A 231,398-nucleotide genomic window follows, 5' to 3' on the forward strand; every position below is an offset into this window, starting at 1 on the left:
TCCTCTGGTAGTTTGGTAAAATACTGAATAAGTAAATTAATTTAGGTAGTATTGTCTTTTTTTTATTATTATATTAGCTCAACCATAAGCAATTAGTATTTCTCTAATTATTTAAGTCTGTATTTCTGCTTAGTGCTTTATAATTGGACTCATAAAGTGCCTGAATATATGTTGGTATATGCCCTCTCAAACATTTTATACCTTCTACAATTATCATTAATGAACTTAATTTTTTTAACTCATCCTGTTAGATATTGTTGGTAAAATACAGGAATGTTGATGATTTCTGTGGGTTTATTTTATATTTTACAACTTTACTGAAGTTATTGTTTTGATTAATTTTTGGTAGATTCTTTAGAGTTTTCTAAGTAAATAATCATATCATCTGCAAAAAACAATAATTGTGTTTCCTCTTTGCCTATGCTTTTTCTCTCAATTTTTTTCTTCTATTATGGCTATAGCCAGCATTTTTAGGACTACATTAAATATCAGTAGTGATAATAGACATCCTTGCTTTACCTGTGACTTTAATGGAAAGAGATCTAACTTTTTTCCATTACATACAGAGTTTGCTTTTGCTACTATATATATATATCATTTGCTACTTTAAATGGAAGTCCATTTACTTCTATTTTGCTAGCATTTTTTAAAAAACAAGAATGGGTGTTTTATCAAAAGCTTTTTCAGCATCTGTTGACATAATGTTTTTTTAAATTATTTATATGATTAACAAGATTTTTAAAAATATATTTATAGTCTTCCTTATGTTGATCCTGCTTGGCATTTCTGGCATAAATCTAATCTAGTCATAGTATATCATCTTTCAAATATGTTGTTATAGCCTACTTACTAATATTCTATTAAAACATTTTTTGTCAACATTAATTAGGGTCACTGGTATGCAGTTTTCTTTTTCTATTTTGTTTCTTCTTAGTTTAGATATCAAGACCATATTTGTAACTGAAAAGAGGTTGGAAAGGTACTTGTAAATCCAACTTTTCCTGGAGTTCTCTCCCTCTCTCCACCTTCAGGAGTTTATTTATTACTTGTTCTTTTTTTTTTCTGATATTGGGTTATTTCAATAGTTGATTTCTTCTTTTGTTAGTCTGGGTATGTTATATTTATATATCCATTTGCAATTTAAATTGTTAAATTTGTAATTTAAATTGTTTGTTAGAATATAATTGGGCAAAATATTTTCCAATAATTTTATATATTTCTTTTTCAATTGTTGTGAATTGTCTTTTTCATTGTTGATATGAATAATTTGGTTTTCGTCTCTCTCTTTTTAAAAATCAGATTCGCTAAATGTTTATCTAATTTATTTGGGTTTTTTTCTTCCAAAAAAGCTCCTGTATTTGTTTATTAATTTAATGTGTTTTTCATTCAATTTTGTAAATTTCATCTTTAATTTGCAGAATGTCTAGTTTGTTGCATAGAGGTATTTTTTTTGTTTTGTTATTGTTTAAAGTTTTTTTAGTTACATGCCCAAATCATTGGTTTAATTTTTGTCTCTTTTGTTGAGGAAAGTATTTGGAGATAGACATTTTCCCCTATGAACTGCTTTAGCTGCATCCTATAAATTTTGTTATGTGGTTTTATTCTTGTCATTTTCTTTGAAAAAATTCTCTATTGTTTCTATAATTATTTCTTTGAGCCCCCAGTTGTTTAGAATTATATCATTTAGTTTTCAATTACTTTTTCATTTCTTTCCTCTTTATTGAATATAATTACATTGCATTACAATCAGTAATTATGTTTAGTATTTCTGCTTTTCTACATTTTTATGGAGTCTTTATGCCCCAATATATTGCTGATTTTTGTAGAAATGCCACAGACAGCTGAGATGTATACAAATTCCTTTCAATTCCCATTTAGTAATCACCAACTTCTATAATTCCTAATTTTTCTATAGTCCCATTCAGGTCTTTAATTTCCTTCTTGTTTTTCTTTTGGTTAGACTTGTCTAGATTTGAAAGAGGTACATTAAAGTGCTCCACTATTATAGTTTTACCTTGTCTCCCTGTAATACAATTATTTTTTCTTTTAAGCATTATGTACATGTATGTATGTACATTGCTGATATGCATTAATTTACTGATACATTTAAGTATATTCAATTTCCCTGCTTTTCTCTTTTTGTCATGTGTATATTTACTATAACTTTATTTGAAATCATGATTCCAAACCTTGCTTTTCTTTTTATTCAGCTAAAGCAAAGTAGATTTTGCTCTAACCTCTTATTTTAACTCTCTATGAATCTTTGTGTTTCAAGTGTATTTCATGTAAAGACCGTATTTTTAGATTCTGATTTCTTTTTTTTTTTAATTTATTAAATGTTTATTAAATACTCAGTACCAGGTACTGTTGTAGGTACCACAGATACAAATTTTAAAAAAGACTCATTAATTTATTTATTTTTAGTTTTTAACATTCACTTCCACAAGATTTTGACTTCCAAATTTTCTCCCCATCTCATCCCTTCCCCCACCCCAAGACAGTGTTCATTTTGAAGAACCTTGCCCCTAATCTGCCCTTCCTTCTATCTCCCCCCCTTCTCTTATCCCCTTCCTCTTCTATTTTCCTGTAGGGCAGGATAGATTTCTATACTCCATTACCTGTATATCTTATTTCCCAGTTGCATGTGAAAACAATTTTTAAAACTTGTTTGTAAAACTTTGGGTTCCAAATTTTCTCCCCTCCTCTCTCCCCACCCACCCTCATTAAGAAGGAAAGCAACTTAATACAGGTTATACTTGTGTAGTCATACAAAACACTTCCATAGTAGTCATGTTGTGGAAAACTATATTTCCCTTCATCCTATCCCAGCCCCCATTTATTCTGTTCTCTCTTTTGACCCTGTCCCTCCTCAGAAATGTTTGCTTCTGATTACCACCTCCCCCAATCTGCCCTACCCTATATCATCCTCACACTCTCTTATTCCTTTCCCCTCTATTTTCCTGTAGGGTAAGATAGATTTCCATATCCAATTGAGTGTGTATGTTATTCCTTCCTTAAGCCAAATCTGATGAGAATAAGATTCACTCATTCCCTCCTACCTTCCCCCATTTCCTCTCCACTGTTCTTGTCTGTTTTATGTGAGATAATTTACCCCATTATACCTCTCCCTTTCTCCTTCTCCCAGTATAATTCTTTCTCGGCCCCTTAATTTTATTCTCCAGACATCACCTATTCATCTTCAACTCACCCTGTGCCCTCTATCAATCTATCTAAATATATAATTTTCCCCCTCCAACTACCCTAATACTGACAAAGATCAGTATGAGTTACAAATATCATCTTTCCATGTAGGAATGTGAACAGTTCAACTTTAATAAGTCCCTTATGATTTCTCTTTCCTGTCTACCTCTTCATGCTTCTCTTGAGTATTGTATTTGAAAGTCGAATTTTCTATGCAGCTCCAGTCTTTTCATCAAGAATACTTGAAAGTCCTCTATTTCACTGAATGACCATTTTCTCCCTTGAAGGATTATATTCAGTTTTGCTGGGTAGGTGATACTTGGTTGTAGTCCTATCTCCTTTGCCCTCTGGAATATTATATTCCATGCCCTGCAATCCTTTAATGTAGAAGCTGCTAAATCTTGTGTTATCCTGATTGTGTTTCCACAGTACTTGAATTGTTTCTTTCTGGACACTTGCAATATTTTCTCCTCGACCTGGGAACTCTGGAATTTGGCTACAATATTCTTAGGAGTTCTCCTTTGGGGATCTTTTTCAGGAGGTGATAGGTGGATTCTTTCAATTTCTATTTTGCCCTCTGGTTCTAGAATATCAGGGCAGTTTTCCTTGATAATTTCTTGAAAGATGATGCCTAGGCTCTTTATTTTTTTTATCATGGCTTTCAGATAGTCCAACACTTTTTTTTTTTTGGTAAGGCAATTGGGGTTAAGACTTGCCTAGAGTCACACAGCTAGTGTCAAGTATCTGAGTGTGGCTTTGAACTCAGGTCCTCCTGACTCCAGGGCTGGTGCTCTATTCACTGTGCCACCTAGCTGCCCCCAATAATTTTTAAATCATCTCTCCTGGATCTATTTTCCAGGTTAATTGTTTTCCCAATGAGATATTTCACATTGTCTTCTATTTTTTCGTTCTTTTGCTTTTGTTTTACCATGTCTTGATTTCTCATAAAGTCACTAGTTTCCAATTACTCCATTCTAATTTTTAAGGAGGTATTTTCTTCAGTGAGCTTTTGGACTTCTATTTGGCCAATTCTGCTTTTTAAGGCATTCTTCTCCTCATTGGCTTTTTGGACCTGTTTTGCCATTTGGGGTTGGCTATTTTTTAAGGTGTTATTTTCTTCAGTATTTTTTTGGGTCTCTTTTAGTAAGCTATTGACTTGTTTTTCATGATTTTCTTGCATCAGTCTCATTTTTCTTCCCAGTTGTTCCTCTGCTTCTCTTACTTGCTTCTCAAAATCTTTTTTGAGCTCTTCCATGGCCTGAGACTGTTTCATATTTTTCTTGTAGGCTTTGGGTGTAGGAGTTTTGACTTTATTGTCTTCTTCTGGTTGTATGTTTTGATCTTTTTTGTCACCAAAGAAAGATGCTATGGTCTGACTTTTTTTTTGCACAATTTGCTCCTGATCTCAGCCAGTTACTTGAGTTTTAAGCTCTTTGTTAAGGTAGAGGTCTGCTTCTGGTGTGGAGAATGTACTGTCCCAAGCTTCAGGGGTTTTGTGCAGCTGTTTTCAGAGATATTTCTAGGGACCTGTAAATTTTCAGTTCTTCCAAGGTAGTATGATCAAGGGCGAGGTGTTTATTCCTTCCTGTCCTGTGCTCTGGTCTATGAGTGACCACAAGTGCTCTTTTCTGTCTTGGGACTCTGAAGAGGATTCGCTCTCTATCACCATTACAAGCTCCACCATGCCAGCATTCATCCTCACCCCAGAACCACCACCCAGAACTGAGACCCAGATCCAAGCACGAGCAAAACAAAATAATCCTGCCTCAGCACCAGCAAAGAGATTCCTGTAATCCCCTGCTGATCAGCCACTCGATTCTTGCTCAGTCTGTGGACTGGTAGCAGCCAAAGCCCCAGGGCCATGCTGGGACTGGGGCTGGAACCTAGCTTCTCTCTCACCATGGTCACAGACTTTTCCTACTGACCTAAGTTGTCTTTGGCTTTTGTGGGTTGAGAAGTCTGGAAACCAGCACAGCTGCCCATGATTCAGTCCTCTGAGGGCTGTTCCAGGTTCACTGAGGCTTGGTCTTTGCCTACACACCCATGCTAAACTGCATTTCTCTCCCAGCCTAGTATGATAAAACTTTCTAATCAACCATCCAGGTTGTCTTGAGCTGGAAATTTGTTTCATTCTGTCTTTTTGTGGGTTCTGATGCTCTAGAATTTGTTTTTTACAGGTATTTGGAAAGGTTGGGGGAGAGCTCAAGCAAGTCACTGCTTTTACTCTGCCATCTTGGCTCCGTTCCCCCCCACCCCCAAAGTCTAGATTCTGATTTCTAATCCATTTTTACTATACTCTTCTATTTTATGGGAGAGCTTATCCCATTCATGTTCACAGTTAGATTTGTTAATTATATATTTCCCTCTATCCTGCCTCCCGCACTATTTTCTCCATTTACACACACACACACACACACACACACACACACACACACACACCCATTACACATAAGAGGATGATAAAAGAGTTTGCCTAAAACATGATCTTTAAATAAAATGACTTATTTCTACTCTGTTGTAGCTTTTCTTTTTCCCTTACTCTGCCTCTGATACTAGATTTTAACACTTTCTTCTTTTCCTTTTGCCCTTCTCTTCATGTACCTCTTTTTAATATTTGAGTTTATTTATTACTATGACTATTCCTTTACTTATCCTGTCCTCATTCCTCTTCATCTTACATTCCTTTATTATATGATAGTGGTTTCTATCTCCTTCCTTGTCCTTTCTTTCCCCATATAATTGTCTTTCTTTTTTTTCCTCCTCCCCAAACCACTAAAACAAAAGTACCCTTTGTTATCTTTACCTTCTCCAGGACTATTAAAGTTATTAGTGTTCTGAGAAGAAATTCATTTTTTATCCCACCATTAGCATGTAAATAATTCATTCCCAAATAGTCTCTTCCAATTAAACCATATATGTAACTTTCTACTTTTCCCTTGGCTCCTGCATTTCTATTTCAAAATGTTTACTCCATTCTGGCCTTTTTTTTTCCAGGAATGCTTGGAAATCCTCTATTTTATTCAAAATCTACTTTTCTTTTTCTTCTATAGGATTATACATAGTCTTGTCAGATAGGTTATTCTTAGTTATGAACTTTTATCTTTTATTGTTTGGAACATAATTCTAAACTCTCATTTTCTTTAAAGTGGCAGCTAAAACTTTTTATGTAACAATAGTTAGCATGTATATGACCCTTTAAGGTTTGCAAAGTGCATTACAAATATTATTTCATTTGATACAACAACTGGGAGATAGGTGACATTATAACCTCCATTTTACAATTGAGGAAACTGAGGCAAATAAAGGTTAAGTGACTTGTTCAAGGTCATACAGCTGGTGTCTAAGGCCAGATTTTAACGTAGGTCTTCATGACTATAGGCCCATCATTCTATCCATTGTGCCCTCTAGCTACCTCATGTAATCCTTACTATGACTCCTTGGCATTTTAACTCTTTCTTTTTGACTGTTTGTAGTATTTTTTCTTTGACTCAAAAGCTCTGGACTATGGCTAGGACATTCCTAGGGGTTTTTATTTTGTGGTTTCTTCTAAGGGGTGATGGGCAGATTCTTTCTGTTTTCACTTTGCCCTTTGGTTCTAAAACTTCTGAGTAATTTTCATTTATAATTTCTTAAAATAAAACATAAGGGCTTTTTTTTGGTCATAATTGTCAAATAGCCCAATAATTCTTAGATTATCTCTTTCTGCCTAGTTTTCCAAGTCAGTTGTTTTTCATATTATGTTTCTCACATTTTCTTTTCTATTCAATTTTGTGATTTTGTTTAAGTATTTCTTGGCGTTCTTTGAATCATTTTCTATTTGGCTCATTCTACTTTCAGATCATTCAGTTCTTGGTTGAGATTTTCAAATATCTGTCCTAAGGCATCAATTTTCCTTTGCCAATTCTTCCTTTCTCAGTATTCCATTTTGCATCTCTTGTTTCCTTTCTTCCAGGTACACTTACAGTCCTTGTGGTCAGGACTTGTTGTAAAGGTACTTTCTTTCTCAGGGCTTCTCCCAGGACATCTCTCAGTCCAAGATATTTCCTCATAGTACTTGGTATTTTCCTTGTTTGCTCATCCCAGAAATTTCAGTGTCTAAGTTGGGGCAGAGGGGTGTCTGTGCTTGAGGCAGATTCTCCTCTTGCACTTCTGAATGGAATGGGGAAGCACTGAGTATTATCACCCCTCCTTTAGGAGACTCTGGGGCTACTCTAGACTGCGCTTTGCTTGAGACTTCTCTCTTGCAACTGGCTTCCTGGGTCATCTAATGCCATGGGGCTTCAGAGTTGCTACCAGGTTTCAGGTTTCACATGTGCTGGTCTTTGTGTAGTTTTGTGTAGGCCTGTGTAGGTCTTTACGTTGCCAGTGGTATTAGGATCATGCTGGACCTTGCCTGCCCTACAGCCACTTTGCAACCAGTTTTTTTTTAACCTACCTCAGCTTGTCTACATCAGGGTTCCTGCAGGATTCTGGGCATCCTTCTTTGAACCCCTTGGTTGGGTTGAGGAGTCTAAAGATGATTTTCCTTATTTTGCCATTTTAAGACAAATTAATTTATGGCAGATCTGAGCTTTTCTAGGCCCTAAACATACTGCAGTCCTCTCCATAGTAAGTATTTCTTATAGCATGCTACAGTTTTGTTTAGTCATTCCACAATCAATGAATACACAGTCAGCACAGTACATGATTCTCTCCAGTTCTGTTTAGCAGCATGTAGCAGCAAAAGAGGCAGATGATGAGAGAAATCCAATGTTAGCATTTAATTGACGTTAGAACAAGGAAACAAGGGATTAAAGAGTAAAGGACATTATAGAGTTAAACTGGTTAATCAAAGGGTCAATATTGGGAAGGCAGGAGAGTGTAGCCAGAGGGAAGATGAAAGCTTGGGAAAATACTGAAGGATAAAGATACTTAAGGTCACAATAAGGATGAAGAACACAGCTATGGCTCATAAGCAAAGGAAAAGATAGAATGACAAAAGATTCTGATCAGATAAAGGAAATTTAGAGTTTTTGAACAGAGAATTGGATCACTTTTGGGTAATGGCAATACAAAGGCAAATATCAACATGTGTGTTGAAGTGCCCAAGTGTGAAGGCTAGAGTTGAGAAGAGAGGGAAGGAAGGAAGGAGGGAGAAGGAAAGGGAAGGAAGGAAGAGAAAAAGGAGGGGAGGTAGGGAGGTAGAAAAAAACATTTATTTTTTTAAATTTATTTTTAAAAAAAGAAAAAGGCATTTATTAAGCACTTGCCACATTCAAAGGATTGTACTAAGTTCTAGGGATACAATTAGAAAAGCAAGATTGTCCCTACTCTCAAATAGTTTATATTCTAATAGAGTGTGATACATATAACAGATTTTCAGTGATAAGGTTATCTGCATCCCTACATCCTGGTCTGAGGGAAGGTGGTTGTTGAGATGGAAGATATCTCTATTCACAAGGACTACTATTGGTCCATATTCCCCTAAGCTGGAGGTTCCTAGTCTTTTAATGTCATAGAACCCTTTGATAGTCTTGTGAAACTGATGGACCCCTTCTCAGAATAATGTTTTAAAAATGCATAAGATAAAATACAGAGGATTACAAAGGAAATTAAAGGTTAATGAAAACAAAGATGTAACTTTTTCCAATTCAAATTCATGTAACCCCTGAAATCTATCCATGGATCCCAGGTTAAAAACCTTAAGCTTTGAAGCTGCTAAGGTAGAATGCTGGAACTTAATGTCAAGAAGACCCGAGTTTGGATCCAGCCTCAGATACTAACTAGCTATGTGACCCTGTACAAGTCACTTAGCCTCCCTAACACTCAGTTTCCTCATTTGAAAAATGAGGGAGCTGAACTTGATGGCCTCTAAGCTCCCTTCTAGTTCTAAATCTGAGTTTCCTATAAACCCAGGAATTCTGCCTCCAGTTGCTTGCTTTCACTTAGACCACATTCCCCAGAAGATAACCTTGTATGTCCTCTGGTCTGTAGGAGAACCTGTTTGTTTTGGATTTTCCCCTTTTTTTCCAGGCACAGGAAGGCGCTTCGGTGACCTTAGCCCCTGGAAACTCTGCCTCGTGGTTTGGCATGCTGGGTACTTACCCATTCTCCTTTGAGATTATCCAACCTCAGCTCTAGGCTGTTGAAAGTCAGACTTCTGTGAATACTTGTCCTTGTTATTTGGAGATGTCATGGGTTTATGGTGATATTTCCTCTGTTGGACTTCCTCAAAACACTGCCAGACCATTTTGCAACTTGTAAAAGTAACTAGGCTTGCTCTGCACTCAGTTCAGGGCCTGGACTCCTGCCCAGATGGGTTGCTCTTCAGGTTTAGCATCATCAATGGCAGCAACAACAGACTACCCAGTATGTGTTCCGTGTGCTAGGCACCCCAGGGGATACAAACAAATGGAAGGCATGGTCCCCAACTTCAAGGACCTCCCAGTCTCACTGGGGAGACAACTGCACAAAAGCCAAGATAACCAACAATACAAAGCAGAATATTGGCCACTAAATGCATGGGGTAGATAATGAGTTCTGTAGGCATTCAGAGGAAGGAGAGAGATGACTTGCTGAGGGAAGAGTTAGTTTGGGAAGTCTTCATGGAAGACATGGGATTTCAGCTCCTGGAAGCAGGAGTAGGACTCAGGTAAATGGTGATGGAGGGAGAGGGTGTTTTGGTGTTATTTGAATCTGTGTTCTGCTCTTGGATCATGTGTTCTTCATTACCTACTGATAATTACCTAATTACCTACTCCTTACTCTGAAGGCCCTTCACAATTTGGCTTTCCAGCCTTATCCTACACTACTCACTTGCCTTCCATCCAAATTACATGACTCCTCATCCCCAGTCCCTTCTGGTATGTCTTACTATCTTCATATACTCAAAATGCACTTCTTTCCCTACATCTTCTACTTCTTTCAAGAACCAACTGAGAAGCCATATCCTTCATGAGGTCTTCTTCCTTGAACTCTTCTCCCTAAGGCAATCTCTTCTCAAATGTCCTATATACCACTTTGCCTGAACCTCTCTTTAGCACTTATCTTTTGTCTTCTGCAATAGTGGTTTGTGTACATGCCTTATGCTTCCTATTAGATTGTAAGCTCTTTGAGGGCTGGGTATGTATATTATTTAAATAAAGCACAGTCCCTAGCACATAGTAGATATTTAATACATTCTTGTTGGCATAGTGCATCCTCAATCATCCCCTCCCTCTCAACTCTTCAAATTCTCCCTATCAACTGATTCCATCTCTGTTGCTTTCAAACATGCCCAAGTCTCCATTCTAAAACAACAACAGCACAAGATGAAAAACCTTCACCAGGCTTTACCATACCCTCAAATTATATTCTATATCTCCCTTCCCAGCCAAACTCCTGGAAAAGGTTCTATATATACTTGCTGCCTCCAACTTCCTTAAACTCACTTAACTCTGCCATTTGGCTTTGACCTGAAACTTTGGCTTTAAAACCGAAACTACTCTTTCCAAAGTTACCAGTGATTTCTTAATTGACAAATCTGATACACTTTTTTTCATGCCCAATCTTTCTCAACATGTGTGCTGCATTTGACTCTATTGACTCCTCTATCTTACTGGATAGTTTCTCTTCTCAAGGATTTTGTGACTTTACTCCTTCCTGGTTACCCTTTACCTTATTGTTCTTTTTCATTCTCTTTTGCTTGCCCATCACCCACATCACATATCCCCACCACCCCTGACAACTGTGGGGATAGATAGATAGATAGATAGATAGATAGATAGATAGATAGATAGATAGATAGATAGATAGATATAGATATAGATATAGATATATAGATATATATAGATATATAGATATAGATATATATAGATATATAGATATATAGATATATAGATATATACAAGGTTCTGTCCTGGTCACTCCACTTTTCTCCCTGCCCTTTTCTGTAACCTTGTTAGTGCCCATGGGTTTAGCTATCATCTCTCTTTGTTCATGACTCCCAGATCTATATGTCCAGCCCTCATCTTCCCTCCAAACTTCAAACTCGTATCACCAATTGCTTACTGGACATTTCACACTGGATGCCCATTAAACATCTTAAAGTCAGCTTGTCTAAAAATGAGATAATTATCTTTCCCCCTAAAACTTCCACCTTTTTAAACTTCACTATTTCTTTTGTTGGCATCCCCATCCTTCCAGAGTATCAGGTTCATAATCTCAGCATCATCTAGGATGTCTTACTCTCTCTCATCCCACATATTCAAATAGCCTCCAAATCTTATTGTTTATACATTCACAACATTTTTCACACTTAATCCTTTCTCTCACTCACAGAGCTACCAGCTGAGTTAAAGCATCATACCTTGTCTACATTATTGAGTAGTCTCCTGATTGGTTTGGTTTGTTTTTTGTTTGTTTGTTTGTTTTAAGTCTCTTCCCATTCCAATTCACCTTTTGTAAACCTGGCCCAAAATGTTTTTCTTAAAGGATAGGTCTGTCCATGTCATCCTATTATTCAATAAACTCTAGGGGCTCCAAATTCCCTCTAGAATCAAATATAAACATTTCTATTTGGTATTTAAAGTCCTTTACAACCTTGCTCCGTTTACCTTTCTAGCCTTATTATACATTAATCTTCTTTGTGTACTCTATGGTCCAGCCAAACTGATTTTGCTATTTCTCAAACAAAAACCCAATTAAATATCCAAATTTAATATCCATTGAAAGGGATCTCATCAGAGAAGCCAGAACAAACTCAGGTGAACAAGCCACAATCCTGTCAGGCCTATTTCCTTCTCGGGGAATCCCTGGTCTAGATGCTGCTGAGGCCTGTTGGCTATTGACTGAGCTCATGCTGGTTTTCTGCTGAGATAACTTCTGCTCATGTCTTCCTGAACTAGGTGAAGGAGCTTACTAATGTTTCTTTTTTGAAATTTTTTCATTATTCAATATGGTGCATTTTTGAGATCATTTCATCATTTTCTATGACTTTTTATGCTGCCAACTTTCCTTGTCTTTCACCATGTTCTTTTTCTTTATTAAGAAGCAGCAGAAGCAAAGAAAGGGAAAGAAGCATGAAAGGATATCATGAAGGTATATTCACAATTAATAATAACTGTGAACATGAATGGGATGACCTCACCCATAAAATGGAAGAAGATAGCAGAATGAATTAGAAAACAGAGACCCACAATATGTTATTTACAAGAAACACTTGTAACTTAAAACACAAAGAGTTAGACAAACCTAAAAAGATAAATTGGAGAAAAATTGATTATTCCTTATGTAAACTGGAAAAAAGTAGAAATAACAGTAATCATCTGCATCTCTTACTTAACTTTATTCCAGAAACTCCTGCAATCCTTGTAGCCAGGGTGTTTGGGGTTGCTATCCCCTTTTGGGTTTACTCCCTAAGATATCTCTCAAACCAAGGTTTTTCTTCATAGTATTGACTTTTCCTTGATTGTTCATGGGTGAGAAAGGGGAAAGTGTGCTTCAGTCAAGCTGTGCAATGGAATGGTGTAAGCAGAGCCTGCCAAGTCTTGAGTATGTTGGGTCAGACTAGGCCCTTCCTTCAATAGACTACGTGGCTGCTTTGGTACCGTATTCTACCTGGGAGCTCCCTCTTCTCACAGGGCTTTCCCTGTTGTAGGCTCTTTTTAGCATCCTTTCTGCTGCAACTGGGTTCAGGGGTTACTCCCATGCTCTGCTTTCACCACAGGCTTCAGGGACTATCTGAGTTGGATTTTGACTATGGCCTCCCTCCTGCAGCTTGATTAGGTTCCTGGTGCCTTACCAGATCCTGTCTGGAATTCCTTAAGCCTGTTCTCTATGCTATAATAGGGCTGTGGTGGCTTCAGGCTCTGTTTTCAAGAGTGCCAAGCTGGACCTGCCAAGACCACCATGAGGCTTTTCTTATGCTCAGCCAGCCAGCCAGAGGTTTGGGAAAGATTCCATCTGAGCTCCAGTGCTGCCTTGATTAGGCAGGGAATACAGCACTGGAACAGCCTAGAATTCTGCAAAATCCTTCTCTTATAGTAGTAAAATGTATCTTTAAGCCCTGGTGGAGTGGGGATAGAGGTGGGGGGAAATCTGGGATCTTCTGCATTCTTGCACATCACTATCTTTCCACAATTCCTCATATATATTTTTTTCATTACAAATGCCACATTAGTATTTAAATTCTTAAAAGAAAAGTTAAACAAATTATAGGGGAAAATAGATAACAAAACTATATTTGGTAGTTACCTCAGTGCAGGAATGTGCTGGTAAATACTTAACAACTGGCTCTCTGTGGGGGGTGGGATTTGTGTACAGAACACACTTTTAAGTTTGATCTGCATTATTAACACTTTATTTATTACTTCCTGAAGTCTAGAAATCAATAAAACAATAAATAAGCCCCAATGTAGCATTTGTTGATTTCAGAGGTGTAAATACTCACATTGAAAATTTAACAATTGATTCTCAAGAGGTGATTTGAGATAATTACAATATGCTTTTGCCTCAATGGACCCTTGTCAGACCTTGACAAATACAACAAAAAGATAAATAAGAAAAAATAATTAAGAGCCCAAATAGAATTTTAGAAGAGTTTGATATGACATCTCCAATTACTGATTGGAAATAGAAATGATTATACATATTTCTCAGAAAATAATGAGTTCTGTTTTCGACATACTGAGATTAAGATGTCTACTAGATATCCAGTTTAAGGTATCTGAAAGGCAGTTGGAGATGTGAGATTGGAGGTCAGTAATTGAGGCAGGAAAGGTAGGTTTGAGAATCATCTGCATAGAGATGGTAATTAAATCTATGAGAGCAGATGAGATCACCAAATGAAGTCATGTAGAGGGAAAAGAGAAAAATCTTTTGGCAAAATATAATGCCTATTTATCATTTTAAAAATATTGAAAGGCATGGAAATAAATGTACCTTTCTTTAATATGGTAAATTGTTTTTCTCTAAATTCAGAAGCCAGTATTATAAGTAATGGAGAAATACTAGAGACCTTTCCATAAGAGTAGGACTAATGCAAAGGTGTCTATTATCAGCACTAGTATATGATATAGTCCTAAAGATGCTAATAATGACAAGAAAAAGAATGTGAGCATATGCAGAGAAATATAAGCATATGCAGAGAAAGCAAAATTATTATTTTCTGCAGATGATATGATAGTTTGCTAAAGAATCCTAGAAATTCAGCTAAAATTAATTTAAAGAATGTATGACATCAACAAAGTTGCCGGATACAAAATAAATCAACAAAAACATCAGTCTTTTTGTCTATTGCCAATGGGGAGAGAGAGAGAGAGAGAGAGAGAGAGAGAGAGAGAGAGAGAGAGAGAGAGAGAGAGAGATTCCACTTAAAAATTGTTAGGAAGTTTTTTGTGATGTCAGAATTAAATTGACTCTTTCCAACTTCTACCTATAGGTTCCTGTACTACTCTGTGGATTCAAACAGCACAATCCTAGTCCCTCCTATACTTGAAAGCTCTGCAGATTTTTAAAGACAGCCATTATCTTACCTGAGTCTTCTCTTCTCCTGGCTAAGAATAAATATGCTCAGTTCTTTCAGCTAATCCCCATACGACATGCACTCAGGGTCCTTCAGCATATTGGTTGCTCTCCTCTGGACACTCTTCCATTCATCAATATCCTTTTTAAATTGTGGTGTTCAGAATGGAACACAATACTCCAGATGAGTTCTGATGAGGGCATACTACCACCTCCCTATTCCTGGAATCTATGCCATGCTTAATACAGCTCAATGTCACATTAGCTTTTGGGCTGCCACATCACATTACTGACCCATATTGAGTTCTCAGCCTACCAAAATCAGATCTTTTTCAGAACAATTGCTATCTATCCATACCTCTCCCATCTTATACTTGTGAAGTTAATTTTTTATACCCAAGTGCCCAACTTTCATTTCTTTCTACTGAATTTCATCTTATTAGATACAGCCCAATTTTCTGAGTTGTCAAGATACATTTGCTTCCTGACTTGGTGTTAGCTATCCCTTCCAACTTTGTGTCATCTACAAATTGGATGACTATACCATCTATACCTTTATCTAAGTCACTGAAAAATTATTGAACACCACCGGGCTATGCATAGATCTTTGGGCTACTCCTCTGGAATCCTCCTGCCATGCTGACATTGAACTATTGATAATTATTTGTTGAGTCCAGCCATTCAACCAGTCCTGAATTCATTAGAATATATTATTGTCTAATCCAGGGGTGGTAAATCTTCAGCCTCAAGGCCACACATGGCCTTCTAGGTCCTTGAGTGTGGCCTTTTGACTGAGTCCAAATTTTACAGAATAAATCCTTTTATTAAGGAGATTTGTTATGTGAAGTTTGGATTTAGTTAAAAGGCCATACCCAAGGACCTAGAAGGCCACATTTAGCCCCAGGTTCCCCACACTTGGCTTTAACCCACATGATAATCCATTGTCTAATCCATTATCTCTATAAGAAGATAAGAAACTTTATCAAAAGTTTTGCTAGAATCTAGGTAAATTAATCCATACTATTCCCCTCAACTATTAGATTAGTAATTCTGTCAAAAAAAAAAAAAAGGAAAAGGAAATAAGATTGGTGTGCCATGGCATGCTAACTTTTTGTAAGTATTGCTTCCCTTTCTAGATTTTGGGGAACTATGCTCCCAAAGTCATTAAACTGTGCATACTGTTTGATACCACTACTAGGCCTCTCCCCCAAAAAAGATCAAAGAAAGAGGAAGAGGACTCATAGTTACAAAATATTTATAGCAGCTTTTTTTTTTTGGTGGGGCAAAAAACTAAAATCTAAGGGACGATCCATTAATTGGGGAAATGGATGGACAATTTATGGTATGTGGATTTAATAGAATATTATTGTATCATAAGGAATGATGGAAGGGATGCATTCTAAAAAACCTAGGAAGATTTCTATGGACTGATGCAAAGTGAAGTAACATACTTAACAGAGAACAATTTTTATAACAACAACATTGTAAAGACAAACAACTTGGAATGACTTAAGAATTCTGATCAATGCAATGATTAATCATGATTCAGGAGGATTAGTGTTGATCTATATTACCCACCTCTTCACAGAAAGGTAAGGAATTCAAATGCAAAATAAGACATACATTTTTAGACTTGAACAATGTCAGAATTTTTCTTTTTGTTGACTGCAAATTTTTTGCAAGGTTTTCTTTTTCTTTTAAATTGAGAGAAGGGTGGGAAACAAATGCTTATTTATTGAAAAATAAAATAATTTTAAAAAAAAAACCACTTAATTCCACTTTGACCATTCCCTTCAAGGATTCTCCTTTCCAGCTGCATAAAGATAAATTCAAGATATACTTTCTTTTCCTGATCACATGAGGGAGGGAGGAAGGATTCATCTCTGGACTGATCAGAAGAGAAGGAGTTTAGGGGTGGGTCAAACAGGTTTGGCTTTTGATAAGAATGATGTAAAAAAAAAAGATTTCAGATCAAGACATTGAATCTTTATGTGTTTTTCCCTTAATAGAAGCTAAGTTCCTTCGGGGTAAGAACAGTTTTTATTTTTCACTTTTTATCCCCAGTATCTAGCACCATACTAGGTACACAGTGGCATTTAATAAGTACTTATTAATGGATTAACTATGAAAAAAGGCATATGAGTTGATCAGGAAGGACTAGCACCTCTGATGTGAAGACTTGCCAAGACCTTTTCAGGCTGCTCATCCACCTTCAGTGTCCACCTGTTTGCTACTCAGTTCTCACCTGTAGCTCTAAGAAGCTGTAGCATATGCAGTGTCCACACCCCAGTAAAACCATCTCGGCAGACAGATTAAATCAGGTTGAGGGTAACCAATGGGCCTCAAACCTGTTAGTGAGTTGAGGGGTGTCTAGCCCAAGCATGTGAAGACTTCCCCAATGAAACAGGTGGATGTGAACATTTTATTTCAACGGCCATCAAGGCAGCAGAAGTAGGTGCTATGGAGTGCTTAAAACTTGATCAGGCATGGAAGATGCCAAGGACAGTTGTCTTGACTTTTGCCTTGCCACTGGGCTCTGATGACTCTGTGAGGTTGAAGACTTGATGCAACTCTGACTCACTTAAATCCAATTTACTCATGAGTCAAAAATCATCCTACCCTTACTATTGCCTGAATCAAAGATGATGCTATACTCTATGAGCAAAGCAGAATTTCAGTATCTCAAAAGAAACATAAGATGTGCAAATTTATGTTCATACAGACTATTTATCCTTGACCTGTGGTTGAGCCTTGTGAGCTCATATTGGTATAATCAACAATAGCCGAATATGTTGCATATCGACCCCAACATCATGATGTCATTTGGTCCTCTTTGAGCACCAAGGACAAAACAACTATGAAAAAACACCAATTTCATACAGAAAAATACTGCCTTGAAGACTCTTTTCCTACGGAGTAGCTCCTATATACATGTTAATTTAGCACTGTGGATACTATCTCAAATTTCTACTCACACTGGCAAGTTGGATTCCCAGACAATGAATATTATCAGGGTTCCAAGGGTAGGCCTGAGAGGTGGAAGTGTCCCTTTTCTGGTACTATATCTCATGAGTCCCTACTGGTACACTTCTTCCATTGATTATCAGTTGACATCAATTAGCCAGACTTAATTTGACTTTAGAAATGTGTATGTACTAAGGTGATAGAGCAGAAACAGTTGGCACCAAATACTCCCCTAAAAGTCTGTGACACACCCTTCTACCAGGACATCCAGCATATAGGAGAGAGTGGGCTCAAGCTGCTTAGAGAGCACATGTTGGAAAAGGGTAACTCACAGCTCTTAGTTGCTGGAAGATCTCTTCTCTCCTTTGTTGAGTACTCACGAAGTTTCCCTCAGGCATGTTGTAGCTTTCTGTTGTACTCCTCATAGGGTCTCAAAATTTCATCTCCTCAGGGTGTGTATTTTGGCCCCAATCCCATGGCAGGCACTGCCTCTAATCATTGCTATCTGAGGAACACTGTTAGAATGCTGATGAGAAGTCTAACCTTAGAAGGTCACAGTATCATCCTCTAGTCCAAAGTGGGCGGGGGGGGGGGGGGGGGGGGGAGACAGACTGAGGCTAGACTCCTCCCTCTTTTCACCACCACAACCAAGTGATTCCCTTTCAGAGACTTGGCTGAGACAGCTCTCTCCTGTCTGCTGTGCCAGGTGCTCAAATGCTTGGGTTCCAAACTAATTTGCTATTTTATGGAAGACCCACATAGTGTGACTAAGTCTCCTCAGCCAATATCAACTTGCCTCCTGTGGAGATTCACTTCATTTCATCCATTCTTGCACCTAATCTAATGAGCTTGAGTGGTTAATTGATTGATTCCATAGGAGTCCTCTCATTTGGTTAAGGTAGTTACAATAAATGGAGGAGGGTAATTGATTCATTCAATCCCCCCAACATACATATAACAAAATCATAAAAGATTATCTGAAAGGTTATTCAACAGAGATAACACTATTTGAAAATTTTCAGATTTTTTATTACCAAGTGATAATTTTTTATTCCTTACACAAGACATTCCATCTCCAGACTCTGGGCATTTTCACTGGCTATTTCCCATACCTGGAATTCTCTCTGTCCTTATCTTTACCTTCTGCTTTCCCTAGCTTTCTTCAAGCTAAAATACTATCATTCACAATATCTCCTTCAGCTAAAATCTACAGGAAGTCTTTTCCAATCCCTCTTAATGTGATTCCTTCCCTCTATTGATTATCTACAATTTATCCTGTACATAGTTTGTAAATAATTATTTTCACGTTGTCTGACCTATTAGATTGTCAGGGGCGGGGACTGTCTTTTGTCTTTCTTTAAATCCCAGTGCTTAGAACAGTGTCTGGTACATAGTAGGTGCTTAATAAATGCTTATTTACCGAGGCATAAGACAGGAGTTATATTATCACTAAAGGTGTTTGCTACCATCATATGTAGTTGACACGTTCATACCCATACCAATGAACAAACAAAGAGGTCAATGAAGAGGTCATCTTACCATATTGAGGAATAAATAAAATTATTTAAAATATTTTGGTGCATCAAGAGGGGCACTGGGTTTGGAGTCAGAATATCTGGGCTCTGCCACTTGTGTAACTTTAGGCATGCTACTTGGCCACTCTTAGCTTCAATGTCCTCAGCTGTAAAACACGGCATTTGTACTAAATGACATCTTAAATTACTTCTAGCTCTAATGTTCAATGAGTCTGCAGCATTTATCACATCGCATTCTGTCTTGTATTAGGGTTCTGCCTGTATTGCCTCCTCACATCCTCTACCAGATGAGATTTGAAGCTCCTTGAGGGCTACCGTCTTGTTCATCTTTTTATTCCTTCCCCCTAGAACCTAGCATACTGTTTTGCAGATAATAGAAGACACCTGATAAATATTTGTTAAACTATTACCCTCATAAGATGTAGGATCATTGGATTTTTGAGTTGGAAGATACCTTAGAAAGCATCCAGTCCGACCCCCTCATTTTATAAATGAAAAAACTAAGGCCTGGAGAGATTAAGTTATTTTCCATGACTAAGTAGGTGAAATGGATAGAGTGCCAGACCTGGAGTCAGAAGACTCATCTTCCCGAGTTCAAATCTGGCCCCAGACACTTCCTAGTTTTGTGACCTGGGCAAATCACTTAACCCTGCTTGCCTCAGTTTCCTCATCTGTAAAATGAGGTGGAGAAGGAAACCCAAATCACTGCAGTATCTTTGCCAAGAAAACCTAAATGGGGTCACAAAGAGTTGGATTTGATTGAAATGACTGAATACGAAGAAGAAGTAAGCAGTATGTGACAAACTAGAATTCTGCCATAGGTCTTCTTAACTCTAGCTCTAAGGGTCTTCCACAACACCAGGCTGCTTCCCTGGAGTGGGACAAATTGTTTACAGACTGTGTCCACAGCGTTCCTTCTTTGGGCAGCTCAGGTATTTCCTTCCAGATAGCTCTGAGAAGCATCTGAGCCTAGCAGCACCCCCATTTCCAATCAGCATGGTTATATGACTTCTAGCAATAGCCAGCAGCCTAGGTGAGGAGAAGGGAGATGGTAGGAGTAATCCAATGATTGAATTAAGAAAGAGATGAATGGCAATAGGACAGTGGGGCAAGGGATTCACTACCCCTCCCCTATTCTGTCCCCCTCAACAGCTCCCCCTCCCAACCTCCTTGCCTCACCCTACTCAGTTTCCTATATCCCTCCCAATACAGAGGGGCTGGGTAGAGGCTTAAGGATCCATTTAGGGGAACTAGGAATAGCTTCCTTGGGGAAAGGAATTTGGGGACTCAGAGAGAGAAACAAGGGAGCGCTCTATATGTGACCTCTGGAAACTACTGTTGTTTCTCCTCTGTCCTCTGCCTTATTCGGTTCCCTTTCCCCTCCCACTTCAGCTGCTGCTGCAAACCCTAACACACAGATATGCCCACAAAGGTGATACAGACACTCCAGCCTCAGCCTCCCAAGTTAGAAGAAATTTTATTGATGGATACCTTTGCTTTTGACTCGTTTCTTCTCCCTGAACCCTTTGCCCCAACATTCCTTAATATCACAAAGAAAACCAATTAAGCTAACCAAGTGTGCAACATTCCACACCATGGTCCTAGACTTAGAAGGGAATCCTAGAGATCATTTTAACAGGTGAGTAAACTGAAGTCCAGAGAAGGTAAGGGGCTTGCCCCAGGTGGCAGAGTGAGTGGCTGAATTAGGATTTGAACTCAGTGCTCTTTCTACAGCACCATCTTTTTGCTGCCTGTTTCCCAAGGAGAGGGAACGTTATAAATCCTTTTTAACCAAATTTGGTAACTTCATTTCATTGGAATCATGATCTTTTTTACTGTGGTGTTCATTTACATGATCATAGTAGTTGTGTGTCTTGTTCTGCTGGTTTTGATTTCTTTACTCTGGGCCTCCTACTTTTGGTGTCACTCAGTTGTCATCACCTGAAGGAAGGGGTGTGCTGGAGCCAGTTCCAAAATAAGCGTAGATTGTTAAATTTTCAGTGTGAGCTTTTGTATCTCAGAAATCTAGCTAGCTACAGAGCAGGGTTTGATTTGTTGGGTTTTTTATTGTCTAGGTTTTAAAAAGTGATGGAGAAATGCTAATAACACAGATGAAACTGTATGTAACTGTGTTTTGCCTTTTCAAAGATCTGGATGTTAAACATTACCAGCATATTCCTGACCCAAAGGTCTTTGTTGGAGCCTACAGTCTCAGGTACATAACAAAACTTCCCCTTCTAGTTCTCTCTCTTTCTCCCTCCATCTGTTTCTGTCTCTGTGTTTCTATGTCTCTATATTTCTGTCTCTGTCTCTGTCAGTCTTTGTCTCTCTGTACGTTGTCTGTTTCTGTTTCTGCCTGTCTCTGTCTTTCTCTCCCTCTTTGTCTATTCTTTCTCTTTCCCTCTCTCTCTGTGTCTCTTTCTCCTTCTCTCATATCTCTATGAATTTCTGTCTCTGTCTTTGTCTCTTTGTCGCTGTCTCTCTCCCTCCTGAAAGGCATTAGTAGAATAAAACCCTCGGGTCAACATCTTGAATGGTTTATGTTACTTTACTATAGTCATATATAACAAAGATGCTATAGCAAGATGAACTAAAGTCTGTTTTGTAGAGATTTTTTAAAAGCATTCATAGATTTTTTTTAAATTCCAGAAAAAAAGCAAAAATGGATCTTGTGACCACTGAGGCAATATTGCATTTTCAAATACTGGAAATGGTTTTTGCAAGTGTTCCAGTCAACCTCTGCTGTCATTGCTCTTCTGGCTCCAAACGAAAGGCTGGTTTTGTCTCCCAGTTGGCTTGCACTTATTCCCAGATTTTATTTCAATCTTCAGAAATAAATTCTAGCCCCATGTGGCCTGGATATTTCCCTTCAGCTCACAAAAAGGAAGTTGTAAGAGATGAGGAGGAAAAAAAAATAGAGGTTTGCTTCCTTTGTTTGTGGTGTTTATTTCATAACATGCCTATTGTTAGTGGGTGAGCCAGGGACAGGGCCTCAAGGCAGGCAGTAACATTCAGGATGGGGCCCTTCATGGTGGGGGGTGATGAGGAGGGAAAGAAGTGAGGAGGGAAGATCTAGACTGTGGAGGCTTCTCCCAAGAGCACCCCAAAACAGACTTTATGGGATTTCATTCAGGAATTGACAAAACAGAGTTTTAAAAAATAGGCCTTGTGGATTTTCTTCTTCAATTGTAGGAGAGATGAGAACTTTTTCATTGTAGGGAAAGAAAAAAATGAGAAAAGAAGTATGAACTTCCAAGTGTGTTATAGTAGAAAAAAATCTGATCCCAGAATCAGGATACCTGGGTTCTAAGCCCAGTTCTGCCAGATGGCTATGTGATCTCAGCCAAATCATGTTACCTCTACAGATCTACCTCATTTTTCTCATCTGTAAAATGAGAGAATTAGATTAGTCAAGGTATAAGGTCCCTTCTAGATGTAGCTTCTATGAATTCAGGTACTTATTAGGAATCAATTACACACTCAGCTCTGTGCTAAATACTTAGGACTGCTGAAGATGGAGAAGTCATGGTCCTTGCCTTCCAGGTCAACTGTCAATCAGGGAAAGAGGAAAAGAAACAAGCTTTTCTTAAGTATTTACTATGTGCCAGACACTGCTCTAAAAGCATTACAAATATTATCTCATTTGATCCTCACAATAACCCTGGAGGGTAGGTGCTATCATTATCCCCATTTTACAGTTGAAAGAATTGAGGCAAGCAGAGGTTAAGTGATTTGCTGGGTCATGGAGCTACTAAGTATCTGAAGATGGATTTGAACTCTTTCTGACTCCAGTCCCAGTGTTCTATCCACTATGTCAACCAGTTGCTCCCTTAATAAATCAACATGTTGGGGCAGCTAGGTGGCTCAGTGGATAGAGCACCAAGCCCACGACTCAGGAAGACCTGAGTTCAAATGTGACCTCAGACACTTACTAGCTGTGTGACCCTGGGTAAGTCACTTAACCTCAATTGCCTTTAAAAAAAATAAGTCAACATATATTAAGTACCTACTACTCTAAGGCAAATAACTAAGCATTAGGGATATAATGACTAAAAACAAAATAATTCCTGACCTCAAAGAATTTACATTCTACTAGGGGACACAACATCTAAATACAAAGTAACACCAAGTTACTTCAGCAGAGGGAGAGAACTAACAATTGGATGAGTTAGGAAAGGCTTTTTTTGGTTAGTGTACCAGAATTAAGTCAGGAGGAACTCAGTTCAAATTCTATCTCAGATACAGTTAGTTTTGTGACCCTGCACAAGTCACTGGGCCTCTCTGTACACAGCTGGTTAGCAGGAGACGGTGTCATGGATGGCTTACTAAAAGTAGAGCAGTACAAACAAAACCAATGCAGCCAAAATTAGGAGAGAAACAGAAAGCTGGGAAAGAATTTTTACAATCAGTGTCTCTGACAAAGGTTTCATTTCTAAAATATATAGAGAATCAAGACAAATTTATAAGAATACAAGTCATTCCCAAATTGATAAATGGTTAAATATAAACAGTCTTCAGATGAAGAAATTAAATCTATCTATAGTCATATGAAAAAATGCTCTAAATCACTATTGATTTGAGACATGCAAATCAAAATGACTCTGAGGTACCACATCACACCTATCAGATTGGCTAACATGACAAAACAGGAAAATTATAAATGTTGGAGAAGATATGGAAAAATTGGAACACTAGTGCATTGTTGGTGGAGTTGTGAATTGATCTAACCATTTTGGACTGCAATTTGGAACTATGCCCAAAGGGCTATAAAAATATGCATACCCTTTGACCCAGCAATACCACTTCTAGGGCTGTATCCCAAAGAGATCATACAAATGGGAAAAGGACCCACATATACAAAAATATTTATAGCAGCTCTTTCTGTGGTGGCAAAGAATTGGAAATTGAGGGGATGCCCATCAATTGGGGAATGGCTGAACAAGTTGTGGTATGTGAATGTGATGGAATACTATTGTGCTGTAAGATATGATGGGCATTTTCAGAAAAACCTGGAAAGACTTTTATGGACTGATGCTGAGTAAAGTGAGCAGAACCAGGAGAACATTGTACACAGTAACAGCCACATTGTGTGATGACTAACTTTGATAGACTTAGCTCTTTTCAGCAATGCAAGGATCGAAGATATCTCCGAAAGACTCATGATAGAAAATGCTATCCACATCCAAAGAAAGAACTATGGAGTCTGAATGCAGATCAAATCATACTATTTCATCTTTTTTTTCTTCTGTTTTTGTTTCTTCCTTCTTGTGGTTCCTTCTATTGGTTCTAATTCTTCTTCACAACATGACTAAGGTGAAAATATGTTTAATAGGAATGTATATGTAGAGCCTGTATCAGATTGCACCCTGTCTTGGGAGAGAGGAGGGGACAGAGGGGGAGAAAATTTAAAACTCAAAAGCTTATAGAAGTGAATGTTGAAAACTAAAAATAAACCAATTAATTTTAAAAAAAAGAGCAGTTTGGGTGGAAAGTGAAGCATAATAAAAAGAATAATGGGAAACGCAAGTTTGGAAAGGCCAGAGATAGGTTGTTCAGTGCTTTATTTAAATGCCACACAGAGTAGCTTGATTTTTTTTTTCTAAAGGTAATGGGGAGCCACTGAAGTTTCTTGAGGAGGAGAGTTACATGGTCATACCAGTGCCAGATGTATAGAAGACGAGTTGGAGAGATTGAGGAAATTGGGGAGATTGGGTGAGAGACTAGAAGTAGGGAAACCAATCAGGAGGTTATTGAAATAGTACAAGTGAAAGGTGATGGGGGCCATGGGTATGGGCTGTTGTGGGAAGGGCAATATTTGTTTGATGTGAACTATGCTAGTTTTCCTTACAGGGTAAGAAGGCTTGCCTCCAGGACCATACACAAAATCTTCTAGTTGGCATTCAAAGCTCTTCATAACCTAGCCCTCTTCTACCTTTCCAGTCTTCTTACATCACCTTCCCCCACAGGTACCCTTCCATCTAGTGACCATGGCCTTCAGGCTGTGTCAGGAACAAGACACTCCATCTCTTAGATCCAGGCATTTTCTCTGGCTGTTACCCATTCCTGGAAATGCTCTCCCTTTTCTGCTTCTTTACTGACCTCCCTGGCTTGCTTTAAGTCCCCACTAAAATTCCACCTTCTACAAAGCAGTCTTCCCAAATGCATACCTCAATTCCAGTGCTTTCCTCTCTTATTTCCTATTTATCCTGTCTTTAACTTTGTATGTATTTGCTTTCATGTTGTCTCCCCCTTTAGATAGTAAGCTCCTTGACGGCAGAGACTGTCTTTTGCCCTTTTTTGTATCCCCTGCACTTAGCACAGTGCCTAACAGATAATGTTCATTGAATTGAATTGAATGAAGACTGGTTGGGTTTCTTTGATGTCTGAGGCATAAAAGGCCCAGCCTATGTGGAGGTAGGTGTTGGAGGTTTTAGCAGACTTTCCACTGCCTTACCAGAATGCATTTTTGATCACTTGGCTCGGGTGGCTGTAATGAATGTGGGATTATAGGGGAGTAGCTTTTATCTGTATCTTTTAAAATCTTATCTTAAAGTTTTTTTAATTGCATTTTATGGTCCATGAGTATCTGATTATCAATTTGGATCACTGGACTGGTCCAAGTTAGACTTGGCCCAGAATAGAAGGGGATCAATGTGATGGATATGGCAAATGTAGAGTCAAGAATCTGAAAATGATTGCATATGGAGGATTAGGTAGAGGAAAGAGTTAACAATGACTTCTAGGTTGTCAACTTGGGTCAGCCTAGGTTCCCCTCCTACCTCCCCAGGCTACACCCCTCTGGGCTTCATCATGCTCCAGAAACCTCTTCATCCTGGAAGGTCACTTTAGGCCCTGGAATGCACACTCCAGAAGTACCCTCAACCACTCAGATTGGATGGCTTTTCTCGGAACCCCCATTTAAGAAGGGTGCCCAAGCTAGCTATCTCTTCATTTCTTACCAGGCTATATTCATCCAGGCTGTATTCCTTCTCTAGGTACCTCCTCCACCCTTGTCAATCTTCCTATTATGTGTTGTCTTCCCAATTAGAATGTAAGCTCCTTGAGGTCAGAGACTGTCTTTGTTTTTGCTTATATTTGTCTTCCCAGGATTTAGCACAGTGTCTGGAGTGTCCTAAGGACTTAATAAATGCTTGTTAACTAATTAACTCCCGGTTAATAGAAGGCTGGTAGTAGCCTCACTCAGAAATATGGAAGTTAAGTTAGGAAGAAGACTGGGTTTAAGGGTAAGATAAAATCTGCTTTACACTCAATGAGTTTGAGATGTCTACAGGATGTTCTATGTAGAGATGTCCTATAGGCAGCAGCCATAAAGCTCAGGAAAGAGATAAGGGCAAGATTGCTAGTTCTAAGGGCCATCACTACAGAGATGATCATTGAACTCCTAAGAGCTGATGTGATCACTGAGAAAATGTGTCGATAGGGAAAAGAAGAGGACCAAGGATAGGGCCTTTGAGTGGACATCCATGGTTAGGTTATGAGTCATGGACAATGATTTGGTAAAAGAGACTGAGAATGAGTGGTCTGTCAGGTAAAAGGAGAGTCAGTATTGAGCACTGTCAAAAAGCAAAGAGTGAAGATGGTATTCAGGAGATAGGCAGTCATCAATATCAAAAGCATCAGAATTCAAGAAATATAAGGCTCTTTATTAGTTCATAAGGATTGTTACATAGTTGTTCAAAAGACGGGTGTGAGGAGGGGGATGGATGGTTGGTTAGTAGTTGTCCTGCATTCTCTAACAGGACCAAAATGACATCACTATGTTGGGGTTAAGGTAAAGTGTGTCCAGTTGTGGCTGATCATATCAAAATAGCTCAGAGGTCTTGACTATAGGTCAGGGCACAAATAGGCCATGTGAACATTTAGAGTGGGGATGTCTCTAAATTTGCCCCATCTCATGCTTCCTTTGAGCTACTGCAATTTTGCTTTGCTTATAGAGCACAGTGCTTTCTTTGATGTGACATGCCATAATGGGCAGTACTGTGCCAGTATCTCTCATGTCTCCTAGTAGATTCCCAAATTCTTCAGAGAGACCTTGAGAACATCCTTGTATCCACAGATGAATGAATGAATGAAAGAAATAGCATTTATTAAGCTCTTAAGATATGTCATTTTCCCAGCCAGCTGTATTCCTCTGGACTTCCTCATGCCCTCTTGCTCCTCCCTTTGCAGCTTCTTTTTATATATTGTCTTCTCTCATTAAATTGTGAGTTCCTTGAGGACCAGGACTGTCTTTTGTCTTTCTTTGTATCCCCAGAACTTAGCATTATCCCTGGCCCCCTGTAGGTGCTTAATAAATGTCTATTGGCTGACTGCCAGGACTTGTTAAGTTCTAGCGATACAAGTGAAAAAAAAAGTGATACAGTCTCACCCTCAAGGAACTTCCATTCTAATAAAGAGGAGAATATAGAGAATGGTGTTCAGAGACACGTTTTGGTCTGGGAATTCATAGGGACTGTGGGGTTCTAGGCTAGATTCTGGCTTATGGTGAGGGTCAGGCTTAGGAGGTAGTTATAGATAGTCTAACATTTAACAAAAAGGAAGTTTACTTAACAATAGCATGGAAAGAATAATCAGTATTGATTCACTTGGGGCACAGCTCTCTTTTTGCCCCATTTGCCTAGTCAGTATTGTGGGTCAAGCTTAGGAGCATCCAACTTGTTTGCTACACTTTTATACCTAGGCAAAATGGAGAGGTGGGAGAAGCTGGTACAAATTTTCCATACTTAGAGGTCCGGAAGGGGATCTGGTGTTACATATGTTTTTTGTATTTCTCAGAAATACCATTATTTGTTAATTGTTTTCTATGTCCATTGTAAAATCAGTGAATTTCAGAGAAAATTATATACAAAATTCTCCAGTTATGGCCAATTTAAACTCCAAGCAACCAAAGAGCTACTAATTACATATTAAGAACAGAATATTAAAAACATATTACTTCCCAGAATTATTGTGAGGAGTAAATGAGAGAAGTTATGTAAAGAACTTTGTACACTGCAATATGGTGACCATATTACAGGAATTAACTCTAAACTATGCTATTTGGGGGTTGGTTGAAGGAACCTGGGATGTTCTGCTTGGAGAAGGAAAAACTTTGGGCAATCATGGGGTTATAGTGTTGAAGCTGGCCCTTTGAGATAGTCAATCCAACCCTCTCATTTTGTAGGTGAGGAACTGAAGTGCAGAGAGGTTAAATTACCTGCCCAAGTGATTCAGAAATATGTCTGGAATTCAAATCTAGGTCCTCTGACTCCAAACCTAATATAATTTTCATTGTACCAAGCGGCCTGATAGCTGTCTTCCAAGATTTGAAAAGCTATCTTGTTGAAAAGGGACTAGATTTGTTCTGCTTGGCCCTGGAGGACAGAACTAGGAGCAATGAGTAAAAGTTATTTATAATTTTTTTTAAAAAGCAAATTTGTCTAAAGGCAAATGGGATGCTTCAGAAGGACATGGATGCCCCTGCTACTGAGACGCTGAGTGAGGGAGATCCCTTCTCTCTTTGAGATTCTATGATGCTATAAATGTTGGTTATTATTATTAGCTTTGGTTTTCTCCCCCTGTGTTCCCCCCTACCACATCATCCTACTATCTTCTGGTAATGAAGATTCCCATATAAAGTCCCTATAGAGATTTTCTGGCTACTTTTCAAACTGGCTGTCTTTGCCAGAGCCAACACCCCAGCCATCTGGTCTGGAAAGAGAATAATAACTCACATTCACATTTATTTAGAACTCTAATATTTACAAAGCACTTTCTTTATAACAAACTTGTGATGAGGCAAATAGCATAAGCATCATTCTACTGATAAGGAGACTCAAACCCAGAGAGGTACCATCTCAAATAGGTAATGAATACCCAAATCTGAATTAGAACCTGAATCTTCTCACTCTTAAATCCAGTGTTTTCCCATAATACCATACTGCTTTCAACATCTGTACAGTAAGAGGGAGTGGAGAATGTCTGCAGATGTGACTGCCCCATTCCTGTTAGAGTCACTTCCCGACCTTTGCCCAGGGGTAGCACTTGGAGGAGGGGAAGGAGCCAGGACCAACATCTGGAATCCCATGTGTCTGCTGCTCTCCAGCAGTATTCCTTCTATCCAGGCATTTCCTGCCTCTTCATGGACATTCTAGAAGGGCTTTCAGTAAGTGGCTGGGGTGACAGGGAAGGAGTTAAATGTGCCTGGGCCTGGCCAGTGTGAACTCAAACAAAGGGGACTTTGTAGAGCAGGCTGGATTTTTGACATGGCTTGTTGATTCAACAGAACATGACAACTTGCCATCCTCTCTGTGTGAGTCGGGGCCAGGAGCCCAGTGCTGATGTGTCTGTCAGCCACATCATTAAGACCTCTGGTGACTGGGCAATTCCCAACCCCCTCTAAGATATACTGTTGGATGAAAGACTTTCTCTCTTCCTTGTTGGTAATATAACAATGGGGGTATTTATAAGGCCTCTCCTGGCTTAGAGAAGTCAATGCAATTAAGGCACAATGCATCTTAATTGCACAGACACCCAGCACAATGGGGAACAAATAGCAGCAGTTCTCAATACAAACAAGGGCCACAGATAGAAAAAGCTCGGTAGTGGGGTGGGGCGGGGTGTGGTGGGGTAGATGAGGGAACCAGACTGGGAGCTCTTAGAGCATCCCTGAAAAGAGCAAGATTTCCATTTGTGAGCCACTGAAAAGGGCACAGTCCCAGGAGCCTTGATAAACTATCTCCTCCGGTTGTTGTGAGGATAAATGAAACAATATTTGTAGAGTGCTATATAAATGCTATTATTATATATGAATATATGGAAGTATGTGCATACATACAAACACACGGATAAATTTCTATAAACATTCATGTGAGCACACGTGTGCATGGTATACACATATACGTGTGTATGTGTATGGATGTACACACACACACACACACACACACAAACACACACACACACATTAAACAGATGACCTCTCAGTCCTCATAACAACCATGTGAGCCTAAAGGTACTACAAGTATTATCACCATCTGTGAGGACACTGAGTTTCAGAGAAATTAAGTTATTTGCCCATGGTCACTTGGCTGGTAAATGTTAAGGGTAAGATTCAAACCCAGGTCTCTCCTGTCTCCGAGTCTTGTACTTTTTTTTTTCACTACAAAACAGTTCATCTCCCTCTCTCATCCCAGTTTTCCAATCTATAAAATGAGGCTGCTAGACCAGATGATTTTTAAGGTTTCTTCTAGGTCTGACAATCAGATTAATTAAAATGCATAGCTTTGTATTAGAAAGTAATAGAAGTAATAATAGCTAACATTTACACAGTGCTTACTATGTGCCTGGCACTGAGTAAAGTGCTTTACAGTTATTATCTCAGTTTATCTCACAACAACCCTGTGAGTTCTATTATAATCCCCATTTTACAGTTGAGCAAACTGAGGCAGACAGAAGTTAAGTGACTTGCCCATGGTCACACAGCTAGTTAGTATCTGAGGATGGATTTGAACGTAGGTTTTCCTCACTCTAGCTCTATCCTGGTGCTCTATCCCCTAGCTCTGTCCACCTAGCTGCTTCAAGATGTCAAATCTCTTTTGTTCTCAAAAGGAATAAAGATTGTTTATCATCATTTCACAGAAGAGGAGGGAAATTAGGTAGGACCAAGAGAGGCCAAGTGACTGTTCTATTGGCTCTCAAAAGACAAAACTAGGCCAGATAGGTAGAAGTTAGAGGGAGAAGAATTTAGAATCCATGTAGAGATAAACTATTAATCTATTAATTAGAGCTATCCAAAAGTGGTAGGGTTGCCTTGGCAAACTGTGGATTTCTGGTAGAAACTGGGTGAGCCCTTGTTAGGGCCTTGTACAGATGGGCCCACAAGGCTTTAGAGGTCCTTTCAAAATGTGAGACTCTATGATTCTATAATGGGTAAGGACACATGGGATAAAGCCTGGATGTGTAGTTTTATTGGTATATGGAATTCCCAGATCGAGAATCCTCATCTATCAATGCAGATCAACAACTTCTCTGTAATTTATAATTTTAAAGTTGCTTAGAGCTCTAAGAGACTAACTAGGTGGCTTGCCCAGTACATGTCTGAGGCTGGACTTGAACCCAGGTCTTCTTGGTTTTGAGGCCTAGCTCTCCACCATGATCTATTGCCTCTGGTTAAAAGAAGGAATGGATGACCTCCTCAAACCAACATTAACAGGTTCCCAGGACCCTAGGCAGATTTTCTAGTGTCCCCAGGCCTGGCTGGTCCTTTACTTTGTCAGAGACTACATGGCAGTTCCCCTAATTGCCAGACACTATTTGGAAGAGTCTCTTATATCCTACCTAGTGATTGGAGTCAAGGGGATATGAGCTTCCCCTAAGCTAGGATGAATCTCTTTCACTGATTTTCAGATTTGCTCTGTACCCACTCACTCCCTTCACATTCAAATACCTTTTAGAAAATCAATTCCCTGCTAAGAAAATTAAGCCATGTAGTTTTCCCTGGAATTTACTGCAAGGATAGGTGACTTCTTCCATATGGAGGCAATCCCTTTTGTGATTGGGCTGATGGTCTTGAAGAAGTTTCTAAGTCTAAAAAATTCATCACCCTGACACCACTGGGTGATAAGCCCCTCTGAATTCACTTTGACTGGTTCTCAGACAAAAGACAGATAATCTATCAGATATGGAGTACAGACTCCAGACCTTTCCAGATTGCAAAGAGCCCACTAGAACTGGTAGTCCTCTGGTACAACCATTGACAGCTGCCTGTCACCTCCATGCCATAATCAGGCATCTTGAGGAAAGTATCTCTGAGGGGCAAAACCCTAAAAATCAGTGTTTAAATTGCACTATTAAACTACAAATCTTTCATGCCCTTAGGCAAAAGTGTGAAATAGTCAGTCTTCACAGCCTACAGTCTCCTCTTTCAGAGATATTTCCTGCATTCTACTGTTCTTTTTTCTTTTCTCTGAAGCTTAGACCCCTTCTCTCCTATTTTCCAGAAAGAATTTGATATCAGTCATATGTATCTTTGTGTGCATTTAACTCAATTCTCTCAGGATTTTTGCATTTTGAGTCCTTTCTCTCATCACGGAAAGAAAGGCTTTGTTCCCTGGTAAAGAAATTTTAAGTTTCATCCAACAAGTGGGGGTGGAGGAGGTTTTTCAGGGTGGAGGAGGAGACTTCCTGGTGCCCTGGAAATATAATTATAGAATCCTAGAATGTTAGAGTAAGATGGGGCCTTAGAGATCAACTAATCCAACCTCCTCTTTTTATAGAAAAAGGAAACTGAGGCCCTGAGAAGGGAAATGGGTTCCCCAAGGGCACAAAGTTAGTGAGTGACAAAGTTATGCCAACAACCTAACTTGTCTGATGGGGCTATGTGCCCTATAAAAGTGATCAAAACACCAGTTAAAAGAGACCATACCATCCTGCTTTCTGTTCACTGCAGAAATCTTCTCTGTAGCCTGCCCAAAACAGGTCATCTAACCTCGGCTTGAATTTTTAAAGTGAATGGGAGCTCACTATCTCAAGAGGCAGCTCTATCCATTGTTGAACAGCTCTGGATATTAAAAAGTTTATCTTCATTTTGAGCCAAGATCTGCCTGTCTATAAATCAAAAAGTGCAGACGGTAGTTTACTTTAGGAAGATTAGTAGGAGATAGTGGCATTGAGTGAAAAGATTAATAGCCCTAAAGTCAGGAGACTTGGATTTGCAAATGCCTTGGCATTTGCTATCTGAGTGACTAAGAGGAAGTAACTTTACCCCTCAAAGTTTCAGTCTCCTAATCTGTACAATGAGAATTGTAATATTTTCACTACTTATCTCACGTTAGGAGGAAAAGTGGTTTGTAGACCTTAAATCACCAGACAAATGTGTGTTCAAATTGTGCCTCGGACACTTGCTAGCTGTGTGACTCTGAGCAAGTCATTTTATTTCTGTCTTCCTTAGTTTCCTCACGTGTAAAATAGACAGCACCCATCATGACATCATTTGTGAGGATCAAATGAAATAATTGTAAAGTGCTTACTTAGTACGGTGTCTGGCATATAGTAGATACTATATATAAGTGATGATGATGATGATGATGATGATGATGATGATGATGATGACTAGTTTTGTGTCCCTGGACAAGTCACTTGACCTCTGTCAACCTCAGGTTCCTCATCAGTAAAATGGCAATAAGAGCACCTACTTCTTAAGAGTTCTTGGAAGAATCAAATGAGATAATGTATGAAAAGCAGTTTGCAAACCTTAAACGTCTATATAAATGACTGCTATTGTATCACGTCGTTGGTTGCTCAATTCTGTGCAGAAAAGACAAGTAGCAACTTTGTTTCTAATGGTCGCAGCTACACTTTACATTTATGTAGGTTCTTTCTAAATCCACACTTATTTCTCTAGGTCTCATCGCCCCGGCTTCTGAACCATCATAATCAGCAGTTCACGCTATTCGGCGCATCAAGCATTTAAAAATTGTTGACCGGTGTGTCGCGAGGAAAGGTGTCAGGTGTCAGGGGCCAGGACTGCGATGACATATTAAAGCAAATGAGGGCCACCGGGCGGATGTTGATTTTCAGGAATAAATGCCCAAAACACGATCCTTGCCGGTCGGGTTGCCTCTCTTGTGTGTTAAAGGTACGCAGCCCAGCGAGCGCGCCGCAAACTGCGGGAGCTGCCGCTTTAAGAGAGGGGCGGGGCCGCTGACACGGGGCAGGCAAGGCCGGCCCACCCGAGCTCCTTTTCCCTTTTTGATCCATTCAAAAATTACTCATTGCAAATTCCCGGACTGCGAGGAGCGGAGGACGGCCGCGCTCCTGGCAGCGGGCGTCTACGGGGCTCAGAGGCGCTCGGGGACCGGCGCCTGCAGTCGCGTCTTATCGGGCGCGGAGCCGCCGCTTCTCCGAGGGCCGCCTCCACCAGGAAGCTGTCGGAGTCAGCTAGTCTCAGAGCAGTCCGGCTGCACCGCCGCCGCCGGCCCGGCCCTCGCCATCGAGCCGCCTCCTTCCCTCCTCCCGCCCGCCCGCGCCGCAGCTCCGGCGGCGTCTCCTCCCGGGCCATGGCTGCATGCTGAGCCCGCTGTGGCTCCCGGCTCGGCTCAGCTCGGCTCGGCGGCGGCGGCACCCCTAGCCCGCCCGGCATGGCTGCGCGAGAGGAGCTGTACAGCAAAGTCATCCCCCGGAGGAACCGGCAGCAGCACCGTCCCGGCACCATCAAGCATGGGTCGGCCCTCGAGGTCCTCCTCTCCATGGGATTCCCCAAAGCTCGAGCGTGAGTTAAAGGCACTCGCGTCCCTCTTGCCCTGCATCCTTCCTTCTCTCCCGGCATCCTCCCCTGCCCTCTCCTCGGCTTTTCTTCTCGGCCGCCGCCTCCCCTCGCCTCCTCCTTCTCCGACGCCGGCCCTAGTCCTGATCCATGACCTGCTGCGCTGCTGGCGAGACTGGGCGGGGAAGGATGCTGCTAAAGATGGGATGGGGGAGGACTATTTGAATGCCCTTTACTGGGGACTCCCCGGGCAAGGGGTGGGCGCGTGGACGCGCCCGTGTGGGCGCGCGCGCGTTTGTGTGTCCGTGCTCTTTAGTTCTCTCGGAGTCGAGGATTCCCCCCCCCTTCCCCGCATCCCGACTGGCGGCAGTAAGCAGGTTGTCCCTAGGTCATCCCTGAGGTCGCTGTGGCAGAGCCGGTGTCATGCCTGGAGGTGCTAACAGGGTCGGGGAATGAAATCCTTCTGGATTCCTCGCCCCATCCTGGGGCTGCTAGAGAGAGACGAGGGGACTGCGGAGCATAGAGACGCTGCCGTCACCCCCCCCACTGCAGTGGTTTCCCAGCTCCGGATGTTGGTTTCCCTTTGGAGTAGGAGGAGCGGGAGTGTGGGTGTTGCTGCATATTCATTGATAGAGTAGCTAGGATAAGATAATTTTCCACCTGGAGACCTGACGGATGTTATTTCCCTCTTCCTCCAGAGGTGGTGGGTGAAATCGGAGGGGGGCTTTCTAGGTAGAAAGCTTACCTTCTCTGTCATTATCTTTTTTATCCACTCACCCACCCCCGTGGTGGGAGAAGGGACAGCTTGGTGGTCCTTGATGCCTATTGGCAGGAAGGCCTGGCTGACCAGCAGGAGGATCAGGAGGGAGCTGCCTGAGAAAGCCCATGTCAAGTTTGTGGACACAGGAGGTAGAGGTGGCCTGCAAGGGAAAAAAGTCAGAAACACCATCCCTGTTTTATTGGGACTGCTGTCATTTTATTCTATCCATTTTCTAGCCTGACTGCCCAGCACCTTAGTTCTGTAATGATATCAGCAGAGAAGAGAGATTTGGGAAAACTTTATCTGGGAAAGCCAGGCTGATAATAAGCGCACTTCCCTTCCTTTTCAGAGGCACTCCTATGAGATAGTTATGTCTCCCTTCCCCCACCTCTTGACTAATCTTGCTTATACTTTGGGAAGTTTGGTTGTTAGTTGGTAATCCAGGGAGTTTGGAAGGAGTTGGGGAGTGGCCTTCAGAGGACAGGCTGGCTTCACCTTTTCCCGTTTCCCTCTAGTTTAACTTGAGCAACTTTCAAACTCAGTTTGGGGTTTGAAGTACTCTGGGTTATAGGAAAAAATAGTGGGCAGAGCCCCCAATCCAATTTATTGCTGGGTCTTACTTTCCTTTCTGAATGAAGCCATGAGAGATGGATCTGTTTGTGCAGTGGTTATGATTATCTATTGGTATTGGATGAAACAGGGACTTGGGGAAAATTGAGGAATACAGTCTTGTCACACAGCCTTATAAACCTAGGCACAATTCTGGTATCTTGGCTTCCAAAAATGCAGGCAGTAGCCAGGGCTGAGGACAGGGGTGACATTATGTTTTAGCAGAAATGTAAATGGAGAGAAATGTTACTGGACCTAACACCTAATTTGGAGTCTTATCACCTTACTGTTATGGTCAGCTTTGTTCACCTCCTTCCACCCCAGACATGGGGAAAATAGAGTTGGGGGGCGGGATAATTAATCAAGCTTTTCAAGGGGGGGTGACGGGGTGACGGAGGACGGACAGACGGACTCCCATGAGTCTCTATCTAACTTGATGACCGCAGGGGTGAAGTGCTGGTGAGGAGAGATCAATGACTGCTTTTGTACCTAGGAAAAGAGGACAACTCAAGCATTAAATTCATTCTTCACCCTTAAGACAGCATTTAGGAGAAGCAGGCTGAAGAAGGAGAGGAGGAGGGAGGACTATAATTAAAAAGTTCAAGGCAGGGAATGGGGCTTGGAATCTCTAGGAGAGGGAGACATAAAATATAAAGCAGCCTCAAGGAATGAGTGAAATATCCCCAGAAAGGATAAATCTAACACATGATGAGTAACCATGATAAAATGGGCATTTGGAATTCATAGGGGCATTATAGTAGTGTATGAGCTCAAAGAGCTCACAATCTTGACTATAATAGGTTCCTAATATTTTATTTTGTACATTAGCTTCTTCTCAGCCAAAAAGACTTCCTCACTCCAGTACCTTTTCATTTAAAAAAAAAGTTAAGCAAAACCACCTAATAGAACAATTAAGTAGTGATGGCAACTTACCACACATGTTAATTTCCATTTTTGTAGTTTACAAAAGGAAGGTTGTGTGCTTGAACTTTGATCATTTGGATAGGTTTCTTAAGTTCTGAGAGCCTTTCCCTCCTTTTCTTCCCTTTTTGAGGTTGTAAATGTGATCCATTGTACCAGGTCCTGCCTGTAGGGCTCTGGGTGTTTCAGATGCCAGGGAAGCAAAGAGAGAACAGCAAAAGGGTGGTGGCTGGAACAGAGAAGAAGGCCTGAATCGCATTCTTAAGCTTTGCTTTTTCAAAATCCTCTTAAAACTTTATTTATTTATTTATTTATCCATTCATTCATTCATTTATTTATTTATTTGTTAAGCTTTGCTTTTGCAGAAGTCACTCTGCATTTCACCTGAGCTTGAGTTAACTGTGACTCAGAGGGAAGATTAATTAGTTAAGTACTTGTTAAGTGCTTGGCCAAAGTAATAGAGAGGGATTTGGCTGCTAGAGAGCAGGGTAGCCTTAGGCCATATTTTATTTACAGCTGACTCCTCCGCTGGACCATATGAGGGGGAGCTTCTAGATGGGTGTCTGAAGAGTGGTTGGGGGTTAGGAGAAAGATTGAGGAACATAGTTTGACAACTTCTATGAAGCTAGCTGGACAAGTTGTCATAATGCCACATCAGTAGGTAGTTTCTAGAGGCTACAGCTGCATCCCCCTTCCTACTATCATGTGTATCTTCTGCTTTCTCTCTCCCTCCTCCCAAGAGGGAAGGGAGCTTTAACAGGGGAGCTTTGTGAGAAAAGAATAAAACACAGCCTTTAATTAGGAATATTTGTAGCTCCTAGGAAAGTGAGCAGAAAAGGAAATCTGATAATTTGCTAATCTTAGGTCCAGTCATAGACTATAGTTGGTGGAGACTGGCCTGATTTGAATAATAGGAATCTTGATTTTAGACCCTGCAGAACTGAACCCCCACTCCCACCCCACCTGGAAAGGAGTGGTCATGAGGAGGCTGCCAGGCCCTTCTCTCTCCTAGGGGACCTGTTTTCTATGGCCAAGTGCCCTGGACAAGCACTGGCTCATCCTTGGGTGTCTCTTGGGTGTCTTAGGATTTCTGACAGTGCCCTTACTTCTAGGCTGTTGTGAGATACAGAGATAATCAGGAGGCTCAGAAAATGACTTATTTTTGTTTGTTTGTTTGTTTATTAATGATTGAGTATGGTCTAATGAGGAAAACCTGAGGTTGGGAATCAAGAAACCTAGCTTCTACCAGAAACTGACTCTGTGACCTTGCTCAAGGCTCATAGGATCATAGGATTTAGAGCTAAGAAGGACCCTTAGATAGCATCTCATCTAGTCCAGGCTTCTCATACATTGGAGGAAATTGAGAAGGGAAGTGACTTACCCAGGGTCACATGGGTAGTAAGCAGCAGAACTAGGGTTTGAAGCCATATCTTCCGACTCCAAAGCCAACTCCTCTTTCTTTTCTACCAGGCTGTAACTTCTCAGAACCTCTGACCTATAGAATGGGGATGCCAGAGGCCTTGTCTGTTTCATGAGGTTATGAGCATCAAGTGAGATCATGTATGTGAAAGCATTTTGCAAACTATGCCAGCAATTATTAATTTTATTAATAACAACAATTATTATTATATGGAAATATGCTAGATCAGAAGACAGGACGTGAAACAAGAGGGCTGTGTAAATCTCCTAATTTTAGAGAACACTCCTTATTTCCCCATTCTAGTTGGGATAGGGGAGCTCAGTGCAGTCAGCACTAGACTGTGATGAAAGGAGAGAACATTTGAACAAGTCTTGTGTTGCTTTCCTGTGGCCAATAGGCTGCATTTGATATGCCTCCTTGTATAGTGATGTTATTGTTTGTCCTTTGTTCTGAAAGTGGACTATGACATCAGGGAGGTGATGCCATGACATGCAAATCACTTGTATTTAGTGAGGGAGCGCTGTGCAAAGTCACCAGCCTCACTTTCTCCTCCACCATCTGGTTCCAGTGGCAAGATATAGATCAGGATGACTGGAGATGGCACTAGATGAGTGGGAGACCTTGGTCTTTTTTAAGTTAAGGTTTTTAAAAGGCTGACTGAGGCAATGCCCAGTCAGTAATTAAGGCTAGGTAAGAAATGACTTGCATAATGATAAAAACCAACTGGATCCTAGAAGCAGGAGTTGAGAAAAGGATTTCTTAGAGGCAGCTAGATGGTGCGGATAGAACACCGACCCTGGATTCAGGAAGACTTGAATTCAGATTTGGCCTCAGACACTTGACATGTACTACCTGTGTGACCATGGGCAAGTTACTTTACCCCATTGCCTCAGGGAAAAAAAAAAGACAAAAGGGTTTCTTGCAATTCTCAGGAATGATCATATCCAGTAGTATAGGACACATGGTGTTATTATTAATGTCATTAATAATAAGCACTAAAGTTATTTCCGTAATTTGAGCCTATATTGCATGTATTCACAAAATTTTAAACCAGAAATCTCCACCACTGCCATTTGTGACATTGACCTTACATATAACTCAGAGGCACAAAATTTGTGTCCTTGACATTTTGGACCCAGTGACATGCAGGTTTACATCATCTAATATGACTATTTACCCAAACAGCCTGTAGGACATCCTGTTGGCTCCTCTTGGATTCTCTGAAAGCACCTCATTTTCAGTTGTTGTAATGCAGCCAACTTAGGGGTGGAGCTTTCTAATAGAACATCCTAAGACTTTATAAGAGTGCTTTGAGGAACTAAATGATCTCCAAGGATCCTTCTAGTTCTGATAGTCTTTGAGTTTATGAGCTGGCTAGAGTGCTTGGCCTGGAGTCAGGAAGACCTGAGTTCAAATGTGACCTCAGATACTTACTAGCTGTGTATAATCAATTAACCTTGTTTGCTTGAGTTTCCACATCTATAAAATGAGCTGGAGAAGTAAATGGCAAACCTCTCCAATATCTTTGCCAAGAAAACCCCAAGTGGGGTCATAAAGAGTCGAAAACTACTGAAAACAACCAAAACATCAACAACAACCATACTAAATAATAGCAACCTATGGTATCTTGGTGAGAGCCTTGGAGGGATGGATGAGGTGAACTTCAGCCGATCAGAAGAGTACCACCACAGAGTGGGAGAGAGGAGACCTGGTCTAAGGAAGGCAGAGCATAGCAGGTTATCAGAAAGTTAGCCAGAGTATAAAGAGATAGGATTGGTTGGACTAGATGACCTTGAAGGTCCATAAGTACCAAGTCGTGGAAACCTGGTGACTCACAATTTCTTCATCTGTAAAATGGAGATGTTATTAATGGCCATAGTGAGTATTTAATTTACAGAGTGGTTTTGAGGATCAACACAGATTATGTAAAATACTTTACAAACTTTAAAACATTATGCCTGTGATCATCAGGTTCTTTGGCAGCCTCGGCCCCTAGTCTTAATAGTGTGAGCATCATTGGATTAGCAGGGTTTTTCCAGGTACTCTTCCCCCCTGCTTCTAGATGGACCTTTTTATTAGTTCTTACCACTTTGGTGATTCCTTCTGTGGAGTTCGTGAAGAAGAGGCCTCAATGCTTTTCCTTCAACACTTCTTCATATACTTCTTTTCAGAGAAGGGTGGAGATAGATGTATTAATGACAGGCGTCCTACAGTCTAGGTTTCTCTTAAAGTCTGGCAGTTTAGTTTTTCAGGGCTTAAGATGAGATTCCTGGGTCTTTTTTTTTTCTCCTTAGATGGCACTGTGGAATGTAGGATAGACTTGCAACCCTTTCAAAAACCCAAGCCTGTGGGTAAGCAACAGCAGAGCTAAGCCAATGCACTCATTCTTTTGCTGATGGTAATAAATAGCCTTGGTTGGGAATTTGAAGCAGTACCATATGGTTGTCTCGTTCTGATTAGACTCCAATAGAGTTAGACCTGTACACTGGAGGGAGAAAATATGTCCTGAAGAATAGATCTTGTTGGCCCTGTTATGGGCACAGCCTCAAATAGGACAGAGAGAGACCTGAGAAAAATCTTATGCTGAATCTAGGCCCCCTAGATCCCTTTAAAAGACTCAGTTCTTTGTCTTCTTGGGTGGGAGGGAAATTAGCAATTGGACCTTTGCATTATGGGGATCCTGTACATTTTGTCCTTTTTTGCTGATGGGAAGATAGAGCCTGGGTCTCCTGGAAACTGCCTTAGATTTAGAGTATGTGTTCAGCCTGCTTGGTAGAATTGTCCCACTCCACTGGGCTTTCCATACTATTATTGGCTTGACTCATGCTTTTATCTTGAGATATGAAGGGGTAACACTGATAGCAGCAGCTAACATTTATATATCACTTTAAGGTTTATAAAACACTTTATATATATTACCTTATTTGATTCTCACAACAACTCTGTGAGGTAGATGCTCTTATTATCTTGATTTTGCAGATGAGGAAACTGAGGCTGACAGATTCAGAGGTTTGCCCAGGTTCATATAGTTAGTAAGTATCTGAGGTGGGATTTGAACTTGAGTCTTTTTGCAAGTACAACGCTAACCATTACGCCACCTTAGAATGAAACCTAACAAATAATCAGTTATGCTTCTTCTGCCTGCCCAGCATGGTAGAAGGTGCAATACAGACTTCCAGGAAGGGGAATGCTTAAGGCTGCCTCTCCAATGCAGTGGAATCCCAGGTGACCCTGTCTGCCTTGTAGGGTCAGGTTAGCAACCCTGGGCATGAGTTAAACGAATCTCTTCATCCAAACTGATTATTCCAGGCCTTGCTATTGCCCCATAGATCTCCATGATGGGGAAAAGATGTTAAGAACATGCTAGACTCTCTTTGTTGACTCCCCCAAACCTCTATCCATGACACATCTGTGGGGAGCTGGACTGGTCATACTACAACAGCGTTCTTTATGAATTTTAGTTGCTTATAAATGGTTTTAAGTTGATTTTCTTCCGACCTTTATTGGCAACCCCATTCTTTCCCCTTTAGAGAAACCTCTTGACTGTTGATTTTCTGGAAAGTAAATAAAGGAAAGATATGAGGTAATTATAGAGTAAGGAGTCATTTAGCCATTATGCATGGGTGTAATTTTCAAATTGGCTACAGCATGCCAGTTTCCTCCATAATGCAAATAGTGTGGGTTAAATGAGAGCAGGGGGGTTGGAGTCCTGAGCTCTGAGACCTGGGGAAAATTAATTGTTCCTGGGCAGGAGAGACTCCCTCCTTTGTGTGTGGGATCTGCTGCCCTGTGGTTATTTGAAATGTTTTCTCTTCCTCCGCTTACACATTTCCAAATGTATCCTGCTGCCAAAATGCAAACATTTTTCTTTTTCAAAGCTAGGAAAGGGCATCATTGCCTGTGGGTTGGGCAGATGATCCAAGGGGGCTCTGGAGTAAGCCAAAAGGAAATCCAGCATTGAAGACTGGTCCCATTTCTCAGATTCCATTTGGGGTTTGTTGGACAAATATATAGTCTTTAAACAGGTAGATCTGCTTGTTTAGAGTCATTCACCAGTGACTCTGTGTGTGTGTGTGTGTGTGTGTGTGTGTGTGTGTGTGTGTGTTTCCATTAAAAAAATATTTACTGTCTGCATCCGTTCTCTCAGTGTTTATCCTTTTATCTTGAATAGGAAGTTCTTATTAGGGGGTGGGGTGGGGGAAAGATCTCTTATGGCTGTTTTTGTTGGTGTTTTTAAAAATTTGTTTAACCACATCGGGGAACTGGATGACTGTCTCTTTTGAGTACAAAATATCTGTTATCTAATAGTACCCTAAATGTAGAGCTGGAAGACTTCTATGCCATTTAGTCTGACCTCTTTATTTTTACAGAAGAGGAAACCAAGGCGTATAGAAATTAAGTGAGTTGGTCAAGGTCACCAGAAAATAAACCTCAGTAAAGGGATTTGAACCCAGGCCTTCTGACTCTAGTATCAGTGTTTTTTTGTCCATTTGTTAGTGATTGCATTTGTGGACTTCCCAGCCCTTGGGGCCCTCTATTTCGGCTAGGTTACTTTGCCCATCTTCCCCTGGGCCTCCGGGAATCAAGTTCAGCAAACCATCTCTTATCACGTGTAGGTGGAGACTGTGCCAGGCACTGAAGAACAGGAAGATACCTAAGATAAAACCCCTGTCCTGGTGGAGCTTATGGTCTACCTGCCTTTTACAGGAGGCTTTCTCTGACTGTTCAGAACCATCGTGTGCTTTTTTGGGTCTTTATCTTCTCCATTTAGAGCCTTGAAAATACTTAGTATAGATCAAACTTTCAATAAATACTGGTTAAATTGAAAGGGGTGGGGATAGGTTTCATCATTAGATTGTAAGCTCCTTGAGGTCAGGAACTGTCTTGTCTCTTTGTATCCCCAGGGCTTAGCACTGTGTCTGGCACATATTAGGTGCTTAATAAATGTTTATTGAATTGAATTGACAAGGGGCTTAGTAGAGGAGCCAAGACCACACAGCAAATCGTTGCCCTGGCTGACTTTGAATCTAGGTTTCTAGATTTCCCCCTCCTCATTCCCAGCCCAAACCAGGATCGTATTGGGAAATGTTTAGCAACAGGCACTCTGAAAAAAAAAAGTACCTAAATGCTAGTTTAATTTGCATTATTAATATTTTCTCCATCATTTTAAGTCTAGAAATGAAGAAACAATAAATTTTGAGATGTAAATGTGCACACTGAAAATTTAACAAATGAGCTTGCTCCAGCACACCCCTGCCCCCCACCCAATCTAGTTTTCTAACCACTAGACAGCTTTACTATGCAAAAAAGAAAAAAAAATTAAACACCAACAACTTTGCCAGTTCTTGCGAAGTATGTAGGCTAGTTTTTTGTTTTTTGTTTTTTTTTGCTTTCAACAGTAGAATTACCCTGGGTAATAATAACTGTGCATTTGAGATTACAAAGGATTTTTCTCTTTCTTTTCCTGCTTTCTAAAATGGATACAATTACCCTGTTCTGGACAAAGGGCAGGGTTATCCCCAGATGACCCAGGAAAGGTCACAGAAGAGTGAAGCTCTTAGAAGAGACCTTGTAACTTGGATCCCTCATAGAAATGGTATACATTACCCAGCCTAAGCTCCTCTTTCCCCTGCTTTTTCCCCCACTCCCAAGGGGCCTGTCCTTGCCTCCATGAAGTCCTCTGTGTGGCAAACAAATGCTGCTGTTGTATTTCCTTACTGTGGAGAGGGGAAAGAGCAGTGGAACAGGAGTCAAGAGATCTGGATTCTCTCATCCTGGCTCTGCTACTAACCAGCTGTTTCCTTAGGCAGATCACCTAACCTTTCTGGACCCCAGTTTCCTTATTTGTAAAACAAGAGGGTCAGATCCGAGGAGCTTCTTACCTTGGGAGCCCAGGTTTGTGGCTAGATTTTACAGGGTTTATGATGTAGGATAAGAAGAAAATTATTTCTTTGTTTTCACTAACCTCTAATTGCAAATTAGCATTTCCTTTAATTATGAACATAGGTAATGAAACATTATTCTGAGAAGTCCACAGGCTTCACCAGACTTGCCACCATGACACAAAGGGGTTCTTAGAAGATCTAGTAGGTCCAGGGGTATGCTGGTAAAAGTTTAACAACCAGCTTTTTTGGGGAGGGGAGTACACACAGCGTACTTTTAAGTTTAATATGCAATATTAACTTTTTTCCATCGCTTTCTTAAGTCTAAACAGTCAACAAAACAATAAATTAAGCTCTGATTTGTCCAATTTACCTATTACCAAAGTATAACCACTCAGTGAAAATTTAGCAATTGGTTCAAGTTGGCTCCAGCCCACCCTGGCTTAGACCCCTTCCAGTATTGTAGGAGGAGGCAATTCAGTTTATTTTATCATAAATTTTTTGAGCTTGAACCCTATACCTCAGGATTTGGTTAGGATCTGTTTTGTGTAAGGATAGCTAAAGGGATGGTGTGGCTTCTGCTGGGAATGTGGATCATTGTAGAGTCAAGGGGCCCCTTCTCTCAGCTTGCTTTTGCTACTGACTTGCTAGGTCACCTTGCACAAGTAGCTTACCCTCTTTGGTCGTCATTCTTCCTACCTGCGTGGAGGATGACGATTTCATTGGTTAAGTTCCCCAAAGAGTCATAGCGAGCTTGTAGTAGAGGCACGTTATCAGGTAGTGACTGTTTCTCTGCTCAAGGCGGTGAAGGAATGCTCCTTCCAGTAGCATCTTCCCTTGGAACCTTGCATAGGTTCCTTAAAGCACTTAACATAATGCCTGGCACACAGTTGTTCAGTCCTGTCTGACTTTTCATGACCCCATTTGGGGTTTTCTTGGCAAATATACTCGAATGGTTTGCTATTTCCTTCTCTAGCTCATATAACTAGAAAGTACCTGAGGCCAGATTAGAACTTGGGAAGATGAGTCTTTCTGACTCCAGGCCTGGCACTCTATGCACTATACCACCTAGCTGGCACATAGTAGGTGTTTAATAAATGCTTGTTCTCTTCCTTCCCCTTGTAGCCTTCAGGCCATACAGAGAAGCCCTAGAACAGCTTAGAAAGTAATATTGCTTCCAACTTACAATGTGGAAAACTGGGCTCGAATTTCTTTCAATCTGATTCCTAAAAGCATTTATGATCACAGCTCATGTTTCCACAGAGCTTTATGAAGGTTGATGAAGCATTGTACATGTGTGTGTATATGTTGCCCAACAACCTCATGGATGAGGCAATACAAGTATATCCCCATTTTACAGTTAAAGAAACTAAGTGACAGAGAAGTCAAATGTCGTAGCTGGGATTTAGAGTTCTCCTTTGCCCTGAATTCAGCATCCTTTCTACTATTCTTTGCTCATGATTTGGGGGCCCTGCATGAAGTGTGGGGATGGGGAGTGTGGCCTGGCCACAGGCTATGTTTCCTGAGTGAGACTTCTGTCCTGAAGGGGAGGTTTTTACATTTGAAAAGGAACTAGAAAATCCAGTAGCCAGATTTCAAAGGAGATCCAGAAACAGCAGGTCAATACAGAGGAAAAGGAGAGAGCATTAACTTCATATAGTAGCAGAACCTTTATTTCCATAAACCCAGGGGGCAAATGAGGGGAGAAGGGTGGTCTCTGTCATCTCTACTCCCCAAGGGCCTTAGGATCTGCTTGACTCTTAGCACTGCTGTTCCTTTCTTCTGTCTGGGTCACTCTGCTAAGCCAGAGCAGAACCCCTGGGGGCTGTTGGGCTAGGAGAAAGGGCAAAAGAGCTGTGTGGGGGAGGAGAAGTGGGGCCTGGGGCAGAAGGAACAAGACAGCCACCAGGCTGTAATCTTGAGAATAAAAGATAGAGCTGGGTGCTACTCATCCCCTTATCCCCTCCTTGCAGACTAGAGGCAGCGTGGTCTAATAAAAAGCAGAGAGGGCAGGGAGCTGGGTGTGGCTTGTGGCCTTGGCTCTGGCACTGAAGGTAGTTGTGAGACATTGTCAGGTCATTGCACTGCCTTCAGTGCCTATGTCTCCATCTGTAAAATGGGGGTGTAAAACATCACTACTATAAGGCTAAAATGAGAACACACTTAATAGATGGATATAAGGTTTTGTAAGGTGTTTTGGTCTCCCTGACAGGAGAACAAAGATGAAAGGAGGGTTCTCTTTTTCATCTGGGCCTTTGTCCCCTCACCCCCTTTAGAGCAATGACATTGAACTCTCTTTCTTTAATACTCAATAATCATGATAATTGCAACTAATATTTATGTAGTGCTTTAAATCTGTTGAAGAACTTCACGTGTATTATCACTAGTCACTACAGGTATTTATTATCATTTCTGTTTCACATCTGAAGAAACCTTGGCACTAAGATTAAGTGATTTGTACATAGTTATATGTCATTAGGCCAGAGAGGTAAGATTTGAACCCAGGTTGTCTTGACTTCAAATCCAGCCTTCTCCATCACATACAGCAACACCTCTTACCTCCCACCCCATGGCTCCTTAAAGCTATAGCTTTAAGTATGAGCCTTCGTCATTTGTTATTAATAATATTACTGACAGCAGTACATTTTCACTAGCTGGCCCCCGTTCTAGGAATGCCCTCCATCCTCATCTCTGCCTTCCTAGCTTCAAGTCCCAGATAAAATCCTACCTTCTATAGGAAGCCTTTCCTAATCCTCCTTAATTCTAGTAGCTTCCCTCTAGGGGTTATTTCCCATTTATCCTGCACATTGTTTGTACGTAGCTGTTTACATATTGTCTCCTCTATTAGACTGTGAGCTCCTTGAGATCAGGGACTCTCTTTGGCCTTTCCTTGTATCCTTAGTTGTTAGCACAGTGCCTAGTATATAGTAGGTGCTTGATAAATGCTTAATGACTGACAGTACAGTGTAGTGAAATGAGTACTGTATTTATAGTCAGAGGACCTCAGTTGGATTTCAGCATCTCATCCCTGTGTGACCTTATACAAGTCATTTAACTTCTGTGCTTCACTATCCTCCTTTGTAAAATGAGGGAGTTGGATTCTGTGACCTTTGAAGGCCTTTCAGCTCCAAACCCAGTATCCTATTATAATAATACTTTGTTCCCCAAAAGAAGTCGAGATCAGCAGTTGCCTGAGTAAGGCCTATTCTCTCCCTCTTAGTAAACTTTCAGCACCTACTGTAATTTGAACTAACCCACTACCCCTGTCTGTAAGCTTGAGATTTTAAGAGAAATTAGGTAGCTCTTCGGCAGCAGAAGTTGGGAGACCCTTCTAGGAGCTATAAGAGCTTCAGGCCTGTCAGGTGGCTGGGAGCCAAAGCTTGAGTAACTTCTCTTACATCGCCGTGGGGGGTGACTTTCTCTGGTTGTTGGGATCAGCAGCACAAGCTTTCTGTAGACTCATGTCCATCTGGGCTGGCCTGTGGCCAGGGGAGAGGCTAGGGGTTGGGGGAGGGCAGAATAGGCTAAGGCTGCTTGGAGGAAGTGGCTTTTAGAGCTTGAGAAGGAGACTACAAACAGAAAAAATACATTTGAAAAATGAGTTTCTCTGTCTGAACCTCAGTTTTCCTATTTATAAAATGGGATAATACCTATACTGCTGACCTCCCGGGAGTATTATAAAGTAAGCCATAAAATATTATAGAAATAATATCACTGTATTTTCCTAGAATGATGTTTTTCTTGTTTATTCCTTCTTTTCCCTGTCATGTTAAGTCATCAGGACAGTCCCTTGCCTGTTGTGGATAAAATAAAGGAAATGTTACATAGCCATACAAAGTAGGGGTTCTTTTTTTGTTTTGTGGACCTCTCTGGCAGTCTGGTGAAGCCTATAGACCACTGATCAGAATTATGTTTTTAAATGCATAAAATAAAATGCATAGGATTTCAGAGGAAAGCAATTATATATTTTATCCCAGTTCGCCCCTGAAATCTATCCATGGATCCCAGGTTAAGAAGCCTTGCTCTAAAGGGTTGTTACTTGAAGGGCAGCAGATATTGGAAATGGGGTGAGGGTGGGGGAGAGAGAGAGGAAAAAAAGTGGGGGGAAGGATTGGAGGTGACCTATGGCTTTTTCTTACCCATAATCTTTATTCTCTGTCATTTAGATCCCTCTCGGTCAGGTTTCAGTGCTTCTGGGCCTTTCCATTTATGATCCCTTGGGATTACAGAATTAGAGTTTCCAAGCTTTCCATCTTGGATCTTTGAAGACATTGAGTCCAACCCCGCATTTTAACATTTGAGGAAACTGAGTTCTAGAGAAGTTAAGTGATTTTGCCCAGAGTTCACACACATATAATATGGTAAAGCCAGTATCTGAATCTAGAAAGCTTTGTTGCTTTCTTTACCCAGAAAGGTTAGTTGTTCCTGACCAGCTCCATTGTACAAGAAGAGCTCTATAAATTGATAGCTTCTGTGATGTATGGCTATTTGATTTCTGAATATAATTATGCTAATTGTAACTTGAATATGTAGCACTTTAATGGTGAGCAAGGTACTACTTATATATGTAGGTCATTGGGGCCTCAAAAAAGCCTGTGAGGCAGATAGGCAAAATAGTAGTAGTATTGCCCCCATTTTTCACATGAGGAGATAGAGGCTCAGAGAGATCGAGTGACTTGACCTGTGATTCCAGAACTTGCCCAGGGTCACATAGCTATTGTCACCAAAGTGAACACTTCCTTTGGAATGTTTTATATTTGTACACTACCTCTTTTGAGGAACCACAGAGTGGGGATGTGAATGAGTCACTATGTGTTCGGGTGGGTTTAGTGAAATGCATTGGTTTTCATGAATTGCAAAATTTATGGCCAAAGACCCACATTTGTTAGCACATGATTTGCATTTCTTCTCCTTTTGTGGCATTTTTCTCACAGGATAGAGACTGTTGTGTGTTCTCACTATTTAAAGAGTAAACCTCAGTACCTGTTAGTTATATGAGCCCTGCAGGAAAGGTTGTCTCACTTCTGAGCCTCAGTTTCCTCATTTATAAAATGAGGATGATAATTCTCATCTTACCTATTTCAAAGGGCTATGTAAAGAAAGCCCTTTGTAAACCTTAAAGCGCTATGTAGATGTGAATAATAGTTTTTGCTTAAGAAGATATTATTAGTAATATCTTCTTAAGGTACATAGAAGACGTGTGTGAAGCTTTGGTGGCAGAGCTGTATCAAAGGGGTAGCCGAGGACTTTTCTGCTTTTACACACTGGACCCCAGGAAGGATCCTAAGGCTGTGCATTTTGTTAAGTCCAGTTATCTTCTGTCCAAATCCATGCCAAGACAAAATGGAGAAGGGAGGGGAGAGATTAGAGAGTTCCTTCTGAGGAAAACACTATGTGTAGTGACTACCAAGATGTAAATGGAAACAACAGCAATTGAAAATTAATGCTGTGTAATGAGATGACCAAGAGTAGCCCTAAAGAAGAGATGAAAATTCACCTCCCTCCCTTCTTTTCAGAAGCTGAGGATTATGGATGTGGAACATTCCTATCTGTTGGATTTGATTGATGTGTTAGTTTTCATAACTCTGTTGTCCTGCCTTTTTTTATCCTTTGTTATAAAGGATGACTTTGTTATAAAGGGAAGAGATCTTTAGGAAGTGGAGATAATATAAAAAGAGAAGCCATCAATAAAAATTGTTTTAAGTCCCATTGGGGTGCCAGGGTTTGGTTACTCCCTTTCCCTGTTAATTCGTATTAGACCTCTCCAGAATGAAGAGCCTAGACTTAGTACTGTTTTTGAGAAGATACCAACGAGTGCCTCATTAAATATAGCTATGTTCCTGCCAGGAAGAAAAATATGACTATGGCCATATTAAAAATTGGAATACTTGGAAAGCTTTTGATATTACCCCCACTTTGTCTGTATCTTGTATACATCTTATTTGTATATAGTTGTGTGCATGTTGTCTCCTCCATTGCAGAGCTTAGCACAGTTCCTGGCACAAAGTAGGCACTAAATGCTTGTTGACTGACTGACCAGTGGTAGCCAGCACCATGCATTAACTAGTGGTTTCTGGCAGTTCTTCCTCGGTATGTTGGTTTCTGTTCTCCGCTGCACTCATGTGTTTTTATGTACGATAGTTATCAGTGTTTGTGTCTTATTTCCCCAGTTAGACTTTAAGGTCCGTGAAGAAAGGAAACTTCTTTTACCTCTACTTTGTATTTCACCCAGCCCTAGAACAGTGTTTCATAGAAAGGAGGTGCTGTGTTTTTGAAATAGGAAAAATTTGTTCCCTTTCTCTCAAATACTTATGTATATACTTAGCTGTTTATATGTGGTATTCCTGTAGCAGAATGTAACCCTGAGTACAGGGACTGGTTTTTGTTGTGTCCTTTTATCCAGGGTGTCCAGGGTAATGCTTTGCAAATAGCAGGTGCTTGATAAATGCTTGGATTGGACCCTAGAGCTAGAAGGGATGTCAAGACTACCTGGTCCAGCCCTCTCCCTTTCCTTATGGAAGTATGGAAGAATTATTTCTGTTTGACAGAAAAGGTAACTGAGGCCTAGAAGGTTAAGTGTCTTGTTCAAGGTCAAACATTAGGGGCAAAACTGGGAAATAGAAGTTTCCTACAAAGGGATAAAAAATCTTCTCCATAGCCCAACTTGACCCTCTTCCTGGTACCATTATTTGTTCAAAACTTATTATTTGCTTATTTTTAACATTCTTTAAAAATTTTTTTGAGTTCCAATTTCTCTCCTTCCTGCCCCTCCCCCACAAACTGAACAAGCAAGCAATATAATATAAATTAGACATGTGAATGTGTTTCCATATTAGCCATATCATACAAAAAGCAAGAAAAACAAAGAGAGAAAATTAAACTTCAGTTTGCATTCAGCTCTTTCTTTCTGGTGTTAGATAACATTTTTTCATCATGAATCCCTTAGGAATTACTCCACCCTCTTCCTAAAGAGGATAGATAACTTTGGTTTGGTAGTTTTTTAATCTTCTGAGTATTTGAGTATCTTTTCTTGGTGCCCGGGCTGTATTATAAGAGGGTATTCTCTGATAGCTGACTGCCCTTGAGGGAGTGGCCTTGATGCTTTTCTGCCTGACCTTCAGAGAGTGCATGAAGGCCTTGGATCTAAGGCTGAGGGAGTATCTTTGTCCCCAGGAGGACAGCAGGCATCTTATCTGGTGACTTCAAATGGAGGGATGGATAGCAGTTTAGACCAGATGTGTATGTTCTGTGGGGCAGTAGAATCTCATTTTTTCTACCTGTTTTCCCCCACCCCAAACATAAACAGGTAAAGATTCAGTGCTGTGTCCTTGCAGACATATTAAAGGTTGGGCTCTGAAGCTGTAAGTTGCAGAACTGGGCTGTGGATGCAGGTTGATAGGAAGCACCTGAGCTTGTGGCAAGATTGTTTTGGCATTCCTCCCTCACCCAGGCACTTAACCTTCTGTCCATCCCTGGGGCTGGTCCTCCACTTGCAGGGGTTTGGCTAATTTAACCCACCTTCAGACTTTCCACTGGGCCCAAAGGGGAGGGGGAAAAAGTCTTCTTATTTCAGCTGTCTTAGCCTGTTGGCTTTATCTCAACTGTGGTCATACTGTAGTATCTATACTTTTTGTTTTTCTTTTTTAATTGCCATCTTTTGTTTTTATATCATCTTTATTCAAATGAAGGCATGAAAAAATGAATGAATGAATGGAAAAAAACATTATAAATTGCTATGTGCCAAATCCCTGTGCTAAATCCTAGGGATACAAATAGAAAAGGCTAGACAATCTGTGCTTTCACGGAGCTCACATTCCGATGAGGAGAGAGAACACATACAAGAAAGTTCAGCTGCAGGGCAGATGGAAAAGCCCACAAGTCCTAAGGGTAGAGAGAATGGAGGGCAGATGGCAAGGCTTAGGGTCCTTGGGGTGCCTCACTGGGTCAGATAAAGGGATCTGCAAGGCATAGGAAGTAGGGCAGATTGTAAGGCCTGGAGGACTTTAGAAGGCAGTGTCAGGGTGGATGGTAAAGTCTGGTGATCCCCCATCTCACTGGAAGAAATAAAGTTGGTGACTCCCATCTCATCTAAGCCATTTGAGTAGTCAAGCAGCCTGAATGGGTCCTATGAGGCCTAGTCTGGGAAAGGGAGTAAAAGGGGGAGGTAGAGAGGAAAGTCGTCCCTGGTATTGACATGTGTTCCCACCACCCTCCCACTTCCCAGAGGAATGGAAAGAAACAAAGTTCAATTATAGCTGTATACTTTCATTATGGCCTCATACCTACACTTGAGGCCCCCATAGTTATTCTTGTCAGAATCCACTCCTGATGTGGGTGTGGGTACAATAGCTCTATGTTTTCCATGAGACAGGGAGTCAAGGTTTTTTTTTTGTGCTTTTTTTTTTCTGGAAGGTGGCAATTTGAGATAGTAGAAAGAGCCCTGAACTTAGAACCTCAAGATCATAGGGCCATAGATTTAGAGCTGGAAGGGACCTCAGAGGTCACTGAATCTAACCACATCTTATGGATGAGGAAACTGAGACACAGAGTGTTTAAGTGGCTTTCTCAGGGTCAGACAGCTAGTGTCTAAACATGAGATTTGAACCCAGGCTTTCCTCATTCCAAGTGGGAACAAGGGAAAGGAATATGTGTGTGTGTGTGTGTGTGTGTGTGTGTGTGTGTGTGTAAGAAATATAATATATAATATTATATATGTGTATATATGCCTACATAGATATATATACACAATACATATGTCTATACACACATATATACACATTTATATGTGTGTATACATGTGTACATATATATATATGTATACACACATATATACATATATATATACATACATACACACACATATATATACATATATATATACACACACACACACACACACACACACACACACACACACACACACACACACACACAGGCTAAGGAAACATTGCTGTCCTATTGAGGCTTCCAGGATAAAACGAGGACTAGTTGCTGTGGAGAAATGAGAGAACAGCCATCCATTCTAGAGCAAGACAGCTTGGGCTGTGAACTTAAAAGATCTATGAATGGGGCAATCCCAAAGGACTTGGAACAAAACAGTCAGGGTTCATTTTGGGCCCTAGACAGACAGGCTGTGGAGAGAGACATCATGTGTGAGAAGGAAGGGAAAAGACGGATCTTCAGTTGCCCAGACTTGAGCCTGCTTCCCTGACCAACTCTTCTCTGGTCCTGAGGGGTCAAAGTTAAGGGGTCATACTCCAGTGCCTGTAGGATCAAGTACATATGGCACATAATAAGCACTGTATAAATGGTAGCTATTATTATTATTATTGTTGTTACTATTATTCTCTTCTTCTTCTTATTATTATTATGTAGGGACAACTGAGAGAAGTTAACTACAGAGAAAACTGACTCCTCCTCAGAACAGAGAGTGGAACAACTTTCCCAAAGCAGGCTGGAAAAATCCCTGTGATTCCAGGCTCCTAGATACATTCTAGACAGGTTTCCCTCCACAGGCTCTTAATTTTTTTTGCATGTCATCATCTTCTTGGCAGTCTGGTAAAGCCTAAGGACCTTGCCTCTGAATAATGTTTAAAAATGTATAAAATGAGGGGCAGCTAGGTGGCGCAGTGGATAGAGCACTGGCCCTGGATTCAGGAGGACCTGAGTTCAAATCCGTCCTCAGACACATAATACTTACTAGCTGTGTCACCCTGGGCAAGTCACTTAACCCCATTGCCTAACCAAAAACTAAAAAAAAAAAAATGTACCCTGACAAGTGGTCATATTACCTCCAGGAATGAAAAACTCCCTCACAAGGTAAACCATTCCAATTTTAGATAGCTCTAATTACTAGGGAAGGCTTTTCCTTTAGAGCAGACTGAAAACTTTGCTGCAGGCCTTTGAGTTCTTCAGCTTAGGGATCTTCTAGCATGGAGATTCGCTCCACTATTGTACATGGACAGCTCACATGCAACTCGTAAGTCTTATAGTCTTCCTGGGGCACTAGAGAATAAGTAATTTGCCCACAGTAACACTGCTAGTATATGTCAGAGGCAAGATTGGAAGCCAACCAAATAGCTAATATGCTTGTCAAATATTAACCAACCAAATATCCAATATGCCTCTCAAATATTGGACATAAATGTGCCTCCTTGTGATTTTCGCAGTTGTTTCTAGTTCTGTTCCTTGGAGTCTTCAGATGTTAAGTCTGATCCTTTTCCTACTGGGTGCCCAACACTGTACTTTTTAAAATGCTTGTTTGAACTAATGAGAGCTCTTCAAATATTGGAATAGGTATAGTAGTCCACCACCACTTCCCAACTTTTCTCTTCTCTAGTTCCTTCAGCTATTTCTCGTGTTATATAGTTTACATTCTTCACCAACCATCTGAGTTTGCCCTCCTTTAGATATATACCGGATTGTTAAAATCCCACTTAAAATATAGAAGTAACTGAATATATTATTCCTGATGTGATGTAAATTATACAGAATATTTCTCAGTGTGGATGCTCCCTCCATGGATGAAGAAGGCAACCCCCTCTATGCTGTAGCAAACAGTATTCATGAGTTTCTTTCAGTACAATAAATTCTCATTTGGTACCCAACTCTTTAGTCATGATTCAGGATGATCCTCAGAAAGCAAACATGAAATCCATCCCCTGGGGTGGTGCAGCAAAGTCTTTCTAGCTTGGTGGAACTTACTAGACTTGTGTTTAGTGGTGTAACTTGGATAACTCGGGACAGTGGTGTCAAACTCAAATGGAAACAGATAGAAAACAGTATATTGACTTAGAAAACCCCAAATTAACTATCTGCGTTATATTGTATTTTTCTTTGTTTTGCTAAACATTTCCTAATTACATTTTAATCTGGTGCCACACTACTGGGGAAGGAGGCCAGCACCCAGGGTGGGAATTTGACAATTTTTAAAAAAGATTTTTTATTTCATTAACTATTTCCCAATTACATTACATTTTTAACATTCTGTTTTTAAAATTTTGAGTTCCAAATTCTTTCCCTCTCTCTTGTCCCTCCCTCACCCCTTGAGAAAGCAGTATGCTATTGATGCAAAACATATTTCTATATTAGCCATGTTGCAAAAGGGAGTTTGACACTTCTGGCTTGGGGTTAGAGTAGGAGTTTAGTGGATATTCTCAATATTATAATTCTGTTTCTGCTCATGTTAGCTTTTTTGTTTTGAGGAAAGGGGGAGAATCTGTGTCTATGATTTAATTGATATAGGAAAGGCCCAGGAAGGAAGCCCTCATTACAAATGTGGGTTGGCAATTGCTCTTTATAGTCTGGGTTTTACATAAACAAAATCAATGCAGCTAAAATTAGAAGAGAAGCAGATAAATGGGAAGTTTTGTAGCAAGTTTCTCTGACAAAGGCTGAGTGAGAAACAGCAAAGAACATCTAACAAAAATTAAAAAATCAGCAAAATCAATCAATATATTGAAAAAATTTGAAAATCCATTCAATATTCCACACCTTTGGACCTCCTACCTCTGCAAAGGAGTTAGGAAAAGTATCTTCTCATACTTGTTCTTTGTAATTTTGCAGCATTCCATTTTCAATTATTTGATAGTAGTGGTTCTTTCAACTTACATTGTTTTAGTAATTGTGTATATTCTTCTGCTTGCTTCACTTTGTATCAGTTCATGTAAATCCATGCTTCTCTGTAATTTTCTTATTTCTTCCAGTATTCTGATACATGCATGGACCACAAATTATTTAACCATTATGCAATGGATGGATTAAACCCTGCTTTAACTTAATAAAGGTAGAGTCTATCGGGGAAAGTAATGAAGAATAAATATAAGATGCTAAGGAAGGGAATTTATTTAGGGCCTTAGGCCAGTGCTTTGGGTTTGCACTAGGTTGAATTAAAACATTTCTATAGAATACAAAGTTGGAGCAAAAAGGGGAGTCCTAGAGAAAAAAAGACTTCCTCCAAGTCATACAACATGCTAGCGACAGTCCTGACAGGAACCACATCTCTTAAGTTCTAGCCCTTCCTATTCTATCACAGCTTTCGATTGTCTGCTTTTAACCTCATGAGTTAGGAGATTTCAGACTGACCTAGCGTTGTTTCTGTGGAAACTGATGACTGAGAAAAAAATAATTTGCAAAACATTTTATTAAAGAGTCAAAGGTCCTTGTTTTATTTTGCACAACCTGCCTTTCCTGTTCTCACAGTTGTCTTCTTAGGAGAAAAAAAAGGTCAGGGTGGGGGGAAGGAAAGAAATATTTCCTTGCCTTTCTTAGTGCTGGGCTGGTCTTATTGGACTTTGAAATCTGGTGCCATTTGGAAGGTCCAAAATGACCTTCCTTCTGGCTTGTCCATACATTCACCTTATTTGCCATTAGCTTGAAATGCTTGGCTTCTTTTTGGTGATCTGAATGTGGTCAAGTGAGTGTCAATTAGCTCCCATTAGTTCTAGGCCGTAAAGGACCTCTTTAACTGGCATTTTGTCATTAGAGATGTTTTGAAGCTAGGTAACTGAATAGAGCATGGAAACCTTTGTCATTTAAACATTTTGCTAGCTGTAATGCTAAGATCCTATGATCATAAAGATCTGATGATTTGACTTGTGACTGAAGATAATGGATCTGTTTAAATTTAGGGAGTAGGGTGGCAGAGCCTAGGATCTCCTTTCATTGCTGTAATTGTTTGGGGCTGGCATCACCCCCATTTTATAGATCATGAAACTGAGGCCCAGAAAGGGTAAATAACTTGCCTTCTGTGTCACCAGCTTTCAAATAGCACCACTGAATCTAGAACCCTGGCCTCCTAATTCCTTGCTCTTTTTTTTTCCCTTTGAGCCCTTCTGCATGCTCAGTGAAGTGAGGTAGGAGATAAAAAATTCTTCTTATTTTATTCCAATTCATATTCTCTCGGAAGTGAATCCAAGAAAGGTTCAAATACCTGTTCCCAAATTGATGTTGAGACCAGGGGTCTTGATGGCTTCTGCCCCAGAAGCCTACTTCTGTTTTTATTTTGGTTCCTGAATCACAGATTAAAAAAAAAAATCCCAACACCCTAACTGGCAAAGAGATGTTCCTGGCAGACCAGCCAGCTGCTTTTTCCAGTGTTTATAGACAAAGTTTTGTGAAAGTGTTTTGGGAGCTGTTTCAAGTGTTGTGTCTGCCTTGATTCTGAAGTGTGGCTGAAGCTTCAGCAAGAGAAGGAGGTGGCTTGCGATGATCAATGTTTGGTGCTGCTTTGGAAAGGAAGGAGTAACTCCTTTCTGGTGTCTAAAGTCGGTCTTTGTTCTCTCTGGTCTGGGGGAATGGGAGGGTTCAAGAAATTGCTGGTCTGGAAGGCCAAGGTTCTAGTGGTAACTTTGCTGCTAAATTGCTGTGTGGCTGTAAGACAGTCACTTTGACATCCCTTCTTTCTATCCCTACCATGAAGAGGAGGGTTTCCTCCTTACCTTCCTGAGGAGCACCTTGTAGCTGATGCATGCAGTCAGTCCATATATAGGCTCTTGGGAGAGAAGAGCTATGTGTATCATGGAGATTTTGCTTGGAGAAATGCCCTAAAGCCAAACATTAGAGAACTTGGATGGGATGTTTTGCACCATTGCTCTCTTTCAAGAATGTGGACAGCAAGAACAATCAGATGTCCATTTCAGTGAGTTGCTGTGGAGAGGAAAGATCAAATTCCCAGGTAGACCAACGAAGTCTATTGTATCCAGTTGTGTTGTTTTCATTTTATTTTCCCAACATTTAGAACTTTTAAAAAAGGGAGAGGGGGAATCCTGGCTCTACTGCTGTTGTGACAATCGAGCAAGTACTTTCACCCCTCTGGGCTTCAGTTTGCTAATTTGTAAAATGAAGGAGTGGTATTGAAGCACCTTTACAAACCCTGTCAGGTGCAGATCTACGTTCTAGGACTCATTAGAAACTTGAATGGATTCCAATCTAAGTAGCAGAGGCAACTGGCATAGTGCTTAGTGGGATAGAGGGAGACCTGTTTCTTTTATGTCACAGAAATGGCCATCGACTTTGTCTCTGTACCTGGGCTATGTTGTCCAACTTTCCTCAACCCATCTATTTTAACTGGATTGCTGCCTGGTCTTCCCTTCTCTGTCTTTGAGAACTGGTCTAGAGTGTAGGCTTATACCAGATGAATACCAGGAAAATTAGAAGCCCTGTGAGGTGGGACCCATAAAGTGTTTGTGGCAATGCTGAAAAATGCTCCGCAGACCCAGAAGCTCTTTCTTGGTGCTTTCACATAGAATTATCATGCCATGCAGAATAAACATCTTGAGTGTAAGGATCAAGCTTTTATTCCATGTCCTCTTCACCCCATTTGTGCCCACCATAAGATCCTTCCCAGGAGGGCACTTTTGATTTGTTCCCAGTCTCATACTTTGAGGATGGCTTCTTTGTGAAGATGGGAGAAACTCTGACTCTCTTGAGATTGAGAGAACATGAGAAAGGCATGTGGGGTTATCCAGTGTCAGGAGGGAGAAGAAGATGAAGAGGTGAGTAATCTATTGACATCAGGAAAGAACAGTTTGGCCAATTCATTCAAATTTCTACAAGTTGGGCTGGGTAGTATTGTATCCTGACCATGGCAACAGGCAAGAAGTGTGACTCATGAATATTGCCCAGGGCTTCGTAGATGCCAGGCAGAAGAAAGGTTGTCCCTGTCCTGCTCCTGATCTTTCTCCTCCCTCTTCTCCCCACTTCCACCCTCTCCCCCCACCATGAAATCTACTGGTGAATCATGCCCTACCATGTAGACAGTTTTGTAACTTAGGAGAACTTAGTAGTAATTAGTAGATGAACTCTTAGAAGCACAGATCTAGGTACCCTCCTCTTCAACTCACTCCTACTTATTTTCTTTTTAAAAAAATTTTTGATTTATGGAGTAAAACAAGCATTTGCATGACATAGTATAATAAAAAAGATGATTGCACATGAAACTGCAAATCTATTGTGTACAACTAGCTATTCCTTTTAAATATATAATAAAGGCATTAATTTAAAACTCCTACTGATTTTCCAGGTGACCGTGGGCAAGGATTGTTTTCTCCCTGAATCTTAATCGTACATAAATAACAAATAGAATGCATTTTACTTTCTCTGCCCCATAAGACTGAGTTGGTGAATATTGTTATGAATAAATGAGTGAATGGATGGATCGATGAGTGCATGAATAAATGAATAAAAAGGCATTTATTAAGCACCAACTAGGTGCAAGGACAATTATTAGCTGTGTGGCCCTGGGCAAATCAGTTAGCACTGTTTGCCTCAGTTTCCTCACCTGTAAAATGAGCTGCAGAAGGAAATGGTAAACCACTCCCGTATCTTTGCCAAGAAAACCCCAAATGGGGTCATGAAGAGTCAGACATGACTGGAAACAGCTAAGCACTATACGCCATGTACTGTGCTAAGCGTTGGTGATACAAATACAAAAGTGAGAAGGTCCCTGCCTTTGAGGTTTTGGCATTCCAGCAGAGGGAGGTGAAACATGTAGGGAGGTAGTGGGCTGGGAAAGGAATTTGGTTTAGGGATTCCCTGGGATGTTGAGTGGAGGATTAGGGCAATTAATAGTTATGCCATTTCCAGAAGCAGTGGTAGTTCCCATTTGAGTCCCGGTCCCCAAGTAAGAGTTGGCAAGGGGCCGATGAGGGAGGACTGTCTGGGGGTTATGTAGTCAACAAGCATTTCTTAAGTGCCTACTATGTCTCAGGCACTATACTAATTATGAACGGCACAAAGAAAAGCAAAAAGTCCCTAGCTTCAAGGACCTCACATTCTAGTAGAGGGGACAATATGCAAGCAACTATGTGCAAACATATACAGGATAAATTGGAGAATGTCTCAGAGGGAATGCACTAACTTTAAAGGGCTTCTTGCAGAAGGTAGGATTTTAGTTGAGACCTAAGACTTGAAAGTAGGACTTTAGTTGAAACTAGTTGAGCCAGAGGGCACGTTTGAGGAGGGGAGAGAATTCCAGGCATGGGGAAAAGCCAGGGAAAATGCCTCTAATTGGGAGCAGCAAGATGAAGGTTAGTGTAAGAGGACTGGAAAAGTAGGAGCAGGCCAGATTCAGAAGGGCTTTAAAAGCTAAACAGAGGGTTTTACATTTGATCCTGCAAGTAATAGGAGTCTACTGGAGTCTATTGAATAGGGAGGTAGAGGGATGAGGAATGATGTGGTCAGACCGGCACTTTAGGAAGATCACTTTGACAGTTGAGTGGAGAGGATGGATTGAAGTGGGGAGAGATTTTGACAGGCAGAACAACCAGGAGGCTATTGCAATAGCCCAGGCACAATGTGCACTATAATAACAGGGCAGATGCAAGATGCCTTGACTGGGGGGGGGGGGATGGTAGGGAATTGGCGTTTATTAAGTGCCTATTATGTGCCAGACCCTGTGTGAAGCGATTTACAAATATATTTTAATTTGATCCTTACAATGACCCTGCAAGGCAGGGGGGTGCTATTACTCCCATTTTACAGTTGAGGAAACTGAAGGAAACAATGAGGCCAGATTTGAACTGAGGTCTTCCTGACTGCAGGCCCAGAGCTTTGTCTACAGATGGCTGCGTAGGTGGGATATAAAGCAGGATCTGGGACTGTGAAATAGAGAGGGTTAGGTGAGTTTGCTCTCCCTCACCCTCAGCCTCAAGGAGGGAGTTCAGTCACTATTTGTACATGTTGTTTCTCTACAAGACCAGGTAAATTTCTTAGGGGCAAGGACTGATTTTGTCTTTGCATGCCCACCCTGGGCCTACTATAGTGTAGGGCATGTGGTAGTCACCAAAAATAATGAACTGGAGCCCAGTAGTGGGGCAGGTGAAGGAGTTTGGACTCCATTCAGTAAATAATTGGGGACATTCAAGATTTCTGAGCAGGAGGGGGGGGGGTTAGATAGATTTGAGGGTGGGTGGTAATAATCTGATTGGAGCCCAGCTTTAGGAAAGTTTATTTGTCATTTGTGTCTAGATTGGATTAGAGAAGAAGAAAAGCTTGAGGTAAGGGGGCTTCTTAGAGGGCAAATGTAGTACCCCAGTTAAAAGATAATTAAGGCCTAAGCTAAGGTGATGGCAATGGAATGGAATGAGATGTAGGAAAGAGTTGGAACTAACAAGGTTAAAGATTGGCTTCCTTCTTCAATATACACACACACACATAAACACCCAGAAGGTTACTGTCTAAAGTTTCTGGAATGGATGATTTCAAGATTGCCATGTGGCGTCATTTATAGAAAGAAAGTAAGCCAGAAGTAAGAACATTTGTGGGGGTGAGGGAAGGGGGTGGTGCAACTAGGTGATGAGGTGGATAGAGTTCTGGGCTTGGAGTCAAGAGTTATCTTTCTGAGTTCAAATATGGCCTCAGACACTTACTAGTTGTGTGACCCTAGGCAAGTCAACCCTGTTTGTCTCAGTTTCCTCATCCATAAAATGAACTGCAGAAGGAAATGGCAAACCACTCCAGTATCTTGGCCAAGAAAACCCCAAGTGGGGTCATGAAGAGTCAGATACTACTGAAAAAACGACACAACAAGAACGTTTTGGGGGGGTAGAAGATGCTTAGTTTTTGAGTTATGTTGAAAAATTAGGCAGGGAGATCTATTACTGCTAGGTAGTGTCCAATCTCATTTTACACATCAGAAAACTGAGGTTTAGAGAAATTAAATGGGGGCAGCTAGGTTGCACAGTGGATAGAGCTCTGGCCTTGGGGGCAGAAGGACCTGAGTTCACATTTGGCCTCAGACACTTAACACATACTAGCTGTGTGACCCTGAGCAAGTCACTTAACCCCAATTGCCTCACCAAAAAAAAAAAGAGAGATTAAATGATTTCTCCAGTTTAGTGTGTAGCATAACTGATGTCTGAATGCCTCTGATGCCAAATCCAGCACTTTTTCCACTGTGCCATGGTATCCAAAGGTTTAGAGCAGGAGCAAGTGTTGAACCTAAACATCTGGTGACTGACTCTGCTGCAGCTTCTGAATCTTTCTGGGTCCAAACATCGGCATAGGGCAGTGTAGGCTTTTATATTTCAAGCGTGTCTTTTATCTCTGTTAGCGTGTCTGAAGGTCAGTGGAAAACTTGTCAGATCAAACAGGAAGCTGCTCTGACATATCAGCATGCTGATTACGAGATGCAAACCAGCTAAGACGGCCGCTGCCTTGCTCGGTTGGAGCGCCTGGTAATCGGCCAGCTGCCATTTCAGATGTCTCCCTCGGCATCATTCCTGGGCTTTTAAATTTGCTTGCGTGGTGCCTAGTGCGGTTCTCACATTTGAAATTCACATGGCGAGTCGAAGTGAAACGGCCCCAGCCATCCCCGTATCCTCGTCCTCAACCTTCATTTGGCAAATATGCTATAAGCCACACAAAAGTGGGTGGCTTAGCTCTGTGCCCATCATTACGGCTCCTGGGATAGAACTGGGAGTGTACAGGTCAGTCAATGATACAATTTGTCTTGGAATGCAAAGAAGTAAATCATTTAATGCTAGGCGTGGATGAGACCTTTGAAAGATGAGTTTAGGACAGTAGAAGTCCATTGGGGAGAGAGCCAAAATATCTGGCCTTGCCAGGTGACCTTGATATTTAGGAACCTTTTTTATGTAGGTTGGCTCGTTTCTCTCGGCCTCAGTTTCTTCATTTGTTCAATGGGGGGGCAAGATTGGAGGGCTTCTAAGTGAGCTTCTTGTTCTCTCTATCCTTCCTTATCTGTTTCACTCCTCTCTTCCTCTGTCCTCCTCCTTTCTTCTTCTCCTCTCTCCTCTCCTCCTTTCCTTCTCTCCTCCTCTCTCCTCCTCCTCTCTTTCTCTCTTTCTTCCTCTCTCCTCTCTTCTTCTCTCCTCTCTTCCTCTCCTTTTTCCCCTCTTCCCCCATAAAACAATGAGGTTAAGAGACTTGTTTAAAACCACACAGATTATGACGGTGGATTAGAATTCCTCCAGCCTCCCTTTGAAAGACCCTTTAAATGACAACGCCTATTTTCTCCTGGAATATGTATTCAAAATGCATGGGCAGCTGGGTATTGCAGTGGAGAGAGTCCTGGACCCCGAGATTTGAGTGTACATCCTGTCTCAGACAACTTCGTTCGTATCTCTATGACCACAAACAAGTCACCTAACTTTTCTTAGCCTCAGTTTTCTCATCTATGAAATGGAGATAATGATAGCATCTACCTCACAAAGTTATTTCTGAGGATCAAATGAGATCTGTTCAGTGCTTTACAAATCTCTAAAGTGACATGTAAATCCTACCTGTCAAAATGGGTTCTTTGTTTTGGAGACTATAGTTTAAAAAACAAACATACAAATGGTTTTCAAACATCTTTCAAACAAAGAGTTGGGTTAGGAATAGGAGAGGAGACAGGGAAGTAAAGAGTCCCTTCCAATTTTCTGATGCCTTTTATACCAAACCATCCTGAATGCCTGCAAACCAACGCAACTGGCAGTTGAGATGTTTTGGATCCACTTGGTTTTTGAATTCATTTTACCTCCTGAGGTGGAGTTTTGTTCCTTAGAGGTTTGTCACTTCTAAAGGCAATTCCAGGTCGGTCGGTCGTAGGAGTTGTACTTTCTCATAAATCCATTGAAATCTTCACTTCATTGTGAAACAGGAAGGAGGCTTAAAGATGATCCTCATTCCCTCCTCCCTCCTCCCTCTTCCTTCTTACCCTCACCATTCCAAATCCTTTCAGGATGTTTGAAGTTGCTGACGTGGCTTTCACAGGAGAAGTTTGCTGCTTTTTGGACACAACATCCAAAGTGAGGCATTCCTTTTCCTTCTTTAGGTGTAAGCTGGAGGAAAGCAAGTTTTCTTGTGTAGGGTGCTTGGAGGCGCAGCTGGGATCCCTCACTGCAGTCACTACAGTGGGAGATAGGTTGTCAAGTTGTCCCCCTCCCTCCTGAGCTTCTTTTGCTCAGCTTCTCTGTTGCTGTGTGGAGCTTTGAAGTCTTTTTTCTCTTTTCAAGTGAATGGAAAGGATACTTGAATCAATGGGAAAGCCTGGCTTGCCTCTCTCTTGGAGCTAGTTGCCAAGCAGGTGATTTAAAGAAGTATCCACCCAAACAGAGCCATCCCCGTGGCTTTGCATTGTCTTGTTGTTGTCAAAATTAATGAATCATGAAATAATAATTAAAAAAAAAGACACTAGATCAGGAGAAATCGGTTATGGACTATAGCTAGCCTGGTGGAGTTGAAAGAACACTGAACTATCGGCTTAGAGACCTGGGTCCTTATCCCAACTCAAGCTTGAGACCTAAATTTAAATTCCTTTGTTTTTTAAAGGTCATAATCAATTTCCATCCTCTCTACTACATTCACTGGTTGTGTTTAGAGTCAGATGTATGCTCGAGTCCCAGCCCTGCCCTCAGGGAATTAGATTGTGAACTCCTGAAGGGCAGGGGCTGTCTCTTGCCTTCCTTTGTATCCCTAGCACTGTGCCTGATGACATAAAATAGGCAGTTAACAAATACTTATTTATTGACTGACTGACTGACTGCTGACAGATTCTGGAACCATAGGCAAGTCACTCAATGCTTCACTTTATTACCTTTAAAAATGGGAAAATATGCCTCTTGCTTCACAGTGTTGTTGGTGAGGAAGACGCTTCAAAGTTTATGTTGTACTTATGTAAGTGGGAGTTATATGTTGATGAGGATGAAGATAATAATCATTATTATTAGAATGCTTGGCAGAGAGCTTGCCCATCTAAACTTAGCCTATAACTATTGATGAATATTTAGGGCACATTACCTGACTGGACCTGGTGTAGTGGAGGGAAGAGCCAGCCTTGGAGTCCAAGTGTAGCCTCTGACCGATTAGCTTCTCAGTGCCCCAGGCAGACTCTCAGACTCCTAAGTTTTGGAACAGTTGTCCATCAGTGGAGGAATTTTCATCACTGGGAATTCCCCACCCCTACTAGACTAATGAAATCATAGGTCCAGATTTTGTTTTTTGTTTTTAATGTGTTAGAAAGGACCAGGAGGCAAAGAGATGTACTAGAGTTAGAGTCAAGATTTGCATTTGCATTCCAGTGCTGTCCTTTCCTGTTTGTGAGACCATGGGCAAGTTACCTCACCTTTCCATGTCCAGTTTCCTCATCTGTAAATAAAGGGGGTTGGACTAAATAATCTCTAATGACCCTTCCAAATCTCCCAAATCCCACAATGCAGAAATGTGAGCAATCTCTTGACTCCCTCCTAAACAAGAAGGCGTTCTCTGGATCCCTGCAGTTGGCTGGAGCATGTGTGTGAACTTGCTTCCTTTCTCAGGAAACATGTCAGGCTCTAGCGGCATTGTGGTTGGTGATATCATTTAAATCCCTCCCCTGGAATGTCTCCCTGGATCCTGCTATACTCACTCCATTATTCTGGGAGAGATGACTCCAGCCGGAGACAGGGGATGCAAATAAAAAGGGTCAAATGCTGCCGTTGTTTCACTGGCACTCTATGATCACCACGTGGTTTCTTTCTCATTCTTTCCCTACCACCCTTGTCTCCTCCCCACCCCCACCCCCACCCCACCTTTTTAATCAAGAGGATGCTCTTTGATTCCACTGCGTTGTGAAAGTCATGTTTTATGCATTTTGATAGACTCCTAGTGTGTGGTGAGTTATTTGAATACTTTCATTTACACTGTAACTCTCCTCCTGGAGATCAGATGATGCTTGAGGAAGGAAGGAAGAAAGAGAAAGGAGCATCCTTGTAGTACTGGTGTGTCAGGCTCTCTCTTTAGTTGTACCAACCTGGGTAGTAGAGTCAGTGGGACTGTTGGACTTGCTAGGTGAATTGTAAGTAGAAATAATACGGGTAATACTGGAGGTAAGGAGGATGACTAAAATGAGTCCAAGATCTCATTTGTGCACCCTTAGCAAGATTTGAAAATTTCACATACACACAACCCTTCCCTATGATACCTTCCCTCCCTGCCCTGCCCCAGTTCCTTTTGGAGATGACTCTTTCTTTGTTATATTGTCTGCTAGCATCTTTGAGCCTTTTAGTATGACAGGATAACTGACTAATCAACATCTGTGCCTTTAACAGTAAAACTTTCTGACTCTTCAAAATGTGTGCATTTAGACAAAGTGTCTGTCCCCTCAAAGCACTTCCTTTCCTGGCCTGTGTGGTACCCTGGCAGCTGACTATGTACTTTGCCTACCTCTATTCCTAACCCAAGAGCTAGCCCAAGGAAATGAGAGTTTTCACTTATTGACTTCAAACAATAAGCAGAAATCCTTTCTTGCTATTTTTTTTCTTCCTCAAGACAATAAAGTTTCAAAATTCCTAACTGATGGGGGTAGCTACACTATCCGCACTCATATTATCCATCCTGCCCCTCCCATCATCTACAACATATCATCCTTCTAGCAGCTTCTATGGACTGGCTATAGTCAATACATTCTAGGTCCTTTAATAACAAAGGTCCAAATGAAAAAGAAACTAGAAAGAAGAGGCAGAAAATAACACGTTTCTCACCATTGTCTAATTTTCTTTAGGCTGGCAGTATTAGAGAAAATTAGCACACATCTCAGATAACAGTGGCCTCCACCTGGTGTAAGAGGCTTAATTTCCCTATAAAGTCATTCTCTGAGCTCCTTGGGAGCCCCACAATCTGTTAGTAGGTATCACCCCCCCATCACGGTTGATATCGGTTACAGCAGCTTTCTATTCTGAGAGGATGTGTGGGTGGGGAGTTCCTCCTTCCCTTTGGTATTCTTATTGCCTAAATAAGAAGGTGGTTTCCTTTCATTTGATGTTCTATCTAGCGGGAATCAGACCACAGAATTTGGTGACTCTAACAGAGTGCTCAAGAAGGAATTAGTTGCCCGTATCTTATGAAAACCAGTCAGCCTTCTAACACTGCTGTTATTTATCATTTGGGATTCTGTCCTTAACTCTGTACCCACACCAATGTACATGGTGATTATCAAACTGTTCTACAAGATGGAAGCATTAAGTTAGTCTGCAGTTTTTAGCTTGACTAATAGGAGGAAGATATAGATAACTTCCAGGATTGTTTTCATACTCACCTGGGGAGGCGGCTTGGTGAATGTAAAAAGAGCCCCACGTTTGGAGTCAGAAGTCCTGGGTTCAAACTATGGCTCTGACACCAACATTTTACGTGAGCTTTGTTTTTTGTTTGTTTGTTTGTTTTTGTTTTTTTGTCTAGGCAGTGGGGTTAAATGACTTGCCCAGGGTCACACAGTGTTATGTGTCTGAGGTCGAATTTGAGCTCAGGTCCTCCTGACTCCAGGGCCAGTGCTCTATCCGCTGCGCCACCTAGCTGCCCCTCTATATGAGCTTTGGCACATTGTTGTTTCTCTCTGGGCTTCAGTTTCTTTCTCTGTAGAATTGGAAGGTGACACCAGAGCCATGGTTCCCATTTAGGGGTTCACAATAATGGTCCTAGAGATTTGTGCTAAAAAAAAAAATCAATGGCACCTTAAACAGTAAATAATCGCCCAGTTATGTTACAAATATATTTTCATCTGTGACAAGAAATATGTACATATTTGAAACATTATGAGTTTGTTTCTGCCTCAATTCAAAACTGTCACAATCTCATGCACACAACGATTTTGGTGTTCGTGTAGCGATTACATCAAACTCTGACTGACTCTAAGTACAATGTGGTCTTGCACTTTCTCAACCTGTCATCAAATTGTTTCCCAAACTACCGCCAGTGGTTGGACATTTGAGTACAAACTGATTCCCACTGGATGACCAGACACATGCACATAGCATTATTTGCATTCTGTACACTGCACCAGAACAGCTCCCTCATTCTCCTTTTTTATCCTGTAATCAGATTCTATCCACTATCTACACCACTAAGCTGTTGTGAATGTTTGCATTCTTGCAGCACAAATATCAGGCTTTTTGAAAATCATGATCTCTGAGCATGCTCATTACAAGCCATCTTGAAACCATCACAGACCATCCCAAGTATTCTGTAGAAACAAACCTGGTATTTCCTCTCTTTGCAGTAGTAAGGCTGTTCTCTGATTTAAGCTTATCTTCCACTTATGTTATTTTTCTTTTATATGGCAGATTTTCAAATAAACTGGTTCTTAACACTGACCATTTGTCCAGTAGATTTTCTGTAGGAGTGTATCCAGTGTGCCAAAGGGGAAAAGAAGAAAGTCATGTCTGAAAAGATTCCTTCTTTACAAAGGTTAATTTATATATAAACGTTGTTTAAAATGAAGCAATATATGCAGTTGAATTTTAAATACGTTTATCATTTAGTACAGCACTTGTCATTAGCCAGTAGAAAAATATCTTATATTGTAACTAGTTATTTGTTTTCTTTTCTTGCTTATATGGTTAAAAAATAAAAAAAATTAATTTCCTACTGTCAGCGAGAGAACCTGTAAAATTTTCCTGCCATATTCTACCACATATTTGTGTGAGCAGTCATTTTCACTTTAGTCTTGTTTTAAATCAAAATACAGAAATAAATTGGTTGTGAAACCAGATTTAGGATTGTGTTGATCTGTCATTGAGCCAAATATTAGAAACCTTTGTTCAAAATTAAAAATCCAACATTGAAATTAAGTTTATATATGTTTATGTTTTGCCAAACATCTTCCAAGTTGTCACTTATTTCATTAAATATTATTAAATTTATTTATTAATTAAAATTGTTGATATTTAACAAAGTTTATAAAATAAATTTAACATGAAGTCTTGCAGGTAGTAGTAAGCACATGAGGCTGGCTTACTTCTTTTTAATTCTTATAGACTGTCCCATATAAAATATTCATAATTATTTTATAGGGTTTTGTAATTTTACTTTTAGATTTTTCATAATTTTAAGACAAAATTTTATATTTATAATTATATAAGTATTAATTTACAGCTTTGGGGGATAAAAGTTATTGTAAGTGTTTAATGAATAAATCTAGAAAATGTAATGAGTAGTATATTAATTTACCTTGGGGGTTAACAATAAATTTTGTTATTGTTGTTGAAAGTGGTTTGTGGAACAAAAAAACATTGGGATCCCTGGACTAGAATAAGGATTCTTAACCTTTTTTTTCATATCAGGGACCCCTTGGGCAGCCTGGTGAAGGCTATATACCTATTCTCAGAATGATGTTTTTAAATGCACAAAATAAAATGCGTAGAATTACAAAGGAAAGCAATTGTATTGAAATAGTTATAAAAATATTTTAAAATATTTATGAGTCCCAGGTTAAGAATGAGAGGCTTTCTCAGGTTCCTTAACAGCTCTAACATTCTATAAACTGTAAGACAGCATCAAACATGATACTAGTCAGCAGGCCAGGTTTCTAGTTCTACTCTCTTGGGTGAATCACTCGATTTCTCTAGGCTTCAGTTTCCTCGACTGTAAAAGGGGGTGGGTTGTGCTAGGTCATATTTGGCAAGTCTCAGGCACAAGGATGCTGTGCCACCTAATATTTTGATGTCCTAAAATTACAGAAGTGAACCTTATTTTTCCCACATCTTCAAGTGTTGACTCTCATAATAACTTGACTTCACCATGTGGTGAGCTCTATCCCCAAGGTAGAGGTGAACCTACCTGGGTGTTCCTCCATTTCTTAGTTTTCTTAAAGCTGTTCTAGCTCAGACTTCAGCTCTGATCCCCAAATTCACAATTAGTGGAGAGATAATTGATCAGGAACCCCTGGCTATTAGGGCATTCATCCTTAGATTGTGTGGGCCAGAAAATACTCTCAGATTTTTCCCTTTTGGATCTTTTTCGAAAAGTATTTTATAGAGCCTGGTGACTCCAACTTGGGTCTTGAACTAAAGCTAGAAACCTGTGTACTATGATAAACCACTGCCTTCTTAAACTTTCTCTTTGTTCCCCCTCCCCCCTCCCAGTGGCAAAAAAGAAAAAAAAATCCATCAGGCTCCTGTTTGACTCAAAATGCCCAATCTGTGTCCTGGATGTGATACCTTTAAAGGTCCCTTTCAGCTGAATTCAGTGATTACTTATGAGCAAAAGTAGGACTTTGCTAACATACCTCATCAGGTTCTGGTAGGTGACCTTCATTTCCCAAAGGACATACCCACGGAGTGAAGTCTCTGTTAGAACCTTCCAAGCTGGAAGGGCTTTGAGCATGGGCCCAGTGACAATGTATCTATCATTTGAGGATCAAACTAGCCAAGTGCAGAGAGGTTCCATCCCAGAAGGTTGGCTGCTGGGTGACAGAGTTGCTGTGGTGACTTGCGAGCTGCATCAGAGGAGAGAATACCCATGTGTTTGAAGTCACAGATCTCTGGAAGAAGTAAAGTGGGTACTCCTGAAGACTGAAAGTTGCTATAGGGAGCTCTACCTCCTTCCCCAGGGATTGAATCAGTAAGTGAGGTGGTTACAGTAGAAAGGGACCTTAAGAAACCATCCTAATCACTCACTTCATTTTATAGGGGTGAAAACAGAGGTCTAGAAAAGTGAAATGACTTGCACAGGGTCACTTACTAGGTAGAACCAATACCTTTCCTCATCCTGGGCCCAGTGTTGATTTCGCCATCTGATGAGCATCAGATTCAAGCAGGGTTGTGAACACTCGGACTGGACCTGCTTGATGTGAGAAGTAAGAGAAATCTTACTTGGAAAATGGGGGCTTCAGCCAAGCAGCGGTGGGCCTGGGGCCTCGAGGCCACATGCGGCCCCCAAGGTCCTCAAGTATGGCCCTTTGACTGAATCCAAACTTCATAGAACAAATTCCCTCCTTAAAAGCATTTGTTCTGTAAAGCTTGGACTCGGTCAAAAGGCCGCCACCCAAGGACCTAGAAGGCCACATGTGGCCTCCAGGCCACACATTCCTCACCCCTAGCCTAAAGGATGACCCAGCCTCTCATTTCTCTCTGCCTGGGCTCACCCTTGTCCTTTCTTTATGCCTGGAATAGTCTTCTATTCCCACCTGCTTCTTATTATCCCTCCATTCCTTCAAGGCACAGCTCTTGTTCCACCTCTTACATAAAGCCTTCCCTGATCTCCCTCACCCCCTCCCACGCCAAATTTGAAAGTAATTTCCTCACAGTACTTCACCATCTCCTTTACTGAAGCTTTCTGCATTGTGTCCTAGTCATGTTTCTGAGTCTTCCTCTTCCCCAGCAAATCCTATGGTCAGGATCTGTATGTTATTTGATCTTTGTACTGTCACTGCCTGGCATAGTGCCTGACACAGTGGAGGAGCTTAACTGTCTGAATTGTTTTGGGGTCACAGCTAGTTAGTGGCCAGACTTGGACTGATGGGGTTTTTTTTCCCTGTTCCACCAGGTGACAGGCAGTACTTCTGGAGTCTCACTGTCTCCATTCTGTGACCATTTTGTTCTTCTGCATAATGAGAAATGTTATTGGAAAGGAAGTAGGTAGATGACTAGATTTTGAGCCAGAGGACCTAGCTTCAAATGCTAGCTGTGTGTCCTATGGCAGGTCCCCATCTGTTAAATGAAGGCATTGGACTAGATGAAATGTCAGGTCCCTCCCAGCTCAGTTCTCTGATAATTCCTATTTTTCTTTTTTTTTTTTTAATAATGTGATTATTGTGAGTTTTTTTTTCTTCTGAGAAACACAGAATGTTTGAAGTATTTCTTATTCAACTTGGATTTTTCCTGTAGTCTCCAGTTGGACAGTAGGAGGGGAGATATAGAACCAGAATTAATTCACAGAGCTCTGACTGACTTATGTGTACTTTAACTCTTGCTGATTGTTTATTTAATGTCTCACAGAGCTTTATGGGGGTACTAAATTATATCCTTTTCTTACCTAGGTCTTGGGCATCTGATAAGCACCAAGAGGATTTAAAGCTCTAAGCCAGGGGTGGGGAACCTTCAGCCTCAAGGCCACATGTGGGTGCAGTCTTTTGACTGAGTCCAAATTTTACAGAATTAATCCTTTTATTAAGGGACTTTGTTCAGTGAAGTTTGGGTTCAGTCAAAGGGCCGAACTTAAGGACTTAGAGGGCCACACGCGGCTCTGAGGCTTATATTTCTCACCCCTTCGCCTAAGCCCGAGGGGAAACTTGGCATTTAAGATAGAGCTACCCTTCCAAGATTCTGTGGGCCCCTGTAATTCCACCCGCAAGACCAGGCTTGCAGCTTATAGATTGGGTCTTCAGTTCTTTATTTAAAAATATCTAGCTGTCTACATCTCGGTTCAGTGGTTGTAAAGTCAGACCCTAGGTCTGAGTCCTCTCTTAGTCAGGCTTCAATTTCCATATCTGTAAATTGGGCATAATGCATCTCGGGCTTTAGTCTGAGCAAAGTGCTTTGCACTTTAAATGGGAGTTGTTGGTTTATGACAATGGTTATTAATAATAATTTTCATGCCTCTGGGCTTGTGCTAATTTGCATGGCTGTGTAATCCATTCCATCTGCTTTTGAATCGGTACTGGACTTTGTCTATGGGCATGAACAGATCTGGCTGTGTCTTAAGAGATCCCAAGGAAATTACTTGTTGATTAATTTTGGCCAAAAAAAAACCAAAAGAGGGAGGGAAGGAGAGGATGGGTGGATATGTTTTATTTGAGGCTTTTCATTGTGAGTTGCCTGAAGCCCCCTTAGGGTAATTAGCACTAAGTGAGAGAAGTTAAATGTTCTGGTGCTAACACTGTGGAGGAAATTACAGAGCACGGAAATAATAAAATGAGCCCTCATTAAAGGGTGTTGCAGCCTCCAACTGGCCCCACAGGGCGGGATGGGAGAGATCTTTCAAGCTTCTTTTGGGGTAACTGCACACTATCTGACTATCTGTGGGTGTTTCAAAGTTAGTTTGTTCCTCTTGAAGTTCAGCAGGCCTCTTCTGTAATCTCTGGTGAGACAACCTGGGCTCCACATTCCCAGGGTAGCCCTATAGCTTCCCTATAGCCGGTATCAACAGCTTTTTCTCCTTCTAAATCCCAACCAACCATCTTTACCTAGGCATATCAATACATATCCTTGATAACAACTGGGGCCTGAGTGTGGTTGAGAACAAATCCATTTTTGCCTCACTTTCTTCTGTCCTTTATTATTTGTTGGTGATAGGCCGACAGCTGTAGTAGCCTCAGAAATTCCCCTTTCCTCTTCCAATGCCATTGGGAATTTCCATCCCCCCTTTCTTCTCTTTCCCAAGAAACTGAGTAGATCCCCTGTCCTAACCCCCTCCACCCCTTGGAAGAAATTCATGGACAGCAGGGAAAAACCCTCTCTGTCCCCATACCTCATTTCCCTTCTCCTGTTTTGGCCCCTCTCTCCTCTTGAGGCCAGGCCAGCAGTGGTGGTGAGTAGGGGCAGCTGCCTGGATTCAGCGAATGCTATAGGATCATACATGCAGAACTGGAAAGAACCTTCAAGGTCATCTAGTTTCGCCCCCTCCTTATTAGAGTAGACTAAAGAAAGATAAGGATTCTGAGAGGTAGCAGCTTGTGGGATGTGTGGAGGCAGATGGAGTCTTCCTGTGTTTGGGAAATAGAGAGCAGTCCAATCTGGCTGGAACATACTTTATGAAGGGAAGTAGGATGAAAAAAAGGTTTTTAGAATCCTTGTCTTTCTTCCAGGTTTAGCTCAGGTGCCACTTCTCCTGGAAGTCTTTCTTGATTTCCTGCCTCAGTTTTCCTTGTACTTATTTGTGTATTGTGTATGTATCTTTTAGTAGAATGGACTCTCTTTGAAAGCTTTCATCACAGCACCTAGTAGATACCTGGCACTCAGTAAATGTTTATTGACATGAATTGAGCACCTGCTGTGTACTGACTGGTATTAGCACTAGAGACTTTCTTTCATGGTGCTAACATTTTCTAAATACTTTGTGTACATTCTTTTCCTTGTCTCAGGGCTTATTAAGTACAAAGAATTATACAGTAGAAATGGTATGAAGCAGAGGTGTCAAAGGAGGAGAGGGAGAGGAAGAAGAGAGGGGTATAATTTGTGGTTTTCTTAATCAATCTGTGCTCCCCAGGGATCCTTATGCATCATTTAATACTCCCATTTCTGTTTGAGTTTGATGCTACAAATGTGAAGGGTTTTATCAGAGAAATATGTGGCCCCTAAAGGAGAGAGAGGGATAATGAAAGGACAATTTGGTTGGTCCATTGATTAGGAGAAATCAAGACAAAGCATGGTAGGGGATCTCACCACCAGGTCCCCTCTGGGTTTCCCCCACCTTTCCTGTCTCCTTTTGTGTGTTGTTTCTCCCCATTAGACTGTAAGCTTCTTGAGGACAGGGACTTTCTTTTTATTAATTGTATCCCCAGCACGTGGTAGTCACTTAATAAATCTTTACTGGGTTGGATTAGACTTTATAATGCTATGTAACTATTAGTTGTTTTACTACTGCTGCTGTTGCTGGTCTTAACAATGTGGACATTCCTTCTACCATTGCAGATGGAAATTCATCCATTCTTGCCCATGCTAACCCTCTCATCCAAGTGCTCCCACAAATTCCCCAGGAGATCCCCTACCATGCTTTGTCTTGATTTCTCCTAATCGATGGAACAACTGAACTGTCCTTTCATTATCCCACTCTGTCCTTTAGGGGCCACATATTTTTCTGATAAGACCCTTTACATCTGTAGCATCAAATTCATCTTGTTCCATGGAATTGAAACCAGGCAAAGAAAAACAGAGTAGACTTTACATATGTTATCTCATTTGATTCTTACAACAACCCTGTGAGATAGGTAGTAATATTCAGTGAGGACACCATTTTGCAGATTTGGAAATTGAGGCTGAGAGAGGTTACCTAATTTGCTCAAGATTGTAGAACTATTAAGTGTGTGAGGTTGGATTTGAGTTCACGCTTTCCAGTTTCCAAATCCAGTGTTCTACTTAATAGCTGACAATGAAGTTTTTGAAGAGCTTTATATATATTTAACCTTCCTAACAACCCTAAGAGGTAGGTACTATAGGTAATATGATCTCTATTTTATAGTTGGAGAAACTGAGGCCTAGGGAGATTAAGTGACTTACAGATGGTCATATAACTAGAAAATGTCAAAGATGGGATTTGAATAACCCAAGTCTTTCTAATTTCAAGCCTAACACTCCACGTGTGTGTGTGTGTGTGTGTGTGTGTGTGTGTGTGTGTGTGTGTGTCAAAACTATGAATTGCAGAGCCTGTGACAGTCCGCACTGGTGGGAATAAGGATCTATACACATACATCTTTAATGGACATGTATGTCACAGACCAGTCAGGTCGGCCAGTTAGCATGGTTCCCACTGAAGTTGTAGATATACATATTAGATAGATATAGATACAGTCACGCATTTATTAAGTGCTTACTATATCCTAAGCTCAGGATATATAGGCCAGGACCTGTGCGAGGTCTCAGGAATGCCTAATGAGTTAATTCCCTCTATATAAATTGGCCTCTGTCCTGCATTTACATTCTTAATCAACTTATTATTTTAGAGCGTTTCCTGCAACACTGGACATTTTAAATGCCTTCCCCAGGGTCAGTCAGATGAATAATTTGAACCCAAGTCTTCTTGACTTGGAAACTACCTCTCTTATCCACTATGGTAAGCTGACTCTTGTATGCCATTTTATTGATGGGAAACTTTACTTGGGTGAAGTCTGGTCTAAAGTCACAGAGCTAGAGAGTAAAAGCACTAATATTTAAGATGTGAGTCTTTGGACTCCAAGGCCATGCCTTCATAACCTTTTTGTGCTACTAGGCTTAAATTTCTACATTTTTGAGGAGTCTAAATAAAGTTTCCTTTACCTTGAAGACCTGGGTTCTTCAAATCCTTGCTCTATGACATGCCTCCCACGTGTGACCTTGAGTAAGTTCTTTCCATGAAAGTTGTTTTCCAAGTCTGTAAAATGTGAGGATTGGACCAGATGACCTTTATTGCCTTTCCAACTATAAACTCAATAGTCTGTGGGTGACATACAAAAGGGTTAGGTCCAAGGCAGCTCCAAATGCACTTAGTGTATAGTAGAGGATTCCCCGGGGGCTGATCTGGCATTTGCTCAGCAGTCTATTTCCTCTCGGGGCAGAAAAGAGTGTATTCAGATCTGAGCCCATGGAAATTCAGTCTAGTCACTTGGCATCCTGGGGATGTTAACCTCCCAAAAGAATGCCAGTCTCATTCCAACTTGGTTGAGAAGGGCTTCCCCAGGCCAAGGCCACCACCTCCCACATCTCTTTCTCCTTGACCCCAGCTACTCTTCTCTTTCAAAAAAACCACCCTAATTCGTTAAAGAACCTGTGATATAAGTAACCCTTGTAAACCACAACGAAGGTGTGCCAACAGAAACAAATGCTTCGTAGCCTGTGTGGGAGCTGCAGGGGAGTCATGCTGCTGGTTGACCTTTCTTGTGAGGAGTGAAAGAAGTCTGTCTCTGGCCTGTGATGACAGAACCTGGCCGTTGAATAGTCTCAGTGAGACAGAAAGGTCGGGCTTCTGAATCATAGCCTCCCATGTGTCTGCTTTTGAAAAAGCTTGGGAGAAGGCCGTTATTTTCCCTTTGAAGACACCCTCACTTGTTCCCCCTGCTGAATACTGCCAGAGTGAAATGTCACTAGTGAGCAAGGTGACCAGGGAGGGTGGTATACAGAGAAGGCTTTGGCTGAAACAAGAAGGCAAGATAGATGACAAAGGGGGAGGGGAGGAGAGAAGGAGCAGCAGCACATTGGAATGATTTACTGGAGTGAGTTATGGAGGCACAGCCTCCAGAGAAAATTGGAAAGATCAAATGGTTACTCTTATGGAATGCTTTGGAAGAATGGTTATGGAGTTCTTTGTAGAGGCAGATGACAGACTGGGTCATAAAACCATGGCTCTAGAACTAACGGGGACCTTTAGATATTGTCTGGTTCAGACTCTTAATTTTACAGATGAGGAGACTGAGGTGAGGTGACTTGCCTAAGATCACAGCTAGAATCATGGGGTTTTAAAGTTGTGAAAGACCTAGTTTAACTTAGTGAAGCTAAAGAGAAAGGAAGATGGGGAAGACAGAGAGATAGACACAGAGAGAGAAAAAGAGAGGAGATATGACAGAGAGACAAAGAGGAGGTAGGAGAGAGAGGAGGAGGGGAGAGAGACAGAGAGAAGAGAAAAAGAGAGGAAGGGAGAGGGAGATATGGCACTTCAAGACAAGTAAAGGAATCTGAACAATGGTAGGAAGGTAGCCTAGATTAGGGGCCAGTAGTTTCACAAGGATTAAATAGTTTTTTGCTTTGCTTCTATTTGTAAGAACATGGTGTATATGTATAAAGAGATCAGCCAGGGTCACAAATTTGAACCCTGCAATAACAACTGGTTTTGTGGCCATAGACCATTGTTTCTCTCTGTATGGATCACAGTTCTAGCAATTTAACAAGTGCAGGCCGCCACTTATAGGAGAAACTAGGTTAGAGTGGGTGTTTGGCTCAACCCAAACACTGTCTCTATCTCCTGGAAAAAACAACACATTGGATTCCTTGTCTCTGGATCTGGTTTCCAATCCTTGGTCACTAAGGCCCCTCTCCTGCTTTAATCCTATGATCCAGAGAGGGCTGGAAGATAGTACAGTTACAGGGATTCAAAACCAGTTCGACTCACAAAGCTCAATAGCTTAATGGATTCTTTTCAACCTAGAGGCAAGTCTCTGATAGAATACCATAGGACTCAGTGCTTGGTCTCGTTCTGCCCAACTTTTTTTTTAAATTTTATTAATTTATTTTGATTTATCAACAATCACTTCCATATGCTTTTGAGTTGAAAATTTTTCTCCCCCTTCTTCCCCCCCCAAGACGGTGCACAATCTGATATAGGCTTTACATTTACATTCCTATTAAACGTATTTTCACATTAGTGAACCAACATTTTCATCAGTGATTTTTTTATGGAGGCATAAATGGCATGCCTGTCAGATTTCCAGATGACATGAAACTGGGAAGGAGGACACAACCAGGATCTGAAAAGATCTCAGCAGACTGAAATGATTACATGATGCCCTTAATCTAACAAGATACTTTTATCCCTATTAGATCTTGAAGTCCTGTACTTGAGTTTATTTTTTTAAATCAGCTTTAGGATTTGTGGAATTTTGGGAATTTGGGAATTAGGGAAATGTGGCAAGAAAGATCATGTGAGAGGCAACACAGTTTAGTGGATAGGGTGCTGGACTTGGGTTCAAATACTGCCTCTTGACACTAGTTGCCCCTGAGTGTGTTTACCCATTTGTAAAATGGGTACATTTGTAGTACCTACCATGAAAGATGTTGTAAGACTCAAAAGAGAAAATGTACATAAAATGCTTTGCTAACTTTAACATGTTATTTAAATGTCAGGTATCATCGTATGAAAAAGGCCTAAGGGTTTTAGTGGACTATAAGTTCAATACAGTGAAGTCATCTTCTACAATGAAGACACCTAGACCCCTTCCGCCCTCAGAGGCCATTTCCCTTCATTTGTGGAGAGAGTAGTTTACTGAACACCTTCTCCTCTCCCTCTTCCCAGGTAGAAAATCATTATCATCAAGTCATATCTTAGATCTAGTAAGGGGGGTGGCTAGGTCTAGCCCCTAGGCCACCAGCTGCCCCAGCTATATCTCTCTGGAAGCCCCAGAAGTCAGTCCCTTTGGAACCAAATGGAAATCTTTCTGTCTTCTTGGTGGAAGCTGAACTCCAGAATGTAGCTTTCAGACAGGGTGGGATATGGGGAATGGCCCTTAGGAGACACGGGGTTGCTTAGGAGGTTGAGCCTTCCTCAGAATCAAGCTGAAGAAGGAAGCTTCAAGAAAAAAGGTATGTTCTTCTGCCCCAATCCTCTGGTGGCTTGTATAATTGGATAAATCCATAGCCCTGCTTGTGTATCTGCTAGACTTGGTGGGGTGTGGGGTGAGGCAGGGAGAGGGGAGGGTGAGGTGAAGGGAAGTGGTCTTTCCGTTGAAAATTTGAAGAAGCAGTTTTGTTAACAGCTAATTGTTGTTAAGGTATATGTAGCATGTACAATCTGCATCCTGTTCTAGGTCCTGTGGTTTATAGATTTCTCATAGGGAACTGCTGGTTCTCACAGCTGAAGCCCACATGCTCCACACGTTTCAGGGAATGTCCATGGGTGTTTATATGTATACTACCCTTCTGCATGTCTAAACCATGGAGACTTTTGGACCTGAAGAATTCAGCTTAACTCGGCAAGCATTTAAGTGACTACCACGTGCCAAGGACGGTGTTAGGTACTAGAGACACAAAGTCAGAAATGAAATAGTCTCCACCCTTTAGGAGCTTACATTCTACTTGGGGAACATGGGGGTGGGATGGGGATATACTCTTCACCACGGCATCCCAGACTACATAATAAAAAGCCCTGGCCAAAGGTCACTGATTCTACCTCTTTGTCCTTCTGTCCCTCCACTTCCAGGCAGGACTACACCAAAAATATTCTCATCATAGGACCGTCAGTAAAGAGCTGGAAAAGACCTCAAAGGACATCTAGTCTAACACCTTCTTTTTAGAGGTAGAAACTGAGGTGTGGGCACTTTCATTAATTTGCCTAAGGATGGGTGTTAATCTTCTAGATTCATTCACCAGTTGTCCATAGTTAGAGAGTTTCCCCATCAAAGACATATAGGTTTCTGTATACAGACCAAGCAGAAGGCTGCACCATCAATTTTCTGGGATGTAGAAAACTTAGAACAATTTCAGAGTTAAAAAAAACCTCATCTGCCCTATCTCCCCTGGATGTTGGGTTCCATTCTTTAATCAGTACCACTTCAGAAAGGATAAGAAGTTATTTTGTATTTGGTAGACCATTGTAGGGTTTGGGAGTCCTGACCTGAGATTACACTGATATAGGAAAGTCCTGATGAAGAAATTCTCTCCACTTATGCAGGCCAGGAAGGCAACATCATCATCTTAGAGGGTTGCTAAGAGGTTTAGTGACTTGTCTGTGGTCATATAGGTAGTATGTATCATAGGTGGAATTTGAACCCAGGTCCATTGCACTACTTTATGGTTTACTTTCTCATCCTAAAGCTGATTTAAAAAAAAAATCCAAATGGATGTCAGCTGTTTCTCTTGTAAACTTTAAGGGGAAATCAATAAGTGTGCACTGTTATCCCCCTTCTGTAGGTAGGCCTTTACCTATACCTTCTCACACTGTTTGTTGTCTTTTCTGTTTTTAAAGGGCTACCTCCTGTTCCCCTACCCCAAAAAGAAGAGATTTCAAAACTTTCCTCTGTAGTCCTTTCCAGTGTTTGATATCCATCTTTGTGGGGAAGTTCTGCTTTCTATCTAACCTAAAACTCCCTTTGCAGTTAAAACTCATTTCCCATTTGAACTGCTGATCTGTATAATAAGTCATCAGATGTCTAAGAAGAATTATCAGTTATCCCCACCCCTGATCAGACTTATCTCAGCTTCTGGGTATGCTACATTTTGTAGTGAGAACCATAATTACAGTATGTGTGATCTTGGGTAGGTCAATGAACTTCTTTGGGCCTCAGTTTCCTTATCTGTAAAATTAAGAGTTTGAGTTAGAGATGGTCTCTACGATTGCAGCTCTAAATCAATAACCCCGTGACCTTTATAACTCACATTTCACAAACACCTTGAGACTGACAGTGTTTTCCACACAATAGAACTGTGAGAGGTGATTAGATTAAGAAAGTGATTCTCAGTCACACAGCTACCGAGTATCAGCTGTGAGCCCAGGTCTTCAGAATCCAAGCCCAGGACTCTTTCCAAAATCCAGTGAGTTATCACCACACTGATTCTTATGCTCAGGTGCCAGGCTCCTGACAGAAGATTCAGTAAACACTCACTACGGTGAAGGAGGCCATCTTCCAGCTGGGACCCCAGAGAATAGGGCCATCCAGATATGGTAAAGGTCTGGTTTGTGTGGAATGGACTGTCCAATCAAATCATCAGACACTACTATAGCTGGAGGAAGATGGAGGTCAAATAGTGACAGAGATACAATTTGTCTTCACCTTTGGTCTCCCTTTCTTTATCTTGACCCCTTTTTCCCACTAGGAACTTCATGTACACATAAGGTTTTTAGGCTTTTGGAATGAGAATGAACTGTGGAAGTTATTCTACTGCTTTGGTCTCTCTTATTTCAGAGCAAAAGCCTTAGAAAGATTAATTCATACTACAGTATTACGGGCTTTATGACTTAACCTTTTCAGAAGTTTGTGCATTTTGAAAAGAACTGAGCCCCAAATAGATGAGTGGGCAAAGAATATGAACAGTTTTCAAGAGAATTTCAAAATATCACCACCATGCTCCAAATCACTAATAGTAAGAGAAATACAAATTAAAATAACTCTGAAAGCCTCACGTGCCACAAATTGTCAAAGATGACTCCCAAAATGCGTGAATACACCAGTTGTGGGAATTCGTCAGTATTAAAACATTGTTGCCAGAGCTGTGAATTCACCCAACTACTCTGGAAAACAGTTGGTAATTATGTAAGAAAAGTGACCAAATTGTTCAGACCCTTTGACTCATCAATCCCGCTGGTGAGTATATCCCAAGGAGGTCAAAGCCAGAAACAAAGGACCAATGTATTCCCCAGTAGTCATAGCAGCACTTTTTAGGGTATTGAGAAATTAAAAGCAGAGTCTGTATGCATCAATGGGGGAAGGAATGAACACGTTTTATCCTACGAGGGAATATACTAGAACACTTGGTATCCAGAATGATGAACAGGAGGATTCCAGAGAAACGCAGGCAGACTTGTTTGAACTGAGGTAGAATGAAGTAAACCAACCAGTAGAACAATATACACCATCAATTAGTTGTAAAATCAAAATCACTGAGAAGTTAAACTCTTGACTAGCTGAAAACAGGGTCCCAGAAAGTAGCTTAATGTCTGATACTTACTTCTCTCCTGTCAGGGACCACTGGGTCAGAATGTTGAATACAGTGTCAAATGGGATCTCTGTGCCCCCTCTTCTTGCTCAACTGTTTGTCTTTGTTATAAGGAAAATCTCACTTGAGGGTAGAGGAGAGTAATATAAATAATAATAATAATAATAATAATAATAGCTAGCATTTATGTAGTGCTTCAAAGTTTGCAAAGCCCTTCACAAATATCACTCAACACAGCCCTGGGATGTAGGTGCTATTATTATCCTCATTTTACAGATGAGGAAACTGAGGCAGACAGCAGTTAAGTGACTTGCCCAGAGTCACAGGGCTAATAAGTGTCTGAGAAACTGACAGGTGTATAAAAATGAAAGACATCAGTGAAACTTTTTTTTTCCCCATTTGAAGGTCTTCGGGTGTGGAAATTACAGAGAAATAAATATGCTAATAACTGAGGTTTCAGAAAATATATCAGTGGTGAAGGTATATAGGGGTAGGAACTGAGCCTCTTTCCTGAAGTGAATATTAATGAGCCCTGACTGCCTCTTATCAAGCACGTTATCTTGAGTAAGCTTATAATTCTGCCAATTAGCATAGGAAAGTTAGGGGTAGAGTATAATTCCCTCTCTCCAGCACAGTGAATTGGTTGGGTCACTTTATTGAAAGAGTAAATAAAAATTCAACACTTAATAGTTAACTCTGATGATTAGCTCTGGTCATGAGCTTATAGAAGGAGAAAGAAGACTTGTGAGTGGGGAACTCATTGATTTATTTTTTACTTTTTTTTTGGGTAGGCAGTGGGGTTAAGTGACTTGCCCAAGGTCTCACAGCTAGTATGTGTCAAGTGTCTGAGGCTGGATTTGAACTCAGGTCCTCCTGACTCCAGGACCAGTGGTCTATTCACTGTGCCACCTAGCTGCCTCTCACTGATAATATTTGTCCAGGGTTTTCTCTACTAGGGATTTTTCTTCACCACAAACCCATCACCTAGAAAGCCCACAAGGGCATGTTACAGAAGATCACCCAGACTGGACACCTAATTGGTTCAATTAGTCTCTTGATTATTTACTGATTTTCCCAAAGGGTTCAATTCAATCCAATGAATACATTTATTAAGGGCTGTGTCAAGTTCTGTGCTAGGGCTACAAAGGGAAAAACCCAAAACAGTGCTGTCCTCAAGGAGCTTACATTCTGCGTGGAACATAAGCAGATAGAAAAGAGTAAGGAACAGAACTATCCCATCGCAGGAGCTTGCAATCAGAAGAAAGCTGAGTCCAGGACTGACAGAAATACCATTAGGAGCAGGAAAATGCCTTATTCACAAAAGTCATTTAGGGGTGTGTCAAAGAATGTACTGTCAAATGAGAAACCAGGTTCAGATAATTATAGAGGAAGCTTCTTGGCGGAAATTAATTTGAACTACAGATAAATGAGAGGAGAGAAGCCAGAATGCAGTTGGTAAGGAGGGGCATTGTTTCATGCAAACGGTACAATGTGGGCAGAAGCTCAGGGCCTGGCAGGGTGTGAGGGTGTGGGAGGGTGAGTGCCACAGAAGGATTAGATTAGTTGGAAGGGAGTATGCAGGTTGGCAATTGCAGTGGTAAGCAATAAATTACATATATTTGGTCAACTGGCTTTCCCTATTTCTTTTTTTTTCCCCTAGCATATTTATATATAGCCTTAAGGTTTACAAAGTGTTTTGTATACATTATCTCATTTGGTCCTTATAACAACCCTCAGAGGTAGGTACTATTATTTTTCTCATTTTACAGATGAGGAAACTGAGGCAGACAGAGGTTATTTAAACAGCTAGTATCTGAGGCAAGATTTAAACTGAGGTCTTCCTTGATTTCAAGTTCAGTTCTCTTTCCACTGTGCCATCTCTGTGTGGTATTCCTTGGTAAGAGACTATATTTTGAGATTGGGAAGGCAAGTGGCATTCCACTAAATTCAACAAGCATTTATTAAGCATTTACTGTATTTTGTTGTTGTTCAGTTGTATACAACTCTTTGTGGCCCCATTTGGGGTTTTCTTGGCAAAGGCACTGGAGTGGGTTACCATTCCTTCTCTAGCTTATTTTACAGATGAGAAAACTGAGGCAAACAGGATCAAGTCACTTGCCCAGGGTCACACAGCTAGTGTCTGAGGCCAGATTTGAACCCATGAAGATGAGTCTTCCTCACCCCAGGCCTGGCCACTGTGCCATCTAGCTGCTCCACCAAACACCAATGAGAGGTGATGGGAATATAATGTCAAAAAAACCCCAAAACCAACAAAACAGCCTTTGGCCCCAGGAGTTCACATTCTAGTGGTAGGGAAAACATTGGAGATGTATTGGAGTTGGGAAGAAGGCAACCTATATGGATTAACTCTTGATTCCTCTTGGGACTTCCCTCCCTGTCCTTTCAACTCATTTTTAAAAAGTGTTTAATTTTTCCCCAATTAGCTTCAACTCTTACAAATTCCATTTGCACCCCATCATTTGAATGAGTAAGCTAGGATTTAGGAGGGATCTGGGTTGCATTCTCATCCAGGCTCTGTCACTGTTACCCCACTGTGACCTCAAGCATCTCACCACTCAGGGCTTAATTTTCTAGGGTGTAAAATGATGGGATAGGACTAGGTGATCTAGTGTTTCTTCCAACTCTAAATCTATGATCGTTGTGGGGGTAGGGGAGGAGAGGATTCACACAATGGAAAAAGCTTCAACTGCTCATCTAGTACATCCCCTTGCCCCCAGACAGGGCTCTACTTAGCCTATTCCAGAAATATTTTCCCCTCCCTCCTCCCCTCCCTACAGAGTCTTCCAGGGAAACTTTATAGCTTCCTTCAGTCATTGACTCCAGTCTTTCTCTGCAGAAGCTTTTATTTTTTAATGGGTTTTTCCCTATCCCCTGACCAGGCCCTGAAACCCTTGATTAGCTTATTGAAAAAGAAAAAGACAAAACCCCAACCGCATTTGGAGTTGGTTCAAAAATGCAATTCCTTCCTTCCTTTTGACTTTCCCCCTCCCTGGCCACGTGGGTCCTATCACAAGTAACTAATGACAGGAGGGATGCCCAAATGTCCCACTAGGCTGGCCAGGGACTGGAATGGAGGGGTAGGACATTGACTAGGATTTGAGACCCTATGATAGGTGAGCTATGAAGAGCACCATCTGAGCCTTTATAGACTTTGGGGTGAGATACTGCCTTTGAGTATCCCAAGCTTTCTCTCCCCTCCCTCCCTCCCCACAGTTTTTGCTTTTAAAAAAAGAATCTTCCTTTTTTCCAGTTAATAAAAACAACCAGATCTGGCAATACGACTGGATTGAGGTTTCCTGGAAGAATTAATTTCCTGTGTGAGCTTAGATAAATTGTTTCCTCCTCCTTTTCTCTGCTTTGTAATTCTATTATTCCATCTGTAAAATGGAACTAAGAATATTATGGAGTCGGGGGGGGGGGGAGAGCAAAGCAGGGAACATCTAGAAAGTCAAATGTGAAAGAATCGTCCTGGCCCATTTGTCTGTATCTAGACAAGCTCCCTATCCTACTTCTGTTAGCACAGAGGTGAGACCTAGTTTTTTAAGACCACCAAAGAAGGAAAGCCCACAGCCTCCCCCTAGGTCTGGACTAATTTTGAAGTTGTCACACTAGGTTTTTTTTTTTCCCTCTGCATCATCAAACAATTTGGGCCACTTGGAAAAAAAATCAGCTTCTTTCAAAATGAGGGAGTGATTTGCAGCATCTGTTACTTCCTTTTTAATTGAATCTGTTCTTCTCAGATATGGGGAGCGAGCGCCAAAGTCAGCAGTCGAATTCAGCTGTGTACATTATGAAGGAGCTGGAAGATCAATTTATGTGCGCTGTACGGAGGCCGATTGTACGGAAACCAGATGGCTGAGTTGTCCTCAGAGTCCTCTGGAGAATTATAGTTGATAGGCAGAGCCAGGGTGAGGAGGGGGGAGGCCTAATAACTATCTCAAAGGGAGAGCTGCCCTGGAGAACTTCGCAAGCTTGGGGTGGGCTCCTTCCAGAGAGCAGGTTGCATCCCATTGGGGTTCCATTTCAACATCCCCTTCTGTTCTAGACTTTTGTCAAAACCAGTGCCCACACTTGTTTTTCTCTTAAAATTTCATGCCTTGTTAAGATTATTGAAGTGGGCTACCAAGGGAGGTATTGGAATTTCCTTCCCTGGAGAGGTCCTACCAGGGGTGGGGAACCCTGCAGCCTCTAGGCCACATGTGGCCCTCTAGGTCCTCAAGTTCGGCCTTTTGACTGAATCCAAACTTCACAGAGCAAATCCCCTTAATAAAAGGATTTGTTAGGGGCAGTGAGGTGGTGCAGTGGATAGAGGACGGCCCTGAATTCAAATATGACCTCAGACACATAACTGTTACTAGCTGTGTGACCCTGAGCAAGTCACTTAACCTCATTGCCTAGCCCCCCCATAAATAAATAAACAAATAAACAAACAAATACATAAATAAAAGGATTTGTTCTGTAAACCTGCTGCCTCAAGGCGGAAGGTTCCCCACCCCTGTACTAGACGCAGGCCAGACTATATCCCTAGAGCATGAGAACATCAGTTCAACAAACAGATGAGTTAAATGGCCTCAGTAGGGCTTTTCCTACTGTTAGTCTCTAGTATCATGGAGTTAAAGGAAGATTGAAATAAAACAACTTACCAGCGCTTTAAAGTTTTTAAAGTATTTTCCTCCCGACAACCCTGTGAGGTAGGTAGTAGGACAAATATTAACCCTTTTTATAATCAGAAAAGAGATCAGAGGACTTAAGTAACTTTCCTGGAGTCAAACAGCTAGGGTCAGAGGTAGAAGTCCAAACCAGGGCTTTTGACCTAAATGAAAGGCTTGAGATCATACCACATGAAGATAGATTGAAGGAATTGGAGGTGTTTAATTCTAGTCTCTTCTCTCTCTTAGTTATTTCCTATTTATCATATATATGTATGTATATATATGTACACACACACACACACACACACACACACATATTTGTGTGTCATATTGACCATTTGATTGTAAGCTCCTTGAGGGGAAGGACTGTCTTTTGTCTTTTTGTATCCCTGCTGCTTAACCCAGTGCCTGTTGAGTAATAAGTGTTTAATGAATGTTGATTGATTGATATTTAGCTTGGAGAAGGGAAGAGTTGGAGAGATGTGATTACTCACTTCAAGTATTTGAAGGGCTATATACAGAAAAAGGGATTAGATATTTACTGTTTGTTCTCAGAAGGAAGATAGAAACTGTCTAAAAGTTGCAAGACAGCAAATTTAGGATTGATGGAAGGAAAGACTTCCTTACAATTAGAGCTGTCCAAAAGTGGGCTGGGCTGCCTCAGAGTGCAGTAAATTCCCACTCCCTAAGGTCTTTGAGGGATAACTGGATAACCATTGGGTTGGACCAGATGGTCACTTACGTTGCTTTTAACTCTTGCGATCCTGTGACTCTTTGTGTGTGTGTGTGTGTGTGTGTGTGTGTAGAGAGATTCATATATATCTTTGTATATTATATATGTGTATATATATATATGCATATATATATATATATAATGTAATAGATTGAACATTTCTGTTGCTCACTGTGGGATGCAAGGAGTACATTGCACATGAATCCAGTGTTATTTGCATTCTTCCATTTTGTTTCTTAATAAAATGCTAGTTGCTACAAATGTTGCTTCTGGGAAATGGTTTGACATTCAGCAGGAAGTTGGAGTTTTTAAAAGTAAAAGTTAGCCATGGAGGAGTATGGATGTAAGTTACCAAGCTTAGTCCCTGAAAGGAACACTTCTCTCTCCTCTAATATGTTCTTACTGAGCCTTATTTTTCAAGATGAGGCAATATTGTATAATAGAAAAATCACTGGTTTAGAGTTCAAGCCCTAATATTTACTGTGGGGCTTGCAGGTAGAGGGGAACAGGCATTCGTTACACACCTACTATGTGCCAAGACTGTGCTAAGATTAGCTTTACAAATATTACCTCCTGGAATTCTAACAACCACCCTGGGAACTAGGTGCTATTTTTATCCCCATTTTACATCTCAGAAAACTGAGGCAAACAGCACTTAAGTGACTTGTCAAAGGTCACAGTACTAGTAAGTGTCTGAAGCTGGTTTCAAACTCAGGCCTTCCTGACTAGTCCCTGCTGTCTATCCACTGCTAAGCATGTGACTGTGTAAATCATTTAGCTTCTAGGTCCATTTCCTCACCTATAAAATGGGGGAAATAATGCTTGTACCACTTATTTCACAGAGTTGCTGGAAGAACTTGTTTTGCAAACCTTAAAAGTACAACAGAAATAGGAGCTGTTGTCACTGCATATTATTTGCTATGTCAAGTACTTGGCAGTCATTTTTGTTTCTTGATAGTTCTGATCTGGGGGCAGGAAAGATTGGGTATTCTGTTCTCTCTTTTCAGAGAGGGAACTTGAGCTTCTCTCCTTCTTGTTCCCTGTTGAATTCCAGTGTCGTCTCCTCCATGAAGCCTTTTCTGGATTTTTCTTCCACCCCCCCAACACCTCCCCCCACCAGGTATAGTACATACCTTCTCTCTCACTATAATACTTTGTTGTTCAAATAAAGAATATGCTTATGGGGCAGCTGTGTGGCACAGTGGAGAGAGCACCACCCTGGAGTCAGGAGGACCTGAGTTCAAATCCGGCCTCAGACCAGACACTTGACACTTATTAGCTGTGTGACCCTGGGCAAGTCACTTAACCCCAATTGCCTTGCAAAAAAAAAAGAATATGCTTATGTAATATTGTGAATTATCGTTATCTATGAAATTTTTCTTCATTTTGCACCTGCCTCATATAGTACGCTGCATACATCAGGTGCTTAGTTAATACTTTGGACTGTACTGAAGCAGGGCCCAAGATGACTTTAGCAGAGTGACTTTGCTGAAGGTGCATAGTGAGTGAGAGACAGTGGAGGAGAGAGCTCTGAAAGCTGTGGGTTAATATCCCTGTTCTTCCTGACATTCAGCCCACAAACAAGGCTGGATCAGTGGGACCCTATGGAAAGAGCCTGAGAGTAGGAGTCAGGAGACCAGAATTCTAATCATGATTTTGCCACTCCTTCATTGTGTGACTATGGCCATGTTGCTTAATCTTTCTAGGACCCAGTTCTCCCTTCTCACTCAAAAAACCTCTGTGATTCCTTATTCTCACTGAGCCTCAGTTTCCCATGTATAATATGAGAACAAAAACATTTGTCTCTTTGTTTCAAGGAGCAGAAATGGATAGTTAAAAGAAAATAGCAACACAGAAATATAACTGCACTTAGTCCTGGAATGTCTCTGTACTACTTAGCCCAGGAAACAATTTCTTAACACAGCTAAATAAAATTCAGGGGATAGATGCGGGATGCATGATATAGAAGAAGGAATTTTGGGGGGAGCTGGAGCACATGGGTTCAAATCCCTCTTCTGACATTCCATTAAAATATAATACTCTTTGGGGGAAAGGGCTATTTTTGTATCCCCAGTGCTTAGCACATTTCTTGTATATAGCAGGTGCTTAATAAATATTGACTGTTGACTGTATGACCTTGGGCAAGTCATTCAACTTACTTAGACTTCAATTTCCACATCTGTAAAATGAGTGGGTTGGACTGATGTCCTCTGCAGTCCCTGCTAGCTTTAGCTCTATGTTCCAATGATGCAAAAATTCCCTCCATTCATTACCAAAGCATCTGGTACCATCAAGAATGTTTCAGACCTAGTTCAATACATTTTGGGAGTATCGTGAAGGAAAGTATTTCTGAGTCAAGAGTTTGATCAGAAAACTTGAAACTTTCTGAGCCTGCTATATGCTAGTGCCCCCACTCTGAGATCACTCCAATTCATCCTGCATATAGCTTGTTGATATATATAGTCATTTGCATGTTGTCTCCTCTATTAAAACATGGGTTCCTTAAGAGCAAAGACTGTCTTTTGCCTTCCTTTGTATACCCAGAAATTAGTGTATTATATGGCACATAACAGGCACTTAATCATTGCTTGTGGCTTTCTTGATTGATTGCCATTCAACCAAGAGCTTAGAAAGTGAGCCAGGTGATTTGTGTTGAGAATGAGCCATGATAGTTTCCAAGGACCCGTGGAGTTCACTTAGAGATGGAACAAGAAGCTTGTTGAGCTGACTGACTGGGAGATTGTGGGGTGGGTGTTTTGTACTTGTCTTGAATCCTCAACCACCGAGGCAGGATGGCTGAGCTCCTTTGGAACCATCACGGCCCTAGCTGTTGGTGTCTATTAAGAATGAAATGGGGCACATATGGGGCTTCTGCAAAGATCGTCTCAAAAGCTTCGAAATCAATAGACCCTCAGTGGCTAGGTGTAATTTCAGCTGAGCTTCAATCATTTTGAGGCATCTAAACTCATCCATCACTGGAGAAGAATGAATGTGGAACTTTCTGGAGAAATATAGATCGGCAAGTCCATTATAATTATTGAAATATATTTCCCTTTTTTCCTACCCTCCATCTGTCTATGTCTCTCCCCATCTCCCTGCATCCCACCAACATTATACATACGCATACACACATGCACCACTTCTCTCTCTCTTAAATCTGGGAACCACTAAACCAAAATCCAGACACCCAGCAGAAGTTTATGCTGGTGTTTTACCATACAACACATGGAACTCTGGTGCATGCCAGGATCTGAACACCACAGAGGGAAAATAATGTTTTTCCCTATAGAAATCCATTTGATTTAGGGACTTCTGAAAAGGGAAATAGTATCACTATATACATTTTAAAATACAAACATTTTACTGTATACACATACAAATTCTTACAGTATATGTGTATGCATGCGTTTTGTAATTTAGGTTACTTCATTTATCTTCCTTCCTGCGTCTGCAGCTAGGGTTTCTGGCCCACCTAATTTCTTAGTGTTGTTCTCTCCTCCAATCTGATCCAACAAGCATTTGAGTATACAAAGACAAAACAGAACAAAGTCCTTTGCTTTAAGTAGCATATAGTGCTTCCACCACTAGGTCCTTTCCCTAACCCCTTTGCTTTTCTGAGTATTTTTTCCTAATCTGAACTTCCTAACCCAGAGGTGGGGAACCTTTGGCCTCGAGGCCACATGTGACCCTCAAGGCCCTCAAGTTTGGCCCTTTGATTGAATCCAAACTTCACAGAACAAATAAAAAAAATAGGATTTGTTCTGTGAAGTTTGGATTCAGTCAAAAGGCCACACTTGAGGAACTAGAGGGCCTCAAGGCCGCAGGTTCCCCACCCCTGTCCTAATCCTTTATTGCCTTTCCTTCAATACATCTCACTGTGAAAAGCTTACCTTGACTCTTCCAACTTTTTCCCCTCCCCATTCAGACAGAGAAGGCCTTTAAGGATCCTCACATTTATAATGAATGTCAAGATCCTAAGAAGGCTGACAGGTAAGTGGATAATGTAAACATATGTGTGTGTGTGTGTGTGTGTGTGTGTGTATGTGTATGTATGCATATATTTATATATGTGTGTATATGAGCACATGCGCATGTACACACACACACACACACACACACACACACACACACACACGAACGCACTCCTGGCTTCAAATCCCAGTTGTGCTTTTTACTTACTAATTATTTGACCTTGACTAAGTTATTTAACATCAGCATTTTTAAAAATCAGAAAGGTGAGGATATTTGTAGAACCAAATTCTTAGGGTTTTTGTAAGAAAAAGTACTTTCTGTCAGTCTTAAAAAACTATATAAATAAGTGCTCAAAGATTATAAACAATTTTTGAAAGACTTGCAAACTATTAATAACCACACTAATAATGAAAGCAGTTTCAATTCACATCAGTCAAATTGGCAAAAGTGGGAACAGTCAATGTTGGAGGGACTGTGGGAAGACAGGCATGATAATATGCTGTTGTTGGCACTGTGAATGGGTGCACATACCAGTTTGGAATTATGCAAGGAAAGTGACTAAACTATTCAAACCCTCTGACTCAGTGATCTAACCAAGGATACATCCCAAGGAGGTCAAAGGCAGAAGCAAGGTCTGATAGATTAAAAAAGTGTTCATAGCAAGAAGCACTCTTTGTGGGTGATAGCAAAGAACTGGAAACAAAGTACTTTCCTGGAAGTTGGAGAATAGGTAGAAAAAACTGCTATATGAACATGGGAAAATACATTTGTGCTATAAGGAATAAAGGATATCTCTTCAGAGAAATTAAGAGAAACCTAAGCTGGGAGGGACCCTAGGAATCCACTGCTGAGGAACAGAGGCCTTAAGAAGTGGGGTGGCTTGCCCAGCATCCCACAGATAGTGCAAGGGCAGAGCCATGATTTCCATACCTCTTTTCACTTTGCAAAGGTTTGTGCCTTAATACAGATGAAATAAGGAGATCCAGGGAGCACAGTGGCTACAACAATGTAAATGAAAAGATCCATAAAAAGAAGGCTAAACTCTGAGTTGCTGAAAACCCAGGTTTGATTTCAAAGAACAGATAATAAAACATTGCTCCCTTTTCAAGGCAGAAAGCTGGAGAACTATATGGGCACAGCCTTGGAGGAGTAGAGTTTTTCTTTGCTATAAGGAAGAATTCAGTAGAGGTCTATGGGGAGGTGAGGAGGGATTTCCAAAAAATTTTGTGATGTAAAAATAGAAAACATCAATAAAACATATTTAAGCTATAAAAATGTGAGCCTTTTATTATTATTCTTTTTGGTGCCCTTTGTATATACCTGTTGTTACCACTCCTGATGCCCGGGACTGAGAACGGAATCCCAAACTCTGAGCTGTTTAGAATAGGCCCCCATGGTGCACCCTCACCATGGATAAGATTTGTAGAATACTTTGTAACTACCAGATTTTAGGATTCCTTATGATTTTCTCAAAATTGTTTCAGGGCTTGTAAATTTTAAGTGTTGGCTATTATTATTGTTATTATATCAGTCGGTAAACATTTGTTAAGTGTCTACTATGTGCCAGGCACTGAATTAAGCACCAGGGAAACAGTTATAAAAAAGATAGTCGCTGTTCTCAAGGTGCTTACAATCTAATGGGAGAAGACAACACAGAAAAGGAAGCTGAAAAGGGGGCTGGGCAGAAGGAGGGAGGGAGGTATTATGGAGAAGTCAGAGATATCCCAGAGAAGTGTAGCCAGGTAAGAAATGAGAAGATGTCTGAACTGAACTCCTTCCTTAAATGGAGAGTCTGGAGCTCATGGCCTCACCCTCCAGTCAGAGGGGCAAAGGGTAGTAGAGTACCGAAACTGATTTGATATTTTACAGAATGATGACGTTATCCCAGTAGTGGAGCATGGTGAAGTCAAGAGAAGTTGCAGGGTGCAGCCAGGTACAAAATAATAATACTAGCAATATTATATTATTACAAATACTATATTTGTATGTTTATAACATTTATATATTATGTATTTCCTCATATATTTTATGTATTTCCTCATTTTCAGATGAGGCTAGTGGTTAAATGAATTTGCCCAAGGCCATACATGCCAACTTGTTGACAGAGACAGGAATCAAATTCAGGTTTTCTCATACTAAGCCTTGTGACTATTTCACTGCCCTCCGGATATTCTCAATAGCAAAGGGGTTCCAGCTGGGCTCTCCAACCTTTACATGTTCAGACAGGAGTCTCATTGCTCCTCTCTAGGCATGGGATGGAATCTGTGGGTCCTCAAGACAGTTGAAATGTTACCTTTTTGCAGGAGGCCTTTTCTATTCTCCCCAGGTGCCTTCTATTCTAAGGTTACTTTCTACTGATTCTGCATTTATCTTGCACATATCTATGTAGGTACATATGATCTCCCCTATTAGAATGTAAGCTCTTTGAGGGCAGGGGCCATTTTTTGCTTTTTCTTTGTATCCCCAGAGCCTAGCACATAGTAGGTGTTTAATAAATGTTTGTTGTTTGACTGATTGGAGGTTAATTGATTGATTGGAGGTTCTAGAGCAGTCTGGAGTCATCTCAAGGAAGGATGCATGGGGCTTGAGGTGCTCATCCTTTCCCTGCCCCTTGGTGGAACAAACTCTAATCCTATACAATTTTAAGACTGATATTCTTCCCCATACTCCCTCCCTTTTAACGTGTCTTCACAGCTCATTTTTTTACCTTTATGAAGGTGGATAATTGAGTTGAACACAAAGAGATTTGGGCCATAGAGGATAGGGATCAATAAAAATGGGTTGTCTTTGAATTTTCACCACTGATTCTCTCTGCCACCATGGGCAAGGGATTGGATTTCTCCAAATTTTAATTGTATTCTCAATAAATGCTAATTCCTGTACTCTTTCCTGTATTGAGGAAATTGCCTGCCTTTCCTAGAAGCCTGGAAAGCCAAGTCCTTAAAGAAAGACAACACAAGAGCATTCTGTTTGATTCTCCTTGCCTGGTGAATTGACTTTGTTAATGGGAGGATAACTCTGTCAGCTAACCATTTCTGTAGCTGCTGGCCCAAGTATATTCATGTGCCTGTCTGGAGTGTAGGAGCAAGTAATTCAGGGCTGCTACTGTGTAGCTGAGAGAATCACTAAAAGTGACCATTGATCCTTAGGAAGCTCCCACAGTCTGATCTATTTGAGTAGACACATCGATCCTTAAGAGTTGTGACAGCTTATAGAGAATATTTAAACCAATGCTCTAATTTGACCAAAGAGAATGAAGTTCATAAAACTTTGAATAACCTTTTCCCCATGAGCCAGGAAATGCTAGTGTCACTATAGCTATTAATAATGACAGCTTTTGGAAAGATAGACACACTAATATATAGCTGGTGGAACTGCAAATTGATCCAATCATTCTGGAAAGCACTTTGAAATTATGCGCACAGCTAGACATACACCCCACTGAGGTCAAAAATAGAAAGAAAGGTCCTATATACACTAAAATAGTCCCAGCAACATGTTTTGTGGGAATAAAGATGTAGAAACAAAGTAGGTACCCATTGATTGGGAAATAGCTAAACAAATTGTGGATATGAATGTAGTAGAATATTGTAGTGATGTAAGAAATAATAAATATGGAAAAATCAGAAAAATCCAGATGAACTGATACGAAGTAAAGTAAACACAACTGGAAAAAATACACAGTGACTGTAGTATAAATAGAAAATGCATTCAATGAAATCTTCCATAATTATAATTACCAAACTTATCCCCAAGAAGAGTTGAGAAAATGCATCTCCCTCCTTTTATTGCAAAGGTGGAGGACTGTGGGTATGGAATCTTGCTTATTCTATTGGACAGAATTGATATATTTTAGGTTTTTCTGAACATTTTTTCCCCTTGACATTTTTTGTGATAAATTGATAATTAATTGGATGATTTAGTGCATAAGGGAGGGAGTGGGTGAGGAATGTATTGTAAAAACAATGCATCAATAAACAACAACAACAATAATAATAATAATAATAATAATAATAATAATAATAGCTGTTGCTTATACAGAGTACTCCCCCCCCCCCAGCCTTAGTGAAGTTTCAGAATTATAGTGTTTTCTCATTTGTTCCTCACATGTTTTTCATTTGTTCTACAGCCAACCCTGTGAAGTAGGGACTATAGGTATTACGTCCTTTTTATGAATAAGGAAACTGAGGTTCAGAAAGGATAAATGACTTGCTTATGGTCACACATCTCGTGCCAGCATGGAGATTTGATACCAGGTCATACTTGACTACAGGTCTAGCATTCAAGTGAGAGAATATATGTAAAGTGCTCTGCTAGCCTTAAGGTGAAATATAAATGTCATCTTTTTATTATAATTCTTTTCACCACCATACCATGCTGGACATATATATAGATAACCTGGAGGAAAAGATTAGTGTCTTTCCCCTGTCCATTCTTGAGTACTTGTTCCAAGTCTCACCAGTCTTCCAGGGGAAAGGGATTTCAGAGGTCAAATTGAGTGTAGCTCTTATCTGAACCAGAATTCCTCTCAGCAATGGCCTGGATGTAGGTCATCCAGTGTCTACATGAAGTCTCCCAATGAATGGGAGCTCAAACTCTGCCAAGGTCACCCATTCTGTTTCTGGAGAGCTCTCCTTGTTAAGGAGGGTGTGTGTGTGTGTGTGTGTGTGTGTGTGTGTGTGTGTGTGTGTGTGTGTGTGTGTGTGTATTTCCTTTATCTCTGAAATCTCCTCTCTCTCATACTTTGTCTCTCCAATTAGACAGAAAGCTCCCTGCGAGCAGGAACTGTCTGCATTGTAAATCCAGTGCTTAGTGCAGTAACTAGAACACAGTAGACATTTAATAGACATGTATTGACTGACTGACTCCAATTGAAAGTTCAACTCCTATGTCGCCTTCTCCGTTGTTGTTCAGTTGTGTCTGACTCTTCATGACCCCTTTTGGGATTTCCTTGGCAAAGATACCAGAGCAGTTTGCCATGTCCCTCTTTGGCTCATTTTACAGATGGAGAAACTGAGGCAACTTTCTACAACTTCTCCAGGTTGTTTCAGGTTATGCCCTCTGTGGCCAACCAAAAAGAGGGTCTCCTCCCTGACTAGTTTCCTGTAATAGGTTAGGGCTATCCAGCTCCATGGATTTCTGTTGGAATCCTGGAACCAGAGAGCTGGGGTAATTTTATCTCGCCACAAATCGAGAGAGAAGCAGGTTACAATTAAGGCAAGGCTCTTGAAGAGAGTCTGTTCAGAGATTTATTAAAGTACATATTATGGGCAGGTCACTAGTCAAGCTGGCCATAAAGGTGCAGGCTTCCCTGTAGCTATCCTGGTTCTCTTGTCCACCCTTGCACGCCTTGTACTATTTCCCCTGCCAACATGCATTGACAGAAGTTCAGTGGAGGGATGAACACTGAGAATGACTACTGCTCTACACGGCTGGTAAAAGCTGATGGGCCAACAGTCAAGAAGAAGGGTAGGTGGCTACAAAGAGCTTTTCTAGTGCTGAGTACACAGCAAAGGGGGTGGGGGGAAGAAGAAGAAGAAATGTCACCTTCAAGACTGAGACTTTTCCACTGGTGAACTAAATTTCCACCATGAACAACATTGTAGGTGGCCCACCTGTTTTCACCCTTTGCAGTTTCTCAGTGTTCTCTAGGGGACCAACTTGTTGGTGGTTCTGACCCTCATAGAAGGTGTTAGTCAACCAGCCGCCTCACTCCCAGCATGCTGATTACTTGCTTAAGACTTTCTGTTCCATCTGTATTCATTCTTCTCTCTCTCTCTCTCTCTCTCTCTCTCTCTCTCTCTCTCTCTCTCTCTCTCTCTCTCTCTCTCTCTGTCTCTTTCTGTCTCTCTCTCTCTGTCTCTCTCTCTGTCTCTCCCTCTGTCTTTCCCTCTCTCGCCTTCCCTCTCTGTCCCCCTCCTTCTCTCTCCCTCTCCCTCCTTCCTCCCTTCCTCTGCCCTCTTTCTCCCCCTCTCTGTTTCCCTTCTCTTCTCTCCCTGTCTCTGCCCCCTCTCATTCCTTTAATCTCCTCCCTCTCTCCATCTTTCTCTCTTTCCCTCCTTCCCCACCCTAACATTTCCCCTTTACAGCTCATTTTAAAATAGTGCTAAATAGCAGATTAAAAAAAATATGTATGTCTGTTGTTCCCTGACTCCTTAAACTTCAGTTCTCCCATGGTTAAGTTCCTCTTTAAGGAATCCAAAAATGTCAGTAGGGTTATTAGTTCAGCATAAAATTGTGGAATTCCTGGGGCAATAGGGTCTTAGAAGGTGTCCTCATCTTTGAGAAAACAGTTAACTGTGGTCTTTAGATGAAACCATATGTATCTTTTACTTTTGAAAATTAATGTTTATTGCTGTCTTTTGTTTTCATATTGGTTTCATTTCCCAATATATCCTACTCCTTTCACCTACCCAGAGAGCCATCCCTTATACCAAAAAAAAGGAAAGAAAAAAATTGTTCAACCAAAGTAATCAATACATTAATCAAATACAATAGTATATACAATGTTCCACACCCATAGGTGTGACACACACACACACACACACACACACACACTCCCAAAGGAAAGAAGTACATTCTCATATCTCTTCTTTTTGGAGCCAAAGTTAAACAATTCTAAACAAGTAGGACTCTCTAAACAAGTAGGCTCCAAAAATAAAGATTCTACATCTTCTAATAGCTATTCATTCTTTTCCTAAAACAATAGTTGATGTATATGTAACAGTTCATGGTTTGCAAAGTGCTTTCTAATAATAATAATAGCTGTCATGTATATGTCTTTGAGGTTGGAAAAGCACTTTACAAATATTATTTTATCCTCACAGCAACCCTGGGGGGTAGGCAATATTATTATCCTCATTTTACAGATGAGAAAATTAATCCTCCTAACCCCAAGTTATCAATATAGAGATCACAGATGTAGAGCTGTTGTGGACTTGAGATACCAGCTAGCCCCTAAGGCAGCTAGGTGGTGAAGCAGATAGAGTTCCAGGGCAGGAGTCAGAAAGACTCCTGAGTTCAAATTTGGCCTCAGACACTTACTAGCTGTGTGACCCTGGGCAAGTCACATAGCCTTGTTTGCCTCAGTTTCCTCATCTGTAAAATGAGCTGGAGAAGGAAATGGTAAAACCGCTCTGTTATCTTTGTCAAGAAAACCCCAAATGGGGTCAAGAAGAGTCAGGCACTACTGAAAAATGATTGAATAACAGTCTAACCCCATCACTTTACTGAGGGTTTGGAGGTCTAGAAACTCGAAATAACTTGTCCAACACCAAACAAGTGAAAGTGGCACTAATCCTTGGAGATTCTTTTTTTTTAATAGTAGGATTGACCGTAATTGGGATTCAACAAATATAGTGAAGAGGCTGAGCTGATTCTGGCTTTTGAGTTGGCAAAATAAACTTGCCCTGAGAGTTGTTGGCTTTTAAAAATGATTACCCGGAAAGGGATCTTTTTGGAACAGTTTGGCAGAGCTGTCCCTGTAAAAGTCCCTACACCAGACAGCCTGTTCAACAGACGGTCTAGGATGCATTATTTAAAGTTATTTCCAGTGGTGTGTGGGCGGGGAGGTAGGAGCTGCATTTGTTACTTTGTTGTTTAGAAGAGCCTCGGAGCCTCCTCTTTGCCTTTTGCCCTTGATGCTTCTCAGCTGGTTTCTAGCCCCTTCTGCTAAAACCTGACCGACTGACCCCTTTGACTTAGGCTCTCTCCAGCCTCCAGAAAGTTAGAAGCTGCTCAGTGAGCCCTTCCAGCTGGTTTGCTAATACTCAGGTTGTTGATGGTTTTGGAGAAATTAGCATGTTAACTCCCTCTTCTTTTCTCTTCTAATTTCCTTAGGATCCTAGAAATTGAGACTGATTTTCTTGGGGTCCTAGATTTAGACCTGGAAGAAAGGTCAGAGGTCAAGTCCTACTTCCTTATTTCACAGATGAGGAAACTGAAATAGTGAGGAGTTGGGGGATTTGTCCAAGGTGTTTAAGTGGTAAAATTGGAAATCAAACTGAGGTCCTCTAAGTATCCAGGATCCATTCCACTATGCCAAAGGGCTATCATTAACATTATGATTTAAATGGCTTTATACTAATAAATTGGTATAATTTATTCTATATGAATAAATTGGTGTAATTTATACTAATAAATTAGTATAATTTATACTATATGTTATACTAATAAATTAAAATTTGAAGCACTTACTTTGAGAAATTCTTCCAAGAATTGGGGATGGGTGCATGTCTAGTATAGGATGATGGACTGACTGTGGATACTGGCAGAAGGTAGAGGCTAAATTTGGAATCAGGAAAATGGGGGTGGGGTGTGGGGCGGGGTTTGGATCCTACTTCTGGTGTCCAGTAGCTATGTGACCATGGGCAGCTTACTCTCCTGTCTGAACCCTAGTTTAACCATCTGCCAAATAAAGATAATGATGCCTTCAGTACCCACTTTCAGGGCTGTTATAAGGTTCAAATGAGGTAATTGATACAAATTGATTTGCAAACTTTAAAGTATAATAGCATTGTCAGTCCTTGAAATTATTGATATTAAGGAAAAATGATTTAATACCACTGCTTCAAGGAAAAGAAACAAGAGCTGTGGAGGAAAAGGGCAGCCTATCTCCTCCCCTCCATCCCATCCAGCACCCTCTGCTCAGGGACATCACCAAGAATCATAATCCCTTACATTAGTATGGTACTTCATGCCACAGATGTTTTCATTTTAGCATTAGAACAGTGATACAGGCACCACCCCCATTTTATAGATGAAGGTGTAGGCACTGAAGGGAGTGAAATGACTTGGCAGTGCCTTACAACTACCACCTCACAACTACCGTCATTGACAGAGCCAAGACCACAAACCAAACCCAACTCCCTGCCCTCTGCTTTTTTTTTTTGGTGGCATTCAGGGTTAAGTGACTTACCTAGGGTCACACAGCTTAAAAGTGTCAAGTGTCTGAAGCTGGATTGGTCCTCCTGACTTAAGGGTTGGTGATCTATCTACTGTGCCACCTAGCTGCGCCCCCCTCTGCTTTTTATTAGAGTGTGCTGCCTCCAGTCTAGAATGAGGGATGAAGGGATCAGTAGCACCCAGCTCTGTCTTTTATCCTCAAGACTGCAGCCTGGTGGCTGTCCTGTTCCTCCTGCCCCAAGCCCCATTTCTCCTCCTCCACATAGCTCCTTTCTCCTAGCCCAACAGCCCCCAGGGGTCCTGCCCTGGCTTAGCAGGGTGACCCAGAGAGAAGAAAGAAACAGCAGTGCTAAGAGTCAAGTAGGTCCTATGGCCTTTGGGGGGTGAGGATAGCAGAGGCCCTCTTCTCCCCTTATTTGTCCCCTAGGTTTATGGAAATAAAGGTTCTGCTGCTATGTGAAGTTAATTCCTCTTCCTCTGTAATGACCTGCTGTTTCTGGATCCCTTTGAAGATCTGGCTACTAGGATTTTCTAGTTCCTTTTCAGATGTAAACCCCATCCCCCCCTTCAGGACAGAAGTCTCACTCAGGAAATATAGCCTGTGGCCAGGCCACACTCCCTACACTTCATCAGGGCCCCCAAATCTTAAGAATTAATGCAGGTTCACATTAACCAGTTTACTAACCATGGAACCAATCCCTTGCAACTTTAGTTGCTTACTAAATGTTTACTGAATTGAATTATCATCATAATACCTTGCATTTGCATAGTGGTTTCTTTTTTCCAAAAACCTTTAACATATATCTCATTTGAATTTTCTCAGTAACCTTATGGGGTAGGCAAGACAGATATTGTTCCCGTTTTTACAAATGAGGAAACTGATTAACCTAAAATTACACAGCTAGTTCTGTGGCAGAGTTCTTGAACATAGCTAGGTCTCTTGACCCAAGATTTAAGTGATTTGTGCTGTATTGTATGGTTCTCCTTGCTTTTTATTAAATCACCGTCTCAACACAACGATCACCTTTGTTCAAGGAGAATTTTTCAGTTATTCCCTGGCTTCCATACAGAATCTTGCGAGCACCCAGAGTAGAGGGCCTACCCCTGTTACCATCCTATCCTTCTAGAGCTGCCATATGCTAGGATCCAAGGAATAATCATTCTCTGGGAGCCAGTAGCCTTTGAGCTCAAGGCTTTTCTGCCTAGCCCTGAGAATAGAGGGGAAAAGTGTCACCATATAGACTCAGTGATTAATGTTTTACTCCATCCTTCAAGGCCTGTCTAAAACACCACCTTCAAGAAGCCCTCCCCATTCCCTTCCTCCCATTGGACATAATCTCTCCCTCTTTTGAAGTCTCATAGCACTTTGCTTCTTCCTATCTTATTCTTCTACATTCTTTCCTGTATTATATTTGTGTGCTATATCTTCATACATGTATGTTCTACAGTACCTTGCTTATAGGTTTTTAGCAAATATCTTTTGACTGCATAGGGCTATAAACTTGTGTATATGTCATCATATTCCAAGCATGTGAAGACCTCCCCCCCAGTGGAATGGGCATATGAGAAGAATTTGTTCCAACAGCCATGAAGGAAGCTGAAGTAGGCACTATGGAGCTCTTAGAGCTTGGTCAGACATCAAAGACACCAAGGTCTTCTACTGCATCCCAGGCCATCTGGACTTTTGTCCTGACACTGGACTTGAATGACTCAGGAAGAGAGACTCAGGCTGAAGACTTTGTACAACTCTGCGGTCATTTTACCAATTCACAAACATCCATAATGTCATTGGTCTGCTTTGAAAATGAAGAACAAGATAACAATGCAGCCATCCATCCATTGTTTAGATTTATAAGGGCAGGGGATATCTTATCTAAGTTTTGTATCCCACTCTCTCACCCCCTCCCCAAGCAAGTAAAGTGTTCAGCATGAAGTAGACTCTTTACAAATGAACTGAGTTGTTCATTCAAGGTGCCCTTCCCAGGTTTACCAGGCCCAGTGGTTGAGGCTTCCCATCTTTTAGGTACTTCCAAAGACATTTACAGACATGACATCTGTGGAGTCAAGTTCATTGAAGAATTTTTCTCATCCAGGCATCAAGTAGCCTTGCAGTTAGCTCTAGGGGGATGGGAGATAAGGGTGAAGGTGCCTATTAAGAATTAAACATTGCCTCTACCCTGTCAGTAACAAGCCCTTGAGAAGCCAATGGACTTTTCCCAGAGAGTAATTAGAAAAGCTAGTGTAAGGTTTGCAAAACATCTAGTTTATTCAAGGGCAAGTTCTCCTACTGATTGGCCTTTCTAGGCACTTGGTTTCTCTTCTCAAAACCTTCTGGAATATTTTGTAGGTCAATCATTAGTGTCTGGTGCCAAAGAAAACTCAGTCCTCTTTCATTTTCTTCCTTGTGAGTAGCTGTATTCAGAGATTTCAAGAAAGGGATTAAAATTCACTTGTTCTCAGAGCTGGAATGATTATATGATTTTAGAATATAGAGTTGGAAAATACCTTTGAGATCATCCCATCCAACCTCTTCATTTTACATATGAGGAAGCTGAGACCCAGAGAGGGACAATTATTTGCCTGACATCACAAAGATCCTTTGACTGTTGTGTATGTCTCTGTGTGTGTGTATATATATATATATATATATATATATATATATATATACACACACACACATGCATTTATATGTACATCTACAGATACACACACACACACACAAGAAGTTAGCCTGTCTGTGCTGATTTCTTATCTACTTACGTGGAAACTTAACTCTTTCATTTCTCACAGTAAGTAAGATAGACAGTTGCAACCAACTTGAGCGTAAAACTTGGGAGGGCATGGAATGAGCAATGAGAAACACTTTTTATAGATGCACCTTTATTTAAATGTCAGCATTTACAGGGAAGGTCCAAAACCTTTGGTGGGCAATAGTACAGAGAGAGGGTACAATTTCCAAGGGTTAAGATGACTAAGACCCAGTTCCTGCTCTCAAAGAAATTAGCTTCCTTGGGAGAAAAGGTATGTACATAATGAACTCCAATGGAGATGGGGAGGAAGGGGAAGAAGGAAACAAGCATTTATTAAGCACTTACTGTGTGCCAGAAACTCTCTGCTTTCCATAGTGAATTGATAATTAATTTAAGAAATTGTGAAATTATGAAATGGAGACAGACATGCTTGGTTCTTTGAGTATTGTCCAAGAAGGACCACAATTGGCATTGGGAAATGGGATGACAATCACACCTTAATTAAGCACAGAAGGTATGGAGGCAAAAAAAAAATACAAAGGCAGAGACCAGCAGTGGAAGGGGTACAGAGGCAAAAGAAGAGGGCAATGGGATGATGAAGAGATGAAAGCAGCCTGAGAAAGCGTGATGAAGGGGATGGGGAGGGTATGAGTCACTTACGTAGTCTTGGATTGGAGTTGAAAGGGCAGAAGTTTAAAGTCTCATTTTATAGGGTTTTGGGGGAAACAGACTTATATATGTCATCTTAGGGTTAATTCATTAATATAGCCAAATTATCTCAAAGTTATCAGTAAAACTTTAAAGTTGACATGTCTATGTCATCTCAAAAATTATCAGCACCTTTTGACATTCCGATGGTCTGGAATTTGTCTGAGATTTACATATCATAGGACCAAGAACCCTTCTGCTGCTTCAGCACATATTACCAGCATGTGAATTTTGGTTACTATATGACACGTTTTGTAAATTATGCTCCTTTGATCTCTGGGATACTTTGTACGTGACTTCCTGGTTCCCCTTTGCAATCTTATTTCCTGCTGTTGCCCCTTTATACTGGCTACTTACAAACTTACCATACTGACTAGGAAAGAGGGATGGGGGTGGATGGAGTGGTCAGGGGAATTAGAACAGCATACAATTTTAACACACACACACACACACACACACACACACACACACACACACACACCCTTAATTTGATTGGACAAGCCCTTAAAGAGGGGTATACAGTATTAGGAATTCAGAAACAAGAACTCCAGAGGATCAGAGTGGGGGTGGGGTGGGGTTGAGCAGGTCAAGATTAAAAGATATCAGAGTTACATTTTTAAAGGACAGCTAGCATTTCAAAAGCCAAAGATGGGAGAAAGGTAGGTGCTCCAGACACCGAGTAAGGTATTATTAGCAAAAGGTAGGAAAGCATGTTTGTTTAGTAGAGTCACTTCTCTGTAAGGGTACGTGGAAGAGGGTAGAAGAATGGCATGCTAGAGAGGTAGGTTAGGGCCAAATCAGGGAGGGTCATGAATGTAGGGCTAAAAAGCCTGGATATTTTTTGGGAAGCAGCTGGGTAGTACAGTGGATAGAGGGCTATGCCTAGAATCGGGAAGATCTGAGTTCAAATCCAGCCTCAGGCACTAGCTGTGTAATCCTGGACAAGTAACTTAACTTCTGTTTGCCTTGATCCACTGGAGAAGGAAATGGCAAACTGTTCTAGTGTACCTTGCCAAGAAAGCCCCATGGACAGTATTGGCATGCTGTGGTCCACAGGGTCATGGAGAGTCAGACACATTGAGTAACTCAACAACAAGAGAGCCAGGGAAGATTTTAAAGTAGAAGAATGACATTTCAGAGTTGGGCATTAGAAAGATGAGTCTGGCATTGATTCACAGGACAGATTTAAGACTGGAAGAAGGGAAGGAAGGGAGACCTGTTAGCAGGCTATTGTTAGTAATCCAGGAGATGGAGAATGAGGGTCTGAGCTAAGGTAGTGGTAATAAGAATTGAAAGAACCTCAGTAATCAGAGAGATGATTAGCATGAGTGCTTGTGATTGGATTTTTTTTAATTCTCCATGGACTTGTCACCTAGATCTTGGGACAGATCAGTAATTTCCCATTAATCTTAGCCTTTTCATCCCTAGACTTAGAGAGGGATTCCTGAATCCCTAGAAAGAGAGACTTCTTAGGATGCTTTTTAGGATTTGAACTTATTTCAAGCATAGCAAGTTGGTGCCAGATAATGATGGAGAAAGCTTAGAATCTTGAGCTGCTTGTTAATAGGATGAATCTCATGGGGTGTGGTTACATATGAAAATAATTGAATTAAATGCACAGTACTCCTCAGAGAAGTAATGAATGAGAGGGGATGGAGCTGAGGAGCGTGGCTCCTACTCACAACGATAGCCTATGTCCATATATGAGGACCAAGTTGCTGTTAACAAGTTGGTCTGAGGTTTCAGCTTAGAATTCAGTTGAATTCAACAGTTATTAAGACCCTACCATATCTGGAACTCTGAAAGAGATCTGAAGATTTGAATAAGATATGGGCATGGCCTCAGGGGGCTTTCAGCTTGCCCCTTAATTCTAGTACCTTCTCTCTGATTTTTTTTCCAAAATTATCCTGTATATCCTATACATGGATATGTATGTGTATGTGTATAGATATGTGTGTATGTGTAGATATGTCTGTCGGTGTATATCCTGTTTGTGAATAGTTGTTTACATATCATCTCCCCTATTACACTATGATCTCCTTGAAAGCATGTACAGTCTTTTGCCTTTGTTGGTATCACTAGTGCTTAGCATAGTGCCTGACACAAAGTAGATGCTTTATAAATGTTAATTGATTGATTGACTATCAGTGTAATGGGGAATGTGACACTCATATAAATAGCTACAATAAAGGATAGGATGGAACTACATAAGAGTGATACAGAGGGCTCTTGGAGGCCAGAGGTTGTACTAGGGCATCACTACCCTAGAATTGGTGGGATCCTTAGACATCCAACCCCCTCATTTTACAGATGAGGAAACTTAGGATCAAAGAATTTATGACTTGACTAAGGTCTTAGAGATAGTAAATATTAGAACTAGGATGATAGAGTCGTGTCTTTCAGCATCAAATCTCGTGTTCTTGCGTTAGCCCACACTGCTTTCTCAGAATCCTACCTGTCTTTTGTGGCTTACCAAACATATTACCACCTCCATTATGTCTTCCCTGATTCTCCTTTTCTAAAAGTGCTCACTGCCTTCTTGAATTTTCTTCTCCTTTGCCCCCAGTGGTCCCTCCCTTGCATTATACATCTCTGGGAATTTTTGTAATCTGCATTCACCACCTCCCTTACATCACTAGAAGTCAGCTTCTTGGAGGTAGGGGTTGCGGATCTAGAGTGCCTACTGTCTGTCCGTAGCAGTGCTTCATATTCTGTTACATGATTAAAAGTGGGGAATCAAGGGAGGCTTTATGTAGGAAGTGACATATGAACTGGCCAAGATGTCCATTCTTGACATAGGGAATGGTGTTATCAAAGGCATGGTGGTGGGAAATAATGGACTGTATATGGGGGGGGTGGCAAGTGGTGTATTTTATATTTAGAGGGAAGTAGTGTCTCATCTTTCACTACTAGGTGACCTGAAGGCAGATTGTAGAGGGCCTTGATTAGGAGGTTGGTCCTATTATTCAAGTAAAATTCAGACTTTACTTAGTAGAACTCATGAGGAATTCATGCCACTGTAGCTACTGGAAGATTGCCTTCCTGGGACATTAAATGGAAGGACACACCTCCCTCAACTTTCTACTCTTTGCAAGCTTGAGGAAGTGTCATTCCTTATTGAGGTCAGCGCTGAGGTTCAATTGCATCCACATGGTGGGGTTTGGATAGTTATAGGATTGTGCATACGACTCGCTCCCCTTTTCCCACTTTATTCCTGGACCCTCAGTTTTGTGCAGGAGCCAAGAGGCTAGCCTGCCTGCCTTCCTTCTCTTTCTGGCCCTCTTCCTGATTTCCTCGGGACTTCAAAACATTCGACAGTATACCAGATATTCTCCGAGGACAAGGTGAGAAGTTTTCAGGAATTTGGAGATTAGAACATTGTTACTGGAGTTCAAAATTGGCTTTCTTTCCAGAGTAGTATTTGAGAGCTTTGCCTGAGTTTCCTTCATCGGTAAAATGGGAATAACACTATACTCGTCCTCCCTTTCTGACTCCCATATGGGAAAATTATGAGAATTCCCACATTTGTAAATTGCTTTGAGCTTACCAGCCAGAGAGACTCTCTCCAAAGTGTTGTTTTGATTATTTCTCCTGCAGGAAGCTTCCTGGTGCAATGCTCTCTCTCCATTCCCAGGATGTTATTTAAAAAAGAAAAGAAAAAAAACCCCTTAGGTTGCTAACTGTTAACAAGTTGTTGGGTTTTTTTTCCCCTTCCCTCTGTTTTTTTTCTCTCTAAACTTTAGGCCATCCTGCATGAGAATAATGTTTCACACGCATGTGTCTGCAAATGTGTTACTGTATAATATACATATTTTTTGTTTACTGCTGCCATATATGTGGAGCTAACACAAATCCAGTAAACTCAAAATTCTAACTTGAGGCTGAGCTAACACTAGCGATGATTATCTGTAATTTTCATCTATGTCTTCCACAGAATTTTTCTCTTGTGAATGTCCTTGGTTTGAACTCCTTTTTATCACAGCCACAGCCAAGGCTTAGAGGTGAGGCCTGCTCTTATCTATTGTTGTTTAGTCGTGTCTGACTCTTCATGACCCCATTTGGGGTTTTCTTGGCAAAGATACTGGAGGGGTTTGCCATTTCCTTCTCCAGCTCATTTTATAGATGAGGAAACTGAGGTAAACAAAGTTAAGTGACTTGCCCAGGGTCACATAGCTAGGAAGTATCAGAGGCCAAATTTGAACTCAGGTCTTCCTGACTCTGGGCCCAGAACTGCCTCCACTGAACCTCTTAGCTGCCTCCTAAGCAATCAGAGGTTAAGTGACTTGCCCAAGTCACACAGCTAGTCTTGAGGCCAGATTTGAACCAGGTTTTCCTGACTCCAGACCCAGCAAGCCACCTAGCTGCCCCATACTGTTGCCTATACTGGCACCTAAAGAGTTAATTGATTCACAGTTTCAGAATAGGGAAGGGTCCTTAGAAGTTGCCTAATCTCATTCTCTTATCCTAGAGATGAAGAAATAAGGCCCAGAGAAGAAACTTGCCCAGGCACATGGCTAGTTAGCAGAAGCCAAAGTGGTTTCTTCATCTCTCTGGTCTTCTGCAGTTGCCCTTAGCCAACAGGTGAAAAAGCAGTTTTTCCCAGGTCTTCTGACTCCCAGTCTGGAGCTCTTAGCTGTTTGTTGGCCTTGTCTTGTTTACTAGGCTCCTGCCACCATGATGCATCTATGAAAAAGCATTTGATAAATCAAATTATTCAATGAATATAAGTATCAGATAGAATTGTTTAGGAGGCAGTTGGTCTCTTTTTCTTTATCTGTAAAATGAGGGAGGATCCTTTTTTGCCAAACCCTTTTGAGGTCACTTGAAATAATGCAAGTTCAACGTAGGAGAAATGAAACATTTTGAACTTAAAATGGTGTTAGTCACATTGAACGGGATTTTCTCAGGATTAATCATTCAATCCAACAAACATTTATTAAGCATCTGATATGTCTCCAGCACTATTCTAAGCACTGAAAGATTTTTTAAAAATCTAAAGCGAAATAGTATCTACCCGTAAGTTGTTTTGGGGGTTTTTTTTGTATTTACCATTTTCTTTTGATGATGTTTTCAAGAACATGTAGCACCAGAAATGGAGGTAGAGGCCCGTTGTGTTGAGAGAAGGGTCACTAATAGGAGGGCAGCCCAAGTGTTTCAATGAGACCAGAGCAAGGTCTCCAGCATATACCTGTCTGTGGAGGATTGATGGAAATATGAGGTCAGGGATCACAAGGGATGAGATGGTGTTGGATGGTTTGAGATTGGCACCAGAGAATGGAACCTCTCCTCTCATAATATAAGGCAACTATTTAAGGGTTAACATTTTCCTTATCAAAAAGTCTTTATTGTCTCTCTGCACACAGTTCTGTACTAGGGTTCATACAAAAGCACCATAGATCAACATGGTACAAAGATGAAAGTAGGCATTGTTATTGACTGACGTGGTCTCTGTCCTGTAGGGCTTATCGGAACAGAAAGACAAGAATCCCAGATGCATAACTGAGAAGGGTGGTAGTGATTTACTTTAGTAAATGTTGAATACAGAAAAGGAAATAAGATAATATTTAAAGGAACAAGGGAGAAAGTTTGGGAACAAATACTTATTTAGTACCTAATGTGTACTAAGTAGACACTAATGCTCAGTGCATTGCAAATAGTATCTCATTTGATCTTCAGCTACCTGGGAGGTGGGTGCAATGATGATGCCCATTTTACAGTTGATGAAACTGAGGCAGACAGAGGCAAAGTGACTTGCCTAGGATCATACAATAACAATAATAATGTAATAATAACTAACATTTATGTAGTACTTACCGTTGTGCCAGGCACTGTGCTAAGTGCTTTACAATTATTATCTCATTTCATCTTCACAACAGCTCTGGCAGGTAGGTGCTATGACTACCCCCATTTTGCAAATGAGGAAACTAAGGCAAACCATGACTTTCTTAGGGTTATATAGCTGGTGAGTATCTGAGGTAAAATTTGAACTTGGGTCTTCTCTCGGCTCTCTATCAGCAGTGCCACTCAGCAGCCTACTTGTGGGGCAGTGGATATTCAGAGATGATGGGGCAGGGATTCTGGTGAGCCCATGTTGTGAGCTGGGTTCTGCAGGTTGACAGAAAATGAACCATGGAGAGGCAGTAGCTGCCAGCTTCAGGTGAAGAGATGGCTCTTTAAAGAGAACAATTCAGAAGGCAAAGCGATAGATTTCCTGGAGCTAGGAGATCTAGCTAAGCATGTGCCCAGAGTAAGGACTAGCTTTCAGCACTGAGTAAAGGAAAGATTCAGGTCATTGTGAGACTAGTTTTGCAGACTCTGATACCCTGGATGCCTGGGGGTCCTGCTTTCTCTTTCTTGATTAGGTTTATCAGAGACAAAGCTTGATTGCTGGCTGTGCTGGGAGAGGGGCAGGCTACGACAAGGAGTTGGCCAGAAAGGAGGAGGCTTATAACTCATAGGATTTGGAACTGGAAGGGATGTTAGGGAGAACATAATCGTAAACTCACAGATGAGGAAACTGAAGCCAGAAAGGTAATAAGATATTTACACAAATAGCAATTAAGTGAATAATCAGCAAATGTGTGTCAAGGGCTTCTTCTGTGTGTCAGGCCTTGTGCTAAGCTCTGGGGACACAAAGAAACAAGCAAAAACAGTCCTTGCCTTTACAAGGAGTTTACCTGCTAATGTAAATACAGGCTACATAGAGTGCATGGAAGATAGCCCCCCTCCCCATGGGTTTCCTTCTACCCAGGCAGAGCTTACCGCTTGATGAAGTCAACTTATTTTGTGAGTAAAATTGGGTAAGAAGAGCAAAGGTACATTTCTGAATTTTTGGTGTCCAAAATATTAGGTGGCACAGCATCCTTGTGCCTGGGACTTGTCAAACTCCTACTTGACTATAGCTACTCATCGAAAGTAAAGAAGGAAGAATACTGAACCCAGGACAGAGGATACAGTATGGATGGGGATCTAGCAGAGAGACTGAGGGTTATGAAAACCCAGGAGGGTGGAAGAGTATGGGAGGTGGGGAGTGGTCAACAAAGTCATAAGGAAAAGGAAGGGAGTTGTTTTAGTTGAGTTAGTTATAATCTTTCTTAGAGGCAGGGGCCTAGAACTAACTAACGGAGAGAACGTAATATAGTGAAAAGAACATCCTGACTCAGCCCACCTACTACTTAGATGGAACTTGGGAAAATCACTTCCTCCTTTCTTGGCCTCTATTTTTGTCATCTGTAAAATGGGAGCTGGGGGCTGGCCTGGGTAATCTCCAGCATTGCTTCTAGCTCTGATTCTATGCTGTAAAAGCTTGACCAGAATTATGAAGTTTCTTCAGGCTAAACTGAACTCCTTGTATACAGTGCTTGGTTTTCATGGGCACCGTTCAGAGACAAGAAAATGGTGCCCTTTTTCTTTATTACATGAATACCCTCCTCTTCTCCAAATATAGAAAGCTCCTTTGGATGTCTGTGACCCTGGATGTCCTGTGGGGAAGGTGACAGGCATCAGCTGGGGAACTTCTTGTTTGCTCTAACTTCACCCCTCACACAACACAACACACACACATGCATGCTCTGTCTCTGTCTCTCTCTCTCTCCTCCTCTTTCTCCCCCACTCATGGTGTTCCTGTAATACTCCCTTGGCATGGTGGCATGAAGGTCTGCTGTTGCGGAAGTCGGCAGGCCACCCCATGTGAGTGACCAAATCCAGCTGTAATTTAGCTTTATGTTCTCAAGCAAACACTTCAGGAAGAGTCTGTTACCCTTTATTTAATTACAGCTCTCCCATGAGGAGGCTCTTTCCTTTGGGGGCCTATTGCAATGAGTGGCATCTGATCCAAGCCCTTAGGTGGACTGTGGGTTCTGCATTTCCACAGCCTGGAATTCAGGGACTGTTTTGAGAGGTGCAGAGGGTCTGTAGCTTAATTAAGTTTCAAATCAATTGAATAAACTCTTTCTTTGGACCTGGCCCGGAACTAGGCCTTTGGGATACAAAGGCAAAAACAGAACAGGCCCTGCCTTAAGGGTGCTTACATTCTACTGGAGGGAAACTAAGTGAAGTGTGTGGCAAGTAAGTAAAGAGAAAAAAATATTACTCCCCCCCTCCAAAAAAAAAAACCCAGTAATTTTGAGAGTGAGATGAGGGGAGGAATCAGAAAGGTGTTTTGAGAATTAAGCCTGGAAACTGTGCCTTGTTGATAGCAAGTGTTTACTAGTAAATACTGAATTGAAGGAGTTGCCATGTCCCTTGCTGTCCTAGCCCTCATTCTGTGCATGGTAATGTCATTCACTGATTTGCTAGCCTTATACAGCAGCAGGAGAGAATTCGGTGAAAATACAAGAACTTCCTAAATTGTTAGGGATTAGAATATATTACTGTGGGATTCTCTGTCCTTCTAGGGGAGATTTCACATATTGGGAAGCAGATTCTCTTCCTGGGTAGATTTGAGCAAGTGTGGTCGATAGACATAGGGGTGAACTAGATGACTAATATGTCACTTCCAGTAACCTCTAACAAAACCAGAGAGTATCAGTTGAACCCTTCTCAATCTTCTGCTTCCTTCTTGAAGTGGAAGTCCCTTGTGAGTAGAATGTAAGGGTGCTTACATTCTACTAGAGGGAAACTAAGTGAAGTGTGTGGCAAGTAAGTAAAGAGAAAAAAATATTACTCCCCCCCTCCAAAAAAAAAAACCCCAGTAATTTTGAGAGTGAGATGAGGGGAGGAATCAGAAAGGTGTTTTGAGAATTAAGCCTGGAAACTGTGCCTTGTTGATAGCAAGTGTTTACTAGTAAATACTGAATTGAAGGAGTTGCCATGTCCCTTGCTGTCCTAGCCCTCATTCTGTGCATGGTAATGTCATTCACTGATTTGCTAGCCTTATACAGCAGCAGGAGAGAATTCGGTGAAAATACAAGAACTTCCTAAATTGTTAGGGATTAGAATATATTACTGTGGGATTCTCTGTCCTTCTAGGGGAGATTTCACATATTGGGACATTTCCTGTCTTTTAATGTTCTCTTCTCCTCTCAGACTTTCGAGAACTTCCCCTTTCCTCCTCCTCAGCTGAGGTCTTCGCCTATTTACTGAGAAAATTGAGGGCATTTGACATGACCTCTCTTTTCTCTCCTTCTCTTCATCTCAGTACCTCTTGACATCCTTTCCCACTCCCCTATCCCCGAACTTCCTTTCTCTCTCCATATGGCCTTGATCTTGTTCCTTCCTGCCTTCTCTAGCAGATTGCAACCCCTGTCATTCCCCCTCTCTTTCTCTAATCTTTAATCTCTCCCTGTCAGCACCTTTCTTAGTGCCTTCAGATAGTCCAGACTCTGCTCCATCCTTCCTCAAGCTGTCATCTTATATCTCTTCTCCCTTTCTCAGCCAAATTCCAAGAGAAAAAGCTGTCTATACTCACTGCCTCCACTTCCTCTCCTTTCCCTTCCCAGCTCTTTGCAGGCTGGTTTCCTGCTTCATCTCTGGCTGAAACTGTGCTGTGAACTGTGCTATCTTAACTGTCGCATCTGCGTGGGGAGGAGGGGGTTCACAGTCTTCATCTTTCTCAACCTCTCTACTGCATTTGACGGTTGGGCTGACTGTTTCAATAGACTGTAGTGAGTAGTTCTTGTCTGGGAGATATGAGAAGGTGGGCTGGGTAGACGTTGAATACTCTTTTTGCTGTCTGGGACTTCCTGATACTCAGAGTTCTCTGTCTCTCTGTGTCTCTCTCCTTCAACCTGACTGCTCTTTCTCAGTCTCTTTTGCTGGTTCATCCTTCAGATCATATCCCCAGACTGTGGATGTTCCGCAAAGGCTCTGTCCTGGGCCCTCTTCTCTTCTCTGTCTACACAATGTCTCTCTTGGTCACTTCTCAGATTCCCCTGGGTTTTATTATCATCTCTATACTGATGGCTCAGGCAGTTAGGTGACACAGTGGATAGAACACCAAGCTACGAGTCAGGAAGACCTGAGTTCAAATGTGATCTCAGACACTTACTAGCGGTGTGACACTGGACAAGTTACTTAACCTTGTTTGCCCCTGTTTCTTCATCTGTAAAATAAGCCAGTGAAGGAAATGGTAAACCACTTCAGCATCTTTGCTAAGAAAACCCCAAATGGGGTCAGGAAGAGTTGGATGTGACTGAAAAATGACTTAGCAAAAAATGTTGATGGCTCACAAGTCCATAGATGCAAACCTAACATCTCCCAAGCTTCAGTCTTGCATCACCAATTGCCTATTGGATACCTCAAACTGGATGTCATCTCGAACTCATCTTGTCTAAAACAGAATTCTATCTCTTTCCTCCCAACCCATCTTTCTTCCAAACTTCTCTACTTCTATTGAAAACAGTCAGGCTCATAATTTTGGCATTATCCTTGACACCTCCCTCTTCCTCATCCCAGTATCCAACAATTGCCAATTCCTGTCGTTTCAATTTGCAAAATACCTCTCAGATCCTTACTCACACAGCTACCGTGGTAGTTCAGGCTCTTTTTTACCACCTCTTGCCTAGATTATTGCAGTGACTCCCCACTGCAGTGATCTCCCTGCCTCAACTCACTCCCTTTTACCATCCTTCTTCCATATTGTAGCCAGTGATTTTCCTTAACAGCAGATGTGACCTTGTCACTTCCCTGAATTAGTTAGAGCAGAAGGGATGCCACCAGGGGTGTGTGTGGTTGAGCTGGTGTGGGAGAGAGAGCATGGACCTGCTTGTAGTGTAGTAGGTTTGAAGGATTTAGAATGTCACTTCTCCCATTAGTTTTCCATGGGCCTTTTTACCTAGAAACATGAAATCCTAAAAAGTATGTGTGTGTGTGTGTGTGTGTGTGTGTGTGTGTGTGTGTGTGTGTGTGTGTGTGTGTGTGTGTGTGTGTGTGTGTGTGTGTGTTTGCTGCTGTTCAGTGACCTAAATACTGTAAGCATTCAGGATTGCTTAATTTAGGGTTATAGATTTTTTTTTCCAACGTGAACAGTGGAGGGAGCTCACTCAGAATCAGCAATGTGACCCAGCTGGGGCTTTATTCTAGGGAGTTTGGAGTAATGACAATAAGAGCTAGCATTTGCAAAAAACTTTTAAGGTTTGCAAAGCAGAGTATATATGTTACCTCTTTTGATCTTCACACCATGGGAGGTGTTACCCCCATTCTAATGGGGGTAACATTCATTTCTTTCCAGTCACTTCCCTCAAGTCACAGACTGAGAGAGCTGGTTAAGCCATTTGTCCAAAATCAGACAGCTAGTTAAGTGTCCAAAGCAGGATTCAAACTCAGAGCTTTCTTTATCTGTGGAGCCGCTGAGCTGCCCCACCAGCTAAGTGTTCTTCATCTCTCGCTTTAACATCTCTCTGTTCCCTTGAGACAGAGCGCTTTTCTTTAGGTCTTGAGGTATGTGTTTTTTGGGCATTAGATCTTTACTCTCCCACCGTCCCAAAGCTCCCACGCAAGGGCTAGATACACCGCCGTTCCAGCAGTCAACCCGTAAGTTAGTTCAGAGTCCTGCCTTCTAGCTTAAGTTTAGAAAGAGCTTTTGCCAGTCTGCTTTCCAAGGACTCATCTAAGGGCCCAACAGCATCTGGGCCTTAGTCAATTGGTATTTGCTGTGCCGCTGCGGAATTGAGCAGTCTTCAAAAGAATCCTTTGCAAGCCATTGGGAACTTAAGAGCTAATGACCCCTACACTCTTGGCAAAGCTGGCCCACCCTTTCTGTCAAGGTTAAGGATCATTACTTACTGTGAATGTGAAATGAAAGAGATTCTTTGGAAGGACAAGGGAGGAGAAGAGGAAGACAGAGCAAGTCTCCCCATAAAACAGAAAACCTCTACTACCTACCCCCCTCCTTTGTGCTCAGAGCAGCTTTGGCAGCCTTTAGCCTACTAGAGGCTCAAAAAGGACAGTCTCTCCATCCCGAATCCCAATTAAATTTTAATCTAAATCATCGCAGATGCAAAGTGCACTCTTCAGGCTCCATTATTTCTGGAACTCCCTAGTGTCCTGTTTAATGGAAGCTGCTGGGGGAAGATGTCTGGCAGAAACTGCATGAGGGTATTGACCTGGCTAGAAGGGGAGTTTTAACATTATTAAGTGTGTCAGTGATAAGTCACTAGAACCAAATCACTGTCTGGCCAGTTTGCTTGTTTATGTGGTCCAGGCACCTCACACCCATCCACTTCAGGATAGTCTGCATGTTGACTTTCCCGTTGGCTGAGACGCCCTCCATTCAGTGGAGTGGCACTCATGAGGCGGAGGACACCAGTCATTGATCCCTGCCCCTGGTACTTGCAGTGCACAGCATAGCAGCTAGAGTCCTGGTAGGTGTAGAAGGCTTCTTCACTTTAGGTCTTAGCCTGGAATTATTAGGAAGCAAGGAACATGGTGGGGGGTTTTGTTTTGTTCTGGTTCTTTAAGGGCCTTAGGTGAGAAAAGAGACAGGCAGGAGTCACTCCTGGGCCCCTGACCAGCCTACTAAGGTTTTGCTTTAAGTAAAGATCAAATAGGGCCCAGTGTAAATCTGTTAAATTGCTTGTATATCCACCCACCCCTTCTGCTATGCATTGTGACTTGGTCTTTATAGCACCGACTCTAGACACAGAGGTGGTTGTTGTTTGAGCCATTTTCAGTCGTGTCCAACTCTTTGTGACCCCATTTGGGGTTTTCTTGGCAAAGATAACTGGAGTGGTTTGCCATTTCCTTCTCTAGTTCATTTAACAGATGAGAAACTTTAGGCAAACAAGAGGTAAGTGACTCCTCCAAGGTCACACAGCTAGTAAGTGTCTGAAGCTAGATTCAGGTCTTCCTGACTCTAGACCCAGCACTCTTATCTACTACACTACCTAACTGCCCAAACTGAAGATTAGTGGGTTTTTTTTTCAAAAAGGAAGAACTTTAGTAGCAATAGCAAGGAAAAAGATAAGGTAAAACAAATCCTAAGTTCAGAAATTAAGACTTTAAGGAACATAGATTTTCTATTCTAGCATGGATAGAACTTACAGATGAGGTATAGTAGAAAAAATACTAGTTCTAGAGTCTCAGAGCCAGAATTTAAAACCTACCTCTACCTCTGTCTGTGTGACCTTAGGCAAGTCATTGAACCTCTGTGGGCCTCAGTTTCCTTCTCTGTAAATTGAGGGGGGGTTAGAATGGAGGGGTCTTTAAGTTCCCTCTGAGCTCTATCTCTTTTGTTTGGCAGAGTGAACTTCCAGGGCTAGCAGGCTCCCATGCCCATCTAACTAGGATCTAGGCTTGGCTTCTGGTCACCACCTGTGCCTACCCCCCTGTCCCCTGCCCCCATCTCTTTGGGGAGAATCAGGTAAGACTCGGCTCTATTTAACCCATTTACTGGAGGTCTTCCAGCAGAGACAGAATGATCACTTATCAGGGCTCTTCTAGGAAACGCCTACTCTGGGATGGGTTGGAGTGGAATCCTGAGAAACTATTTTCCGTAGGACAGAGTAGCTCCATTTATATATCACTGCAAGGTTTGCAAAACACTTTACCAGTTACCTTATCTTACTCCATCTTCCCAACAACCGCATGAGAGAGATACTGCTCTTATTTACAAATGAGGAAACTGAGATATAAATGAGGTGCCCAGGATCACATAGTCATAGTCTAAGGTGAGTATCAAACCCAGTTCTTCCTGATGCCCCAGTCCAGAGTTCTGTCCACCATGTCATACTGTCTCCAAGGGGACCTTCCATTTCCAAGATTTCTGTGATTCTTTTCATCAAGTGAAAATTTCATGATCCTCCTTCCTTGCCCCTGGCCATTTTCTGCCTTCCTTGCCTTAGTACTTTCCATCTTGTTTTTGCTGATTCCTTTTGGCTCTCCTGATGGCCATCAGGGTGGGAATCCTTGGCTTCCACCAGGCAGGTGGAGGTGGAGGAAGCACCTAACACTGGACCTTGCTCTTGGGCAGGTGTCCAGTAAATATTCCTTGTATTGAATTTAAATTTGAATCAAATGGAATTGGCAGGGCAGGGCCCATCTGGTTGAATTAAAAATCTTTCGGAAGAACAAGAACACAAGCTAACTTGAGCCCCAAATGTAAACTCCTTTACAACTACTGCCTCTGATCATGTCTTGAAATAGCTCCTCATCACTGGGTGAGTATTTTCAGATGTGGTTTTCATCAGGCAGCTTCCATTAAGCAATTCCAACAGAGAAGATTATCTTAGTTTATTTCATTTGTGTGTGTGTGTGTGTGTGTGTGTGTGTGTGTGTGCGTGTGCGCTCATCAGACGTGCTTGTCTTGAGAATTATGATGAATTCATTTCTTTCTTTTCAAACCCTAGGCTGGGATGGGGGGGGTAGGGGGTTAGGGTGGGGAGGGGTGGAGAAATGATGCTACATCTGTGTCAAAAAGTTTCCTTTGGCATTTTCAGATCCTTCTTTTCTGGGTCAGCATTTCTCAATATAGCCTTTCCTTATCACGGTTTTTTTTTTTAACTTCCTGATTCCTACCCCAAGCTTTATATAATCTCCTTTGTCTTTCCTTAACCCATTCGAGAGTGAACTTTTCACCTTCTGGGAGGCTGATTTTCTTTGGGGGCCTCTCCCTCGGCAGACTTATGCAGATCACTGTGATTTCCCAGAACTCTGGATTATTTGAATGTGCTAACAATATGTAAGCCCAGATGAAGAAGAATGATGGTGTAGGCAACACAGCAGATAAGCTCCAAAGCTTTGTTTGGTACTGGAATGTGTAGTAGTAGTAGTCATCCTCATCGTCATAGTTATTATAATCATTGTCGTTATTGTTCTCGTTTCAGTCATGCCTGACTCTTTGTGATCCCATTTGGAATTTTCTTGGCAAAGATATTACAGTGGTTTGCCATTTCCTTCTCCAGCTCATTTTATATAGGAGGAAACTGAGGCAAACAAGGTTAAGTGACTTGCCCAAGGTCACACAGCTAGTGAGTGTCTGAGGCCAGATTAGAATTTAGAAAGATGGGTCTTCTTGACTCTAGGGTTGGCACTCTATTTGCTGTGCCACCTGTCTGCCCCAAGTAGTAGTAGTAGTAGTAGTAGTAGTAGTAGTGGTGGTGGTGGTGGTGGTGGTGGTGGTGGTGGTGGTGGTGGTGGTGGTGATGGAAGGAGGAGGAAGAGGAGTCATCAAACCTTTATGTAGTACTGAAATTCATTGTGGTGGTGGTAGAAAAGGAAGAGGAAGAATGAGGAGGAGGAAGAGGACTAGAAGGAGAAAGAACAAGACACATTTAACTCCATATCCACAATGTCTAGCATGGTGCCCAGAACACAGTAGGTACTTAATAAATACTCTTTCTGAATTAATGGAGGGCAGTTTTCTCATCTGCAAAATGGGTCTGATGATGATAATGACTGCCTCCTTCACAGGGATTCTATGTGCAAAGCTGCATGTTAAACCATAAGCTGCTGTATGTAGGTGAGGTGGGGATAGGGTGATTATATTGCTATTAAAGTAACCTAGTGACATAGACCATCTCACTTTTGTCTTTTCTGTCTCCAGTATCTGTTACAGTTTCTGGCAAAAATGAAGTACTTAATAAATAAACACATTGGGAGGCAAGGCGTAGGAGAAAAAGCCAACTTGGGTTTTTAAATGGGTAGCAGATAATCCCTAGAACCACAGAATGTTAGTTAGGAGGGATCTTAGAGATTATCTAATCATAGGGTCATGGATTAAGAGGAGGGATGTCTGTGCTCATCTGGTCAGTCCAACCATCTCACTTTATCATAGAGGAAACAGGTTCAAACACATTAAATGATAGAATGTGGGATTTGAACCCAGGTCTCCTCCGGGCCATTCTTCTTCCATTTTACAGATGAGCAAACTGAGGCCCAGAGAGGAGGAGAGCCACAATTAGAACCCAGATCTCCTGACTCTCACGCCAGCTTTTTTTCCATAATACCGGGCTGTCTTTACATGTTGGCTCTTAAGAGATAACTGTACTATAATGCTTCCAAAAAGAGACATGTAAACTTGGATTCATAAGGAATAACAAGAGCTAATATTTATTTAGTTCTTTAAAGTTTGCAGAGCTCTTTATATATGTTATCTCATTTGTTTTTCACAACAGCCCCATGAGTTAGGGTCTGTTATGATTCCCACTTTATAGATGAGGCAAGTGGGACTGAAGTTGAATGACTTGACCAGGTGTCTGAGACAAAATCCAAATTGTCTTTGTGTCTAACACTCTCGCCATGATGTCACGCTCTTTCCCAGGAAAAAACATTATATTTAAATAAGGAAACTTAATATCTGGAGGTAGCGATGCCGATTCTCCCAGCCCAACTTAGAGTATATTGCAGCATTCTCTCTTTAGTGGTGTGGCCAGTTCTGAGGATCTTGGATAAAGTGTCCTTTCCAAGCACAGTGTAAGTTTCTTTGGCCCACCACTCATCTTCCCACCATCTTCCAATATTGGCTTGCTCCCTCTTAACCACTCCCCTTTTCCTCCATGGTTCTGTCCAGCTGTGCCCTCGTTCCAGGAGCCAGCAACTTCTGCTAGCTACTCTTCCAGTGACTGACAGGTCTTCCTTTCCTAAATCCCCCTGCCTAAAAGAAAGAGCCCAACCCAACCTAGCCTAACTACTAAAAAGTTTCCCTTCAAGTTTAGGGCTAGTCACTTCAACTTCCTGATCAGACAGTATGACACAGTTTCCTCATTGTTGCCCCACTTTTGTCTTCTTGCAGGCTTTTGTGTTCTTGGGGGCATAGGAGGGACTGGCTGGGGTGGAGGATATCATTTTACCATTAAGCTTTTAAGTCACTTACCTACAAGACTGATAACACATCAGCCCCAGACAGATGGCAGAAGCCTGAAGCCATTTTCCTAATTCCCTGCTAGGGCTAGTCTCCTTTTTATCTTCTCCTCCAGAACATCTGATTTGGCTAAATTCATTCCTACCAGGAAAGAATTGGCCTCTGCTAGAAAGATAATGTAGCTTATATTTCTTCAGAGCCATATGCTGGTTGCTTTACTCTTTTTCGGCTGTTAACTTCCCTTAGAACCATAGAATAAATTAACTAGAAGGGAATTGAGGGAATTAGGAAGCAGAAGGGAACCTGGACATCATCCGGTCAATCCCCTAGTTTGTTGGTACTCAAGTTTTAACTGGTATTTCCCCCCTGAAGTTGCTCTTTTGACCCTCCTTTGGAATTGTACTTGAATTTGTGTTTGCTTATCGCTAAAACCCAATTTAATCCAGGGCACCTATTATGTGCCAGCCATTGTGCTAAGTATTTTGTGATCAGTCTGACTGGGCTGGACTGATGTTTGCATCTGCCTCATACAGGAAGATAAATGGATCAGATAAATGAGATAGGAATATGGCTTACCCTTTTAAAAGACATTATTTTTATGATTCTGTGTATACTTCATGGAGTAGATGAGTGATTTATTCTTTGAAGCAAAGCCCCTATAGCACTTCACCAAGAAAAAAAATGTTCCATATCTTTAGTTTGAGATCATTTGTTAAGCAAGAAAAGTGAATTTCTGTATAAAATATTAAGACTAATTTTCCCCCTGACCAGGACAAATAAGTGAGACCATGCTTTAAGGCAGTTTTGCCCAAAGCCTGGAATAACACAAAATATATCCTTTCAGGTCAGATGGTATTTTGATATTTTGGCAGTGTTCTAATTCAGTGGTTTATAAAAAATGCAGATTCGAGGCCACTTCTAACTTGTTCAGTTGGTGATTTCAAACAAAAAAAAAAACAACTTTGGCTTGGTTTGTAATTCAGTTAAAAAAATAATATTTGACTAAGTGATCAGCAAAGACCTACAATTCATCAGTGAGGTTGGAGTTCTCATATAAATTTGATCCTGGCTCTGTGGCTGGCAGCTGAGCATCATTGTGTATTTACCTGTCTTCTGCTGCTTAGTAGCTACATGGGTAATGGGTAATACCATAAAGCCACATTCTTTACAGCATAAATACCTACTCTGCTGTGCTAAATTGACAAGCTTGGTTTGTTTGTATGGACTGAGGGTGTTAAACAAAGAAATTCAGCTTCCGTAATAGTTCTTCAGACTAAAAAATGGCTGCCAAAATGTCCATGCTCCACCATTTTATGCTTTCTAAACTTGAGTATTAGGCTACTTTTAGTTTAATTTTTTTCATTTACAACAAAAAAATCTATTTTTTTTTCTCTCACCCACCTCTCCCCATCCATTGAAAAAAGAAAATCCTTGTTACAAATATGAATGGTCAAATAAAACAAATTCCCCTATCGGTTATATCCAAAAATATGTGTCTCAATCTGCACCTTGAGTTTATCACCTCTCTGTCAAGTGGTGGATTGTAAGCTTCATCATTGGTCCTCTGGAATTGTGTTTGGTCATTGTGTTCATCAAAGTTCTTAAATCTTTCAGTTGTTTGTCTTTATAAGGTTGTTATCTTATAAATGGTAGGCCACATTTGATCTGAGAGTAAGTCCAGCTATTTCCCCCCATACTTTAAGAGTTGAAATATTATCACTTCCTACACCAGTCCATTGGCTAACAAAATCAAACCTGAACAAATATTTCCTCCCAACCTGATCATTCCTACTCCTCAGTTGTTGTTCCTTCTCCCATGCCAACTCCTGTTTCGGGTTTTGGCCTCAGCACTCGCTGATAGGGTCAACCAGGAGGAAGTCACTTTTACCCCATCTTTATAACTTTTTGGCAAAATGTGGCAGGGTGAATGGCAGGGTTAGGTCTAGAAATGGAAGAGATCTTGAGATCATCTCAGTTCTTCTTTGACTCTTGAGTAGTAATCTAATATGTAAGTTGTACTATATTACATGAATTATAGTATATAAATAGTAATAAAGTAAATACCCACTGTGTGCTTAGCACTGTCCTAAGTGCTGTAGGTGATGTAGTGGAAGTAATAGTGGTAATGGTGGTAGTAGTTGTGGTGGTGGTGGTAGTGGTGGTGGTAGCAATATAAATAGTTTGGGAGAGCTCCAGAAAAGGAAATTCATAAGCTTCACCCTGGGTCTGAGTAATCATTTCTCCTGTGACCTCTGATGTCCCAGCTTAGTTGCTGCTAACCATCAAATATATGAAACCCCAAGAAGAGAGAATCAATGAGAGAATTGAGTTGTCGTCGTTGTTTTGAAAACATTTTTCCCCCAGAAAAGGTGCAAGTTGGGAAAAAAAACCTAGGGTTTTTTGACCCTCTTCTTTTCAAAAAGTCACATTTGTTTCACTTTGTGTCAAATGTGACCTTGTGCATAGAACTATTGCATGTTCAGCCCAGGCCTGTAGACTTTATAGCCCAATCCTGCCTCCTGGGATACTCTCTAGAAAGGATACAGGATGGAAGTGTGTGTGTACACTGAGGCACTTTTGTTGATGAAGCCACGAAAGGGAGGTCTTTCTAATCACATCTCTATTTTGTAAACTAAACTAAAAAAAAAATCCACAGCGTACCCTTTGGTATGGGATCTGATTGACCCTCTGTCCCTTTTAGGTTGTGGAAATCCATCAAAAGTGTCTCAGAGGTGATAGGAATGTCTAAACAGATTTAACGTCTTCTGAATTCTGAAGAGAGGTTAAAGAAGGGACCCCAGATCCCCTCAATCTGCTTCTGGTGCTGAGGTGTTCCCAAGACTATGGTAGGCCTGGGTATCTGAACTTTTCTGAGTTTATTTAATTCTTCCATCTATAGCTTTTCTGATACCTGACACATAGTATCTGCTCCACCGGAAAAAGAGGCATTTGAAAGCACACTCCCTTATCTGAACACTGGAGAGCCCACTACGACTCTTTGCCCAGACTTCTAAAACCTCCATCTTTGAGGCTAGCCTCCTTCGTCCTTGAGTTGAGCCTATGACCAAAGGCACACACAGGCCACATCCATAGCACAGCCAGTGTGCTGTGTAGGTCTGCATGCCCTCAGGAGAGTTTTCCCCTTAGCTGCTTCCCTTCCTCTGGTGCTTTATGCACTCCTCTTGAGTCAGTGTGTGTACACACACGCACATAATGTGTGTGGGCTGTAACTTGCTTCTGAGCCTATGACAGAACTCTTCCTGGTTATGAGAATCATCTTTCCGGACGACTGTGGTAAGCCTTGGGCCATTCATAGTTCATGAAGGAATTAGTTCTTTCTCTCATAAGCTCAGGTGACCGACTTCCCCTACCCCCCCTCCATTCAAGGTTGGGGGACATTTTTTCTTTATTACTCCCTTCCTCCCCCTCTCCCCTGGCATCCTCAGGACATAGCTTGGACTATAGAGAGGGAGGGACTTGGTTCTTCCATATGTGTGTGGGCCCTGCACGATCAGTAAGCAGCTCTGACTTAGTGGATGGGGAGGATGAGGAGATGGAAGGAAGAGTGCAAAATAAATTGAAGGCAAGGCCCCTTGCTCTGACGGAGTTTACAGTCTAATTTGCTTGAGGAGCCAGAAGGTAACATTTATACAGCAGCATATGGACGAGCAGAGGACAGAGAGGAACCCTGGGGATGCTGAGTGAAGAACTGGGGTCTGGCAGGGATTAATCCAGGAGAGGCTTCCTGAAAAAGGCTAGTTTTCAAGGAGGGGAGAGAGGGAAGAGACGAAGACATTTCTTTTCCCTAAACAGGACGGAAGTGGGGGAGGGGGAGGAAGCTGTTATTTGATGTGAGTATCCGCACCTTTAATTCAGGGCCTAGAAGCCATAAAAGCAGGAGAGAGCCTGCTGGATGGCTATAGTCTATAGTCCTTCTTCCAGCCTGGAATGATACTGTTTAGGACTGGGTCCAGTAGGACGCCTGGGGCAGTCTCCCTTTTCTGCATATGGAAAAGATTCAGGCGTTAGCAAGTTGTCCTTTTTGAATCCAGTTTTGTGCACCTGGATACATTTTACAGCAGTGCTCACTCTACCAACACCTCCCTTCCCCACCCAGGCTTCCTGTTTTGAAACCCCAAGAAGACGGAAAATGTGAATGCTACCTCTTTAAAAGACTCAAGCTTTGTGCATGTGCGAGCCTGTATGCATGCGTGTGAGAGAGAGAGAGAGAGAGAGAGAGAGAGTGTGTGTGTGTGTGTGTGTGTGTGTGTGTGTGTGTGTGTGTGTGTCCAGTCAGACTGTCTGGGGGAAGGCAGCTGAACTGCCTGCCCCTTACAGGAGCCTGTCCCAGGGGAGATGGAGACTACTTGCTTAATGTGACTTTTGGAAGGACCATGTCAGCCTGGCTCAGGGCCTAGCAGCAGTGGCATATAGGCTGTGTCCAGTGGATGGTTCACCAAATGAGATATCATCATGGCAAGACAAAGAGGGGCATTGGATGATTTGGATATGCAGGCCTTTTAGTGGGGTTAGAAGAGAGTCTAGGGCAAACTGTTCACTGGAGAGACCACCCTTCTGCTTCTAGAGTCTCTGAAGTTTTGGAGAACAAGAGGGATTATTCATCTCTCTGAGATGGTTTCGATGAGATCCTGCCTACAGCCAGGGAAATGTGTTAGAGAACTTCGCAAAACCCCTTCTGGACATTCCATGAGCTCGAGCTTTCTCAGCCTGTCAGCCCGAGAAGGCCCAGTCTTGTGCTATGGACAGGTTTTGTCCTTTATAAACAGGAATGGTACTATTGACCCTTTGTTATTTGGACACATTCTGCAGCATCCCTCCATTTGTGGAGATGGACTTTCAGTGATTCATCCTTGTTCCTTCACACTCCCCTCTAAGATTAAGGACACCCATCTGAAAGATGACTGTTAGGGTGTAGTCTCTATCCATGGGTAAAGTGGAGCTAATTATACTGTGTGTTGAGGCTATGAACCCTGAGCCAACTAGCTATAGATGTAGCATGGAGAAAGATGGATAGGGTCTTCTGTTATTATGTGCCCCAGCAAGTGATTAAAGAAGTAAAAGCAAGAAAGGTCTCCCAGAGGTTGATTTTGGGCCTGGTTGTACTTAATATTTTTATAAATGATTTGAAGGACATTTATGGTAAAATCTAAGTTTGTAGCTTCAATTTATCAGTGATAATAGCTGACATATACAGTGCTTTAAGATTTACAAAGCACATTACATAAAATGTCTGAGCCTCATAATAAGGTACTGTGGAAGAAGTTTCTGCTCTCTGCCCTTTCAGCATCAGCCTGCCAGAAACAATTTTATTAATTTAAATTAAACCAATTTCAAACATTTCTGCTTAGAGAGAAGTTCAAAGACCGGCAAAGTTACCTTTGTAAATCCAAATTTATGCTATTCACAAACAGAAGACAAAATTACCTAGTCAAGATTGGGCAGATCCAGAGTTGGGGGCGCAGTCTCAGAACAACAGTCTCTTAAAATGTCATTGCACCCGAGAAAGAATAACTCTCCTAAAGTAATTTTCCTTTCCCCTGATCAAAGGTCAGGTGGTAAAACTGGTAAACAAGCATTATTAATGCCTTTTTTCTTGTTTTCTGCATGTATTATGTTATTTAAGGTTCACAGCAACCCTGTGAAGTAGCTATTAACTGTATCTGTTTTTCAGATGAATATGGCGAGACTTAGATGATGTAACTTGCACATAGCCCCCCAGGTATTAAGCATCAGAGGCATAATTTGAAGGTAGGTAGGTCTTCATGGGGCAGCTAGGTGGTACAGTGAATAGAGCACCTGGCCTTGGAGTAAGGAAGACTCATCTTCCGGTGTTCAAATCCAGCCTCAGATACTTCTTAGCTGTATGATCCTGGGCAAGTCACTTAACCCTGTTTGCCTCAGTTTTCTCATATGTAAAATGAGCTGGAGAAGGAGATGGCAAAGCACTCCAGTATCTTTGCCAAGAAGACCCCAAATGGGGTCACAAAGAGTTGGACATGACTAATAAATGACTGAACAACAAGGTCGTTATGACTCCAAGTCCTTCACTTTATCCGAGTCTTCTGACCGAGTCTTCTGAAGTGGTTGTATGTATTTGAATTTGTACTATTCAGTTATATTTTGTTATATAAAAAATTGTTATGTATTTTATAATATTTTATATAGTTGTAACAAAGTTATATAAAATATAGTCATTGGTTCCAGCCCATTGGAAATTGCCCAGTGCAAATTTGAATAATACAACCACTTCAGGGGATTTGTTCTTCTCACTAATCAACACCTGGCTTTACATTGTCTCCAATAAACTTCTGTAAGTCAATAACATACTGAAATACTTGTCTCTGTTCTTTTCAAAGGTCACATCAGACCCCTATTCCTACATGAGATCTTTCTTGACCCCTCAGCTGCTAGTGTCCACCACCCACATCTTCTGTTTCTTTTTTATACACTTATACCTGCCGTGATAGAATGTAAATTTTCTGATGGCAGCAGTGTTTTGCTTTTGGTTTTGTATCCCCAGCCCCCATCCCAATGCCAGGCCCATATTTGGCACAGTGAATGCTTATTGATTGATGGGTATCTGTTAGAGCAACTAGACCAATTGCTTGAAGAAACCAGGCAAGCAAATATTGTATGGTTCACACAAAGCCTCTCTGGCCAGCTGCTGGAAGATGGGGAGGTAAATTTGCAGGAAGTGAGGGATGGGGGAGGGGTTTCGTCTGTGGCCCTACTTCAGACACACTGATCAACAGCTCCAAAGCCCGAGGCCTCCTAAGGCAGCTGTGTATTTTTTCAGTCCCAAAGTGGTCCCAGAATACCTCATCCACCCAAATTATACAAGCTTGTGTTTTTATCTTCAGCTTGAGAGGAAGAAGAGCTCATTGCTGACACATCGAAACTGCTCAGGTCTGGTCCTTTGTGGTTTTTTTTTCTGCCCCCAGAAACCCTCCCCTGAGATATAACCAAGTCATATATTACATTTTCTTTAGTCTAAATTGCATTGGAAGGGTTGGCAGTGTGGACCACAGTCATCCCAATGGTTACTCATTTCTGAGGCACATTTGAGAATGAAACTGTGGCTGTGAATGCTACAAAAGATACCAAACCCTATGAACTCACCATGCCGATTGGCTGCCTTCAACCCAACTGGACATGTATTTGTGCAAATAACCCCTTGCATACAGCTGAAAGGATCACATTTCATGTGCTACCCTCCATCCCCCACCCCCACCCCGTTGGGTTGCTGAAAGCAGAGGCAAGTGCTCATTGCCAGCTTCAACTGCCTCATCTCTGTCTGTTCTCCAGTGGCATACAGCTTAAGGCCATGCAGTGGCTAGCAGGGATTGTATGTCCTTGTTTGCTGATGTAGCTGTTTCTGTCTTCCTTCTCGAACAGCTATGCCCTTTACCCTTGGTTCAGTCCTTTGGAGCTAAGCACCCACAGCTTCCTACATATCTAAGGCATAGCCTATGGCTAAGTGGTCCAGGCTAAAGCATTCCAGTGAGGTAGCTCCTCAAATTCTTTCCGATCTATTTTATGGTTGGGGAGAACTAAAGGAAGTGCTTTTTTCAAAGGAATTTAGGAAAGGGGCTTAGCAGCTGAGAATAGAATCTTAGGATCTGTGTTAGAAAAGATGATGTGTAGAATTGGAGTCAATAGAGCTGGGTTTAAGTCTTCCTTCTGCTTCGGTCAAGTTGTTCCATCTGTGTGAGCCTCAGTTTCTCCATTTCTTAAATGGAGATAATGCTATGTAGGCTGACTTTGTGTGAGCAAATGAGACAATATATGTGATTGCAGTGAACTGTGAGAGAAATGTGAGGTGTTGTGTTCATGACTCCCAGACCACATCTGCTGCCAACAACCTGTTCTCTCCTTTTCCAGAGTTTATTTGTTTATTATCCCATTTGGGGAAATTGATTGGATTAAAGCCTGAGCTCCAGGTTCTATCTCTGACATGCTACGTGTCTTGGGAATAAGCTATTTAACACAATTCATTTAACCTTGCTTCATCTCTGTTTTTCAAAAAATAAAAAAGGAAATGATTCCTACTAACTTCTTGGGAGTGGTGTGGAAATATGTGATTATATGAGGGAAAATATTTGAGATCCTAAGAAGAAAGTTTCAATGGAAATCCAATTTATTATCATTGTTGTCGAGCAGTATTGACTAAGCCCATATATAGTACTAAGTAAGTTATGGCTGTATAGTTGGCTACATAGAGGTATCACTCCCCAAGCAGCTGAAAACTCTCCATACTGCTGGGTGGGCTGCTAGGCAGAGAGATCCAGGACTTAGGTTGTTCATCTCCCTTTCCACCACACTCACCTTTCCTGTCCTCCCAAAAGTATATTTGGCCTGGGTGGTAAAACAAATAAACAAGCATTATTACTTTTCTTTTTTCTTACTCATCTGCCTCCATTCCATTTGTCCACATGAACACTTTCCCCAATTTGGCTTCAATTATGGCTGGACTAGGGAATTCTGACAATTCAGTGGGCGGCTAACTTCAGGACCACCAACAAAGCCCACGATCAGGCTCTAGCTCGGGTTGTAATTGGGCATTTTGTTCACTGTCTACTAAGACTGTTGTGATTGTTTCATTTCAGGCACACAACTGTAATTCTGGTCTCCGTAGGGAAGATGTTGCACATTATGTCCAGGATGTGGTCTATGGACTGCATACCCAGCCCTTTTAAAGGAATATGGGAGGACTGACTTACCTCCTTAGATTATCTTGGCCACTACCTGCCTTATACTTTTCATAAAAGATGCCTCTTAAAGTACATATGGTACAAAGCACCACACCCTGTCCCTCTTATGCTTTAGTGAGCTGCTGCATAGCCCAGCCACATTTGGCCTGTCCTGATAACAGAGGCATCTGGCTTCATGATGTTGTGAGTCAGCACAGACAAAGTCAAATGATGTCTGTGTACTAGGTGTGTGCAGATCTGGTGCTTCTTCCAAGGAAATGAAGTTCTAATCTCAGCTTCTCCATTGGCTTGCTTATGGTACCATAAATAAGTCTCTGCCTCAGTTTATCCACTTATAAAATAGGGAGTGTGTATATGATCACACCCCCTTCCTTTCCACAGCTACTAATACCCTCTCTATGAAATTACCTTCCATTTACACAACATATGGCCTATATTATGGTTATCTGCCTGTGAGGGGGGAGATAAGAATGTAAGCTTCTGGAGGGCACGATATTTTTATTTTTGTCTTTATATCCCTAATGCCTAGAACAATACCTTAAATATGGAAACTTAATAAATGCTTGTCAGATTATGTTGTAGTGGATCTTTCTCAAATGCTAATTTCATTTCACTCCCTTGCTTAACAACTAATAGAGAGTCCTCATAGCATCAGATCCCATCTATATTCCTCCTTCAAGGCCCTTCCTAAACTGAACATACCTTCCCCTCTCCTCGCCTCCACCCCATCCCTGTCAGTCAATAAGAATTTCTCAAGTTGCTACAAATGTATTCCACAAACATTTATTAAACACCAAGATTAAGTCTTTAGAGCTTGGCAATACAAGGCTGAATATCACATAGACCCTGCAATTAATAACTAAGAGAGATTGCCTCACAACTTCATTTCCTACTCTTCGTGACCCCATTTGGGGTTTTCTTGGCAAAAATATTGGAGTGGTTTGCCATTTCCTTCTCCAGCTCATTTTACAGATGAAGAAATTGAGGCAGATGGGGTTAAATGACTTGCCCAGCGTCAAACAGCTTGTAAGTGTCTGAGGCTGGATTTGAACTTAGGAAGATGAGTCTTCCTTACTCCAGACCCAACACTGTGTCACTTATCTGCCCATTTTCTTTCTTTCTTCTCCCCCCCCACAGGCAATCAGGGTTAAGTGACTTGCCCACAGTCACACAGCTAGTGAGTATCATGTGTCTGAGGTCAGATTTGAACATGGGTCCTCCTGACTCCAGGGCTTGAGCTCTATCCATTGTGCCACCTAGCTGCCCCATTATCTGCCCATTTTTAAGATGAAGAGACTGAAATTTAGAGAAATGAAGGTCGCACAAATGAAAATAATCATCAGAGGCAGACTTGAACTCTGGTCTTCCTATTCCAAGACTGATGTTCTTTCCAGTACATTCCACTAACCACTCTCTTGCCTTTTAAGAAGCTTACAGACTAATGGGAGGGGTGAGAAGGATGGGTACCCAACAACTAGAATGCTAGGGAGAATATGCAAATGAGAGAGAGAGAGAGAGAGAGAGAGGTCCATCAAAGTGCTAAGAGGATTTTGAGGAGCCAGAGTTCACTTTGGTCTAGGCTTCATGGGGGTTACAAAGAAATAAAAGTCAAGATTTCTGTCTTCAGGAAGCTTATAATAGTCTACAAGATACACATATGCAAAGCAATTAGAAAATAAGACAGTGTATGGTAAATTGATAAATTGTGCAGTACAGAGAGAAAAAGGTGGTCCATAATAAAATACTGATTTGCTCCATACAGACTGACTGACTAATAGGAGTTTGATAAAGGAGAGATCACCATGGTTGGTGTGGGCAGAAAAGGCTTCACTGAAAAAGTGGGTTTTGATTTGGACCCTGTAGGATATGAAGGTTTGGTTAGATGAAAGACAGAAATGTTTTGTTGGGCTTTTTCCCCTGGTGATGGTGATTAGACGGGGCTGAAGGGAGGGAATAATCCTTTTTTTTTTTAAGGCAATTGGGGTTAAGTGACTTGTCCAGAGTCACACGGCTAGTTAAGTGTCAAGTGTTTGGTCTGAGGTCGGATTTGAACTCAGGTCTTCCTGACTTCAGGGCCGGTGCTCTATCTACTGCGCCACCTAGCTGCCCCCCAGGAATAATCCTTTATATAGCCCCTGTTGTGTGCCAGACTCTGTGCTAAGAGCTTTACAATTATTATCTCATTTGATCCTCACAACAATCCTGGGAGGTAGGCACTGTTATTTTGTCCCCATTTTACAGATGAGGAAACTGAGTCAAAGAGAAGTTAAATGACTTACCCAGGGTAGTAAGTGGCTGAAGCTGAATTTGAACTTGGGTCTTCTTGACTCCAGGCCCCTGAGCTCTATCTGCTCTACCACCAAGGTGTTTGGGACAATGAGGAGCAACAGGATACTGATATGACTAGAGTAAAGAGTTCGTTTGATTGACAGTGATGGCCTGAGTCCGTGGCATGCTACACCAGTGCTTCATGCAGTGGCTTCCGTTCCCAGCTTATGCACTGACTTGGATAAATAAGCCACGGGAGTCATTACCTTGCCTTACCTAGGTGAGGAAGTCTGTGATGCTCTCCAACAACTGGAGATGTTGCTCTGCGTCCTGCCTTTGTGTAACTCGGAGCAAGTCTTTGAGCCTCTTTGGGCCTCAGTTTTCTTCTCAATAAAATGATATAAAATGATAACATCCCCGCCCCTTCTGATTTCACAGGGCTGTTATGGGGACAGTGTTCCGGTCTCTAGGATTTAGTGTTGTGATAGGACCCTTAGAACTTGCTTAGTTCAGTTACCTTCTTTTACAGAAGAGGAAACTGAGGACAAGAGAGAAGTCAACAGAACATAAATGAGTCATGGTATAGATTAGAGAGGGGAAGGTACAGAAGCAGGCAGATCAGGGGTCTAGATGAGAGGGAATGAGAGTCTGAATGTAACCTTAGGCAAGTCATTGACTTTTCTGAATGCCAGGATCCTTGTATGTAAAATAGGGGTAATAACTATGGTGCCTACCTACCCAAAAGGCTATGAGGCTTAAATGAGGGTGATGTCGCAAAACACCTCAGGAACTCTCAAGCACTACATGAACATTAGCAAGTGAGCTAATAATAATAGCTGTCAGATATTAGCTATCATATTTTTACCATCCTTTGCAGTAGGGCATAGTGGATGGAAGGCCATGTTTGGAATGAGAAAGACCGGGGTTCAAGTCTTGCCTTTGGAACATACCAGTAGAATGGCCAAGGACAAGTCACTTAACCTTGTGGCTCCCTAAGCAACCCTAACCCCTGAAATACTGAGTTGCAGACCTGCATCTGTAGAGGGAGTTTCCATACTGGAAGTATCCCATGTAGCTGAAACCCCAGAACATGCATGTATACATGTGTATATGTACGCATGCATGTAACCCTCTCCCACCTTTCCATCTTCTTACGTCTTACTCCCATTGACTCTTTGATATAAGGACACTGGCCTCCTGGCTGTTCCACAAACAAGACACTCCATCTGTCAGCTTCGAGCATTCTCTCTGGCTGTCCTCCATGACTGGAATACTCTCTACCCTTTACTCCATCACTGATCTCCCTGACTTCCTTTAAGTCCCAGCTAAAATCCCGCTTTCTACAGGAAGACTTCCCTAACCCCCCTTAATTCCAATGCTTTTCCTCTATTATTTCCTATTTATACTGTATGTCGCTTGCTTTGTATATGTTTTGTTTGCCTGTTGTCTCTGCCATTAAATTGTAAGCTCCTTGAGGTCAAGGATTGTCTTTTGCCTCTTTTTACATCCTCAGCACTTAGCACAGTGCCTGGCACATAGTAGGTGCCTAATAAATGTTAATGGATTGCTATGTGTATATGGGGTGTGTGTGTGTGTGTGTGTGTGTGTGTGTGTGTGTGTGTGTGTGTGTAGGAATATGTGTATGTAGGAATATGTGTATGTAGGCATGTGTACATGTATATACACACATACATATATTTTATATGTATGTGTGTATATGGGGTGGCTAGATGGCTCAGTGGATAGAGTGTTGGATCTGGGGTCAGGAATACTCATCTTTCTGAGTTCAAATGTGACCTCAGACACTTATTAGCCGTGTGACCCTCAAACAAGTCACTTAACACCATTTGTCTCAGTTTCCTCATCTGTCAAATGAGCTGGAGAAGGAAATGGCAAACCCATCTAGTATCTTTGCCAAGAAAACCTCAAATGGGCCCAAAAAACCTGAATGGGATCACAAAGAGTCAGACACGACTGAACAGCAAAAATGTCTATGTCTATATATGTATATATACAGGAATGCATATATAGGTATATATGTATGTGTATACATGGATATGTGTGCATATAATTCATATCTACACATTTATTATATATACATGTATGTATATCTATACATACATGTATGCATATAGGTATGTTTATATATACACATGCATAATATACATATATTCATACACACACACACACACATATATCACTCTTTAGTACCTAGAAAAGGAATGAAATCTCACAGTGGGTGCTCAATCAATGGTTATTGAAGGTCGTAGTTATGCTATTTGGGAGTTGCCCTCACTGAATTTTTTTGGTACATTATGTTTGCTCATTTGTCAAAAGGCAGCAGATTCCTGAGTGAAGCTGTTCTATGGGCTAGCAGACTATAAAAGTCCCCTTGTCATTGCCTGGGAAGGGAACTGTGCTCCAGCATTCACTAAGGGTGATCAAGACTTCCTTCCCTGATACTCTGCTCTTATCCTGGCCCTTCAGACATTGGGGTTAGCCTTTCAGCACTCTCCCTCTTCTTCCTACTGAGAGATGGCCTTCCTGTGAAGCTAAAAATGGCACCTCATGTTCTATCACTTATCTCAAGTCCAATATTTGCTGCCAGTCACAGAACCGTAATCAGGGGGACTCAGAACTGGGCACTGCCTGGGGAGGAGAGAGATAAAAGGAGGGCTGGATTCTACCTGGGGAGAGTGAATAGGCTCTGCAGAAGAGATGAGGTTGAGTGAGGGGAAAGCAGTGACCCTTAACCTTTGGGTTGGAAAGAGTCTTCTGTTGGCACAGGTCAGTTTGAGTGTTGAAGCCATAGATCATAGGTGTAGTCCACTCCTCGTATTTTACAGCTGAGAAAAGTGAGGTCCAAAGACATTATGACTTTCCCAAAGTCAGACAGGAAGCAAGTGATGGAGATAAAACTTTAACCCAAGTCCTCTGACACTAGAACCAGTTGTCATTCCACTGTGCCATGTTGTTTGGCATCTGGTACGCATTTCAAATGAACTTACTCCATAAACTATCCTGTTTCTGAGCCCTCATTCTAATATACAGCTGCCTTTTTTTCTCCTCGTGGAGAAGCTAGCAACCTAGGTGAGGAAATCTGTGAGGTTCTCTGACAATTGGAGATATGACTCTGCATCCTGACTTTGTGTAACCTTGAGCAAATCACCAAGCCTCTCTGTGCCTCAGTTTCCTCATCAGCACGGCCACTACTGAGCTTGCAGGGCTATTGTGGGGACAGAATTTTACCAATTCTAAAATGCTAGGAGTTAGTGTCATAACTGAACCCTTAGAGTTTATTTAGTCTAATTCCACATTTTACAGATGAGGAAACTGAGGCACAGAGAGAAGTGACTTGCTTGTGATCATACAGAGCCTGTGGTTATTGAGGAGAGAATTTGAACCCAAGAATTCTTGTTCCCAATTTAGTGACTTTCCATGTAAGTTATTACCATCTTATCTTTCTCTTTTCTTTTCATTTCCTACTCCATAATTCCATCTCTCTTCTCTCTTCCTCTTATTTCCAAATTCATTTCCCTCTCATTTTAAAGGCTACCATAACACCTCCCAGGATTATTTGGTCCTACTGCTGGACCCCAAGGCTAGAAGGATTGTTGACTCCTGGCCTAAAGAGGTGTATGTGATCTCTCAGAATTGTAGGAGCACCTAGCTTGTATCTCTCTTACATTTACCATATTCTGTTCTATATTTAGTTTGTATACCTGTCTTTCCTTGCTACAAGATTTTAAGCTCCCTGTGGATTGCCTTATTTACCTTTTTTTTTTTTAAGGCAATTGAGGTTAAGTGACTTGCCCAGAGTCACACAGCTAGTAAGTGTCAGGTTAGTCTGAGGTCACATTTGAACTCAGATCCTCCTGACTTCAGGGCCAGTGCTCTATCCACTGTGCCACCTAGCTGCTCTTGCCTTATTTATCTTTGAAAGCCCTGTAGTATTTGTTGGGTTTGAATCATCATCTTCTGCTTCTTAGTACCCTATAAATCCTGAATTTCAGAGCTGGAGTTTTCAACATTCAATACCTAAACCCCCTCTTTTTCAGATGAGGAAACTGAGACCCAGGAAAAATAAATGACTTGCCTGAGTTTGTAACAGCTGGGCCAAGCCAAGACTACAATCAGATCTCCAGTCCCTAGGATGGTTCTTTCTCCCTTTCTTCCCTTCCCCTTATTATACCCCAAAGTAGCAAGTAAAGAAAGGTCTGGGGAAGGCCTAAACTACTATAGTTTAGACAGATGGCTCATTTTCATTCCCCTAGATTTCCAGTGGGCCAGCTAGGTAGCAAAATGGATAAAGTATGCCGGGCCTGAAGTCAGGAAGGCTCATCTTCCTTAGTTCAAATCTGGCCCCAGACACTTACTAGTTGGGTGACCCTGAGCAAGTCATTTACCCCATTTGTCTCAGTTTCCTCATCTGTAAAATGAGCTGGAGAAGGAAATGGCAAACCACTCCAGTATCTTTGTCTAGAAAACCCCAAATGGGGTCACAAAGAGTCAGACACAAGTGAACAACAAGAAGATCGCCAGTTCTTCCTTCCTTGAGGAAGATAAACCCGGCTCAGATTAGCCAGATGTCAGTTGGGCATTTGCATCCCACCCCCATGTGGGGAAAGGGGGGGGGGGTGAAGCTCTACTTTTCTTCCTGGTAGAAGCCCTTTAGCACAAAGTAACCAGACTTTGAATATTCATCGTTCAATTCTTAGCAATATGCAGTGGTCTGGCACCAAAAAGAATGTGTTTGGGGAGGGCCACTGATCCTATAGCAAACCCTTTTGCAGAGATATCCTCCTGAGTATTTCCAAAGTGCTTCGCTGCTGCAGTGCTACTTATCTCTCCCTCTAGCCCCAGGAGCTGGGCTTTATCAACAAAGGAGGAAACTCATACACAGGGGAAGTGACTAACACAGACTCAGTGAGCTAGCTAGAGCCAGGAGTCATCTCAGAGCTCCCAAGTGCCCACCAACTGCAAAGCTCTGAATGTATTGGAGAGAGAGAGAGAGAGAGAGAGAGAGAGAGAGAGAGAGAGAGAGAGAGAGAGAGAGAGAGAGAGAGAGAGAGAGAGAGAGAGAGAGACAGAGAGAGAGAGAGAGACAGAGAGAGAGATACAGAGACAGAGACAGAGAGATACAGAGACAGAGAGACAGTATATATGTGTTTAAATCAGCAAAATCTTCCATAAACCTGTTGGCTAAGCTGGTATAAACATAGGTAATTAATTGTGGCCTTCTCTGGTTTTACTTAATCACTGAGTAATGTGATCATCTGTTTCCTGTAGTTTGGTTCTAATTACCAAAATCTTTTGTATCCAAAATAAAAGCCAGTCCTCCCCTCCTCTCATCACTGGAGCGGCCTTTTGAGCACCTGGTGTTACTGAGTAATTCATGGACCATTTAAGAACGAGGACCACTTAATTAGGAAAGAAGAACTAGGCCCCAGAACTTGGATCTTTAAACACTACCCTGGGTCAACCTAACTGGAAATGAAATTGAAAATTATAAACTTCACAGCAAGGAACTAATTTTGTGGTATAGTGGAAAGTTGGAATCACAGCTTTGAAACTTACTGTGTGACTATGGGGACAGGAGTCATTTTACCTCTGAGCCTCAGTTTTCACTTTTGTAAAATGATGGTGATAATATTTGTACAAAATACTCCGACAGGGTTGTGAGTGAGAAGTGTTTTTTAAACTTGAAAGCTTTATATAAATGTGAGCTATTATTTATTATCTTTGTGGCAGCTAAAGTGGCTCACTGGATAGAGTGTTGGGCCTGGAATTAGGAAGACCTGAATTCAAATTCTTCCTCAGACACTCATTAGCTGTGTGACCCTAGGCAAGCCACTTTGTTCAGTTTTCTCATTTGTAAAAGGAGATGGAGAAGAAAATGGCAAAATCACTCCATTATCTTTGCCAAGAAAACCCCAAGTGGGGATTTGAAAAACTGGACACGAGTGAAATGACTGAACAAGAAGAAATTATTTTTGTATTCTCTCTCCAGCCCTCCCCCCTCCAAAAAACCCCCCAAAAAACCAAACACTCAGTGCCTAATACAGTGGTAGCCACAAAGTAGGTGCTCAGCAAACAGTTGTTACATGATTGAATATAGGTTAGGAGCCTTGGACTCTATTCCAAGAGAATAGAGCTCTGGGAATACTTGAGTTCAAATCCAATGTCAGATATTTATTAGCTGGGTGATCCTGGGCCAGTCACTTGACCTCAGTTTGCCTCAGTTTCCATAGCTGTAAAATTAGTGATAATAATAACTGTAGCACCTACTTCTCAGGGTTATGGTGAGGATCAAACCATGTTGTTGTGAAGGACAGATGAGATAATATTTATAAAGCACTTTGCAAACTTTAAACTGTATATAAATGCTAGCTATTAATAACTGAATAAATCATGGACAAGGGATTGGTAAAGGAAGCAGAGGGGCTACTGAGGAAAGAGTGTTGAATTTATAGAAAGACGAACTGGACTTTGAATAGTGGTTTGTCCATTTATTACTGTCTTGATCTTGGGTGAGACTTCATCTTTAGGCCTCAATTTTCTCATCTGGAAAATGAAGAGATTGGGCTAGATAATTTCTAAGGTCCCTTCCAGCTCTAAATCTGTTGGTCCTAAATTACTACCTCTCTGCCTCATAATCCCTTCCTGTCTCTCCTTCCCTCTCTCCTAAAGCAGAAGCCAAAAGTATGTGAGCATGCTTTGAGCTCTCTAAAAATTTTACAGGCAGCTGGAGAATTTGATCCTAAGCTCAGCCACTCCTGCCGTGTTCTTTTCTGTCCTAGGCCTGGGGAGGATGCAGTATTTGCAGCAGCAGAAGCCAGTGTTCTGAGGAGCCAAGCCCAGAGTGGTGGGGAGGGGATAATCCGGGAAGATGGGTAGGACCAGGGCACACGTTACAGCCTGAAGCGCTCTTGGCCCTTATCTTGCTTCCCCTAGGAGGAGGGGAGCAAGAACTTGTATTGGTAATCTCTGTGATTATAATGCTTTAAAGGAGAAGAAGCTGAAGGTTTCTGAACATGGAAGCTGACCTTTGTTAGTGGTGGGGCAGGGCTTGGAAGGAGCTGACCTTTGTTAGTGGTGGGGCAGGGCTTGGAAGGAGCTGCCGTAGCTGGATCCTGGGGATTCCAGCTGTGGCGAAAGAGTACAATACGATAGCCAAGGACTGAACAAAGAAAGAGCCAGTCCAAGGATGATGATTGCTTAGCAGGCTCAACCTTCAAGTGTGTGTATGGAGGGAGGGAGGATGATTTAGGAAGCAAACAGAGAAAGAATTTCACTCGCTTTCCATCTCCATTTCTCCCTCCTTTTCCCTGTTCCTTTCCCTTTCCCTCTTCCTCTGCCATGTGTCTCTCCTTCTACCCTTTCTCCTGTTTCTCTCCCTCTCCCCTTTGCCCTGTTCCTCTTTTCTTCCCCTGGTCTTCTCCCCCTCCCACCTTTCCTCTCTCCCTCTCTCTCCCTCTCCTCCCTATCTCTCCCTCCTCTATAATCTCTACCTCTGTGTGTGTGTGTGTGTGTGTGTGTGTGTGTGTGTGTGTGTGTGTGTATGTAGAGATATATACATACATGCATACATACCCAGTATATCCCAGGGCTCTGCCCAGAAACAACAAATTGGTTCCCTCAGTTGCCTTCCCTGTCATCATCATCATCATCTCATTATCATCAATTAAGTGCTTCCTATGTGTTTGTATCTGTCTTGTATGTATCTGATATATACTCCTATAGATGTACATGTTACCTCTTCTGTTAGAATTTAAGCTCTCTGAAGGCAGGGACTGTTTTCATTTTTTTAATCTTTACATCCCTCCCTTCTCCAGCCCAGCCCTGTTTGAGGCACATCGAAGGCACTTAATAAATGCTTGCTGGTTAATTGATTGATTGACCAGCAGATGGATCTGTGAGCGGTCAGTATAAGTAAACTGAACTGGATTCTACTGAATGAAACTGACTTTAGGTATTGTAGGTCTAATGACTATATAAGCCCAGAGACCTAGGTTATAGGCATGCCCTCAACAGGAGAGAGGGCTCAAAGTCAATGCTTCATCTCTTCTCTCATCTCTCTGCAAACTGGGGTGAGACTACTATATGGTGAAAGGAATGGAAGCAGTCAAGGCAGCCTGAAGGGGGGGGGAGACATGAACGTGAAGCGAGATCAACAAGGGGGTCCATGCCCCTTGGCTGAAGACGTTTCACCAGCATGAACCTCGGGGTTTAACAATGCATTGTCATCTGTGCTCAAATCTTTCACCTCCTTGTCCTATAACCACTCATGTTTTGCCAAACCTCAATCCTGGATCACCCCGACACCTTCTCTGCTCTTACTCACTTGCTGTTGAACAGAACTGAAGGATGTCATGTAGCCTGCAACATGCTGGTTCATTTACTCTTCTCTTAATTAACCCTCTTGTTCTTTTCTCAAGCTTCTTCCTTCCCAGAAGACCACCTCGCCTTAGACTTTATGATGAAAATAGAAACTATCCAAGGCTCTTCGTCCTCTGGTCCCTCTTCTCTCCTGTATCTCAAAGCCCCATGACGTCATGCCATCCTCTTCTGCTTTGCTTCAGTCCCTGCTGCAGAGGTGGCCCTTCTGCTCTCCAAGGCCAGTACTGCCACCAGTGCCCTTTATCTCATCCTCTACTTTCTCCTCCAGCAGCTTGGTCTAGCAATCATCCTCTCTCTGGATCTAGTGGCTCTTTCCCTGCTACCCATACACATGCCCAAGTTTCCTCATACTTAAAAAAACTTTCATTTGAGGCAGCAAGGTGAAGAGAGCACTATATTTGGAATTGCGAAGATCTGAGCTTAAGTCTGACCTAAAATGCTTATGAACTATATAATCCTGGGCAAGTCACTTAACTGCTGTTTGCCTCAGTTTCCTCATATGTAAAATGAGGATAACAGTAGCACCAGTTCTCAGGGTTGTGGTGAGGACCAAATCAGGTAGTATTTATAAAGTGCTTTGCAAATCTTAAAGAGCTATTAAAATGCTAGCTATCATTATTACTAATTGTTATTATTATCATAGTTGTCTGCACATATTATTCCATCTCCCACCTACATGTCTTTGTACAGGCTGTCCCCCTTGCCTGGTGTGCGGTCTTTACCCTATCCTGATTTCCTCAGTTTATAGTGCACCTCCTTCCCCAATTGCTTGCATTTTCTTTGAATATACTTCATATTTACTTATCTGTTTTTGTGTTCTTTTGCTCCAATAAAATGTAAGCTACTTGTGAGCAAGGGCCATTTTTTTTTCTTTTTTATCCCCAGTGCCTAACACATTTCCTGGCACATAGGTGACATTTGATAAATGTTTGATGAATGAATGTGTCAGTGAATGAAGTCTGCAAAGTATCTTGGGCAGGAGGAGGCTGAAGGAGGAGGCAGGATCATAGACTGAAGGAAAGGACCTCAGAGGCCATCTATTCCATCCCCCCCCCCCGTCATTTTGTACATTAAGAAACTGAGGCCTAGAAGGTAAAACTACTTGCCACTGTCTTAGGGCTATTAAGTAGCATTGCTGAGATTTGAACCTAGGACTGACACAAAACAGGGGCAGCTAGGTGGAACAGTGAATAGATCACCAGGCCTAGAGTCAGGAAGACCCGAGTTAAAATCTGGCCTCAAGTACTTCCCGGCTGTGCAGCTGTAGGCAAGTCACTTAACCCTGTTTGTCTCAGTTTCCTCATCTGTAAAGTGAACTAGAGAAGGAAACAGCAAACCACTTCAGTGTCTTTGCCAAATGGGGTCACAAAGAGTCTCTAAACAACTCAACAACACAACTTGCACAAATCTATACCAGAATCTACTCCTTATCCCTGGATTGTCATTTTCTTCCTCCTGTTTCTCCAGTTCCTTCTCCTTCCATGTCCCCAGCTCTCTTTAAAGGCCCAGCTCACATGCCACCCCAGCCAGAAGTTAGACACAGCCCCTGTGTTCAGAAAACAATCTAATAGAGAAGATTAGAAAGGAATACCAGTAACTGTACTGCAGAGCAAAAGGTACTAAGTGCGTGAGAGGTGTCGGGGTGGCTTTGGAGTTCAGAGAAGGGAGACCCCACTTCTAGGGATGGGAAAGATCAGAGAAGGCTTTGGGCAAGAGGGCGTGTATGAGCTAGGGCTTGAATGATTGAAGAGGATTTCACTTGTATGTTATTTTTTAAGAGTTCTTTTTTTTTTCTTACATGAGACTGACTGCAGACGATGAAAGGCATTTTCAAGGTACATGTAGGGCCTCCCCCTCCTTTCCACTCCTTTCCCTTCTTGCCCTCTGTACATCATTGGGCCTGTCCTCATTGGCTCAACATGGCCTGAACAAGGCATTTATGTATCCTAAGCAAGGTCTGGAAATTGCTTTTCCTGTGTGTTACTATATCTATATCCCTTAGAGGCTTTGAACCTTCATTTTAAAACATGAAATGACTTGGAACAAAATAAATATCTATGGGCCGTGGAAACTGGGGCTTCCCAGCATTAAACATTTATAAAAAGTAATTTTTATTTTGTGTCCCAGACAACTGTCTTGCCCCTTTGCCTACCCCTGGTCCCAGCTCTATGATGGAGTACATGCAACCCCCTCCCTGAAAGCTAGGGTTTTTCTGTGTTCTGCTCTGTACCTTCCCCATCCCCATCCCAACTTACCTACCTTATATCTTATCCCTTGGGGGTCAGCTCTCCAGGTTTCCTAGGTAGCTAACCTGCCTGGCTTAAAGTGCCTATGGGAGATAACAAGGAGGCCCAGCAAAGTACAGAATACCACCTGGGCCACCAGGTTGCACATATTCATTTTCACAATGGCCTTCAGAAGATAATGCTCCCAAAGGGACGGACCTTTGTTGTCCAACATATTAGTGACACAGGTATATCATGATGGGCATTATGTGCTTCATGGGATGTGAGTCTGGCACCATTGCCGGCTAGTATTTGGCAATAGGTAAGCCTTGCGTCACTGCTCGAGCCATACAACATAGGGAGCTGCCAGCCTGTAGGACCTGTCCTTTGTACATTTTCTCATCTATAAATATAGCTGTGAGACCCTGGTCAAGTCTGTGTGAGCCGCAGTTTCATTATCTGTCAAATAAGAATTGGGATAAGGTCATGGGATCCATGGTTTATGGATTTTAGAGTTTATATGATCTTAGACAGCTCCTTGTATAAATGAGGCAATCTCAAAGGTTCCTTCCAACTCTAATGTCCTGTGAATCTAGGCATATTCTAGGGATGGTAAGCACCTGGGCATTCTAAACTACTTGTGCTAGGCTTCGTCTCAGCAACCTAGGTGTAAGTTTCCTGAGGGCAGTGACCAGGTAATTTCCATCTGTATTTTCCTTCCTCCTCTTCCAAAATACTCAGATAGCTCTTAGATCCCCTTTCTTGGTTGCCTGACTCATTCCCTTCCAATTTTCCAAATCTGTTCAATGAAGTTGTTCCTGGGATGCTGGCATGGTGCCCAGATGGTGTTCTAGGCCTCTGGGGTTCCATCTGACCCATTAGGTAGGATGGAGAAGGAGCTGCTCTTTGTTTGACGTATCTGTGGAAAGCTGTTCCCTGGCTGAGCCCAGTTACCTGCTGCACCCCAGGGAAAAGGGCAGCCGCAGCTAACTCTTGATATACCAGGCTCAGAAGTCACAGAATCATTGACTTGGAAAGGTACCTTAGGCATCATTAATTCAATCCTTTCTTATAACAGATAAGAGACAATCATTAAACATGTACCAGGCACTGTGCTAAGCACTGAAGATACAAAAGGAGTCCAAAGGCAGTCCCTGCCCTCAAGAAGCTTATAATCTAATGGGGAAGACAACGTACAAACAAACATATACAAAGCAAGCTATATAAAGGATAAATAGGAAATAATTAACAGAGGGAACACGTTGGAATTAAGAGGGGTTAGGGAAGGCTTCCTATAGAAAGTGGAACTGTAGTTGGGATTTAAAGGCAGCCAGGGAGGCTGGTAGTCAAGAGTGGAGGGGAAGAGTGTTCCAGGCATGAGGGTCGGCCTCAGACAGAATGCCTGCAGCCGAGAGATGGAGTGTCTTGTTCGTGGAACAACAAGAAGACCAGTGTCACTAGATCAAAGAGTACGTGGCAGAGAGTGAGGTGTAAGAAGACTAGCAAGATAAGATGAGTGGGTTATGAAGGGCTTTGAATGCCAACATGAGGATTTTATATTTGATCCCGGAGGCAAGAGGGAGCCACTGAAATTTATTGAGTATGGAGAGGGGAGTGAAATAATAATACTGATGATGATAGCTAGCATTTCTATAAGGCTTTAAAGTTTGCAAAGCACTTTATTTATATTATCTCATTTGGTCCTCACAAGAACCCTGGGAAGTAGGTGCCGTTATAATCCCCATTTTATGAGAGAGGTTTAAGTGTCTCTTCCAGAATCATAGATTATTTTAGAGAGAAGGAAGCCAAGACACACAAAGGCGATGTAATTTCCTCAAGGTCACCCAGAAAATTAGTGGCGGAACTGAGCACTGTCTCTGCTGGTGCTGCCTTCCCAGAATCCTTCTGGGACTTGGCAGAAGCAGGGGTGGGGAACCTGCAGACTAGAGGCCACATGTGGCCCTCTAGGTCCTCAAGTGCAGCCCTTGTGGCCCTCTAGGTCCTAATGTGGCATTGAGGCTACAGGTTCCCCACCTCTGGGTGCATTGATACCTGTGAGCTTTTCCTCATATCTAGCTTAAACCAAACAGGCCAACCAGGCATTTGCTCAACCAGAAGTCTCAATAAATTGATTTTAGGGAACATCTGGGTAGCTAGGTGGTGCAGTGGACAGACCACCGGGCCTGAAGACAGGAAGACCTAAGTTCAAATGTGTCCCCCAATAAGTCACTTACCCCTGTTTACCTCAGTTTCCTTAACTATAAAATGAGCTGGAGAAGGAAATGGCAAACCATTTGGGGCAGCTAGGTGGAGCAGTAGATAGAGCACCGGCCCTGGATTCAGGAGGACCTGAGTTCAAATCCGGCCTCAGACACATAACATTTACTAGCTGTGTGTCCCTGGGCAAGTCACTTAACCCCATTGCCTAGCAAAAACAAAAGCAGAAAAAAAAAAAGAAATGGCAAAGCACTTTAGTATCTTTGTGAATAAAACCTGAAATGGGGTCATGAAGAGTCTGACACAACTGAAAAATGGCTGAACAACAACAAAGGCACATACATGAAAACTGAGGTTCGGAATGTTCATCCTTGAAATGCTGCAAGATTCTGAAGTGCCTTCCAGAGCAACAGGGAGTTCACATTTTCATAAGAAGCACAGTGAACAGGATGCTGTACTTGGAGGTTAGAAGATCTGCCAATCCTATGTCTTGTACTTAATAGCTGTATAACTGTTGCCAAGCTGCTTAACCTATGTGGGCCTCAGTTTCTCTATCTGTAAATGAGAATGCCTAAAGAGAGAAGCAGAACCCACCTCTGACACTGTGTGACTCTGGGCAAATCATTTAACTTCTAAAACTAATTTCCCAGTCTGTATTGATAGGAGTTTCCTCATTGGGAGGGACCCCACATCAGTGAAATAAGAAGTCCAGTCCAACAAAATGATACCTATAGAACCTACCTTGTTGTGAGATTCAAATGAGATAATGTATATATAAATCAATTTTCAAACTTCAAAGTACCATATAGATGTTAATTTCATAACAACCCTGTTGGATAGATAGTATCAATAATATTATTTCCATTTTAAAGATGATGGAACTGAGGCACATAGAGACAAAATGATTTGCCTACAGTCACATAGATTATAAGTGCTGAAACCAAACTCAGACCCAGGTGTTGTGATTCTTGGACTTCTGTCCACCACACTGTGCTGTCTCCCCAGATTGTAGAAGAGGCTCACTATTCAGTAAACATTTATTGAGCACCTACTGTGTGCCAGGCACTGTGCTAAGCACTGGAGATACAGAAAGAGGCAAAAGACTGTTGCCACTGTCAAGGAGCTTACAGTCTGATGGGGGAAGGGGAGACACCATGCAAACAAATATATACAAAGCAATCTATGTATAGGATAAATAGAAAATAATTAACAGTGGGAAAGCAACGGAATAAGAGGGGTTAGGAAGGGCTCCTGTAGAAGGTAGGATTTTAGTTGGGATTTAAAAGAAGCCAAGGAGCTCAGTAGTCAGTGGAGGAGAGAGATCAGGGACAGCCAGAGAATTTCTTCAGTGAATTATGTTCAGTAGAATTTAAGTGTTCTATTTATTGTATTATGTTTTAATTGTTTTTGAAAATGGGCCATCAAATAATATTCCAGAGGGCAAAGGAGATAGGATTACAACCAAGAATCACCTACCCAGCAAAACTGAGTATAATCCTTCAGGGGAAAAAATGGTCATTCAGTGAAATAGAGGACTTTCAAGCATTCCTAATGAAAAGACCAGAGCTAAACAGAAAATTTGACTTTCAAATACAGGACTCCAGTGGAACATGAAGAGGTAAACAGGAAAGAAAAATCATAAGAGACTTATTAAGATTGAACTATTTACATTCCTGCATGGAAAGATGATATTTGTAACTCATGAGAACTTTGTCAGTATTAGGGTAGTTGAAGGGAAAAAATTGTATGTATGTATATATAGATAGATAGATAGATAGAGGGCACAGGGTGAGTTGAAGATTAAGGGGTCATATCTGGAGAATAAAATTAAGGGATGAGAGAGGATGATACTCGGAGAAGAAAGGAAGAGGTAGAATGGGGTAAATTATCTCACAAAAAAAAAAACCCAAAAGAAAAGTCTCTCACAGTGGAGGGGAAACAGGGGAAGGTGAGAGGGAATGAGTGAATCTTATCCTCATAGGATTTGGCTTAAGGAGAGAATGACATACACATTCAATTGGGTATGGAAATCTGTCTTACCCTACAGGAAAATAAGGGGAGAAGGGGACAAGAGAGCAGGGGGGTGATAGAGAGGAGGGCAGATTGGGGAAAAGGGTAATGAGAAGCAAATACTTCTGAGGAGGGACAGGGTCAAAAGAAAGAATAGAATAAAAGGGAGGGCAGGATAGGATTAAGGGAAATAGAGTTAGTTTTTCACAACATGTCTACTAAGGAAGTGTTTTGCATAACTGCACATGTACAACCTATATTGAGTTGCTTGCCTTTTCAATGAGGGTGGGTGGGGAGGGAGGAAGGGAGAAAATTTAGGACTCAAAGTTTTAAAAACACATGTTTTAAAAAAAATGTTTTCACATGCAACTGGGAAATAAGAAATACAGGAAATGGGGTATAGAAGTCTATCCTGCTCTACAGGAAAATAGAAGGGGAAGGGGATAAGAGAAGGGAAGGGGGAGAGATGGAAGAGAAGGTAGACCAGGGGAAGGGGTATTCAGAATGCATGCCATCTTGGGTGGGGGGAGGGGTGAGAAATTTAAAACTCAAAAACTTGTGGAAGTGAATATTGAAAACTAAAAATAAATAAATTTATATTAAAAAAAAAAAAGAAAATGGGTCATCGAGATTCAGTTCCACAATCATGAAGATACCTTATGTGTGCAGACCACTGGGCTAGGCATTGCGCGCATGCGCGCGCACACACACACACACACACACACACACACACGTCCTCTACTTAGACCTCTCCTAGGCATTTATGTCCTTCATGTTACAGGTAGGTGTGTGTATGTGTGTGTATGTATATGTATACACACACACACATATAAACTCCCTGTAACCCGGACATTTCCTTCAGTGGTATATACCAGATAATTGAGAGCTCACCATCCTTAGCCCCACCGCCCAAGAATCTCCGTCTCCAGAGAATCCTCACTAGATCCGGTCTGAGATTTGTGACCAGATTTGCATCTCCGTCTATTTGTGACCAGATTTGGCCACTTGAGGACATCCTGGCCAAAGTCACTGGATGCACACAAGGCTGTGAGTCACAACTTCTTACTTAGAAAGTTCCAGGTTTAAACTGTTCCAGTAGGATTCTGAAACTATTCATGTTGTAGTATTTTTAACCAAGCTGAATGCCTAGGGAAAGGAGGGGGTAGAGACACTATAGAAGGATGAATTAGTCTGTCTTGTTCTACAAAACCCTAAATGACTTCTTGCTTCATCTGTTTCACCCAGATCCATTTTGATCACACTTCTCCATTTTTACATGGGTGATTCAGCCCACCTGATACTATCTCCTAAGCACTTGCAAATTACACTTACATCCTGGTCATTTGAACAAGTCAGTTAACAAGTATTTATTAAGTGCTTACTATACACCACCTACTGTATGCCAGGTATTGACCTAAGAGCTTTAGAAATATCTCATTTGATTCCCACAACCCTGCAAAGTAGATGCTGTTACTATGCACATTTTATAGTTGAGGAAACTGAGGCAAACAGAGGTTAAAGTGATTTGCCCAGGGTCACACAGGTAGTAAACATCTGAGGCCAGGTTTAAACTGACTTCTAGGACCAAAGCTCTATCTATCCACTGTGCCACCTAGCTGCCTCAGAAGAGATGTCTTCAGACTCTGAGCTCAGGCCACTCCTTCTGTTCTCTCACCTACAGTGTCCCTAGCAGGTGAAATACCTTGACACACACTTTGGAGGTCTGTACTAAACTTCCTCACAGCCGTGAACACACAAGCAGCAGCACCCAAGGAGTCTGGGGCCATGTCCTGGATTCTTCTCCTCTCCTCCCAAATACGCCTCTTGCCCTTTTCTCCAAGTCAGCCAGACTTCCCTTGAAATTACCCTCTGGTGATCTCGGCAGCTATTAGCACGATCTGCTTTTGTAGTGTTTGCAGCACTGCTTCTGTTTGTTTTCTGGTTCTTTAAATGTTAGCCTGAGCCTGGTCGGCTGACCTCTTCTCTGATCATATTCTCTCCGCCAGCAGAGTCAGAAATCCACCTTTCATCCTGAGATATCCAGTAGAGAAAAATCATAGCAAAGTATGTAGGGTTAAAGTCCAGGACAGATGATCTGAGTCCAAGCCCAGTTTGCTTCCTGACCTGCTCTCAGGAGGCAAATCACTTAACTCCCTGAGCTTCTGGTACTACATAAAATGACACCTTGCTTTTAACTTTTCAAAGTATCTTTTTATCTTTTTTTTTTTTGCAGGGGGGGGAATGCTAGGTAATGGGTTTAAGTGACTTGCCCAGGGTCACAGAGCTAGTAAGTGTCAAATGTCTGAGGCCGGATTTAAGCTCAGGTCCTTCTAACTGCAGGGCTGGTGCTCTATCCACTGCATAACCTAGCTGCCCCTCAAAGCATTTTTTTTTTTACGTCTGTAATGTTCTTTTCCCCCCTCCCAACACCTGGAGATTGGGCAGGTGGCAGTCAACCCATTTTATAGATGTGGCAGTAGGGGCACAAAGAGGTTCCACAGCTAGAATTGTGGCAGAGTAAAGACCTAGTTCCCCAGATTCTGAACCCTGCATTCTTTATACTAGCACAGAGAATAAAAACATTTGCCTCTCCCTATCTCATAGGAAAGCTGTGAGAGCACTGAGGCAGGCATATAGACCTCATTCTTCCCTCCAAATTTGCCTTATATAAGATGAACTCAACCTATAATCAGTGTTATTTTTCCCTGTATACCTATATGCCTTTCTTTCAAAGAGAGCTGAGATAGAAAAGCTGAATCTTATGTCACACCACCCATGGCCTAATTGCTGCTTTTGTGATTACAAACTATGGCTTCCCTGCCGTGGAGGCCAGGACTTGGGGTCCCTTTTCAGAAAGAGCAGAACAAGCCATCCCCCTTCCTGACTGCTAGGTCTTGCCACATAAAAACACCAGGGGACTGGAAAAGTGTTTTCCTACTAACTACCCCCCAAGGAGAGCTGCCTAATCACTTTTCATGAGTCAGAAAATAGTCTTGTTGATTGGGGTAGGAGGGGATATGTGGAGGAATGGGTGGAGAGAATGAGCAGAATGGGGAGGATAAGAAGGAAGGAGACTTGGCGTTCTGCAGGCTAGTCTTGAGACTAGCAGGTTCTCTCCCCCAGTTTTATGCCTTTCTTTTGCACTGAGAGAGCTGAGAGCTATCTCCCTACATACAGATGGATGGTAGCAGCTACCCAAGGGAACTTTGCTGTAGCATCAGTAGGAAGATGTTCATCTCCTCAAGTACTGGCCACTGCCATGAAAGCCCCGGGGCCATTAACCACCATCAGCTCAGCCACAAGACTGATCCTGAAGTTGGATCTTTAGAATCAATACATCTTTCTCTATTATAGTCATTTCCTCTGGAGGAAATGGGCTGGGGCCATTATGTTTTATGTTTATTGACAAGCCCATCATTTGAATTGACACTGCCTATTCTGCCTCTCTCCACTTCATTGAAAAGGCAGTCTTTGGATAAAGATCAAGGAGTTAAACTACATTGCCCAAGCTCTTATATGATTCCAGTGGTCCACAGGGGCAAGACTTCTTTATTTGGCAGTAATGGAATGAATTATTCATTTCTAATCCCGCCTCAGATATTTACTAGCAGTGTAACACTAGACAATTTCTTTAACTACCTTGATCCTCAGTTTCTTTATCTGTAAAATGGAGATAATAATAACCTCTACTTCAGGATTGCCATGGGGACCCATTGAAATATAATGAAATATTGAAATATGTCACAATAGGCTCCAGTTTCCTCTTCAGTAAAATGAAAGTATTGGGCTAGATAGTATATGAGGTTTCTTCCCAATCCAGATAGATCTCTTATCCTGTGATCCCATATAAAGTGCTTTGCAAAACCTTAAAGTGCTACATAAATATAAGCTATTATTGTTATTTTGTTGTTGTTCAGGTGTTTCAGTTGTGTCTGACTCTCCATGACCCCATTTGGGGTTTTCTTGGTGAAGAGAAGGAAGCGGTTTTACCATTTCCTTCTCCAGATCATTTTACAGAGGAGGAAACTGAGGCACACAGGGTTAAGTGACTTGTCCAGAGTCATGCAGTGAGCAGTGAAATTATAATTTTCATATTAATCGATATGTATAATGAATATACTAATAATTCAATTTTCTCAAGAGCTACCTCTCTGGTTTGGGAGTCAGAGCTCACAATACAGGTTAAACTGATTAATCAAAACTCTGACAATGCTCCAATCACTGGACCTCAAGTGAAGCTAATCAAAGATTGTAGAACTTATTCCCCATCACAGAGCTCTGGTTCTGTACTTTAGGGGAGGTGGTCACAACCCCCAAAGACTTGACTCCAGAATTGTTGTATTGTGGGACTTAAGGGTTTCTGGTGGGAAACCACTAAATGATTGTTTGTAATCCACCTTCTCCTCTCCTGCCCCAGTTGTGATTTAAGCATATAACCTATGCTTTTACTTCAGCTGAAAGAACATTCCTCACTCTGAAACTGATTAATTAAACTACTTGATTATTAGCACTCTGGTCTCTAGGCCTGCTTTGTGCGGCTCCCAGCATTCTCAGATTAGAGACTGGCTCAGTAAAAATAAATCCTGTTAACACTAGTTATTTACATGTATTCTCCTCCATTAGAATGTGATCTTGATGATATTTTGCCTTTCTTTATATGCCCAGAGCTTAGCACAGTAACTGGCCCCTAGTAGGTATCTAACAGTTTCATTTTGATTGATATACTTAAGGTGTTTCGCAATTGTAAAACTCTGTGTCAGAAAGTTGAACTGAACCCAGGTCTTCCTGACTTTGAGACAAGTTCTTGACTCCACTACCCACTACTCCACACCACCTCTCAAGGTCGGTCACCTTGGACAAGTCATTTAATTTCCCAGTGCCTGCCCCCTGGGCTACTCCCTAAGATTATAAAGTTTGCCCGAGGGCCTCCTTTTGCATTGGTAGAAGCTCCTCACCAGGGGCTCCCTATAGTGGTATAGGTTTGGTGAAAAAAGAAAGAGACCCCCAAACTCTAGTGGTAGGTTTCTAGAAGGCCGCTCATTCCCTTGGAGAACAGTCTGAGTAGTAAGTCATAACAAGACCTGGGAAAGCGGGAAGTGCTATTAGCCTGAGCCCGGAAAGTCTTGAGTAGTCATTGGCCTCAGAGGATGTCAACCATGCCTAGATTAAAGGTTCAAATACGCGAGAGTTAGAGGAATGCATTAAACAGGATATAAGAATTCAGCATGCATCCCAAAAGAAGGAATTGCAACCCACCTGTTATATAGCACTTCTCAGGCCTCAAACAACTTTCCTTACAGCTCCTCTGTGGGATGTAGTTATTGGGAATATCATTATACTCATTGTACACATAAGGAAGCTGGGGTTCAGACCATTTAAGTAAATTTTCCAGCATTATTTAGTAAGTTGTAGAGGATTGACAGAAACCCAAGCCCTATGTCTCCAAATTCAGGGCTCTTTCCCCTATACAGCAGCCTGGAGTCCACTTTGAGACATCCAAGGAGTCTGGGATGATGCGGACCGGCTCCATGGGCAAGGCAAGTCCACATGACTTCTATTAAGATTAGGTCTAGATGCTAGGTGGATTTTGGAAAAACTTGGGAAGACTTACATGAACTGATGCTGCGTGAAGTGAGCAGAACCAGGAGAACATTGTCCCAGTAACAGCAACATTGTACAATGATCAAGCAAGATAGACTTAGCTCTTCTCAGCAATACGGTGATCCAAGATGATTCCAAAAGGTTCGTGATGGAAAATGCTATCTACATCCAGAGAAAGAACTGACAGAGTTGGAATACGGACTTTTTTGTGTTTTTGTGGTTTTTTCCTTTTGTTCTGTTTCTTCTTTCACAACATGACTAATGTGGAAATATATTTAACATGATTGCACATGTATAACCTATATCAGATTGCTTGTTGTCTTGGGTAGGAGGAAGGTGAGAGGAAGGAAGGGGAAAAATTTGGAACTCACAATCTTTCAAAAAATGAACATGGAAAATTGTCCTTACATGTAATTGGGGGAAAAATGTTATTAATTTTTAAAAAGAGTAGGTTTAGATGCCAAGTGACAATGACAGGCAAAGACAGAGCTTTCACTAAGCTGTAGAACTAGACCAATCAACAACTTGCTAGTAATTATACAATAAGCAATTAGACCAGGTCAGAAGGAAATGGGTCTGGGAAGATTATGGCTTTCAGGATCTGCCATAGAGACTTCCAAGAGAATGATGAAGAAAGATCATGTAAGGTCTGTGCCTGGAGTCAGATAGGGAACTACCCTTTCATCTGAAGGGGTAAGGATTGGGTCAGGAGTTGAGAAGACCAGTGTAGTTATAGTTAATCTCCAAGACAACCTAAGTTCACAGAGATTGACTCAAAAGGGTCATGCCCAGAGATAAGACCGGGAAGCAGGTTCTTGGAGGACTTGAGAATCCCCATAAGAACTGGAAGTGGTGCTTCAAGATTATTTTTGTTTAGCAACTGCCCCCAAAAAAGGGCCAAGGAGGAGGAAAGGACTTGGACATCAAGTGGAAGTGGTAGTGCAAACCAAGCCAGTCCTTAAAGATAGAATCAGAAATGTATCCTTTTAAAGTCATTCATTTCTATCCTTGTGGGGACTGGCTCGGCAGGGGGAAGGAGAAATCCGCTGGTTTTCCCCTTAGTTTCCTAGTACAAGTTCCTTTTGAAAAGTCCCAACCTTGTCTTCGTTAAACCAGGAAAGGGGATTTTTCTCCCCCACCTTGACCTAGATCATTATAAAATGGCCTCAGGGAAATCAGACCAATTGAGGGACTCAAGGAGCTGGTGAAACCAATAAAGGGCAGCGACTGGGAAAAGATAGATGCAAGGCCAGCCCTAGATTGTCTGGATTGTCTGTTGGTTTTGTTATCTGTGCTTCTTTTTGCTCCCCTTCCCTCTAACCCTATCCTATTAGTTCAGGTAAGTGAGATTTGGAAATAACCTTTTTTTTTTCTATTGTGCTGAAGATATTTAGTTTTTGAAAAGGATGAAGGCCACCCGTCCCTGAACCACAGTTCTTATGTTCTGCTGATTTTAACCAGAAGGTCCCATTCAGTAACTAAACCAGGGTAGTCCAGATACTTAGAGCTGTTCAGCTTAAGAGGATGTTCCCCCTTAAATCCAAATATTCTTTCAGAGTGTATGTTGGTCTCACTCCTGCGTCACTCCCTTGGAAGCAGAATTATAAAGTTCTCAGTCTGGTGTCGAGGGTCCTCCACACACTCCCACTGCCCTTGAAGCTGAGCTCATTGGCTGGGTGGGCCACCAAGGGTGGAGTGCACCATAGCAACAGCTCGAAGAGGATGGAGAGGGGGAGAGCTTTGTTCTGCTGCTGTCCGTGAAGTGCCTGTTCTGTGGGCCGAGTTCTGGGAATGAGCCCAAAGGAGCATCTTTAGGTTGCCGCTTTGGTGGATAAAGGGGTAGCAGAGACACTACCTCTTTCTTGTGTCTAACTTGAGTTCCTTGTGCTTTAGCCAAAGCCTGTTTCTTCTTGTTCTGTCTTTACTAGAGGCTCAGATGGTCACTACCCTCTATGTGACAACCCTCCATAGGCTGAATAAAGCTAATTCCTTTCATCTTTACTCTTAGGTCTTATCTCTCAACCCTTTAATCATCTGTATGAGACTTTTCTTTGAACCTTTTCTAAATGCTCCGCTTTTGAATTAGAGAGACCAGAACTTAATAGCTCCATCATTCCCAGAGTACAGCCTGGGTACCATCAGGAAGAAGAAATTAAATTGCATTTAGAATCATTCTAGTAAAATCAGAGGGGAAAAAACCCCCACAAAATTGGTTGCTTTACATAAATAGTACAATTCTGCAGGCAGCAAATGAACTCTTTTCTTCCCTATTGTTCTGGAAACAATAGTACATTCCGTAACCAAGAGGGTGCTAAGCTTTGAAAAGACTGATTTCCTGGGATTAGGACGAAGGGAGACGCCCTGCCGTTGCTAAAGGGAGCTTGCCGGGGCTGGCTCATCCCTCGGAGACTCTTGAGCCTTCCACCTTTGAGCGCTGATAGTTTACATGCACCTCTGGAGCCTTTCATGCGTCGTGGAACCTGTTGTAGGAAGGCCAGCTTCTGTCCCCAGGTCATCAAAGTTGATTTTGTTTCTATATGACTGCACTTCACAACAGGCTTGTCTGTTATAAATACTTCTTCAAGCTTGGCTTTGCAGATTTGCTTGGCCAGCTTGACTACGGCCAAAATTTCATGGGAGGGGGAAGTGGGGGAGAGAGAGAGAGAGAGAGAGGAAGGGGAGTTGGAGATGACTTCTCTACCTCGAGCTAGCTGCATGACCTTGGACAAGAGGGTTATCCTCTCTAGGCCTTAGTTTTCCCATCTGTGAAATGGGGCTTTGGGCTTAGATATAGGGTCACTCCAGCTCTAGCTTTGGATCAATCTACTGAACATCAGTGAGCCTTGCTGTTCCTTAGAAACTTTAGAATGAGGAAGGGCAGTTGGATTCATCTGCTGATGCTTTGGGAGATAACATGTAATTTTTACCTGGTGCTTTCCTCTGTTTCTCCCCCCAGTTACTCCAGAATTTCCTAAATGATGGCAACTCCAGGGCCAAGGCTTACAGCATCCCTCTGTATTTCTCCCTAGTTCTTTTGCCTTTAATTACAAGGTTGGAAATCCTGCTGGAGCAGCCTTAGTGTCAGGAATCCAGAGAGTTTGTAGTTTTGGCCACTTTGCTTACTAGAAATGAGATGGGTCACCTCACCTTTCTGAGCCTCAGTATCTTATTCTATAAAATGGGAACTATAATACTTGTACTACCTACTTCACAGTTGTGAGTGTAATAACTTTCATTCTTATAGTTGTCTTAAGGTTTACTCACGATCAAACAAGATGTTTATAATGTTTATAGGCAGCTGGGTGGCAACAGTAGATAGAAACCCAGGCCTGGGTGAAGAATATCCAAGTTCAAATTCAGCCTCAGACATTTACTTAGATATATGACCCTAGACAAGTCACTTAACCTCTGTCTGCCTTAGTTTCTTAATCTGTAAAATGGGAGTAATAATAGCACTTCACCTCCTAGGGTTGTTATGAGGATCAAATGAGATAATATTTGTAAAGTCAGCACAGTGCTGGCCCATATAAAGTGCTATATAAATATTAGCTATTGTTATAAAGCACTTTGTAATCAAAAAGTGTTCTACAAAGGAGAGTTGTGTTTTCTTTCAGTGGACCTGTGGTTTTATCATTTAGGATACTTCTTCCACTGAAGTAGCTCAGGCCCTTCCATATCTTCTGAGGCCCCGTCTGTGTTTTCCCTCTGCCCTCCCTGTAGAAGAGCTATGTGCTAGAAGGCTTCCTCTTGTTACTCCTACACTCAGATGGATCTCATCTCAACAATCAGTCAGCAAACATTTATCAAGGGCCTACTTCGTGCCAGGCTCTGTGGGACACAGAGCAAGGAGATATAAAGCAAGGCAAAAGTCCCTGCCTTCAAGGAGCTTACAGTCAAAATGGAGATTCTTTCCAGCACAGGTTGCAACCCATGCAGCCCTGCCCGATCTGCAACAATCCTCTTCATGACTTCCCTTAAGTTCCCCACATAGGATCTACCCAGTGTACTGGAGACACATATATATTCCATTAAATTATGTACCACAACTAGTTTAGCTCCAGCCAGGTCCTAATTAGTGCAATCTATTTCCTAGTTGATGTGCATTTACATTGTTCCCACTTCTCTAATATAAAAAGTGCTGGTATAAATATTTTTGGTGGATATTGGATCTTTTCCCCCTAATCTTTGACCTCTTTGAGATATATGCCTAGCAGTGAAATCTCTGAGCCAAAGGATATGGATATTAGTATTACTACTGATTCCTTTCTCACCCAGCTACACTACTCTAGGAATTCTCTACCATGCCCCAGGAAGATGATTATTGGGATAATCTCATCAACCTGGTGAGATATCACCAGCATTGTTATTCTACTTCATCATTATCTTCTGTCTGATTGGAGGATGGAGCCATGAATTCCCAAACCCCTTAAAAAGGAGGAAGCCCGGCTCAGAACATCCTCTCATATCTTACTGACTTCACTGCTCTGAGATATCTCTGACTTGTCTGCAATCCTCCCTTATCTTGGGTACCTTGCCTGCCTGGCTTTTCAGCTTCGTTTTCTGTGTTATCTTCCTTCATTAGATTGTAAGCTCCTTGAGGACTAGACCCATCTTTCTTTTTCTTATTTGTATTCCCAGCACTTAATCCAATGCCTGGCACCTAGCAGGTAATTAATAAATGTCAATTGAATGACTGACTGACTCACCACCAGTAAGGAGGACACAAACTATGAGTTGTTTCTCTGAGGGAGGATGAAACAAAGATATACTTTTGTGAGATGGCTGGAAATTCTGGGTGCATCCTATGCTGGTGGAACACAGTAGATCAAACAAGACTTGGCTTGAGCCTTAGAGGGGCCATGGTCTCCTGGGCTTAGCTAACTGGCCTCTAGGGACGTGGGGATGTGAGAGGAGAGAATAAATGAATGAGTGAGGAAGTACATGAGGCAAAATACCCTTCTCCCCTCCCCCCGACAAAAGCAAGACATGAGAGCCTTTAGGGGAGCAATAATAAAACTGTAATTTAAAAACTGCCTGCAAAAAGAATGCACAGTCTGTCAGCTAGCTTGCTAAGTTGATGCTAATTCTATGTAAATTAACTGCCAGCCCTAACTCTTTCACAGGCCTTGATGTGGCCCTTGGGGAAGATCCTGCTGGAAATCTCTCCCTATCAGTTAATAGGGGACCAGAAACTCCTCCCTTGCACTGAGCTCTTGGTGCTATGGGGGAAAAAAAAGAGCCGGTGTGAAGCTAAAAATACTAACAATGGAAATTTGATTTCTCTTTCTAGACAAAAAGCCTTGGCATCCACAGGAGGAAGGAGTGTTCAGGCAGCATGTGACTGGTTGGTATGAAATAAATAAATAGAGAAAGTAGCATACAATTAGCCCAGCTCATGGGCTTGAATATGCATTAGCTTTAGACTAGAGCCCTGCTGGGAGGTAGGGGGGGAGTTGATGGCAGCAGGTCTGTGTAACAAGTCCATTTTTTGTTTTAAGTAAAACTACCCTTACTAAAATATGTATTCATTTCCCACTGGGGCAAAATAGGGTATCATCCCAGAGCTTGAGACCCTGCACCCCTGGGTCGGGTGAATAAATTTGTGAAGCATATTCATGCCATGGAAAGCACATTCATTAGATAGGCACTGACATTCTTGCTCTCTGGGGGTTGTAGTCTGGTACATTTAGCCTTTAAATACACACACCTCCCAGCATACTTTGTAGCTCCCCTTAATTTTGATGGCCTTCTGGATGTAGTAACAACTCCAGGAGTCTAAGGAAGGAAAGGATTGGGCTAGAATTGTCCTGGTAGGTTGGAAAGGGGGTGGGGACAGACCAGGCAAGGTTTCTTGCAGCTATGATATAAAGGAAGGGGAGGATGTAATATGACACACAGGAGGAGGGAAGTTGTTTAGGCATGTGTTGGGTGTGAAAAGAATGTTCCAACTTGCTTCTGCTGAGATAGACTAGAGGGGGTGGCAGGAGTGGGCGGTAGGGGTGGCGGCGGAGGCGAGGAAAAAATGAGAAGAGAAAGAAACCTTTCTCTTGAGGGATGATGCCCAGACCAGTGACTAGTGGGCAGGCTTAGGTCTTTTTAAGTCCCCCTGGCCTTATCCTCAACTGTTACCTCTCTTTCCTCTTTTATTCCATTACAGGTTGTTCTCCCATGTTGGTGACCCCTTCCTGGATGACCCCCTGCCCCGAGAATACGTGTTGTACCTGCGGCCCACTGGCCCCTTAGCTCAGAAACTCTCTGACTTTTGGCAGCAATCCAAGCAGATCTGTGGGAAGAATAAAGCTCATAACATCTTCCCCCACATTACCCTCTGCCAGTTCTTCATGGTGAGCTAGCTCTACCCTACCCACCTTTTATCTTGTCCTAAGGAAGGGCCTAGCCCCTCCACCAGAGTTCCTTGTCTTCTCGTGATCCCAGAAAGCTCCTCTAGAGTGGTGGGGGAAATGTAGACATGAATCCCTCAGGAATTTGTTAGAATGAGTCAGAGATGCCTAGGTTATACCTGTCTGGACACCTGAGCTGACTGGGGAAGAGGGTGTGTTCTTTCAGATCTGCTGGGGTTCCAGGAGCACTAGTGACCTGCCCAAGGTTGGTGGTGGGTCATCCTTCCCTGACTGTGCATTTACTGCCTGTCTGTCACTGTAACATGCTCAAAGATGATACAACTGAATGGGTTGTTTCCATAGTAGTGAAGACTGATTTGCCCTCATTCCACTCACTTATCCCCAACCTTCCCATAACCAAGAACAGACACTTTGGCGATATCTGGGGATTTATGGTTGGCCTGGGGCTGAGCAAACTGACCCTGGTGGACATCAACCCTGTGACCCTTTCCTCTCTGTAGATAGGGAGATGCCTCCAGTTGTTTCAGTGTTTAACAGTCTCAATGGTCCGAAAGTTCTTTGAGGTCTAAGTTCAATACTCCTAGCTTCAATGTATGCTTGTGTCTTCTCATTTTCTCTCTGTGGGGATGGAAAACAGATGGTTAGTCCCCTTATATTTAAGATGAAGCAGGGAAAAAAGTCATGCTACCTTAGATCAGGTATCTTTTAGGTTTTTTTGGTTTCTTCAGTATTGGCATTTTGTTGTTCAGGTGAGAGCATCTTTTTTCTCTTTTTCTTTTCCCATTTATTTACCAAATCCCTCTGGCTTAAGATGCTCTCACTATTTTCCTGTAAGCCTTTCCCAACGTTTACAAAACACCTTTTTCAGAGGTGTTCAGAGCCTTTCAGAACACTCTCAGGCAGAAGGGTGATCTCATAGCTCTCTGGGCCTCATTATTTCTGAAAGACAAATGGGTAAAAAGAATATCAACCTTTGACCATGAAAGGACTGCAAAAGAAGTTTGGATAATACAGCTTGTCATCCATCATTTCATCTGCATAGGGCTTAATGAGTACTTTGACTAACAGAATTCATTAGCTGGTGACCATGGGCTCATGGTTTTAAAGCTGGAAGGGACTTTATAGACCATTTGGAAGTGATTATAAAGATAGTGTCAAAGGCGGTATTTGAACCCAGACCCTATGACTCCCAAACCATATCTCTTTCCTCTGTACTGTACTGTCTTTCATGTCTGTGATAATGAGCCCTTTTAACTAGCTGGCCCAGTCCTCCCACAGCTCATACAGATTCTATCCCTGGGTCACACGTATCCTTCTGCTTGGTAGGACCTATCAGAGCTTATGTACCACCTGTTTAGCCTTTGAGAGCCTAGCCAACATCTACATCACAATGGCATACCCTTTGATGGAGGGGATAATAAAAATTATTTTTAATAATTCAAAACCATGAATACATTTTAAAAAATCATGTTTATTTGACTTTGGAATCCAATGTGTGTGTGTGTGTGTGTGTGTGTGTGTGTCTCTCTCTCTCTGTCTTTCTCTTTCCCCCTCTTTCTCTTCCTCCTCCCCTGCTCCCCATCTTTCTCTTTCCCCCTTTTCTCCCTTCTTCCCTGTCCACTTTCTCCATCTCCCTCTTCCTTTTCTTCTCTCTTTCCTTCTCCCTCTTTCTTCCTCTGTCTCTCTCTTATTTTCTCTCTCTCTCACCTTCCCCACCTCCTTTTTCTCTCTCCCCCTCCCCCACCTCTCTCTCTCTCTTTCTGTCCTCATCTCTCCTTTCTCCCCTCTCTCTCACTCCCCTCTGATTCCTGTATGACAACCCCCGTGTCAGCTGCCAGGGAGTAGGAAGAAGGAGGCCCCACATCAGCCGTGGTTAAACCACAAAGATGGACAGTTCGTTTACAGACAATGAAGAGTTGCCTATAATTCTTCACCTCCTCATGGAAGTGATTCAGTCACTGTCTCATAAGCCTTAGGGCTTTAGAGGAAAGCCACGGAATCATTAGACATGCATTTTCCCATCTCTCTGACTGGAGCCTGTTTGCTCTCCTCTTGCCAGTGTGAGGACAGCAAGGTGGATGCCCTGGGGGAGGCCCTGCAGGCCACTGTCATGCGCTGGAAGTGCAAGTTTTCAGCCCCATTGCCACTCGAGCTCTATACCTCCTCCAACTTCATCGGCCTCTTTGTGAAGGAGGACAGTGCAGAGATTCTCAAGAAGTTTGCTGCTGACTTTGCTGCTGAGGCCGCATCTAAAACTGGTGAGCCAGCTTCCCTCCTCCAGCCTGGAGATCCTGGAGAAAACGGAGGTGCTGGGGGCTGGGTGGGAGGCAGCAGGTAAGGCTATGGCAATGGCACCAAGCCAGTGAGCATTCTAAGAGCGGCAGCAAAAGCTTGAATAAATGAATGAATGAAAGAATGAAAAAGTGTTAAGTGCCTGCTGTGTGCCTGGTACTATGCTAAGCACCGGCAACACAATACGAAAAGAGAGTCAGTCCTTGTCTTTTAAAAGCTTACATTTCTAAAACGGGAAGAGAACACGTATGAAGGAGTGGTGGCCAGGGACGGCTATTTTAGACTGGGAAGTCACAGGAATATTGAATGGAGTTTTGGAGCAATCAACATGGCCTTTCCAGGAATGGCTCTGTCGTTTTGATTATCGTTCCAAGAGCTAGAGGTAGAAAGGGAGGACTGTGAAGAGGGCTGGGCACATGGAGTACACAAAGATGGCCAGAGAGAATATGGCAGACAATGTGGTGAGTCTGGGTCAAGAAAGTTAGGGAGCAATCAGCAGCTAGAAGGGCCACAGGGCAGGACAGCAGGGTGGCTAGTGACGACACCTCCTGGCATGAAGATGGCTGGAAAGTATCGTGGCAGAGGCTGCTTCTCTCACCAGGAGCACCTAAATAGCACCCCTACCCCCATCACTAAACAAACATCCCAATTACAGCACCAGACTACTTGAGGTGCCTGCTTTGGCTAGGGGCTGGGGCAATGAGGGAGGGAGAAGGGGAGGGAGACACTTCAGTTGTCTTTCATACTCCTTGATGAGACCAGGAAGCAACCAACAGCTGGCCCCCAGGTCCATGCTAGTATAGCAACATCCTCCTTTCCCAGTTCAGAATTCAGGAGTCTTTCCTTCCTCAATACTCCTTCCCATCCAAGTGTTTATCTGGGTCTGATAATAATAATCATAATATTTCAAATTTAAATAATAAAGAGCTTTTATATGCATTATCTCATTTGATCCTTTTAACATCCCTATGGATTGGGACAGTTAGGTTTTTTTATGTATATATATGTGTGTGTGTGTGTGTATATTCATATATATTCACATATATTCACACATATTATATATATACATATATATATATATATAATGTTATTATTCCCACTCTACAGATGAGAAAATTGAGACTCAAATTGTAATTTTCCAAGCTATAGCATGTAAATAGAAGAGCCTAGGACTAGAACTCAGACCTTCTGACTTTGAACCCAGTGACTTTTGTCCCATTATGCCATGTGGTTCTTTAGGAGCCAAAGTACTTGGTCAGAATTTCTCAAGGATAGGACAGTATGGTCACTTAGTATTTAAATAATACTAATATTCACCAAGCAATTCCCTTTATGTGGTAAAGTTCATTACATGGACTTCAGCCTCATGGGCCAGCCTTAAAATTACAGCCCCATAAATATGTCTTCCTCCTTTTATTTCAACTATGGCTTTCAGTTTAATCCAGCCAAGATTTCCCATCAAAGGAATTAGCTGAAAGGAGTGGTTGTTATGTGTGTTTATTCTGGAGGAGAGAGGAGAGTGAGAGTTACAAAGCTGGCTTCTGTGAGGCTACAGGTCCAAACAGACTCACTTAGCTTAATGAGAAGTTTGGTTGGTATAGGGCATGAATAAAGGAATAGACACAAAGGAGGAACACAATTCTGTGGCCAGAGAAAGACACAGAGAGGAACGGAGCAAAGATAGGCTCCCTTAAGGATTCATCAATCAGTCAACAAGAATTTATTGAGCATCTGTTCTGTGTCTAGCTGTGGGGAGATTGAAGAGGAGCTCAGTGTTTAGAGTTCCGGGCCTAGAGTCAGGAAGATCTGAATTTAAATGCAGCTTCAGATAATACTAGCCATGTGACCTAGGCAAGTCACTGTACCTGTTTGCCTCAGTTTCCTCATCTGTAAAATGGGGATAGTAATAACACCTACCAGCTTCCCAGGGTTGTTGTGAAGATCAAATAAGATGATAATTGTAAAGTGCTTAGCACAGTGCCCAGCATATCGTCAACACTATATAATGTAAGCTATTATTATAATTGTTATTATCATTAGCCACCAAAGAGCTTACCATCTTGTTAGTTAAACTAGCACATGAAGTCATTAAGAGTAATGAAATGGGGCAGTGGATAGAGCACTGGCCCTGAATTCAGGAGGACCTGAGTTCAAATCCAGCCTCAGACACATAACACTTACTAGCTGTGTGACCCTGGGCAAGTCACTTAACCCCGTTGCCTAGCCCAGAAAAAAAAAAAAGAGTAATGAAGTGCTAAACTGTGGATACTGACTGATTCTAAGAGCAGAAGCAGCTGGGAGTTGTACAAAATTTGGAGTTTGTGGTTTTACAGGATACCATTTTTCACTATGTTTATTTGAATGTTTTTGTCAGTGATTACCAAGTCTAGAAGAAAAATAAAGATAAAGCAAAAATAGTTGGGAGAAGAGCTAGAGTAGTAGAGGAAGCTTTGTGGAGGAGATAGGGTATAAACAAGGCCTTTAATAGTAGCCAGTGTTTTGATAGGTAAAGGGAAAGAGGGAAGGATGTTTGTTGAGGGTTGGACAGTGAATAGGAAAATAACATTAGTGAAAACCTGAGACAAGAATGAGGTTGCCCTGGATGGGGTAAGATTAGGAAAGACCGAGTTACAGGGTGTTTATTGAGCAATTAAATCATCATAACCTCATGGAATGTCAGAGCTGAAAGGGACCTTTAGGAATCATCTGGTTCAACCTCTTCATTTTACAAATGAGAAAACTCAAGCCTCCAGAGATTAAGTGAAGCCCAAGGCCACGTAGCTCCCTCAGACTTCCATGTTTGAGAATCCCAGTTGCCTAAATTGTTCTTTCAGAGTCACTAGTTATCTCTTAATTGCCACATCTAATGGTTATTATTAATCTATTTAAGTAATTAGTTATCACTTAATTACTTATTATTATTAATATGTTTTCTTTTTCTTTTCTCCATTTTCTCCATTTTCACCCTTCTTGAACTCTCTTGAGCACTTGACCCCCATCTCTGGGTTTTCATGACACTGCTGCCTTTTTGTTCTCCTCCTACTTATTAAAGCTCTTCTTCTCAGTCTCCTCTACTGGACTTTCTTACCATGCTCTCTAACACCTTCACAGTGGGTGTTCTCTCAAGACTCTGTATTAGGCTCTCTTCTTCCTCTATATACTATTTCATTTGCTCATCAGCTCCCATGGATTCAACTGTCTTCTCTATGGAGGTGATTTTTAGATGGTGGCACAGTGAATAGAGTGCCAGGCCTGGAATCAGGAAAACCTGAGTTCAAATGTGGCCTCAGATACTTAGTAGCTCTGTGACCCTGGGCGAGTCACTTAGCCCTGTTTGCCTCAGTTTCCTCATCTGTAAAATGAGCTGGAGAAGGAAATGGCAAAGCACTCCAGTATCTTTGCCAAGAAAACCCCAAATGGGGTCACAAAGAGTGGGACACAGTTGAAAAATGACTAAACAATAACAACAAACTCTAGTCTCACTTTTAGGTTCCCATCTCCCACATCTGAAACATTTCGAGCTAGATGGCCCATAAGCATCTTAAGTTCAACATGACCAGAAAAAGAAGTCCTTATTTTCACCCTCATACTCTTCCTTCTTTCCAGCATCCCATTACTTTTGGGTTCCTTCTGTCCTCTCAGTCACTCGGTTTTACAGTCTTGGCTCACTGTCATCCTCTATCCATACTATCTTGCCAAATATTGTCATTTTTACCGTGTCAGTATCTCACACAGCCTCCACCCTATTTCAGGCCCTTACTGCCTCTAGCCTTCTAGTTAATCTCTCTTCTAATTAGTCTCCCTGAATCAAGACTTTCTCTTCTCCAATATGTTCTTTGCTTAGCTACCAAGATGATTTCCTAAAACACAGGTCTGATCATGTCACCCTCCTATTCAGTAAACTCTGGTGACTCTCTCTTACCTCCAGGACAAAATATGAAGTCCTCTGGCATTCCACTTTTCTTCCTAGCATGGCCCCTTCCAGACTTGCAGTCTCTTCACACTTTACTGCCCTTCACACACTTTGTGGTACAGCAATAGCAGCCTAATTGCTCATCCTTGAACGTGGCACCGTACTCAGTCATGTTTTTCAGCACTTTGGGTTTGGTTGCCTTCTCAGATTTCCTCCCATTCCAGAAGAGCAGTTTCCCCATTAAGAAGGATTTCTGGAAGATTGGCTTTCCAAACAGCCTTAATATATCTGAGAAACAGCTCGGGAAGCAAACTATTTCCTGTTACTTTGATGGCACCTCAGAGAAGTGATTTTCCCTCATTGAACTGTACCTACTGTCAGAGCCTATTAAAATCCTGCATCTCAGGTTAGGCAGAGGGCTTATTGTCAGGAGCCAAACTCAGTGATGTAGCCACTGAACCCAAAGCCTTCACTATTGGGTAGAACAGCCACAGCTCTTAGGGATGCTTAAAGCTTATGCTGGTCAGGGGTCTTCTGTCACTCTCCAGCAACTTGGAGAGACTTGGGCTTTTTTTTTTTTTTGCCACCTTATTGCCCCCTGGTGGCAACAGAGTTGGGTGGGTCTAGTAAAAACGGCTTAATTCTGAAAAACCTACACTTAAAGAGGTTCTGATGGGTTTGAGAATTCTTTATATTAGATTATGAATGTAAATAGAAAGTCAGTGTCAGCGTGGCTACATTATAGCTTTGCCCTAGTATGCCTGAGTCTCATGGAAGGAGCAGATTTTTTCATCAGACTCAAGCACTAAGTAAGCCAGAGTCCCCCTAGAGGACTTAGCCTGTGGAAAGCCTCTGCTTGCCACACCTGCTACCCATCTTTGGACAACAGCACGTACTCCTTCCTACCCAAATAAAATTGTAGGGATCTGAATCTAGATTTATAGGATCATGGACTTTAGAGCTGGAAGGAACCTTAGAGGTCACCTAATCCTCTCATTTTGTTGATGAATAAACCAAGGCCCAGAAAGGGGAAATGACTTGCCTACTGGCTATACTACAAATTAGCAGAAGAAGTTGGTAGTACAAGTATTGTCCCCATTTTATGGATCTGAAAACTAAAGTCAGAGAAGTTAAGTCACTTGTCCAAAATCCACACAAGTGGTAAGTTGGTTGTAGAAGCAAGATTCAAACACAGGTCTTCCAATAAATCTAGTGCTTTTTTTTCTGTTACATCATTCTGCTATTACTTTTTCTCACTTTAAATGAGTAGTAAATTACTCCCCCATTTTGGATGGCTTTTTTCTTCTTTTTACAAAGAATTTCAGATAATACCAACCATAAAGAGCTGGGCATTGTAATGATATCATGGTCCTAAAAGCATTTGACCTAGTTCTCCTTTTTCTCATTGCACCAGACATAGAACCTAGTGGCCAAAGGTACTGGCTCAACCAGGAATTTTCTTCAAACTTGCTGGGCAGCCTCGAGGGTTGAAAGCAACATCCTTTTTCTAGGCCTCAGTTTCCCATATACATGCCAAATACAATGCTCTCATCATTTGTGATGAGGCTAGCTGGGTGTTAACTTTAATCATTCCTTTCTTTTTTCATATCTCATTACCTAATCTTGTTCATTCTGCCTCCATTATTTATCTTATATCTGACCCTTTACATCTATTTTCTCTCTCTTCCAATGTATCCTTCACACTGACACCAGAATAGTCTCTTATGCATCAGTCAAATCATTTCATTCCTCTGCTCAGAATTTCTCAGTGGTTCCCTATTACCTCCTAAGTAAAATCCAGATTCCTTACACTGGAATTCAAGGCCCTCCACAACCTGGCACCACCTTTTTTCTCTTAAGGTGCTGAACCGTTCCCTGCCCCTGAACATACCTTGAATTTTCCTGTCTGTATCCTTCTGCCCTTGCCATATGCCCAGCATGTCTCCTGCATAGCAGTCTACTTCCTTCTACTGAATTCCCACCCTCCTTTAAAGCCAGCTTAAATGCTACTTCCTCCATGCACTTGTTAAAAGTGATTTTTCTTACCTGGGACCTCACATAGCACTTGCTTTGCACTTCTGTAATGCACTTAACACCCACTAGCTTGTATTGAAGCTATTTGTATGTGTGTCATATCCCCCACTAGACTATGAGCTACATGGCGTCAGAGATAGTATCATCTCTAAATGTTATATCTTCCCTCATTGTGTTGGGATGTCACAGTGCTCTGCACACAGTAAGCACTTAATAAGTATTGGCTGAATCAAATGGACTTTCATTGATTTTCAGAAACAGTGGGTTGGTACAAAAATAATTTGTTTTATTCTTTTTTCCCCTTACTGCTACTTAGGATAGGAGAAAGTACCTTTGTAACTGATTTGGGAGCTGTAGGCTTGCTGTTTGGGAGGAACAAGTCTAGTGGGGCCTCTTGCCATGCTGTGCCTTTAATTCCTGAGGCTGTTTTGGACCCTTCTCTTTTTCCTTTTTCCAGAGGTACACGTGGAACCCCATAAGAAGCAGCTTCATGTGACTCTGGCTTACCACTTCCAAGCCAGCCACCTGCCTACCCTGGAGAAACTGGCCCAGAATATTGATGTCAAACTGGGGTGTGACTGGGTTGCCACCATATTCTCTCGAGACATCCGATTTGCTAACCATGAGGTAATCTATCTCTCATCTACCCCTACCAGACCCGCCCTCTGAATTTAGCTACCTACCAACATGGATTAAGCACCTGCCATGTACACAGCCTCATGCTGGGTCCTTACAGGTGGGTACCAAAGAAATGCAATGTAGAATAACAGAAAAATGTGTCAGACTAGGAGTCAGGAGACCTGGATTCTGGTCCCAATTCTGCCCCTAACACACATGGACATATGGACATGACATATGCTCCTTAACCTAAAAAGGTGAGGTGCTAGTGGGCCCTGGACAAAGTAGCAACAGGTAGATTCCCACTCTTGCTTGTGGCTTGAGAGTCTTCTCAAGTGTGTGCTAGGTCTGGGAATGCAAAGATAAGAAACTAAACAATCGTAGTCCTCAAGGAACTCCCCTTCTACTGAAGCTGTTTCTTCTGTTAGACTGTTAACATGGCCCAGGTCTTACCAATAGATTTATTGGCAAGTCATTTAAACTTTCTGGGTTTCTTTAGTCTTAAACGTAGAGATGATGATATTTGGCCAGAATACACCTCATAAGGATATTCTGGGAATAAAAAAGGTAATAAATGGGAAGGAAGCTTTTAAACGTTGGAAGGAATTATTTTAAATAAAAATTCAAAAGACCCTTTCTAGAATCTTTTAGCAGGAAAAGGGCATACAAACAAAACATGACATTGAAACATTCATCAGATACTTATTAAATACTTCTTATGTCTAAGGTGCCATGGGGTGGGGAAAGGAGTAGAGAGAAATATAAGAAAAACAAGGCCTTGCCTTTAAAGAGGTGACTGTCTAGTTGGAGAGAAGAGGATAATAGTAACAGTACATTTGTTTAGCATGTTTTATTAAAAGGTGTTTTTCCTGCATTATATTCTTTGAGCTGAAATCTAGGCAGTTACAAGTATTTTCATAATCCCTCTATTACATATGAAGAAATAGGCCCTAAGTGACTGGCCCAAGGTCAAAGGCAGAGTTAGCACCAGCTGGTGTGAATCCTGCTGTCTCTTTCTGCATCACCCTGGGAGAGTTTCTAGAAACACTAAGCATCCAGGCTGGGCTTGCCCTTACCTAGAAGAGAAGTCATTCCAGGAATTACGTGGGATGGAACCTAGAGAAGGAAGAGAAGAATACACCTTACTCTTAGAATCTGGGAAGAAGTATCTGAAAAGTTAGGCTAACTCTGGGTTGGCCTCCTTTCATGAGAAGAGCAGAGAAGAAAGGTGGCCATGGAATTTTACCAGGAATGTCTTCTAATCAACACCGCCCTCCAGTTAACACAAAGGGTAATTGCTTTTCTGCCTGACCCACATTCTTGCTCAGTTGGCACAGAGGAAAGAGATTGAGATATGGGGGGAGAGAGAGAGAGAGAGAAAGAGAGAGACTGCAAACACCCACATGAATTATCGCCTAAAAATAACTTGTCCCTTTTTATCTTGAATGTGTAAAAGCTCATTTGTTACTGTTCTTTTCAATAGCTCTTTCCATAGCCCCCTCAGAATAGAATTTCCACTTTGAAGTCCATTTGCCTTAAGAGAGCCTTCCTATATTTGTATAGCACCCTCACATCCCTTGTGCTTAATTGATTGTGTCCCACTCTCTTAGTTGAGCGTGTCAATGAGGCAACCAGAAAAAGGAGCTGACGCATCCAAGACAACACTTTAACAGGGCAAGGGGAGAGGCAGGATGAGTTCTGTGTTGGAGTGTCAAATCCAATTCAATCCCAGCTATTTATCAAAAAGCACCTACTATATGGAAGTTACTGAGCTAGGTGCTGGAGATATAAATGCAAAATAAAAAGAAATAAAAGCAGCCCCTATCCTCAGTGAGCTCACATGGGAGAGAAGGGTTCAGAGGGAAGCAATATGAAAACAGGTAAATAAATCCAACATATTTAGAGGAGGGAGAAGGTACTAACAACCAGAGGGATGAGGAAAGGCTTCCTATAGGAGGTGAATGAAGGTAGTCACTCAACTTTTTTTTGTTTATAAATTTATTTATTTTCAGTTTTCAATATTTACTTCCACAAAATTTTGAGTTCCAAATTTTCACCCCATCTCACCCCTCCCCCTACCCCACGATGGCATGCATTCTGAATATCCCTTCCCCTAGTCTGCCCTCTCTTCTGTCTCTCCCCTCCTTCTCTTATCCCCTTTCCCTTCTATTTTCCTGTAGGGCAGGATAGACTTCTGTACCCCATTTCCTATATTTATTATTTCCCAGTTGCATGTGAAAACATTTTTTTAAAACCTATGTTTTAAAAACTTTAGGTTTCAGATCTTCTGCCTTCCTCCCTCCCCACCCACCCTCATTGAAAAGGCAAGCAACTCAATATAGGTTATACATGTGCAGTTATGCAAAACACTTCCATAGTAGACATGTTGTGAAAAACTAACTCTATTTCCCTTAATCCTATCCTGCCCTCCCATTTATTCTATTCTTTCTTTTGACCCTGTCCCTCCTCAGAAGTATTTGCTTCTGATTACCCCTTTCCCAATCTGCCCTCCTCTCTATCATCCCCCTGCTCTCTTGTCCCCTTCTCCCCCTATTTTCCTGTAGGGTAAGACAGATTTCCTTACCCAATTGAATGTGTATGTTATTCCCTCCTTAAGCCAAATCCTATGAGAATAAGATTCACTCATTCCCTCTCACCTTCCCCATTTCCCCTCCACTGTAAGAGATTTTCTTTTGTTTTTTTTTGTGAGATAATTTACCCCATTCTACCTCTCCCTTTCTTCTTCTCCAGTATAATCCTCTCTCATCCCTTAATTTTATTCTCCAGATATGACCCCTTAATCTTCAACTCACCCTGTGCCCTTATCTATCTATCTATCTATCTATCTATCTATCTATCTATCTATACATACATATAATTTTTTTCCTCCAACTACCCTAATACTGACAAAGGTCTCATGAGTTATAAATATCATCTTTCCATGCAGGAATGTAAACAGTTCAACCTTAATAAGTCTCTTATGATTTCTCTTTCCTGTTTACCTCTTCATGTTCCACTTGAGTCTTGTATTTGAAAGTCAGATTTTCTATTCAGCACTAGTCTTTTCATCAAGAATGCTTGAAAGTCCTCTGTTTCACTGAATGACCAAAAAACGGGTAGGTGATTCTTGGTTGTAATCCTATCTCCTTTGCCCTCCTGAATATTATATTCCATGCCCTGTTCTTTAACGTAGAAGCTGCTAAATCTTGTGTTATCCTGATTGTGTTTCCACAGTACTTGAATTGTTTCTTTCTGGCAGCTTGTAATATTTTCTCCTTGACCTGGGAACTCTGGAATTTGGCTACAATATTCCTAGGAGTTTTCCTTTGGGGATCTCTTTCAGGAGGAGATCAGTGGATTCTTTCAATTTCTATTTTGCCCTCTGGTTCTAAATATCAGGGCAGTTTTCCTTGATAATTTCTTGAAAGATGATGTCTAGGCTCTTTTTTTGATCATGGCTTTCAGATAGTCCAATAATTTTTAAATTCTCTCTCCTGGATCTATTTTCCAGGTCAGTTGTTTTTCCAATGAGATATTTCACATTCTCTTCTATTTTTCATTCTTTTGGATTTGTTTTACAGTGTCTTGATTTCTCATAAAGTCACTAGCTCCAATTGCTCTATTCTAATTTTTAAGGAAGTATTTTCTTCAGTAATCTTTTGGACTTCCTTTTCCATTTGGCCAATTTTGCTTTTTAGGGCATTCTTCCCCTCATTGGCTTTTTGGATCTCTTTTGCCATTTGGGTTAGACTATTTTTTAAGGTGTTATTTTCTTCAGTATTTTTTTGGGTCTCCTTTAGCAAGCTGTTGACTTGTTTTTCATGATTTTCTTGCATCACTCTCATTTCTCTTCCCAGTTTTTCCTCTACTTCTCTTACTTGCTTCTCAAAATCCCTTTTGAGCTCTTCCAAGGCCTGGGACTGATTCATATTTTTCTTTGAGGCTTTGGATGCAGGAGCTTGACTTTGTTGTCTTCTTTTGGGTGTATATTTTGATCTTCTTTGTCACCAAAGTAAGATAGTATCGTCTGACTCTTTTTGCGCTGCTTGCTCATGATCCCAGCCAATTACTTGAGTTTTAAACTCTTTGTTAAGGTAAGAGTCTGCTTCCAATGTGGAGAATGTACTGTCCCAAGCTTCAGGGGTTTATATAGCTGTTTTCAGAGATACTCGTAGGGACCTGTAAATTTTCAGTTCTCACAAAGGGTGTGAAAAGGGGCAAGGTGTTTACTCTTTTCCTGGCTTGTGCTGTGGTTTATTAGTGACCACAAGTACTCCTTTCTGTCCTGGAACTGTGAGGAAGGTTTCCTGTCCACAGCCACTATAAGTTCCACCATGCCAGTGCTTCTCCTCACCCCAGGACCGCCGCCCAGAACTGTGACCCAGATCCAAAGCAAGATATTCCTGCCTCAGCACCAGCAGAGAGAGCCCTGCAATCCCCCTCTGATCAGCCACTTGATTCCCCCTCAGGTTGTGGGCCGGAAGCTTGGGAAGCAGCTGCCCACCCCAGGGCCGTGCTCTTGGGGAATGGAGCTGAGACCCTGCCTTCCTCTCTCAGTACTGCAGAAACAGACTTTTCCCACTGACCTTCTAAGTTGTCTTTGGCATTCCTGGATTGAGGAGTCTGGAAACCGCCACAGCTGCCCACGATTCAGTCCTCTGAGGCCTGCTCCAGGTTCACTGCGGCCTGTGGGCCCATGCCACACTGCGCTCTGCTCCCAGCCCGGCGTGATATGCCTTTCTGATCAATCATTCAGGTTGTCTTGGGCTGGAAATTTGTTTCACTCTGTCTTCTTGTGAGTTCTGCTGCTTTAGAATTTGTTTAGAGCCATTTTTGTAGGTATTTGGAGGGGTTTGGGGGAGAGCTCAAGCAAGTTGCTGCTTTCATTCCGCCATCTTGGTTCTGCCCATCATTCAACTTTTTAATAATGATACTAAGGATATAAAACTTTGAGGTTTGCAAAGCACTTTTCATTATCTCATGTGGTACTCACAACAACCATATGAGATGGGTGTTGTTATTATCTTCATTTTAGAGATGAGGAAATTGAAGGTCAGGGAGGTTAAGTGATTTGGCCAAGGAGACACAGCTCCTAAGTGCCTGAGGTGGAATTCAAACCAAGGTCTGTCTTCCATTTGTATATAGGTGCACTATGTTTGCATGGACAGATACACATCATCCTTCTGTGCAGGACCTTTCCCTTTATCAGGTACATCGGGACTACGGTAGCTTTGGCTATCTCTGTAGCAGTTGAGAGCTACAAGGGTTAAAAGATGATCTGGTCTGTCTCAGCAGCTCCACACAGAATCATAGCTCTCCTCCACAGAGAGATGTCAGACATTTAACAAACTGTAACTTCAACAAAGTTTTGATCTATTAGGGAAGCATACAATTTAGTGGAGGATTAAGGGCTCATACCCAAGCAGAATTCTTACAAGTAGGCATATTAATGGAAAACATATGTAAGAGCAAAACAACTTAATGAAAAGCTAGGCACTTGCTTCTCTAACCTGTGTTGTGGCACCATGGATAGATCATTGGGCTCAAAATCGGGCCTGACTTCAAATCTGGCCTCAATTAAATTCAGTAAACATTTATTAAGTGCCTACTGTGTGCCAGGCATTGTGCTAAGCACTGGCGATACAAAAAGAGGCAAAAGACACTCCCCACTCTCAAGGAGCTTACAATCTAATTGGAGGGAGGAAAATAACATGCAAACAAACATACAGAAAAGCTGTATACAAGATATATATAAGAGATAACAGAGGAAAGACACTGGAATTAGGATGGGTTGAAGAAGATATAGAAGGTAGGAATTTAGTTGGGACTTAAAAGAAGCCAGGGAGGTCAGTAATTGGATCAGAGGAGGGAGAGCATTCCAGGCATTGAGAGATAGCCAAAGTGAAAAGATGGAGTGTCTTGTTTATGGAACAGCCAGGAGGCCATTGTGACCGGATGGAACAGTGTGTGTCAGAAAGTAAGGTAAGGTGTAAGAAGACTGGCAAGATGGGAGGAAGCTAGGTTATGAAGTACTTTAAATACCAGAGCATTTTATATTTGCTCCTGGAGGCAATAGGGAGCCACTGGAGTTTATTGAGTAGGAGAGGTGATCTCATTATAACTTCATTTTAGGAAAATTATTTTGATGGCTTACTGGAGGATAGATTGGAGTGGGAAAAGACTTAAGGCACGTAGACCAACCAGAAGCTATTGTAGTAATTCAGGTGTGAGGTGATGAAGGCCCGTACTAGAGTGGTGGCAGTGTCAGAAGAGAGAAGGGGGCATCTTTGAGAGGTGTTGCAAAAGTGAAATCGAGAGGCCTTGCCAACAATATGGGTATGGGGATGAGAGAGAGTGAGAAATCCAGGATGACTCCTAGCTTGTGGGCCTGAGGAACTGGGAGGATGGTGTTGTCCTTTACAGTAACAGGGAAAGTAGGAGGCAGGGAGGATTTAGGGAAAAGATAAATGAGTTCTGTTTGGATATATTGAGTTTAAGATGTCTACTGGACATCCAGTTCAGAATATCTGAAAGTCAATTGGAGATGTGAGATTGGAAGTTGAAAGAAATACTGGGACAGGAAAGTTAGATTTGAGAATCATCAGCATAGAGATAATAATTCAATCCATGGGAGTGGATGAGATCACCAAGTGAAGTAGTATACAGGGAGAAGAGAAGAGAGCCCAGGACAGAACCCTAGGGTCACCTATAGGTAGAGGGTGTGATCTGGAGGAGGAGACAGAGAAGGAATGGTCAGATAGGCAGGGGAACCAGGAGAGAGTGATTTCTTGAAAACATGAAGAGAAGAGAGTATTAAGGACCAGAGAGTGATCAGCAGTGTCAGAGATACAGAAAAGTCAAGGAGAATGAGGATCGAGAAAAGGCTCAGGTCGTTAGTAACTTTGGAGAGAGCAGTTCTGGTGGAATGATAAGGTCAGAATCCAAATTGTAAAAAAAAAAAAAAGGGTGAGAGGAGAGAAAGTGGAGGTACCTATTGTAGATGGCCTTTTTAAGGAGCTTAGCTTCAAAGGGCAGAAGACTTACAGGGTGGTAGCAGAAATGGAAGGATCAAGTAAGGGTCTGGTTTTTTTTTCCCCCTTGATAGACATGAGCGTATTTGTAGGCAGTAGGAAATGATCCAGTAGAGAGGAAGTGACTGGAAGTAAGTGAGAATAGGGATGACATAGGGGGCAATCTGTTGGAGGAGACAAGCTGGAATGGGATTGCTTGAACAAGTAAAGGGGTTAGCCTTGATATAAGGCTCACTTCATCATATGAAACACTTATTAGCTGTGTGACCCTTGGCAAGTCACTTAAGCTCTATGTGCCTCAATTCCTTCATCTGTAAAATGGGAATAATAATACCACAGTGGATTGTTATGTGTAGTAATAGTGTCAAGAGTTGTAAAATGAGATTTGTAAAGCACTTCATAAACCTTAAAGTTCTATATAAATGATAGCGATAACGATGATGATGTTGTTTCCCATTCTTAAGATTACTTTTCTGTGTAACCCTGGGTAATTGTGAATCTTAGGTAATAATCCTAGTACTACGCCTTCATTTCACTTCATCATCTGGGGCTTATCTCCACCCTTTTCTGTTCCCCAGTTTTCTTATCTCCAGAACACGGTTACCTATCCTTGTCCCTATGCCCTTTCCTCCATGAAAAGAGTCTAGACCTGTGATTTCTTCAGTGTAAGGAACTGTCACTGTAGAAACTCCCTCCACCAGGGTAGAGTCAGTAGATCATCTTAGACAGTTGCTTGGGGATACTGAGAAGGTTAAGTACCTCCCTGTCCATGGTCACACAGCTAGTATGAGTAAGAGGCAAGATGTGAACCCAAATTTCCCTGATCTAAGGTCAACTCTCCCATCAATTATTCCATACTGCCTTCCCAAGGTAAGAAATATAAGATCTTGGAGTTGGAATGGACCTTAGATAAGATCATTTATTCCAACCCAGTACCTGCATCATGACTTCTCTTCTTCTGTATCCTTGACAAACGCCTCCCCCCCAAACATCCAGTAATGGGGAGCTCACTACCTCCATAAGGCAGTCTAGTGTATTTTCAAACAATTCTAATTGTTAAAAAGCTCTTCCTCAGGATGTGCTGAAGTCAGTCTCCCCATGACATTGACCTCCTTGGAAGATAGGTGCATGAGAAAAAAGGCATTTTTAACAGAGGCCATGCTCGGATTAAGTACAAGACAGTGTAGCAGAGTGGAGAAAGGATTGCCGACCTAGGTTCAAATCCCAGCTCTACCACTCACTATCCGTGTGACCTTAGGCAAGTTGCTTCCTGTCTGAGCCTCAGTTTCCTCTTGTAAAATGGTGGGGGGGGGGTGAGGAGAGGGAGGTTATCTAGATGGCTTCTCAGGTCCTTCTCAGCTATAGAATTCCAGTCAGTGAGGAGCTGTAGTGTGGGCCTGTTTCTTCCTGGCGCAGAGCCTGTTCCCTCTACTCCATTCCAGGGAAAGGAACATTCTTTTTGGTGCATTCATTACACATGCATCCCTATAATTAAGAGAAATGTCTTATGATGTTGTTCTTAATCAGTTTTACAAATGTGTAGAATAGGGTTCTTTGCTGAGGGGAGGTGGTGCTGTCTGGGAAGGAAGCCAGACTTGGGAGTTGGAGAGAGGATATGGATCTAGGAGAAGGGAATGGATGGGCTCTAATAAGTAAAATTCAAAAGAACTGATCATAAATCTTACATTGCAAGGTTATTTTGTTGAAAGGTTATTTATTGGTCCATCCCTCTGCCTCCAGGTCAGGACATACTTTATCTTCTTTTGAAGGAGACTTTGTGACATCCCTTAGCTGCTTCATCTTACTTCTCAACTCTGCCCCCAATGAAGAGGTTAGCTCATGATCCCGCCCAGCATAGTTGACAGAGGTTGTAGGGGTTACCAGGAAACATCGTGACCTGAGGAGAAACTCTCAGCATGATGAAATGGGAAAAGTATTGGCTTGGGACTTAGGAAACCTGGATTCTAATTCTGGCTCTGCCTCTAACTTGCGATGTGACTCTAGGCAAATAACAAACTTTCTAGGCTTTCATTTCATCACCTGTAACAGTAATAATAATAACAACAACAGAAATAATAATAGTACTAGTAGTAGTAATGGTAGTAGTAATAAACATTTATCTACTTTTGCCATGTAAATATAAAAGTTTACAACGGTTTATGAAATGGCATCTCATTGGTCCTATATGCTGAGAGGGTTTAGACTAAAGTGCTGTCTAGCCCTAATATTAGGGCAACTAGGTGGTGCAGTAGATACAGTGTTGGGCCTGGAGTTAGGAAGACTCATCTTCCTGAATTAAAATCTAGTCTCAGACACTAGCTGTGTGACCCTGGGCAAGTCACTTAATACCTTAGTTTCCTCATCTATAAAATGAGCTGGAGAAGGAAATGGCAAACTGCTCCAGTATTTTTGCAAAGAAAACCCCAAATGGAGTCAGGGAGAGTTGGACACAACTGAAATGACCCAATAACAACAAAGCTCTACTATTTGTCTCATGGATTCCAGTGCCCTCCGTGTTGGAAGACATAGACCTTCACACATATTCTCTCCATCTGGTCCATTTGGGCTCTATGGAGAAGAATGGTTTTCCCTGAGGGAAAAAAATTTTACATTGGTGCCTACACTAGCAGATGGGACAGTGGGTGACTGGGTCCAAATCTGTTTGCAAGGAAGTTTCCTAAAATGCCTCTGGTGTATTTAGATGCTAATCCAAAAATGAAATCTCTTCCCTCGTGGGTGAAGTCAATCATTCAGCCAACAAGCATTCATTTTGTGCCAGGCACTGTGTTAGGCCCTAGGGATATAAAACAAAAATAAATGAAGCAATCTCTATTAAGGCAGTTCTGGGAAATTGATCTGGACTAGTCCCATCAGTATCCAGGATAAATCCATTTCCAAAAGATATGTATTATTTTTTCAGATCAATCAACTGATAAGTATTGATCACCAACTATATGACAGGCAAATAGGAAAAATAAAATAATTCCCACTCACAAGTAATTTACCTTAAACCGGGGGGACAAGGATGTGATACACATACATAGAAAGAAATATAAGGAGATGAGCACAAAGTAGTTAAGTACAAGGTAGTTTGAGAGGGAGGATCAGGAAGGGGGTGAAGGGAGGTTTGAGCTGCATCCTGAAAGAAGAGAGGGGCTTCCATGAGAAGGAGGCAGCCATGTGCTGGTAAACACTTAACAACTGGATCTCTCCCCCCCAAAAAAGTATGTAGGAGATACTTTTTAAGTTTAATCTAATTATTAACATTTTCTCTATCATTTTTTTGAGTCTAGGCCAGAAATATCAAAATACATGGAGGCCCTCCATCACACTCCCAAAGGAACTTGGAGCAGATTAAAATGTAATTGGGAAATATTTAACAAAATAAATAAAAATACAGTAGAACATAGATAATGTTAATATGTGGTTTCCTAAGTCAGTATGGTTCCAATAGAGATCCTTATGTATGGGTTTAGTGACCCTACTTCTATTAGAATTTGACACCACTGGCCTAGAAAACACACACATGCACACACTCTGTATTTTTTTCATTTAATTTGCATTTTTAACATTTTCTTCATAACATTCTTAAATCTATATAATTAACAAAACATTAAATCAAGCCCTGATTTGTAGTATTTGCCAGTTTCCAAGGTGTAAATTCTCATGCTGAAAATTTGACGTCAGCTACCTGCCTCCAGCACACCCCTGGATAGAGGTGAGGAGGGAATGAGTTTTACTCAAAAACCGAAGAGATGGAGTTTCACATGTGAGGAGCAGAGAAAAAGACAGTTTGGCTAATAAGGCTGGAAAAATAAAGTGGGGAAAAGGTTGTAAAAGACTTTGAAAGCTAGATATAGGAGTTTATATTTCATTCTAGAGACAATAGGAAGCATAATATCTACTTGAAAACTGAGGCGCTTCTGTGATTCTTTCCAGTAAAAGACTAGGTGGTGGATAGAAAGTTGGGCCTGAACTCAGGAAGACTCATCTTCCTAAGTTCAAATCTGGCCTCGGACACTCACTAGCTTAGCTGTGTGACCTTGGGCAAGTCACTTAACCTCTATTTGCCTAGGAGGCAAGTAGGTGGTTCAGAGGATAGAGAGCTAGGCCTGAAGGCAGGAAGACCCAAATTAAAATCTGGTCTCAATCACTTACTGGCTATGTGACCCTGGGCAACTCACTTAACCCTGTTTGCCTTAGTTTCCTCCTCTATAAAATGAGCTGGAGAAGGAAGTGGCAAACCCCTCCAGTATCTTTGTCAAGAAAATCTCAAATGGGGTCACAAAGAGTTGGACACATCTGAAAACAACTGAACAACTATAGGATAGGATAGGATAAAACAAACTCACCCAGTCACAAGAGCATTTACAGGAATGGTTTGGGTATAGTTTTCACATTTCTCTTTCTCAGACGCTACAGGTGATCTATCCCTACACTCCACAAAATGACGATGAGCTGGAGCTGGTACCTGGAGACTTCATTTTCATGTCTCCAATGGAGCAGACAAGTACCAGTGAGGGCTGGATCTATGGCACATCCTTAACCACTGGCTGTTCTGGGCTTTTGCCTGAGAATTACATCACCAAGGCAGATGAATGCAGTACCTGGATATTCCATGGGTAAGCAGACTCGTGGGGCCTACTGCTTTTTATGGTTAGTCTTCCTAATGCAAAACAATCAGACAGAACTTTTAAGGGCAGCAGAACTGAATCAGAATATATAGAATTTTTTTGTTTACCACATGGAGTCCTCGAGGAGAGAAGATGTATAGTCCCCAGGCTTCTGGCTAGCTGTGTAGGGCTTGGGAAGGAGGGTACATGCAGCTCCACCCCATCATGTAGTTTGCATAATCAGACACAAATTGCTGTCTAAATTCCTCTGGGTCTGGAGCTAGGACCCACAGAAGGGAAAGCACAAGGAAGCCAGGTGGCACAGTGGGTAGAGAACACAGAGCCAGTAGTCAGGAAGATCAGACCTCAGATGCTTATTAGCTGAGTGACCTTGGGCAAGTCAGTTAACCTCTTTGCCTCAGTTTCCTCATCTGTCAAATGGAGATGATAATAACACTTATCTCACAAGGTTGTTGGGAAGATCAAATGAGATAATAATTGTAAGGTGCTTAGCACAGTGCCTGGCACATGGTAAGCACTTTATAAACGTTAGCAATTAATATTACTATTATGCCTAGAGTGAAATGTTACTTGAGAGATATCCCAATGCCTTTGGCCCTCCTTAGTTTGGGGTTCCTGTCCACCTAGCCCTAGTGGTAAATGCCCAGTATTTCCTACATAGTACGCTATATGGGCAGCTAGCTAGATTGTGTAGAAGATAGAGTGCTGGCTTTGGAGTTAGGAAGATTGGAGTTCAAATCCTGTCTCAGATATTAACTAACATTGTGACCCTGGACAACTTACTTACCCACCCTATTTTCCTCAGGTATAAAATGGGGATAAGAATGGCACCGTTTTTACAGGGTTGTTATAAGGATCAGTTGAAATAACCCTTTGATAACCCTTGAAGGGTTATATAAATGCTAGTCATTATTATCATTTCTATTGTTGTTGTTACTATTATTATATGACTTCCATAAAGCAGGCTAGTTAAGTTTCTGCCTTGCTGAGTTAGTAGTAATATTAGTTCCCATTTATTTAGTCCTTTTACAAGTATTATCTGGTCTTCACAGCTACCTTGTGAAGTAGGGGCTTTTATTATTCCCATTTTACATATAAGGAAGGCTCAGAGAAGAAAGTTAGGTGACTTGTGAAAGATCACACAACTAGTGTCTGAGTGGTGGTTTGACTCTAGATCTTACCAACTCCAATTCAAGTGCTGTATCCGCTATCATGGTGGTATGGTGTCATTGACTGCAGCATACCTTTCTGAAAGATAACGTATCATTCTCAGGATGTGATTGTTCTCTGGACTGTCCCCTCTGCCCGTCCCCACTGAGTCTGATGTTCATTGCAGCTTGTGTGGGACCCTTCAACTCATCTAAAATGGAGAAGACCAAACCATGCCCTCCCTCCTTGATTGATCCAGGAATGAAAACTCTCCTTGGCTCATCTATCATGTGTTACAAGGCGTCCTACCCAGGGGAGGGGGCTGGTTTTCTTTTCTTCCCTCTTAGTTAAACCTATGCTCTGCCTCATGCCAACACATGGTAGGTGACATTAGTGCAATTATCATTATTTTTTTACAACCATTGTAGAGAAGAAGAGGGAGGTAATTCCAGCCTGTATTTTGTCTAGGGAAAGAAAAGAGAAGAAAACTCCCTCTCTCCATTAGCTTTAGAAACATAAATCATAAATATAAGGTCAGGAATATTTTCTAATCTCTCTAACCTAATAATTAGAATCTTTTCTAATCTTCTATCCCACATCCCTTTCCTCTCCATAAGTTCAGATTGAAATTGGTAAATTCTGACAGCTAAGCATCTTTGGCATATGAAGCAAAACTCTTAAGATTTTTTTTCCTGCTAACCTCCAGAAAAATATGGGTCAGTAAGGAAAGGGAACTCTGTACACATTCCTTAAAACCCATCTTATAACACCTACACACATTCTCCCTCTCTCTCTCTCTCTCTCTCTCTCTCTTTCTTCTCTCTCTCTCTCTCTCTCTCTCTCTCTCTCTCTCTCTCTCTCTCTCTCTCTCTCTCTCTCTCTCTCTCTCTCTCTCTCACATTTAAAGTGGCCTTTGCATTAACTGGGCCTTGGGAATAAGCCTGAGTGAATATAACATGATTGGATTATCAGATTATAGAGAGTTGTATGGATTACAGTCCCCATTTTCTAAGGGGAAGATTAGTGGTGGTATCTCACCTGGGAAGTATGTTTGAAATTAAATGAATTATTCTTCCATGACCTACTCCTTAGTCTCTGGTTAATGTCAGGTTATGAATTTTGCCTATTATGAAACTGTCAGAACTCCTTTCAGACTTTTCTTTTCTGGGCTAAGTGATTTGTTTCTGTATTTTTCTTATCCTTCCTATTTTCTAGTCCTCTGTATATTCTTCCAAGTTCTCTTCATCATTCTTAAGAAAACATGTCCTCAGGACTGCCCTGCTGTGGTTCTGGGTTTTTCCAGCTATTGACTGATTTTCATAATACAGATTGGTCACCTGAACTGGGTGGGCTAAGCTAGACAGTCTCAGGATGTGTTTTCAAAACAAGTTATCCTTGGGGAGAAACAGGCATATAGCTATGGTCCTTAAGGAGATGATGTGGTTTCGGTGCTGTTTTCAAAATAAAGTTCCTGACGGTTACCTTATTGAAACTGACAGCCCCAAATCAGAGTGAATCATATCCCTTTTGTTGCATTGACAGCTGAGGAAGCTGACAGTGTTTTTGTCAGTGAGATGCGAGAAGGAGGGAAGGAAGCCAGTCGATCTCTTCAAAGCCATAATTGAGCTGAGCAGTGAGGAGGCACAAATCAGCAAGATATGGCAACGTGATTCCACAAATCCCATCATATCAGGCCCCCAAAGCTTTGAGGCAGGGAGGGAGGCTGGCTTCCCTCCAGCTGGGGGGTTGTAGAAAGGGTCATTAGGAGGAGGAGGCAGATTTCTGTCAGAAAAAAGGAGGCTCAGATGGTACGTTAGCTGGCACTGATGGATCCTCAACATATTTGTTTTGCTGCTGTGATGGCTGTCATTCCTATTAGTGGCAGGAAGAGAGGTCTTCATTTGCAAGTATCTGTGTAACACATGCATTAAATGCTTCCCTTCAGGTTGTCCAGAGAGTCCAGAGAACATGTTTCATTGAATTTATCCAACAACCAAAATTAAATGGCCACACTTATGAAATGAACCATCTTGGCAACTTGCTGGTTCAAAATAACTTTAGTGTGGGAGGAAAGAGGGGCTGGATGTGACTGCCTCCCACTCAGCATTAACCCTAGTTGGGCTCAGACAGTCCTTTATTAAGTTTTGAATGGAAGTTCTTGGCTGTGTCCCTTCATATATGGCGAGGATGCTCACCTGTGAAATGCTTGTTCATTTGCTTATCTCATCTTGGGGCATGAGAGGGGAGGCAGGAGAGGATGGGAGAGAGGAGGCAAGCAATCACAAGGTTTGCATGACTCTTAAAGAGGTGAAGACGAGTGGGTAGGGATACAAAAAGCCCTCCCTTCCTATGAAAATGGCTATGGACAATAAGATTAACAGCAGGAATCCTTTATTTCTTTTCAGCTGGGATAATAGCTGGAAACAATGGCATATAATTGCTGTGGCATTATAGCTAAAAATGTAGTTGGTGCCAGCCATGCCAGTGACACTGTACCAAATATGTAAATGATGGACCCCCATCCCTGCCCAGAGAGGGCTTCCAGTTGGATTCATGCACAAGTGAATCTCCCTACTCTTAATTTATTAATGGCTTGGCTCTTCAAAGTAGAACAAGATGTTCTTCGCAAGGAATCTAGATGCCACATCTTCCCCCTTTTACCATTTACCACCACCATCACCACCACCCATGTTTTTTCATGTTAAGTTCCATACTCTTATTCATCCTGAAGGCCAGAGAACACATGGCCTGTTGCTCATGGTACCAATAGTTTATGTCTTCCTGTCCTTTTCTCTGTAGCTCATATTCAATTCTGAGCACATCATCGTCCTCCAGCTCACTCATGTTCAGTGATGGCATTTTGGAGAGGCGGCAGCAAGAGGAGCAGGGTCCAGGGGAGACGTCTCCCCTCACCATCATCTGCCAACCCATGCAAGTAAGTTTGGCCAGTAACATTTGGGAAACATTCTAACAATCATTTGATCAATAAGTTCTTACTGAGCACGTACCAGACAACATCACTCACATTCACATAGTACTTTAAGGTCTATAGAGAGGTGTGTTGGTGTTATGGGTAGAAAGCCACAAAAACCGACATTTAATACCAGCCTCTAACATACTGGCTGTTTGACTCTTGGCAAGTCATGTTACCTCTAATACTCACGGCAGCCTTCTAAGAACGTAAATTGTGGGGAAAGTACCAACAGTGGTGCTATAGTAGTGGAGGAAGTTCCATCCTGGGAATTCCTTCACCAATGAAATCATGGGTTCAATCCCTGTCCCTTTAATGTTTACCAAGCACTGTCCTCAAGCAACCCTTGAGGTTGAGGTAGGTTGTACAAATATAATTATCTGTCTCCTCACCCACTTCTGTCCTCTGTGACGTTGTTTGTCCTTGGTTCTCATTACATATCTGTAACTAGGCCTCTAAGTAAAGCAATTGGCCCATGCTCACACAGTGAATAAATATCCAAGGAGAGATTTGAACCCTGGTCTGATTCCCAGATCTAGTAATCATCCACTACATATGGTTAGGTGCTTTGGAAGAATAGAAAGAAGTAGGAGACATGGTTTCTTGTTGCCCTCAAGGAGTTTACAATCTAGCTGGGGAAGTAAGATATCTGCACATGAAAAGGTATAACCAATTAAACCACACAGTGTATATTTAAGTGCCAAATTAATGGTACAGACAATAGTTACTGTCAGAGTTTAGAGAAGAGGGCTGTCAGTGCAGACCAGAATGGTAAGAGAACTTCTTGGAGGGGCTGAGGATTTGAAGAATGGCAAGGATTTTCTTGGAGACAAATGTTTTAGGTGGGGTGAACAAAGTCAGAAAAATGAGCAAGCTCAAGATGTAACCTGGGGAGAGTGAGGATACCACTTTGGCCAGAGCAGAGGTTTCTTCTAAGTGAATAGTGGGAAACAGCTGGAGAGAACCCTGCCACCCCTACACTGTTCAGTCAGGTACATTTGCTATAAATGAACACATAGGGCCAGTCAGCGGTGTTCCAGTCAGGGGCAGCACATTGTGAATAGCTGTCTCAAATAGAGAGGGCAAAAGGAAGGGCTGGGAGTCTCTTCAGCTGGTCAGGATGGAAATTAGATGTGAGTAATTTGGTATAAAGAGATAGCAGTAGTCCTCCTTGGAGCTTTTTTTTGGCGGGGGGGGGGGGTCACTAACATGGATGCAGTCAGAGAATGCTGAATACCCATAATGTGCTGAGCACAAAGCACTATGGGGAAAAAAAAGGAAGGGGATGTGAAGCATGCACTAAGAAGTCTCAATCCATTGAAAGAAGAGAAAGAATTATCCCTCTTTTTCTCTCTTTCTCTCTCTCCCTCTCTCTTTTTCTCACTTCCTTTTCCTCTCTCTGTCTCTCCTCTTTTCTCTGTATATGTCTTTGTCCCTCTTTGTCTCTCTCCTCTGTGTCTGTCTTTTTCTGTGTCTCTTGTTTCTCTTTTTGCCTCTGTTTCTAGCTCTGATACTCTCTTTGTCTATCTCTGTATTTGTTTCTCTCTTTGTCTTTCTTGTCTCTGTCTATATCTCTCTGTCTTTATCTCTCTCATATGTCTCTGTGTTCCTCTGTGTCTCTGTCTATGGCTCTGTTTCTAGGTGTCTCTTAGCATCTATGTCTCACTCTTATAAGCTCAAAGAATATATACTTGAGTATGGCATTGGACTGAGGTGGGGTTTCTTAGGTGGGTTTCCAGAAGGAGATGATAATGTCACTTTTAAAAGCATTTCTACTTTTATTATCTCATTTGCACCTCATGACCTTGTAATGTAGGCAGAGCAGGTAATATTCCCCCCCCCCAAATTTTACAGATGAGAAAACTGAGGTTCAGAGAGCCATGACTTTCCCCGATCATAGAGTTGGTAAATTAGGGAGATTCCAATTCAAGTCTTCTCATCCATTACTCTGTTACTATATGTAGAACCAGACTTTTAGGATAAGAAGGGACCCAGCTAGGTGGAGAGAGGATACATTCTAGTTTCATAGAAAAAAATATGTAAAAGTTCTAAGGCAAGATTAACCAGATCATATGTTGCGAGCAGATTCATCTAGCTGGAACACAGGTTAAATCAGGGAACTAGAGCAGAGGATGTGCGTGAAATGGCAAGTTTTCTCCCTATGTAGTCACTGCTCAAGAAGCACAGCTTCTGGTGCCAGGGCACAGGAGGTAATAGGGAACCACTGTAACTCTGGAATAGGGGAAAGGCCTCAGAAAGGCAGCAGACAGAGCACTAGCTTTGCAGCCAGAGTATCCAGCTTCACCCCCTCGCTCTGCCCTAGCTACTTGTGTGACCTTGGCCAAGTCCCTCAATCTCTGTGGGCTACAGTTTTCTCACCTATGGAATCAGAGCATTAAATTGGGTAAGCTCTGAGGTTTCTTCCAGCCTTACAATCCTGTGATCAGCACAGTGACACAGTGGCTAAAGATAGGCATTCTCAACAGGTAGGGTCAGAGTGGAGAATCTGGAAGCTGTCACAGTCCTCCAGATGGGCAATGTATTCTTTATAGAAACTGTCACCTTTGTAATAATGGTAGCCCTGCTCCCTGAGGACATCTTACCACCGAATAGTGTCCTCATTTGGAAAAAGAAATCATCCTACCACTAACTAGTTTTGTACATTTTTTCTCCCCTATTAGAATATAAGCTTCTTGAGGGCAAAGACTATCTTTTGCCTTTCTTTATTTTGGATTTGAGTCTCCCAAACTTACTCCCCCATTGCTTAGCATGGTTCCTGGCGTTTACACAATGCTTAATCAATGTTTGTTGACTGACTAACTCCTTAGCTTCTTAGATCAAAGCATTAAATCAATTAGCCTTATGGCTTCATGGCCATTTACTAACAAGAATAATAAAACTATTGCCCTACCTGTACCCAGGGCTTTCTACTAGGCTGTCAGAGGATCTGATAGCTAGAGCTGGAAGGGACCTTAAAGGTCATCTTATTCAACCCTTTCTTTACAGATGAGGAAACTGAACCCCTAAGAAGTTACACAAGGTCACACAGGCCATACTCGCAGAGCCGGGATTTGACCTCAGCTCTTGTGACTCTGAGTTCAGCATTCCTTATAATTCACTATGCTGCCCCAAAGTACTTCCCACCTATTTACTTTCTTTCTCTCCCTGAACAGCCCCTGCGAGTCAACAGCCAGCCTGGCCCCCAGAAGCGATGCCTCTTTGTCTGTCGACATGGTGAGAGGATGGATGTTGTGTTTGGGAAGTATTGGCTATCCCAGTGCTTTGATGCCAAAGGTGAGCTCATGGATGCTAGCATGCCAGGGCGTGAGACCTACCCTGGCCTCAAAGGTGCATTTAATTAGAGTGTTTTGTAGAATTCTCACTGTGCTCTATAACCCATTTCTCCTGAACAAACTCAAAGCATCTTCTGTCTGTTAGACCGTGTTCCTTTATTATATCCCTAGGCTATAGGGATAGCACCTACTTCAAAGGGTTATTGTGAGGAGCAAATGAGTTAGCATATAGGAAGGGCTTTGCAAACCTTAAAGCATTACATACATGCTAGATATCATTATCATAATAATTATTATTATTGTTGTTGTTGTTGTTATTACTATCTGCTTCCTTGCTGTGGCTACTATGGATGCAAGGGATTCTGTAGAGGGAGAACCAGCAAGATTTGACAACTGATTAGATAATGGAGGATAAAGGAGAGAAGGAAGAGTCAAAGGTTGACCCCAAGGTTCTGAACTTGTCATTTGAAGGATAGTGGTGCACTTAACAGAAATAGTGACATTTAAAGGAATGGTAGGTTTAGGAAGAGAAGCTAATAAGTTTCATTTGAGACATTTTGAATTTAAGATGCCCATAGATCATCTATATGGATTTATAGAAGAATTGGAGGGGACCTTAATGGCTATCCAGTCCAACTGGCTTGCTCTACAAAATGAGGAACCCTAGAGCCAAAGAAATTAAATGAAAATGATTTGCCCAGTGTCGTAGAGGTAGGAAGCATCGGAAGCAGGATTTGAACCCACATCCTCTTGACTCCAGAGTCTGTGTTCTTTTCTCTGTGTCATATAAGGTCATCTGGTATAGCTCTTCTCTAATGTGTGAATTCACTCTCCAGCTGCTTCGATAAGTGGTCATTTAGCCTCAACTGAACAGCTCCAGTGACAGGCAATTCACCCCACAAGGCAGCCCATCCCACTATTGAACATATTTAATGGTTTAAGAAGCTTTTTATATGGAGGCAAAATTTATCTCCTTGTAACTTTTAAGCAGAATGGAAAAGACTCCAGAATATAATTGCCAAGCAAAAGTTTCAGCTCTCTGAATGCTCTTAATGTTTTCCATTGCTCTAAAGTAGAGGTAGCTTCTCTTGGCCAATAAGGACTAGAATGGCAGGATCATTAAGAGAAGGTTTAAAAATAAGAGAGTTCAAGTGGTTCTGTGCCTGATTTTTTTCTCTCTTAGGCCGTTACATCCGCACCAACCTGAATATGCCTCACAGTTTACCTCAAAGGAGTGGCGGTTTCCGGGACTATGAAAAAGATGCACCAATCACTGTGTTTGGGTGTATGCAAGCCAGACTAGTAGGTGAGTCATCCCAGAATAACTTTCTTTTTGGGTTACCATCTTGGGGGGAGGTAATGCTGTGAGGGCTGCCCCCAGTGGAATGCAGGGCAGTGCTTTCTGAGCCTTGAGTTAGAGGACATTCTCTATGGGACTTTTCTGTACTTGCTACCAGTGTGAGTCCCTGTAGCCATGGAACTTTGGGCCTCCCAGGTATAAAGTAGTTGCCTTTGCCATGACAACTTATGTGAGAGGCCAAAATATGAACAGGAGACAGACAACATCAGGGATGAATGGCCGTTCTGATCTGACTAAAGCTGGCTCTGTGTGTGTCGGCTTTGAATCCATCAGTTTTCTGGTTTATCCCACACCCGCTGTCTAGAGACATCAGTCTCTGCTCGAAAGGAAGTGGATACCACCAGAAAAATATAAACATTCAGCAAGAGATTAGAGTGGTCTCTGGTGTTTGAGAGTTAATGCTCTAGGGTTTTATTTGCTTTCCTTTTCATCAATATAAATCTACAATCTATTATCATAAAATCCATTATCCAGCCCCTGGATTACCTAGGGCTCAGCTCCCTGCTAACTGAGCATTTTGCTGCTCATTAGACCTGCAGAGATGGAAAAGATAAAAGATAAGAGTTTTTCACTTTTGCTTTTTGTTGGGAATGTTGGTGAAAGGTTTATTTGGGGATGAGGTTCCGATCATTAGGCTTCTGTGTTAGCCATTATGTGCCTTGGGTACCCTGGCTAAGTGGGGCCACACTTGGGTACTAGCCCTGACCAAATATAGCCAGTGGATTCTATCTCTCTTTGTAGGTGAGGCCTTGTTAGAAAGCAGCACCATTGTTGACCACATCTATTGTTCCCCATCCCTTCGATGCGTCCAGACTGCACACAATATTCTGAAAGGTAAGAATCATAAGTTTGTACATCCTAAAAGTGTCATCTAGTCCCCTGCCTCTGGGCAGCTCCACACCTAAGCTGTCCTAAAGAGATGGGACTTTTAATCAAGCATTTTTACCTTGTTTTCCATGGGAAATAGTTTGGCTTATGTACTTTCTCAGCAGTCAGCAATAGATTCAATAGACATTTATTAGATATGCAGAGCATGATGCTTATCCCTTGGAGAAAGTACAAAGATTGCATAAGACATAATCCCTGCCTTCCTAAAGCTTACTTTCTAGCAAAGGGGATAAGACACAAAAACAGATGTACAAAATGTGACATTGTAAGTACAAGAGAGAATTGTAAAACGAAGTGTTAATGTGAGGTTGGGAGTTGGTGGGGAAGGAGGTCATTACTAGCCAGGGGAAATAGAGAAGACTTCATGGAGGAGGAGACATTTGAGTTGGACTTTAAAGCATGGGGAGGAACTCTGTGGAAGAAAGCGGTTCAGACATAGGGAACAGCATGACCAAAGGCATGGAAACAGACATGGTCAGCATGGCACATTCAGGAGACAGGGAACGTGAGTTTGGTGGAAGCATCTAATGCTTAGCAGAGTAAAGAATTAAAAATATGGATAGGATACTATCCCAGTGTGAAGGTCCTTAAATAGCAGACAAAAGATCTTGAACTTTGCTCATTAGGCAAGCCCACAAAGAGCTCTGAGTATAGAAGTGATACAATCACATTACAAATAAGGAAGACAGTTCTGGCAATGGGCTAAGAATAGATGGAAGAAGAGCAAGAGTCCAGAGGCCAGAAGGCATGTAAGGAGATGATTGCCATCATTTAAGTGAGTGGTAATGATGGTATATAATAGAATAGTGGCAGTGGGAAGAGAGAGGAGGCAATAAATGGAAAATGTGCCAACTTTGGCAGGACAGTGAGTGATTAGATATGAATCTCCCTTCAGTAATTTGTCACTATTGCCAAATTAATATTCCCAAAACATAGATCTAACTACCTCACCTCCATGGTCAGGAATCTTCAATGGCTCCCTACCAATGTTTTTTTTTTCTTTAAATGAGGCACCACCCAATAGCATGATGGTTTGGCCAGTGCTTCAAATTCTGAGTATCTATAACTCACCCTAGGAGATCAAAAACCGCATTTGGAAATGGGTTCGTTTGAAAATTCTTGTACAAGTTGGAGACAGCAACCAAGTGGAAAAGGAATTGCTGACTTAATCCTTGTCCATTCTGATTAACTAACATGGTTCACATTCTCTTGAAAGAACTACCTTCCCTTTGCTTTCATTTTCTTTTCCCCTTACAAGGTTTACAACAAGAAAATCACTTGAAGATCCGTGTGGAGCCTGGCTTGTTTGAGTGGACAAAGTGGGTCGCTGGAAATACTTTGCCTGCATGGATATCCCCATCAGACTTAGCTGCTGCCAACCTGAGTGTTGATACAACCTACAGGTAGCCTTATGTAAATTGTTATTTCCTGAGATTGATTTAAAGATGATTTTCCAAATTATTATCAGTTTCATGTGATCCACCTCCAAATTGAGAGAAATGACAAACTCAGAGTGCAGATTGAAGCACTTTTTCGGGGAGAAGTAGGGAGGAAAGAATGTGGCTAATGTGGTAGTTTATTCTGCTTGACTTTACATAATTGTAGTGGGTTTTATTTTTCTCTCTTTCCTCAGTGGATGAAGGAAGTGGGGGCAAGGGAGGTTGGAAGAAGAAAATTTAGAACTGAAAATAAAATTGAATCTTAAAAAATTATTTCAACTTGCAACCCAATAGTTGTGTGACTGACCAGACTTCGGTCTCATTTAGCTATAGTAATAGAGGAGAACTATATGTGACAATAGCAAATAATCCAAAAATAATTAGGCATTAGTATGCATTATGGTGGGTTTTTTTTCCTGAAGAGTTGCTTGCATGATTGTGTTTGGTTCAAAGTCACATGAAAATAAGTATTAATTCTTTTGAGGTAGCTAGATGGTCTAGTAGGTAAAGTGCTAGTCTTGGAGTTAGGAAAATCTGCGTTCAAGTCCTGCCTTTAATACTTACTAGCTGTGTGACCCTGGGAAATCACTTAACCTCTCTGGAGGAGGAAAAAAGACACACCTCAGCTTTCTTAAATGGGCATAATATAACATGACCCTCTCAGAGTTGTTGTGGGGATCCACTGAGATATCATCTGTAAAGTGCTTTGTAAACCTTACAGTGCTGTACAACAACTCTATGGGACAGGTAGGGCAGGTGGTATTAATCTCATTTTATTGATAAGGAAACTGTGGTCCAGAGGAGTCATGTGACTTGCCTATGGTCACACACCTCTTTTTTTTTCTGAATACAGATTAATAGTTAACTTTATATGCGTGTGTGTGTGTGTGTGTTCACATATACACACATATATACATATACACATACATATGACATTTATATTAGGGCTTATAAATTACTTTCTTCACAACTACCCTATGAGGGCCTATGGAAGCATTAATAGCCCCATTTTACAGATGAGAAAATTAACATTAAAAAATGGACTTTCTCACTGCTGTGTAGCCACTAAGGGATGGAGCTGAGACCTGAATCCAGGTCTTCCTATTCTTAGTCCAGTGCTACTAGATCAGACTTCCTGGTCTGGAGTTAATCATGAAATACATTTACATTTATATTTAAATAATCCACAAAGTATATTATTCACATGCCAGTAATTGAAAGTTGATTATTATAGAATTATTATAGAATCATAGCTGAAATCTTATCTTCTGCAAGAAGCCTTACACAGTCCCCCTTAATGCAAATAGTGCCTTCCCTTTGCGATCATCTCCAATTCCTCTCATATGTATCTTGTTTGGGCAGCCAGATGGGGCAATGGCTAAAGCACTAGGCCTGAAGTCAAAAATACTCATCTTCCCATGTTCAGATCTAGTCTCCCACACTTACTAGCTGTGTGACCCTGGGCAAGTCACTTAACCCTGTTTGCCTCAGTTTTCTTATCCGTAAAATGAGCTGAAGAAGGAAATGGCAAACCACTCTAGTATCTTTGGCAAGTAAACCCCAGATGGGGTCATGAAGAGTGAGACAAGACTGAACAAAAACAATGTCTTGTTTATATATACTTGTTTGCATGGTGTCTCCCCCATTAGATCGTAAACTCCTTGAGGCCAGGGCTTGTCTTTTGCCTTTTTTTGTATCCCTAGCACTTAGCATAGTGCCTAGAACCTATTAGGTGCTTAATAAATGCCAGTTGACTTGACTCCATCTCAGAGTTGGAATGGAGCTCAGAGATCATCTAGTCCAATGTTTCTCTAAACTAGAGTTACTCCCCTCTTCTGCACTCTATGGCCTCCCTGTCAAGTGGTCATCCAGCCTTTATTGGAAGATCTCCAGGGTGAGGGAGGGGCCAACTACCTTCTGAGGCAGCCCACTCTACTTATGGATTAAATGATCCCTAAGGTCCTTTCCAGTTCTGAATCCTCTGATCCTTCTTCCCCATGACAACACTTTGTATACTTACAAGCAGCAATTATGTTCATGTGTTCTGTTCTCTAGATCCTAATTGTTAGAAAGCATAGATTGAACCAGATTCTACCTTGGCAACTTTCCCCCATTGTTCCTAGTTAGAAAGGAAGGATAGATAGATGGATGGCTTACAAACTTTATCTCATTTGATCCTCACAACAACCCTGCTATTATGATTCACATTTTGCAATTTAGGAAACTGAGGCAGGCAGGTTAAGTGACTTGCCCAGGGTCACACAGCTAGTCCGTGTCTATCCAGCTAGGTGGTGGAGTCAGGAAGACTTGAGTTCAAATCATGCCTCAGACACTTTCTAGCAGTGTGACCTTGGGCAAGTAATTTTACTTCTGTCTGCCTCAGTTTCCTTATCCATAAAATGGGGATCATAATAGCATCCACCTCCCAGGGTTGTTGTGAAGATCAAATAATTGTAATTAATAATAATTGTAAAGTGCTTAGCACAGTGCCTGACACATTGTAAGTACTGTATAAATGTTGGTTATCATTATTATTATTATCCAGTATGCCACCTAGCAGCCTCTGGGGCCAGGCAGAACGAGTTCAATACCTTCTTTACATGATAGTCTTTCAGATACTTGAAAATAGCTATCATATCTCCTTAACCCTTACCAAGTCTCCTCTTCTTTGGCCTAAACATCCCCTGTTCCTTCATCTTATCTATATATATGGCATCATTGCTAGACCTCTCATTCCCCTGGCTGCATCCTCAGGATGTACTTCAGTTTTTCTGTTTCCTAAAATGTAGTTCTTAGAACTGAACACAATACCCCAAATGTGGTCTGATCGAGGCTGAGTACAGTGAGACAATCATCTCCCTAATTTTGGACATTAATGTAGCCAAAGATTGAGTTAGCTTTTTTTGACCTGCATCTCATAGTGTTGATTAATATTGAGCTTGATTTATGTTAAAACTCCCAGACCTTTCTTCACATCAACTTTTGTCTATCCATACTGCCCTCCTCTAACTCCTGGATTCATATGAGCAGCTGATTTTTTTAACCCACTTGGAAGACTTCACATTGATTACTAACACTTAATTATATTTGATCCATCATTCAGGATTCTGTTTCTTTCATCCAGCATTTTATCTGTCCTTCCAAACGTTGCATCAATTGAAAATCTGATAAGATTTCATCAGTCATTGATTAAAAAAAAAGAAAAATGTTGAACCTCAAAGGACTTGAGCATAGATCCCTGGGGCCTTCCAGTAGAGACCTTAACTCCATGTTGACCTTGGTCCATTAATGACTATGGTTTGGGCCCTGACATGCAACCAGTTCTGAATCCAACTCTTGCCACCTAGCCCATACCTCTCCATTTTGCAATTATGTTAAGAGAGACTACATTAAATGCTTTGCTGAAATTTAAGTATAGTCTGTCCATACCATACCATACACACACACACACACACACACACACACACACACACACACGTACGTGTGTGTGTATACACCATAGTATTCTCCTGATGTATCAGTCTAGTAACTATCAAAAAGAGAGGAAATTAAGTTAATCTAGTTTCAATTAATTTGCTGAAGGTTAACCACTAAGTATAGTCAGGAACTTGTAAAATGCCTTTTTATAGAAATAGACATTCCTAGTAATTATGATGGAGGATGTCTTATGTCTGAGGACTATATTTAGGACAAGTGATCACTTTAACCAGCTCTTTCTCCCCTGTGATATCCTGCCCCTTCTTTTTCTAAAGCTAGAAGCACAAATCTGATTGAAAAACCTCAAAGGCATTCTGGCTCAGGTAGGCAAAGAGTGTCTGGATTCCCAGACTAGTTTATCTAGTCTGTAAGTAGAAACATGGCTGACCCTCTTAGAGGAATAATCTCCCTATTACTTCCCCTTGTGTTGAAGAATCTGTTTGTAGTAAAAGAAAAAGATTTAAGATTTTAAAATGTCTCTCTTGCCCCCCATAGTTGTACTTCATGTTCTGTTCTCTCCCCCTCCATGGCATTTCTGCCTCAGCCCATAGTTTTACAGTCAAAGGTAATGTTGAGCCAACAGAAATTGTATGTTCTGATGGAGAATCAGATTGCCAGCCTGGGCAAGGCATCTTCCCCCCACAGCTCCACTCCCAGCTGGCCTTGGTTGAATACAGGTCTCTGGTTTTCCCCTGAAGTATTTCCTAAAATTCTTCTCATTCTGACTTGAAAAATGTGTATGGATCATTCCATCTACACCATTTTTTGTTGTTGTTCACCCATATGCACAGAAGAGGGATGAATCCAGGAAATGTTGATGGCAGGACGTGCACAATGCCCACTCCCAATTCCCATCTACAGGTGTATATTTGTGTAGCCTTTTGTTTGACCTTTGAACCTATCGACCCTTTTTGTTTATGCACATCTGAAAGGCTGCTGATCTTCAAGTTATACTTCTGCTGAAATAACTTTAGATTGAAAAGCATTGAGGGAGGTGTGAAGTGGGGCCCGAGGAATAGCAGAAGTATGGCCAAGGTCAGATGACTAAGAGTCAGGAGAGCTCAGTCCTAGTCCTTATTCTCCTGTTCACTTGCACTAATCTATTACATTAAAACAGGTTCCCATCTTTTAATAGAGTCTAGACTTGTGCTCAGCTATGGTCTTTGTCACAGTTTGAGCCACAAGGCACAGAGAAGAATCACAAATTCTCAGAATTTGAAGGTTGGAAGGGCAACTTCAATGGTCATCTTATCCAACCTATACAGAAAGAGAATTCCCACTATATCATCTAGCCTTTGCTTGAAGCCTCCAAGGAGGGGAATCCAATAACTCTCTGCAAGCCATCCTACTTTTGGACAGATCTAATGGGTAGGGGCAGATAAGTGGTGCAATAAATAGAGCACTGGGCCTGGACTCAGGATGATCTGAATTCAAATTCAGCCTCAGATACTTACTAGCTTACTGACGCTGGCCAAGTCACTTAACTATTTGCCTCAGTACTTCTTCTGTAAAATGGGGATTTTTCCTTCTTGGAGAAGGTAATGGCAAACCACTCTAGTATCTTTGCCAAGAAAACTCCAAAAGGAGTCAAAAAGAGTTGGACGTGACTGAAAAATGACTAAACAACAACTGTACCAGGCACTGGGGCCACAAAAACAAATTGAAATCATCTCGGCCCTGAAGGAGCTTACATTCCATTTTATAGATGATGTGTGATAGACCCAGTAATAGATTGAGTGGGATCGGAGGATCACTAAAGAAGTGTTTCTGATCCCTTGAGAGGCATCAGTTGTCCTTTTTACCTCCAGTCATGGAAGGAAAAGTATTGTTAATGCAGCTGTATAAATTAGTAGTCTCATGAGCCTCGAGGCCTAGAAGAAGTAAGGCTGACCATCAAACACAAATGGTGACCCACAGCAACAGTTCTGTAGTTCTTTGGGCCGTTTTGCTGTTTACTGACTTTAGGTCCAGTTTCTCTTAACTGTGGTTAAGAATGGACAAAATTAGTAAAGTCTTTATAAACACTCACAAAATGCAGCATTATAGAATTTTCGAGTTAGAAGTTACTCTTAGAAATTATCTTTTCATCCTCGCTCCCCTGCCCCCTAGATGTGTGTATTTTGCAGATAAAAGACAAAGAGAGCAAGGAAAAAAAAGGACCTTGCAAACCACCTGCTTCCATCCCTTTCTTTATATCATCAGTTATTAGCTCCCCTCCCTCCCAAAATAATTTTGTATTTATTTAGTTAATATCTAATATTTACTTCTGTGTGTGTGTTGTATTGTCCCTGTTAAACATAAGCTCTTTGGGGGCATGCATAGCCTGTCTCATTTTCATTTCTTGATCCTCAGTACCCTGTCTGAGTACCTGGAACATGGTAAGCACTTGGTAGATGCTTGTGGAATTGAATTCCGCCATACCATGATGCTTATAGACTTGTCCAAGTGAGGCCTAGAACCATGATGGAATGGAATGGGCATCAAGGAGTCAGGAGACCTGGCTTTGATATGAACAAGTTATGTATCCTTGGGCAAGTCACTTAATTTCCTTATCTGTAAAATTAGGTGATTGAACTTGAAGTTTTGACTAACATGTCTTCCAGCTTTAACATTATAGGATTTTATGAAACAAGTTCTCCTGATGGATCTGTCCAATGTCCTTTTCATTTTACTCAGAGGCCTACTAAAGGAAGAAGTATACACAGTCCTAAATATTTCTTAAACTTGTTTCTAAAGAGTGTTTGGTGCAAGGTGGGTTAGATGCCTGACAGATTCAAGAGATACCTAGGAACCTCATTAGATCAAGAGATGTCATCTCAGCTTTTCCTTCCCCCAGCCCTTTGATCATAAGAAATCATTATAGCTATAGTTACCAGTGGTGGGGAACCTACAGCCTTGAGGCCAGATGTGGCCTTCTAGATCCTTGGGTGCGGCCTTTTGACTGAATCCAAGTTTTACAGAACAAATCCTCTTATTAAGGAGATTTGTTCTGTGAAGTTTGGATTCAGTCAAAGGGCCATACCTGAGGACCTAGAGGGCTGTGTGTGTCCTTGAGGCCACAGGTTCCCCAGCCCTGGGTTAAACAATGGCAAAGTCAACTGGTAAATAAATTATCACGCACTGGGTAGACAGAGTAGAAGTTGATTTGTTACACTTCAGTTCTTCAAAGGATTGCCTCTCTGAATTTCAATTTCCTTATTTGTAAAATAAAAATAATACTTATACTCCCAAGTTTGTATGGTGATTGTGAAGAAACTACTTTGCAAACTTAAAGCACTTTGAAAATTTGCTGTTATCGTTATGGTGGAATGATGTAGAAAGGGCATCTTTATGTTTCTCAGCTGCCCCATTTATAAAAGTATTCCCTGTACCTGCCTTTTCCTTAGGGATGTTGTATGGTTAAACGAGGGGAAATAAGTATGCACGAAAAGATCAGGGGCAGAGGGCCAGTAAGAAGATGGGGCTTATTTACTCTGTGTTCTGTGTTTTGGACTGGATGTCTATATGGGGAATTCCTGATAAGGAAAATCTCCCTACCAATGCAGATCACCTTTTCTCTGCAACCTACACTCTTAGAAGGTTGCCTGGGGTATCGAGGTGAAATGGCTTCCTCTCTCAGTCACACAGCTAGTGTGGAATAGACATAAACACAGGTCTCCATGGGTCAGAGGCTGTTCCCTATTCATTATGCCAAGTGTCTATCCTACCCCATATTCATCTTTGTCGCTATTACTTGTTCTCTCTCCAGCTATCAAAATGTCTTAATTCCTTTTGGTCATTATTTTGTCTATAGACCTCATATACCAGTCAGCAAATTAGTGATTTCTGAATCCTATGACACATACATCAGTAGAAGCTTCCAAGTCACAAAAGAAATCATCAGTGAATGTAAAAGCAAAGGTAAGCAGTGTTATCTTTTACTCCATCTTGAATCCAACAGTTATTCTCTAGCATGATTAACTTGCTTCTCTTATTTCTTTTAAGATTGTCTTAGCAGCCAAATGGTTAACAGGGAAGAGAAATATTTCCCTAACCTTTTGCTTAGACCTTCATGTTAAATTTGTAATATCTTCTGAGTACTCGGGCTGACAGGGGACTGCATTGAGGCACATTGGAGCCTTGCTATATATAATATTACCCTAGATAACGTGGAATATAGTATTAGAGGGCAGCATGCTTGATATTGTAACAATTCTCTATGTAACATGAATACAATATTAGATGGCACCATGCTGGATATTGTAACATTACCCAATGTAACGTGGAATACAATATTAGATGGCATCATGCCAGATATTATAACATATCACCCTATGTAACATGGAATACAATATTAGATGGAACTGTACTGGATATTATAATGTTACCCTAGATAACGTGGAATATAGTATTAGACAGCACTATGCTGGATATTGTTTGAAGGCACTCATTTTTAGAAGTAGCAGACTATAGCATGCCAGCTTTGCCTGTTAGCTGATCACATGGCATGCTAGATGGTGTTGTTCTATTCAGGGCATTTATTGTTTCAGTCTGTTAAAGCCATGCTTGATTACATAGTCATTTGATTGCTGCCTGAAGTTTTGATTCTTTTATTTTTTTCCTTCTGTAATATATCCCCTGTATACAGAATTATAACCCTTCTATTGCTATTGTAAAGCCAACTATCCTATTTTCAAATTATTGTTTGAATTTTTGAATAGTTAGCATGGCCAAATAATTGTAAAATGTTCCCAGGTATCACTTTCATATCACTCATCTTACCACTACTTGGCCTTAATGCATGCATAATAATGTCCTATTAGCCAGAAACTTCCGAGGCCCCATCCTCTTACTGACCCTCTGCCCCTGATCTTTCCCTGTATACTTATTTTTCCTTGTTTAACCATATAACATCCCTAAAAAAAAGGCAGGTACAGGGAATATTTTCATAAATGGGGCAGCTAAGAAGCAGAGAGATGCTCTTTCTACATCATTCTACCATAATGATAACAGCAAATTTTCAAAGGACTTAAAATTTGCAAAGTACTTTCTTCACAATCACCATGCAGATTTGGGAATGTAAGCATTATCTTTAATAGAAGAAAAGAAAAAGGTATCTCTATTCATCCTCTTTTTTTGGCCCGGACCTGTGATTCATTGATGTAAGGAATTCTTGGTACGAAAGCTCCCTCCGCTGATGCAAATCAGCCACTTTTCTGTGATAGATAGTCTTAGAGAGTTATCTGGGCCACTGAGAGATTAAGTAACTTGCCCAGGGTCACACAGCTACCATTATGGGTTGGAGGTAGAACTTGAACCCAGGTCTTCCTGATTAGCAGGCCAGTTTTTTAATCTAATATGTCTGACTGCCTAAAAGAAAGGGAAGTGTTTATAGAACAGTGAGTGGCAGAGTTTGGTGGAACAGAAAATATAATAGAGAGAAATATGAGAGGCCACAAGAGTAGGCTGCCATTCTGCATATCACCTATGTGGAATCTCCCAGATCCATTTTCACATGTTCCCTTTTTCTATTCCCAGGAAATAACATTTTGATAGTGGCCCATGCATCTTCCCTTGAGGCATGTACGTGCCAACTTCAAGGACTTTCACCCCAGAACTCCAAGGACTTTGTGCAGATGGTCCGAAAGGTAATTCACACTACTGCTTAAACTTTAGTTTAAGTGGTATGTAGTACCTAATGGTTTCATTACGTTTTAGTGGCTGACTGTTAAAAATGCAAGGTCTTGGGGGCAGCTAGGTGCCTCAGTGGAGAGAGCACCAGCCCTGGAGTCAGGAGGACCTGAGTTCAAATCTAGTCTCAGACACTTGATACTTATTAGCTGTGTAACCCTGGGCAAGTCACTTAACCCCATTGCTTAGCAAAGAAAGCAAAACAAAACAAAATACAAGATCTTCATGTGTGGCAGTTCATTCATTCAGGAGCTTAGAGGGAGTCAGTCTTTCCTTCGGCATATTTTATTGAGGGCCTGCTCTGTATAAGACATTGTGCTAGGTGGTGTCAGGACTACAAAGATGTAAACAACACTGCCCCTACCCTCTTGAAACTTACACTCTAATAGAAAGAATAAAAAGTCACATAAGGCTACATAACTAAAACATAAAGCAGAAAATGTCTCCTGTGAAATGGTAGAGGGTAAGTACTCTAACAGTTTAGAGGAGGGAAAGCTCACTTCTGGCAAGGGTAATCAGAGAAGACTTCACTGAGGTGTACCCCTTGTATTAGGCCTTGAAAAATGGGCAAGAAGGCTGTCTTTTAAAAAAAAATTAATGAAAATCTGACTTCTCACCCTCCCACTTTCTCCCTTCCCCATTGAGAAAGAAAAAAACAAAACAAAACAAGCATGTATATTCAAGCAAAACAAATTCTCACACTGGACACATCTACTTAAAAACGTATTTCACTGAGCAAGTCACTTAACCTCATTGCCTAGCCAAAAAAAGCAAACCAAAACCATATTTCAATCCACAATGTAAGTGGTAGGAGGATTTTTGACAGGTAGAAGGAAGTAGGGAATGTGGAATAATCTGGAACATAATTTCTTATAGTTTCTTCTATCCTTTAAAAGTTTATGATGCTTGACAAAAACCTCCCTTTGGAAGCATCATCACAAAATTAGAAAAATAACCCATTTTTAAAGATGATAAACACTACACAGTCACAGAGTCATGCACTCACCATGACAGGTAATTCCATTAGGATTAAGTTGCCTATATCAAAAAATTAATTTAGAGTAGCATTTTTTAAACTGTTCTGCAGAACTGTGCTATTTCATGTGATAAGAATAGAGATTCTGTAAAGGAGTGCCATTGGTGGATGTATTTTCCCCGATAGATTATATATTATTTGTAATAAAAATAATACTATTGTTAATTCTGTAATTGACTAATTATGTAACTTATATATAATATTATAACTTATAGAACTGATTGACATTGTTAATAATTGTTAATAATTATTATAATAAATAGCAATATTATAATAAATAATATTTCTATTATAATAATGTTATTATATTATTATATCTTATATATAATAATATTGTTAGAAGAAAAGAAAAAGGTATCTCTATGAATCCTCTTTTTTTTGGCCCAGATCTGCGATTCATTGATATAAGGAATTCTTGGTACGAAAGCTCCCTCCACTGATGCAAATCAGCCACTTTTCTGTGATAGATAGTCTTAGAGAGTTATCTCTAATAATAAATATATTATGATAAATTATTATAATAAATGATATTATATCATAGATAATAATAATTATAATATTATAATTGTAATACTATTATAATAAATAATAATAATAGCTGGTAGGTGTGTGAGAGACAGCTAGGTGGTACAATGGATAGAGAGCCAGGCCTGGAGTCAAGAAGACCTGCATTCAAATCTGACCTCAGATACTTACTAGCTATGTGACCTTGGGCAAGTCACTTAACCCTGTTTGCCTCCATTTCCTCATCTGTAAAATGAGCTGCAGAAGGAAATGGCAGATTGCTCCAGTGTCTTTGCCAAGAAAACCTTAAATGGGGTCATGAAGAATCAGACACAACTGAAAAATGACTAAACAACAACAAAGTTACGTAGCACTTTAAAGTTCGCAAAGCACTTTACAAATATTTTATCCTCACAACATCCCTGAGAGGTAAGTGCTATTATTCTCATTTTACCAATGGGAAAACTCATGTGTGTATCAATCATGTGGTCAGCTGGAAGGAGCTCCACCCCAACTGCTCCATTTCAATGGCAATACTTCAGTATTAAAATAAAATTGATTTCCTCAATTTTGTTCCTGAATCCCCTTTTAATCCCACTCAAGCATGCATGAGTTCTGTTAATTTATTTTGAATCCCAAAGGCCTCTGTTGCCAAAATAGTTTGGCAGAGCCTGGTTTTGAAGCTTCCCTGGCCCTGCCATTCTTTCACATCCCAAATGGTATTTACAGACCAAACTTTCTGATTTTCCTTCTAGCTGAGCATGGCACCAAGCTAAAGGGAATAGCTAATATGCTTTATCAGTGGCATCAAACCCAAATAGAAACAGGGTCGCTAAATCATGCATAAAGTTCCCTGGGGACAACATATTGACTTAGAAAACCACATATTAATGATCTATGTTCTATTGTATTTTTGTTTATTTTGTTAAATGTTCCTCAATTACATTTTAATCTGCTTCAAGCACTAGCATGGACTGCGTGTCAATGCTAGATGACAGAATCAGGATTCAAAATGGTTTTAACAGTCAGGAATGTTAGCCTGAAATCAACAAGATAGAATTCAACAGGGATACATGTAAAGTCCTGTATTTAGGCTAAAATAATCAATTATGTAAATACAGTATGGGAAAGGCCCGATCTGTTAACAGTTCCTGTGAAAAAGATCTGGGGGCTTTAAATTACTACACACTCAATATGAGTTAACAATATATTGCTGCTGCTTAAAAAATAATAAGGCAGCCTTAGAGTAGGTAATGGTGTTTCTGTACTTTGTGCTAATCAGATCACAGTTTAGAATAGTGTCAGCTCTGGGCATCACAGTGACCTCTCACCAATTAAATCTGTTTAGTGCAATATGATCTCATCCATCTCTGCTTGGCTCAGCCACTCTCTGCCTCCTCCAGATGGCTCCAGTCTGATCCCCATCTAGTGAGCCTCTTGCATTTGTGCCTAAGCTCATTGCCTCCACTTTCCTCTGCCCACAGCCAATAAGGCAGCACACCCTGTCTCTTGTTCTTGCCCCGGTAAAGAAGAAACCCAGCCCTGTTGTGGCTCTTCTTTCTCATTCTTCTCCCTATCTCTTCCCCTACAAAGGTTCCTAAAAGAGTACGCAGTCCCTTCAAAACCCACAGGAAGCCCAAACCTGAGGATTCTTAACTTACGCACACCTGCACACATTCCAGCCTTTGTCCTTTTGGTCCTCCAAAATCTCTCTGATCTTGTGAGATCTCCTGAATTTTCCAAGGTTGCTGTAAACCCAGGGTATCCACTTAGTTGAAGTACAGACACTTATTATTTAAGGGGAACCTGTGGTGAGTCCTTTTGTAATGCAGTATTCCCTTAGGGATATAGTGAGAAGAAATTAGGAAATCTGTAGGATTATTATATTATTATTTATATTATATTATATTATATTATATTATATTATATTATATTATATTATATTATATCTTCATATTTTTGTCTAGAATTTCCTTAAAGTGAAACACATCTCTACATGTGAATTACTCTTGAGCTTTATTTAGCCAAGCTGCCTGAATTTGCTAATGGCTGTTTAAAAGTTAATAAGATTGTGGATAGTTGTAGTAGGATCTAAAATGTCTGAGGTGAAGACAAGTTCTATTTGGGTGAAATGGTTTAGCTCATCCCAGGTATGGTCCAGTTTGGAGGAGGGAGCGAGCGGCACCAACAATTGAAATCCAGAAGAGTTGGACCACTTCACAGCTCCATCAGCAGTGCATCACAATGCCCATCTTTCCATAATTTACCCCCAAATATTGACCAGTATCCATCTTTTTTTCATATCTGTAGGTTCATACGATAAGAGCTAAAACTTAGAGTTGTTTTAATTTGTTTTTCTCTTATTAGTAGTGATTTAAATCAGGGACGTTTTTCATGTGGTCATTTAGAGTCTGTAATTCTTTTGAAAAGATGTTGATATCGTTATCTACTGAGGAATAGCTTTTGACATTATAAATTTATAAATTTGTGTCAATTCACTGCATGTTTCAGTGATATCTAATGCAAATATTCTTACCATTCTACTGTTTCTCTCATTGTATCTTCATTGATTTTATTTACACAAAAGCTTTTTCAGTTCACATATTTTCACATCAGTGAAAGTTGTCTGTTTTATCTTTTATGCTGTCGTGTATCCTTTGTTTGGCTAAAAGTACTCTCTCATTCTCTCTAGCCATAGTTGTGAAAGATACTTGATTTCATTCGCTTCTAATTTTTTTTATGCAACCTTTTATTTTCAGGTCACATCCATTTTGAATTTATTGGGATAAATATAAGATGTTGATCTAAGTGAATCCTTGCTCCTTTTCCGTTTTTGTAGCATTTCTTATTAAACAGAGAATCCTTCCCCTAGTATTTTATGTTCTTGGTTTTATCAAACACTGTATTCCTAATTTCTATTTCTTGCCTATCTAGATAGTTTAATTGATCTATGTTCTTTTTAAAACCAATACCAAATACTTTCAATGGCTTTATTTAATAATAATTTTAATTTTTTAAAATTTGATTTTAATAATAATTTAAAAAATATAATTTGAGGTGTGACAATGCTATGACCCCTTTATTGCATTTGTATTCACTGTTTCCACTGAGATTCTAGACATCAGTTCTTCCAAATGAGTTTCCTGTTCTTTTGCCTAGTTCTAAAAAGTATCCTCTCTGTAAGTGATTGGTATAGCACTAAATCTGCAAATTAATTTAGCCATTTTTATTTTATTGTTGTGGGTTAACCATGAACAATGACTATATCTTCAATTATCTAAATCTTCCCTTATTACAAAACCTGTATAAGTTTGCCATATGCATGGAAGAAAGACCTTTTTGGAGGAAAGCTTTAAGGCTTCATTTTTCTCTATCAAATAAAATGCTTTTGAAAATATGTATATATTATTTTCCACATATTTGTCAACTGCTACAAAGATGTGGTTGTTTCAGAATATCATTTGTGAAAACTATCCTTTTCCTTTCTCATATCTTTATCAGAGATGATTTCGATAGAAATGTAGATTCTTGTAAAACCGTGCATATATGAGAAAGTAGCATATAGATCAATAGCTACTGAGATTATTTTTCCACCTTTTGGATGGAATGATGCTTAGGGCTATGTTTTGTTTGGAATATTTTTTTCAGCCTTTGATATCTTCCACTTTTTCTGATATCCAGAGAATTTATCCTTCAGTGCTCTCAAAACTTATAGACAGACCTCCTCCTTTGTATGTATTTGGTCTAACCCAGGGGTCGGGAACCTGTGGCCTCAAGGCCACATGTAGTCTTCTAGGTCCTCGGGTGTAGCCTTTGACTGAATGCAAGTTTTACAGAACAAATCCTTTTATTAAGGGGATTTGTTCTGTGAAATTTGGATTCAATCAAAGGGCTGCACTTGAGGACCTAGAGGGCCACATGTGACCTCAAGGCTGCAGTTCCCCACTCCTGATATAACCTATTTGCTTACCCCATCTTTATTTTCTTCAGTGCCACATCCATTTCCTTGTACAGCACAGCCAGGAGTATGATGTTAAGAGTCCAAATGTGGTAGCACACTGTCCTTGACAATAAAAAAGTATTTGTTGCAAACATCTTCATGTATCATTTTCATTTCATCTGTTTGTTGTCTTTTCAGTTTCATTATATGTCTTTTCAGTATAGTTTTGTTTAGTTGGGTCTCTTGTCAACTTTTCTGTAAACTTGTTTTCAATTGCCTTCTTGTTGTTTGATGAGGCTGTATGGCAGAGAATCTTCTACTATCCTTCTTCATAAGATTTGACAAATGAGTTTACATTCTAGACTGTTGCCTTTGGATGCTAGAGCTTGGCGAGGAGAGCAAGTGTTTGCTGTCTAAGACAGTTTTCATATTCTTTTCATCTCCTTATGTCAGCTAATTTATATCATTTAAACATCTCTAAGAAATAGTTACATTTGGTCTGGATGTCCTTTCCTTTATCTAGTTCCCGTTTTTCAGCGTCAACAGCTTGTTTAAGAGGTTAAGTTGGAGTTATTCTAATCATACACCATTTCTTTTTCTCATTTTTATTCTTCTAGTTTTCTTGTCAGTTTTATCTTAGCCAGAAATCACTAGTCTGACAGTGTACAAATAGTTGGTCCAGGAAGGGTTCTAATATCAATAACAAATAGTTATCTATTAAAATACAGTCAACTTCATTTTTTTGTATTGTTTGCCGCTTGACATATCTAGTACCTCCTGATTCTTTTTCCTTTAAAAAAAAAAAGGATTCATGTTATGTCCCTGAGCTTTTGGTCTCTCCCGTTTCTTACTCCCAAACCATAATTTTTCCAACATAGTTTTACCATTCTTCCCAAGTATCAAAGTGTATGTTGCTTTAATTTATAGAGTTGTATGGGATCATATGTGTAGGATTGGAAAATATCTGTCATCCTCATGCTCTACAGCTGATATTGGTGAATAAGCTGCAATTATTTTCATGATAGACTTTTTGAAAATACTTATGAGTACTACAATATGAGATGACTAAATGTTGCATGAAATATTTCATGTTGCCCTTTGGATGGATAATAGAGCCAATTCAGCCAATGTCTTTATTTGCCTCTCCAAGAAGAACCTATGAGTCATCTTTCCATCTAGCTGATACTCCTGCTTATCTTCTGATTTTATTGATATCAATAAAGTTAAAGTCAGTGTAATTCAGTTCTTCTATTATAATGCCTTTGGATAAGGATCTCACATCTCACATTAGAGTACCAATAATTTATTTACAGATATTTATTTATATCTGTACATCTCACATACACGCATACATATATACATGTATACACTCTAGCTAGCTAGGTAGCTATCTCAGCTAGGTGGTGCAATAGATAGAACACCAGGCCTGGAGTTAGCAAAACCTAAGTTCAAATCTGCCCCAGATACTTAATAGCAGTGTGACCCTGCACAAGTCACTTAACCCCATTTGCCTCCATTTCCTCATTTGTAAAATGAGCTGGAGAAGGAAAAGCTAAAATCACTCTAGTATCTTTGCCAAGAAAACTGGGATCCTGAAAAAGTGGACCTGAAAACAACTGAACAGCAGCATACATATAATACACACACACACATACACACACACACACACACACACAATCTAGAAACTGAGTGATTCCCAGAACCCTTCTGCCTTTCTGCCATTGTCATTGCAGGAGTAGGAGGGGGCTGCATAGGTCAGAGCATTGATTTTACATTTCTCTTGGTTTGATGGGTTACCGTGGATACTGACTATAGCTTTCTTTTAAAATTTATTTTATAGAACTACAATTATAATTATATGTGTATATATATCTATGTGTACACACACATATACATACATGTGTACATATGTGTATATATTTAAAGGAAAAAAGCCCAGGGTAGAATAACTTTAACCCTAGAAAGGGACCTAGAATCAAAATATATTTGGCTTGTTTGTTAATTTATTAGAGTCTGTCTGCCTTATAAAAGGATGAGTTTCCTATAAGATTTTACTCTTAATCTCTTATTTGTTTTATTTACTTGTTTTCGGGCATTAAGTTGATAATAAAAAATATTTGAGTTCATGGCATTACACCTCTATTTTATTTTTCCCATGTCTTTTCCATTGTAACTACAGATTCCATATCTGGGATTTTGTTCATGTGAAGAATTAGGAGAAACAGGAGTCTGGCAGCTGACTGATCCACCCATCCTCCCCCTCACACACGGACCAACTGGAGGCTTTAACTGGAGAGAGACATTGCTTCAGGAGTAGACAACAGCAAATCAGAGCGGAAACAGGCCCTTTCCTTTGGAGAAGTCTCTTTTTTGTGTTTCATAACAACAGAGAAAACACATAACATTTATTCCAGTATATTTCCTTTCATGCAGTTTCATGCTAGAAATTGTACATGACACTGTGTAGATAGATGCAGGAAAGCTCTTGATTTGAGGTAACAATTCACTCTCTCTTGGCCCTCGTCTGACTAAAGCTCAGCAGTGTGGGCTGCTGAGAATTTCCTTCCTGAATCAAGGCACCTGTTACAACAGACTTTTTTCCCTGTATGTTCTGAACTGTGGACTGAGGGACCTCCCACACCCTGGGAGCAGTCAAGCTCATTCTTAGGATGATTGCAAGCCAGAGGACAGACACAAAATCCAGCTGGGGTGACATTTGGAATGGGATTTTTATTTACTTCTATTTGCCTAATATGTAAAGCCAAGCTAAGACATTCATTTGAGGTGGTTAGAGGAACACACCACCTGTAAAAACTGTCCTCACGTAGTGTGCTAGATTCTGCCTTGGTGGCCCCCTGATTAGGCCAGTCTTAACACACATCTAGGTACTCTACTTTAGAAATATGGGACTTGCCCAGATGTTGCCACTGTCTTGCAGCAGCAGCAGCAGCGGCGGCTGGCTCATTTTGTGCTGTGCTCCACCCCCCCAAACCATTGTCTGGCCAAGGGAACTCTTGTTCTCCAAGCACTTTCAGATCCTCAGGAAGAAGGGGACCTAGAAGTAAGCTAGGACTTGATAGGCCAAAAGAAGGTTTTGGCTTAATATAAAGTGACTTGGAATTACTCGTTTTGTAGCCTAATTAATTTCTCAAATCATTGCGTTTTACTTGGCTTAGTCTAGAATAATATAACTTGTTTAGGATGTTGAGCTTTCAAAGGAACGTACAGTAGGTACATAATTTAAGTCAGCAAGAAGCTCATCTTGTGCAATATGTACATCTTTATTAACCATGCCAGTAAGTCAATTATTTGTACATTTACAATGTATGTAATACATATTCAAACATTCATAAATACATTTATTATACAAGAGATGTATGAAAAGTCAGGGAACTAACTTAAAATGATGACAGTCAGGGCCGCACTGATATTTGTGCCGTCTCATTTGTGTGTGTGTTTTTAAATTATAATTTAAAATATATAGGGCTGTATGAAAAGATATGGGGGAATCATGTCCTGAGATTTCCCTTCCTTCCTGATTACTGCATACTTTCAAGGGAGTTTTATTTAAGAGAAAAAATAAATGACAATCAAACCAAATGTCAGTGTCTATTTAATTGTATGAATAGCTTATTGTTGACTGATACAAGTTTTCAAAATTGAATCTGGTACCATACAGAGAATATAAGAATTTAAGAGATGGTTGTAGGTAACATTAAAATGAATCCAGCTATGTCATTAAATGGAATAGGATCCAAAACCCTGATGCATAGACCACAGGTCTTATAGTAATAGATCTGTGATTTTAATGAGTTTATTGGTACCTGAAAAAGAAAGGGAAAAGGCATGCTACATAACATCTTAATCAACAAATAGCCTCCTTTGGTGTTTTATAAAGCATTTCTGGATTATAGATTTAGGTCTGGACAGAGGTTAAGTGACTTGCCTATGGTCACAGGTAATTGGGAGCCAAGCTTGGATTTGAATACAGGCTGTCTGTCTCCAAATCCAGTTCCCTTTCCATTAGGCTATCCTGCCTCCCCTGCAGTAGAAAAAATTGGGGGGACAAGATTTCTGAGTTTTATATTTTTGGTGAAAAATCCACTTCTAGTCTCCTGTAAATACTAATACAGACTGTCAGCATAGAAACTGCCTACCCAGTTGCTGATGCAACTGGTTAATAAATGTGCTAAAAATCAGAGCATCTTGAGGGACAGGGGAGGGAAAGGACCCACTTAAGATTTTCAACGAAAATCACATCATGGCTAATATAATGCCACGGCTGTTTATTTGTTACTGGTGTTCTTGAGTCAATAAATTCATTTTTTTTTACTAACATAAATGTGAACTGTATGGCATTGTAAAAAAAAAATCCTTCAATTTATACTCTCCAAAACAAGGCTAGAAACTTTTTCTTGCAAAATAGTGTTTCTTGGACAATACACACACACACACACACACACACACACACACACACAATTGATAGACACAACTGGTATCACAGGTTGTCTTTTCTGTCTATGTAAGCTTGACAGTCAAGGTAGGCAGTAGCAAACTTATCAGTTTGGATGTGCAATGCATTATTTTAATCATATATTAAAAACTGTTTTTAGGTGATACCTACCTGGGCAATGAAAATTTGAAATAAATGTGTAGATTGAAGACTCTCATTGAGGAAGAATAAAAGGTTTATTTGGGGGAGGGGCATGTCAGAATTCTCCAGGGGGCTGACCTCCATAGCCTAAATTTACTAGGTGCTAATAGTTCTCATTTCTTACTTGTCTGTGTAAAAATAACCTCAGCTTGCTTTGGGGGATCATTTTGAGTCTCCAAAGTAAAAGAGAGCAAAAATGTTAACTCATTATATATCCAACTATTAAAATCTGAATTAATATTTTAAACCAAGGTACAGGATGATTTTTCCTGGAACATTATTAAGAACCAGCCAAATTAGAAAAGTCAAATTAGATAAAAAGTCTCTCATCATGCATAGCAGTGTGTGTATATACAATACATATGTATATATGCATACATGTATATATACATATGTATTGTGTCTATAATATGCACACCAAACTATGTATACACACACATATACACATACGTATATATATGTATATGTATATTGCATACATACATACATACACATAACTCATACGTACACCTTTAAAATAAACTTGGGTAAAATGGCTTTCATCCTGGTGTTGAGCATTTAATATAGCATCCTGCACATATGTGTGTGTTGCATCAGTTTCCTAAGGCTGTGGTTATTATTCACAGATAGGACTTTGTTTTTATTGGTTTTGAAAATGCTTCTATTCCACTGTGGACACAAGTAATTGGTACATTTTAATGCAAAAGCTAGATGCTTTGTTTTCCCAGGCTTCCTTCCCTGTAGTTTTACTGGTAGCTAGGAGCTGATTGCTTCACCTCACTATTGACTTCAGAATGCAGTGTTTAACATTTAATTTAGATTCATAGAATCTGAATGGATCTAATTTAAATAGCCATCTGATAACTAGAAAGAAGGGGGTATTTTTCACACTGTTGTGGTAGGTTTGGGCAAGTTTTTATTTTTTATTTTAATGATCTGCTTTGACAAAAGAGTTATTTAAAAATAATTTTATATATTTTTCAAAATTTTTTAACATTTTTATTTAAAGTTTTGAGTTCCAAATTCGATCCCTCCCTCCCCCACCCCCTAAATGCTAAGCAATCAGATATAGGTTATACGTGTGCGATTAGGTAAAACATGTTCATATTAGTCATTTTGTACAAGAAGACTTGAATAAAAAAAAATGAAAAAGTGAAAAATAGCATGCTTCAGTCTGTATTCAGTCAATAGTTCTTTCTCTGGAAGTGGGTAGTATGTTTCATCATTAGTCCTTTGGGATTGTCTTACATCATTGTATTGCTGAAAATAGCAAAGTCATTCAGAGTTCTTCATCAAACAGTATTTCTCTTACTTTGTATTACATTCTCCTGGTTGTGTTTGCTTTCACCACGCATCAGTTCGTTTAAGTCATTCCAGGTTTTTCTGAAATCATCTTGCTTGTCATTGCTTATAGCACAATAATATTCCATTACAATCATATATCACAGCTTGTTTAGCCATTCCCCAATTGATGGGCATCCCTTTGATTTCCAATTCTTAGCCACCACAAAAAGAGCTGCCATATTTTTGTACAAATAGGTCCTTTTCCCTTTTTTTGGATGTATTTGAGATATAGACCTCGCAGTGGTATTGCTGGATCAAAGGGTATGCACAGCTTTATAGCCCTTTGAGCATGGTTCTAAATTGCTTTCCAGAATGGTTGGATCAGATCACAATTCCACCAACAGTGCATTAATATCCCAGTTTTCCCACATCCTCTCCAGCAGCCAACGTTTTCCTTTCTTTGTCATATTAACTACTTTGATAGGTGTGAGGTGATATCTCAGAGTTGGTTTAATTTGCATTTCTCTGATCAATAGTGATTTAAAGCATTTTTGCATTTGACTATAGATAACTTTGATTTCTTTGTCTGAAAATTGCCTGTTCATATCCTTTGACCATTTATCAATTGGGGAACGATTTGTATTCTTATAAATTTGACTCAGTTTTCTATATATTTGAGAAATGAGGCCTTTATCTGAGATACTTGTTACAAAAATTTCCCCCCAGTTTTCTGCTTTCCTTATAATTTTGGTTGCATTGGTTTTCTTTGTGCAAAAACTTTTTAATTTTCAAAATTATCTATTTTACATTTTGTAATGCTCTCTGTATCTTCTTTGGTCCTAAATTCTTCCCTTGTCCATAAATCTAACAGATAAACTATTCCATGCTCTCTTAACTTGGTTATGGTATCACTTTATGTGTAAATCATGTGCCCATTTTGACCTTTTCTTGGTATACAATGTGAAATGTTGGTCTGTACCTAGTTTTTGCCATATCGTTTCGCAGTTTTCTCAGTAGTTTTTGTGAAATAATGAATTTTTCTTCCAAAACCTTTGATCTTTGCATTTATCATATACTAGATTACTATGGTCATTAACTATAATGTAACTTGTACCTAATCTATTCCACTGATCTATCACTCTATTTCTTGGCCAGTACAAGATTGTTTTTTATAATTACCACTTTATAATACAGTTTGAGATCTGGTATGGCTAGATCACCTTCTTTTGCATTTTTTTTTATTGATTCCCTTGATATCCTTTGTTCTTCCAAATGATTTATTATTTTTTTTCTAGTTCTATAAAATAATTTTTGATAGTTTGGTATGGCACTGAATAAATAGATTAATTTAGGTAGAATTATCATTTTTATTATATTGGCTCAGTCTACCAATGAGCAATTAATATTTTTCCAGTTGTTTAGATTTGACTTTATTTGTGTAAAAAATGTTTTATAGTTGTGTTCATATAGCTCCTGGGTTTGTCCTAGGTAGACTCTCAAGTATTTTATGTTGTCTACAGTTATTTTAAATGGAATTTCTCTTTCTATCTTTTGCTGCTGGACTTTGTTGGTAATATATAGAAATACTGATGATTTGTGTGGATTTATTTTGTATTCTGCAACTTTGCTAAAGTTGTTAATAATTTCAAGTAGTTTTTTAATTGATTCTCTAGGATTTTCTGAGTATACCATCATAACATCTGCAAAGAGTAATCGTTTTTGTTTCTTCATTGCCTATGCCAATTCCCTTAATTTCTTTTTCTTCTCTTATTGCTATAGCTAGCATTCCTAGTACAATATTAAATAATGGAATTGATAATGGGCGTCCTTGCTGCACCCCTAATTGTATTGGGAAGGCTTATCCCCATTGCAGATAATGCTTGCTAATGGTTTTAGATAAATATTACTTATCATTTTAAGGTAAGCTCCATTTATTCCTGTTCTCTAGTGTTTCTCATAGGAATGGGTGCTGTATTTTGTCAAAGGCTTTTTTTGCATCTATTGAGTTAATCATATGATTTCTGTTAGTTTTGTTATTGATATGGTCAATTATGCTGATAGTTTTCCTAATAATGAACCAGCCCTGCATTCCCGATATAAGTCCCACCTGGTCATAGTTTATGATCCTTGTGATATATTGCTGTATCTCTTTGCCAGTATTTTATTTAAAATTTTTGTGTCAATATTCATTAGAGAAATTGGTCCATAATTTTCTTTCTCTGTTTTGGCTTTTCCTGATTTTGGTATCAGCCCCATGTTTATATCATAAAAGGAATTTGGTAGGACTCCTTCTTTGCCTGTTTTTCCAAATAGTTTATATAGTATTGGGATTAGTTGTTCTTTAAATGTTTGGTAGATTTTGCTTGTGACTTCATCTGGTCCTGGGGATTTTTTCTTAGGAAGTTCTTTGATGGCTTGTTCTATTTCTTTTTCTCATAATAGGTCATTTAAGTATCTTATTTCTTCTGTTAATCTGGATAATTTATGTTTTTGTAGATGTTCATCCATTTCATTTAGATTATAAAATTTATTGGCATATAATTGGGCAAAGTAGCTCCTAACAATTGTCTTAATTTCCTCTTCATTGGTGGCGAATTCACCCCTTTTGTCTTTGATATTAGTTATTTGGTTTTCTTCTTTCCTTTTTCAAATCAAATTAACCAAAGGTTTATCTATTTTATTGGGTTTTTTTTCATAAAACCAGCTTCTGGCTTTATTTATTAGTGCAATAGTTTTCTTACTTTCAATTTTATTAATCTCTCCTTTGATTTTCAGGATTTCCAATTTGGTATTTAATTGGGGATTTTTAATTTGTTCTTTTTCTGGTTTTTTTTTTTAGTTGCATGCCCAAGGCATTGATCTGCTCTTTCTCTATTTTATTAATGTAGGCAATTAGAGATATAAATTTTCGCCTAAGTAACACTTTGGCTTCATCCCATAAGTTTTGGTATGTTGTCTCGTTGTCGTTTCCTTTAATGAAATTATTGATTGTTTCTATGATTTGTTCTTTGACCCACTTGTTTTTTAAGATTGCATTATTTAATTTCCAATTAATTTTAACTTCTTTTTCCATTGTCCATTATTGATGTAATTTTTATTGCATTATGATCTGAAAAGGATACATTTACTGTTTATGCCTTTCTGCATTTAGTTGTGAGGTTTTTATGTCCTAATATACAGTCAGTTTTTGTGTAGGTGCCATGTACTGCTGAGAAGAAGATATATTCCTTTCTGTTCCCATTCAGTTTCCTCCAGAGATATATCATATCTAACTTTTTCAGAATTTTATTTACCTCCTTAACTTCTTTCTTGTTTATTTTTTGGTTAGATTTATCTAGTTCTGAGAAGGGAAAGTTGAGGTCTTCCACTAGTATAGTTTTATTATCTATTTCCTCCTGTAACTCATTCAACTTCAAAAATTTAGATGCTATTATCATTTGATGCCTTTGTGTTTAGTATTGATATGACTTAATTGTCTATGGTATCTTTCAGCAAGATACAGTTTCCTTCTTTATCTCTTTTAATTAGATATATTTTTGCTTTTGCTTTGTCTGAGATCATGATTGCTACCCCTGCTTTCTTTGCTTCAACTGAAACATAATAGATTCTGCTCCTTTACCCTTTATGTGCCTCTCTGCTTCAAATGTATTTCTTGTAAACAACATATTGTAGGATTCTGGTTTTTAATCCATTCTGCTCTTCACTTCTATTTTATGGGTGAGTTCATCTCATTCACATTTATAGTTATGATAACTAACTGTATTTCCCTCCATGCTATTTTTCATTTGTTTATCCTTCCCCCTCTCTTATGCCCTACCCTTGCCCTCCTCACAAGTGTTTTCATTTCTGATCACTGCCTTCCTCAATATACCCTCTTTTTTATCAAACCCCCCCTTCTATTATCCCCATCCCTTTTTATTTCCTTGTAGGGTAAGATAGATTTCTTTATCTAACTAAGGGTGTATGTTATTCCCTCTTTGAGCCAGTTTTGATGAGAGTAAGGTTTAAGCTTTGCCTACCATCCATCCCACCCCCATCTTCCCCTCCATTATAACAGCTCTTTCGTGCCTCTTTTAGGTGGAAAAATTTACCCCATTCGATCTCCCCCCCTCCTTCCAATGCAATTTTCTTTCTCACCCCTTTATTTTGTTTTTTGGGGTATCATCAAAGTCACCTTATATCCACTCTGCCTGTCTATATATACTCTTTCTAATTGCACTTATAGTAATAAAGTTGTTGAGTTACAAATACTATCTTTCCATATAGAACTATAAACAGTTTAACCTTATTGAATTTCTTATGTTTTCTCTTTCTTGTTTCTTTTTCACCTTTTTATGTTTCCTTTGAGTCTTATATTTGGAGGTCAAATTTTTTATTGAGCTCTGATCTTTTAATTAGGAATGCTTGAATGTCCTCTATTTTGTTAAACATCAATTCCCCCCCCCCGAAAGATTATATTGCATATTGCTGGTTAGGTGATTCTTGGTATAATCCTAAATCATTTCCCTTGGAATATGTTATATCATATTCCAAACCCTCTGATTCTTTAATGTGGAAGCTGCCAAATCCTGTGAAATCCATACTGTAGCTCCATGATATTTGAATTGTTTCTTTTTGGCTGCTTGCAGTACTTTCTCCTTGATTTGGGAGCTCTGGATTTTGGCTATGATGTTCCTAGGAGTTTTCATTTTGAGATCTCTTTCAGGTGGTGAGTGGTGGATCCTTTCAATTTCTGTTTGCCATTTGGCTCTAATATATCAGAGCAGTTTTCTTTGATAATTTCTTAAAAGATGATGTCCAGGCTTTTTTTTTTTAAACATGACTTTTAGGTAGTCCAATAATCCTTATATTTTCTCCCCTGGATCTATTTTTTATGTTAGTTGTTTTTCCAATGAGAAATTTCACATTTTCTTCAATTTTTTTTTACTTTCTCAATTTTGTTTTATCATATCTTGATATCTCATAGAGTCATTAGATTCCACTTGCTCAGTTCTAATTTTTTTTCTTTTCTTTAATGAGGCAACCAGGGTTAAGTGACTTGCCCAGGGTCACACAGCTAGTAAGTGTCAAGGGTCTGAGGCTGGATTTGAATTCAGGTCCTCCTGACTCCAAGGTTAATGCTCTATCCACTGTGCTACCTATCTGCCCCCTCAATTCTAATTTTTAAAGAATTCTTTTCTTTTTTTGAGGTTTTAAAATGGTAATATTCTTTATAAAATACAATATATTATACATTTTCCCTTCTTTATTAATTTTTAGTTTTCAGCATTTAATTCCATAAGATTTTGAGTTCTAAATTTTCTCCTCCTCCTTCCCCTTCCCCTTTCCAAGACAGTGTGCAATCTGATATAGGTTCTACATATACATTCATATTAAACATATTTTCACATTAGTCATGTTGTAAAGAAGAATTGGAACCAATAGGAGGAACCATGAGAAAGAAGAAACAAAACAAAGCAAAAAGAGAGAGCAAATAGTATACTTTGATCTGCATTCATATTCCATAGTTCTTTCTCTGTGTGGGATAGCATTTTCCACCATGAGTCTTTTGGAGCTATCTTAGATCCTTGCTTTGGTGATGAGAGCTATGTCTGTCAAAGTCAGTCATCATACAATGTTGCTTATACTGTGTACACCATTCTCCTGGTTCTGCTCACTTCACTCAGCATCAGTTCATGTAAGTCTTTCCAGGTTTTTCTGAAGTCTACTTGTTCATCATTTATTATAGTACAACAGTATTCCATTACATTCATATACCACAACTTGCTCAGCCATTCCTCAATTGATGGGCATCCCCTTAATTTCCAATTCTTTACCACCTCAAAAGGTGCTGCTATAAATATTTTTGTACATATGGAGGCCTTTTCCCATTTGTATGATCTCTTTGGGATATAGACCTAGAGGTGATATTGCTGGATCAAAGGGTATGCACAATTTTATAGCCCTTTGGGCATAGTAAGGAATTATTCAATTCAGTGAGCTTCTGTACTTCTTTTTCCACTTGACCATTTCTGTTTTTAGGGAGTTATTTTCTTCAGTAAATTTTTGTATATCTTTTCCCATGCTACTGACTTTTTTCAGGATTCTCTTGCATTACTCTCATTTCTTTTCCCAATTTTCTTCTACTTCTCTAATTGGCCTTTTTAAATCCTTTTTAAGCTCTTCCAGGAATTCTTTTTGGGCCTGAAACCAAATTACATTTTTCTTTGAGGTGGCACATGTAGCCATTTTGACACTATTGTCGTCTTCTAAGTTTATGCCTTGATGCTCACTATCACCATAGTAATTTTCTATAGTCAAGCGCTTTTTTTTTGGTTGGTTGGTTTTTGCTCATTTTTTCTGCCTTTTTTTGTGATGATATTTTTATGTGAGAGTAGGGCTCTGGTCCTGCACTGCCTCAAGCTTTTGTTGCTGGGGCTCTGGGTTTTACTGCTGGCTTTCATTGGACATCAAGGCTTAGCTGCTTGCCTTCTCTGGAGAGTAGGCTTTCCTTCTGGCTTGTACTGGTGGGTGGGGCCTTGCTACTGAGTTGTTATGGTAATCGAGTCTTTCTGGTAGCTGGCCCTGGAGGAGGGATCTTGTGGCTGGTCTGCTCCAGGGGTGAGGCCCTGTTGCTGGGTTGCTATGAAAATAGCATCCCTCTTGCTGTTGATCAGCCCCATAGCAGGGCCTCACTACTGGTCAGCAATGGGGTCGAGGCCTCACTGGAGGCTTGTGCTGGGGCTGGGACCTTGCTGCACCGAACAGACTGCTCATTTTCCTAGGGGCTGCTGGTTTGCAAGAGGGCAGGGCCTTGCTGGTAGTTGGAGCCTTGCTGCAGGCCCCCTGCTGTGAGGCTGGTTGCTGCTGCTGCTGCTGCTGCTCTCCTGCTCTTGGATCTCGCTCTCCTCCCACTCCAGTGAGACAGACCTTTCCTGCTGGGCTAGTAAGCTGCTTCCCTTCTCCTACATCAATTCTGAGGCAGTTTTCTAGTTATTTGGAGGGGAATTTGGGAGTGCTTCAGACGGTTCCTTCCTCACTATGCTATCTTGGCACCAGAAGTCCAATAATTCTATGTTTGAAAGGTGTGTTTTTACAATAAAAGAAAAGAAAGAACCATTACCTGAAGTGATGGTTCAGTTGAATTATTGATTATTGCTCTATTGCATTTTAGACTCATGTGGCAATATTCTTGGTGTATAGAGGGCCTAGAGGTCATCCAGTGGTGTGTAACATTACCATAAATGCCTCTTTTCCACTCAAGTAATTGTATTCACATTAAAGTGAAGTTTCTCATTTCAATTACCTGGTGTCATTGGGAACTAATTGCATGGATGCTGTGGAAAAAGTTCTGAGCTCCCTGTGATTGTAGGGAGGCTTTCCTATGCAGTAAATAGACGTTGTTTCTCTGTAAACCTTGGTGCACTGCAACTCGAGTGTATAATTTAAAACCAACGATGAATCGCCCTTTTGAGTTTACCCAGGATAATGAATGTGTTCGAATACAGATGAACTGTGGTTTAATTTTCAGATACATCCGCATAGTCACAAACTGTACACAGTCTGCTGTGAACTTTGCAGATAATGAGGAGTGGGATCATTTGCATTTAAATTGTAGTCCGGCACATGTGTGAGAAATAATGAGATGAAAAGTCTAAAATGGCTGCTGGGGGTAGAGAGATGGGGAAAGACTTAACATCTATTTGAGTTAAAAATTCACTTTATAAAGGAATGAAGGCTATTTTCTTAGGGGATAACAAATGATTTTCATCTTTAAACATAGGGCCGAAAATGGATTTGCTTCTTTTTAATCCTTAAACATATTGAATTTCCCTAGGAAAATTACAACTTGTAATGGAAATTCAAATAGAAGGAAAAAAATTGACTCTACATGCAGAAGTAACATAATATTCTAAAAATACATGTAAAATTATGCTAACAGCAAGTAGGTTTAAAATGATGGAGATAAGTAATCAAATTTGTATACAATCAATTCTTACAAGCAATTTACACTATCACTCAACTGCCATCACTCGGCCAAATTTGTATATTGTTCAAAACAGTCATAGTCTCTCTATAATCTATATAGATGGGTAAAGGAAAGAATAGACTGTTTCCTTCCTTCTTTAATTCCCACTGGATAAGAAGAATCTTATCTAAAAGTGTTTTCCTATGAAGAGAGAATTTTAAATTTGACTATTTTGAAGGCTGGAGAGTCTTAAGCTATTGTGTCATTGTTTACTGTATTTTATTCAGTATGATTCAGGTGTATTTATTTGAAACAAACAAGTCATTAAAAAGAAAACTCCACATACAACAATTATATTGCCAAACTCCTTTGGCATTTGTCTTTTTATTTCTGATTTTAATTGCTATGAACTTTAGGAAAAGCTATGGTACCACTGTAATGAGCTCATTCCATTAAAGGAGCATCTCTCTTTAAATGGCTCCTAGATGCTTTAATAACTGAGAGAGTACGTCTTCCAGTCACAGCAAAATTGAGTGAGCTCCTTCCCGATCATATCATTAGCTGTTACTGTGGTCATTATATTTATCCTCCATTAAAACTGGCATTATCCACCTCTGGACTGAGGGCACAATTAATTTCTCCATTCCAGTCAGAAATGGAAGGATTTCCGCCCCTTTGGCAATTTTGTCCTCTGGCTAATGCTTTTCTAAAATATGTCTCAGGCCAGACCTTGCTCTTTTAGCCTCTGAAATCATTCAGGACTGGTTAGAATAAAAAACTCCTTTGAGAGGCAGCCTTCTACCCAGAAGGCTTCCAGGTCCTCTTTGGGGGTTATTTAGTATGTTTGGCCCCTACTGTGTTGACTAAAGTGGGATACAATTGTACAGTGTATGATTAGACATTGTGGATGTCTCAGAAAAAGTCCACGGTCATCTGGTGTCAGGCATTCATGTGCCCCTTCTGAAGTTAAGCTAAGCCATGTTATGTCTATAGCAAAAAGTTGTTTTTGTTGTTAATTTTAACAAGTTTAAGGACAATTTCATTCATGTTACCATACTCCTAGTGAAATATCTCCTAGATTAAGCTCCATTAAGACTGGATGTATTGGTAAGGTTTATTATTAGAAGATTACTTTACTCTCTTGTCTATTCTCAAATAGTGTCTTCCATTCCAAATCATATAAACCCAATAGAAGTTGGGTTTAGGCTTTGGATTGGCACTGGAACAGGAAAATCTAGGTTAAATGCTATGAGAAAATCCATAAGATTTCTAAACTAGGGTGATCTGGGCCCACACTATCTAAAAATCAATTAACAATCATACATTAACTCTACCATGCACTATGCACTTGTTTCTGCCCTCGTACAGTTTATATTTTAATAGGGGAGAAAAGATGTACACTTCTGGCCATATATAGGGTACATATAAAGAAGATACAAGAAAATCTTAGAGGGGAAGGCAATAGCAATTGAGGGACCCAGGAAAGACCTACGGAAGTGGCATGAGCTGACTCTTAAAAAAAAAAAGGCAGGGATTCTAAGAGGTAGAGATAAGAACATTTCAAGACTGATGGATAGCCTATGTATCTAGACTGTAGCATGCATAGAAGAAAGTCTTAGAAGATAATAAGAAGAGACCAGATTGTGAAGAGTTTTAAATGCTAAATGGGAACTTATATTTGACCCTGGTGATAATAGGAAGCCACTAGACTCAGAGTTTATTAAGTGTATGTGGTGAGTGAAAAGGCTGAACCTATGCTTTAGGAAAATCAATTTAGTAGTGGTATAGAGAAAGGATTAGAGTCAGGAAAAATATCAATTAATGAGACTATTGTATACAATCAAGAGGTGATGAGGGCCAAAGCTAAAATGTTGACTCTGTGAGTAGAAAGAAAGATGTTGTGGTGATAGGAACATCACAATTTGCAACCTATGGGTTATATATGTGGAATGAGTAAGATTGAGGAGCCAAGAGCAAACCTGGCTAACTAGATGGATGATACTATCCCCAACAATAAGGGATTTGAGAGAAAAAGTGAGTTTATGGGAAAAGAAAATTTATTCCATTTTAGAGTTGGCAAATTTGAGATTCCTATAGGACAGCCAGTTCAAAATGTCCAACAGACAATTAATAATGAGAGACTGGAGCTTAGGAGCAAGAGTAGGGCAGATATATAGATCTGGGAATCATCTACATAAAGATGATAATTAAACCCACAGTAATTGATGAGAGGCTGCAAATGAGTTAGTGTAGAGAGAAAAGAATACCCAGGACAGATCCTTGGAGGATACTCACAGTTAGCAAATGTGACATGGATGAAGATCTACTAAAAGAGTCTCAGAAGCAGTCAGATAAGTAAGAGAGCCAAGAGAGAAGGGGGCTATGAAAACCCAAAGAGAATCACTTGACACTAGCTGTGTGACCCTGGGCAAGTCACTTAACCCCAATTACCTCACAAAAAAAAAAAAGAAAACCCAGAGAGAAGCAGAAGGTGATCAACTGTATCAAATGCTGCAACCTATGGATCAAGAAGGATGAGGAGTGAGAAAAAGCCATTAGATTTAGCAATTGGATGTTCATTGTTAACTTTGGAAAGAGAATTTTCAGTGAAATAATGAGGTCAGAAGATTTCAGAGGGTTTAGAAGAGAGTAAGAGAAGAAGAAATAGAGGAATGTGTGGACATTTTTTTCAAGATTAGCTGAGAGAGGGAAGAGAGATTTAAGATGATAGCTAGCAGGGATGATCGTATAGTGAGGGTATTTTTTAAGAAAGGGGAGAACTTGGGCATGTTTGTAAGCTGCAAGGAAGGAACCAGTAGATAGCGAGAGATTAAAAATGAAGGGAAGGGGAATTAAAGTGGAGACAATATACTGAAGAAGGCAGAAGTAAATGGCATCAAAGGTACACACAGAGGGGTTGACCTTGGCTAAGAGAAGAGCACCTCTTCATCAAAGATTGCAGTGAAGGAGGATATGTTGTGGGAGGAAAGGGGAATAATGTCAAAGGGGTGTAAGGTGAGGAGAGAAGAGGGAGCTCAAAGCAAATGGCCACAGTTTTTTCAGAGAAATAAGAGGTAAAATCCTCAGCTTCATATTCCTAGTAATGTGTCTCCCAGATTGAGGTCCATTAAAACTGGATCTATTGGCAAGGTTTATTTAGTAGGAGACTACTTTTACTCTCTTGTCTATTCCCACACAATGTCTTCCATTGCAAATCAATTTATATCTGGCTACAGAAGTTGGGTTTAGACTTTTCAATTGACACTGAAATAGGAAAATCTGGGTTAAATGCATTGAGAAAATCCATAGTAGTGAGATTTCTAAGCTAAGGTGATCGGGGCCCACACTACCTAAAAATCAGTCAGCAATCATATATTACCTCTTTACCAAAGAAACCAGATACTGAGGTCCTTTCTCCAACTAAACGCCAGGCATTCAAACTCTGCTTCAGAGAGAGCAACTCTGATGGTCTGGCCACGTTGTTTGAACGCAAAACGTACGCTTGCCAAAAAGACTTTTATGGAGAATTCACACAGTATGTGTGTTCACATGGTCAGAAGAAGTGATACAAGGACACTTTCAAGGTCTCTCTTAAGAACTTTGGAATTGATTGTGTAACATGGGAGACACTGGCACAGGACCTCTCATCATGACATGCCCACGTCCTAGAAGGTGCTGAGATCTATGATCTGTGAGCAAAGCAGAACTGAAAGAGCTCAAGAGAAATGCAAGATTCACAAACTTGAGTTGACCCCAAAGGTTCACATGGACTATTTGTGCCCAACCTGTGGTAGAGCATTCCAAGCTTGTATTGGTCTGATCAGCCACAGTCATACACACTAAAACTTGACTCTAGCATAGTGATGTCATTTTGGTCCTCTTCAAAAATGAAGGACAACAACCAATCAACCAACTATATGCTAAGCACCAGGGATAAAAAGAAAAAGGGAAGAGAGTCCCTGTCCCGAAGGAGTTTATAACATAAAAGGTTCTATGGGAAGGTTGCAGAGAGAAGAGGAAGGTTGAGGTTACTGCCATGAAGAAAGAGATAGAGAATTAATGAGAGAAGATTACTTTGTTGACCTGAATGCCCAGTTGAGTTTATATAACATAAATTTGGATTGGACCTAGTCAGTATCACAAAGGGTTTGTGACTTCTTCCAGCTCTATTCAATAGCTTGTGAGGAGGAGCAAAGGAGAAATATGGTGAGAGTAATTCAAGATTGGAGTTTGACAAAGCATGAATGGTGATGGCACTTTGTGAAAAGTGAGGGATTTCAAAATTAACAATAGTGTAGAGTTGAACTGGTTCACCAAAGGATCAGTCAAGATTAAGAGAGGAGGAAAGTATAGCCAGAATGTGGGTTATAGTCTAGGAAGGTACTGAAGAGTGGAAGGATAAGTCACCATGAGGGTGAGGAGTAGGTTAAGAAATAGTTAGGTCATAGGGAAATATGGAATGACAAAAGATTACAACTGGATAAATAAATTTCAGAGTTCTTAAAGATGGAAGTAGGATCATCACTTGTGGGTGATGATCAAGGACATAATCAGAGGTATGACCATCTCTGTGTAGCTGAGCCAGAGCAGAGGCAGGGATATGCTAAATGAAGCCTGCTCCGGTTCTCCAGAGACATTGTTAAATTTTCACTGTGAGCATTTGCATCTTGGAAATCAGCAAACACTACAAATCAGGGCTTGAGTTATTGCTTTGTTGGTTGTCTAGACTCAAGAAAGTAATGGAGAAAATGTTAATAGTGCAGACGAAAGCTAAGTGTGGAGTTCATACTTTTTTTTTTGAGAGCTGGTTGTTAAACATTTACCAGCATACTACTGAGTAGAGGAGTAGATCATAGTAGATGAGTAAATTGAGGAACTAGAAAGTTAGAATATTTAAGTGTAACCTAAGTCCCAAAGTCTATTGGCATGGGACTGTCTGAAAACCACATCCCCAGGGGACTAATAATATTTAAAAGAATAGAAAGATGTAATTCTAGCCTGGTACCCCCTCTTTCTGAGAAGAAAAGAGCAGCCAAGCATCTGGCCCCAACCTCTTGCTTCCCCTCCTGGTAGGAAATTAAACCTCCCTTGGAGAAGGGTGAGGGGTGAGTGGAGAAGAGGTTAGATAGGTCTACCCTGCCTCTCTCAAGCCACACAAGAACACTCCCATGCAAAATGTAAGGGGACAGCTCTCACTACATAAGAGAACATCAGCATGTAAGTACCCTAATGTTAGGTTAGAAGTTGGGGTGGAGAGGGAGACTATGAGATCAGCACTGAACTCATTGAAAATGGGAGGAAAATGTTCTTGGCAGTCACCAGAATCTGGATTAGGACAGTGTAAATCTCAAAGATTGAGAGCTTACTGAGTAATGGCAAAGGGGAAATTCTGGAAATGGCAGTGGATAGAAGGGAATGGTCCCCCTTCCCAACTGGCACCTGTGAATGAGGGTGTATGAGAGAATCAGTACTGGAAAGGATGGCCTGGGATGCAGTGTTTGGAGGAAGCTGGATCTGGGTGAGAGCCAAAAGATGGAGAGAACAAGAGAAGTATAAAAATGAAAGGAAATTTATGGTAGGAGTTCCAGAGGGCATGGTGGAAGAGGAGGACAGAAGTGAAATCAGCATTAGGGGCTTAGTGGGGAATGAGAGAGCAGACTGCAGATATTAGGGAGGGGGAATTTGTTCTTCCACAGTCTGGGATTCAGTATCACCGAGATGAGAGAGAGTAGCAGGGTGTTGGAATATGCTAACCTTTGGGGAATGAATCCAGGCAGAGTATCAATTGGTGGGAGGGTCTCCAATGATGAAAACAAGTGATTCAAAGGTTCAGGGTCTCTTGGGAAACTCAGCTGTCTAGCCTCATAGCAGGTGGGGTGGCTATACAAAGCAAAATGTACAAATTTAATTTCACTTAGCATTTTCTAGTCACTTCTTTTACCAGCATTCCTCTTGAAGAGACATAATAGATCTAATTTTAGTGGCCACAGAATTGAATTCATTAAGCTAAAAATTAAACAAGTTAACTGGACTGTGCAATCTTCTCTGTCATAAAGTGAATTGCCATTATTCTTTCCTAACCCTTCCTCTGTTTTCAAGAAAGCCACTGCAGTGTTAGCAGAGCCGGCTCAAACTGGTTTGCTTCCTTGACCTGTGGGATGTTTTTTTTTTTTAAAAAAACCTTTTTCTGAATCAGCTGCTGTTTGAAGCCTAACACCCCAGTTTAGAAGGCCAGGTCACTCTGTGTGACCACATACTAAATGCCTCAAAAATTCAGAAGAAGATGAGCTGTTGTTTACTGGTAGAGTCATCTGGGAGTGTCTTCTAGGTTGTGGCATTTCTTGACCTGAGTTGGGAAAGGCCGTAAACTCTTCAAAGCAATTATGAAAGGTCATTAGGAAAGTTTAAAACCCTTTTTTATTCTCTACACACACACACACACACACACACACACACACATTTCCTAGCTAGGCAGCTAATAAGTCTGTCCCTCAGGTGCTGCCTGGTACAGTGGAAAGAATGTTGGATTTGAAGTTAGAGAATGTAGGTTTTAATCCTACCTCTGGAAATAAGCCTTGCCATACATGTTATATACATGTAGCACAGACTCTGGGGCTATTCTCCCACCCTACTCTAACTGTCAGCCTGGATCTCCAGAGCATACTTAATTAAGCATACTTAATTCTGAGGTAACTCATGGTGCCTGGACTCTTTTTGTTAAGTTCCCCTTAGTTATAGTAAAGGATTCTGCTGACTTTCTTGGAGAATCCAGAAGTTGCCTTTTCTCAGGAAGTCGAATTTGTCCTTTGTTCTCAATAAAGAAACTGATACCAATTGTTCCAGATGAGGTTGGAATGCTGATGGGATCTCCAAAACCATCTGGACCTTTCAAAATTCACAATATTCTCTTCTGGTCAGCGTAGGAGTTGGGAGCTAGTGGGGGAAGAGGCAGACACACTTTCCTTCTCCCCCATCCCCAAGTCATTCCCTATCATGGAATGCTTCCACCACTCACTGGCCAGACACTAGAATACTTGGCGTTCCAAATTGGCTTTCTACTTTATAGAAGATCCACAGAATGTGATCAATTCTCCTTAGCCAATAAAAATACATCTCATGTGAAGCATTGCTTCACTTCTTCTAATGACCTTTACGCCTTCCAGATTGATTAACCAGGTTGTTCAGTGCCTTAGATTAACTGATTAATTGACTGATTCCAAAGAAGTATCTGTACCTAGTTGAAGTATCAGAGCTAGATACCTGTTTGATAGTTTAGTTAAATGGGATAGGTTGATTGATTGATTAAATCAACCTCTACCCTTTGATTAAATCAACCTCTACCCTTACTTGCAAAGTGTATTGAATACCTTTCTACTCCCCTTTTTGGGGAGATCCTAGGCATGAGCCAAATCTAAGCTTTAAATTATTTTTTCCAGGGCTCAGGAGAAGGGGTGTGTGTAAGAAGCCAAAAAGGCTCCTCTCTTTATAGGTCAGGTTCCCCTAGGACTGAACCCACCCCGTACACATGGGTTCAAAGCTAGGGGCCACATTACAAAGAGACAGCAAATACCCAAGCCTCCCTCAGCCCTGCATCGTTATTCCCTGCATCGTTACATCATTTTTTCTAATTGTGAGTCCCTTCTGAGAGAACTAAGAAGCCTGGTAGCATCTGGTGGGTCTTTGGTGCATTATTCATGATACTTAGATAATTAACTTCTCTTTTAGGAAAACTAAGAAAATTAACAACAACAACAACCACCTACCATGTCCCCATTATTTTAAAAAGATCAGAATTTATCCTCAATGAGAAAGTCATCCACAAAGTTCACAAAAAACAACTTTTTTCTCTACACAGTGTTCCTCTCCAACACCAACACACATACACATATGTACACACATGCACGCACATACGCCCCTACACCCCATAAACATGTAACTGACAACGCCTAATACCAGGACACATAGGTAATTGTGAATGTCTCCTAAAAACATGTAGCTAAATGACAATTTTTCTTCAATTGCAAGACCTCTTCCAATACTAATCACATATCACATATTCAGAATAATTTGTGTTGAATCAGTATATGGGCAGGAGATTCCACCAAGTTTCTGTCCTCACCCTCTGCCCCATAGTCTATCCTTAGCAGCCCTAGCCTGCTCTTTTCCCCTACCACACACATAACCCGATGAGCTAGCTGCCAGGCCACAAAAACAGAGAGGAGAAGAGAGAGTGGGTTCTACCACACAAGCCACAGGATCCATGACAGGAACATGGCAGGCTAGCAATATTTCCATCTGTGACAACTTCATTTTTGAGTAGGATGGAAGGCCATGATGCTTTCTCAGGGTCTAGCAGTGACCAAATACCACATCTGTGGGTAAATAAGATATATTTTTTGTAGTCTGAAGAATGAATTCATTCTCTGGGGGGAGGGGGGGAATGTACAAGCTAAATGTCCTTTTGGTCATCAAGAGAAAACATGAACAGAGCAAACAGACCTTTTTTTTTTTTTTAACTCTGTGCATATATCAAGGACAGTCCATTATTGTCCCCGGTGGGTTTTTTTTTTAACACGTGGTCCTGCTATTTTTTTCCTGTTCTTTCTCTGAGTTAAGAGTTTCCCACAGAAGGCAAATAGAGAAAATGATACCTAAATCTCTCATATACGAGGAGAAAGTAAATGTGTTTAGGTCTTTTTCTCCCTGCTTGCAACAAAAAAATATAATTAACTAGAATTCTGGTGAATTTAACCTTATTCCATTATCATATTAAAGTATATCCAAGTTGTAGGCATTGTACTGAAAGCATACTAAACAGATTTTTTTTTTTTGGTAATGAACAACATTCGATTTGAGTCTTTAACACACAAAAGCTGATTAACAGTTCAACTGTACCACATATCACTTCCTCATCCCACCCTCTTCCTCCACTCATGTATATTTTGGGGGTTTTTCACCAAACAGCACAAACTTCAAAAGCCTGCAATTGCAACAAAGTTTTCCTCTTTATGACTCCCTGAATTTAATTAATTCAAACCTTTTCCCAGAGCATTTTCACTGGCTTAAATCTCAAGTAGTTACTTTCACTTCAATTTCTTAGAAACATAGTCCTTGATATTTTCTTTTTCTTTTCTTTTAGTGAGGTAATCGGGGTTAAGTGACTTGCCCAAGGTCACACAGCTAGTATGTGTCAAATGTTTGGTCTGAGGCTGGATTTGAAACTCAGGTCCTCCTGACTTCAGGGCTGGTACTGTATCCATTGTGCCACCTAGCTGCCCCAGTCTTTGATATTTTCACACAAGCAATTTAAGTAATGAGTTCAAAATTTAGTGTATCAGCCAACATCCCATGGTTAGGCATACCCTACCATAGACTGCCCCATCTGACTCTCCCAGAAACACTGTCTCTAGACCTAGAGGCATTGATTAGTAAACTATTTCAGTGCTCCTCACATTTTTGGAGAACTACTTAAAAAAAAAGTTACACACACACACACATACTAACTGTATTATTAGTTTCCAGGGCTTGAGTAAATAAATAAACACAAAAAGTTAGCATATATTCAGTAATGCTTTAAAATTTTATTTTTATATTATTAATCTCCACAGCATCTAAATCCTCTTAAGAGAGTAATACATGTATTATGAAGCACTATTTAGTCAGTCTCTAGAAGTTTGTTTACTTTTTTGCAGCTTCCCACATCCATGACAATAACTCTACAGCTTCTCCACCCCCACCACTCTTCTAGGAACAGCAAGATGGCCCAGTGGATAGAGCACTGGGTCTGGAGTCAGGGAGACCTGAGTTCAGGTCCAGCCTCAGATATATACTAGCTGTGTGACCCTGGGCAAGTCACTTAATCTCTGTTTGCCTAAGTTTCCTTAATTGTTAAATGAGGATAATAATAGCACCTATCTCCTAGAGTTGTTATGAAGGTCAAATGAGATAATAGTTATAAAGCATTTAGCACAGTGCCTGGAACTATTAAGAGCCATATAAGAGCTATATATTAAGAGCTATATAAATATTAGCTATTATTATTATTCTGCCCACAGGCTGGCAACTATTGCTTTATAGGGAAAGATGTAGGGAATCAAAGCTCTAGTTTTGGAAGGGGTCTCAGAGGCCTTCCTGGCCAATCCCCTCATTTTGCTGATGAAGACACTATAGCTCAAGAACATTTAATTAACTGCCCAAGGTCATAGAGGTAGGAAGCATCACAGACAGAATTTGAACCCAAATCTTATGAGTCCAGAAGCAGTGTGCTTTCCACAGTAATAGGCTGCATCTTTGTGAGGAAAAAAAAAGTAACTGTTCTGGGCACTGTTCTTCCTTGAGAATGAAAAAGGAGGAAAGGATTCTGGTAAATGAGAAAACAAAGATTCATTCTGAAGCATAGTGATATTGGGGAAGTCCAAGAACTGAACTGAAAGTGATTGTGGTCCACTTCCAGAGGGAGAACTGATGAACTCTGAGTACAAACTGAAGTATAATTTTCTCACTTTCTTTATTTTTCTTGCTTTTTTGTGGCATATATAATATGGAAATATGTTTTGCATGACTTCACATCTATAATTGATATCCTATTGCTTTGCTTCTCCAGAGGCTGGAGGGAGGGAGAGAATTTAGAATTCTAAATTTTTTTTAAGGTTAAAAATAAATATTTTTTTTTAAAAAAAGAAAGTGACTGTTAGGGGATCTCATAAGCATACATCTGTTGAAAAAAGAATTGACTTCAGGAGTCATAAGACTTCACTTCTATTCCCAACTTCTTTATATATTGAAATGGTCGTGGGATCATAGACTTAGTGGTGGAAAAGACCTTTTAGAATGTCTAGTTCTGTTTTTTTACAATGGAGGAAAATGAGTCCAGAGAAGTTAAGTGATTTATCTAAGGTCAACAGGTAGGAAAGATCAGAGCCTATATTCAAACTCAAGTCCTCTGATTTCAATTTCATAATAGTTGTAAAAAACTTAGCACAAAGTAGGTGCTCAATAAAATGCTTGCTCCCTTCCTTCTTTCCACTGTACCACTAACTCAATAAATAACCTTAGGTACACTACCCAACCTCTCCAGGCCTCAGTGTTTTTCATCTGTAAAACTGGCATGATAGCCCTTGCCCCTTCTCTGACTTTCAGAGATTGTTGTTCTAGGAGGATGAGACTGTACAAGATGTGATGATAAAGTCATGATCTGAGCTCCATAAATCATAAATAAAAATTAGTCTTTTTCCTTGGATATAGCAATATCTAAACAAAGTAGGTTGGAAAGTCCATCTGTAACTAGAGAATTCTCTGTACATGATGAAGCTGTATGGGACAGAGATGAAGAGTTCCCAAGTAAGAGATCACCCAGTGGTAATTCCAAAAAAAAGGAACTGGAGTCTGTTGAGAGTAGAGAGACGAGTTTCAATCTTGGAGACATATCTAATAAGCCTAATATCAAGAAACAAATTTATAGCATCAGTAGTGAGGCTCCTATAACACTTGTGGACCTGGAGAACCCACAGTGAAAACCATGTCTGTGTCGGGTACCCCATTTTGTCTGTACAGTATCACTGGATCCCTGTGACTTCTGCAGATCCCACCTCATCTCAGGAACCCTTAAGCATTGGACTAAGAGACAAGGCCTTTGCTACTGCTACTGTTCTCCCTCACTCTTCACTCTTAGATGGGTTCCTTGCTCCACTGCCACTTTCCAGATCCCAACACTCTCTCTCTCCTAAGCCCTGTTTGGGGTCTATGTGCCTTTCTGTTATGGGCTTTTGGCCCACAGTATTCTGGGATATGGAGTCTTTTTTTCATAGTCATGTTGGCTGAAGTGCCCCTGAGCATGGACTCCTAACTGGGACTGTTTAGATTTGCTCGGCTGACTTCTCTTGGTGCAAGAAGTTTCTAACTCCTTTCACTATGAGCAGAAACCATTTCCTATATCTACCTTATAGATGACATGAAGTTGAAGTATTTTTTTTATCAGTTACTCTACACTGGTCAAATGACAGGTAGATTTTGCAGTTTCATTCATTCTAATTAGTAATATTTTTTCTTAAAATTTTTCTTTTGTAAATAGTCATCATAATCTACTGGCCCTGGGCCAGTGGTATATTGGCAAATGTTTAATAAGCATCTGGGGGGGGGTGGAATGCACCCTGACACATTTTAAAGTTTAATTTGCATTGCTAGCATTTTCCTACCATTTTCTTAAGTCTAGACAATCCAGGAAACAACAAATCAAGCCCTGCTTTGTAACAATTCCCTGAGTACAAATGTAGTTCATACTGAAAATTTAACAATCAGCTCTTGAGAGTCAGTTTGTGCTGGCTCCAGCATACCCTTACCTTGGGCTATGATCCTGGTTCTGTCATGTGACCTTAGGCAAGTTAAATATCTTCTCTGCACTTTAGCCTTTCTGTTAATTGGAGCCAATAAGTCATTAGGTCCCTAACCACCATCAAGGGCTAAAGGCACCAGAATTAACAAGGTGCAATGAAAAAAGTATTTCATCTAGAATAAGAAGTCCCAGATTCACATCCTGTTTTGTTTCTCTTGATTAGTTGTATCCAACTCTTCATGACCCTATTTATGGGGTTTTCTTGGCAAAGATACTGGAGTGGTTTACCATTTCCTTCTCCAGGCTCCCCATTTTACAGTTAAGGAAACTAAGGCAAACAGAGGTTAAGTGATTTGGCCAGGGTCACACAGCTAGTAAGTGTCTGAGGCTGGATTTGAACTCAGGTCCTCTTGACTCTAGGCCCAGCTACCCACCTGCCCCCTAATCCTTACTCTCCTACTATATCACCTTAGAAAATTCATTCTATTTCTTTGGGCCTCAGTTTCTTCATTCATAAAGTGAGGAGGTTAGACTAGAATGATCTCTAACATTCCATATGGCTCTAAATCTAGAGCTTTTAAATATATTTTGAGATTTGGGAAGTAATGCAACATGAAGTACGTTGTAGTTCACTGTGAATAATGATTATCTAATAGAAGTAAAAAGCAGCAAAAAGAAAGTGGAAGATTTGTGATAGGCCTAGGAGTCAGGTAGACCTGAGTTCAAGTTATGCCTCTGAAACATAACTGGTTTTGTGACCATGGTGAAGTTACTAAACTTCTCAGTGCCCCAAACAACTCTCAAAGACCACAGGTTACTAAACAAGAAGCCAATATGCATCAGTGGAAGCAGTTTC

General features: G+C 41.0%; 1 protein-coding gene across 2 annotated transcripts; it reads left to right on the forward strand.

The window, feature by feature from the left end:
* Positions 1-33,884: 33,884 nt before the first annotated feature.
* Positions 33,885-207,925, forward strand: UBASH3B (ubiquitin associated and SH3 domain containing B). Of its 2 annotated transcripts, none has more exons than XM_078146907.1 (14): positions 33,885-34,449; positions 157,005-157,062; positions 157,872-158,058; positions 160,136-160,334; positions 166,773-166,942; positions 178,378-178,586; positions 182,547-182,682; positions 185,892-186,012; positions 187,195-187,317; positions 188,113-188,205; positions 189,518-189,662; positions 196,969-197,075; positions 198,693-198,802; positions 206,505-207,925. In XM_078146907.1, the coding sequence occupies exons 1-14, from the start codon at positions 34,398-34,400 to the stop codon at positions 206,640-206,642; spliced, it is 1,848 nt and encodes a 615-aa protein (XP_078003033.1). In that variant the 5' UTR covers positions 33,885-34,397; the 3' UTR covers positions 206,643-207,925. The 2 variants fall into 2 exon arrangements, with proteins under 2 accessions (XP_078003033.1, XP_020840539.1); XM_020984880.2 differs by having other exon boundaries at positions 33,935-34,449; positions 157,005-157,058.
* Positions 207,926-231,398: the final 23,473 nt, after the last annotated feature.

This window comes from Phascolarctos cinereus, unplaced genomic scaffold (genome assembly GCF_003287225.1).
Source record: "Phascolarctos cinereus isolate Bilbo 61053 unplaced genomic scaffold, phaCin_HiC Scaffold_726;HRSCAF=1367, whole genome shotgun sequence".
NCBI lineage: Eukaryota > Metazoa > Chordata > Mammalia > Diprotodontia > Phascolarctidae > Phascolarctos > Phascolarctos cinereus.

Bases quoted from the DNA above. Each gene is read 5' to 3' on its own strand.
- UBASH3B (XM_020984880.2), top strand. From the start codon at position 34,319: ATGGCTGCGCGAGAGGAGCTGTACAGCAAAGTCATCCCCCGGAGGAAC. The intron at 166,943-178,377 runs GTAATCTATCTC...TCTCTTTCTCAG, and splicing joins TCCGATTTGCTAACCATGAG to ACGCTACAGGTGATCTATCC. The intron at 186,013-187,194 runs GTGAGCTCATGG...TTTCTCTCTTAG, and splicing joins CCAGTGCTTTGATGCCAAAG to GCCGTTACATCCGCACCAAC.